This window comes from Apis laboriosa, unplaced genomic scaffold, assembly GCF_014066325.1.
Source record: "Apis laboriosa isolate Shangri-la unplaced genomic scaffold, ASM1406632v1 scaffold39_cov144, whole genome shotgun sequence".
NCBI lineage: Eukaryota > Metazoa > Arthropoda > Insecta > Hymenoptera > Apidae > Apis > Apis laboriosa.
The window spans coordinates 13,269-301,626 of NW_025223140.1; the positions used below are offsets into that span (position 1 = coordinate 13,269).

At 19.1% G+C, this 288,358-nt stretch overlaps 5 protein-coding genes across 7 annotated transcripts in view; 3 read left to right on the forward strand and 2 right to left on the reverse strand.

Moving 5' to 3' along the window:
* Nucleotides 1–9,589: 9,589 nt before the first annotated feature.
* LOC122715618 (all trans-polyprenyl-diphosphate synthase PDSS1) lies at nucleotides 9,590–191,076 on the reverse strand. The gene is made up of 8 exons (XM_043937932.1): nucleotides 190,870–191,076; nucleotides 70,396–70,551; nucleotides 56,437–56,570; nucleotides 45,219–45,360; nucleotides 12,606–12,695; nucleotides 11,992–12,123; nucleotides 11,728–11,922; nucleotides 9,590–10,652 (listed from the first exon to the last, which is right to left on the reverse strand). Exons 1-8 carry the CDS (start codon nucleotides 191,047–191,049, stop codon nucleotides 10,431–10,433), a joined length of 1,251 nt encoding a protein of 416 aa, XP_043793867.1. The 5' UTR covers nucleotides 191,050–191,076; the 3' UTR covers nucleotides 9,590–10,430.
* Nucleotides 191,077–191,684: 608 nt separating this feature from the next.
* On the forward strand, nucleotides 191,685–193,009 carry LOC122715655 (39S ribosomal protein L32, mitochondrial). Its single transcript, XM_043938000.1, has 4 exons — nucleotides 191,685–191,796; nucleotides 192,016–192,264; nucleotides 192,361–192,503; nucleotides 192,804–193,009. Exons 1-4 carry the CDS (start codon nucleotides 191,709–191,711, stop codon nucleotides 192,942–192,944), a joined length of 621 nt encoding a protein of 206 aa, XP_043793935.1. The 5' UTR covers nucleotides 191,685–191,708; the 3' UTR covers nucleotides 192,945–193,009.
* A 1,066-nt stretch (nucleotides 193,010–194,075) lies between these two features.
* LOC122715646 (protein spindle-F) lies at nucleotides 194,076–195,686 on the reverse strand. 2 transcript variants are annotated; one of them, XM_043937989.1, is made up of 5 exons: nucleotides 195,321–195,686; nucleotides 195,049–195,256; nucleotides 194,778–194,869; nucleotides 194,513–194,702; nucleotides 194,076–194,449 (listed from the first exon to the last, which is right to left on the reverse strand). In XM_043937989.1, exons 1-5 carry the CDS (start codon nucleotides 195,549–195,551, stop codon nucleotides 194,151–194,153), a joined length of 1,020 nt encoding a protein of 339 aa, XP_043793924.1. In that variant the 5' UTR covers nucleotides 195,552–195,686; the 3' UTR covers nucleotides 194,076–194,150. The 2 variants fall into 2 exon arrangements, with proteins under 2 accessions (XP_043793924.1, XP_043793923.1); XM_043937988.1 differs by having other exon boundaries at nucleotides 194,989–195,256.
* Nucleotides 195,687–198,446: 2,760 nt separating this feature from the next.
* LOC122715616 (dnaJ homolog subfamily C member 9-like) lies at nucleotides 198,447–225,511 on the forward strand. Of its 2 annotated transcripts, XM_043937930.1 has the most exons (4): nucleotides 198,447–198,615; nucleotides 198,732–199,046; nucleotides 199,136–199,302; nucleotides 224,974–225,511. In XM_043937930.1, exons 1-4 carry the CDS (start codon nucleotides 198,522–198,524, stop codon nucleotides 225,250–225,252), a joined length of 855 nt encoding a protein of 284 aa, XP_043793865.1. In that variant the 5' UTR covers nucleotides 198,447–198,521; the 3' UTR covers nucleotides 225,253–225,511. The 2 variants fall into 2 exon arrangements, with proteins under 2 accessions (XP_043793865.1, XP_043793864.1); XM_043937929.1 differs by lacking the exons at nucleotides 198,447–198,615; nucleotides 198,732–199,046; nucleotides 199,136–199,302 and adding an exon at nucleotides 199,823–202,062 and having other exon boundaries at nucleotides 224,974–225,105.
* Nucleotides 225,512–269,518: 44,007 nt separating this feature from the next.
* LOC122715651 (sonic hedgehog protein A) overlaps nucleotides 269,519–288,358 on the forward strand; it is a 149,726-nt gene continuing 130,886 nt past the window's right edge. Inside the window, exon 1 of the mRNA XM_043937995.1 lies at nucleotides 269,519–270,070. Coding sequence (XP_043793930.1) covers nucleotides 269,687–270,070 — 384 coding nt within the window. The 5' untranslated portion in view covers nucleotides 269,519–269,686. The remainder of the gene's footprint in view (nucleotides 270,071–288,358) is intronic.

The window sequence follows — 288,358 nt, forward strand, 5'->3', positions numbered from 1 at the left end:
TTCTTTGCGAAAGCCACCACGCACCAGTTATCTTTTCCCAATATGGACAAAATGGATAACTATCGGAAAGAGATTTTCTTCTATTTGCCCAATTAGGATATGGCGCTCCGTGAACGCTTCATATTTGTCCAAAATATGCTGCGCCATACCCTGGAAGACTGTGCAATGATGGCACTTCTTCGTGGCCTTCCTTTCTCCCGCTACAACTTAAATAAGAACCGAAGAAATCGTGACCGGTTAGTATTTGTATTTTTCGGAAGGTGAGTCTTCCGTGACTAGGTCAATCATTCATGACAAGATCGCTCTGACGATGCGCTCAGAGAAACAGTTGCTCGTCTCCTCACGTAGCTTTTACTATGCGTCTTCTCCAGTTAATTCGCTGGTGAATCGCTATCACATCTGCGGAGCGCTCGCATCAAGTCATACATTTTGACGTAACTCTTCGCCAAGAAATAAAAAGATAGCCTGACCAATATTATTGCCGCATAGGAGATTATATAGTACCTTCTCGTGATTCTGATGGCGAGCCGGCGCTGAATTTGTCACAGTTTGTCGATTCTTCAGCGGCTTACTAAGTCGGCTGATATAGGAGCACCGTATTAGACCATGCTTCGCATATCTCTCACATAGAGGCAGTGAACGTTTTCCTCTGGTTTCTTTTTGTTCCACAATAAGTGATAAAGAGTGACTACTGCCTTTTCGAGTCAGGAACTGGACTATCGAAATAGACAAAACGTCAGAGACTATCCAAGCGAAAACCGAGGTATTTTATTTCATTCTTACCTATCTTGACATACACTTTGCCGATCCGTAACCACGAGTGGGATAGCCCCCGGATCTTCTTAGATAAAATTATATGACTTCTGTCTTTTGGGGCATCATATCGAGCCTCAGTCGGCAGATGGCAACAGAGATTATTTCCAGTTTTGTGAAACGAATGGTCCTCTCGATATCCTTATTGACGGTGAGGACGAACATATCGTCTGCGTAATAGTATTATGACATTATCCGGCAAGGGAGCGTGCAAAACCATATCGTAGGCAATATTATATATAAGCATCGACTTCTGCGGAATGGTTCTATGGTTCGTTCTGATAATGGCGGCGAATCGGTCTGAGTACTCGTTGTACCTATTTCGGAGATAATCGTTCAGAATCCGGTCTAGGTACATAATGGTTCACCAAATTCACTCTTATTGATGTCCAAGGCAGGGAATAGAAAGCGTTGACGACACCGTGGAACGACTAAAGTTAAATTAGCATTTTGCTAGTCCTGTTAAGTCCTGTTCTTTCCGGGACATGTAATTGAAGAGGTAGTAAGCGATAACGCGTTCAACTGCTTTCCTGCTTTGTCCAACAGACATATCGGTGATGCGCGAACGGCTCGTTTACGAATTTTCTCTTGAGGAGCAAAATCGATCAAATAGACATTGAAGAGTCTGATCAATTTCGGTTCGAGGACGCAGAATCAGAATTCAAGTTCGGCCGGAGTACAGCATGTTCCGAGAGGCATTTGATCCTGGCTATTTTCTCGTCCGCGATCCCCATATATGCAGACCAAATGACGGAGTACGTCATAAATATATTCGGTCATCTCTTTCTCGTGAGTTGTTAATTAGATTCATAATTAAATTATTAATTAGATTTCTTTTCTTATTTTTTGACTGAAAAACTTCTACTCTTAAAAATTCCATAGTTCAATTGAAAAGATTGCGATTTCCAGATAAGGCATGATAATAATCAATAACATCACCTTATCTTGCGACTCTTGTCTACTCTGATTCAAGAAAAATTCCTTAAACTAGATTGGTAGTTAGTCACAAAAAGATCCAGTGATAATCAGGAATTAATTAACATATGTTTATCATACATGACATATGACATATATTATAAATGTAAATTTTTTCAATAAATTATTCATGTTTACGAACAATCTCTGTTTAATATTCTGAATCTGTATGTCCTTGTTTATTTTTCTTATTCATTCTACATTGTGTATATTACTGATTCTGTCTCTTTAATATTTTTCAGTTTCATATTCTATAACTCATATTCTTTTTCCGTTAAGAAAAATTTTTTCTATGGAAGCACCTGAGAGTAATACCCATTTTCCCTATTTATATTCCTTTGTCCTATTTATATTCCTTGTCAAATAAAGGATATGTTAAGATATTGAACAAATAATATTGATGCATGAGAACAGTTTGAAAGAAAAATAATTTAAAGAACTTTTGAAATTGTATGTTTTTTAAAAACACTTTGGCGTGGCTGAATTGTGGTCTTGAGATTTGAGATGACATTTTTCAATCATATCAATATTAATAGCATCATTTGAGAAAAAATTTATTGCAAATTAATTTTTTGGGAACAACGGATTGTGGTGATATAGCCCTTCAGTCTAATTCTAAGAATTTTTTTTGGGTTAAAGATGTTATTCAATTAGGGAATTGGTTCAATATGCGATTTTATAGAGAGTGTTTTAGAAAACAGAAACAATTTAGTAGAATTCAAAAAAATCAAAACTTATTTAATCATAGAATTTTTAGAATTATAAAATCATTTAAACATCAGAATAAATTAATATTTTTTATATTTTAGAAGTTATTGAAACTATTGAATTTTGTAACTTTATATTAACAGAATTTTAGAACATTGTGAACATCGTTATGGGAATATATTTATTCCCATAAAATATTATTTTAATTTATTCTTATAAATTTCGCAAAATAGACATTGAATATAATACAACAATTATCTAGAATAAATTTTAAATTAAATGTTATAAATCAAAAATTATAATATAAATCAAAAAATATAATATTGTACAAAATCATAGATTTTATTATAGTTATTAACACAATTTATTGTTCAAAATAAGCTTTTCATTAAAGAATAAATCATGTAGATTTGAATTTGCATAAAAATTAAAAATGATAAAATTTTTCTTCGTTTTAAAAGAAAACGACAGTAAATCGTTTAAGTATATTAGTAAGTATATTATATTGCGTAGTTATATTACATTATATATTAATAATGTAAATTATAATGTAGACATATTAACATAACATTGAAATTCATTTGAAATAATCATTTATGAAGATAGGATATTAATACATCTAAAAAGATATTAAATAACATTTATTTTTTGTTAAAGAACTTCGCTACGCGATACTGTGATAGTATTGTCATGTATTTATTGTCAGTTGAGCGCTTTTATTTTATCTCCATTTCACTTTTTTTGTATATTTAATACAAATTTAAAATGCTTATAAATTATTAATTAAGTCTTATCAGATATATATAACTCTTTTCATCATTCTGAGATTTAAAATTCATATGCCAAAGATGTGCCATATTTTTATAATATTCTGTTTTATTATAAAATGAAATATTTTTTCAAAAAGAATAATATGAATAAAAGAATAATATAAAAAAAATCTTCTTACAAAAGTTCTTCAGTATAAGATTATGTAATGTTAATAGCTTTTTAATTATTTTTTATTATTATATTTTTTATTAAATTTTGAGATATACAGCTTACATGAATATCAATTTTAATTCTTTAAGTAAAACATATCAATTTTATTGTATATCATCAAATATATCATTATTATATTATTGTATTAAATAGTAGTTCTTTATTTCCTATAAAAAATATTTATGTTGAAAAATCTTTAGTTTAGAAGATATTTTAACATGAAATTTAAAATTTATCACATGAAAAATAAAAGAATATGAAAAGTACAGTGAAGTATAATATATAAGTCTATTCTCGAACAAGATAAAAAATTATGAAATAACTACAAATCATTAAATTATAAGTTATAAATCAAGCAACACTATTATTTATATTAAAATACTTAATAAAAGATATAGGGAAAAGATTTTTGAGATAAGTATTCAGAAAATGCTTGTGATTGTATATTTTTTAGAAACATTTTAGTGTGGCTAAAATGTGAATATGATCTTAGGATTTAAAATTTTTCAGTTGTTTAATACCAATATTAAAGAAATTACATATTTATGCAAAGATCAGTTTTTCTGAGAACAATAGATTTTATGATTGGTATTGTTTCCTATTGGCCTAATTTTAGAAATTTTCTTAGTTTAAAAATGTCGCGCAACCAAGGAGCGTGATATCATTGATCGCTTATATATTATTATATATTATATATTCCTAGCGAAGATTCGCAATTTTCTAACCTGAGCGCAAAGAAGATTTTAAAGGATCCAAGCTTTTTTATAAATTAAAAAAAAAGAACATTTTTAACTTTCGAATTATTCGAATTATTAAATAATCCGGACTAAAAAAACTTTTCTTATCTTTAAACTATCAAAAATGTTATAAATCTTTAAACTTTTCGAATCTCGGATTAATCTCAGATAAGAACTCAGAACTTTATGAATTCGCGCATTTCAGAATCTTTATAAACTTTTATTTATCATATATAAAGTTTATTTTCGATCATTTAAAATAAAACAATAGAACTTTGTATATTTATATAATATATTATATATATTGTATTAATTGCTTTATTATTATATATCATAGAATTGAAAATATTTTAAAAAACTTTGAAAAATAGAAAAAGAATAAAATGATATGTTCTCTCATTAAGTGATTAAAGATTTATTGATTTTTCGCTTTCATGGATTTCTCTTATTTTCGAATCTCTTAATTTATAGATGATTTCAAATAAAGAAGAGAATAACGAATTTATTTCGATCAAAATTATATATTAAATAAAATAAACAGTTATGATATTTTTCTAAAAATGTTAATTCTTTAAACATTACAGACTACTTTGAATATTTTGTTAATAAATCAAAGTTTTTTTAAAAAAAATAATGGAAGTTTCAAAAAAATAGAATTTAATATTAGAATAGTAAATATAAATAGTAAAAAAAAAACAAAAAGAATTTTTAAAACGATTTAATATTTTTTTAAATATTTCAATATATTTTATTCAAAAAAATTTTTATTATTTTTTTGTTTGCTAAAAATAAAAATATATATTCTAAATTTTTAGATACTAAAACTAATCTTTGTTCAGATACTGAATAGATAGTGTCTAGATATGAACAGATAGCACAGGGTAATGCTGCAAAGACAATGCCGTTTTTGAGAGAAAAATTTGATAACTATTCGCTTTGTACATTTAGAAACATTTTAGTACATTAGAATTAAAAATTTAGTTTGGTGTAAATGGAGTGTTAATATGGCATGGCTGAATCCTAAAATGACACTTCCAGCCATGTCTCAGTATCATCCTACCTGAGAAGAATTATTGCAAACGCGTGCAGAATAGTTTCCTAAAAAAACAACGGACTTATAAATGGCATAACCTTTCAGACTCATTCTAAGGAATTTTCTTTAGATTGGGGGTGTTATTCAATCAGGGGGTTGGTTCGCAATGTTATTGGTTGCTTGTGTATTCGACTGAAGACGCATAAGTTCGCGAGATGAATATGGAGAGGGCTTTAGAGAGTACCAATCTTTATCTTTTTGAATGGCCAGAACTTTGAGAACTTCTAATTACTAGAACTTCCAAAACACTAAAATCAACTTCGAACCTGACTAATAACAGAACCTTAATAAACAGTCATTAATATATGGACTTTGTTTTTGATCTTCTTGTTAATCGAACTTGTTAACAGTTAACTTTGTAATAATTATTTTTATTATTATATATCTTCAGAAACGGATTGAAGTTAACAATCTTAATAATAATAAGTATTAACTTTGATAATTTTTAATCAAATTACAAGTCCGCGTCGCGATGCGGTAAACTAATTATTGCATTAAGATTTGTAAGATTCTGCCTAAATACTCTCACTGCAAATTATATAATAATTTCTATAAGATTATATAAGAACTATTCAATGAATGATAGTGAATGTATAAATATGTAAATATGAATGTAAAAAAAATATGTAAATATTTATATTAGAAGTTTGAATGTAAAAATTAGAAAGTGCGATGTTGCTTGTTTTAGTTTTCGAAATTATGAGTTTTCTAATTTTTTTCTGATTTAACTAAAACTTATTAGTTACATGTTGAACGAGATATGTAGAGTGGTTAAAAAAAAAGAAAATATTTCAATAAAAATGATAAAATTCTAGATGCCTAAATTTAATGAAATGGAAGAAGAATATTTCCAAATCGATTTTCGAATAATCTCCAGGAAATTTCTTGTTTTTATCTTAATTTTAACAAGTAATAAATTCATGAAGCATGTTGAGTCTGATAGTATGTGCGATCATAAAAAATAAAATTAGAAAAATAAATCCAAATATAACTTGAAAAAATATAACTCGTTAAAAACTATAAAATAAAACGATATTTTATCGAATATTTTAAATGATTAAATAAAATATTGTTAAGACCGATTCAGAATGTACTAATAAATAAAACTATATTATTTTAGAAATTGTGAATTGGTTTTATTTGTGATATTGTATTATATGTGATTCGATACATAACGAAATGTAAATAGTAGTATATGTGTAAAGAATAATATAACACATAATATATTTTTCAGTGCAATTAGATAAAAATTGAAAAACTTTCATCGAGAAAATATTTTAATGCCATGATTAATAATAAGGATAATAAATTTTATAATCTGAATTCAAAATAGTTTTGTTTATTATTATATTTTCTTTTCTTTATTATCGAAAACTTTGTTTTAGATATGATGAACAAAAAGTAACTTTTTATTTTATAGAATATATGTTACAATGTATATAAAAATCTCAAATTCTTATATTAGAAAAAAAATTATTTCATTTAATTGATATTTATAAAAAATTTTCAAAAAATTATTTTTAAAAAATTATAATTAAAATTATAAAGTTATAATAATTTTTACTCAAAATTATTACTCCAATAAATTGTTTTATATAATTTAAATAAATATAAATACATTATAGAATAAATATTGAATTTATTACTTTATTTGCATTTATTTTACTTTTAATTTCATAATAAAAAGCATTTCATTTTAATCACTGCGAATATTGTTTTATATTACATTAAATCAACAATATTGAGAATGACATGAAAATAATGGAATCTTGAAACCATAAAAATATGAGACAAAATTTCTCTAAAAAATGTCTCAAAATGAATACTATTACTAATTTCTATCAATTCAAAAAAAATGATTTATTAATATTTAATAAAATCATTTATAAAACTTTTACATTTGTTATGTAATAGAAACATTGTAATTATTAATTTAATTTATAAATTAAATTAATAATTATATATTTCTTATGATTTTAATTACGATTACATGATTTATATTTTTATTTTTTTCAATTATATTTAAATTAATTAACTTTTGAAATTTTATAAAAATACAATAATAATTCCTAATATTAATTTATTATTAATATAATCATTTCAGTCATAGTCATATATAATCATATATTAACAATTATTATATCTATGTGCGCTTTTTTGTCAAGAAAGCAATATTATATATATATTACAATATTATTTTATTACAATATATATATATACTAAATATTAAAAATTTTTCTTTAATAAATAATTTTCTTGAAATTATAATTTTTTATTAATTTTCAATAATTTTAATAACTATTATGTTGTATTCAAGAAATTTTTTATAGAAAAGTATTATTTTTGATTATTTCTTTAAAAAAGAAAAGAAAAATAGTAAGTATAAAATTTCTTATATAAAATAAATTTTAAATACATTTTAGTAATATTTTATACATATTGTATCACAAAATTAAATATTTTTTTATTTAAAAACATACTATAAAATAAATATATTGTAATAATTAAAATAGAAAAACATCGTTGATTTATAATTCTTTTTCATTATTGCTATATATGTATAAACATAAATTTCAATATTAAATATAATTTTAAAATTAATTTAAATAATTCAAAAAAAAATTTTTTTTTATATTTATATTCGAATAATAAATATATGATATTTTTAATCTATATTTATTGACAGTAATAATAGTAGTTTCTGTGCTTCATTAAAAGTTATAATAATAAGAAGTAGAAGAATTTATTGAATGATTGAAAATAAAATATAAATTTGATTATAGTTCGTTCATGCAATATTTTTGTTATTATTAAAATACATTTCTTTTTAATTGAATATTGTTTAAATTATTGCTAAAATCATCGAAAATAGATATTTTAAAGAAGTGCTGAATAGACATTCTGTCAAATATTCTTAGATTAAATAATATATAAGGATGTAATTATTTTAAAGAGAATAAAATTTCTTTTAAATTTTAATATAATATTTATATTAAAAAAATTATAACATGGATTTAGTGCTTCTCAACATAACGAATAAAATAATAAACAGTGTAATTTATTAAAAATAAATCTAATAATTTTCAATCAACTTTTCTTTTTATAATATTATAATATTATAACTTGGTAACATTTTTTTTATTATAAATAATTAAAAGACCATATATTTACATATACATTATATGTAGAAGAATATTTCATTTTTTTCTATATTATATGCATTTGTACATTATGTTTACAATGTGATATCTAAATATCTAAATATCAGCAAAATTTATTATTTTGAAAGATGATTTGTTTCGAATTTATGACAATATTAAAGGTAATTTGCAAAAATTAAATGAATTATAAATAATAAAAGTTTTATTTAGTCCTATTACCAATGAAATATCTTTATCTTAATATATATTTCTGTTTGATCATAATTACATTTTGTATTTGTTTATTAATAATTTTACAGCAGTAATTTATATCAAAGAGCAATTATATACATTAATTCATGTTATAAATATAATAATTATTATATAAATTATATCTATATATTTAGTTATATCATGGTAAATAAGATATTGAGCAGTTTTTTTATTGAAGAAGAATGTAATAGATCATGAAGATGATATTCTATTTTTATTAAGTCCTTATGAATAAAAAACTATATTAATTTTGCATCAATATAAAAATCTAAAAATTTTAATAATTTTAATAATTTATAATATTTAAAATTTTTTAAAAAATTTATAATTTATAATATACCAATTGATAATAAAAAGTTCTTAATATATTTAATGAATCGAATTTTTGTTTAACAAATGGAAAAATCAAGACCATATTATGGTCTTCTTTGGCAAATATTCTTCGCACGTCTTAAACGTGATATTAAATTATGTTGTGTATACTGTTAATTGGTATTGATACTCTGCTGATTGTTAAAAATATAAGTAATATTTACATATTTAAAATTCCTCTACTACATAAAGATAACACATATATTGATTATAATTAATTATATTTAAATATAAAAGATATATTTGATTATGTTGAAACAAAAATAAATTTATATAAATATAAACTATATTTATATACGATAATTTTGTATAATTTTTTATAGATTATTTCATTAGTATAATAATGATAATAATAATAATAATAATAATAATAATAATAATAATAAGAAGAAGAAGAAGAAGAAGAAGAAGAAGAAGAAGAAGAAGAAGAACTATAACAATAACAAGAACAATAATAATAATAATAATGATGATGATGATGATGATGATGATGATGATGATGATGATGATGATAATAATAATAATATGAATTAAATGAATTTAGTATAATAGTATTTTGAAAAGTTTTTCATATTACTTATTATTCACCGAATTTTATTGCAGATGTTAGTTACGAAAAAATCAAACAGAGTTATCAATTCCAATATATGATATCTATTCCTATGAATCATTTTATTTACACTTATGATTGGCTAGTGACAATATTGATAAAATCAGGTCATATGTGCACTAGAGAACGATGTAATTATCATGATTTTTTTTACATTCTCTTATATATTGTATTTTTCTTATTTAAGATGTATCTGGGCACTTAATAGATGAGTTTTTACAATAATTATATTATTTTTTTTAGATTTTATTAGAAATCGCTTGGATATTCTCTTGCAGAAAATGATAATATGCTTTTGTTATATGAAATTTATAAAAATAATATCTCGCTAATTTTTCTTGATTTTTTGTTTTTTCTTAAAATTACCACGTTGTTAACAATACTGCAAATATAATCATTTTAAACTTTTATGTTACAAACATATATAAGTTTAAATATAGAATTATAAGTATCATCAACAATAATCAGTTGAACACATTCGTCGAAAGTGCGTTTGTATGAATATCGTAATCATTTTTGTGTTCATTTGATGTTTTCTTTTTCTTTACAATCGATATAATTTATTGCATTAATTACATATTATTCTTCATTCGTTGTAGCTGGATTAATTGACTATTTTAAGGTCAACATGTATTATAATTTTTTACGACTACTAGTTTTCTTCTCAATGTGCTTTCGTATTTTTTACTTCCATACACATTTACATTTCTATCGCGATTTTTATATCGCTATTTCGTACGATTCAATACTAAATCGCAAACTACTTGCAAACCTTTTTGATAGGGACTTTCAGCTAAAGATTGTGCAAGTTTCATAGCTTCAATACAATGTTTTCGCGCTAAAAATCTTGTATGTTCGAGTCCTTGCGATTTGTGCACTAATTCAAATGCTTTTTCAACATCTCCTGGTTCTTGAAATCGACGCATGATCATTGCATTCAATTCTGGATACTGTAATATAAAAATATAATATAGTAATATAAAAATATAATAATATAAAAATGGAGAAATAATTTAAGAATTAAGAAAAATTAATATATATTTTAAGATATAGCAAGTTATAATTATAATTTATTATTCATTAATTATTATTATTATTTGAAACTTAATTAAATCTTCTTTAAATAGTATCAAAAACAAAATGAAATAGTATCTAGTAATTTAATTAATTTATCATATAATTGTTGTGTAAGCCTATAAATTTAAAAAAAAAATTTTACAAAGAAAACAAGAATTTTAAATTAAAATATTTATAGTTTAAGAAAACATTTAATTTTAAAAAAATATAAAAAAATTATTTACAAAATCGTAATATAGAAAAATAAATCATAATATAGAAAAACTTAAAAATATTATTTTGTTTTTAAAGATTAAATGATTCCATTTTTAGGGAATTATTAGCTTTTTTATGTATTTTTTTTATTTAAATAATTTTTTTTTAGATTTTATTAGATAATTTTTGAGAAAAAAAGTCAAAAAATATTAATCTTAACTTTAATAATTTATAATATTAAATATTATGTATTTTTTATAATACTTATTGACACGAGTATAATAAGCGTATTATCTGTAATGGTGAAAAAAGATAGTTGTTTTTTTAATTGTTTGTTGCATTTCAAGATAATAATTATTAATTAAATTTTTATATATTGAAATTAAATTTATTTCACGTTAGAAAATAATGTTTAATAATGTCATTATTATTGATCTTATTTCTTTAAATTTACTTTGTGAATAGATATATATAGATATATATATATATAATAGATAAGTCTCAATTATATATATATTAATATTGTAATAATGATTATATAAACATTTATAATTTTTGATAGTGAATTCTTATTTTCTGATATTTAATTAATTTAATGATATTAATTAATTAAACAGTATTTTGGAATTCTACTTGTTAAAAGTTATATAAATATATTTTTGGATTTTATAATTAAAACATAATTAAAACTATATAGATAAAAAAATAAAAAAATTAGTAATCTTTTATTTGAAAATTAATATATATTCTCACCCGTTCACAAGCGAAAAGAACTGGAGCAGTTGCAAGACCTAATTTCAAATCCGCTGCAGTAGGTTTACCCATTGTTGGTAAAGTCGATACGAAATCCAAAAGATCATCGACTAATTGAAACGCTAAACCAATATTTCTACCATATTGAAAGGCTAATTCAGCCAATTGATCATTAGCATCAGCTAACATAGCTTCCTATGATGAAATATATTTATTAATTAACAATAATTATAAAATAAAATCAGTTAACGTTAAAATACATACAGCTTTCAAAGTATTAGCGATTAAACTAGCTGTCTTACGATATGTTTTCGTAAGATAATGTGCGAATCTCTCATTCTCTGTTTCCTTCGAGCCAAGCTGCATAAATTCACCCTGCACTAGATCTGTCACGACCTGGAAAGTATCTAGACTTGTTAATATTTATTGTACATAATTGTATCAGAATTTTATATATAGTGTATCCGTATTTTTACATATTCGTGCAAATATTAATATATTAGTTAATTGCTATGTTTATATAAAATAAACATAGATATGGTATTTAAATATAGATATAGTATTTAACAGATAATATTTATGCAAGACATTCTATGAACTGAAATCATGAAATCTTTTGTCATATATGAAATCTCATATAAAAGATTAAACTTCAAAATTCTTTTTTATTGATTAAAATAATATTTACACATATATTTTAAAAATAAAAAATCACAGAGTTCAGAAAAAAGATTGAGAACGTAATATTCATATATAAAATGAAAAAAAGAAATTTAAATATATATTGTTTAAGTATTAAACTAAAAACATTCTAGATATTCTAGAAGTAAACTAAACAAACTATGTAAAAACATGCTTATAAAATACATGAACTTTACCTGACTGAGTGTAAGGGTGATATCATCATTTCGCAGTTTAGCTAACATATTAGTAGTGACTGCCAAAATGTAATCTCCTGTCATTGTCACCTAAAAATTAAGCAAAAAATTTTTAAGATATTTTAAGATATTTGAATAAAATTAAACTTCGTTTCATAAAAAATGAAAATGCTATAAAGAAAGTCCAAATTTAAATAAAATTTTCCTAAATATTTATTTTGTTAATGCTATAAATAATTGATTATTAAAATTTTATATAGATATATAATATACATACTTAATTTTTCAATGAAAATAAGATTCAATATTTTTCAAACAAATTTTCTAAAGATCAGTATAAATCTGTAATGAAATTGAAAAAAATCACTTTATTATTTATTATATATTATATTACATATTATAGTTAAGAAAAAAAGCAGAAAATAAATTTGATGAATTACATTGTAATTTTAATTTAATTTCTTTATATTATTTTTTTATATTTCTTTATTCTTTTTCTAAATGAAATATATATATACAAAAAAATTAAGAAATAATAATTATAATAAATATAATAAAAATATAAATTATTGTAAATTTAATTTTTAATAACTATAATATTATATTGTAAAAGTAATAAAAAAATAATAAAATAATATTTAAAAATTTTTTTCTGTAAACTCTTCAAGATATACTACATGCTTTCATATACATGTATATATAAATACATACATATAAATGGGGGAGGAGAAAGAGGGAAAAAGGAAGAGGGGAGAAAAGATCTAAAAATTTAGAAGAGTCAACTGAAATATGTAATAATTATATTTTCATTATAAAAATAATTGAAGTGATAAATTTCTGTCATTTAAATTCCATTTTAATAAATTAAGTAATAAGTTAAATCATTATTATTTTTAATAATAAATTGTAACAAGTAAATTCTAATTTTAATTTAATCGTGGATTTTAACGATAAAATTATATATAATTACTATATATAACTACATATAATTACTATAAAACTATATATAATTAAGAAATGCGTTTTCTTTCACCGGATATCTTTCGAAATAAAGATTGAGAAGTTGAAATGGGTAAACATTTGATACCAAAAAATCTACGCTTTCATAATAATTATTTTTTTTTTATGTCTGTTCTAAACAATAGCAAAAATTAATTGAATTAATAAATTTATTATGATAATAATCTTTGCATTCATTTGATTTTATTCAAAGAACTTGATATATTACTTGATTATCAAAGCTGATTAGCAAGAGGAAGCTACTTTCTTTTATTCATTTTATATATGTAGTTTGGCGATTAAGGTAAAAGCGTATACAGAAAGCGTAAAATAGACGAATATAGCAAGGAACTTTTTAAACATATCTGAAAGTAATTTTCATTATGATATACTTAAAAAAAGTAGAAAAACAATAAATACATCTAGCATATCATATTATATGTATGTGATATAAATTATTACATTATAATAATATATAAAATAAAAAAATTGAATATAATTTATAAATACATTAATATAATATATTTATTAAATATATTAATTAATTAAATTATATTAATTAAATATACTATTATAAGTATATTTCTTTTTAATTCAAATACTTTATATTTCATATTAATTGATTTACATAAATAAGATAATTTATCAATTATTTTTTATTTAAATTTATTTTCATTAATATTTTTTATTACATTTTATATTAAATTATAATACAAAAAATATATTTTACTAAAATTAATTAATATTAATTAATTAATATTCAATGAAATGTGCCGCATTCAGTTCAACAAAAATTATTTCAAGAAACAAAAATTATTTCAAGAAACAAAAATTTTATTCAAAATTTTTTTTATTAATAAGGCAGAAAAATTATTTTGAATTCAGTAATTTTATTATTATTATTGATTTTTTCAATAATTTTATTCCAATTATATAATAATAAAGATAAAAATTAATTAACATTATTATTTAACAATAATTTAAATATTACAAAAATAATTTCGTAGAATTTTCTGAATTAGAAACAATATAAACTATTAAAATTATACAATTATACAATTATACAAAAATTATATAAAATTACTTTGCAAATATTGTATATAAAAATATATATCAAATAGAGAGAAATGAAAGAAAATATCAAAGAGAAAAATTGTAGATATTCTGAAACTTAGAATCTATTTAATCTTCTTCAATACGCAATGGTTTATTCTGAGGCTTCAATTATTTTATATCATTATATTATATAATAAAACTGCTATTTCTAAAGTGAATGCTACGTATGTAAAACGATTTCAAATTTTTATATATTTCTCTTTTTATATATTTCTCTCATTCAAAAAAATAAAAATGAGTTATGCAAATGCTATGAGATAATTGCAAGATAAGTTTAAGAAATTAATAAAAAAATATAAAGATTGAAGTATTGTCGATCATGCCCAAAAATATATAGTATAACAAAAAAAAATCAAAGTCAATATAATGATATTAAAATACTGTTTGAAAATTAAATATTGAAACTAGATTTTCCAAAACAATAATTATTCAAATAATATGTATTTCAAATATAAATGTGGAAAACAATAAATTATTGTTATTATATAACAATAAATTGGAAAAATGTGGAATTATTAATAATATCCTATTAGAGTGATACAATTATCCAATAAAAATTCTATAGAAAATATATGAAAATATCCATTATAAAAAAACAAACTTAAAAAAAGATGACACATTATATTTGAAAATATGAAAATTATTATTTCTTATATTGAAATATTAATAGAAAGTGATTATGATTGTTAAGAACATAATAATCTACATATTTTCATTCATATTAAATTTATTACAAATATAATTAATATAATTAATTTATGTAGAAATATAATTGGAATATTTTTGTGACAAATTGTAAATATTTTATTAATAAAGTTTTTTTTTAAAGTATTATTATTGTACTTCGATTAAAAAGAAAAGACAAAAATAATTGCTTGCGACGAAAATTAATAAATCAAATTTATAGAATACTCTTTAGTATCTTTTAGTATTTATTTATCTTTTAGTATCTACTATCTTAGAAAAGATTCCATATGCCAATTATTTTCAAATTTGCAAATATTGTAAATGTTTATATATTTTTAAAAAAATTATATAAAAAACATGTTTGCTTAATATTTCGTTTTTATTTCAGAATATATTTAAAAAAACATTAATTTTAATATATATCAAATATATATATTTTATTATAAAAATACGTTGTAATATTATTAAGAATATAATAATAATACTAATATTATAATATAATGGTAAACTTTTATTTATTTATTTTAAGATGGCACAATTCTGTTTTTCACGAACATAGTATTATTTAACATTATCATACAATATTTACAAAAATAAAATTACAATTACATTTAAATTACAAACATAAATACAATATTTTCATTGGCATGAATATTTTGTGATCAAAATTATAATATTTATATTATTTGTCACAAGAATATTTCAATTCTTTAATAAAAATATACTATGTACTAAAAATATAAATAGAAATTCAAAAAAAAAAAAAATATTAATCTTATGAATGGAGAAATTAATTTCTCAATTTAAATTATTTTCTATGTATATATTCATACTTGAATTAAACAAATAGTTCTTTATTTTATATATTAATTAAACAAAGTTCTTTATATATTGTTTTTCTATTCTATATTTCTAGAAAATCATCACAATGCAAATAAGAACCAGAATGAATTGCAAATATTAAGTTATCGAATAGTAGAATAAATCATCGCCGATATTGGCATCTTCCTCGTATTCAGTTTAGATATATATATTTATGATTATTTCAGATGATAAATAGGTAAAAAAAATCATCAATGAATATCTTATATACAAGTTACAATATCCTGAATTATTGTTTCTTAATCTTTTTTAAATTTTTAACAGCGGTAGATGCCATTTTATTTTTAAATATCGCTATATATCATATTTCGAACGCGTTGAACTAATTTTGCTGATTAGCAATAGTAAGATTTTCATAATTTCTTGTTAGTCAATACATTGTTTTTATTTCATTTACTTATTTATTTACTTTGCTATTAAATATAGCAATAAGACTTATTAGTCCATATCATAATATATATCAATGATATTCAAATAATCCATTTAAATTTCCTTGTATAATGACGATTATACTATATATATGCATTTTTCTTCAAAAAATTTTGAAGTATTACTAAAAGAAAGAAGAAATTGAATAAAAAAATTTTAATATAATAATATAATAAGTATAATGTGAATTGAATGAAATATTAGATTATTTCATGATTATTTCATAATGCAAATTTTTCTTGAGATTTGTTGATTATAAAAATTTATAGTATTGGAACTCCTTAGAACTTTTATAAAAAAGTAACCAAAAAAATTTAATAAAACATATTTTTTTCAGAATAATAATAAATAGACTGCGAATTTTTATATACAATAAATATAAAGAATAATATTTATGCATAAAAAATATGTATATATGAAAAATATACAATTGTCTCGATATTAAATAAATATTAATTATATATTACATTAAATATTAAATGTAATATTAAAGATTAACAATTATTAATAATAATATATTTTCTAATTATTATTATGTATCATATATTATTATTATATACAAGTGATAAGCATTTTTTTTAAATTTGATGATGTTTATTAATGATATTTATTGGTAAAAATTAATTTTTATGCTTCTACATTTCACAATTAATGAATGCATATTTAATTGACATATTTTATACTTTTATTATAAATTTAATGATAAATATTTAATTTCTTTATTAATAAAATTTGTATCATCTCTAATCTAATTCTCTCTTAATGATATTCTATTTTTCTGAATTTTCAACATTTTTTTATTGAAAACCTTTCACAAATTGAATTATTAAAAATTAAAATGTAAATTAACATTCATCGTGTCATAAAAATCCAAAAATATAGTTTAATGTGTTCTATTAATTAAGCATTAACTATATATTATTGATATAATTATATTATTGATGCTATATAATTATGATACAAAAGTTTATCGATAAAAATTAATTTGATGAAAAAAATATATATTTATTTTGTATATTTTACACAAGTATGACAGATAGAATATATATATATACAGAAAAAATAATATATACATGAATAATGTTATTTTGATATATGTTACTTTTTTTCTCTATTTTGGAATGTTCCTGATACATTTTGATATATGTAAATACGATAAATAGATGAATTATAAAAAAGGATCATAAATATAAATTAAATAATTAAAAATGTAGAACAAAAATTTTTAACAAGAATAGAAAAATATATATTACTTGAAGAAAATAATTGAATGGAAAACCAATTTAGGCACGCAATATTTTAAAGTGATGATAAGAATACTATTATAGATAATAACTATCCTCTTTTTTATTTTCACATTTTAATGAAATGTATCATTAATTAAGTTAGGTATATATTTTTTTAAATAAAATTAGATTTTTTTTTAATATAAATTTTTAATGAACTTTATTTTTCTAAAGTGAAAATATTTTAAATTTTTAAAATAGAAAAAAAAGTTTTAATTAAATGATACACGATTTGTTGTGAGTTTTCTTTAATAGTTGAAGCTTAAGAATCGATCAAAATATAAACTAATAAAGATAGAAATAAAAAAATTTTGTATTTCACAAAATAAAATATATAAATATATTTCACAAAAAAAAATATATAAAACTAGTTAATAAAATACTTTTAAATTATATAAAAAATAATCATTTAAGTAATTTAAATGATTTTATATTAAATTATATGAATTCAATAACTAAAACTTTTAAATTTACAATTTATTTTTATATATATTTCTTTTATCATGTCTATATTTAATTTTTTATGAATTTTCATTAATATGTCCCTTGAAAGTAATTGTTTATTTAACTGATTAATAATCACAATTCGATCATAAAATTTGTATTTTTTTTTTAGTAATTTTAATAATTTTAGTTTTTTTTTGCTTACTAAAATTCAATATTATTCAATCTATGTATTAAATATATCAAATCTAACAATTTATTTCTTATATAATATAATAAATTATAGTATATTAAATTAAAGTAAATTATAATATAGATCTTTAATTAATTAGAGATTTCTAGTTATAATATTTAGAGTATAATATTTAGAATATCAAATTCAAGAAATTAGCATAGTAACTTTTTCAATATAGTGATTTAATTACGATACGAGATAATTTTCTTTTATTAATTTCACAATTCGATATTTTTGATATTTAGAATTTTTTTAATATTTTATGTACAAAAAAATTATTATCAATATAAAAAAATAATAAAATGTAACATACACATCCAGAAATAGATAAAAGAAGTGAAACTTAATTAGAAGTGAAACTCATTTAATTTAATAAAAACTTGAAAAACTATTTTTAATACAATAATTATTTTTAACAATAATTAATGCATTTAATAATATTTTATATTAATAAATAATGCTAATATCACTAGCATATTAAATTTAAAATTTAATATCTCAATATATATAAAATTTATAAATAAATAAATTTATAAAATAAATTAATAAATTTATAAATATGTTTTGAACATTTTTTAATATCAATAATAAAAAATATAAATTTCGATTTAAAAATTTAAAAATAACATTCATAAAAGATTTTTAGAACTATTATAGAAATAAATATTTGTATAATGTAAATATTTGCAATATATTTAATTCTTAATAGTCTATAATTTTTTCGAATTATTATAATAATATTAATAATATTAATAATAAATATTAATAATTTATTCGAATTATTTCCCATATATATATATATATATTATATATATATTATATATATATTATATTATATTATTCATATTTTTCGAGATATTGTCACATTTTCAAATAAATCATTTGCATTTTATATTCTTAAATATATATAAAATAAACATATATAAAAATAAATAATAAATATAATATAAAAGTATATGCATTATATAAAAAAAAAAAAAANAAAATAAATTTTATGTTTAAAGAAACAAAATACTCTTTTTTCAGAAATTTTAATTTTAACCTTTCTTTTTTTTATTTTATTTACCTTTTTTTTATTTTATTTTATTTTAAATTATAGAAATAAATTTAAAAATTTTTTAAATTTTTCTGAAATGTTCAAAATAATTTTAGAATAATGTACAATAAATTTTTTTAAATTAATTTTGTCAGAATTCTTTTGAAATTTGAAAATATTGAAATCAATTAAATATAACAAAAAATAAAAAAATAAAAATAAAACGAAAGAAAAGTTAAATATAAACGAAAATATATTTCAATATTAAATAAAGCTTATTTGGAAAAAATAAATAAAAATAATCTTAATTTCTGGATACAAATTAAATGAAATATTTGTAGAAAAATAAAAAAATCTATCAAAAATTGATCAAAAACTTATATTATTTATGAAAGCTTCGTGTTTGGTATTTTTTAACAATCAATATAATTCCTTTATCAAATTGTCTATCGAATTATATACTTTATGAAATTTATTTTATATGCAATTTTATTAGAATCATTTTTATAATTTACTTTCACTTATATTTTCTATTTATAGTAATAAAATGCTTATCATTGATAAAACTAAATTATATCTCTACATTGTCTTATAATATATTTCTATAGTACCTTCGATAAAAGATTTTATATGGGAAAATTAGTTTAAAAAATAATATTTTATATATATATATATATATATATATAATATATAATATATAATATATAATATATAACATAATAAATAATATATATATAATAAATAAATATATATATATATATAATATATATATATAATATTAGATATATATAGTTTAAATAAATATAAATAATAATATTAACATTTTTATATTATATATGTGTTATAAATAAGCATTTCGCTAATAAAAATATTTTTCATTATTATAAATAATTATAAAAAAAAATAGTAAACATGTTATAAATTTTTTAATGAAAAATCTAAATTTGAATTATCAAAAGATTCTAATAATAAAACTTTTCTTACAAGTGGCTTTTCTAATAATGATACTTTGATTTTGTATTATATAGAATTTTGTATTTTATTTTTCTATTTTAGGATACAAAAGTTTACGAATATATTAATATAAATAAATGATTTATTAAATGATTATTTATTTATATCAATATAAATAATTAGTTATGAGAAAATATAATAATTAAAATATCAATTTTTAAAAAAAATTTATTAAACAAGAATAAGTATTAATAAATTGTTAAATGTGATTAAATTATTAAATGATTAATTTAAGAGAAATCAAGAGAATATAATAATTTTAATGAAAGAAATTAGATGATAAAACAAATAATAATATTTATTTTTCTCAAAATAATTATTAATAATAATTTTTTTCTGCATGGAAACATATGTAAAATTTTTTAAATAAAAAGTTAATATTTTTTACATTTTTTAACATATTTTAACAATTTTACATCACGATTATAATGAAGCGTAAATTATTCTGAAGTTTTTACTATATTATTTTTTTTATTGACGGAAAGAATTCGAAAAGAAAATTATCTATCATTGTCAAACTTTTAATTTAAAAATAATCTACTCAATTTTAATTAATTTAACGCAATTTTATGAGAAAAATTTTTAGTGAAAAAAGAAAGAAAAATATAATATGAAATAACACCAATTATTTTAACTTAAATTAAAATAATGAAAATAATATAAGTATTCTAGTTTTTTTCAGTTTTAATTTCTATCTATTTATTTTTAAGTATTAAGATAAAAAATATTAATTATATAATATAAAAGTATATACTTATTGTACTTATTTGATTTTGATAATAAAATCAAGAAGAAATATTAATAAAGTAAAAATTAAAACCATGAAAAAGAATTATATTTATCATTATATTATTTTTATAAACTTATATATCTCTTACAATCCGACATAATGATGAAATCGAAATTTTGACACTTGCACATTCATAATATTTATGATTGATTTCTTATTTTTAATACAAATTACTAATATAATTACTAAAATTCAAGATTTATATTAAAAATTATATTAAATTATATTAAAATTATATATAATTTATTAAATTATATTAAAATTAAATTATATTAAAAAAAAAACTCAAACAATTTAATTAAAATTAATAATATAATACAATAAAATTAAAAGTGCAAACATTTTTTTAATCTTAACAATTATTTAAAGAAATTATAAAGTTATTAATTATATCATATTAAGTAATATATAAATCTTAGTAAAATAAATAAGTAATAAATCTTATATATTACTTAATATGATAGATTAGAAAATACAGTTTATAAATAATTAATTAATAATAAGAAATAATTAAATTTATTTTTTATTATTAATAATTTAATAAGTCAAATGTGCTCTTATAACAGTATTAACATATTTTAATAACTTGGAAATTAATTTTTATTATTTTTCGATAAATATTTTTCCATTCAATTTGTAAAAATTTTCATAAAAGTTTTTTTAATATTGGATACTGTTTTCGTATTTTTTTATTTAAATTATCTTAGTAAAACATAGATATATATAAAATTTTAATTATTGAAAAGATTGAAATAAATAAAATACTTAATTTAATATTGTTTAATATTGTAACAATCCATATTTGTTATATAATTTTATTTACTTGCATATTTTACTGAGATATTTATTATTAGTTGTTCATTAAATGATTATTTATAAATGTATAAGATAGATAAGTGAATAGAAACAAAATATTTTTTGTTTAAGTCATCGAATGTACTAATAATTACTTATTAATTTTAAGTTAAAGATAAAATTATTAATTTTTTATTTTATTAATTTAAAGATAAAATTATTAATTTTTTAATTATTAAGATTACATTAAGATTTTAATTATCAATTTTCAAATATTAGAATAACAATAATAATATTTATTTATTGACTTATCATTTATATGATTATCTTCCTCTCATTTAAATATAAATTTAATCATTTCATAATTTAATCATTTTGAATATCTTATTTGATTTTGATAATAAAATCAAGAAAAAATATTTTGCTTAAAAATTAAATGATATATTCTATCTATTTCACATTTATGACTTTATGAAAAAAATATATTTTTTATTCGAAACATTTTTTTGTATTATCAAAACCAAATAAAATACATTTCGCGGTAAAATATGATATTCTACGTTTTTTAATGTTTTTTGAAACATATATCTAAATTTGATGTACATCTACATAAATTACATATAAATTATATATATAAAGTGTTCTATTTTTAATAATAATAATGAAATCAATTGTAGTTTATTTTTTTACATTTTATGTGAAAAATGATTATGATAAAATAATAAGATAGATTTATTTAAAATATAGCATGCATTTATTATTTAAAACGATTTCTTATATATTTTTATGAATTAAATTTGAATTCAGCTGTAAAAATTGTTTATATGTTAAAATAAACTCGATTTTGCGAATTTTGGTTATATTTATAAGATATAATAAAAAAAAATAATTTTTTTTTTCAATATTTCTGTCAATTATATATCATATAATGTTATTCTTCTTTTATAAAATCAAATTTGATTTATCATCTTAGAATTTTTTTTTTTTTTTGCTCAAACACAATTTGAAATTTTAATCTATTTTCAATCTACTGAAGACAAAAATTCGAGCTTATCTTCATTAAATAGAAGATAAACAAAGATAGAGAAGATAAACAAAATCATATATTTATGGTTTTTTCAAAAATTAAGACAAATTATTTTTTAATAAATATTTATTTATTTGTTTTAAAAATAGAATAAATCTAAAACGATCTCAATAATCTAAAAAAATATTATGATAAATCAAATTTGATTTTACAGAAAGATAGTACTGGACGATATAATTGATAAATATTGAAAAAAAAATTATTTTCTTTAGTTATAATTGGTAAATATAATCAAAATTCGTAAAAAAATCAAAGATTATGAGCTAATATTGCTTACGCAATTGCTATTCATACTTGTTGGGATTCTATATATAATCTAATATGCTTATATCTTATCGTAATTTTAATAAATAAGTATTTGGAAGATAATAGAATATCTTTTCTGATATTAGATTATAGACATATTTAACTACTAATTTATTCTAATAATACCATCTAATCTAATAATTTTAATTATTTAGTTAATTTCTCATGAAATTTTTTCAGCGTTTTATTTGCGCGTTTTATATCCAAAATATATCCAAATTTTTACAATTTATTTGTCCATGTCAATTCTTGTGGTTATATCTATTGGATTAGTTTGGATCACCGAGGTTTATTGTTGACTATTCGCTGCGAAATTTTCGCTTAATTCTCTAAGAGATTGTGGAAATTTTTCAATATAAGTTTACATACATTAAAATTAATATCCGTTTTTCTTATTTGTCATTTAATTTTTTCAAGAGAATTTCTAATACAAAAGTTTCTCAATTTTACTACCTAATTTCCTCAAAACAGAATGATTATTCAATTTATCAATAAATTCTTTCAATACGATATAGAATCAATTTTTAAAAATCGATAACAAATCTAAAAGTACATCCACTAATGAAGATTCGTGGCTCTTATATTGTAGACTCTTTCAGATCCTATATATAGTTTGTTTCGGATATACCCAAAGATTAGATTGTGTGAACAACATGATTCCTTAGAATCGCCTAATAAATAATGAAATATTTGCAAGATTTATTATTTTGAACCAATGAGATAAAGATGTCTCTGAATTGATTGAAATCTTTGAAATTTTCATTGAATGTTGGCAATTTTATTTGCGGTAAAATTATTATTGCGGAGGACAATCGATTTTAATAATGAAAGAAGACTTTTTTTTATTTATTAATATATGCAGACATTCTGCATTAAATCTTATAAGATAATTGCATTAGATTATGTATTTTCAAAATTATTATCATAATCTGCGTGTAATAATTTTAGTTCAATGTTTATGACAATTCTGTCTTATTCTATGCATTATTTATTATATATATAAGGAACGTGCGTCTTATACCACTTTTTTCCGCCAGAATCGATTGACAGACAGCGAAGAATTTCTTAAATTTTGTCAGCGATTTTTTGATTGAGCAATGTTGGCTGACTAATATTTTCAATTGAGTTTTCATTTCTGTTAAAAAATAGAAATTCGCTTATGGAATTATATGAAAGAATAATAAAGAAAATAGAAATTATATAAAAGAAAAATCGATTATGTTGAAAATTAATTGTCGTCATAAGATATCGCTTAAAACTATATATTGTATTGAATGTTGCTGAATCGAAAGTTCGATGTAGTTTTCTATACTGATAGCTGCGTTAACTTTCTTTTAAGATAGAATCAGAAACGCATTATATCTGAGTGATTCTTTTTCTAATAAGGATTTCTAACTGCTTTTCATTATTACTCACTGCAATATTAAGTTCATTAATTGAATATTCACTTCTATTTGATTGTATCCGGTTGAATTCGGCTCGAACGATCAAATCAAGGTCAAGTATGATTTTGATATTGTAAAAATACCATAAAAATATTTCAACTGAATATTCAAAGAAATTCAAAAGAAGTTTCCACGGTTATAAGATTATACAATTGTTCATATTGTGAACTTTAAATGAGCTTAATGATGATTGATTTTAAATGTTTTGCAGTTGATTGACGACTGACTGAATTCTCACTGCTTTCTAACTGATATCTAACTGACTTATAATTTTTAATTTTTGCAATAACTAATTGCAATCTGAGTGATTTCTGTGACGATTAAATAATATCTGATTGTTAACTAAATGTGATCCGCACAAATTTTAATTTATCGATTTTAATCGAAATTCTGTGAGGTCTCACTATGATTTGATCCGAATTAAATGCAATCTGATTAATTTTCGTGACTTCAGGCCAAATTTTTATTTCTCGAAATTGTCGAATTTTAATTCTCTTTCTAATAATTATTTTTGGAGAAAATGCAATTAAAATATAAAAAAGAAACAATAATTGTATTAGAAGATATTTTTCATGAATTCTTATAAGATCAAGGATCAGGATTTTTTCAATAGCTTTTCTGATAGTTGATTGGAAAATGTGCAAATGTGATTTATGAAATAATTATTTTAATTTCTTAGAGAGTTTAGAATAATATGAGGGAATTGTATCCATTCATAAATTAGTGCTAAAAATCTAAATTGTTTTAAATCTAAACTCTTGAAAATACTAAAGCTATTGAAAAATAAAATTCAAGTTATTTTGCTTTATAAATTAGTCTCGATTTTTGTCAATTGATTTTAACACTAATAAAAATTATATTATTCGATTTATGATAATATATGAAATTTAATGTAGGAAAAGTTTTTATTCTATTATTCAAAAATTTTATTATCCGAATATATTTGTTTTCGTATAAGTTCTAATAGTGCGATAATCGAGGTTTTATTATTATATTTGAAATAAAGTATAATTAAAGTATAATTATAATTTCTTATAAAAAAAATAATATTTTTTGTAATATAAAGGTAATGAATTTTATATTATAATACAAAATATTATTATAATGAATTTTTTTGGGAGGAAGGGATTGATTATGAATTCTAATTATCAATTTAAAACGGATATAATTAAATCGAATCATATGATGAATTTTAGCATTTCAGAACTTAAATTATTACTTATAGATGTATTAAAATGAAAATGAAATATTTAAAAAAAAAATTGTTCTTTCTAGTTTTATATCTATTAGTTTTTTAATATATTTAGTATAGAATATTGATTATTCGAAATTTAGTTATTTAATTTAAATAATCGATTATTCAAATACATAAACCAACATATTAATATTTTGAAAGATGTATTTTGTAATGTTATCTAAATGATTAATTTATTTTTTCTGATATTTTTCTTTTATTAGGTATTGTTTTACATAATAAATCTATATTTGAAAATTATTTAATTTTTGTTTGTTCCATATTGTATTGATAAATTTAATTCTTCCAAATCGATTATCAGAGCAGATTTATTTCCTAATTAATTTAAATTAAATAATAATAATTTTTTTGGCCACTATCATATTCTTAAACTTACAATAATATTTAACAATACTATTGGAAATCTGTTATTTTTGAAAATTTTTGATATTTGATTTTTAATAACATTTTTATTTAATTTTTTAAATTTTTATTTGATTATTAACAGGAAGTTGATCCTTGATATTCCTATTCAATATTGTAATCTTACTCTTAAAATTAGAGACTTGAAAAATTTAACCATTGGATAATATAAAACATAAAAAATGATAAACGTGATTAATTCACGCACGAGACTTTTTCTAATCCTATTCTATAGATAGAACTAGAAATAACTTGAATGTATCCTTAGACTCAGATTTTTTCCATTGAAACTAAATTTTTTTTAGTGCAAGAAGAATCTGACTAGACATTAGAATCTAACATAAAAAAAATATAAAAAAACCAAACAAGATCGGTAATAGACAAAGTTGAATATAATTAAATATATACTATTTAAATATAATTAACAAAGTTGTGCGTTAATTCTGAATTTAAAAAATTTAGCTAAAAATTTCGAATAAAGAGTTACTTTAAATAATTACTTATTAAAATATTTAAATAATATTTTTTTATAATTATTATAGTAGATCCGCTTTTCATATAATTTTGGCCGCTTGGCACTACAATTATTATTATTTGCGATTATTATTATGTTGAACAATAAATTATTGAAGTAATTTATCAAAGTAACTTCAACTATTAAATTTTGCTCATTACTATAGTAACTAACTAACTAAAGTAATTAACTATAGTAAAAACAGAATAGATAGAATAAATAAACAAGAACTCATGGCTTTAACACATCATGAACTCTTTCGATAAGAAAATAAGAACTTTATACGGATATTCGAACTTTATATACATTATTTTTAAATTAATTTAAATAAATGTTACTTTGTATTCATAAATAAATATTTTTATTATTTTGTAAATAATTGGCTTCACGAAATCTGTAAAAATTAAAAAATCTGATTATCAATTTAAGACATATATAATCAAATTTTGAACTTGATATAACAATAATTGAACTTGAATAACAATAATTGATAATCAATAATCATTTTATTATTGTAAAATTATTATTATATTTATGTTATTAATATTATAAAATATTATCTGAAATATTTTTCACAGCAAATAATAATAATGATAAAATTAAGATAATAAAATCAGTTAAGACATCCTGTAAATATAAATATAATATAAAATTTATTATTATATAAATATATATATAATCGAATATTTATTACAAAAGCACGTCTAATAAATTGATTAATAAATTGATTGTCAAAAACTATTACAATAATTTTTATTAAATAATTTTTAATTTTTAAAAATTAATTAATTATTATCATATTATAATTTTTAGTTAAAATATTTTATTTAATATTTCTTTTGTTTTTTATTATTTTGCTATATTTAATTTTCATGTATCTTTTATCTTTTAAGTAAAATTAGAAAACTCATATGAATTCTGTACAGATAAAAAAACAATCAAAGTTACTTATCTTAAAAAGAAAAGTAAAATGGTTTCAATAGTAATGCTTTAAAATATTAAATATAATATTTTAATTGATGTAAGAAGGATAATATGGATGAAATTATAAATTATGTTACATAAGAGAAACTGTAAAAAGTGAGAATTTTTTTCAAATAGTTCAAATATTAACGGTATCAATACTATATCATGGCCTCATTGTTCGCACATAATTTAGTGATAACTATTATATATGTAAATATATATATAATACATATGCAATACTTCTTCCAATTAGTATTCCGTTAATAAACTGATATTACACAATTCATTAGCCAGATGTTGTTTCCAATTCTGCTCGAGAGACTTTCGTGGCCATCTTGACGGCTTTCCATTTCTGTGTAACTTGTTAATTATTCATCTTCAAGGCTGTCATACTTTTCAAACCTCCAGGCAAAATTTTACCGATCACATATATTTATTACATGGTGAATACATTTCATGTTTGATTGATTGCGTTTCTAATTATTTTTGATTATGGAATGAAATTTAAAGGTTTTTACTAAAATAGAGAAAAATAAATAACTTTGTACTTCTAATTGATTTTTTTTATAGATATAATCTTTTTAGTAGATTTAATAATAAAAAAATCGGTAATTACTTAAAAAAGTTTTTTAATTCTAATTTATTTAATTTATATAAATAGATATGATATAGAAGAGATTCCGAATAAAATACACTTTATACGCAACATAGAATGATCGTTGTTCAAAAATTATTAAATGAGCAAAAAGAAAATACTTTTTATTGCATTTTTATCCTGTATGTAATGAATATTGTAAAATGAAATTATATGTGTAATTGTATATACAATATATATATATGAATATATATATTTGCATAAAATTGCAATAATAATTTAACAATAATAGAATAATAGATATGATTAGATTAATTAAGATACGATTATTTTAATTAGATTATGATTTTTTGAATTCATAATTGAATTATATGTGTATTTAATATATTGCTAGAATATAATTGTTATAATCAAAATAAAATTTATAATTAAGTTTATTTAAAAATAAAATTAAAAAAACATGAAAACAATTTCATAAATTACAAATATAAAAATTAATTTGCATTATTAATGCTGAATAAGAAATAAATGAATATAATTCTTGTTAATTTCTATGTTACTATATTACTATATTATTATTCTGAAATATTTGTTTTTTTACTATATTTTAGTAAAATTTATCTATTTAACAAAATAAATTGATAATAATTTCTTTAACAATAAAAAAGTTTTCATTACTTATTGATACATACTCCAAAGGATCCATTATCTAACAAATAATAAATTATGGAAATATTTATTTGAAGTAATATAATCAAAATATATATTTGAATTTTTTTGCTTTACTTTCAAAGTTTTATTTATTTCTGATACGTTAGTATTAATTAGTTCAAATATAGCAGTTTGTCTAAATTTGAAAATAAAAAAAGAAGTCATAATCTTTTTTCCATGATACAATTAAAAACAATTAAAAAATTTCTGATTATTTATCAGGTATACGATTATTTAAAGAGATATTGCTCAAAAAATATACATCGATACATCAATCATATGTAAGAAAGATATCAAAAAAAAAAAAAGAGTAATAGGAGAAGATAATATTTCTTTTTGAATTTAATGATCATATACTATATTTAATTATACACGAATATATATGTACTAATTATATATATTCAAAATACATACTAAACTTATATACATATACTTATATATATACATATACATATTTATAAGATATAAGTTTGATCATATAATTTTCTTAGATTATTCTAATACTTCAAATCTATATTCATAAAAAAAAAATTTCAATGTTTGTTAACAGTATTTGAAATATTTTCAGAAAAAAAAATCTTTAGCTTTCTATACTTCTATATATAATAAAAAATATAGAAATATTGAAAAAAATTATTTAATGATTATGAAAATAAAGGCTTTAAAGTGAATCTAAATAATTATTATATAATCTTTTATTATGAAGATATAATGCTTTAAATATCAAATTTTTCAACAATAACAAAAACTGAGCATTCTTTTAATTTTGTATGATAATATATTTTATTTATTTTATTATAAATTTATTAAGTATCTGAATATTTTTATAACAAAAATTGTTGTGATTTCTTTTTAATATTATTTTATTATTTATATTATTATTTTATTATATTTATTTATATTAAACTAATTAAATAAATTATATATATTTGTAAAGTACAATAAATATTATCGAAAAATTAAATTCAATTAAATTTATTTTTTTTATAATTAAAAAAAAATATAGATAATTAAAGTAATTATACATACGTTAATATCTGATTATATCATATAATTCGTATATCTCATGAAATTTAGATTTTTCAAAAATTAAAACAATATGAACAACAATATGAAATCAACTATCATTATAAATGTAATAATGTGATATAAACTTCTATGAGATGAGTATCCCACAGATAATTATATCGTAGAAGGAATAATTCTATATAAAAGATAAATCGAAAATATTTTAAATATAAGCGAAATTAGCTAATTTCAAATTGGATACGAATGAATTATCGATAGATTATTATTTTACATATTTAAAATAAAAATAAAAAAAAAATATAGAATAAAATTATATTATTTAACTTCTTATTATTATGAAAATCAAGATTAAATATATAATTAATGAATTCTATTATTAATTTAATAAGAATAATGAAATATATAATAAATATTAATTTATTTTTTTAAATATTTTTTTCAATAAAAGATTGAAATCATACTGAATTTTTTATAATATATTTTTAATATATTTTTAATATATATTTTTTATAATATATTTCTGAATTTATATTGTTATACTTAATATAATGTTCAAGCAAATTCAATAAACTCCATGTTCTTGAAATAATTTTTAATTTAAAAATCTAAAAATGGAATTAATAAAAATGATATCGTGATAAATTATTTTATTTGTGCCAAATTAGTTATATATTTATTAACGTAATTAATTTTTATATATTTTGAGATTTTCTCTCGTTTTGTACATTTTCAGTAAATCAAGGTGAAATTCGTTTTAGTGTGCTAATTGTAAATAAAATATCAGAGCGAGTGATGTTAATTAAATATAAATAATTTGGTATTAATTCTTTATAAAGAAATCATTTCCTTTCTTCTTCCGAAAATGTTTTTAGATTTTTAGATTCCATGTTTTAGATTCCATAAGCATTGATATGAGTTTATAATTCTACATTCTAAATTTTTTTAATTTTTATAAAAGCACATTTATAAAATATTTTTGATTTAATTTAATATCTTTAATATTATTGTTTCATTAATTTATAAAATATTTCTGATTGTATAAATCTTGATTAATAAATAAATTTAATAAATTAATTTTTGTTTTAATATATCAATTATATTAATTATTAATTATATTAATATAATAATTATATTTCATAATGATGGGAACTCATAGAATTCATTTAAGTCATTGGATAGAATTAATAAATCATAACTGACAAAAATGAATAATTTTTTAAAATTAGAATATATATTAGATTTTAATAATAATTATAAAATCATATTTAATAATAATTATAGAATATATATTAGATTTTCACACATTCATATATAATCAAATGTTTAATTTTTCATATCATACTCTATTAGATTGCTTTAATCTATAAAGATTTTTGGAAAAGACTTGATTTTTACTTTTCATTGAAAATAGTTCAGATTGTTTCATATAGATTTTTTTTAAATATTGAAAATAAGTTAATATGATATCCAATTGATATATATATATATATATATATATATATATTTTTTTTTATATAAATATACATTTTATTTTCGATTAAAATTGCTTGCATTATCTTGGATCTTACTTCTGAGATAAATACTTCCTCATAATTTAAATATTTTTGTTCATTGGATTTTTGTATTTGTCTATATTTATCTCTAGATTCATATATATATATATAATTATTTTGCCTTTTATTTTAGCTATTTAGTTATTTATTTAATAAAAAGCCTTTTTTTTAAGGCTTGAAACTATTTTCATATTTCATTCTGCATTAATGATTCGTATTCTGCATCTATGACTACATAATTAAAATTGTTTGTCATTTATATTTTTAATTTTATTTAGACTTAATGGATTCTTAAATTCTACTTGAAATTGTTTCGATAATCTTCCAGATTTTTCTTATTTTTCTTAGTCTACTACGACATTTTTTTACTAATCCTTTTCTCATTTTGATATTTTTTCTTGTTTTTTTTTTTTTTTTCTTTGAGACTATTTTATCATTATTTTATATTTTGTTAGGGGATTAGGTTTTTTTATATTTTGTTAGGTGTAGGTTTTTATTATTATTTTTTTTAGGCAGAATATTTATAGCTACTTTTTTATTTCTTTTAATGAATAGAAATACCGAAGTTTTAATTTTTTTATGGAGAGTACATTTTATCTTTTTATTTTATACAAGATTTGTCTTGGATTTACTTGAATATCTAATCATTATATGTGATTTATAAAATTTTGATTAAAATTTTTCTATTCAACATTTTTTCTCTAATGCTATGGTTTTTTATACAAATGTTTTCATAAATCCTACATGTGGCTTTCTTTTGCTATATGCCTCTATTAAATTGTTTAATGCAGAGATTGAACATCTATTTCTAACTTATTTATTACTTCAGTTTACAATATTCAAGTATTTTTTTAATTATAATATTATGCATCTTACTATTTCTATTAAAGTTTTATTAATTTGTTCAGCCACGCCCTTTTATTTAGGAATATATTTCATATGTAATTATCTTCTACTACTATATGTTTCAAAAATTTCTTTAAATTTTTGTGAAATATATTTTTTTGTCGGATCTAATTTTACTTGCTTTTTAATTTCTTTTTCAACTCAGGCTTTATAATTTTTAAATGTACTTCAAGTGCTTCGAATCTATTTTTTAGCATTATATATATATATATATTTAGTGACATCGTCAATAAAAGTAATGATTTTTATTAAAATTAAATGTTGTTATTTGTGACACAAAAACCAAATTGTGTCTTAAATTATATGATAGCGTGTCTTAAATGATATGATAGCATCACGTAATTTAATTTTATCAACTATCATTAGATTTTTTCTAATACTTAATTTAATACTTAATTAATTTAATATCATCTATGCTTTCGTATTACATAGACTATTTGAAAGCTGTATATATAGTATTGATATGTTGATTAATTTTGATAAATTTACTATTTTTATATACATATGGCGTATAGCACAATTGTTTAAACAATAATTAAAATTATTTATCTTTGGCTTAATTAATGTAATTATATTCATTGTTTTTTTTTTTTTTGATGATTTCATTACTTCTTTTTCAATCAAATATATTTGATTCTTTTTTACCACATATATTATTGCATTTTATTTCATATTTTTGTATATTAGAATTTTTATTATAGTTGCTATATGTGTTTCCATTGTTGTTTTTTATTCCTTATTAAAAATGCATCATTTTTAACTTCGTCTTGTGTATTTGTATTTTTCTTCGAATAGCTTACTTAGTAGTTACTAATTTTACTTTTAGAGAAAATAGAAAACCTGTTATTAATAGATCATTCTTAAATTGTATAGTTGTACAAAAACTTCAAAAAATATTCGAAAAAATGATATAATAGCATAATAACATAATTCAACAGGGATTTATTAATATCTTTTTTTAATTTTTCTGTTATATTCATGAATTTACTTATATTCTCCTATTTGCATATTTGCTCATTTTCTTCATTCTATATAACTATTAACTTATAAAGAATAGATTTTCTGATGGGATTCTTTTAACTCATAAATATTTCTTTTATTTTGCCATTTTTAACATATTATATTTTTTATATTTGTTATTTATTTGATTTTTACTAATTTTTTAAGGATACTTTTTTATTTCTATATTTTTTTTATTTTTTAGAATGCCAATTACTTGTGTGAAGTGTTTTTCTATTTTAATAATACATTCGTTAATATATGATCATAAATCATATTAGTATGTTCTTTATTTCCAGCATTCATAATTTTCTTTATTTAATTTCTCGATTGTATGATCGAGATATTATATATTATATATTATATATTATATAAAAAATAGCATCATAAATGTTTAATCAATTAGATCAATATTGATTTTATTACTAAGACAATATTGTGTCATCTGAATTCACATTTTTAAATTAAAACTCATCTTAAGAATGTAGAATGTATGTAATATGATTGAATTTGGATATAATAAAAAAAATCAAAAATATACAACATCAACTTGATCTTTTACTGCAAATTATATTTTTTAAAAATATTTTACATTGTAATTTATAGCTTTTAAAAAAGAGATTAATTTTAATTTACAAAACACTTTTTTTAATTTGATAAAGTTTATGAAAAATCATTAACATATACAATATACTTTTACGTGTACGTGTACCTATATACGATATTACAATTATAAATAAGATCGATATATTTGGAATCTTTTTTTCTTTTTTAAATATCGAATTATTAGTAAAACTATAAACTTATTATAACTATATACTTATTTGATAAAGGAATCGAATTAAATTATAATTTAATGTGATAGCGAAAATTAATTCTTTGTAATGCTTAATTAATTTAACAAAATTTTTTCTATTAAAAATAAATATATAAGACAGAATATTTCAGATGAAAACCGATAAAATATGCAAAATATATTTATTATTTTGAGCAAAATATTATATAATAAAATTTTTTATATCAGAACATTAAAACATTATATGAACATTCTATACGTTTATTATAAACATTCTATTGTATAAACAATATGTTTCGTATTAGAGTGCTGTGAAATTTATTAAAATATTGTGTAAATACAAAAATCTTCTTAAATATATTTATATTTTATTAAAAAAATCTATAGACAAAAATAAATAAAAAATGTTATATGGTTATATATTCAATATATATTAAAATTTGAAGTTATGATTTTTAATTAATTTATTAAGATTAAATAAAATATTCGAAACAATAGTTTTATAATGGAACGAAATGGATATGATCAATCAAAAAATTAAACTTTTATCTTTAAAACTATCTAAAAACTTGGTTTGTAAAAAAAAAAAATATAAAAAATAAAAATGGAATAAAATATTCGCTATTTATATTTGAATGAATGGAACTTAATGTTATTGATATACAGCAATATGTACAAGACAGACTTCATTTTATTTAATTTTCTGTAACTCTAAAATGAATATATATTCATATGATATTTGTTAAGATATTTATTTAACAAAGAATATGAGATAATGCGATTTTTAAATGAAATATCTAAAAGATCCTTAATGTTAAATATTTTTTAGAAAACTTTGGCATGGATCTTGGAACTCGAGTTACTATTTTTCAGCCAATCATTATTCTTGGAATTTATGTACAATACTTCTTTTTTCTTTAATTCATTATCATAATTTATTCATCATAATTAAAAAAATTTTTTTAGGTTGAAGATGCTACATAATCAAGGGATCTATATTGATATTTTTATCTACACCATCATGAAATGTGATCTCGCAAAATGAATATGAAGGAAAAATAGAAAGAACAAATGTTCTTAAAAATTTAAGAAAAATAAGAATTTTTTTATACCTCGTATCTAAAAGAATTTTTTTAATTTTTGAATTAATAAAAATTAATCTTCTAATTTAATACTTCTAACTTAATAATTTTTTTAGAATTTTGAACTTATCAATAATTAGAATTTCATAGAATATTATTACCTTTCCAACTAACTCTGAAACTATTTGGATTCTCTTCTTAAATGAATTTTTAATCTCAAATGAATTCTTTCATATTTAGAACTCATAGAATTTTATGAACTGATATTTAGTGAATTCATATATTATTTACATACGAACTTTGTATTTGTTTCAATTAGAACATTAGAACTTTGTTAATTAAATAAATTACTTCTATTATTACAACATATTTTGAATTAACTTATACTTATTTTATTATATTACTTTGTACTTATTTTTGAATGTAGATTTTCTTATTGTAATATGGATATGTATTTAAGAATTATCTTGTATTAAGTATTTATTTTTTTCTAGAATGAAATTTTTTTTTTTTATTTTTATAATGATTTAGTATAAAATTAATGTGATACAAGTGATATTCTCATAAAATTAAAATTATTTAACAGTAATTTTGTTCACACATTTTTTTTTTGTTGAATTTATGAATTTAAAATATAGTAATAGATATGATGACTTAAAAAAATTGTTGAGAGTTATATAAGTGCTAGCAAGACATGATTAACAATTTCGCTATTTTTGAAGAAATCTTATTTTTTAGAATTTTTGCCCACTAAACACATTGGATTACTTTTAATTAATCAAATATATAATTCTAAAACTAAAAATCACTTTTGGAGATGAATAGTGCCATAAATCTTGGATTTAGCGAAAAAATACTGTTGTCAATTCTTCAGAATTGAATCCTTAATCTATCCATTAAATTTTTTGAAAAAATTTGAAGAATCATATTCCACTCTGATCTCTTCCTTTCTTTAATACATTGCACAAAAAATATAAAATAAACAGAAATCTTTAAAATATGCAAATACTTCTCTTTTCGAAGAATTGAAAAGACTTGAAAAATATGAATTAAAATTCAGAAATAAATTCGAAATAAATTCAGAAGAAACAATTAAAAATCGCAGAGAAAATAAACAAATACAATATAGAAAGTAGAAAGATTCAAGACCAAAAACAAGATACAGTCATTTTCTCAGTTACAAGCACATAATAATTAGCAAAATATACGCATTCACTCGGATAGATTATAACATCACATCACATAAAAACAATATATTTATATCATATATATCATATATATTTATATCAACTTCAAATATAACATAAAACTGCCAATGAACATTGTAATATAAATTATTCTGCATCCGCAATAAGAATAATAATTATTATTATTGTTATAAGTGTTGTAAGTGTATATACAATATGAAATATGTATATACATAGCTAAATATATATATACATGGCTAATATAATTATGATACAGAATATAACAATATAATCGGTTTTCGATGTCATCGAAGATATCAATATTAGAGATATTTTTAGTATTTTGTATATTAGATATATTTTTAAAATTGATATTAGGTATATTTTTAAAATTGTATATCATTTTATAGTACAGATAAATTGTATTTGTGAATTAATTGTAGAAATCAATTGCAGAAAACAAAATATTTTTATTATATTATAATAGTAATGAATCAAATAAGTAATTGACTGGCTCAACATTTTTTCTGTACTATAGAATTTATAATATTATACTATAATTTACAATATTATATTATAAGAAAAATATACATTAATTATTATTACTATTTTTGAAAAAAAAAAAAAGAGAAGATATTTAGGGAAATGAACTTCAAAACTTTTATTTGTAAGCAAATATTTATGTATTTAAAACATTTTATTATTGTTTCAAGAAAGACAGAATTAAATTATTATTTAATTCCGAAAACTTATTTATTGAAAAATAGTTGAATAGTAATAATCTAATAATCTTTGGTTACCAATTACAAATATAGAAGTTTTATACAAGTTTTACATTATATTTTATCAAATTGTTTTATTTCTGTATCTTTATTATTAATAACTCTTGTTGTATGTTTTTCTGCTTTTATATATTTCAATAAATATTCTGTCAAAAAACAAATTAAAAAAAAAAACTAGTTTATATTTATATCACATTAAATAAAAGAACTTAATAAATATAATGTTAAATAGTAATGAGACTTAAATAGTAAATAAATAGTAAATAGTAAATATAATAAAATATAATAAATAGTAAATAGTAAATAAATAATAAATAGTAAATAGTAAATAGCAATAAATAATAGTTAAATAGTAAAAATAATGGAATTTAAATATATTCCAGAAAATTGAGAATTTGACTAACTTAGCATGTCTTTTGCAACAAATCTACAATTATATTAAATATACAAAAATTACATATGCACTAATTTCATTTCTTGTTAATCTTACTAATCATATGAAAATTATTTTGCTAAAATAAATGCTATTTTATATTATTAGAATTTTTATATTTTGCTATTTTATATTATTAGAATTATATTTTGTTTTTTTATTAGATTGTATTCATATATGTTGCAAATTGAAGAATGTTATTTGCATATGTAGTTTCTTCTATCATAATTATCAAAACTATATCATATTTATCATATTTATCATAATTATCATAATTGGTAATGTAAAATATAAAAAATTATGTAAAATATGTTATTCATCAGATGCTAGTATTTTTCGATAGAGTTGGCAAAAAATAATGATTTAGATTTAAATAATGGTCTTTTACCAGTGGTTTTTTCAATATTGAGATAAAAAAATAATTATATCAACATTATATAGCATTTATTTGTTTATTTGTATCATTTGATTAGTATATGAAATTTAATATAGAATAAGTTTTTATTCTATTATTCAAAAATTTTATTCCGAACATATTTATTTCCCCATTAATTCCAATAATCAATACTTCCAGATATCATCTTTTGAAAATTTTATATGCAAGAAATTTATTATTTAAAACTTAAAACTCGCGACAGAGTTATTTTTGTCAATAAAATGTAATTGAATAAAATAAGAAAAATGAATAACTAATAAATATAATTAAAATAGAATACATAAAACGAAAAAATTAATAAATAACTTCAAATATATAGAATATAAATTTTAATATAAATTATTTGTGATTTTGTAATATTTTAAAGGATTGAACATTTTCTATTCATATAAAAACAATTAGATTTTAAAGATTTCACTTAGACCTAAAAACCATTTCTTTTTTGGAATATGCATGATTTTAGTGATTAAGATTTGAGAAATAGTCTATTTTCATTAATATTAGGACACTTAGATTTTTCCGATCATATTTTTGCAAACTTTATCAATTATTAATATTAAGAAATTAATAAATTATAAATTGTTCTTTTATAATTATAATACACCAAATAAAACAATCAATTGGCTTATTGAATCTTCATAAAAAAAATTGATCTGTCAAGCATGAAAAATCATCTTGAATATTTTTTAAATGCTTAATTTAAAGTCATTTTGAGAAAAAGAATAATTAATATTCAAAAGAAAAACTATGACAATAGAACATTTTATATATAAAATAAAATTTCATAAATAAATATCATTAAATAAAATATCATTAAAATATATAAATATGATACAGCTTATTATTTTCGAAAAATAATATTATGAAAATTTTAAAAAAATAGATCAGTATAGATCAAAGAATTTTTAAAACCTAATATTTTTGAAATAAATTAAATTTAGATTTTTTATAGTGTCTCTATATATAATTATCATTTATTTTGTAATAAAAAAAAATAAAATACAATTTAATATCTTTAAAGTTAAAAAATTAGAATTACAAAAAATTTCAATTTTATAAAAATCATCTTATCGTAATATTATTATAAAAACTGATAATTCAAAAAAATGATATAATTGAAAAACATGAATGTGAATATAAAACAAAAAATATTAAAAATGATATAGGAAAATCAATCCTTAATGATACTACAAATAAAATAGAAATATACTATAAAATTATATAATCAAAACTATTTACAAAAAGTGCAAATAGTAGATATATCAACAAATCAAAAAATCTGTAGAAAATAATTTGAATAAATTGATATATTCTAATAATTTGTATAATGTTTTTAAATTCATATTTTATGTAATTAATAATTTTATTAAAATTATTTACAAACAAATGAATTCATTTTATTTTATTTTATTTTAACTATTATATTTTAACAATATAACTGAATATAAACTTATGTAAAAATTTTTTATAAATACTTTGTCCATCAATTCAGTTCATATGAATATATTTGTTAATTTAAAATTTTTCTTATTGATTGCATTTATTTTTTCTTTTTAATCAATAATTTTAAATAATATTTTTGAAATTGATATAAATATCTTAAAAATATTTTATGATATAAATAAATATGTAATATAAAATATATAATAATAAATTATAAATTATATATAATAATAATAATAATATTAATACTAATATTAAGTTATAATATTAATATTATACGACATTACTAGAGCAATAATTGGTTTTGTAGTACGATTGTCCAATAAAATTCTTAAAATTTTTTCAGTTTGGAAATTTGTTTTTAAACATTTAAAAATTGAAAAATTCCCTAATTTATAGATAATATGTCATTATAAGGTCATTATTCAAAGGATTATTCTTGGTATTTAGGCGCCCGGGTTTGATTTGGTGAAAAACCCGCTACTAAGCAGCTATCTATCAATAAGTTATCTCTCAAATTCCATTTGCTCCACTCTTAATTTTTTACAGATTTGATTTTTTACAAGAATGAAAAAGGCCCGAAGAATAATCGTAATAGTTTTGCCGTAATTAAATGTAATCATTAGAACATATAGAACATAATTGAAACTAGATTTTCGTGATTATCTAAACTCTTAAAAACTATTTGTGCATAAAAAAACACATAGTTAGTATAATTATAATTTCATTGCTAGTACAATAAATTTATTCAGTGAATTTCATTTATTTTTGTTTCTCCAATTTGGAGTAGTTTGAACTATTTATTAAAAAATCTTAATCGCATGCAATAATGTACATGCAAAATCAACCAACTCTGAAAAATTTATAGGATCGATAACGGAGATACTAATAATTATGAAACATATGAAATAATTATTTCATACAATGAAAATTAAAAGTGAAAATAAAGATTATAAAAATAATATTTATTTAATATCAACGTAGAATTTTAAATATGATAAATTAAAAGCATTTATATTTTTCATGTTATTAATTTTTATTCATATATAATTTTTTAATACATTATATTCTTATATTTTAAATACAAATTTGCTTAAAAATATTTCTTTTAGTAAAATAATAAAACATTTTATAATTTTTTAAAATTTTCTAACTAATATTATTATGTAGTAATATTTGATATTATATTGAAAAAACAAGAAATATTGAAATTTTCAAGGTTAATACTAGTTTTTAAAATGATATTTCAATAAAAAAAGTAATTGTTCCATGCATAATTCTATGATGATAAAAAAATGATAAAAAAAATTTTTAAAATAAAAAAATCTAAATATAAAAAATATTTTAAACAAAAATATTCATAAAAAGACAAATTGTGTATAATATTAATTATTTTTTCATAGTTGAAAAACATTAATTTACATAAATTATATAAAAATTAATTTTAATTTTTCAGATGGAATCATATAATTTTTAATTTATTAATCGGTTTGTTATTTCTTAGAAAAATATATTAGTTATTATTTTTTTTTTACGTTGAAAAATCTTTAATTTAGGAGATATTATAATTTCAAAAACTCATAAAATTATGAAAAACAAGATACAATATTCTAATTTTTTTAATATTGTCATTTATTTGTCATTTATATAATAAAATTTATGAATTTCAAGTTATAATAAATGGAACTCATCTTCTAAAATAAAAACTTTTAATACATAATATAAATATATAATATTTTTAAAAAAAAAAATGAATTATCAATTCTTTCTTGATGCAATAAAAATGCAATAAAAATTGATCTTCAACATATCATTATGACATATTATGACATATTATTGATTTATAAAAAAATTATTAAAATTAATATTGTATCTTTTTATATCAAACAACTTTTGTTATTTCTATTTTTCGAGACATTTGAATCAATCATAATAAATTAAACATATTGTATAAACATTATTTACATATTTACAAAATTTTACTAAAAATAAAAAATTAATCAATAATATATATCATTAAAAAATAAAGAAATATTCAAATATTCCAACATTCATGAATTATTTGTATATGAAGAAATGTACTCTTTTTCTCTTTTATTATCAATATCATCAACCGCAAAGTGATGTAAAACTATCGTTTTCTCGTCGATTGATTGAATACTTTGAATACGTTTCACACGATGTATCATGAATTTTGGTATTTTCTCGTCAATTGTCGGGCGTTGATAGAAATTAAAATTCTCTCTGATGAAATATCAAAAATAGAGAAATATCTTTCTCTGAAATGTCGAAGAAAAAAGAAAGAAAAAGAAAAGAGAGAGAGGCTAATGCAATTCAGTTAGCTATGCCAACAGTGTACGTTTTCTTAATTTGGAACCGGAAGGGAATCTTTGGTTTGTGTACAATGATGGCTATGTTTAGCGAGATTTTGAAAAATATTACTTCTATTATTTTTCTTCAACGTAAAGAGAAAATTGGAAATGCAATTAATTATTATAGGAATAAAAGAAACTGCATGAAATTAGATGAAAAGATAGTAATTTTTTTCAATTAAATTTTTTACATTCATTAAAGAGAAGATCAAAAATTAGGAATGGAATTCATTAATTTCGAATAATTGTTTATTAAATTACTATAAGAAATTTTTAAATCAGATTTGAATTTATTTGTTATACTATAGCATTTATTTGTTATATATAGCAGAGAAGAGAAGATTTAAGCCATTAGAGAAGATAGTAGTCACTAAAAAATTTGAAAATATAAAGATAGCAAATGTGATTACAATTATTTAATTACAAATATAATATTTCAAAAATATAGAATTGATTAAGAGATGATTAGAAAAAAAATTTTTTTTGCAAAAAGATTAAATATGTCTGCAATTGTATTTATAAAGCATTCTATTGGGAACTATAAGAAATTCATATATTTTATCTATTAATTACTACTAAAGATAATTAATTATTAAAATAAATTTGAATTATTAATATATTTATTAATTTAAAATATTTTTTTTTTCGAAGAAAAATCAATTTTCAATTTTATAATGCTAAATTTCTCTGATTTTGAAATTTTCTGTAATTTTTACCGAAAATTAAAAAAATAAATAAACGAAGCTAGAAGTTAGAAAACAATTTCTTATTAAATAAAAGATGTATAATATATTCATAAAATTTAGATTATTACTAGAGTTTATTTAGAAAAATAAATATAATATTTTTATTAATTTTTTTTTTCAAAATAATTAAAATCAATTTTATTTTATTTTATTATATATAACATCTGATCAAGTTTTTCATAAATTATAGTGATCTCCGTGAAAAATCATTTTGCAAAAGATAATCTTTCTTCGTGATAAGCAAACAGTGCATAAAATAAAATATCCAATAGTATTCAATAAAAAAATACAATAATTTATGTATAATTACTACTTAAAAGACAAAAACCAAATGCGTATAATTGGCTCATAAACTTTCTTTTCATTTTCATTGTTATTTAAGATTATTCTAATAACAATGAAAAAAAAAAACATTCTAAAAAAAATCTACAGAAATAGAAAAGAAAGAAAAATATTAAATTATACTATACTATGTTGAAAAATAGAAACGAAATAAACATAAATGTTTATTTTAATAAAAATAATATTAAGCGACATCGATATAAAATATTCTATAATGCTGGCTCTAATTTTTTCTTTTATAAATCATGGGATAATAAATAATAGAGTTCTAAAAATTTTAATAAATAATGGAGTTCAAAATTTTGAATGAAATAAATAATTTTAATTCTAAAGAATTATAAAATTATTTATAAAAAATATGATAAGTTTATTAAAAAAATATAAATGAAATTAAAAAAAATATATTTAAAACAAATTGAGAGTTATTGATTATATAACTAATCTATAAATCAAAATTATACATTTTTTTAATCTCAATAATTTTTTTCTTAAATATTATTTTTGTTAAATATTCTTATATAGTTTTATTATAATTTATTTATTATATAGTTTTTATTTTATATTTTTTTATACTTTTATAATAAATCAAATAATGATAAATTAAATTAAATTAAATTAAATTAAATTTTGACGATTAATAATAAAATCATTTTTTATTATCGTTTCGGTAATCTTTCAAAATTACCGATCCATAGTATAAATCTATTTAATTGATCATTAGATCCATTAAATGTTGATTAAAAGATTTAATCAAAATTTAATAGATTGTGCAATGTTTTCCATTTAATAATAATACTATTCTCATCATTGGCTAATTATTTTCTTCGTTATGAAGAATATATTAGAAACGTGCAAAAAAAATATGTATATCTTTATTCTGTTTTTGGTTCTTTTATATATACTCACACACGCATACTTATACACACGTATGTATGTAATATATAATTAAAATGTATAATATAATAAAAATGAATATAATTAAATTATTATATAATATATTTAATAAATTTAAGCCACTGAATATTTTATGTGTTAATAAATACCCAACCAATCTTTTAATACTACAAGACAACATATAATCTAAATATTGTTTAATTCATAACCATAATTATTTTTTTTTTCTATCTTTTATCTGATTACTATATATGAAATCAACTACTATATATGAAATCAAGACTTATTAATAATATTAAGTATAATAATAATAATTATATATTATACCAATAAAATTAATTAATTTAATAAATTGATTTTCTAACATTATATTTTTTATTAAATTTTTCATACATTCATGTTTTTTAGATATCATATTTTTTTTTAATTATCAATATTATTCGTCTTGACAATATTACTTGACAATATATTGTTATTTAATATATATATATATAATTTTAATATTATCTATAATAAAATATTCACGGCATAACGATCATAAATAGAATGTTCATATAACGGATATTCCAATGAAAAAAATTTTTACAATTTGATGTTATATATTTTTATTAAATCTTACCTTTTTCCTACTCCAAACAACATTAATCGAAGGTTTACCACGACGGAAGCCTGGTTGATCGATTACATCATCGTGGATTAAGGAAGCGTTATGGATCATCTCGGAAATCATCGCTATTTGTCGTTGCGAATCCAAGAGACCACTGAAACGAAATAATGAATCGTGTTTCAATAATATTTTCATTTCATTTTTCTAATTCAATGTTTGTAATTGTATTTTTAAAAAATTATTATTTATTTAAGTCTTTATTTTACTCTAAAAATATTATATTCATTCTAAATCAAAACTAAAGTTCAAATAAAAATGATATAATTATCTGCTTAATATGAATAAAAAATATGATTTTTATCAATTATATATTTACTACTATAAAAATAAATTTATAATTGTGTTTTATTTAATTTGTATAATATCTTTTAAAACAATTCCTTAGATGAAAATTAATTTTTTTTATTAAAATATTACAAAAATAACTATCTATTTTTTTTTTTTAAGTTTATTAGATTGTTGAATTTTACAAATATATAAAAAACATAATATTTATATGTAAAAATATGTAAATATTTCCAGAAAATTTTAATGTAATTTGCAATAGTAATAATGTATATAAAGTAGAATTATTAATAAATTAATATTAATATATTAATTTATAAAATTAGCATCAACAAGACTTATTAATATTACAATATTAAGTATATAATTTATTAATAGTATATAATAATAATTATTTATTAAAATATTTAACTAATTAATTTAATATAACTAATATAACTAATTATTTTAAATAATTAAATCATAATTAATGATATATTTATTGAATAATCACAACTAATAATACATTTTATTTCTATTATGATGTATTGTAGTTTATATAATAATATTATATTACATAATAATAATAAGAAATAAACGAAATTAATTTGGTGAAATGAATATTTTATATAAATATATAATTAGTATTTTTCACTTTTTTTATTAAAAAGAATTTTATAGTAGAATTAAAGTTTCTATAATTACTTATTAATTTTATAGTAGAATTAAAGTTTCTATAATATTAAGATTTTATTAGAAAAAAGTCTAACTGATATTATATTAAATTAATTATATTTTCTAAAAAATTATAATTTATATTTAAAAAGAAAGTAATATTCTATATCATAAAAATTTTATATTAAGTAAATTTAATAATAAATTTATTGATTATATATAATATCTGTCTATTTCTTTATTTACATAATGTATATTATATTCATAAATATATAATTTACAGTTTCCTTATGATGTTTGAAATATACTCTTTGATATTTTCCTCACACAATTATCAAACAAAATAAAGTTTATTAGATACTAGTTTAGAAGCATATTGTTGCTATTAAATTCTGATAGTGATCGTCATCAAATTTTTAGTGAAACATTATAATATTTTTTTTATTATACATTTCTTATACAACATAAACATTTACAATAAATGTATCTAAATACAAAATATAAATATAATAATATAATATAACAAAGATTAATATTATCAATATAATTAAATTTTTTTTATATAATAACAAGAAAGAAAAAAATAAAAACTAAATACGTTTCATAATTTAAGGGATATTTTTACAATAGAATATTATTTAGACTTGCTTAATATCTCCTTTTAAAAAATATATATATTATTTTTTAAATTGATATTTTCCATATTATATATATAATTATATATAATCATTTGTGTTTCAATAATATTCTTAATGAATTTTTTTTTATTAAAAAGAAATAAATAAAATTAATCTTATAATTCCTTTTAGTCATTTTACATAAAGAAAATAAATCATAAATTAAACAAATGGCGAATCATAAAAACTATTTTTCATATTTTATGTATCATTGAAAAAAAAAGAATTTTTTTTAATTAATTCTGATATATGTGGAAATTAAAATTTGTTTCTCATAACTTTAATTAAATAACAAAATTGTATTGATAAATAAAAAAAATAATGCTAATAAATGAAAAAAGAAATAAAAAATAAAAAATTTAGTTCTTAATTTATTCTTACAAAACATGATAAAAAAAAATAAAATCAGAAATTTATAAATATTTTATCTGTTTCTGTATACTTCTATGAATTTTCTAAAATGAATTTTTTTTCTATCTTTTTTGTTTTTTTTTTAAATTTCTTTTTAGATTTATTAATATTTTTAAAATTTTAATTCAACACTTATACCAGCTTATAATATCTAAGTATTTATTTTACATATAAATGATTGTAATTAAAATATCATAAATAAAATAAATAAATAAATAAATATGTTTATTTAGATATATTTTTTATCTATCTTAATAAAATGAAACATTAATTTTATAAAATATTTTTAATAATCAAAAAAATATACAAAAAATAATATGAAATCCATTATTTTGACTTCGGATGTTCTTATATCTACTTTTATATATATTATATATATTATATATATATTTTTTTTATTTGCATAAGTTCTTATCATAAGAGATAGATCACAGAAAAATTGCTATTTCTTCATAAAAAATAAATTCATCGAATACAATTAAAATTTAAAAAAGAAGGATTTTTAAATTAAATGAAAAACAATAATTCTAAAATACAATATAAAAAGTTTTGTAACTAACTGTAGATTTCATTAAAACTGATCATTATGGAGTTGCAAAACACTTATGATATTAAATTTGCAGATAGTCACTGATAAAATTCATTACAACGAGTTAAAATGATTTTTCGATATCGTTAAATAATAATCAAAGAAACTTTTGATTATTTGTATAATGATCGACAAGATATTCTCTAAGTTTTTGTCACATTTAATTATCTTTGACACCACGAACCACAAAGTCGTATTACTATTTATGATTCTTGGAGTATGTGATAACGTATGTTACGCTAGTTCTCATTCATGAGACATTTCATTCATATTCATTATCGCCAGTTTGCCATATAACGACAAGTAATTATTACAAAGAGATTTATAAATTAGAAAGACCGGCCATTCTTTTGATGCTTTCTAACGATTACTTTTTCTTGCATATCATAATAATGTAGATAAACAAGATTACTTTTATTAACATATATTAATATTATATGTTAATGAAAAATTAACTTCTAATGTAAAGAATATATACTTTTTTTTTTCTTTCGTAATTTTTAATATTAAATATAATAATTTGATGACTTAATTTTTATTTTTAAAAATTTTTTTCTTTTTATAATAAATGTATTATAAAAAGAAAAAAAATATATCCTCTAAAATAATTTTTTAAAAATTTTTTTTGGACTAATGATTATTTATTTTTTAAATTTTCTTAAAAAGTTATAATTAATACATAATAATAATAATAATATATAATTATTTTAAAAAGAAACAAATTTATTAAACGATGTGTAAAAAAAATCTCCAAAAAATTGCAATTTGTCTGCTAAAAACAAAAAAGATTGACTTATCAATTGGCCAAGATAATTTGAATTTATTTTCAATAATAGTATTTTTAACAGTTTAGATTTTTAGCAATAATTTATACGCAGATATTTTTTTTATTTTTCCAGATCAACTCTCAATCATTCGAGACTAAGATATAGTAATAACAATGATTATTTTAGTCATTCTTATGCGCCAAATGCCTTGCGATGAATCACTACAGAAATAGAATCAAAGATCCCTTCACGCATACGAGAAAATTCAATTTGGAAATTGTCATTCAATGAGACTATAAATTTTTTCATTTCCTTTTTGTTTATATTTTTGCCAAAGATAACTATTTGAAAAAGACTCGCGACAATTTTTTCAGATAACTATAGAAATTTAGATACAGTGCAGATTAGATCAATACTTAGAAAATCGAGTTCAGATTAAAAATCGCGAAATTCAATTAATCATTAGTCACAAATAGTTCATTCAAATTTATATTACAATATAAATTTATATTTAGAATATAAGTAATCCTATAATTGTAGATGGTCCTTCGATAATATTCAATTCAAGCATCATTCTTTTCTGTGCAATATTCAAAATCATTTAATTAAACTTTAAGATTGTTGTAAAGAAAATAATTACTTTTTACAACTTGCTTATTTGAATCAGTAATTAAAATAATAAAATTAAAGAAATATTCTGAATATTTATGTCAGTTATATATATGTTGAAAATTTCATTCTATAATAAAATTTCAAAACCTGTAAATTTTAAACCAAAAGTCATGAAAAATTATGATTTTCATTATTTTTTAACATTTGTAATTCATAGCAATATTATTATTAACCAATTTCGATGAAATTTTTGTATAAATGATAAATCTACTAAAATACTAATGTATTTTTTAAATTTTCATTAGGAATTTAAATAAAAAAATAAAAATTGATTTTCAATTTTCTTTATAATTCTGACAAATTGTAATTTTTTCAAGATATATTTTACATATTATTTAGTAAATCCTTCTAATTTCTAATTTCTCAAAAATCAATTTTTAAATCTAATTTTAAAAAATCATTGTCTTTTAACGATATGAATACTTTTTGTTTTATGATAAAAAATATCATAATATATTATTTTTTTATATATTATCGTTAATTATAATTTTTATATAAAAATAATTTTTTAAAATTAATTTTTAAATTAATTTTAATAATTAAAGTTATCTTTAATTATTTACGAATTAATTAATTAATTATAAATTTCAAATATTGTGTGATTTAATAAAGAATTTTTAGAATTATGATCTTCTATAAATAAAAAAATTATTATAAAAATTGTAATAGTAAATACAATATTATAAATAAAATGCACATTAAATGCACATTAGTACATTAAAATGCACTATTTTTGTCGCAATGTAAAAATTATCTCTCCATTATTGCAAAATATAAATACAAATAAATTCAAGTAAAATATTAAAACAAATCAAAGAAATATATAATATAAGCAAAATGACTTGATCATATGAAACATTTTATTTTTAATAATAATACAAATTATTTTAAATCAAAATTAAATAGTTTTGAAAATCGCATGTTTTAATATTATTAGTTTCTTTTTTTTAATGATGCATAAACTTGAAAATGAAAGTTAATTTTGTTTGTAATATATACATATATAATTTTTCATATTTTCTCATCGAACATATATTATATATATAGTAAATAATTCATAAAAAAAAAATTTTAATTATATTATTCCACATAATATAAAAAGAATAAAAAATAAAATAAAATAAAAATAGTTATATTGATTATAATTAATAATTAAAATAAAGTAAATATAGTTAATCACTATTTATATTATGCATAATCATTTCGATTGAATACAAAAAAATTTCAAAAAAATTAATATGCAATATTTGTAAAATATTACATATAATATATGTGATACGTAATAGCGAAAATATTAAGCTATTTATATTAAAAATTATTAAATATATTATTATTACACTTATGTATTATAATCTGTAAAAATTTATCATTTTATTTATACTATTTATAATATAAAAAAGAAATAAAGAGATATTTATGTTTTGCTTAGAATTTAATAACAATAATATTACATTTTCAATGATTTCGATGATATATATATTTATAATAAAATTACGAAGCGCTGATATGAAAATTCGATAAAAAAATTTTTAAATAAATAAATAATAAATTTTTAAATAATATATTTATTGTTAATATTTTTTGTTTTGGACAAAATCGGAATTGATAATGTAGAATTAAGAAATAGTTAAATAGTTAAATATGTATTTTTTAAATTTAATTTTCTTGAAAAATAATTTTTAAGTTTTATTACTTTTTTAAAGTTGTTTATAAAATTATTTTATAAAGTTTTCACTTGTAATATAATTTTTTATCAATAGAAAATTTTTTCTCATATATCTCTTTATCACATAATCCAAATTATACTTTACTTTGTAGAATGTAGAAAATTGTATATAAAAATAACAAGATAAAAGTGACAAGAAAAATTTATTATAACATTATCATAAACTTTGAATATAATATAAATTTATTGAAATACAAATCCATATTAATAATCATAATAAATCAAATAATAAACAAAATGATTTTTGAATATTTTAAAAGTAACTTCTTTTCTCTTTAATTTTTAATTTTATCTTTTTGAATGTAATACTGATTATTATTTGACATTTTAACGATCTCTTTAATTTGCAATCTAAATCCAAAAACAATTGAGGGTAATTTTAATTGATTATAACATTTTTTTTATGCATAATAATAAATAAGATTATTTTTTAATTTCATTTACTATTATAATTTGGTTCATTCAATAAATACGATAATTTTTTAACATTAAAAATAATCAAAATGGTACGGTTAGAACTTTCTTAATTTATTATTTTCTATTAATTTATTATTTAACAGTCTGTTAAAATGTGAAACTGCTATAATTTCAATAATAATATCAATAATATCATATGTTTAAAATTGTAGAATAAAAATCGTTGTTTTAAATATAATAGCTTTTATATAATAATAATACAAAATTAAATTATTGTTTGTTCCTATTTAAGTCTTTCCTATATTTTGAGAAATTGTTAAAATTAATTTTCATGAAATCAAAGCGTTAAACAAGAAAATATTATTCTCCTTAGTTTTATATATATATATAGAATTATTCTAAGATATTTTATAATATATATCATAAGAAAGATTCATGCAAGATTATTATTTTTTATATTTTAAGCCAAAATCAATAGAAATCAAAATTTTAAAGAAATATTTTTTTAATATATATATAACAAATAAATAAAATATTATTTTTATAAAATTGAATAAAAATTAATAATTCAAAAATAAAAAAATTGTAATATATTTTATTTAATTAAAAAAATTATCTTTAAATATCGACCATTCATTCCATCGATTATTTATAATTTGATGATCTGATGAAGGATTTATTAATATCCATGTTTGAGTTTTATTCAAAGAATCAATTTCATCCATGGCTTCTTTCCATTTGATTGCGTTGCTACATGTGATCGCATCATAATAGCTTTCCGGTTCATGGTGTTCTATGATTACAATATTTCCGTACGTGAGCCTGTCTGATCGACATATTTTATTTCTGTAACGTTTCAAACATCGGTCTTATTCGTATTGATTTTCGTTTTCTGGATCGTTTGATTCTTCATCTGAATTTATTTGCTCGTTGTTTTCCGATTGAATAATCGTTTTCGATTCGACATTTATTTTGATTGTATCATCTTTTTGATGTTAAAAAATTATCGTATTTGACTTTGATTCCCATTCTTCATTTGAATTAATTTCGTGCTGATTGTGAATCATTACATCCCTACATATTTTAACTTGTCCTCTTTCAGAAGGCCAGATCCTTTTGTGTTTCAATCATACTCAACGAAAACATTTTTTTCGACTTTGACGTCCCATTTTCATCTCTTCTCTTTAGAGATGAAAGTATATTTCTTCTCTGAAGATTCTAAGGTTCGAAATGTTCGGTCTTTTCTTGAGTCACAGTTCAATATGTTACTTCTTTCTCTACACTGGTTGCGGTTCTTTTTAAATATAAACAATAAAGTGTAATTATAAAGTGTAAACAATAAAGTGTAATTTATTATTCAATTAACTGCTTCAGCCCACATTTTGATTGGCAGTTTTCCAGCATGCAACGACGTTCTCGCTAAATCAATTACAGTTCTGTTTACCTGTTCGGCGCAACTGTTGTGTTCCGAAGTAAATGGTACCATTTTCTTATGCATATCGACGTGTTAGTTCAATTTCTTTATTGGCGAACTCAAGGACGTTATCCAATCTGAATATTTTAATTCCTTTTTCTAAATGCTTATCAATCTTCTTAAAGTAAATCTAGACATTGTGATGTCTCTGATTTTTGATAAAATATAAGTTTCTCCAGTAACTGTAGTCATCTTTCATCATTAAGAAATATCGAGCTCCTCCAAGCGAATTTTCTTTTATTGGACCTGAAAGATCTGCATGGATAAGTTTCCCAATACGTTCAGATTTTGTATCGCTTTTTGGTAATGGTAGTCTATGCACTTTTCCTAAAATGCAATTTTCGCAGAAAAATTTCTGATCTTTAACAATGATGTTCTCGGATCTTGGAATTTTCTTCACCTGATCCACATTCTGATAAGCTATTTGTGCTAGGAGAAAAGAGAATTGCGCACTGCCACATTTGTCTGATGCTCGTCTGTAATGACTTTAAATTTTATTATTTACTTTTTCTTTCTCCCACTGCAACAATTTTTGCATTCTTCATGAATGTGCATATTTTATCATCGGAGTAGTGTTGAAGTTTCTTGTCAAGAGCTGCACCCACCAAAAAAAGATTGAAACTCAGTTCTGGTACATGAAAAATATTACTGAGATACTTTCATACTCACTCTTTTCCATTGAAAGCAAGAATGTCAATATATCCTGATTCAGTTACTTGAATATATTTTCCATCGCCTATCTTAATATTCTCTACTGTGTCAAATTTTTTATATGACTATTCCACATGATGATTTGATATGTGCTCAGTCGCACCCGAATCCATGTGCCATGCATCACTGGATGCTAAATTATATTCTGCAGACATAGCTCTAATGAGTGCCTCTCTTTTCATTCCTGTGTATTCTTCATTTGATGTTGCTGCTTTTCGGTTTCTGCATTCCTTAATTCAATGTTTGTGGCAATAATGGCACACGCCTGGTCTAACGTTGCCTTTTTTGAAATTTTTCTTACATTGATGCTTATTGGCAGTAAAAGCAATATTCTCTGCCCTTTCTTCGGTTCCTGTCCTTGTTTCCTCAATAGCGAGCCTTGAAATAAGATTTATGGGAATTCTTTCGTTGGGTTGAGTTGATTCCCATACACTAATAAAGTATTTGAATGACAGAGGTAATGTCATGAGTATTATTTAGTAATAATTATTTCATTTAGAATTTTCTCACGCAAAGTTTGCAAGATTCTCGAGTTTTACAATGTGAGTAGCGATCATAACCCGGTTCCTTCTGATAACTACCATTGCTGCAACAGCATGTGTATACTAGTATCAGATTTTTGTTCGTAAACAGATTCCAGCTTTTTCCATATATCCTTAGCCTATTCACAGTTGATAATATGCAAAAATGGTTTTTTATCCATTGATGTGGTGATTATGCCTTGAGCTGTATTGTCGAGTTTTATTCAGGCATCGCGTGCTCGATTTGCCGCATCATCGCCTAGTACAGGAAGAACTGATCCATCTCTAACTATTTCTTAGGATGTACCGCAGGATTTCAAAGTAACGCGCACTTGAAATTTCCATGAAACTTAATTATCCAATCCTTTCAATTTATTAATATGAACAGTTTCATATTCCATCACGATCAGAATTATACTTTACGTTTGCTCAAGGCTGGATAACTAACCCACATGCTTTTTCAATTTAACTGTAATTTTACCTAATTATTTATTATTTCTTTCGTAATCCATAACCTGTTTATTATTATTATATATTTATTATTATATATTATTATATATTATTATATACCTGTTTAAACAGTTTTTGAAAACAATAAATAAAAATGTACGGATTTAGCTGAATGAATATATTTAATGCGTGATTGCGCGTACCTGTTTACAAAACATTTGAAGTATATGTGTATCAAAGAAAAACAAATAAGTATCAACTATGAAATAGTAATACTGTTGGCAACATTCAATAATAAAACCACATATAAAATTTCAGTGAACTTTAAATTATATAACATTTTCGATTCTAATGATAAAAATATATGAAAACATTTTCGATTCTCATATAAATAAAATAATAAAAAAAATTAAATATAATAATAAAAAAAAAAATTTAAAATTGGGATTTTTTATTATATTAAATGAACTAAAATAATATAAAATAATAAATAAAATAAAATAGATATATACATACATACATATATATATACTGAAAATCAATGTATGTAATAAATGCTTTAAAACATACAATAATGAAGTTAAAAATATTTCAAAGTATAATAATATAAATATATAAATCGTTTAAATTCATCAAAAAAAGATATTACTATTTAATAAAAAAATGAAAAGGAATGATGAAGAATAAAAATTAGCATTGTTTGGTAAGTAGCTATAAACAAATCAATATTAAGAAAGGATAAGAAGAAAGAATAAGCCAAAAATAATAATTATTTTTCATTTGTTTTTAATTCTCAATTTTTGTATTAAATTTTGTATCAAATGATTATGAGATATTAATTACGATAAATTTTTAAATTAAGTTTCTGATAATTAGTTTCTGAGTATATAAGCATTCAAAAAAATTAAAATTCATTGTATTAGCCTATATGTTTTGATATATAAACTGTTAGATTATTTCAGTAATTTAAAAAATGGTTCCTAGAAATTTTTCCAACTGTTAATAATATGAATTTATATTTTTAACTTACAATAATTGATTCAATATAGTGAATATTAAAAAAACATTAATTTTATAATGTTTTTTTTTATTTTGATTTCTGAAAATAATAATGGATATATTATTAAAATATATTAGCATTAAAATAATTATTATTTTATGCAACATAAATAAAACATAAATATTACTTTATATTTCGAGAGTTAAATTTAATTATTTAAATTATTAATTTTTAACATTTTTATAAATATTAGATCATAATTTGGGAAAAAATTTATTGATATCGTTTACTATATTGTGAATTTTAAAACTCTGAAAAATTTGAAAAAGTTCAAATTCATTGTTAACAGTTGCAAATCTTCAAAAACAATTTTTAAAATTAACGAAATAACATAAAAATCTATATATATAGAAGCATAGATTGCTTTTGATTGTTTTGACCATTCATATCCTGAAAGTTTGTTTTAATTGTTTAATTTAAAAATTTAATCAATGTTTCATCATAATAAATAACATATTAGACATTTGGTCCAAAATTTAATTATACAAAAATCAAATATGAACGATATTTTATATTTTTTTCAATATCTGAAATCGATTTTTCAAAGATATAAACATTTTATATGTCTTAATTATTGAATTAAACTGTATGGATATGTTTAAGTTATCCACAAATAATGTAAAATATTATATATAATTTAAAAAAAAACAAAACATTTTATGATGAAGATTAATTCCATAATTGTAACTGAAATATCAAAAGTTTATTGATGAATTTGAAAAAATTTAGATAAAAGTACATCTTTTTATAACTCACTTTCTTTCCTTGTGATAATTGATAGCCCGTGCCATGAGAATCGCTACCATCGGTCGCAATGCTTTTCCCTTACCATCGAAGTAATACGTCGCTATAGTTTGTAGCTCTTTATATATCGTATTCCTGATGAGTTCCTAGAACAATAACAAACATAACTTTGACTTTGGAAAAAAGAATTTTCTTCTGACTTTAGAAAACCAATTACAGTTTCTGTTTGTTTCTTTATCTCCGATCTATTTATTTTAGTAATTGTTACATGTTCTCTTTAATAATATTCAAATTTGCATTTTATTGCAAATGAATATGGAAAATAATCATAATATATAATAATATATATAATAATGTAATATAAAATAATAAATTATTTCAACTGATTTTTATCTTATTTGTATCTTTATTTATATTTTTATTTTAGAAATAGAATTTTGGAGTTTAATAAAAATTCAAGAAAAATTTGGAATTTGAAATACAAATGAATTTTGAATTAATATTTAATATTCGAATTATTCATTTAAATAATAATTCTTGAGATAAAATTTTTTAAGGATGTTTTAAGAAAATAAATGTTTTAAAGAAATTTCCTTAAAAGTCATTTCAAAATTATTTTCTAAATTTATTTAAGAAATAATTTATTTGTCAGTTTATTATTTATTATTTTTATTTTTTAATTCTTATATAGATTATAAATTTTTATATAAAATTTAGTTATTATGAAAAATTAAATTATTATAATTAAAAAATAAAACTTAAATAAAGATTTCTTTTATTTCACAAATATTATGATGCATACTATACTTTGAATATTTTATTTTTTGTATGTCATATATGTAATATTTGAATTATCTACATTTAAATTTTATAAATATATAAATATTTAATCATTTAAGTTCGATGAAAATAAATAATTAATAAATAATTAATTAATATAAAACAAATATTTAATTATTATCAAATTTTTATATTATTGCTTTTGATTAACATTATTATATGTTTATTATAATTATTATTGTCTTTATTGTCTAATTTTTATAATTATATTTTATAATTATTAATTTTTATAATTATATTATTTGAAAATTATAAAAATTTCAGAAACAAATTTTTCATTAATAAATGAATCTCATTTCTTCGAATAATCATATTATATTTTTATTGATACAAAATTTATTTATTATCATCTTTTTTTTAAATTTATTCTTAGTATTTAAATGAATTTTTTTATTTTTTAAATGATATATTTATATATTACACTTTATAATTTTATATATTTATACTTTATCGCCATTTTATTTCTTGTCAAAAAAATTATATTACAATTAAAAATACAATATATTTTAAATATCCTAAATTAATATTCTAATATTATTACTATATATATTTTTTAAAAATCTAAAGAATTTATATTCTTTAGATTTTTAAAAAATCTTAAAATAAATCATATATATATATATATATAATTTAAGAATAATTTAAGTATGCATGCGTAAAAAATTCTATTATAATCACATAAGAAAACATATGTATTGGAAAACAATATAATACACATTTCTAAATTATAATAATTATATTAAAAAGAACAGTACAAAGGAACAAAAACAAAAAACGTTCATTAAATAAAAAAAATATTAAATAAATAATATAAAACGAAAAGATAGTTTTCATTTTATTTAAATCTCTTACTAAATTAAATTTTATTAAATTTTATTAAATTAAATAAAAAAATTATTAAAATTTCACTTTTACATATAAAGTAAAATCTTGATCTCGTATTTTTATTACATTTATCTTTTCTTTTAAATCTTCTTTTATTTTATTTGAAATAAAAATAATTGTTATGAGGAAAGAATAAGGATTGTCAATATATAGATAGAGTTTGAAAAATTGTAAATTTCTCTTTATAACATATAAAATTGAATTATTGACTTTAAATAATGCCTATAAAAATTAAATTTATCTATATGTTAAATATTTTTTCATTATTAAATATAGTTTAAAATGATGATATTCAATATATTAATATTCTATATATGTGTCACCTAAATTAAGAAATTAATATATTTTTAAAATAAAAAAATTATGCATTATTACAAAAAAAAATATAGAATTTGTTTTAAAGAAATATTATTATTTACTTTATTTGCTTTTGTTATGTATCAAAAATTTTATAATTAAAATTTTCATTAATATATTTATTTCTCTTAATTTCGTATTAAATTCTCTTAATTTAGTATTAAATAATAGAACAGCATTATTTTTATTATTAAAGAAATTTTTTTATTAAAGAAAATTTACAATATAAATGCATAAATTAATTAAAAAAAATGCATAATTAAAAAAAATGAATAAATTAATTAAAAAAAATTGTCATCTGTTATTTGTTAATACTTTATTGTTTAATATTACACTTATTATTTATTAAAATAAATAAGTTATTCTAATAAAATTTATTAAATAAAAAAACAGTAAAGAAAAATAAAATTTAAAAATAAAAAACTAAAAAAAGAATATCATAATTAGATTTATATTTTATTTTACATATTTTCTTAGTGATTAATTAATAGAAAAATCTTTATTTTATTAATATTTTCTTTATTAATAACAATTTATAACTGATAATAATTAATAACAAGAATGAGGAGACATTAGACATTGTACGCGTTTGCATATAAATCAATTATCACATTAAAATTAAAATTTTCTCTAATATTATTATTTCTATCGAATTAAAGATTATCTTTCAAATATTTATTATACAACAATAGGATCAAATATTTCACAAACAGATTTCAAGTTTGTCTAATTCAATTCGAATCTTTTATAAATATTATGGAAAATAAAAACAATACTTTCAAATATAAAATATTTGAATTTATACTTCATCAAATGAATTCAAAAATTATATAAATATTTCACCATAAATTTCCTGATTCTTCTGATCTTTCTTTCTATTCTTAAAATCAATTATATTATTTTTTATATAAATATCTTTCATATATAAAATTCAATTTTATAATTCTATCATTTTATAATAATTTCTTTTCTAGAAGAAGAATATTAATTGTAAAGTAAAAAATGTAAAAAGTAGAACATATCACTGAAAAAAAAAATTATTGATTAAAACCAATCATTGTTTTTGAATAAAATATTTTTAAATAAATTTAACGAACAAAATAGTATGTTATACATTAATTATATTATTTAAAATCTTATTATTCTAATTTCGAAAATTTGAATAGATGCTATTTATTAAAAATTTTTTTTTAATATCATATAAATACTATTTGAAAATTTGTAAGTATTTATTCCAAGATATGATATCAGTTTGTATAAAATGAATCAATTTTAAATATAATCATTGAAATATTATTGCTTTTAAATAGTATTTGAAATCTGTAAAACAAAATATAGATATTGAATTGGATTTGAAAATATATGTATATTAAACTTAAACCTTATATTTATAATCGATATATTAATCGGTGTATAAAATTTAGCAAATCTGATCGATCATATGATCAAACAGATATCAACAATATCTCAATGATTCAATCTAGTGATGGACATGATAGATTTTTTCATGTTATTTAAATAATTCCGTATTACCGATTTAAAATTTATTTGATATCAAAATAAAATATACATATAATATCAAATTACATCGGTATCTCAAGAAAGCTAAAAATATCAAAATTATTCGAACTAATATCGAGACTTCAAATATTTAGTCAATATTTTAATAAATAAATTAGGAAATTTAATAAATACAAAAGAATCTAAAAAAATTAAATCTTAAGATCACATATATTAATATCAAATATGAGAAATAAAAATAGAATAAAAACATGCTGATACATTCAAAATATATATAAATTGCAAATATATCGATATTAATTTTTTTCGAAATGTACTCGAAACAATTATCATTTACAATTCAATTTCTTTTGATAACAATTATCATTTACGATTCAATTTCTTTTGATATATAATATTATGATTCTTTGTCTAAGAATTGATGTGCTTCAAAAGTGATGACTCATCACTAATCTAATTCCTATTACGTCAGTTCAATTATTCTTTCAATACTCATACAGTGTTTCCTAACAGATATGTCAGGATTATAATGAAAGTATGAAAATATGAAAATATCAAATTAGATTCCAAAAAATGTATAAATATATTTTTTATTTCATGATTTCTAAGAATTTAAAAAATCTAAATTATTTTAAAATACGAATTCAATAATTTAATTAAATTATTTTAAAATACGAATTCAATAATTTTAATATTAATATTACGATGAAAAAAAAACAAAAAAAAAAAGAAAATAAAAAATAAATACGATTACTTTCTAATATTTAAAAAAATTTGCATTCAATCTTTCAGATTCACAACGTAAAACATAATTTCTAAAATTAATTTTTGAGATATAAAATTTTTTATTTAATATAAAGTGAGTAAATAATGCAATTTTAATTTTTTGTTTATTTTTTATGTATTTAAATTTTTTGATTTTTTAATTCTTCATTTTTACTATATTTTCATTATTTTATAATCTATTATAAATTTATTCATATTCAAAAATAATTTATTTGTATTTTATACAAAATAATTTTAGTTTTTTTATTATTTGCAAAACAAACAAAAAATAATTCGTTATTTCAAATAAATTATGTCCAAGATTGATTGGGAAACATTGCTACGATAGAATGTTTGATTGAAATACCGTTCTTATTGACAAACTCGTATATTAATTCATTCAACGTTATAAATTTATTTCGATTCAATACAGGTGTTACATATTTTATTCCAAACTAACTTATAAATCAGGTTCCGCATAGATAATCGATGCTTATAAGACAATAACGATTGCGTATATGTCGAAACGAAATGAGACACGAGTCCATAATATAGGAAGAGAACAAATAGCGAAAAAGGCGAAGACGGAATGTTTCGAATTCCAACTGCGAAACACGGCTGAAAGTTCGTCCTGGAATTTGGCCAAAGTCGAAAGGAACGCTCGTTATCTATTTCGCAAACTACGTTAGTGATGCTTTCCGCGTGGTCATCAAACCACGATTGGAAGCTAGTTGGCGGAATATATATTAAAATATATTTAAAAAAACTTACTTATTGAATGTCTTGATATTTTCTGATATAAGATATAAGATTTTGATATAAGATTCATTTGATATTGTAATAATTCTAAATCTTTTAGAAAAAATTGGATCATTAAATAGTCAAAATTTCACTTTTGAATTTTTTTGTTTTTTAAAATATTTAAAAAAATTTAAGTATTGTATTTAATGAATGATTTTATGTTCTAATAAAAATATTGAATGTTTTCGTTCAAAATTTTTTTATATTTTTCTTAAAATATTTAAAAAATTTGAAATATTTAATTTAATTAAAAATTGTATACTATAATGAAAATAAATAAAAAATAATTGAGATAAAATAGTTTTGATAAATAATTTAAACTTTTTCAAAATTTTGAACAAGATAATTTGGATTATTCATTTAAAAAATTTCATTTTTAAATTTTTTCTATTATGAATTTGTATTTTCGTAGGAAAAAATTTCAAATATTTGGATCAATATATAGTTGTATAGATTCTTTATGTATAAGTTGCAATAAAAATATTGATAAATAATAGTTAAATAAGTCATATTATTTTTTTTTTATTTTTGAATGTATTTAAAGACACATTGGAAAAATAATATACCATAATATCATAATCTTTACTTATATATTATTTATATATTTTATTGAAAAATATTTCAAAACATTGTAAAAATTTCAAAAATTTACAAGATTTTAATGAAAAAGAAATTTTAATAAAATTAAAAATTAATATTCGATAAAATAATTTTAAAAATATACAATATTTTAAATAAATAAATGATTTACTTTATATTAATTGATATTTTTAAAATGTGAAAAATATTTCGCAGCCTAGATTTTTTTCTTATAATTTAATTTGATTTCTTATAATTTTTTCTTATAATTTAATCTGATATAAATTTATATATATTTAATTTATATATTTTCTTCGAACGGATTATTCGGCTTCTAGTTTTAAATTTATTTCTCTATCTATTAACTTGAGGAAAGTAGAGCGAAACAAAAATTCTTTTAACGCATTAATATCGCCAAATCTATGCTCTTTAAGAACCGGAAGACAATACTATGTATCTTCTCTTATCTCCATTCTAAAATTTCTCTTATAAAAAACTAAATTTGTGCTATTATAACTAAGGTTATAATAGCACAAGGTTATATAACTAAGGTTTTGTCAATTTCATGCATTTCACACGATATTGTTATTCTATGTATATAACATTGTTATTCTTTATAAGAAGCGTATAGAATAACTAGAATAAGTTTTTTTTAGATTTTTTCATATTTTTTATTTTATTTCACAATCACTGATCGATATTCTTCTTCTTTAAAAGAACAAATTTTATATGAAAATATTTTATATGTTATGTGAAATATTTTATATTTTTATATGTGAAATATAAATCTGAATTTTTATAAATTATTGCTGAAACATAATATATCATAAATCATATATATCATAAATTCTACATAATCTTTTTTTAATTTTATATTTAATCTTTTCTTAATTTTATTTAGTTAAAAATTGGACGATTTTTTGATACAAAAATATATGTTAAAATTTATATAATTACTTAAATTATATTTAAATTGTTTTATTATTGAAAAATATTTAAAATAGCTAAATAATGATCATAATAATCATAATACTTTTATATAATAAATTGAATAAAAAATTAAAATTATTTTTCAAATTATTCAGTGATATATCCAGTGATTCTATTTATTGTTAAATCTTTAGATTTTTGATTTAGAACTTGAGATTGAAATTCAATATATACTTAATCCGAATTAATTTCAATATCCATATTTTATTTCATAAATTTTGAATATTTTAAAAAAATAATAATATTTTAATAATTATATTTAAAATATATTTATTTTATATCGATTTCATATCCGATTTCAAAAACTTCCAAATTTCGAAGAGATATATTAAAAAAAATTAAACTTTTCGAATCTTAGAAATCAGAATTAAATAATATGATCATATATGCTTATAATTACATTTTATTCATTGAATCTATAACTACTTAAAAAGTAATATTTCATTTACAATATTTGTTTTTAATCTTTCATTTGTCGATGATTTTTAGTGTTTTAATTTTATTTATTTTTTGTTTTTGAGAATATATATATTATTTATTTATTTTGATTATAAAAATAATTGAGTATAAAAATATGTTATAAATATATTCCAATTTCTTTTATTTAAATAATAGATTATTTAAAATCAAAATAAATCATATATCGAAACCGTATATTTATTTTAAAATATTTTCTCTATTCTTTCATTTACAAATTTTAATGCAGTATAAAAAAATATAAAAAACAGTATAAAAAAAATTTAATATTAAGATAAATTAAATATTATTGAATATTCAAAAAAGATCTCTCATATTTTCCTAATATATTATTGAAAGAAATTAAAAAGAATGAATCAACTATTAGAATTTTAAAAAAATAAAAGCAATTTTCATAGAAAATAGGAAACAATGATTAACAATAATAAATGGATTTTATTAATGTAATAAGATTTTATTAATATAATAATGCGAAATATTATTATATTAATCATATTCATTAATTTATGTCCAGAAAAATCTTTTGAATTGAATAAAAAGTAAGTAATAAATGATATAAACTTTAAAGCATTTATATGTATTAAATATATTATTATTTATTATTCTTTTAAAAAATAAATATCTATATATATATTACAAATTATTTAATTTTTAAACAATGATTTATATTTATATAAATTTCTGATTCTTTTAGATTAATTAATCAAATGGATTTATCCTCTAATTAATTTCAATAATTAATTAATTTATTTGTAAAAAATAAAAAAATCATACATTTGAATTTTCAATCACATTTTATTTTTAAATATAGAATTTAAAATTACTTTTTAATCTTTTTTAAACCAATAGGTAATAATTATTATATTCATCAAGCGAAACAATTAATTGAAATTCGCGTGTCAATTAATCCCAAAAAGCAAATGCAATATTAATAATAGTGATAGCATGTAATTGACAAGTCAATGTTATCGCATTCTACCGTCGCGACGAGAAAAAGTGCTTTCTAAACATGTTTGTACGTGCATACGCAAATACAATTGTTAGACGATCAAGTAAAAGTTCTATTCTCGGCCATATATGCAAACCGTGAAGTCATGGGCTGCTTTCGCTGATGGGATAACTACATGTGAAAACGCGATATTCCTTGTTATAAATATTTATAATTATACTAAGTCCAAAACTTTTATTCATTTTTTTTCCATTATTTTTTCCATTACAAATCTTCTGTATTTATTTTTTGTTAAAACTTATAACAATTTATTATATCATTTATCATTTTATTTTAATAGAGTGGAATCATTTTTTTTAATTATTTTATTTTATTTTTTATTATACAATTTATTATATAATTTATTTTTTGTTATTAAAACTTATACTTCACTACTTATTTCATTTTTCTAGGGATTGAAAGGATAAGAAAGATAATTAGAGATGAATTATACTTACATATTTTGATATTTTATCTTCTATAAAAATTTTTTCAATAATAATTTACAATAAATTACTATTATAAATAATTAAATTATTATTATAAATAATAATAATTTATACATAATAATAATAATTTTTTGAGGAAGATGTATGATTAAATTAATTATTATTTAATGTAAATATTTAATATAATATTCAATGAATCTATTTTATTAATATTTAATCTATAAAATTATAAAAATAAGAATTATAATATATTTTTATCGTAAAATATATTTTTGCATACATTGCACTCTATCATACTCTATTGCACTCTGCACTTTATCTATTATAATGCTTTCATATGTTTCTTTTGATTTAATAACCAGATATTAAACATTATTTAACTATATTTCCAAATATATAATAATTTATTTAATGATTAAAAAATTTCTGACTAAAAGTGATATTGCATTTCGATTTACTATTCGATTGTTAATTTTCTAAATATCGAAACAATTTAACTATGGAAGGCTTTTATTTTTAGAATAAATTTTTAATAGAAAAAGATTAGTAAGAAGAAGTTTTTAATTTTAACCTAAAAAAAAAAAAAATCTAATCCAAAAATATATAATTTTATACAAATTTTTATTTGTTCTTTATTATTATTATATTTATATAATTTATTTATTATTTATTATTATTATATTTATATAATTTATTTATTATTTATTATTATATTTTATTTATTATTTATTACTATATTATATTTTATTTATTATTTATTATTTATTATTTCATTATTATTATTACTGTTATGAATAAGAATTGTCAAATTATGTCAATTAATTATTTAAAAATAATAATTTTAAATAAAGTATTATTATTTGATAGATATTTCGATTGAGATTATATTTTTTATTTAATAATTTAAAAGAATTTGAGATAAGAAGAATAATTAAGAAAATAATAAATTAAAAAATTAATTATTTAAAGAAATAATTTTTATTTTTTAATGAAAAATGCATTGAATAACTTTAGAAAACATATTGAACAATAAATATAATAATAATCATAACAAGCGTAGTAATAGTTATTATTTTAATAATATTAATTATAAATTAAACTAGTAATATTAAACTAAAGTAATAATATAAATATTTGTTAAAAAAAGTTGTTAAAAAAACTAGTTATTTTCATCGAATTCAAATAAGAAATAATAATAGCAAACAATAAATAATTTATTTCATAAAATAAATAATTCTATTATATCATAATAAACACAATATAAATGTATAAACACACACACGCGCACGCGCGCACATAAACCGTAATATATTACACATTTCATAAAATATTTTATGAAATATTAATAATATATAAATATATAATATATATTATTTTTTATTTAATTTCAAAAAATAATTTTAAAATAATGTAATATGTAATATGTTAAATTTTTTATTATAAAAAAATGTTATAAATAAATTGTAAGGTTCATATTTATCATGAAGAAGATAAATTATTTATCAAATAAATAATTATCTTATATAAAATTCTCTTTATTTGTGATTTTTTATTCGATTAAAAAAGTTATTATAAGATTTTAATTTAATTATCCATCAAATAAAATTATTTGAGCAAATGATTATAAATAATTTGAGAGATGTTTTTTATAAGAAAATATTATTTGAAAAAATTAAAATCATTTTATATTAAAAAAAAGAAAAAAAATATTTATATTCGAATATAAATAGTATATTTATATTATAATAAATACTATACTATTTTGTTTATTCGAATTCAAAGTAAATATTTTTTATTTTTTTTTATTGAAATGCAATTAACTTCAAAGATAACCATATTCTATTTTTCATTTCTTCTACAAAGTAAACATTTCTTCTCTAATTAAAAATAAATTGAAAATAGATTGAGTTTTTTATGCTGTATTATATACGATAGTGATTCAAATATATTTCATTCTAATAATATTATAGTTGAAATCTTATTTGCACTATTATTATTTGAAATATTATTTTTTTATATTAATAAAAAACTCATTTTAAAATAATATTAATATTATGATATAAAGTGAAATAAAATATTTGATATTTTTTTATGATTCCTATAAAGTTCGTAAATTCGATTATTTAGCAAATAATAAAAACACTTATTTGCCAACATAAAATGTTTAAAATGTTTAAAATTTAAATAAAATAATTTATTTAAATAATTCAAAAATAATGCTATATACAATGAAATTGTATAAAATTTGAATATCCGCAATAAAATAGCATAAAATTCAAAGTTCATGTCGAGAGTCTATGATATTCAATTCTGACTCCGTAAGTCTTTGTTTATTTATCTTATTCGTTCTAGTGTTTTGTAAAAACTGTCATGTGCTATCGATGTTGTTTATAAAGATATTTTTTTATTTATAAAGGTATATTTTATATCTTTTAATCTCTTGTTCAATAATGTGAAATTTATTTCTATTAAGAAAAGTTTCAAGATTCTGAATTTGAAGATATACCCATTTTTTTATCCATGTTTCATAATGTTTTATCATAATATATATGTAATAATATATAATAACATAATATATAATATATAATAACATAAAGAGTTTTGGCCATGCATAGGGCATTTAAATTATCATTTTTTATATTTTCATATTTTATCATCATATTTTATTGTGTTGAATCCAAAAATTTTTTAAATTTTTAATCATGAAGATACGATTATGATACATTAAGATACATTTAATATTAATGCTACTGAGTAAGAATGTCATAAATATCAAAAATGTTCCTGATATTTTGATAATTAAATAAAGATGTTAAAAATAAATCAAACAGCATATGGATCAGAAATCAAAAATAGCAAAAATTTTCGATTATTGATACTGTTTCGATTATTGATGATAACATATTATTTCAAAAAAAAAAAATTATTTTTAAAATCCTCTATTATTAGAAGAATAAAAATATTTATTTTTAATTGTCTATTTGAAAAATTTATCTTTCTGGATTCTATTTATAGAATATGATTTCACAAACGAAATTTTACATTATTCGATATCAAAAAGAAAAATTTTTCGATAACAAAAGAATAACGATGATGTAAATCAATTGATTCATTTACTTTTTCTTGTACGATTATATATAATGTACGATTATATATATCTTTTCTTTCGGATCTGAACCATGGCTATTAAAACGATTTCATGGAACTATTTAACAAGTCACAGCGAATCAATGCGGTTTCTACCGAAAATGATATCAGGAAATTGATTTCAATCAGTTGTTCGATTTGTCTCAAAGAAATGCTTCATAAGAATAGTATTAGTATAATAGTAATAATATTATTATAGTTATATAAAAAAATTATCGAGATTTCATAACACAATAAATTGTTTATAAAAGTTTGCCATATTAAGAATATTATTTAGAGCAATCATTTTAACTTAATTTGTATGCATTAAAATGAAATGAAATGTAAAAACAAAAAATTCTTCTTTATTCATATATTTTAATAGCAAACTAGAATTATTTTTTATAATGAAATTAAAAACATAAAAATTTGAATTTTATTAATAAATATTTTAAAATATTGTAAATATTTTTCTTAATTTTATAAAATTAAATTCAATAATTTAATTTTTATTTTTATCAAATATATTATTAAATATATAAAAATAAAAATAAGAAATTTTAATAAGAAATTTTTTAAATTTCTTCAACCTTGAAATTTTATGCTATTTTTGTAATTCGAAATTTTCGAAACTTAGCAGGAATAATTTATAAAAATATATATTGATATAAATTTATTTTTTTTTTCATTTAATAATAATGTAATTAAATTTTTCTTAAAATTTTCTTTAAAAAAAAACATCATTTTAATTGATGCGATTTTACTAATCCATCATAATAGTTTATTTATAAAATAAAAAAAAAATATTTAATTTTTTATTTTTTTTTACTTTTGTAACCTAAGCCAAAATAATGATTATTGTTATTATTAATAAATTTTAAACTAGAATTACATGAATTAAAATTTATTAAAATTTAAATTGTTGATAAAATAAATTTTGCTTTTTAGAAAAAAAATTAAAAATAAATTTTTTAATTTCAAATTCAAGATCTGAAAAATTAAATTTCAATTTATCTTTAATATTCTTATTTAATCCTTCATTAAAAAACGTTTCCTTTCACAAAATTAATTATTTGTTATTTATAATTATTTGTTAATATTAAATACTTTTCATTTTATGAAATGAATTTTATAAAAGAACAAAAATAAAATAAATAACATTATCATATAAAAATTTATTTTATAACTATTTTATAATTAAGAAAAATTATTGTCAATAAATAGTTTTTTTAAGAATTATTTTTTAAAAATTAAAAAAATATTTAGTTTATTATATCTTTATTTATTAAAATAATAATATAATAATATATAAGTTTTTTGATATCAATAATAATAATTTAAAAAATTTAAGTTATTCATTTCATATTTCAGAGTAAGTAAATTTTATTAAGAAATTCGATTTCCATATTTTCCCAGCTAATTAATTAAGCTAAGACCATAGAATATGTATACTGTTAGAAAGTTAATGTATAAAATGCATTGATATTAAGATAAAATAATTTGATAAAGAAACGAAGATAGAAAATAAAAAGATATATTTTAATTGATATATATTTTAATTAATAGTTATTAAAATGGGACGTAAAAACAAAATTCTCTTTTTTTATTCATGATTTATAATAAACAAAAGTTAATTTTCATAATAATATTAAAGTCTAATATTAATATAATATAATAAATAATAATAAAAATCTATAATTATTAAAATCTGAATTTGATTAATAAATTTTTTAAAATGCTACAAATCTTTTAAAAATTATTAATTTTATTAATTTTATTTATTTAATAATTTACAGTAATTTAATTTTTATTTTCAGCAAATAATATTTTTATATAATAGTAAAATTATATTATTATGTAAAAATTTTCGATAAAGAAATTCGATTTTAAGATTCAAGAAAATTATTATTTTATAAGTATTTTTAACAGTATTTTATACATATTTATATTATCAATATTAGTACAAATGATAATATAATAAAAATAAGAATTAAAAACTAATTTTTTGCGTTAAGAACTAATTTTATGTCATTTATATACTAAATCTGAATTTAATAAGATTTTTCAGTATTAAAAAATAATAAAAATAATTATATAATTTTTTTATTCCATTTTTTCGTAATGAATATAACAACATGCAAGTTATAAAAGTTATTCATCTCTCTGATAAATAAATCTTAGAAATTGACTAACCTCTCGTATATCATCATAGATATCTTTAAGATCATCCTCGAGAAGTCGATACGGATCAATTTGATCCGAATCGTACAAGGATCCAGGCAATTGTGTTTGCATAGAACTCATCATCCTTGCGATATTCGTTCTGCTATCTCGTGTGCTCGTTCTATTCTGCATGGAAAAAAAAATCCATTATTAATGGAATAAATGTATTCGATAAAAAAGTTTGATGTAATTGTAAATCTTAACATTTCATATTTCAATTATTTAATTAATTATTCAATTATTGTTAATATTAAAAGATTTTAATAATTACATTGAAAATATTTATAGAAAATATATTGTATATAATATTTATTTAATTTTTCTTGTCAGCAAATAATATTTTTATATAATAGTAAAATTATATTATTATGTTTGAAGTTATTATATTATGTTTTATAATGATAATAATAATATTAAATTTTCTTATTTATTAAAAAATAAAGAATTTTTGTGACCAGATAAAATTATTAAAAAAAATAAATAAATTTCTTATGAAATATATTCTTTTCTAAAATATATAATAGATATAATAAAGTATCTAAACAACCGTAAAATAATTAAATATATTGAGATTTTAAATTTAAATTATTTATTTTGGATATTTCTATCGTTTATTATTATTTAAATATATTTATAATTAATTTATTAAAATTGAAATATATTACAAAAAATTGTATATTGACTTATAGTACAATAAAATTATATTTCCATTTTCTATGGAAAAAGAAAATAAATAAATAAATATAAATAAAAAAAAATAATAAATAAATAAATTATAAAATTATTGTTTTTATAAGTTTTAATAAGTAATTATAAGTTAACTTAATAAGTTTTTATAATAATTTTGTAACTATGTATGTATTATATAACATTTTCTTTATTCTTTTATTTATCAATTCCGAATAAAATAAATTTTTGTATAACCACAAATATAATAAAAATAAAATAAAGTAAATTACTATTTCAATAATTAAAAAATTCCATAATATAATTTTGTTAATAAAATTTATTATTAGTATATTAAATCAGTTGGAATATAATACAATCAATAGAATATAGTATATAAAAAATATAGAATATAGTATAAAAAAAATCGCATCAATTATAATGACTCAATATAGTGATCATTGTGAATAAAATTTAAGACAGTAAGGTAAGAACATTTGTTTTATGAATGTATAAATACATTGCATGATAATATAGTAATAGATAACGTGAGCATGTCATTTAATCTGATCATATATCGTTATTTACTACTCTGTATATTACGATATGTTTCATATATTATTAACTTTACTACTTGAGATAATTGAATATTTGTCTAAATTTTTTTATTAATAGTATGAAAAATATAATATAATATAATTAATAATTTTTTAAAATTTTTTAATTTTATATAGGAAATTAATAATAGAAAATTATTTTTGTATAATTAATTATTATTATGTGTTGAAAGAATTTCAAAATAAAAATTTTTAATAACTATAAAAAAATATATCTCAATTTAAATGATTTTGAATGATATCTTTTCAATTTTTTCTATAAATATAATCGCTGCTTATTTTTTAAAATATCATGATACTTTTCAAAATATCAACAAAAATATTATTAAAATACAATATTAATATAATAATATTGCTAGCAAAAATAAATAATGAAATTTATAAAACGCATTGAATTAATTCGAATCTAATATATATATATTAAAATTATTATTAAAATATTTTATTTCAATATTATTGAAATATTAATTATTATTAATATATCTATATTTATTATATAAAGAATAATAAAAATCAGCTTTAAAATAATGGTTGTGTTATTGATTAAAAATAAAACATAATTTGTTAACATATACAACAAAAAAAAAGAATAGTAGAATATTCTTTAATTATTATAAACCCTAACCTAATCAAAATTTAAGAAAATTATTATTTTACTCATTTTAAGTCAAATACTTAAATAATACTTAATTGAATATTATTAATTATAAAAATTACAAAAATACTTTTTTAATATTATAAATTTCTATAATGTGAATTCTTACAATGTGCCAAAAATATTGTCATGTTTTATTATTTTTATATTATACAATTCTTCATATAACATGTATATGTTTTTTCTTAAATCAATAATGTATATATTTTTTTATTTATTTTTTTAAAAAACTATTCTATTTGCTAAATTATTTTTGTAATAAAAAATTTTAATAAAAAGAAAATAAAACATAAATATTTGACATAATTATTCCGAATATGTTTCTTTACATTTTTTGTGTTATAAAGAAAATTCTAGTATAAGAGAATTTTCTACAATGCATAATATATTAACTGCATTATACAACGGAAATTTACTTATATATGAAACTAAAACTAACAATTTTAAATATAAGGAAATATTATTTATGACAATATTTAATATATTTTAAGATTGTTAGAATTTGTGAAAATAATTTTTTGTAAATAATTATCAAAGTTTTATATACATACAGTACTAAAGATAATGAAGTACTAAAAATTTAAATTGTTTTAAATTTTCATTGCTGTATTATATTATGATCAATATTATTGTATTTATTATTATTAATTCTATTGAATTTATATATGTAAAGATGCGATATCTTATATATTTATATATAAATTGAATGTTACTAAATACGATCGCTGTTTTGACTTTGTTTTATCTGTTCCTCTATTCGAACCGCAATATGATGCAATATAGTAAGCTCAGCGAACAAAGATATCGGCCATATCTATATAGTTTATTCCTATTTTTTTTATTAAATATATTTTTTTCTTACTGTATATTTTTTATTTTAATCAAATCATCTCACAATTTATTCTCTAAAAAATCATTTTTATTAATACTAATTTTTTTATTCTAAATTATTAAATCAGAATATTTACCTTAGAAAATAAAAAATATTAGATTTGTTAATAGTAAAATTAGACTTCACTATAATTATTTTCAATTTTTAATACAATTCTCTCAAAATATATGTTTTACTGATCAACATTAATTTATAATATTAGTATTTCCTAACTATGGTTGATAATATAATTGATTTTGTGAATCTTTCAGAATCGGTTGACTGCATATGTCAGTTAAGATTCTTTTAATACTAATTCAAAGTTCAAATCGGAGAAATAAAATGAATTAAATTCATTTGACTATATTTAATAGAACTTATTATACAAGATAAAAGATTTTAATTCGAATATACACAAGATTAAGATTATTCTGAATTATTTTATCGAAAAGATTCCACGCAAGTTATATTCGAAACGAATATCGATTTGTTCTATAAATTTGAAAGTATTTGGAGCGAATATTCCAAGGCTATTTTAAATGTTTTAAGACAAGTCTATAAGTTTTTATGAATTTATTATATTCCACTATATTTTATATTCTGTTCTGACATTCCAATTATTTATTATACACATTATACACATTATATAACAAATTATATTTATTCGTTCAGAATTCGGATCTTCTTCGAAATTATAAAAAGTCAGAAGGGGAATCCGAGAAGGTAAACTCATCTCTTGGAAAATGATCAATTTCGAATAATTTTATTTTTTCAAGTGCAATATGTCTGGGAGGGGAAGAATAAGTTTTATTAGTGAACAATAAGACAATTTTTCCGCTAGACTTAGATTTCTAGAATTATCAATAGTAATTACCAGAGTTCATGAATCTCAAAGCAATGATTTTATATATAATAACATATAAATTAGGAAACTTTCCAACTTTTTAAGTGCTTAAAGTTAAATTTCTAAAAACTACAAAATTCTACGAAATATATCTGATACCATAAAGCTACCCATTGTTTGGCCTAACATATTACACTTATCTTAAAATGAAACTAAAGGAAAAATAAATATTTTATTTAATAGCAAAAATCAAATTTAATTCAAATGCATATCATTTTCCAGTGATTTAAATATTAAATAATATGAAATAATATTTTTTAAATAATATTTATTAATATATATTAATAATATAATATAATAATATATATATAATATATATATTAGAATAATATTTATAATATATCTAAAATTTTAAAGGAAGAAATAAAATCTCCAAATTATTAAAATTTCATTTTTTTATCAAAATTTTTTAACAAACAAAAATTTTTTTGTGACTTGCAATTTTTAGCGATTTTTTAAAAAACATAATATTTTTTCTAATTATTAAAATTAAAAAAAAAACAATATTTTCTTCGATTTTAATAGTTAAAAAAATAATATCTAATCGTCTTAATTTAAATAATTATTAATAAGATTACTTCGAATTAATGCTGATAAAAATCATTGCTGATAAAAATTTGAGTTATAAAAATAAATTTATTTTTAAATAATTAATTGTGAAAATAAACTATTTTGAATTCGAATTTTAATATATATAATATAACACATAATTCGAATTAAAGTAAGTTTATATTTCGATTTGTAAAAATTTTCACAGCACAGCACAGCATAACACAGCACAGTATTAAAAAAGTGAATAAAATTAAATTTTTATAGTTTTTGAATTAAAATATTTATATCAATCATTTTTTTGCATGATAAATTATACACTTTTAAGCTAAACTTTTAAAATAATTAATTTTAATTATTAATTTTTTCGTTTCAATTAAAAATCTAAGACATTTATATTTTTTTTTAATTCCAAAAATAATTTTTTATATTTATGTTAATCGATTTCTTCGGAACTTTTTTGTGAACTTAATAAAATAATATCAAGCAAGAGCTTAAAATAAATAAGAGAAATAAGATAATTTTTTTTTTTTACTAAATAAAATAAAATATATTATATTTATACAAATATGCTTAAATTATTAGAAAATAATTAATAAATAAATTAATTAAAAGATGAATTTAATAATGCTCCAGTAATTAAAATTTTAGATTTACTTTTATTATCGTATCGTTTAAAATATCGATTCAAATTTTTTGTAACGTTATACTAATAATAATGTTATATTTATTATAACTTATTATTATATAATAATTGTTATAATTTTCATAAATAGTATATAATAATATTTATAATTCATATAATAATAATAAAATAACTTTATTGGTTTCATAATAAACAAAGTATGAGGCCAGTAATCAGAAAATAATTTACAATAACGAGTTTATAAATTTTTTCTTCTTATTTTCATTTAATATCAAAAGAAATTTTATTAATGATAAAAATGTTTAATTATATTTTAAATATATTTGAAAAAAATTTAAACAAATTATCAAAAATATTTATTTTAAGAAAAATTCTAAAAATAATGTTATAAAATATAAGCACTTTTATGAATTACAAACAACTATTACAAATAACTTATAAAAGTTTGAATTACAAAAGTATTTTTATTTTAATGTATTTCAAATTTATAAATAATCAAAATAGTTCCTCTCTTAACCATTTTTTTCCAATCTTTAAAATTTATTCAATTCATAATCGATTTCAATATATGTCGAAAATACACGGAATATATAATACATATGTAATACATTGTTTCAAAAAATTGCAATTATTATTTGTAAGATCTGTCGTTCCCACTGTTCACAGTTTATAGGTACATTGTGTTTACATTTTATAGATACGTAATGGATTACAGTTGACATCTCCTTCCATTTCTCGTCACATTAACGGTACAATGTGCCAGGACGACATTCTTTTGTTTGAACACCAATGACTACTTTCATCATCAGAACTCGATTCCGATTCTCTGCGATTTCTTTGTATTTACTTACCACGAACGACGATCACGCAGATATTTCACGAGTACACATACGATATCTTTAGTTGGTTGAGGTCAAGCGAATTGGGCATGTCAGGATGCAAGTAAATGACATTAACGCTGTTTCACAAGTTCGCCTCCTTAGTGATCAATTGAGGTCATGGCATGCAAATGATACTCGTATCCGGTAAAGACATGTTAAATGCGATATCTGTATAACTGCACTTAGAAAATTAATCGTCAGCTTTTAAATTGACTTAAATGTTTATGCTTCTAATTTTCTTTCAATTTAATATTTTTTTTTAAATTAAACTTTTAGATGATCTTTTAAATTACCTATTAATTCACTGACGACCCAAAAATTATATTGGAGACAAAAGATATAGTATATTTATTATAAAAAATATAAATATTTGAAATATTTGTAAATATTTCGAAAACTAAGACCGACTGCCGCTTATATGTATATAAAAAAGTTCAGAATCTTGCTCTCTATAATAATATATTTAAAAATCATCGAAATCGAGCAAGCTTTTCTGCATTTTTACATTTTCCATAAATTTATTTTATATATATATTTCATATGTATTTTTGTATAATATATTCTGCTAAAGAAAACAATAATATTTTAATTATAACAATAAAAGAAATATAAAAAAATGAATTTATAATTTTTTCTAACAAAATTATAAAAAGGACGAATATAATTATAAATATGATTATAAACATAAATAAAACTGATGAAAAATAATTAGATAAAAACTAATACTTAGTATAGAATATATGCATGATCGAAGAATAAGAAAAATATAAACATAAATAAAACTGATGAAAAATAATTAGATAAAAATTAATAGTTAGTATAGAATATATGCATGATCGAAGAATAAAAAAAATCGGAATATGATATGTATTGTGTTATATTATTCAAAAGAAATTCTAATGATTACAAAAAGAGACGATATCGAAGAATGTATTTCTAACATCTTATGACATAGCGATAACTTCGAATTACAACAATAGAAATTCGATTTATAAAAATAAACTTTGATTTGTAAAGATTTGGCTATTACAAATTTTCACATATAATTAAAAGATAAAATATTTTGATATATAGCAATTATATCTAAAATTAAAATAAGTTTCATTTCGATATACAATTAGTCACAGAAATATTACAAAAATTTTCTATATTCTAAATTTTTTTTATTTTTAATGAAATTTTGTAATATATGTAATGTAAGTGAATTATGTATGCGATAATTTTTTATAACATCATTTTAAGACGAAATTAACTTAAAGATTCAATATTTTTTTGTTCTTTTAAATATAACTTTATAGTAATATTAGATAGAACAATATTTTAAACTATGAAATATTTAGTTTTTAATGCTTTATTATCCTATTATACCGTAATTTACTCTATTATAAAATAACACTGTGTTAAAATTTTTGTTAAAACTTTCAAAGGTTCATTTCATTTTTTTGACAGGATTTCCTCAGCAAAAAATTACTTCATATATAATTCATTACTCTACATACAAACAAATTTTTGATAAAATCAATGAAATTTTCAATTAAAGTGAATTTCTTTGTAATATAGAATAAAAATATTTTTTTATTAATTATATATTTCCGCAAGAGAATAGAAGAAAATGAATAAAATTATAATTTTATAAAAATTTTCGACTTATAGAATTTTAATTAACACGGTTCGCATCATGTAAAAAATTATTAATCAATTGTTATTTTTATTAGTATAATATTTTTAAATTAAATAAAATTTTAAAAATTTTAAAATCTTTAAAATTAAATAATTGTATTTAAAATTAATTTTTTCAATTAATATAGAGAAATAGAATTAATTAAACATTTTACTGCATATAAACGCAATATATAAATAATTTTCTCCATTTATGTATGATCAACAATTAATTCCATTCATATATGTTCACGATTTTTACTTTCTCTAGATAGTTTCACGTAAACAAGCTAATGAATTAACTAATGTTTTTTTAATATGTTACTAAAAAAATAAAAATAATAAGTTCTTTTTAAAATAAAAAAAAGAATTTTATTCTCAAATTTAATTTAAAAAAAGTTAAATAACATCAAAATATATAATATAATAATAATATTCAATAATAATATTAAAAAGTATTTAAATAAAAATATAAAATAATATTAAAAAGTATTTAAAATAAAAAGTCAGAAATATTAGAGATTTATAACAAAATAATATTCTGAGCTAAAAAATAAGGAAAAATTGTAAAATTACAAAGTAATTTCATCATGAATTTATATTGTATTTTTAAAACATTATTTTATTTTTTTAGTAATTTATTATTATATCTTATTAGTTTTTGATTATCTATTATCGATCTATATCGATAGTTATGTGATAATTTTATTACATTTGTATTCGTAATAATTTCTAATTTATAAATTTCAAATTAAAAATTGTGATTAATTATAACTTTCTTTTTATAAAAAAATTTCTATTTATAATTTCAAATATTAATCTATACAAAAAAATAATTTGCATAAGCATATGAAATATTAAATTATAAAATTCAATAGAGTTCTACTATAAATTAAAATGAAATGAAAAAATCAAAATTATATAAATATTTTTGAATTTTTCATGAAATTAAATTGCAAAGATAGTTTCTAAAAAATTATTTCTTGAAGTAATAGAAGAATTTTAATTTTATTTTTTTCTTCTATAAAATATGTTTTGAAAATATTTTTTTTATTTTCTTATCATTAAACATATCAAATTTAATGCAACTTTTTTTCTTTCGAAATTATTTATATGCAAAAAAGTATAAATAAACATTATTTGTTAAAAAATTACATTATTATAAATTATTGATAAAAATTATAATAAATATTGAATTAAAATAAAAATATTGAATTAAAAAATTATAAAATTAATGAAAATAAAAATTTTCAATATTTAAAAAAATTTGTCGAATTTTAAATTCAAAATCTTTATGATTTTTTAATTCAACTTAAATTATCGAAAAAGAATCTTTATGTTATGCTTCATTCTATTACATATTACGTACAGAAGTCAACGAGAAAAATATTCAAGAAAATAAAAAAAATATTTACATCACAAAAAGTTACAACACAATTTTTGTTTCACTGTCTAATATTAAATAATTCTCTAGCAATGTTAAATCATTCGTTACTAATAATTATATATCTACTAAAATGTGGCCATCTATAAAAATGAACTTTAAACAGCATTTAACAACCTATTACAATTCTCATTTGAAACGGTCTTGTCATCTTCTCACAATGGCAAATGATGTTCATTTCACGGTTACGCACGCGATCCAGGTTAAACTAAAGTAAAACGGCATGTGTTTATAGGAGGATATGCAACATTGAGCAATGACCGTATTCGATGTGTGTCCATGCGTATCATATGATTTCCATGCCACGGTATCTGCTTATTACATTCTTGGATAACTAGTTTTGTAGCAACAGGCAAGTTCACTACCCCACTTTTACCTGTCTTTATATTGCTTCATTATTCAAGGCTAGTGTATAAGAAACCAACGCATTAAACAAAAGCATCGAAAAAGCAATGTGCTGAACTATATTCTTCTATCCCTAGTAAAATTACCACTTTTACCCTAGTAAAATTACCACTTTTAGTCTAGTAAAATTACCACTAACTATCGATATAAATCGATAATAGATAATCAAAAACTAATAAGATATAATAATAAATTACTAACAAAATAAAATAATGTTTTAAAAATACAATGTAAATTCATGATGAAGTTACATATCATTTTTAACTAACTATGACACTATATGGATAATATATAGTTGTTAATTCTTGTTTTCAGAACTATCAACATGATTGTAAATAAATAAGAAATATAGAGTTAATTGAGGGAACAAGAATTCTTAAAAAATTATTAAAAATTTTAAATTAAGAATTATTTTAATTTGGATCAAATATTTTGGATCAATAATTTGATCTAATATTTTTTATGTATTAATTTATTTTTTGAAAAAAAATTATATCTATTATTAAAAATATATAATCTAAAAAGTAATAAATTTTTTTTGAAGAGATAAATTAATACTAGAAAAAAAAATATTAATATTAGTAAAAAAAATTTTTTATTTTTGACTTGATTGCATTTTTAAAAAAAAAAATTTGTATTATCCATCCAACGAGTAATATATTTTTCCTAAAGATTTAATTAATTCTAGAAATAAAAAATTTTCTAGTTGATTATTAAATATTTTTTTAATATTATGATTATTGAATTCTGATTATAAATTCTTCGAAAAATAATCTTTTGTAATCTAAGTACTCATATTTTTAAGTACATAAAATTTTTGCTATTGTTTTTACTCTAATTATAAATGAGTTTTCCAGCCATACCATTAATAAAAATGTAATCTTATTTTATTATTAAAGAGATAAATAATAATTTTATCAACAATTGAATCATCATACTTCTGAAAATGACAAATTTTAAATTTTTTATTTCTGCAATTTTAAAAAATATGCAAACGCTCTTAGTAAAATTTTGATTTTTATTGAAATAAAAATGTTGAAATACATATTACATATATAATAAATTCTTTATATTAACAATTTATTTTTTTATTCTTTATGTATAGTATTAAATATATTAAAGTAAATAAAAATTATTAATCATTCAATTTGAAATAATATCGAATGATCATAATTAAAAACTTTTTGATTAAAAATAAAAATTAATTAATTTTTAAGCTATTTATAAAAAATAAATTTTTTTGAATATATTATAATATATATATATTGTGATATATTATAGTTATATATTTAATAAATATACATTATAGTTATAAATTTATATATATAATAAATAATAATGCTAAAATTAAATATACATCACAAATTTTAATTTAATTTTTCAATTTCTTTTTATTTCATTAATTATAATGCAATTCAAAAATCAATGTAATATTATGAAGAATTCAATTTTTTTATACATCTGAAATTTTTATTTTTTTCAACTAAATTAATAAATAATTTAACATAAAGAGTTAAATAAAATTTTATTAATTTATTCAGAAATATAAATTTCTGAATACAATAAATTTAGATTAAACTTTAAATCTGATAATTTTTACAATATTTAATTAATTTTTATAATAAATTTATTTTCAAAATTATTTTACTTTAAACAATTTAAAGAGATATCTATATTGTTAAATATATCAAATAAATTTCTTTAATATATTGAAGAAAACAATTTCTTTATAGAAACTAATAAAATAAGACTTAATAAAATAAGAATATTTAAGAAATACTAATAAGTATTTTAAAAATTCAAAAATTAATAAAAATTTATTTTCTTTTCAGAAACAATGTTAATAATAAATATAATAATAAATATAAAACAACATAATAATCTAGAGAAATATTATATATCTATTTAAATAAAATAATGCATAATTACTTGAAATAATATCTAATTTAATAACTAATATCTATATTATCTTATTTGATATTATTTTAATGATCATTTTTGAAATGTTTCATAAATATTGGCCAAATCAAATTATAAATATAGAAATTTCGACATATATTATTGATTAATAACTGAAAATTGAGTATGTGGAATCTGAACTTTAAAAATGTATATGAATTATCTTCTATCTTATTGTCTGAGCATTATTATTTATTAAGTTCAACATTAAATGAAAAGAATTTTAAAAGTCAAAGATATTCTTTAAAGATAAGAAGATTTCATAAATTATTACATATAAAAAAAACTTTTTATTAATATCATGAAGATTATAATTTTTAAAAATATTATGGATACTTTTGTATTACTTTATTTAATATATATAATAAATTATTTTAGATGTATCAAGAAAATTTTTATTTTAAAGCAATGTATTTTATTAGTTTCCTGATCTTATTCATTATTATAAGAAATTTTCAATAAGATATCAATCTTTATTCTTTACAATTTATTTCTTTTTTTAATTTTTTTGTTTATATATATTTCTTATGTAAATATATATATATATATTTTAATATATTTATAAATATATATATATATTTTAAAAATATATATATTTTTATAAATAAATATTTTAATATATTTTTAAAAATATTGATTAGGGGAATTTTCAATTCTTGAATCAATGAAAATAAATATATATTATGTAAATGTTTTTGTAGTTCTTATATAATTATTAGTTAAATAAAAAAAACTAATATTCTAGAATTAATAAAACAAAAAATTGATTTGTTAATAAAATTATTGACAAAATTGAATCGCACCAAAAATGATTAATATTACATATAAAACAAATATCACTCTTTGATTCATTTTTCTTATTTCGTTAGTTATATTATTATCTGAAATAACGACAAGCACAAAATATTGTTAAAAATAGAAGGAAATGAAAAAATTAGATATCAGAAAAAATAAAATTATATAATAATTTTTTTTATAAAAAATTTTTTAAAATATTTTTTATAAAATTAATTTTTAAGGTGCTGCAAGGAAATTTTAATTTTTTGTTTTTTAAAATATAAATATATTTTTAAACATATTTTTTAACTTTTTAATTCTTATTTTTATTATATTATCAATTATCTTTTTTCAGACATAGTATAATCTATATCTGTATTAATATAATTTGTTATGAAATTGAACTTTAAAGTAAATAGCATTTCAAAAATGTTAATTTCAATAATTATCTTTTTATAATTTCATAAAATATAAAATTATATCTTGTAAAATAATAATAAAATTATTAATATTTCATAAATATAAATATTGTAATTCTATATATATTTTAAAATATGTTATTAAAGAGAATGATATATTAATTATAAATTCTATATATTCTACATATTAATTATATATTTTAATATATTTCAGCTACATAAAAATCCGAACTGCACCTATAAATATATTAAAATAAAATGAAACTTTTACATTGATTTATATTTATAAATAGAATTAGATATATTGAACTTGATTTTATCACTATCCAAAAATATTATCAAAATATCGAGAATATTTAATTAATCATTTTTAAACTTATTATTTAGGCATTTTATTTCTTTTTCACCTCCATATCGAATAATTTCACAGTGAGCAATCATTAATATTTTACAAGTCACAGATATTTTACTATATTTACAAGTATGTTTTTTAATTGCTCTCGTTCTAGATTAGCTATGATTAGCTTATAACTCCTTTTCCCGTCAATTATTCGTTTCCTTGTCCTACAAACATGTCCGTCATGTTGCAATATATGACGTTGAAGAATATAATTAAAACTTTGATAATATAATAAAAATCGAAGCAATTTAAAATAAGATAACTTAGAAAATAATGTTAAATAAATATCTAGAAAAGATCATATGATCATAAGTCTCATAAAATTTATAAAAATTATTTGCATACACCATGTTTATTTTTCGGCATTTTTTTCTGAAATATATATACATAATTTTCAATTTCACTCTTCTGTTTTTTAATACCAATAATTATGAATTTTTCAATAAAATAAAATCTTTGCATATTTAGTATCTTAATAATATTTTAATACATTTTATTAATCGAACATTCTTTATTTGAACTATTTGAATTTTATTTGATCTATATGTTATTTCTGAATTATATACTATCATAACAAAATCTTTTCTTATGACAGCTATGGAAATAGAATTTAATTTGTAAGTTATATTAGACGCATTCATATGATATAACATCGAAACGAAATCAAAAATAGAAAAAAAAAGAAAAAAATAAAATTGATAAAAGAATTAATATTTACACACTCATATCATAAAAAAATAGAAAATTAAAATTGAAAATTATTTGCAAAATGCATATTCTTCAAATGTATTTTACAATAAAAAAAGTTTAAAGATAAAAAATGGTAAAAAATAAGAATGGAAATGCTATTGTATAGTCTATTTCAAATTAAAGAGATTTCAACTATATTTTAATCCAAACAATTTTGTTTTTATTGATTCGGATAATGAATTTACTCTATTATAATTATTATATTCTTTCATTATTATATTCTTTCTCAATTCTAAATCAATTCTATAATATTCTTACCATTTTTTGATTTTTTAAATATTTCCAATTTCATTTCAATAATTAATACTGTATACGTTTCTATCATCGTATATAGACATATCCAACATCAATTTTAAATTAAATTAAATTCGATTTCCATTAGTAAATAAAAACATATGTTTATATTTGTGTGCAATATAGAATATAAATTAATATAATATTAGATTATTCAAATAATAAATGTTTGAAAAATACAAATTTTACTATTTGTTATAATTATAATTACGAATTACAATTAATAAATTGTTATTCTTTTGTTGGACAAATGCTTCTTTCTTGAAAATATTTACAGACTTATCATATTTGAAGAATTTTGTTGTTTCGAATGTCCATGATAAATATGCATAAGAAAGGATAAAATAAGCATTATCAGAAATAAAGTAAATCCTCTTCAATTCTCTTTATTTTTTAAAGAAGATCGTTTGACTTATACAAAATATTTTATGCGATAAAAAAATAACACTATATTTTTACTTTCAAATATCTTTTACTTTAAAATTTATTTTGTTTGTTTTTGAACAATTTTTGACTTAATAATGCATGTATAATGATAATAATTTTGAAATATATTAAGAAATTTCATAAGCCTATGTATATTTAAAATTAATCATTGTTGTAACATGTAAAACACATATAATTTATTAATTCATTAAGAATATATTTTTTGATTTATTATATTTATTTTTATATAAAATAAGAACAAAATTGTAACATAAAAATACAATAATTTTTCAAACATAGATAATCAATATCTTTATATAAAGAATAAAATATTATATCAATTATTATATATAAAAAATTTTATCAAAATCTAAAAAATTTCTATTTTTATTCTAAAGAAATATATTATATGACAAATCTATTTTGATTAAGTCTCTTTGCGTCGATTTTAATGAGCTTATGTTGTAAAGTTAAAGACTTTGAATATTGTATGAAAAAAGATGCAATTGAATATTGTTCCTCAAAGAATCACTTGCTATAGAATTGTATAACTATTTATATTGTGATAAATTTGGTAATTTTTTAAAAATTGTTATTTTCTGTGGTTTTTAATTAACTTTTTGATTAACTTTTAAATGAATTCTTTCCAATTTAGATCTGATTAGCTTCTAGTTGAATTGCTAACTGATTTTTAATAATTGATTTTTAAAAATTGTCCCGGATTTTGAGTCTCCCTTCAGTAATTATTCTCGATAAAAATCTAAAAAGGAAAAATTTTTAATCGAAAATTCAAAAACTTTGAAGATATATAGTGCTTGTATAAATATATATCATATAGATATGTATTACATAAGAATACATTAAAAAATTTTTTTTTGTTGCTCAAAATCATTTTAAGAAGCTAAAAATAAAAGTAAAAAAAAAATCCTTAAAAATTCGATTATTTTTTGATTTTACGTTACACAACAAGTTTTCAGATAAAAGTTGTTTTTTTTCATAAGATTTATCTGGTAAAATATTTTATATATAATTATATAATATTATATAATTTATATTATACTATATAATACATATAATTATATAATAGTAAAAAATTATTATACATAATTATATAATAATCTAATCAGTATATAGAAATATTTATGTTGAAACATTGAAACAAATTATGAGAGATAATTTAATACAGAGTGATGCTGTTTTTGAGAGAAGAATTTGGAGAATCCTTTGAATTTATATTTATTAAAAACAATTCGCATGGCTGGAGTGTCAATGTAGTTCTGGGGCCTGAGACGATATTTTCTAGCTATGCTAGTTTCAACGGCGATCAGTATTATCCTACTTGAGAAAAATTATTACAAATATTCGCGGAACAATTTCCTGGGAAAACAGCAGATTTTATGGATGACATAACTCCTCAATTTCATCCTAGGAATTTTCTTTAAATTGATTGTCGTTTAATGAGGTGATTAATCCTGATTAATGATTAATCGTGATATTATCGCTGTATACCCTACCGAACACAATTTCATGAGATAAGTAAGAAGAGGTTTTGAGAGAACTTTTTAAACTTCAAAACTTTTGGAACCTCAGAATCTTTTCAACATTAAAATCTTTTATACTTCAGAACTGTTTGAATCTCAGAACCCTTTCAAAATCAGAACATCTTAAATCTCTGAATTTTAAATCTTAAAATTTTTCGAACTTGTAATTTCGAATTTTAGAATCTTGTAAATTTAATGAAAACTATCATTAATATATAAACTTTGCTTTTAATGGTCTTATAATAAAATTTGTCAATAGCGAATTTTGTAATAAATCAATTTTATTATTGCATACCATAGCTCAATCATAGAAACAACATCAATAACGATTTATAATATCGAAGAAAATTACGGAAATGATACAACTGTTTAATGTATTTGGTTTTCGTATATAATAAAACTTTGTATGGAAATTTCTTATCTTATTGTATATATAATCTATCTAATCTATGCATGAAATAATATCATATCCTTAAAAAGAAATAACTTTTGTAAAACTCTGAAAACTTTTTCTACATTTCTTATAGTTTGTGAATTATAATATAAAATCAAAATAGTCGAATTTTCAAGAACTAATTTTAAAATGATTTTTGGGATAAAAAAACATTGTGTAATACATATATATATAGACATTATGTATCCTAAAGATTGGAGATCTTTCTATGTAAGCGGGGATAAGAACTGCAAAAAAAAGCGGGATCGATTATATCGCAATGCATGAGAATCCTTATAATTATTTGGTTGATTATAAGATATTTGACATGTAATTTTTGAAACAACCATTATTTATGTATTATTGTTATTATATATTTTTTAATAATTATTATTGAAAATTTAGAACAATATAAGAAAACTATAATTATTCATATATTACTACTAAGAAATTGGAAATCTAAAATTATTGAAAGTCTTGAAATTATTGAAAAAATAAAATTTAAGCTATCGTAACTATTTTATAAATTAATTCTGATCTAAAATCATTATTCCTAATAGAATATTATTTTGAACAATTTTTCTTTTACATATAATCGTTGTATTTTTGAGTTATTCGCAAAAAATTTTTATATTCAATTTTGTACATTCTATTCATTTCTACAAGTTCGTAAGAGTATATATAATAATATGCAATCGCTTATTTCTTTCTTTATATAAATATACATATAAACAGTAAATAAATCAATACATTTTATATTCATTCATAGTGAATTTGAATATTTAAAAAAATTCACAAAATGCAAAAATAAAATTCCTAGATAATCGAAATTATAACTAAGTTTCCTTTTTATATATATAAACATGCATCACAAAGGAAATCTTTAAAAAAATATCTCATTCAAATAACAAAATCAATTTTCAAGGCACAAGCTAATCATTATACTATTATAATACATATGTAAAATCGTCAGTTTCTTTTAAGTAGCAATGATCATCATATAAAAACATATATAAAGGCAGAATAATTCGAAAACTAAAATTCGCTGATGTAAAAAACGAAAAACTTGCTTAAAGTATAAAAAGTAAAACTTTTTTATAATATTTTAAATTTATTAAAAATAGCGAAATAGGAAATAAATATTAAACGAAATCATTGATTAAAAACACAAATTTGCTTTAATTTAATTTTAAAAATACAAAAATGCTTGTCATTGAGTAATAATCTAATATTTTAACTTAATAATGATTTAATAAATTTTAAAATATTTCATCTATAATTACAATTAATACATAGACAAATTTTAGTCAAAATTTGATTTAATCTTAAATCATTGATTTATATAAATATTAATACTTATAGGAATAACAATATTTCTTTAATTTTTTGTATTCATTTATTTTTCTCTCATCAACATAACTTCGAAGTCACTAATTATAATTTCAGAATATTGAACGTTAATCATGTTAAATTTATGATGGCCTATTTAACGTTCATATTCATTGTTGTTCAAACATTAATTACAATTAGCAATATGATACTATGAATAAATAAAAATCAAAATAAAAATAAAAACATAAAATTTTGCAGTTGATGTATAAACTTAATTATAATTTAAGAAATAAGATAGTAATAAATTATTTCAAAAACTTTGTTATTTTAATTTTTACTAATAATTTCATTTTATGTAAAATAGATTAGAAAAAAAGATAGAAATAAATTATTTTTAAATAATTTTTTATTTAAATTAATAATAATAAAATAACAATAATAATAAATAAAATAACAAATAATTTAATACAAGTGATTGTGAAATTTTATTCAAATAAATGAATTATCATTTTTACTTATAAATTATTAAACATAGAATTCAGGAATTTTTTTACAATATAACTTTATTTATTTTCAGAATTATTCTTGCTTCAAATATATTTGAATTCATATTGTGTAAGTCATTGAAAAATAAATAAAATATCTAAATTAAATATCACAAAATATTTTGGTATATGTGATAATTTTAATATAAAAAATTATTTGAGAAATAATTATTTGAATAACTTAAAATAGAAGATTAAATAAAAAATTATTTCATTTGAAAGCTAAATAACAAAAAATTATCTATCTAAAAAAAATTGTCTGTTTAAATAAACAAAATATATGATTTAAATCTAATTTATTTTTCAAATAATAAATTAAAAATAATTATTTGAAATAATGCTATTTATTATTTTTATTCAAATTATAATTATATATTCGTTAGAAACAGAAAGAATCATTTTTATGTTTGTAATATAATATATTGCTGTCGACTTTATTTTCGTTTCAATTTATTTAATACGAATTAAATTGCTTATAATTTAACAAATAAATTTTAACCAACATTTTTGTATTTCTATATTTGTTTTATTCTTTAAAATCGATTCTCGATTCGTTTATAAATAAGATCTTGCATATTTCACAATATATTTCAAATAAGATTATATTTTTTTATTTGATCAATTAAAAGAATTTAAAACAAAACAATATTTTGGAAAAATAATACAAAATTCATTGTTATTTATAGAAATAAAGTTTATTTCTTAAAAAAAGAGAAAATTCGTTCCTAAACTAAATATACTTTCAGAATAATTATTGAGCAAATAATTATAATAAATGTTAATCTAGAATTAGAAGTAATAATAATATAAAAACTTGGCAAATTAATTATTTTCATTAAATTCAAATAATCATTTTAAAATATTTTATTTTAAAAATATTTTAAAAATATTTTATTTTAAAAATATTCAAATCTGATTTATAAAAAATAGAAAAGAAATACAATGTATTTATAAAAAGCAATTGGGGGAATATATATGAAAAGTTGTAAGTATGAAAGATAAAAAGCAAAAAAACATTGCTAATATGAGAAAGAAAAATGAAAAAGCAAAGAATAATAAAATATTATAAATATGAAAAAAAAATCAAAGAATAAGAATACATGAATTAAACTATATGAATATGATATAATATAAGCTAATGTAATATATGTTATTTCATTTTGTGTCTAAAATTTTTCAAAACGAGATATTCAAAAATAATTAATTTCTGAATGATTATAAACATTAATGAATTTTTAATTTTGATTTTTATTGTATTAATTTTTATATAATTATATTCTATTTTACTTGCAAATAAATAAATGATTTTCTATTCATTCACTCTATACATATATGATATCAATTATTTACATTTATTATACATATATAATGATTTACATTATTTATTATAAGGAATCATGTTATTTATGTGTTATAATGCTTAATCTTAGGAGACAAAACTAATTATGCATAAAATTGGAATAAATTTCATTATTTATTATAAATATAATAACTAAACATTGGAATAGACATTCATTTTAAATTAGCTTTACTTAAATTGTAATTATTAAAATAATAAGCTAATATTAAAATTAATAATTATATTCATTATTATTTATACGTATATATATATATTATTTTTATTTTGTTTTCAATTTTATTATAATTCATTTTTTATTATTCATAAATTAATATAAAATATTGTATGAAAATATTATAATATAATATATATATTATAATAAACAATAATATATATAATATATGTATAATGAATATATTATATCTATTAATATTTTATATTATATGTTTTATTATAATAAATAAGATAAATAAGATATTTTATTATAATAACATCGAATTCATTTTTAATATATCTATTTCAGGAAGATTTTTCAGACTGCTTTAAAGCAAGATTTCCCTACGGCGATGATCTAAAGAATTGCGTATACGATGGATGGCGCAAGATTGCATGCTTCGTGGCAGTACTTCTGTCGCAACAGACCTCTCTATTCATATTTGTATATATTATTCAAAAGGAATTATAAAAAATTTAAAAAAATAAGTTAATTTATACTTTTAAAAAAATACAACTCTATGAATTTTAATCATTGTTTTTATATTGTTTTTAATCTACATATAAAATACAAAGTTTTTGTTTTTTTAAATTACAAAAAAAAATCTAAAAAAAAATATTTTCATCTATAAGTATTATTACTGAAGTATATATAAGTTTCAGGATATATATAAATGAATATATAAATGAATATTATTATGATTTTAATATGATACGAAAATTAAACGATTATATTTTAAGAAAATTTTCTATTTTAATAATCTAAATGTAAAACTATTTTAATATCAATTTAAATATTTATTTAAATGATTATAAATAAAATACTATAAAAATAAATAGCTATATATAATTATATTTCTATTTTAGTAAAATACAATATTAATTTTGTTAAAAATATTTTTATAATATTTTTAATAATTATATAACAAAAAATAATAAAAAAAAGTAAAATCTATTATTTTGATATCTTTCTTGTTTTAATATTTTCACGAAATTAATGTTAATCGTGAACATAAATAATAACATTTATGTCGAAACACAAAAAAATATATTATAATAATCTATTATACAAATTAAAAATCTATTATAAATATTTTCATTTTTTAAATGTAATTTTAAAATTATATAATTAAAAATTAGACAAAATTAGACAAAATTAGACAAAAAGATGAAAAATTAAATTAGATGAAAAAATAAATTGTTATGAAAAAGAAATTAAATATTTAAAAGTTTATAACTAAAATATTATAAAAAAATTCACAAATTAATGTTAATTATTAACTAAATTAATAAACTTTATAATAAATGTCTGGAATAAAATGTTTGTTTTATTCATAAAAAACCTTAATTATATTTTTATATTTCTACAATATTTAAATCAGATCATTTGTATTACGTCATTTACTTCGAATTTTTTTTTTTTTTTACTTTTAATTATGATGAACTCTGATATGAAATGAATTAATCAGTAAAATCATAAAATAAAATATTTAAAAGTATCTAATATAAAAAACAAAATTACATTTTTTTTACAATTAGTGTGAAATTTTCAAACACATTTTTTAATAATATTTTTACAAAGATAAAACGTAAATCATAAAAATTGCAGAATTGCAGAATTATTATTCAGAAATAATAAATTTAAATGAAAACAAAATGATCTAAAAATGTTTTTTTTAAATTTTATTTAATATATTAATAAAATATTAGATAAATATATTCTTTTATATTATAATTCTCAAATAATATATAAACATGTATGTGTATAAATTTAATTCATTATAAAATAATTTTATAATTACAAACAGTGATTCTAATTATTAAAAGAAAATTGTTTTGGTTTTATCAAAGAAGTTTGGTTTTATCAAGAAAATTTTGTTATTTTGATGATATAATAAATAATCATTCATAAATCTTATAAATTCTATAGTATTTTTACAGGCAATTGCAAATTGGTAAGATTTAAGTTGAATATGTGATCAATTATATTTATTATTAAAATTTTTGTGCATGTTAAATTATTGTAAATTCAACAAGAATTTTAAAATATTATCATAAAATTTATAAATAAAAAATTTCTATTTCTATTAAGATTTTTAGAATATAATATATATATATGTTAAATCTAATAATATCTTGCAGAAGAGAATGTTTTTAATTCTTGAAATTGTGACTTCATAAAATCAGTATTTGTAATTTATTTTTTTAATAGAATTTTTTAAATAAAAAAAATCAGTATTTATTACTCTATTATTATTTATTCTTTATTATATATTTTATTTTTTTATTAATTTAATTTCCTACTATTTTTTTTTCATTTTTTCATAATAATCATTTTTGTACATATCTGTACGAATGTTAATTATATTTGTAAAACACTTTTGACAACAAGCACAAGAATTGATATGCAAAAATGAGAATTAAAACTTATTTATTAAGATATAAACAATTAAAATCAATATTAGATGAAGAAAATGAAAAAATGCGACGACGCAATTATGACGAATACTGCTATATAATAATTTGGCTTATATTAGCTTTAATATAACTATTATTTTCAAGACATATTTGTATTTTTTCATATTATTTTTTTAGAGCAAGTTTGGCATTTTTTTAAATAATGAAAAATTTCAATTATGCGAACTTTTAGTTCTTGAAACATAGTCTCAATTCAATTTTTTATTTTTTGCTCCTTAGGAAAAGAAATAAAACAATTGAGATTGGATGATTGAAGAAATCATATATATAGTATAGATCTATAACCTGTGAACCAAATATTTTACTTAAAAATTTCCAGGTCGATTTGAAATATAATAATGTCATGCATAAAATGTTGTCATTATATATAATGATTTTATTTTGTGGATTAGATTAGAATATGAATATCATTCAATACTAAAACGATAAGTATAAGAAGATATATAATATTTAATATAATTTTCGTTTGATTTTGTATTATTTTTCACTAATATTTGGTTATTTTTTTAAGAATTATTTAATTACAATATTATTATTAAATATATATATATTAATACCTAATTAAAAACAACATTATTTTTGCAATTTATATGTTTAATTCTCATGAATAGAATGCAAGAAAAAAAATTTTTTAAATTTTGGAAATTACATTCAAGATCAATTTTGCGACAAGTTATTGAAATTCTCCATCAAACTAATGTTGTAATCTATAATAATTTCTGAAGTTCTAATAAAATTAAAAATTGCTATTAGAAAATTAATTCTTTTTTTTATAAAATTGAAATAAAATAATAAATAAATAAATGAAGAATTATTAATAAAATATTATATTATTATATAAAATTATAAGCATCTTTAAAAAATCTATATTATTTATATTATCTATACAAATAATAATAGATAATAACGAATATAATGAAAGAAGTTAGAAATAAAAATCTTTATATATAATTTTTTTAAGTCACTAGTTTTGAAAAATTAAATTTTAATTTATAAATTGTGTAATTTATAAATTAGCTGCAACCCATTCGTAAATATATATACATAATAATGATGATATACATACATACATGATGAATATATAATAATAAAAATGATTTGTTATATTTTTATTATTTCTTTTAAATGAAAATAAAGTGCATATGCAAATGAAATCTGTTTGTCATTGCATACATGCACGAATTCATAATTTCAAAAAGTTCTTATAATTGAAAAAGTTCTTGCTAATTTAAAGATTAGAAAAATTTTTTTAGTTTAGACTATTCAATAGTTCGAGTTAAAAATAATTAAAAATATTCTAATTTTTCTTTTATTTGTATAAACTCTTATGAATCCTTATGAAATCCTTTCTATATTCATTTTGAAAAATTACATAAGTGATCAATGATATTATGGAGTAGTTGATTGTGCAACATTCTCTGTCTAAAGAAAATTCTTAAAATTATATGGAGAACAATGCTGTGTCAATCAATCTTTTGTTGCTAGGGAAACTGATCTGCGAATGTTTTTAATAAATTTCTTCGTGTAAGATAATGGTAATTATCATTGAAATTGGTACGATTGGAAAATTCTCTCAAATTCTAAAATTACACTCCTAAATCACATTCCAGCTATGTTAAAATGTTTCTAAAAAATATACAATCTGAATACAATGTGGAAATGCAATCGATAATTCATTAACAATTCATTTCATTCATGTTTATTTAGTTCCATTATATATATATATATATATATTTATATAATATCTTTGAATTCGATCAAAATGAAATTTAAATTCAAAAATCGCCGGTTTTATAAAATTTATCATATACAAGAAAAATATCAAATAAAGTAAATCGCTTTTTTCGTCTTTCTCATTTGAGAAGTTTTAAAAAATTCAAACTAAAAATTAAAATATTTTTTAATTAATTTCAAAGTAATTTTTTCTAAGTAAATAGTAACTTGATAATTTTGTGTAAGAAATAATTTATATCGATTAATATATAAAAAATAAAAATGATTTCATCTAAAAAAGAAAAATTTACTTATAAAAATATATCTCGAATAATATTTGAAATTACTAAATTTTTGTTTGAAATATTTTTTTATATAATCTATAATTTTAAAAATATTTCAGCTTCTATATTATTATTCGTCTTCTATACTCATTCTTATATATCGATAACTTTAACTATCTTTGATATAAAATAAAAATTTATATTTATTAATTTGAAAATTTTGATAAAATAAATTTGTTATTTTATCAAAATTTTAGATAAAATGAACGATTAACTAATTAGATTAAATTAAATATATTTATTCAATGAATAAAATTTGACATGTGAACAAATTTATCTTGATACATATTGACTAATGTCTATTTCTTTATGAAAATTGATGATTTAAGTTGTGAAATTTTTATAAATCACATACATGTGAAATTATAATTTTGAGTTTCAATTAAATATCATTAAATAAAGTGCGAAATATGACATCTCTGTGATTTAGCTTTCTATTCCATGTTTTCGATTATAAATATCGATTTCGAAAAAAAACAAAGTTCTGTTCTTTGTTCTCATTCTATGTTAATTTTAAATCAATATAGAAATTTTTTCATCTCATTTTATATTAAATAAAAATATATGTAAATAATATACACATAGTAGTCACTAGACAATATTTTTCGGATTAACATTTGTTTTATGACAAATAATATTAGAACCGACCAAATTTAATTTGTCAATATCGAAAAGATGAATTATAATAAATATAACATTATTATAAATATCCAGATACTTATTCATAATTGAAAGTTATAATTGTTTTATGTTTTTTTATAAAATATGAAGTTAATATAGAAAGATTCTATTAATGAAAATGAATTTCGACTTTATTTGAGACTTTATAAAAATATAAAAATTTGTAATTAAATTTTTATGTACAATCAAAATTTTATATATCTTAAATGTAATTATATTTATTAATAGTTTTATTTAAAGTTTGAAGATAATAGAAAAAAATATGCATATACATGTAATTTCTTTATATTCACAAAAAGTTATAAAATTATTTATAAAATTTATTCATTGCATATTCACTAAAAATGTAAAATTAATTATTAATAGAAAAAGTTTTAGTTATTTAATATCAATTTTCAAATAAACTATAGATAAAAAGTTGATAAATTATAAAATAAATTTCAAAATAATAATATAATAATATTAACATTTTTAATAATTTCTTAAAATAATAATTGATTTTAATATAATAAAAATATGCATTTGCATTAATAAATATTTTTTATTATTTATTTAACTTTTATTAAAAAATAAAAAAAAAAAATCATATTTAAATTATATTAAAGAATAGTAACATTCAGAAAATATTGATAATGCTATTTCTGAAAATATATGTCCTTCCAATTATATTTTTCTGTAAACGTTACTAATTAATGTAATACATTTATTTTAATCTTTCTAATTATTCAAAAAATAAATAAATATTTCAACATATTGATCACTAATAAATTATTAATTATTTTAATAAATATATTTTTTTTTGTTTCGCATAGTATGAATGCGATATAACATTTTTTTTTAGAATCTATTATAATTATTGTATTATATAAAAGATTTATATGTTGAATTATTATTGCAATCAACTATTCCATAATCACTTATATCGTACCTAAAAGAATGATCAAATTGAGAAATGTGAATTTGAATTTTATATTTTGTGATTATAAATTATTTTTGTTTATAATTCTAACATTATTTATAACTAAACATTATTTATAATTCTATAATTAATTAAAATTAATTTAATTTCAATTATTATTAATGCTTCAATTACTTTTTATATTGAATCGATGTTACATATTACAATGGTGAAAATGAAATATTTATATATATATATAAAAGTTACATCAAAGAAAATCTTCAAATCTTTGTGATAAAATACATAAAAAAATCTATTTTATTTTTTATTTTTTTTCATCTGTAATATTATAATATTATAAGTTAAACTTTGTAACGCATAAACAAAATCATATCTCATTATGAAACAAAAAAATTGGATAAAATAAATTAATATAAATCAATAAAAAGTAAAAAAAAGAAAAATCACTCATCATCTATAAATCGATCTGTAATTCTAAAGATATATTTGAGAAACTTTTGAGAATTTTAATATTTCTTATTTAATTGTATATCATATTTATTTATTCTCAAATATTTTTTGCAATAAGATATTATGAATAACTGTCTGAGAATAATTTTCACTTTTAATATAATATTTATTAATCAAACATAATTTTCGAAAATAATTTACAAAAATTTTATTTTAAAATAATTTATATTGTAAGAAATATATAAGAAAATTTCAATTTTGTCTACAAATCAATGAACAAAAAAATTTCTTTTAAAAAATTTCTAAAAATTTTCTAACAATAAAAAAAGAAAAATTATTTACAAATTTTCTATAATAATTTGATTAATTTCTTCCATTTCATTCATCCCAAATTTTAATTTATATTTAATCATATAAAATATTAAAAGAGATTTAAACATGTCTTTTATTTTTAATAATATATAAATAAAATATTTATAGCAATAATAAATGATTTTGAAGAAAAAATTCCGTGAAAAAAAATTCTTTATAGTTTTAAAATTTTCTTTTCAGAAAATATTAATGACTTTGAAAAATTAAAAAAAAAAATGAATAATAAAAATATTTCATTTTCTTCCTCATGTCATTCCTCATTCAAGATTATTTACCAACTGATTGCATCAATTTACAAATTTTAATTTACAAATATATTTTAAAATTGTACTTTTTTAAATATAATTTATGTAATGACAATAAAATTATACTCTATTTCAATAATTTTTAAATTTAAAAATGATTTGGTATTTCGATCGTTTATTAATTGATTATTAAATCTTACTATTACTATTATACAAGTACTTTACAAATTGTTAAAAACAAAAATTGTATAGTCATTAGATATCATTTTTCAGATTAAATATTCTTTGAATAATAATTAAAAATTCGAAAATATAATATATATATATATATCCTTTCTATCTGTAAAATTCTTATTTAAGAAACTGTTAAAATATATTTTTGATGTTTGAATATTTCACTATTAGTCTCTTCAAAATTAATTCGATTTCTTATTATCACAATATGTCAAATGATATTTTTTTCAAAGAATATTCTCGACAAATTGCATAATCTTGTGATCTCTATTTATAAGTTTGCCATGTATGATCAAAGAAAAAAACTTGAAAGACTTGATGGATCTGGAATCGTTCTAAAGCGAATAGAATCAGTTTAGGCTTTCTGTAAAAGGAGAAAACGAAGTTACATAATCGGATAAATAGTAGACTTCACTAATGTGATTGTGACAGTTGATCAATATTAATGTAAATTTTGAATAGTTTGAACAAGAATAATTGTCATAATACAATCTTATCACTGGTAATATCTAAAAAAAATTTTAAATGATATATAGAAAAATTAATAATTAATAGATTGCTAATTTTTATGCAGCACAAATTTGTCTAAATTTTCAATTAATGAATAAATTATATGTTATTACAAAATACAATTTTCAATACAATAGAATTTTCAATATCTAAACTAATATGAAGATAAGATCATTTGAATAATGGAACTTTTATAAACAAATTATTCTATATTTTCAAAAGAATAATATATTTATTTACAATAAAATTGGCATTTCTCTAGTTTATATAAATCATCATTGTATCTACAATAACGTTTATATTTTGATTTTTTAGCATCTTTAAACTTTATTTATTATTATTAAACTATTTATTATATTTATATATTAAATATTGAAAAATACAATAATTTTCTAATAATTTGCCAATAATTTTCAATTTCATTCGTTTTTTATTTTTCAGTTTTTTAATGTCAGATTTTTCAATATTATATACTTTTGTCAATTCTATAGCCTTCTTGCTTTTTAACTTCCGATTTAGTTTCCGATTTTCGATTCCGTTTTAATAGTTAAAAACTGTATGTTTATGTTTTGATGTCATCGTTCATATATATTATATGAATATATATTTAACGTTAATTTCACATCTAAATTATAAAATTCTTCATATTGATAGAAAATGATAAAAAATAATATAAGAGAATATAATATAAGAATATCCTACATTTATTTCGTAATCATTTACACAATCGCTATAGTCATATTTATTCACTATTGTTAAAATATTGAAATTTTCATTTCAAAATCGGCAATAAAAAAATGATAGTCTGTTGCAATATAGATGCAATATAAGTATAGTGCATAAGTATAAGTATAGCAACTTTTTGCGCAAAAATCGATATCTGAATATGAAATTTGATTATGAGACTCTCAATACTGAACTCTTCAAAGAAAATTTAGAAAAAATAAAATAGAATTCTCTAGATCTCTAGATTAACACTACAATGTACATTACAAACAAGACAATAAACAAATATATATAATCGATATATATTAATAGGACTGATTTTAAATTGACTACAAAATGATCACATATTTTTTTTATATATTCATATTTGATGCATTTTATAGTTTAATAGTTAATTAAAGAATTTGTATTTGCAGTGACGGATAATATTCGAAAATCATTTAAAACGAAATAACTTTTAAAATTAGATAAAATAACTTGAATTTTTTAATGTAAAAAGCATTAATTTATTAAATAGTGTGTAAAAAATTATAAAAAAAATAACAATTGAAATCATGAAAAAAATAATAAAATTCACAATGATATGTTAATATATGATGTCATCATAGATTTTGATGATTTTATAAAATTTATTACATGATATTTAATAAATTAATTTAATTTTAACATTTTAAAAAAATTAAAGTGTTCCAATATTTTTAAAACTTAGAAAATAGAATAAGGATACCAATTCGCTTGAAAATCGATATAGTTATTATATAACCGGAACAATCGAACATGTGAACATTTTATTCATATCTACTGTTTCGATTTGAACAACAATTTTTAATGACAATAATTAAATCGATTTTTATTACTATAATAAATTATTTTATACATTATAGAGATAACAGATACAGTTTGAATAATAAAATATTCAAATAACATTTAGAATTATAGAGATTTTATTATATATAAGATATATAATATATATATAAGATATATAATTATATATATAAATATATATATCTTATTCGTTATATATGTCATTATTTTTTACATTAATGTAACTTTGAAAAAATATTTCATTTGATGTTGTTTGACTTCACATAATATATTGATAAAGGAAATAGGAATATAATAAAATATTTTATTTCAATTATTATTATTTTTTTTTTTACATTATTATTGAGATCTATTCTATAATATTATATCAATAGTCATTCTATTATCTATATCATTCAAAATTTTTGTAATTTTCAATTACAATCAAAACTTTTATTTAAAATATAATTATATTTTTCATAATATTTAACTCAATCTAAATAAAAAGATACGTAATATATTCATTCATATTGTTTATGTAAAATATGAAATATAAAAAATTTGTATAAAAATTTGCAATTCATTAATTAAATAATTATATATTATAAATATATAATTATAATATAAGCAAATTCATATTTTTTTATACTAGAACAGAGTGTAAGATAATTTTCTTTTTTTATTTTGCATAATTTCTAATAATACGTAATGAACAAAATTTTTCTTTCACAGTAATATTTAATATTGATTTTGATTAATCATTTTTTTAATATTTATTTAATATTGATTTTCATTAATGATTAATAAATTTAATTAATAAAGTTTTTGAGTGAGCCACAAATCATTTAAATTAAATTACTTTGATTTACTTAAATTTTCATCGATTTTATAAAAATTTTCTTCAATAATTTATTTTTTGTTTTTAAAAAATAATATTTTTATATATTATATATTTTTATATAAAAATGAATGAATGAAATAGTTTAAAAAAAATTATTTTGCAAATTGTTCATTTATATTGTGAATATATTCACTTTAAAATATCAATAAATTGATATAATAAAATATTATGAAAAAAAATATAATTGATAATATAAAATAAATAAATAATTGATAATATAAAATAATTGATAATAAAAATAAGAATTAAAAAGTATGTTTAGAAAATAAACATATTAAAAATAAAAATTTAAAACTTCAAAATCGCCATATATCGCAGCTTAAAAATTAATTTTATAAATTATATGTAATACAAATATAATTTCATTACATGTAATACAAATTATTTATAAATTTTTTCATTATTAAAAAATAATCATACAATTTTTTATTGTATTCTAATTATTAATAAATATATAATAATAAATTTAAATAACATTATATAATATTAATATTAATAAATATAAATGACAATTATGCATTTTATAACTTTTAATTTCTTATAATTGAATAATTATCTTCTAAATTAAAGACAAAAAGTAAAATGAATATAAATTGGAAATTCTAATTTTAAAATACAGTAAATATATATTATATTAAAATATTCAATAATTAAAATTGATTTATAAAAAGAACTTCATAGACCTTTATTAAAAAAAAATTCCCTGAGTAGTTTATAATGTAATGAGTTCTTTGTAAAATATATTTTTTATTTATAAAATAAGATACGAATTATTTTCAATCAATAATATTAATGTACTTTGAGAATAAAAGAAATAACAATAACAATTTTTAAAATATAACATATTCGTATTATATAAAAATAATTAATTATTATATTATAAAAATAATTAATAAATATTGATTTATTATTTTTTTTATTTTTTATTCTAAATATATTAAATATTATATTATTATTATACCATATATATATATATATGTTTATAGATTATAATATATTAGTATATATATTAGTATATATAATATATATAGTACATATTATAAGCTATAATAAAATAATTATTTTTATTCATAATATTAATAAAAAATAAAATTTATATTTATATTTTTCACATCAATATTTATATTTTTCAAATCAAAATATCATCTCTTTAAAGTCAAAATATTTTCTCCTATATTTATATATAGAAATATATTTAAAACAGAAAAAAGTGTTCCACATTAACAAATGAAATTTATAATAAATGTTCAAGTTCATAAATATTCTCTGATCAATATATGAATATCATTAGAAATTAATTATTATCACAATCACATTGTAATTTCTTTTGCAAATGAATGTCACGTATTCATTATGATGTATATGAATGCAACTTTTTCTTTTTGTTTCTTTTCTCATGCGAAATATGATTCTCGCGACATATTTTCTTATTTAATTTAAATGATTTGCATGCCCAACGAAAGAATAAATCTTCGATTTGAAAGGAATAAAGATTAATTTATGATAATATTGTATTTTATAATAAAAATGAAAAAGAATTCATGATAAAATGTTATAATAAGATTTTTAAAGAATATATATTGAAGAACATATATAATAATATTTTGAATTATTCCTTCTTTTTATTTGGTCCTAAGTCTTGCATTTTATAAATTTTGATATTTAATAATAAATATTAATCACACACAAAGATTATATGAGCAATAGCAGATGTTAAGCGTTATTAAAATATTTGAAAAATGACCTTTAAAATAATATATTATTTTATTTGACTTTAGATATAATTTAAAATAATTATGTATTTATTTGAAAAAATAAATAATTTTCTTTGATTTTTATTAGATTGATTATATTGATTATATTTTGAAATGAAATAATTTGTTATTTTATTATATATTTTTTATTTGAATTTATTTAAATAATTCTCTTTTATTGTATCATTGTTATTTATATATCTATTCTAAAAAAATAAATTTTTTTATTCCGTCTTATGTATATAAGATATAAATATTATAATTTCTTATAATAGTTCATTTATCATAATGGATATCTTCCTGATAAAATAAACTATTTTAATCAAAAATATTTCTGAAAGTAAATATAGTTATAATATAAAAAAAGTTCCTGAGTTGTAAGTTCAATAATCTATCAATATATTGATATCAATTTCAATAATATTATTTGGTATTAAATAAAAATTAATTGTCAATTTAAATAAATTTTTTATATGTCAAATATAATCTAAAATATTAAAATTATTATTTATTATTTATTTAAATAAATTTATAATTTAGATTTGAAAATAAATTTATTAAAATTTTGAGAATAATGTATTTGTATCTCATAAGAGAAGTAAAGTTACTTCTCTTATGTTATATTATAAAATAAATATATTACAAATAAATTATATCCAAATTAATATATGTCATATGAAAAATATAATAAATTGCTAAATATTGAATATTAAATATAATCAAATGATGCATTCATGATATTGTCTAAAAAAAATATTTTATCTTTAAAAAATATTAAGAACTCTATCAAAAAGATTGAAAAAAAATTTAATCAAAGTAAATTTCAAAGCAATATCTCGAACTTTTTTAATAAATGATTATCATATATCATTTTTATTATTAACATTAATAACAATGACATTTATGAATGTTTAATGAATTATTGATTCAAAATTTTTATGAATATTTACAAGTAGTGATGTTCGCGCTTACAACAATAGTATTGTAATAGTTTTGGTGGATATGAGCTAACAACTGGATATTTGTCAAATGCCTTTCGACTTGTAGTAACAAATGGTTTACTTTTTAAGGATGAGTAAATCGTATGTAAGTTACTCGTACGGAGTGCGTATGATTAGAGAGCAAGATGTCTGTCACAATGTCGCAGCAGATAATCGTGTCCGATCAGAACACGATGTGTTCACAAACTATCTTGTCATATCTAGCGGTCAGTTACATCTACGACGTGATCACTATGAAATTTTATTTGTAAGTGAAGTTCATGCCCTGAGAAAAAATCCTTCCTAATTCAATTGGGAGAATCACAGATTCCCGGTGGATCATGCCAATAATCAATAATATCTCGGTCAGTGTCCAACTCGCGACACTCCCAAGTTCTAGAAAAATTTCTCATTTGGATGATGATCTGTATACAAAGATCTCAAGACAAACAGAAGCAGAATAGCGTAATCCTTTCTTATAAATTTCCTTGAACAAAGAATGATGCTAGTTATCGCCGAGTCAACTATATCTGGAATATATTATCTTTAGATCCAAGGAGATGGCTTATGTTAAAATATACAATTACAAGGGTCGACTAAACTTTCAAAAATAACAGATTATTAATACAATTAATACAATTCCTTATTCAGGTTTATTATAATTTATTATAATTTAAGAGGTCTGTGAATTATAATAATAGAAAAAAATTACTATGAAGAATTTTTCTTACTATGAAGAATAAACTGTTTATAAATCTCGCGAGCAATAAATGCTCGCGAAAAAGTGATCCAAAGATAATGCATTTATTAAAAAATTTTTTATATTTTTTATATTTATATTTAATCTATTTTAAAGCAGATCTAGTCAAATTTGAGGAATTTTTAAATTATATTACATTAAAATTATTTTTTAAAGTTATTTAAGAAATAATCTATTTCTACAAATAATATTAATAATAAAAATATTTCATAATATACATAACATATTCCGTACGAAAAAATAAAATTCTATTTATAATTAAACAGTTTATTTTATCATTTTAAAAAATAAATTATTTAATATTGAATATTATTATTGATGAATATTGATTATTCGATAAAAATAATTAATTTCTTAATATACAACATCAAATATTTTATATTTTATTGCTTCTAATTAACATTATTACACATTTAATATGATTATTATTACATTTATTGTTCAATATTTATTTTAAATATTATTTTAAGAATAATTTTTTAAGAAATTATTTCCTCAAATAATTCTTCAATTTATTATTTTTTCAAATATTTATTTTAATTTTCTTTAATTAATTAAATAAAAAATATAACATGAATTAAAATACATTACTATCAAATAATTTGAAATAATTATTTTTAAATTTTTATTTGAAATATTTAAAATTATATAATTTTTAATGCACTTATTAAAGCATTTATACATACATGTCTATAAAAAAAAAATATTAAATTATTACGGTTATTACTAAACTATTTATGTCAGAAAATCATTAATTTATAAAATATTGCAATTTGAAATTTGTGAAACTTATAAACAAAAAAAATATGAAATGCTTTATATATTCCAAAATCTTTCATGTGATAATTTTTACAAAAGTTCAAATTATAATATTTTAAATTTATAATGTTTTGATATAAATTGTCTAATATTTTTTGTAAGAACGAGTTGCATCGACTAATGCATTACAAATTACATTAAAAAAAAAGTTATTTTTATATAATCACTATGTATATCTACAGATTAATATAAGAGAATCTATATTTGTCCGTCTTCATTTATCGAATTTAACGTTTATTATTTTTTGGCAAAAAATGCTTTAAATAAATATTTATCAAATAATTCAATAATTTTCTTAAAGATGATATTTCTACTTTAACGATTCAATATTTCTACTTTATATAGTTATATAGTTATATAGTTTTATTATATAGTTCATTTTCTGTCATTATAATTTTTCAATAAAAGTAAATTTCTTTTTAAATTTTTCTGATTTAAGGCTGAGAATGAATTATTAATTTTTGTAGGAAAAATTGAATTTGTATTTGTCTAATTTAATATTCTGTTTTTCAGGAATGGATTAATATACTCAGTAACGGTTATTACTACATACAAATGGACAAATATAGTCAATGTACCTCCTTACCAAAAAATAATTTTTAAGAACATTTTTTTCATAATATTTCTTCTTTTAAAGATATTTTATTGCATTTAAATAAAACAAATGTATAGACTGATCGCAAGTATTTATACATCGTTGATGATTCTATATGATTTTATTAAGAAAGTCAAAAAATAAATAAATAAATAAATAAAAATAAAATTTCGTTTAAGACGTCGTCTTCAAGAAAATCGAATTTAAAAATAATTGAAGGGAAGTGAATTATTAATGGAATCGTTTATTCCATATCCGAGAATAAAAAAAAATATATAAAATATTTCTTTGTTCAAACTTTTGATTTTAAAAATTTAAACAAAAATAATCAGATATTACTTGACGAATTTTCAAATTTGTTTATTTCGAAAAGCAATCTTGAAGTAAAAATTTATTATAAATATATTTTTTATTTATTTTCGCATGTAAAATAACTTTCTTATCAATAATCTACTCATATCCAATCAAAAATTAAAATTTTCCTTATTATAATTAATTAATTTTTAAATTGAAAATGAACGAAAAAAATTCTTTTTTATGATTTATTTTTATATATAGAAGCATAGAGATTCTTCTATTAAGAATTTTAATTGTATTTTCATGTTACATATGTATATACATATATATATTATACATGCATTATATATATAACATATACATGTAACATATGTAAGAGAAATTACAATATCAATATTAATACGTACTTCCTATTCCAAACTAAATTAATAAAATAAATTTTATTTTTCCTTTCCAAAATTTTTTATATTTTTTTTTTCATTTTCAATATTTTCAATATTTATATTATAAAAAAAAATAGTATTTAGTTAATGCAAATCTTTTCTGTTAATAATATGTGAACATTTATATATTGCATATTGCAAACGTAATTTTGTACTTTTCCATGTAACAAATTTTATTAATGAATATTAATATTTATAAAAGTTAAACAAAAATTTATGAATATTATCAAATATTTCTATTCAATTTTTATTTTAAAGTATGTAATTATTATCATTTTATTCTAAATTTTTTATTTATATTATTATTATATTACTTACAAAAAAGAAATAAATATTCACTTGATTACTAATTATTAACATATTATTACTAACATATTATTATTAACATAATTATATATATAAGTAAGTATATATATATATATATATATATATATATATATATTTATAAGTTTTCATTATAAATATAATAAAGAGACAAGATTATTCAGATAAAGAAATTTTCGAACACTGGATTTTTCTTAGATGAATTATTCCATAGTTTAGAAAAAATAATTGTTTACACCAAAATTTCTTTGTTTGAGCGAAGTATTTAGGGATTAGTACAAAAGCATTTTATTTTTTGATATTTTTAAATTACAATTAAAAAAAATACTCGAGAAATATGCACTAATGCAATTAATTTTCAATTTAATGTTAATGACTGTAGATTTTCCAATATTATATTCTTTTATAGATTTCCAATATTATATTCTTCTATATTCCAATTTTGTAGTCAATTCTTATTGCCGCTTTTTAATTTTTTAAGTATTTTCAATTTCATTTCAATAGTTAACACAATTATCATCGTACACTATATGAACGTATTCAACATAAATTACAAATTAAATTTTATTTCCATTAAGAAAAGATATATGTATATTATTGTAAATAGAGATAATATATAGTTGTATTTATATAATATATAATTTGTGTTTGCATCCACAATACAATAGTATTGTAATAATGATGATATTACAATAATATTGTAATAATGATGATGGACATAAGCTAATAGGTGGATATTTGTATTTGTATGCCCTTCGATAGATGTCGAATAATAATAATAATAAGTAGTATATTTCTTAAAGATGAATGGATTGTATTCTTAGTTACACATGCAGTATACGTATTTATAAGAGAGTTGGGTCTTTCACAATTTTACAGCAGAGAATCATGCCCGACGATCAGAGTACGATGTGATATTAGAATAAATTATCTATGATGTCGTATTAAGCAGTCAGTCTATGATGAATTCACATGAATTTTCTTTACAAATAACGATAGATAATCATGTCCAATCTGAATATGATATGTTTACAAACTATCTAATTATCGTATCCGGCGGTCAAAGTAAGACATATTCACACTGAATTTCTATTTGCAACTGAAATACCCTTAGAGAATCCCTTCTCAGTTAAATTGAGAATTTCTTGGTGAGACATGCCCACAACTATAATATCGCGGTCAGTATCTAATTCGCAATATTCTCAAGTTGGAGGAAAATTCCTCGTTTGAATGGTGATCTCTATACAAAGATCTCAGGACAAGTAGGAACAGAACATCTCTCTTAGATTTCCTCAAACTAGAATAAAGCTAATTGTCGCTGAATCAATTATGTCTGGAATATGTCATCTCTAGGGTCAGTCCAAGATTGGACCAGATTGGATTATGTCAAAATATATAATTATATTGGCTAAACTCTCGAAAACGATAAACTTCCCAGCTAATACCATCCCTTATTCAGGCCCAAGAAAGATTTGCATATGATAATAACAGACAAAGATTTCTATAAGGAATTTCTCCAAATAAGATGTTTATATATCTCGCGAGCAATAAGTATTCACAAAAAAATATTAATAAAACATTCGAATAATAAATTCAGATAATAGGAATTGTATTGTGCAAACAAATTGAAAATTAATTCTAGTTATTGAATTGTTTAAAAAAATTTTTCAAAATCATTTGTTTTGTAATAATCTATATACAATAAATATATTTTATGAACATTATGTGCATATATATATGCACACACACACACATATATATATATATATATATATATAATATTGTCCACTTAAGCTCCAATTTCGAATATGTTTAAGAGGAAAAGTGATTTTTATAAATTCAATTGAAGAAAGGAAAGTAAATAATATAAATGAAATAAAAGTTTCATGTAAAATTTGATTAAGTAGTTTTTATCTCATTCGATACGTTCGAAACTTATTCTGAAATTTTATTTCCAAGAATTAATGAACATAAACGCTTAAATGAATAATACTATAAACTACCAATGGAAATTATATAATAAAATAATAAAATAAATCTAAAAATATAACTTTTATGGATTATGTAATAATTAATCATATTATAAAATGATTCAATATGATCTCTTATTTATTAAGTTTATATATTTCATTTCATGTACACAATTGCTTATTAATATCATCATAGTATTCGTTATAAATTCATAACTTAGTTAATCACAAAAATATTGTTTCTTCAATCAAATATGTCATTTGTAAGTCGTAGATCTTGTATCAAAAAAATCAAAATCATGTATCTATACATGATTTAGATACATGTTTTAAATATAATTAAATAAATAAGTAAATATAAATAATAATAAATAGTTTTGTTTCTAAATTATACCTTTTATTATTTTAAATCAAAATTATAAAAATTAAATTCAATTGGAATATAATAATATATACAATTTGAGATACTTATTTGAATTTTTTAGAACATGTTATATCAAACATGTTATATTAGATAAAAAATTATTGCAAAGAGATTATTATATTTATTATAATTATATAATATTATAAAAATAAATATTATCTCAAATATAACGTTTATTTAAAAAAATATTTCCAGTCCTTAAAATCAAAAATAAGCAACTTTATATTATTATTTTTTTTTAATACGAATGCCATTTACTTTTTCACTCTTATTTGCAATACTATTTCGAAAAAAAAAGTTTATTTATTTAAAATCTTACATCACTTGAAAAAATAAAAATATTTATTTCTATTTATCTATATAGCATTAATATTATATAATATATAATATTTATCTATATAGTTAAAAGTAAACTTTTAGTTAACTTTAAAGAATCGATTCCAGAGATCAAAATAAATATATATATACAAAAATATAAAGTTTTTTTTATTAAGTTATAGTTAGAATTAAATTTTCTTTATTAAGTTATAAACAATTAAATTTTATTAAATGAGATAATTCCATTTTTGTTCTATCTCCATCTCGTTTCATATAATTGCTTAATTTAATAAATAAATTTTAATGAATATTTTTATATACAAACTTTTGTATTTCATTAGCTTGTAGAATCTATCTTCTAAAAATTCCACATGAATAATATTCTCTATATTCATATCCTATATATTCCTATATTTACTTATTTATAATATATATATAATATATATAATATAATATAATATAATATAATATAATATAATATATATACATGTAAATTTAATATATTTAATAAGTATATAGTCAATAATAAAAAAAATAATATTATACTATAAATACATATATACATATGTATATACTTATTCAAAACATGATGAATTTAAAAGTCAAGATCATACTGGCGTTAAATAAAAATATTTTTGTGATCATATGTATCTAGATACATGAAATTTTTTTTATTTTTTTTATTTTTATTTTTAAAAACTTTATATATTAAATATATAACATTATATATTTTATTTTTAAAAATTATATATATTTATAAACTTTATATATTGATGCTATTCATCTATATTTTATAGTGATATGATTATGCGAAGTACACTTTTGAGAAAAATGATTGAACTTCAATTCTAATGATAAAAAGTGATATTTGTCAAGAGTAGATAATAACTGACGATCTTCAGAATTTCGATTCTACGCGAAGAACGCTTTCACCTTATTAGAATCAACAAACGACTGGCGTCGAAACAATTCAAAAAAGAAATTATGTACATACTTCGAGAAAAAAAATATTGTTGATTATATAATTAAAAATGTTTTTTTTCAATTAATTTTTGTGTGAATTTCGAATAGTTTATTATATGAAATATTATATAATATTATATGAAAAATATTTTATTTAATTAATTTTTAATTAATTCTATTATTCCAATTATTTTTGTAATACATAAAAGTTTTTATGTAAATTAATTTATACTAATTTATATTAATTATAGTAGCATTTTAAAATTTTATTTATAGGTCATATGATATATTAAATTAATTTGTACAAATAATGTAATTTTCATTATTGAATTTTTTGTATGAAATTAAAAATATAGTTGATATTTTTTTAAAATAGTTATCAATCAATCCTTTGTAACTCGAAAACACATACCTTTAAGTCGAATATATAATTAATTAATTTTTTCGAAATTTAATTCGATTTATTATATTTTTAATTAATTTGAATTATTTATATTTATTTATATTATACTTTTTATAGGCATAAATGATTATTAATCATAGATTAATTCAATTTTTATAACTTAAATTTGTTTATCCTATAATTCAAAATTTATCATTATTTTCTTTACAATTTGACAATTTTGTAATTTGACAACTTTGTAATTATAGATATATCACAACATAAAAATTATCGACTTATCGATATTATCTCTCCTTTTAATTTTGAAATTATATCGAAGACAAATCAAAATATTTAAATTTTTCTTTTATAGTAGAAAAAATATTATATTGATCTTTACACAAAATTTTTATATATTAAATTTATATTACATTAAATATTAAATTATATATTAAATTTGTTCATTCTTTTTTATTCAAAACTTTTAATAGTAAGGGAATTTTTATATCTTTGCATATTTATTTATATATATTTCTTTGCATACTTAATCGCATATTTAGATATTTAGATATACTCATCTTGAAACTTGATTATATTATTAAGAATATTATATATTTATTTATTAAGAATATAAATTAAATTATCCGTTTTTTTTAAACTCTTAAGCTGTTATATATAAAATTGCAATCAGTATCGAATTGAAAATATATAAAAAAAATTTTAAATTTTAAATTTTTATGATAAAAAAATTGCTTAGTGAATAAATTAGAAAAATTAAAATTATATCAAAATAATATTGTTATTTTGGCACAATTTAGTTTTATTATATTATTATATTATTACAGGGAATTATCTTAAGTTACCAATATTACTATAATATTTATAATTAAATATTATGAATCTAAACTATTTATGTATATATAAACTGTGCTATACATATAATTATTTATTTCTTGCTACATTTCGTATAAGTTACATATTGTATACATCTATTAAAGTTATATTATCAAAATTATATTTTCATTACAAGATAATGAAAAAGAGTTCATAACTTTTAGAATAGAAATGATATGAAATTTCCAAATTTTGAAATCTTTGAAAACTTAAAAAATTTCGCATTTATAAACCTTAAAACTTTCTATTATTTTTATTATTTTTGGAATTCGAAATTCTCAAAACTCAATTTTTGTATTTATTTAGTATTTAATTTTTATTTAGCTAAGAATATTGCAATTTAATTTATTAATTACTGAATTAAATTAATACATTTTATATTATAATACTCTACGTTTTCATAGAGAAAACGTAGAATAGAAAAATAATTTAATTTTTTATAAATCAAAAAAATAAATTATACTTTTTAGAAAAGAAAAAAAAGAAAAAAAATAAACATTTTGAGTTTTAAAAATTTTTAACTCATAAATTTTTGTAAATCTAAAAATTAGAGTAACACATCTTTAAAAAATATCCTAATAAAAACGAATCAAAAAATTAATATTGTCATAGTTATAAATAATTATTTATTTCAGTTAAAATGAGCTTATTGATATTAGAAGCTAGTGTGCAATAAGCATAAATAAGCATAAATAAATAATATCTCTAACTAATAAATTATAAGTTTTTCTTTATTGTATAATAGAATTGTCTTATTATATAGTTGTCTGAGAAATTTTAATTAACAAAAATATATCAATTGTATCCATATGAAAATGGAAAAAGGACACGTAGGAAACTAGAAAAAAAAAAAATAATAAAATAATCTATTATTTTTGTATAACATTTATTCTTAAGACAAACATGCTTTAATCGAAACAAAAAATTATTTATAATTTTGAAAATTTTAATTTTTAGATTTACATTTATTAGAAATTTTTTTTCATTTGTCAAATATTATCTATCCTAAAAGTTTATTCTTCTCTTTTATCGCTATATAATGCGGTAATAATTATATTTTAATTACCGTATGTCACACTAAGATTTTTAATTACATTATTGTCGTTTAGTATATTCATTATCGTTATTATATCATAAAATTGTTGCAAATATAAGAAATATATAATTTCTTATTAACACTTAATATGTGAAGCCTATACGAAGCTTAAAAATAAACATATGAATTTTTAGAATTTTTTTCAAAACTAAAAGATTTAAATGTTTTATTCGATGGATTGAAATAATAATATACTATTGCAGAATTAATGTGTTTTCATTAATTGGATTATTTAAAATTTATTTCACATAAAATCATTGCATAAAATCATTTTATCATCATTCAAAATATAAAAAATTAAAATCAAGTATCGGAAAAAATTTAGACATAATTTAACATTTTTTTTAATAACAGTAATTCCACGAAATAGAATTTCTTTTAAAATTATTTTCAATTTTTCTTTTAAAATTTTCATGTCAAGTAAGAAACATTTTAAATTACTAAAAAAAAAAAACCGAGCCGTGAAAAGTAAGCATTCTTCAACACTTAAACCGTGTCGTTGCCAAATCTTTGGAGTATGAGCAGCCACACCTGTTTGCCCAGCAAAAAAACTTTCACTTCTTTATCCAAGTGTCATCGATAAGCGATATATTAGCATTTCGGAACAGAGATTTAAAAACCGTCTAATCGCATGAAATTTATTTTCTTTTGCACTTTTTTATGCAACATCCTTGTTGTACATTCATCATTCATTTACATCATATTGTATGGGGAAAAAGAGGGAGGAAGACAAAAAGAGGAGGAAAGAGTGGGAGAGAGAGAAACAGAGAGAGAGATACATTTTGCTATATAATATAAAAATACTTTTGCTTTAAATATTATATTGTATCACATTTAATTATTAATTATGTGTTATTAATCATCATTTAATTATAGTTATGAAAATATATAAAATTCTTTTTTTTTACATACGTTTACGTGTGTTTATTAATTAATATAATAATGTTATCCTCAAAATGAAAGATAACATTATTATATATAACTATTTATTTAAAATTACATTTAGAAATTATTTCTAATCAAAAAATTAAAATCACTCTTAAATTATTTTTAATTATTTTATTTTATTTATATTTTATTAATTATTGAAGTACACACAAATATATATTAATAATTTATGTTTTCTCTTTTTTCTTTAATTACAGCGTATATCCTTTCCATGTATACTTTATTTACACTATCATATCTTTTATTTTTCAACAACTTTAGTAAATATCTAGAATTTTTTTTAAATCAGCTTATATATTAATTTGCAATTTATATACAAGTATTTTAATAATAATAAATTCCAGATATTCTTAATTAAAATCATATCAGGAGAATTTGATCATGAAAATATAGTAAAAAAAATAAGATATGTCATAATAAATTATTAATATTTTGTTTAAAACTTTAAATTTGACTAAAAACATAAAAATTTTGAATGATTTTAATTTTTTGATCAAAAATTCTATATTGTAAGTTGTTACAACATGATAAATAATTTTGATGTTCTCTATTTGTGATATTTCTTTATTTATTTCTTAATTTTTTATGAAAATTGATAACAAAATTGAAAAACAACGAATGTCATAATTAAAATTTTAAATCATTTGCATTTAAATCAAATAATCAGTCGATATTGAATTGTTACAGAAAAAGATAATCAGATCAGAATTGCAATTTTCTGATGAAAATTTTAGCAATTATAAGTGCATTCTAATTATTGATAAATGCAGTAATCTTTACTTTACCTTATGTTTTGCTTTAATATATAAATAAATGAATTCTGGGAATTTAACTTGAATGAAAGACAAGAATCTAATTCAATGTATTCCATGAATTATCTCTCTAATCTTTCTTAATCTAATATGAAATGAGCGAGAATTAGATAAGAATTAATGTCAAATTTCGTTTACTCATTCGATACACTTCGAAATTATCATTTCGGAATTCTATTTTCAGAATTAGAAAAGATAGAAAGAATTTTTATATCTCCATATATCTGTCACATTAAGTTTGTACATATGAAATATTATGTATAAGAAAATCTCTATTTCTAAAACAATTAATCATGTTGATATAAATTATTTGAATAAGAATTCAATTAAAAAATAAAAAATTAAACAAAAAATTATTTAGCTGTTTAAATAAATTAAAGCATAATTATTTTAAATATTAAATATTTGGCCAAATAAAGTAATATATTTATAATATATTTTAATATTTATTTTTCAAGCTATATTTTAATAACATTCAAAATGCATGAAATGAATTATATTTTTAAAATTTTTTCCAGCTATTTTTAGGATTTTATTATTTTTTTACAGAAATTAATGAAAAATATATATATAATATATTATAATAATAATATATAATAATATAATATATATAATAATAATAATATAATAATATAATAATATATAAGAATATATTTATTCTAATACTATAAGAATTATATCTATTCTAATATTCTAATTATAATATTTATCTAATAAAAATAATTTTTATTTTTTTACAATTTAAAATTGAAATATAATTTTTTTTCTTTTTAATATTAAAAATTGATTGAGAAGTAAAATTTAAAACTAGAAATTCTAAGAAATTATATATGGATAATTTCATATTATATAATTTCAAAAGAAAAGTATAAGAAAAAAGATTTTATATGTATTTTTAATAATTAAAATAATATCTATTATATATTGTTTATTGTATTAATTATTGTAATAATGTATTGTAATAATTATCAATCACAATCTTACAATCAATATAATCAGAAAACTTGAATGATGAATCTGTTTTTGAATAAATATTAACATTAAATATGATATTTTCTATTTAAATAATTATAATATACATAATTATAATAAATTATATAAATATAATAAATTTTTTGGTCAATCTATTAATATACTATTTTATATATTTGAACAAAACTTTTTCATTTATTCCTTATTTTGATATATCTATAAATGACAAAAAAATAATATAAAGAGATTGCATCTCATATATAATTTATAATATATAATTTAATATATAATTTTATATATAATTCAATATATAATTTTGACAAAAATAAAAACAAAAAGATCTTATCATAATTCTAGCTTTCATAGATTTAAATGAAATTTTTTTTATCATCATGTCTATTATATATATATATATATAATAAAGAAAATAAGAACATAGATATATGTGATTGTGTATGCGTAAATTTGCAATCGCTACCACAATAGATAGATTATTAAAATTTTACTTAAATACTCAAGTTTGACATTGAATTTGAGATATTTTAAGTCTAATATAATTAATCTATATATAATAAATCTAATATACATATATATATATTAAATCTAATATAATTCTTGAATAAATAGATTTTTGATCAATTATATTATTTATCAATTATTTTGGATGTCATTGTAATATATTTATAGAAACAATAGATAAGATCATAGACTTATGCATCTCAAAATCTCAAAAATTAAGATCGAACGATGCAATAATAACATGCAAAAGAAAAAATTACTCAAAACATTTCTGCAAAAATCATCAAACTTGGTGAGAATTCCCTTATTTCGAATAATTACTTAAATATTTGAATCTAAAAAAAATATAAAGAAAATACGCAGATAATTTTTATAACTTCTAATTCTAATAATTTCATTTTCTTTCACACATAATAGTTCCTGCGATTCACAAATAGTAGATTCCGATTATATGTTTATAAATATTATTTTAATTCAATAGTTCAACGATTTTCGCAATTTTAATCTTATGTATCTTAATTTATCATCGACGATTTTTTTTGAATTAAGATGGCTAACAATATTTTTCTTTACAAAAATTTTTGTTATGACTTTATTAACGAGTTATTAATAAAAAAAAAACATTATCAATCATAGAGCGAGTAATCGGTATCATATAGTCGAATCGCAGTAGCATTGAGTATAAGCCGCTGATCGAGCACAAATAAATCTAATATATATTGAAGAACGTGTAATGAATATCATAATTTATTCATTATTCTTGATAATTCGCTAAAAAATATTTGTTATTTAACCATAAGAATAACAAAAATTATTGAAACTTATATAATATGGAGTGACGTTGCAAAAACTATTTTTTTTTCTAAAAAATTTTATAAATAAATATAATTTTATAATAAATCTTTAAATGTTATAGAAAACAAGACTGAACTGAATTTTTTCCTGTAGATATAATCGGCGGTCGGATTTTTTTTCTCAAAATATTTCCAAAAAAAAAAAATTGTTATATAAAATTTCGCTTAATTATATTTATATATATCTATACATGCTAAGATTTAGCACGCTAAATCTTATAAACTATAATATATAATTATAATGACAAGTTATAGTGATAGCGATATTAGTTTCACATTAATTATTATAACTTTAATCATTGTAATTTCGATTGTCCAAAGATTGTTTTATTTTCAAATTCCAGGTTTCACATTCGCATAAATTCTGTGAATTTATAATCTAAGAATCTATAAAATACATTTTCTGTGGATAAATACTAAATATAAAAATGTTATATATTTTGAATATAAGCTGTTATGTTGCATTTATACATATAAGTTGATAAATATACTCATATACTAATATATACTTTGTCATACGTACAAGCAAAGTTCTAATGTACATGTAATAAAAATTATTTTTGTAAATATCCCAAAAACTTAAAACTAAAACTTAAAACTTATTCTAAAAACTAAAAGAGTTATATATATATATATAATTTTCTATATATAGAAAAAAGTGTTGATTTCTATAATATTCTTCAAAATCATCAAAATTGAAAAAAACTTTTCCTGAAATTAAATCGAGTGGAATTTAATTGGAACAAAATAGAATGCAAATAAAACAAAAATTAGAATAAAGAAAAAAATATGCAAGTGTGAAAATGTGAGATTGAAATAAATGAGATGAGTGAATGAATTGACGAAAAATGTAAAATTTTAAATTCAAATTTTTTGAATAAAAGGGCAAAGTAATAAGTATTATTACTACTAATAATAAGTATTATTACTTTCATATTCTTTCTATGTATATATATATTCCATATATATTCTCTATATATAATGTTAATCTCTATATATATTGTTAAATAAAAAAATATTATCTAAAAAAATGAATTAAAAAAATTTAAAATAAAATGACTAAATTTAAAATAAAAGAATGCCTATAAAATTTATAAAATATTAAAAATTTTTTTTATTCAGATTTATTTTATTTATATAACTTTTCATAAATGTGACGATTTATTGAATATGTACGCTTTTAACAACTAAAAAATTAATGTAAAAAAATATTATCATTTATATGTAATTTGGATATATAATAATAAAATAAAATTGTTTTAACATATGACATTACATTATTACATATTATATTATTCTATTATATTACATTTTGAATAAATTAAAAAATAAAAAAGAAAAAAAAATTTTGTTTTTCAATATAAATTTTAAAATATATAGAAAACAATATAAAAATACAAAAAAAAACTACATATAAAACAATATATATATAACATGAATTAAAAATTGCGTTACTACTCTTGAATAACACGATTAAGAAAAAATTGAAATATATTAAATATAAAAATGAAATTCTTCTTGAGAAAATAAAATAAAAAAATATATTATAAATAAAGAATAGACAAATTTTGAAGTTAAAATAAAATGAAACCAAAAATGTAAAAAGTTAAGATTAAATAAATAATTTTTTTTAATGTAATAAAAAATAAAATGTATATTATTTATCTTAACTTTTTGCATTTTCTAATACAAAATCTATGAATGTAATTTTCGCATTATAAACCTACTATACTTTGAATACATTGGAAAATAGAAATAAATAGAAATTAATAAAAACAAATGAAAATATTTTTAATTTTCATAATTTTAAAAAACTCTGAAAACAACGGATACAGTAGAGAATAATTGATATAAATACTTTACACAGTAGAGAATAATTGATATAAATACTTTACACACGAATATAGATTAAACATATATAGAATGCAAATATCTTAAGATACTTCTATAATGTACTCTTAAAATTCACTATAATTTATTTATTTTACAAAACAATCTATGTATGTTCATCGGTCGCTCAATGAAAACCTAATGTTTACACGTAAATTTCCACGAATATCGAATATAAAATGCATCGATCAACGCAGGCTCTCAAATCACGATATTGAATGTCAAAAGAGAAAAAGAATAAAATGAGAAAATACTTTTTCTAAGAGTTCTGGCCGACCCATATTTAAGAATCACAGTAACTACATTCATATTTTATTTAATTAGATTCATTTATAAATATATATTTTCATGTATATTTGAACTTATGTGAGATAGATTTGAATCATTTATAATCACGATAATAATATTTCTAAGTATATTATAAGTATATAAATTGATTCACAAAAATATTTAATACTATTTTAAAGAAAATTCGCTTCATTCGAAAATTTTAATCAAAATTTATTTGTCCATCTTTTGAAATTTCAATATTTCTTTATATTTTAATATTTAATAGATTTAAATTTGTCTTTGAATTTTTTATAATTAAACAATAAATTTTTTTATTATCAAAAATAACTAAATTCTAAATATTTTATAATTTAAAATTTTGCTCCATCCAAAAAATAAAATGTACTGATAAATACTAAAACTTTATTTTATCTCTTCAAAATAATATTTTGGGAAAAGAAATTGTTATATATATAATATATCTATTTTTATTCATATTCATTTACATATTCATTATCTATATATTTATAAAGTTTCAAAATAAAAAATTATTCATTAATATTTCATTGAAATAAAAAAAGGATTTAAATATTTTTTTTAAACTACTGTATAGTTGAATAGTCATTTGGATAGGTTATGAAATTTTTTCACCAAAAATCTCCTTTTCTTTTCACTTTTTAAATCAATTATATTGCGCTTTATATATATTTATTTCAATTTTATTATATTGCTCTTTATATATAATTTAATTTTATTTTTATATAATGATTATAAAATAAGTATATTTTTTTAAAATAAGTATTTTTAAAAATAGAAAATATTGTTAATAAAAAAGAATAAAATTCATAATAAAAGAGTAAATGAAATAGAGAACGAAGTAGAAACATGAAATGCCCTTTTTATTTTTATTTTTTAACAACAATCATCTTAACAATCATTATACAATTTGTATGATTATTCTATAATTAATCTGATTTATTAAAAATTACAAAATAAAGTAAAAAAATAATAATAATAAATAGAATTCTAAAAAAAAATCATAAAATAGATATTTAAATATCCAAAAACTTTTTATACTTTAAAACTTTTTAAATTTTTAACTTTTTATACTTTTTATACTTTGCGGAAATAAAAAAAATCAATTAAACAAAATAATATTAACAATTAAAACTATAATGAAAGATTATTTTTTATTTTACTTAAATTCTAATTATGATCTGATCACAATGCATAGATCAAAATCTGATATTATTTGATATTTTTATCTTTTTTTATATTATTTTCAAATAAATTTAATATGTAAAATGTAATATCAACTATTAATAATATAACTATTATAATAAATATGTTAAAAAGATTCAATTCTTTTTAACATATTTCTAACATTTCTTTCTGACATTAAAATTAAGAATAAATATCATCGAATAATTATTCATTTTGAGGTTTCATATCAACTCAGACTAAATATATTTTAAATATAATCATTGCAACATTATAACATTATAACAACATTATTTCTGAGTAATATTGAAAATCCGTAAAAACAAACATAGATGTTGAAATTGATTTGTAAATACTCATCGAACATGACCCTATCTCTATCGATGATCGACAATGATCGTTTCAACCGGCGTACAAATTACGGAATAGATCTGACTAAGAAAATCAAGGTCGCTCTCATAATACTGCCAAGAGATTTTCAAACATTTGCCAAAGTTTACTGCACGATAGACACGTGGGTTGGCTCGTTCATAACTGATTTCAAAGCGATTTATGCAATTATGCTTGGTGCAATGGAAAAGTAAAAAAATGTAATAGTAGAAAATGTAATGTAAAGACATAAATTAATTGATTATGGTCATTATAATATTACAATTAGTATTAGATATATACAAATCGAATGATGCAAGTAGAATACTTTAAGAGAAAATAAAATGAATTCTTAAATTCTATTTATTTGAATAAAATTTTTATTATTACTCAATTAAGAAAATTCTATTATTTGAATAAATTCAATCATTTTAAGAATACAAATGTTTCTTATGAAAATAAAGATGTAAGATTAGCTAGATGTAAAAAATTAGATGTAAAAAATTAGCAAAATATTATAATTTAGTCTACTTAGTTGAAGTTGAACTTTGAATCTTTGATCAAAAAGTTATAACTAATAAGATAATTAGTATATACACATATATATTAATAATTATTATGATAATTATATATATATAAGATATTTGTCTCTCTTGAATTTCTATATATAATATAGATATAATAAATATGGGACAGTTCTGAATTAACATTAAAGATAAAACTAAACACAAAAATACTCAAAAACATATAAAAATATGAATTAAGGCTTATTTATTAAGCTTATTATATTATCTATATTATAAGTTATCTATATTATATTAATATTATTAATATTAAGTATATTAAATATTAATAATATTAATTATTATATTTTATTATATTATTTATTTTTGCTTTATAAACAATTTAAATTTATGTTAGAAAACGAAAAGGCACAAGAAAGGCACAAACAACTCGATTTTCATTATATTATTCTTGCTTTTCTCAAGAAATTGCTTATAATTAATAAAAAATAATAAGATATTTTTATATATCCATTTTTGTATTTTATTTCTAGAATTGATTCTCCATGAATATATTAACTTTTTTTATATAAAGAGTTCAGAAACCAATCAATAAAAATTAATTTCTTCTTAAATTTATTAAAACTTTCAATTGATAAATCAATTAAATATCATTATTTTTATATGAAAGTTCATATATAATGAATTTTTCTATATTTTTATTACTATTATAATTTTTAAACTCTTAATTATTTATTGACTTGTTTATTGACTTACTTTGACTTGTCTTTTATATCATTTATTAATTTATAATTATGATTAACTTTTATATTAATATAATAATGTTAATGTAATGTTAATGTTTAGATTTATATTATATTAGTATTAGTATATTATAAATTATTATATTTATAATATTCTAGTTATAAATTAGTATGAAATTAATATTTCTTAATTAGATTTAGATATTCGAATTGTTAGATTAATACAAATTTTTTATTTTCTATTTTATTGGAATCAAAATATTTTAAGTTTTTTATTTTCTGAAAGCATTAAAGTAACCTTCTCAAAAATTCTTTATAATTATTTATAATATTATTTACAATATTATATTTCAATTTATATTATAATTATTTATAATATTATATTTTATAATTATTTATATTTATAAGTATATTTTTTTCAAAAAAGTTATATGATATTTGAAATTAATACTATAGAATATTTTTTATTTGTTCTATAAAAATAGAAAAACATACAAAGTTTTAAAATTTTAAATTTAAAATAGATTTTTTTTTTATTTTTTATCAGTTTTTTTCTAGAAATTTTTCTAAAAAATCGAAAATTCGATTGTTAATGCATTATATTTTTCAAATTTTTTTACAAATTTTTAAACTTCATTAATTGTCAGTGACTCAAATTTTTCTTTATATAATTATCCATTTTTAGAAAATTTAAAATAGCAAAAAAATTCATAATAGATAAAATTATGAAAATGTCAATCTATATTTTGTTTAAATAACTAATAAGTACACGCGCATCTATGATCATTGCAACATTTTTTATTGCACAACATCATCCGCGCTATTCTCTGTCAGTCATATTGTTCATTACGCAAAACTCTCAAAGAAATTGGTATTCGGCCAACAATTCTCACATCTTATATCAACTAATCTCTCTCATCTAATATTCGTTGACATCCATCTTGAACACGATATATTAATATTATTCAAACACAATATAAATTTCTAAATTCGATTAATCTCAATTGCAGTTTTAATTTCAAAGTCATCAAATGCAATCAATCATTATTATAGATTTGCTATAATAACAAATAAAAAAATTATACATAATTTAGAAAAAATAATTTTGAATTATTAATCTGATCCTTATTCGTATATTTGAAATATTAATAGTGTCTTAAAGTTGAATTCAAAATTCAAAATCTAGATGTTGGTTTGGTCACAATTTTCTTTTCATGAAATATAAGCTCAAATATAAAGGTTTCATTTGTTTTACTTTTTTTAAATAAAATAATTAATAGAAAAAATTTGAAAAATAGTATATATAATAATGTATTATATTATTCATAATGGTAGATAATGAGTTTTCATATAGAAGAACAATTGTTCGATAATTTCTTAACATTTATAATATTAAGTACTATAGATAAAATACAATATGTCATAAATTTTGATTATTTAAAATGTTTTTTTTAATCTTAAACAATATATGAAAATATTTTAGTATTGGAAAAACAATATGATAATATTCGTTTTATTTTTTTATTATGCAAGAAATTTTTTTAATAAAATATTTTCAAATTGATAAAAAGGACGCAAAATTACTATATTCTAACCAATTTGACCTCAAATCTTGATATAAAGATTAATTTTTTTTATAAAAATTGTATTATTATTAAAATATATTGTACTGAAGAATACATTTTGCATTAAAATACAACAGATCACTGATATAGCTTGTACTATAATAGACATGATAAAATATATAAAAAATGAAATGAGTCAAAGATTACAATTTCATTGAATTCATATTCATTGAATGCAATATTGTGTAATGAAATATCTCAGAATTTATATGAATTCTTATTCCGTCAAAATTAAACATAAAAATTCGTTCTGTATAAAAAAATAAAATTAATCTTTGGATTTTTTTTACATTTAAATTACATATCCTATAGAAAAACCATGTATTTATTTAAATTCTTTTTTACTTTTTAATATAATAAATTTACTTAACTTTAATATAATAAATTTTCATATACTATTTGAAATAATAAAAATATTTCAAATAAGTAAAGTTCATTATAAAAATGATTCGTAGATCTCCTGTTCCAATATGTGATTTTCTTATTTTATGCATCACACACATACAAATACGCATATATATATTCAAATCTATCAAGCATGAATCTAGATATTATACTCAAATATTTAAATCTAAATTATATATCGATATATTATGATGTAAAAATATAAATTTTACACATAATCATCCATCCAAATTGTCTATTTTTGTCTAGAATTAATTATTACATTATATTATATTATATTATATTATATTATATTATACTATATTATATTATATTATATTATACTACATTATATTATATTATACTATATTATATTATATTATACTATATTATATTATATTATACTATATTATATTATATTTTATTTTATTTTATTTTATTTTATTTATCAATTAAATTATTTATCAAAATTACATTACATTCAAAATTTAGATTCTCAAAACTTAAATATTCGTAAATCCATGCAATAATAAAACGATAATTTATAAGAATCAACTTCATTGAAATGTGTTATATAGATGATCTTCTTAATTTCCTCTTACGTTATTAACAATTAAAATTTGAAAAATATAGCTTATATCAATACTAAAATCTTCTGAAAATTATTTAATTTAAAAAATAAAATTTCTCGTACCAAAAATTCGAAAATATTTAGCTTTTAGATTACTATCATACTAGCAATTGCATAAATATGATATAAATGATAGATCAATATATTAATGAATTTTAAAGAACATTGATCAACAATAGATAACGCGGATGGCAACACAAACAATCAAGGTCAGCGAACATTCCTCGACAACTTTCCACGAACGTTATATAGTGGCTAACAATCATCGTCGTCCACTTTTCCCTTTCCAAATAGGCCGACCAATAAGTGGCACAACGATGAATGAACGGAAATAAAATGAGTATGGAGGATCACCTCGAATCACCTTGAGTTAGAACTAGACTCTTTTCACTATTTTCTCGCTAGTCAGCGGACTATAATAATTAGTATTAGTATTAGTGATAATTTTGGTGATGCGATTTTTTAACTATCTCAATTATTTTATTTATTCGTATATAGTGTAAAGCATTATTTAAATTAATATAAAGAGATAAAAGATCATTCAGAAAAATTTTCGGATAACGAAATATAGACTTTTTTTAGATCAATTTTTTAGATCAATTAGATCATTATATTTCGCAGAAAATAATATTATTTATTAAAAATTGATTATTTAAAATTGCTGTATATTTAATTTATCGCATCATATCGCATTATCATATTATCGCATCTATATTTTCATTTTTTAACATTTAAACTTTTGTTGAAAAATGCATTTGAAGAATAGGCACTGCAAATAATTTTCAATTTCGATTTTCTATTTCTTAATGCCAATGATTGTAAATTTGCCAATATTATATTCTTTTGTCAATTTTGTACTCTCGCTGTTTTCTAATTTGTAAATATTTCCAAGTTCATTTCAATAATTATTACTTTATGTTTCCATGTCATCCTATATATTATAGGAACACTATCAATTTCAAATCAATTTAAATTCTATTTTTATTGCTATGGTAAAGAAAAGTATGTATTTACATATTTCAAATAGAGATAATGTATGTTATGTAACATATATAGAACATATGTAAAATATTCGATTAGTAAAATTTTCGGATATTTGGAGTATTCGAATAATAGAAATTTTACTATATTTAAAAATATTACTATATTTTTTTGTAATTATGCATCAGTCTTGCTTTCTAACTCCTTAAATATAATAAAATATAAATAATATTGTTTTTTTAAAGTTAATATATTTATATTTCAATATTATCGTATATATGTGATTTAATTTTAAATTAAATTCTATTTGCACTAACGTGATAAGAAAAGATATATTGTTACAATATAGTTCGGATAATAAAATATTCAAATTTTAGAATATTCGAAAATTCTATTATACTGAATATCAATGATTCGAAATTTAATTATTCAAATAATTGAATATAGGATAAATATGTATTTCAATTAGTATATTTAAAAATATATTGTTTTATTCTGGAATATTTGATATATAAATATATAATATCTTGATATATAGAAATAATTAATATTTTTAGCAATATATTTTCTTTATTAAGTAAATATGTATTATTTTAATAATAAATATTTAATATAATAATAACACTAATAAACATATATTTGAAAATTGTTTAATTGTTAATTTTTTCATTTCGTATTGAAATTTGATTCTTCTTGATCGGAGGAAAAAATCACTTATTTTTTAATTACTTCAAATAATGAATAAATATTAGTATAAAACAAGTATAAAATATTATAGTATAAAATATTAATATAAAACAAAATTTTAAAAAATTTAACATTAAAATAGACATATCATGCATAAAAATTAAATTTTCAATGAAAATTTCAACTCATATAAATGCATTTTTTAATTATTAATTCAAAAAAATAATTTAGAACTATTTAAAATGCAATAAATAATTAGAACTATTTAAAATGCAATTTCACAATAGTTGTATTAATATTATACTTTGTGGATTGATTTTGATATATTATAAAAGAAATAATAGGCGAAATTTTTTAGAATTTGCTGAAAATATTATGTATCAATAATAAAAAATAATTACAAAATTATAATACATAAAGTATTTTACTAAAAATTGCTAAACAATTGATTCGAATTTTCGATTTGAAAATTACATTACCAAAATATATCCATTACCGAAAGCAAATATAAGAACAATATCTTAATTGATAATAAATTTTATCAATTGCTTGGAAAAAGATATTTTCATATTTTTTTATGATTATTAGAAACATTAAAATTAGATCCATTTTTGCAATATTTTTATGATTAGTTCTATGATAATTCTATGATTCAAAAATTATTATTATATTAAAATTTCAGAAAATGTATATAATAAAATTAATCATAATACGAAGCAATTTTAGTACAGTTCTTTATTTCTAAAATTCGATTTTTTAAGAAATAATAAAAAATAATAATTGAAGACATAAAAACCAAAGATCAGAAAAACAATCGAAATATATTTTAATCATATTACACCTATTATACATTATAAACTATGATAACAGCGACAAGAGATTAAGATCATACAATCTTATTATTTGAATTTAGGAAGAATTCTATTTATAATTCATTATTTAATGAATTATAACAATATTTATAATTCATTATTTAATCATTTTTTAATAGGAATAACAATTTTATATCAGAAGGATAATATGGATCATCGATAAAAAACTGTGCAAAAATTAGCAAATTTTTATAACATTTTTTAAATATTACTGAATAATAAAATTTATTTAATTATTATAATATTATATTCTTTGTATGGAAACGCATAAAATTATTATTCTTTTCTATAATATAAACATATACATTGAAATTATTAAATAGTTGTAATAATTGAATGAATGAATTGATGAATAATGAAACAAAATATAGTAAAACAAAATATAAAATGAGTGATAATGTTGTATTATTATATACAGTGATTAGATCAATAATATTTATATATAGAATTTAATTGCCAGAAAATTTCTACAACTCCAATTATAATTCTATTTCAAAATCTCTAGCATTTCTTATCAGTAAATATGACATAATAATAAACTTGATAACGATGAAAGATTGAATTCAATATTTTTTGAAATTCATTTTATTTTTGTTTTGTTTCAACATAAGAATTAAAATTCTAAAAATATTATAATATCTTCTATCGATTATTGCATGTAAATATTGCTGATCTAGTTATACTTTATTTATAAATAACAATAGATTATTTATCATTCATTTTATATTTTATTTTATTGTTGTAATTTATTAACAATTATTATTAATTATAATATATATGTATAACAACATTATATTAATATATGTCTATATAACATATATTATTATTAATAATAATTATTATATAATTAACAATATGTTATATTAACAATAATTGTATAATAACATTATATTAATATATGTTTATATAACATATATCATTATATGTAATTTTTTTTTTCTTATTTTGATCTATAAAATATATTAAAAGTTTAACTAGAAATAACTGTGAGAACCTATAAATAGTATTAACGTTTAAAATTACAATAACTTGAATACATAAAATTGGTATTTTTATGTTTTATGTATTTTCTTATCATACTTTATTTATTATCATAATTATTTATTTATTTAATTAAGTTATCAATTCAAAAATTAATTGAAAAACACAAAATGATTAATAATAATGTAAATCTTTATATATTTTCAATAAAAGTAATATTTTAATATATATATATATATATATATATATATATATTTAATATTTAATATATATATATTTAATTAAAATAATATTTTAATTAAAATCTAATCATTTCCCAATTATCAATATAATTTTAGTCTATAGACTAAATTTAATTTTTAGAATTAGTATTGTCAATATTTCTCCGATTTATTTATTCTTTTTATCTGGTTTTTATAATTATGTTATTAATAGATGCTGAAATTAATTTCGTTTGATCGAATATTTTTAATATTGAAATTTCAAAATGACCACCACTGGTAATAGAAAGTAAAACATGAATATGGGGTGAATATATAGTCACAGGTATTCCATTCACAGAAGGGCTTATGTTCTTGACCTAAATTTTTGATAAAATTTTTTTCGAATAAAATCAAAAAATTCTTGATCATTACATTAGATTAAATTTTCAAATAACAAAAAATTTTCAAATACATAAAAAAATTCAAACCAATGGACCAATCAAATTTTCGGATCTTTGAAGCATTTCAAAAAATAACTTTTATATACTTTTATATAAACTTGAATTTGAATGTGATAAATACGATAAGTTTAAAAAAGTGAAAAAAATATTTCCAAATAAAATCAAATATTAATCAAATAAAATTTTGACAAGTCATAGGAAATTTATTTAAATAGGATGTTATGGAAAATATTCTTTACGAATAGAAATTTATAATCTAATTGCAGTAATAAATGATTACATCTTTCTCTTAAAATATTTAATTTTGTTTTGGTTTAGTTTTTTTAAAAATATTATATGTTTTCAGGTTTTCGATAAAAATCTATATGAAAATATATTGTAAATCAAAAATATCATATTTAAAAAAAAAAATAAAATCATGAAAATTCTATTATTTTATAATTCTTATAATTTTTTTAAATATTTTATAAATATTTAATAAAATATGCATTATTGATTATAATTCAATTATTTTAACAATTGTTTTAATATCGAAGTACTGATAAGATTTTAAAATTTATAATATTATATAATCATATAATTTATAATATTATATTATATATTATAATATTCTGAAATTCAAAATTTCAATTCAAAATTTACGAAACTTAAATATTTCACAAATATCAGAATAAACTATTATATCTTAATAATATTTAATATTATTTAAATTTTGTGAAATGAAAATTTTTTATTAGATTTGATTTAGATATAAAATATATGTTAAATTTGATCATTAACTTATCTTTAAAATTTGAAGTAAATATTGTAAAAATAAATCAATAAATCAATAATATTTCTCGTACACTTTTATTTTTATTTATATTTATTTATATATTATTTTGCATATAAAAAACAATAAAAAAAAATTCATTCTTTTCTTTTCGGTTACACAAGAAAATAATTTTTTGTTTTATTTTTTTTATTTCAAAAAATAATTACAAAAATATATATATTTATAAAATAAGTAGAACTTTTTGGGAGATTAATTTTTTTTAACTTTATATTTTCCTATGTTTTGAATTTATATATTAAATTAAAAATTATTTAATTTAATCGGTATATTTGTTTATCCAGTACTATATGTAAATATACTATATGTAAATATGTAAAGTATAATAAAAGTTTAAAAAAAAATATCTCATAATGAAGTAACTATAAATAAATAATGGATTATCATTTTTTTTTTTTTTTTAGTTAGAGAATGTTATTTTTCTATTACGACATAATTTCATTATGTTTAACGATTTATATATAAAACCATTCTAAGTAAGCAAGTCACTCTTTAATTTTGAAAATTTTCTTTTCTTTTTTATTTAATGAGAATTACATATTCTAAATGTTATAATCATCTTATTTTTATCACGTATATAAATTTAAAAAAATATTAATATATATATATATATATNTATTATTATATATATATAAAATAATAAATATATATATTATAATTAATATATTATAATTAATATATATAATTAATATATATATTATAAAGTATTATAATAATATATATAATACTATTTATAATGTTATAAGTAATTTAAATGTTGAATATAACAAGACAGAAACAGCATGACGGTGATATGACAGAAATAAAACTATATCATTCTATTCCCATCTCACTTTGCAAAATTCAATTGCTTATAATTTAAATATATCTCAATCATTATTTTTTAATATTAACTTTTGTATTTGTTTCAAGTTTTATGAATATATTAACATTATATTTATATGTATATGAGCTATTTCTTTACTGAGTCATAGTATTCGATGAGACAATTGTGTGCGTTTATGCGAAACAAAAACGAAAGTATACGATCGATAGTAATATCAGATCCTCTATTAAGAGAATCATTCTATATTATTAGCTATGTATAATTTGCATTCACTTGGCAAACAGGTTCAAAGAATGAAGATTCAAAAAGAGAGAATGATATGACTATGAACACTCGAGAGGAATCCAAAAAGAATCTTAATAGAACTTTTTCATTATTTTTTGTGCGTGGAATTTATGTTTTATATTATATTATGTAGTTTGAATAGAAAACAGGAAAATCAATGTGGACACATGGAAAATATAACATTAGATTAAATAGGACCACTGTGTATTCGATAGCGTTACAGTTCGGTGAACATTGGAAATAGTACTCAATTTTTTTATTAAAACGTACTTATTGAATACGTACATCGCATAAAATTTACTTTATGGATTGTAAATCAACAAAATCTCAATTTTATAATGTATGTAATATATAACTCATATGAATATTTAGTCATAATAAATCACATTAACGATTTATGAATATGTTTTATTAATATATTATTTCATTTTTATCGATAAGATTATAATTTAATGTCTAAATATTTATTCGAATTCATATATTTTTATGAATTCAAGTTAAATAAAAATTCAATAAATATATTTATTTTTCCGCTTAAATAAATAAAAATAAATAAATTAATTAATTAAATAATAATTAATTAAAAGAGAAAAAATAGAAAAATAAGAGATATAAAAGTTTCAAATTATAGATAATAACGAGATCATTAATAATGATTAAAATTTAAATGAAATGATGTTTCATAACATTCATTAATGTTATTTTTACCTAATAAATATCTAATAAGTTTTTTATTTCTATAGTTATGAATGGTTTTGCATGTATTTTTCACTTATCGATGATAAGAAAGAAATTTATGAAGATTGTAGTTTATTTTCTTCAAAAGAAACAGAAGGATAATAGAATAAAAATATGTTATAATTCTTTGAACATGAAAGCTTATATTCATATGTGTTAAAAATAGAATTAAAACAATATAAGCAATCTCAATAAAAAAAATCTCCTATGATGATAAATTAAATTTATAATGATAAAAATAAATCAAAAAATAATAAATTTAATTGACAAAAATATTCTTTTCTTTGGAATAAATAAAAATCGATATTTTTTTATGCATTTATCTTCTAACAATTTTTGTGATCAAATTTTGATTCAGTATAAGTAAAGTAGTAGAAGTAAGAAAGTATTCCATTCATTCATAAATTATTTACTAATAGAATAAAAATAATAAAGTAAAAATTATAATAATTATAAAATTCATAACACACACAAATTTCGAATATAAATTCAATACAAAATTCATTCTAAATACATTGAATTTTAAATACAAAATTCTCTGAGTTTTATGAGTTGAGTTCGATATGTTCAATAATTAAATAAATTTTAAAGATTCAAAAATTTTAATAACATCTATTAATATATTCAATATTCAATATATCCAATATTCAAAATTCAATCCGATAGCAATATTCTAATAATAGATATATATCGCATCGGGATCGCATCGAATCTACTAATGGCATAAATAGACATTTTGAAAATTCAAATCATGCAAGAGTATTACGAAGTGAAAATGAAAAATAATAAACTTGAATGAAATAGAAAAAACGTTTAGATATTTATTTATATAAACGTTATTATATAAACGTTTAGATATTCATTGCACCGATGTTCGAAAATCGCATAATGATAATAATTTTATATTTTTACTACGAAGACAGAAATGTGTCTATTCGAAATATTATTAACTCTTTTTATCTGCTAAATAATTTTTTAATTTTGAAATTCAAAGAGTTTAGAGATTTTTCTCCAAGAAAAGGGCTTCTGAATTTCTCTCCATTCATTTCGAAAAATCTTTCATCATAACAACCCATCGATATATTTCAGAAAAATAATTTGGTCTTGAAATTCTTAACAATACTTTAGTTTGATTTATAATATGAATACAGTCAATTTTTAAATGAAAGTTTTCTAAAGATTTAGTAATAAAATATTCATGTTTTAAAATTTATCCTTTTCTGCATTCAATAATAAATGTGTTGTAAACGAATTACAAGGATAATTCATAATTTGTGATGGTTTCTTTGAACGAAATCTTTAAAAAAAACCTTGAAATGTCATGATTCTCGAATCTCATTTCACATCATTTTCATCTTTCTAGCAAAAATGTTCGGTAAACATGAAAGGAATGAACATAACCATCAATGTATGTTGATTATCCAAATGTGATTAATTATCCAAAAAAAAATGAAAATCATCAATCAGTGATTTCAAGGAGATGAAACTATTAACAAATATCAATATAATTATATTGAAAAATAATAATGACATTAAACAATAATGAAAGGACAAAATAAAATCAATCAACAATCGAGTAACATTAACCTTAAATCATCAATTCATTCATGTACTTCATATCAGTAGGCAGCCATCATTTCAACTAGCCTTCGTACCATTAAGTTAAAACTGAACTGAACTGGAAATGTAACAACAGCATATAAGCGAAATACTCTTAATATGATATATAAACAAAATAATAATCATTCAAAATAATCGTAATAGAGATCTCAAAAGAAATCTTAAATATTATTAATTTTCATAAAAATTATTTTTAAATACACAATTTATTTATATTATTCATACATTCATTCATATTATATAATATATATATATTAACCTCTACTATTAGCTCTTTAAAAATTTTATACTATAAATATTTGAGTTGCAGTACTAACGAAATATTATTTATTATATTATAAACAGATATGTTGAGATTTATATATTTATAATACGATAAAAAGATTAAATGCTGTTCTAATCGATATATGTCTAATCTTTGTCAGATTCTATTTCATTACATTTCACACTTCGCACTAAAGAATTGCTATAAATATATTTGCAAGGCTATTTAGAAAAAATTTATGTCATTATTAAAAAAATAATATATATTATTATTCAAATACTTGAGATTGAAAAAAAAATATGAACTTCTAATAAAAAAAGAAGGAAGAAATACGAATGGATGATAGATCCTTTATATATTCAAAATTAATATATTTTAAAAGACTTTTAAAGGATTGACTCAAGAGGCTAAAATAAACATAAAAGTTTAAAGATATAAAAATATTAGTTAAGATTTATTTATTAAATTACAGCAATTATTATTTATTTTTTTTCCATCTAGCTTTATCTAATGAAAATTATATAACTATATTAAATTACATAATTTAAAAAATAATTCACATTTTTGTATACCAATTTTGTTTATTTGTTGTGTTTATTTTATCCTTTAGAATCGATTTTCAAAATATGAATATATTAATTTCTATTGTATATATTTATTAAATTATTATGCCCTTGCTTTATTTTTTCGCAAAATAATATTATTAAATTGAAAATAATCAATTTTTACATAAATTTTTACTTATTAATTTCAAAAATATTTTTTCATAACTACATTACAATTATTATATTAATATTATATATAAATAATTACATGTGTATTCATATAATCAGAATCGATGATTCTATTCTTGATACAGTACTTATACTATTACTTATTCAAATTATTTAATTGTTAAAGTGTAAATATATTTATACATTTATATATTTATGCAAAATTTAAATCTAGAGAATTTAACAGAAATCTACATGACATGCAAAAATACAAAAAAATATAATAAATATTATGATATTTTGAGGTATAATAAATCTCTTTATATTTAAATTCTATTTCTTCAGTTATTTAAATTTTATATAAACATCTGCAATTCACTAATTATCTAATAGAGAAAAAAAGATAAAAAATTAAAAAAGCAAAAAACATAAATTTATAACAAACTTATAAAAATATGAAATAATGAATTATAATAGTTAAAAAAAATATTTGTATTTATTATACTATTATATTTATTATAGCATTAATATACTCAATCAATTATATTCAAATATAATAGATTTCATAATATTTAATAATACTTTCATATGATTAAACAGATTTAACATGTACTATAGAAATGAAATGTAGAACAAGTACTATATTGGAAAATAAGAGAAAGTATAAATATTTTTTATAGATATATTGTTATATTATTTTTTATATCTTTTTTTTATAAATAATGAATATTAAAAGTGATAAATTTTGAAGCCTCATTTACATCCAAAAAGAATATATAAGATAATATATAAGAATATATAAGAATATATAATGATAAATATGAATTCAGCAACCTTGGCATATTAAAAATCTCCTTTCACAATGAAAGAAGTCAAAGAAGAAATAATCAATTAATTTACCATCAAATTCACATAAAATCTTTTTTGTTAATTTAAATTATTTTAAAAAGTCTCTTTTGTCAAATATAAAATATAAAAAATTATTATTAATTATAAATTAAAATATATTCTTAATTGAAAAATTTGAATTATAAAAAATTATAATCAAAAATCTAGAAATACTAAAAATCTAGAAATTTAGAATATTAAAAGTTTAGTATCTATTCAACTTAAATAAATATTACCTAATAAACAGTATTATGACAACATACTGCATAATTTTGTACTTGAATAATTGCACAAGTTGATGCATGTGCAAACATTAGTATATTACTCATAGATGGTCAAGAATGTTTGTGCATGACAACATCAGTATAGGTAAGTACTTACTTGTGACCGGTCAACAATGTGTTAAACTCTACTTAACTCTCGGTACATTTAGTGAAGGTGAAAGGAATTACTTATTGTAAATTTTTAATAATAATATAATACAATTAAAATAAAACATTATTTTATGAAAATAATGAAAACAATAATTTATTTTAAAAATTTTTAATTAAATTTTTTTCATATAATTGTAAAAATAAAATAAAATAAAATAAAAATAAAAATAAACATAAATTAAGTGTTTAAAATTTAAAGAAAATTTTTAAAGAAAATGAAACAATTTTGAAAAAAGTATTATAGAAGAATCAAATATGTATTTATATGTATTTATATTAAATAAGATCAAATCTAAATTGATAGAAATGATATAACGATAATTTTATACAACAACATTGATTGAAATTTCCTTTCTTCTTTATTTTTTAAATTTAAAATTTTAAGAATAATATAGATAAAATAATATTTGTAAAATAGATCAATTCTAGATTAATTTAAAGATTAAAATAAACACAAAAGATAATATATAAAAATATTATTTAAAACTTATTTATTAAATTATAATCAATCAATTTTTGCATTAGAGGAAACAAAACAAAGATAGAATAATTTCTATTTTGCTTCATCTAACCGAATTGATTATAATAAATAATAAGTCTTAAAATTTACAAATAAGTCTCAAATACTATTTTTATTAACTTTGTTATGTTATGATCTTTAGAATCATAAAATTAAATTTTCATTGTGTTTCTACTATGTGCCGTTCTTGGCTTGAATGGTATGGAATACCTTTGCGTGCTTTGCATAATTTATAATGTAATTGTATTATATATTTGTTATCTAATTAATTAACAAAATAGATTAGTTATTAGATTAGCATTGTAGCATTGTTTCATTATTGTATCTACAGAATAATCTTATAAACTGAAAATAATAGAATATTGACAAGGAATTATAATTATACAAAAAAATATTATTTGAATATATAAAGAAATATTTTTAGTAATTAAATAATTATTTTAATAAATTACTTACACAAACAGATAGATATGAAACTTAAATTTAATTTTTAATCTATATTATTCACTATTTTCTACAAAAAATATGTCATAATTAATTTAAGAAATATTATAGTTTAAATACGTGAAAATTTTATTTATTAAATTTGTGAAATTTATGAAAAGAATACACGCAATGTGATACTTGTCTATTTATATTTTTCATCTAATTTTCTATCTAAATTTTATAAACATGAAATTAAAATAACTATTAACTATAATTGTTTTTCTCTAAAAATAATTTAATATATATTTTTTGTAAGAAGCAATATTCAGTTATATCGAATGATATATTAAAAATTATACAATTCTATTTAAAAAATTAAATTGATCTAATATACTCTATTATATTTAGCTAATTTCTATTTAATTTTAAATTCTGTTTTTAAAATTTTAAATTCGAAAATTTTAAAATAATATACAAGATATTACAATTATTATTATAAAATTTTAAAGTAATTATAAATCATGCATAATAATTTGCTCATTAATTAATAATAATAATTAAAAATATAACATAATATAATAATAATAATTTTAATGTTATTATTTAATATTAATAAATAATAAACTTTTTACAATATTATATTTACTTTTATTTCATATAAAACAAGCAATCGATTCGCAATTAATTAAAATCATTTAGAGGAGAATGTTCCCATTATCAAATTATTTAGATGCTATTTTGAGAGGATTTCAGTAATATATCAATAATAACTTTTATTGATATATATAATTATAACTATTATTGATGTATAATTTCAATAATACTTATAATTTTTAATTTATAAGAATTTTTAATATTATTTATTATGTGAATGAATCTAAAATATGACTTTTTTTAATGATTGAAAACTTTTATTTCTAAATATTTTTGAATAAATTTTATTTATTTTTTATAAATTTCATTTATATTTTTTATATTAATTTACAAAAACAATTTTAATCGAGACACGAAGAATCTGGCTTTTTTCAATTCTTGTTTGATCAAGACATTATAAATTTATATATGGAAATTATATTTATATGATTATTCCAATTTGAAAAGGCGTATGATATTTTTATATTTTATTGTATATATTTATGTATAAAATATAACAAATTCAATGAAATATTCAAAAATATTATAACATTCAAAAATTCTTTCATACCTCTATAAAATTGCATTTCTGAAAGTATATTATATTTTGTATTATGTTAATTATTTTAACTGTAATATAATAATATGTATATTTCATTAATTTTTTTTTATTTTAACTTTGAATAGCTAAAATATATATAACTAAAATAATCAAACTAAATCTAATATCTCTAACATTTTAATGTTTATTTTCGTATTAATTTTATATTATTTTGTATTCATATGTTGAATATTATATAAATTAATACAATTAAACAAGAAATGATTTTGTGTTAAAAATAATATTTAAAAAAAAAAGAAAGAATAGAATTTTTTCGTTTAAAGCTTTATTTTTAATAAATCAAATTTGATAAGATGTATTTTAAATATAAAAGTAATTAAAAAATATAAAATAAAATTTTATTTTTAAATCTTTATTTTTAAAAAAATTAAAAATGAGTATATAGATTGTTAATATTCGTGAAACACATTGAAAAACCAATTTTATAAATCAAAATAAACACAAAAATTGATATATAAATATGTTTGTTAAAGTTTATTTATTAAATTATAAACAATTGAATTTGCGTTAAATAAGGCTGAAATAGAATTGTTCTGTTTTTCATTGTCATCTGTTTCCATCTCTTCATCTCTTCATGCTAATTTAAATTATTTGTAACTTAATAAATAAGCCTCAACCAAGATTTTTGTATACAAATTTTTATATATTGATTTTTGGAATAAATTTGAATACATTAACATTCTATATAAATAGATATGCATAAGAAATAATTATATAATCGTTCAATTAATGAATTTTCAAATTTAATTTTTTCGAAAATTAGTCTTTAAATGAAAACATTTTTTCATATTTTCATATTTTTCGTTTATTTTCATATATAAAATTACGTAAATCAAATTAAATTAGAAATTATTTTATTTATAATTGAATTATTTATAATTGAAATTTTTAAATTTGATTTTATTGAAAATGAAACTTTAAGCAAAAAAAAATTTATTTTTTTTATTTTTATTTTTTTTCTTAATTTATTTATAGATGCAGATTTCTTACAAACAATAACCTTTTGCTTAGTTATATCTTCAATTTATGACTCAATATATTAAAAATTATTAAAATTAAAACAAAACAACTTTTAATTTTCATAAAAACATTACAAACTCAATAATATTTTTCTTTATTAAATAAAGAATAATAATAATTTAATACAAAATCTTGACAAATCTTTTGTTATATATATAATTTATATATGAATGTTCAAAAAGTTTCAATAAGAAATCGATAATTTTATCAATTATGCAACAATGCATATATTTTTATATTTTAAATAATCGAAGTTAGTATCAAAAAATAATTTTGAAACAAATTTAGAGATATTTAAATATAACTTAAAATATATAATATTTTTTAATATATTTATTTTATTTTTATTAATAAAAATAATTAAATCAAAATCATTTATAAAATCATTTTTATAAAATTATACTTATAATTTTATATATTGACCTATTTGATTGATTTCATTATCATTATCATTTCATTTCATAATCCAGAGTACGATAAGTATTGAATTATTTTATTAATAAATTATTGAATTTCTACTTTATTAATTTATTTTATTAATATGTTATTTCTAATTCATTAATGTATTTTATTAATAAATTATTGAATTTTTGTTTTATTAATGTGTAATGAATAACTGTATGTATAATTCGTCTAAAGATATAGTGTAGTCATAAATTATTCTATTAATCAATGACACACTTTATGTCGCGATTTTAAATCTTGATTTAACATGACATTCGAAGGTTAGAACATTTTTAATTTTTTATTAAAACTGATTTGACGATTTAATATTTTTCCGGACCACTACGTTAAATGATTGATAGAGTTAATAAATAAAATGATGAAAATTGATAATTAAAATCAAAAAATAATAGCATAATAAAATAAAAAATCAAATGCACACTAACAATGAATCGTGTTAATGCAATTATGTATAAATAACAAAGTAAATAATAATTTATAATAAATAATTAAACTCTGTTCAATTATAATTTAATACATACTCAAAAAATATTATATAAAATGGATTTTCTTGAAAACAAAGTCTTGTATAAATACAATAATCTTGTATAAAACCTCGAAAACTAGACTGCAATTTAAAATTATATCTTTAAATCTTTACAAACTAGATCACTTTTCAATCTTTTTAGGCACAAACACATGGTCTTGTTCAATATATATTTTATACTTTGATTTAGTATCTAATGATGGACATCTGATTCCTAATATTGAAATAATTCGAAATTTTTAAAACTATTTAAGAGATTTAAATCATTTCAAATAAAATTGGAAACTTAAAAATTTTTGTTTTGGTAACTTGCGGAATTTCGAAAGTTTCAATAATATTTTATTATAATTATAGAATGAAATTGAACGTAGAAAAAAATAGCGAATAAAAGAAAAAGAAGTAATAAAGAATTAAAATAATAAAGAAACAACACAAATTGACAGAATATCAAATCTCATCCTTTACTTGCTATTTTTTTCATATATTGAATTCTATATTTTTTTCAATTTTATTATACAAGAAATGCTATCTCGAAATTCTCAAAATTTACAAAATTGATTAAAATTTCCAAGAATTCTGGGCTTCGAATTATATAAAATAATTCGAATTTTTCATCATATATGTAGATTTGAAAAAATTCAAAGTATTTTAAATCTTATCACTATTTATATTACTATTTATAACTGTGAACTTATAAATATCTAATATCATTATTTTTCGATTTTTCGATTATTTTTCGAATATTGATTTTTTATACAATAAATTCTATTAAATTGAATTTTTCTGAATATTACTATGAATGTATATTAACAAATATTTATCAATTGCATTTTTATTATTAATCTTTTAAACGTAGAGAATGAATATATCCATAATTGTTCCGTAAATCAAGCGGATATATCCATATTTGTTTATCAATTTGAAGTCTTCTATCGAACAAAATATATTAGATTTTTAGTTAATTCAAATATGTTTATATTCTTTATTAATGTTTTTGGCTATTATCATTTATTTTGTCATTTGATTATGAAAAATACTTCAATTAAAAATTATATACAATTTTTTTATTATTTGTTTTTTAACTTTATTATAATATTTTTATTTTTTCAGAATTAATCAAATTATAAAAAATTTTAGATGAATAAAAAAGTAATGCTTATTGTTATTATTATACGCTTAAAAAATCGTATTTTCAAATATCGAATGAAAGCGATATGCAGATCAATCAGAAAATACTGCTATTTGTCACGTCTTAATGAGAAGCTCTATAAAAATTCAAATATTCAAATATTGGTAATGAAATTAAATAACTCATAAATTTCATCTGATTCGATTATATATAACATATGCATAATTATATACATAATATAACATAATTAATATATAACATTTATTAATTATATTAATTATAATATAACATTATACATTATATTAATTATAATATAATTATATATAATTAATATATAACATAATTATATCATATTAATTATACATCATTTATATATGAGATTTAACGCTTTAAATTCAAATCCATAAAATAATGGAAAATTTGAATCATTTTAGATATAATTCGAAACTTTAAAATTTTAAAAATTTTCGATCAATTGGAATTTTTGAAAATCTTAATAGATTTTGTAATGGAATGAGAAATTTTTTAAAATTATTTTATCTTATTTGAATTATGTATTTCTCACATTTATCTGTCTTCGAAAATTAATAATCTGATTCCGATTCAAGAACAAGAGTGAGAAATATCTAGTATGAATGATAGAATAAATCTTAAGAGTTTCGAATCAATTGAAATACTTAAAGTATTCAAAATAATTATGATTTTCAAACTTTCCAAATCATAGAAATTTTTCAAGATTTTTAAAAATTTTTAAGTTTGAGTGATTTGAATTTACTATCTATATTCGAAGCGATCGAATGCATTTTTATATTTTAAATTATAGAGTTTGCTTTAATTTAATAAATGTTTTATATTTTATTGTAAATCAAATATATATTCATCAACTTATTAACATTAATATAATAATAATTATATTATAAAAAATAAGTAAAATAAGTATGTAATTTTTACAATATTTCTAAATGATGAAATAAAAAAAAAATCCAGATGTGAAAAATTCAATTCTTTTTAACATCAAAGTATTAAAAATAATATAAATACTATTTTCTGAAACTTACGAATATTCGTTCTAAAATTGAATACTCAATTCGAAATAAATTCATCAATTATTGAAAAATTATTATTTCTAAATTCAAAATTTAGAACGAAATATGAATATTAAAATTTAGTCAGATTAACACGTTTATTGAATTTGATTTCTTCTTTAATAAACTTCGACTAGAAGTAGGAGAAAAAGCAAAGCTAATAAACATGACGAATATAAGATACATAGCACGTAATCACGTTCAACTTTTACCGTGATTCGCATTTGGGTATCGAGGGCACTTGCATGCCGTTCCCAAGCCAGAGAAACCGTTTGTTCCGTTGTGTCCAGAAAAGGATGAAACATTACTTGTTGCGTGCACCTTGTTGTTCACTCGAAAGTAACATCTGGAGGATAGCTTTTAATCCATGATTGGTAGATCATGTTTTTATGGAATGTCTCAAAAAAGTTGAAAAATTTTAAATGATTGAATAATAAAATAAAAAAAAGTATAGATTATACTTATTATTAGAAATTCGAAAATTTGAAATTTTAAAATATTGAAATATTTTGAAATTCAAAAAATTTCACGTTTACAAAACTCAAAACTTTTTATTATTTTTATGATTCAAAATTCTCGAAAAGTAAAGAATAATTTAAGTAAAGAATTTAATTAAGTAAAGAATAATTTATGTAATTTATAATTTATGAAATTTTTGTTTAAATAATGGCAATCTAATTAAGTTTAGATTTATATTATTAATTATTATTAATTATATATTTATATTATATATTATATATTATATATTNATAAAAAACAAAAATTTAATTTTTTATAAATCAAAAAAGAAATTATGTTATCATTGGCCGATTATGAATCTTAATATAAAAAATTTTAAAAATCAAAATTCATTAAAGTTTTAGTTCTTGACAAAATTGTTCTTAAAAAATAATAATAATAATAATAATAATAATAATAATAATAATAATAATAATAATAAAAGAGAAAAAATAGAGAAAAAGTAAACATTTTGAGAATTTTAAAAATGTTGAATCTAATAAAATTTTTTATTTGAATCTTGTGAATTTGAAAATTATATTTCAATCTTTTTACTTATTATTTTATTTAAAAACTAATTAAATTATCTTTTTTAAAAAAATAAAAATGGATTATAAAAAATAAACAATTATTTTCTAAATTATAAAAAAAAATTGTTGGGATCTATCAAATTTCACTTAATCAATTACGAGTTAAGGATATCATTTTAATATCAGATAATAATCTAATAGTTGACGATTAACTTAATTACACGATAGTTTTGAATAATTATTGAAACGACGATAATAGAAATTTGGGATGAGAATGAGAGAAATTTGATGGTATGAAAGTTTGGATTTCTACATGATGATTCATAAATATATGTCCAGCAGAGCGAAACGTAGCTGCAAAATTCTCTTTTGCAATTCATGACTTAACGAGCCGAAATGTCTTCTATAAAATCTGAATTTAATCAACAAATTGTTTGAATACCGAAAACTATTTTTAAAAAATTATTATTTTCATACATTACATTATTTCTTTATATTTATGTCATTATTTCATAAATTTTACATATTTTTATTTATTAATTTACAGTAACAATATTTATAACAAACATTTCTTTTTATATAGAAATAATTTTGAACAAAAAACTTCGAACTAAATTTAAAATAGATTAAAGAAAATTATCATTTTAAAATATTCTTAATTTATTTATAATATAAATATTATTTTGCATATATATTTTAAAATATTAAGAAATTTATAAAAATTATAAAAATATATATTTAACATTAAAAATATGATTGCGAAAAGTATGATTATAAAATCTAGAAAATTAAATATTTTTTCACTATTAGAAAATAATTAAAACAAAAAATTTTATTACTCGAAAATTTTTATATAACGAAGATTTTAATTTTTCTTAAAATTCCAATTAGCGAGAATCGATCGTATTATTTTTTTAAGTTTTATTTCTCTTTGAATTAATGATGCTTTTTTAAATATTTTATCGATACAACATATATTTCGAAAGTAATCTCAATCTGTGTCAAATATAATCTCAGATTAAGTTTTTTTTGTAAAAATTGATTGTACAACTGTATATCAGTTTCTTTCATTTAAACATAAGATATATTTACTTTTTTCAATAAAGACTAATAAAATTTTTAACAATTTTTTTATATTATACAAGTAAATTTATATTAAGCAAATTAAATTACTTAATTTCAATTATTTATTCAGTTTGAAAAATAATTTTCAAATAATTTTTTCTAATTATTGAAAATTAATTTTCAATAATCTGAGATCGATCAATTTATTTGACCGATCCATTTACTTAACTTTTTAATTATTTATGATTATCATCAATAAAGAAAATATAAATTTTATGAAATACAATTGTTATCAATAAGTGACTTTAGATATGCTATAATACGGGAATGACAATTTCATTAGTTCTTTTTACATTGTGTTATTTTTTTTTATATTGTGTTTGAAAAACAGATCATCTATTATAAAAATATATCCAAAAAAAAAGTTAATAAAATATAATTTCAATGAATAATATTACATGTATGTATAATAATATTACATGCATTAAAACGGAAAATAATTTATAATAATTATTATTGATATATAATAATTATATATTGATTCAATATTAAAATTTTAATTTTAATATAAAAAAATAAAATATATACAAACTAATATAGAATATTGGAGGATACTTTTGAGAAGTCAAAAGTTTATTAAAGTGAAAATATCAGTTAAAGCTTATTTATTAAATTATAAACAATTAAAGTTTAGTTGAAAGTAGTTGAAACGAGAAGCAACAGAATACAACAATGGTGTAACAGAGACAAAATGACCTCGCTCTATTTCTCCATCTAACATTAAATTAAATTTAAAAGATAAATTTCAATATATCTTTTTTCAATGTATCTTTTGAATTTTGTTCTCTAGAATTGACTTTTCAAAGCTCTTTCAAGAATATATTAATATTCTATTAATATAATAATATATTAATATTCTATCAGTATATGAGTTTCACAATTTTCAAATTTGAACAACAAATTAAAAACAATTTAAGAACAATTTAAATTTAGATTTAAGATTTAAAAGATTAATGAAAATATGAAAAAAATGAAAGATAAAGCACAACATGTATATTCTCTTAACACATAATTTGACATAATAATTTGATAACGATTATTTTAATATATTTATTCATTTGTATTAATTTTTATAACTCAACAATTTAATTTTTTTACTATGATCGCACTCTTATCTCTGTAATTAAAAGTATTAAAAATGAAAATAATTTGAAAGAATTTTTATATTTTAATATATTAGAACTTTCATTATCCAAATTAAGAAGATAAAAATAAAAAAATTTTCGGTAATTGAACATCAATTTTCTTAGATGAATTATTTTATATTTTTTATTTTAGAAAAATAATACATTTATTTATAATAAAATTGAGATAATGATATAAAAAATTTTTTTATTTTAAAAATTAAATATTCTATATATCCTTTTAGTTGTCAAATTGCACAAATTTTTAAATATACAAAATATATATATATATCTTATAAAATAATTTTCAATTTAATATCAGTAATTATAAATTTTCCAATATTATTATATATATATATTTTTATCAATTATATATATTTTCGTCATTTCTTAATTTCTCAAATATTTTCGATTTCATTTTAATAATTAACATTAAATACACATTTTCAATATATTATATAATCAATCAGTAAGGTCTTCACACATTTTACACAAATACAATTAACAAATTATACTATTAAACAATAATAATTTTGTTTTATATGAAACATTGTCAATATATGTATATTTGGAATAATTTATGGAATATATATATGTACTAATATTTTATTTAATTTATATAATAATTATATAATATTATATAATATATATATAATATATAATATATATATTATATAATATTATATATAATATATATAATATAATATATTATATAATATAATAAAATATAATATTCTAATATATTAAAATATAAAATAATATTATATAATAATTTATATATTAATATTTTTATTAATAATTTATTATAATAGAATATAATAGAATATTAATTTAGAATAAAATCAACTTTTAAAGAATTTCAATATTATTTTCAGTATTATTTTTTTAAATATATCTTTATAATGATACGAGATAACAAAATTTTAAGTTATAAAATATTCCGATTTTAATACTCTATTTTTTGTTATAAATATTTATAAATGGTTGTAATTATATAATAATATACATAATTATATACATAATATATAATATATATACAATATTATATACATAATATATAATAATATACAAAATATGAAAAAAATATAAAAATTTGAGAATTGATTTTAAATATTCAAATTTTCCATAGAAAAATAAATTGTTTTATGTATAATTCATTGTGTTCTATATATATATTTATACAAATTTTCATTAAAGTCAAATTTATAGATAAATAAATGTCTTTATAAAATAGCACATGAAAACTTTTGTTATTAACTATACATATATGTATATTGTGTGAATGTGTTCAACATCAATTTTAATTTAAATTTCATTGTTGTAATAAAGAAAGACATTTGTTTATATTATTGAAAATATAGATAATATATAGTTTAAAAGAAAATTTTACTGTATATCAAATAAATTTTTAGACAATATATTATATATTTAAAAAAAAATTAAATTTTTAAATTTTACATTATTTTAATATTTATTATTTATTTTATTTATTCCTATTCTTTAATTATAATTCCTTAATTGTTTATTTATCATTCTTTATTCATAACTTCATTTATCTTTGTAATGTCAAATATTGACAGTGAGAAAAATAAACGATTGTCGATGTTTGAATATGAATAACTAAAGTGAAAATCTAATTAACTAATGAAAATAACAAATAATTAAAAAACAACAAATAGCAAATGATAAATAAAATCTAATTCTAAAATAACAATTTTTTTAATTTATTAATTTCTTCAAACATTTTTCACACATAATAAATTAATATTTTTTTAAGTATAATAATATTTTAAATAAATTAATTTGTGCTAATTTTATATAATTATATAATAATAATGGATTTAACTTGACATTCCACGGGAAATTTTTGTTTTCATCATGAATTAATTTTAATGTAATTTATTTTTTTTTATACATGAATAAAATTTTACGTTTATTTTACAGTATATGATTAATTAATTAAATTGTTTACTGATTATAAAAAATGTTATTTAAAAATATCTTAGTCAATATTTTTATCCCATTATGAAGTCGATTATTTAATCAAAATCATATGCAATAATTTATGAATATAAATATATTAATATAATATAAAAGAGATAAAATGATCTCTGTTCCATTATTAAAAATTAAATTTTTATAAATATTAAATTTTCATTTTATAAATTTTAAAACATGTTTCTCACAAGCCTTTATAATCTTTTAGTTTATTTTATTCCATTATAAAAAAATTAAAGATCTAAGATATATTTTTTTTTATATACCAGTAAATTGTAGTAGATAAAAATAATAAAAAATAAGTAATTAAAAATTATAAAGAATTATTTATTATAACATGTAAAATTTAAAAATGGTAATTTCAAAAACATTTCTTCTAACTGATTAAAAACATTGATAAAAAATAATCGTAAATCAATATTAATAACATTATGAATTAAAGATAAAAAAATAATAAAGAACAATATAATATATTTATAATATGAAAATATAAATTTTTATAATAATAAATGTTTTCGATTTTGTTTGGATTAACAAAAAATTAGTCATTACAATTTCGTATCAGATATTATCTATTGATTTTGCCTGAAAAACAAAAAGAAAAAAAAAGGCAAACATTGTTTATAAAGCATCATTTATATTCATTTTATATTTATTCATAAACTTTTACATATTAACAAAATGTGGCATTATTAAATTAAAAATATTTTCTTTTTTTTAATAAAATTAGACATCGAATTTATACATTTGAATTAAATTAATATTATATTATATATTATATATTATAATATTATATTATATAATTAATTTATATTTATACTTTCAAAATATTAAAAAAATATATTTTAATTTAGTGATGTAATTTTCTCATAATGGTAAATATATAATATAAAATAGATAATAATAAATCTAAGAAATATTAAATCAATAAAAGATAAAAATAAGAAAATTCTTTTTTCACACAATATATTCCATAAATATATTTATATATTTTAATTAATTATTTTATTTATTAAGATATACATCTTAGTAAAAACCTTTAAAATTACAATTCAATCATTTAAATAACTTTATAAATTTTTTTATATTATGTTACGTGAAATTAATTGAAACAAATTTTACTTTGTTTCTATTATTATATTCAATATTTAAACAATTTTTTATAAGTTTGCATCATTTAATGTAATTTTTAGTGGTAATTATCTAACTTATAATTAGTTAATAAGAGAAATTAAGAAATTATAAACATAATACATGCATGAAATTTATTTCTTTTAATAAATTTTTTTTATTGGTTTTTATATTAATATATTATATATTATTTTATATTAATATTATAAATATTAAATATTTAATATATAATTTATTTGTGAAAGTAAAAAAATGATAATGATTAATTGAAACACAGTATTACTTAGAATGATATGATACAATAATATTATAAGAATATAATATAATATTTAGTGTACTCACTATATTCTATATACTACATACTAGTTATTACACAGTAAGTTATTTTTTTTATTTTTCGAAACCTATAAAGTAGTTCATTTATAGATTTCTTTTGTTATTTATATTTGATATTTAAAATTTAAATGTTTTATACACAAAAAAAATTTTTATTAATAGAAAAAGTAATAAAATATAACATACATGTTTATTGGTTTGATTTCATACTCTTTCAAAAATTTAATACTCTTATTTATCATTAAACATTTTGCACAATATTTAGCCATTTATTATTTATTAGATATATTAAATGGAGTATGATATGTTTAAGAAATTTTTAGTCTATAAGATGTTGTATCTAATTTATGTACATACAGGATATTAATATATTCATGGATCATCTTTGAAAAGTCGATTCTAAAGATCAAAACAAAGATATAATAAACAAAGATATGAACAAAGATAAAAATTGGTAATTTATTATTTAATATATAATTTATAAATCTTAATCAATATTTTTTCATACATCTACATATAATTATAAATTAAAAGCAATTTAAATTGATATTAAATAGAGACTGTTCTAGCTCTGTCAAATCACAATCTTATTCTATTTTTGTTTCATTATTATAAATTAATTATTACAAATTTAATTTATAATTTAATAAATTAATCTCCTTTGTATAACAATTTCTCTTTAATTTTATTTTTGAAATTAACTCTTTAAATATCCGATGAATATCTTAACATTCTGTATATTTTCTGTATTTTCATTCTTTATATTCCTTATATCGTTGAGATTGAAATTACTTAGATTTTGATCAAATAAATTTATAATATTATTTGAAAACAACTTTAATTATTTCTATTTCTTTTTTTTTTATTTTCAAAATATTCACTATCCTGAAAATTACAAAAACCATTTTAAAAAAATATGAAAAAATAATATACATTTAGATTTTATAATTTATAATTATAATTTTATTATAATATATATAATTTATAATTATAATTTTATTATAATATATATAATTTATAATTATAATTTTATTATAATATATATAATTTATAATTATAATTTTATAATTTATAATTATTATATAAAATTTCTTACATAAGTTTTCTTTTAAAATATATCTATTCTAATAATTTTCTAATTCGAAATAAAACAAAAAATTAAATATATGAACGCAATTAATTTATTGATTAGTCCAATACTCAAAGAATAATTAACAAATTAACAAGTAATTAATTCCTATCCAAATTAATTTACATTTTAATACGATTCCCGGTATTCTACGCAGTTAAACGTCTGTCGGTAGAAAAGATACCATCGGAATATCAAAATCCTCCACCGAATCCTGCGTACGAATCAGTTCAACGTGACACATCACTCGAACGTATCCACATTGCGGAATATCAGGAGATCAAATCAGCCAATACCAACAAGAATAAAATTGAAAGATGCCTTGAATCAATCAATTCATGAATCTTCTCTCTCTCTCTCTCTCTCTCTCTCTCTCTCTCTCTCTTTGTCTCTCTCTCTCTCTCTCTCTCTCTCTCTCTCTCTCTCTTTCTCTCTCTCTTTCATTTTCTTCCAAAAAGAATATTTCTGGATATAATCGAATGAGAATCGACGAGACAGGATGTGACAGAGAATTCCTTGGACCTTGATCACCAAGTCATAATTCGACTACGAATGAGTCTTCGCTGTAAGATCGTAAATGCACGATGCGACGTCTCCTTCGATGCCTATAGGATAACTCAACGAGCAGACTAGGAATTTGCATTTCAAAAAATGCGGAAGATGCTGAATGAAAAGCCCAAAAAAAGCATGGATATCAAAGATAAATCAGTTTCTTTCTTTAAGAGAATGAATTAATGAATTAATTAATTTTCATTATTTATTATTTATTTAATTATACATATAGGAATTAAACATATAGGATTTAAAAAAATTTGAAATATCATAAAATATCTTCTTTCTAATTTTAAAAAATTATTTAAAAGGCACATAATAATTAATTTGCAGCAAAACGATAAAATATATTTATGTTAAATTAAAACTATGCAATTATAATAATAATATAAGAGCAATCTAAAATATAAAAATATATTCGATAAAAATATTTTATTTAATAAATTTATATATTTAACAAATATATAAATTAATGTGTTGAAAAAAATGAAAAAAATATTATTTTATTAAAATTATTTCAAATTGATAAATAATAAAATATATTTATAAATCATTATCAATAAAATATATTTATTAAAAAATCATGTAACTGTAAGTCATGTAGAATAGTATTTAGTAAAAAAAATTGTGATGTTAAAAACTGATATATTTTCATAAAACAATAATAAACAATATAACAACAATAACAATAATAACAACAATAGATAAATAAAAAATATTTCCACATATTTAATATTATTTCATTTAATTTTAAATTTTTAAATTCTCCTTTAAATTTGAATTTAAATTGAAAAAATTAAATTTAAATTTAATATTTTGCATAGCAAATTTAAATATTTATATTATTTAATCATTAAAATATTAACAATATTATATAGAATTATATAAATGAAAAATATAATTGACTTTCATAATTAATACTCACTAATCGTATTGAATCTAAAAGAATAAATTGAATTCTATTGATATTTCAAGAAGAAATTAATAGAAAAAATGATAATTATGTGAAATAATATGATCTATTCAAGATTTTAATCTATATATTAATATTAATGAGATCATTAAAATTCATTAAAACTTAAGTGAAATGAAAATTACAATAACTTTCTTCATTATCGTTCACTATTTTTTTATTTAATGGACATCTTTTATTTCATTTTAGTAAAGGAAATACAGCATACTTGAAATTACCACTTTTTTTAAGACAAATAAAAAATTATTAAAGATTGTAAAGAAATAAAACTATATAAAATATTAGGGAAATTAATAAATTATTATATTTCAAATTATAATAAAGTAATATTAAAAAAACAAAGTATCTGAAATTTTTGTTTAATTAAAAAATGATATAAAAAATTTCGTTAAGATATAGATAATTTGAAATAGCGATTTACAAAAATTAAAAAAACATTTGTATTAAAATTATTTTCTCTTGTTCATCTAATCTAATTATACAAAAATTATATAAATACAAAAGCACAATATACGAATTATAATATTAAATAAATCTGATTTCTATAAATTTTTTTTTCGTTGTTATAATATAATCAAGTAATTTCTTAAAATCTTTGTTAAATATAGCTCTTCGATCAATTATTTTGCTTATTTTATTGATGTCTCCTCGTCATTTATTAATTTGACGTAGCTTGAAATATTCTGATATTTCACATTTTATATATATAATATAATTACATTTTATATATATAATGTTCACTATATATAATTTATATAATTACTTCCTTAATATTAACAACATAATATTAAAATCTAAAATTTCATGTTTTATTTTATATTCTTATATATATATTTAAAATTTATATGAAACTGTAAAATTAAAGTAAAGATTAAATAATTTATTTTAAAGAAAAATGATTTATTTGATTTATTTTGATCATATATATTATAATTTTAACAATAATAAACAATCTACGAAGGATATTTCAGTATTTTTATCTTTTTATATAATTCGCTGAATTACGTATAGTTTCTTTTATTTATAATTAAAATTTCAATTGTATAATGAAGAGAATAAGAGAATTTTTCAAAGAAAAATAATATGAATTAAATCACCATTATTTTATATGCGTGAGAAACTTTTAAGTGTAAACTGCTTACATATTCATCTCTCTTTTCTAACACAATTTCTAGTAGAGTACAAGTAAGATCGGAAAAAAAGATTAGATTAGAAGCATCATAAATAAATAAATATATATATAAATAAATATATGTAAATAAGTATATATATGTATGTTATGTATTCATATTATTTTCATATATAGAATAAAAAAAAAGTTTATTTTTAAAAAATTAATTTTTAAAAATAATTATATTAAAGTAATAATTTTTAAAAATAAACATTATATGGCAAAAAAAGAAGAAAGTTTTAATAAACATCGAAAAGATAAAAAAAAATATATATTTTCAAATATATAAACAATTTCTCGTTTCGTTAAAGCACATAATTTACATCTTTCGAGAAATGAGTATTGTTTAAAAAACAATGAATTACCTTATGACTTTTTTCTCTATAAGAAGTTTTTCCATATATTTTTCATGCATTTCCATACATATTTACACATTATAACAATAGTTTCAGAAATAAACAAATCACACAAATAAAAATTAACTGAAAATATTCATTTTTTCATTCATATTATTAGAACTTTTTTTTTTTTTTATTTAATAATGCACTCTTCTTTTTTATCACACTGTATATATTTGGTCTCGCTCAATAAAAATAAAAATGTAACATAAAATTTTTTAATTCATTTTGTAATTTGTTAATCTTATGTAATTTTATTTCTTAATTCATATCTTAATTTCATATAATTAAATTTATAAATTTTTAATTATTTTTAATTATTTTTAATTGTTTCTATCATTAGAAATAAATTGATTATATATCTTGAATTTTTAGAGATCTAATTTTCGCCATTTATTACAAATTTTCTCATAAATAATTGCTATTTATTTATCTAATTTATTTAATTATTTTTTCTGAAAAATTTGAAATAAACGATTAACTTATAAAAATAGAAGAAAAAATAAAATTAAAAATTAAAAAAAAAATTAACAAATATAAATGTATAAAAAAAAATATATTAACATGTTATATATCATATTATAATTATAATTTTATTATAAGTTAAGCTTACTTTATTTTCTTTTATAAACATAAAACATAGAAATCAAAATATTAGTATCCAAATACTTTTTGAAATAATTATACATATTTAAATTAAATAATAAATTAAAATTCATCTTTTGTCCTACGTTTCAAATTTCAAGTAATTATTTATTAATAATTTTATATAATAATTTTTCAATAATAATTATTTTATTTATAAGATATATAAAAAAAATATATCTATTTTTTATATTTATTTTATTTTCTTTATTTACTTGTAATATATTTAAACATTTTAAATGTAAAAAGTATATAATTCATAAATCAAAATATTATAGATAATATATATATATAATATATACAACTTCAACATTTTTTTTTTAAATTTCAACATTCTAAGCTAACTGTTGAATATGAAAAAAATGAATTAAATTTGCAAATTTATCAGGAAATAGCATCAGGAAATAGCATCAGCTACAAAAAAATGCCATTTTTAGACATTTTATTTATATTAAGATACAATATTATAGAATACAATATTATATAATTTTAGTGTATCTTCTATGCGCTATGAATCTTTATTTTGGAATGTGTTACAATGTATCGACCATGAAAGTTTAAAAAGAAGGAATATAGAACAAAACCAAATAAAAATTTTATCAGAATTATTTATCAAAATAGTATAAAACAAAATAAAATAGAATGATTAACAAATAATTAAGAAGATTTTTATTTTTTATCTATATTTGTAAAAATGTAGATTTTGAAAATCTAGAGTTTGAAACTGAGCATAAAAGTTCATACATAAAAGTTTGAAGTTGAAACTTATATTTATTAAGTAATAATCAGAAAATGTATAAAATATAAGTTATAAAATATATTTAGATTAGATTTAAGTAAATATATATAATTTAGATAGATTAAGTAAAAGATTAAATGAAACTCTTTCGTTTTATCTTTGACTCATTTAGTCTAATATAAACTAAAAAAAATTGCATACTTAATAAATAAATTATAATAATTTTATGTTTATTTTGTCTTTGTTTATTTAGAGTTCTGGACTTTCAAAAAATATCCTATAAATATATTAATGAATGTAATAAACTAAAAAGTTATTTGTAAAATCTATGCAAAGCAAACTTCTATAAACAATTGTAAATGCTTATTGAATATGTAATGAATATGTACGTTCAATAATAATGAATTCAAAAAAAAATTTCCAAAAAAATTGTTACAAAATTTAAAATGAAAATTTTTTATTTTTATTTCTATACAAGATTTTCAAATTACAATGTATAGATATGTAATACATAGATATATAATTTTTGCTAAATCCGATCATCTCCAGAATCACAAAAATAAAAAATGTTGAAAAAAAGTTTTTCACTTTTTAAAATTATGATATTTAAATGGTTTATTTATAATTTTTTTTTTGTTAAGACAAGTAAAAATAATTATTTTAATAAAAGAAATTGAGTTTTCCATGTCTAAAAAACTTTGCATCTTCTTTTTCCATTACAAAACATTACAAAACATTTTCAACTATTTAATACAATTTAAGTAACATAATAAAAATAATAAGAAATAAAAAATAATAATAAAAAGAAGAAAAATGTAACAAATGTCCATCTCATTACTATATTTAATTATAGTCATTATAATTCAATAGAATATAATTCTTCATATTTTTAATATTATAATAATACATTTGATTATTTGAATAATTCAGTCTTCTGTCACATAATAAGTTTATTTTATATGTAAAATATATTTTCAATTTTTCAAATCTTAATTACCAGCATGATTTAACTTTTTGATGTTTTTAATAGAGATCTCACTATATATCTCACTATTATATATTCTAAATAAATGATTATACATTTAAGATTTTTTAAAATCTATAAAAATAGTATATTCAGATTTTTTATCGCCGTTTAAATTTAAAATTAGCTAATTTCTTTTCCATCTTTTAATTCTTATATAATCCAACCTGAATAATTTATATTTCATAAAAAGAAATAAAATCTTTAGATAATTTAATGTAATTAATAAATAATTAAATAACTATAAAGATTTTCTTTTATAAAAATTTTACAAATAAAATTTTTAATAAATAAAAATTCAATATTTCATATCAACATACAAAAATCAATATGTATTTTTTCAATTATGAAGATTTAAAAAAAAATTCATTTTTTGTTTTTTGACATCCAATTAACATATGAAACAATATAAATAATCAATTATTAAATATACATAAATAATTATTCTGAGTATAACAATTTGGATGATAAAAATTTCACTTGTGAGAAGAAAGTTTGATTTATAAAAGACAAATTATTTTGAATTCTAATTGTAGAGATAAAATAATAAATCTAAATATATTATAAATAATTTGAGTTAAAATATATTTATATTCTAACATGTTAAGATTTTAACAAGAAAGCTAAAAAATTAACAAAATTATAATCTTATAAAGTTTGTTGATATTATGAAAATTCAAGTTACAGAAATTCGATTCATTGAGATTACATTCATTGTAATTTCAACAATTTTATAAGTAAAAAATTTTAAATTTTTTAATTATAATTTTAAATCAATAATAGAAATATAAAGTTTTAAATCCTAAATGTACAAAAATGCTTCTGGATGACATAATAAACGATAATATATTTATATATATTATAAATTATTATATTATATATTATATACTATATTATAAATTATTATAATAAAATAATAATAAAATATATATTATTGAATAAATAATTAAAAGATTAAAAACATAGAACATCATAAATACACTTATAAAATAGAAATATGATATATGAGTATTTGACATAATAACTATATAGTTTTAAAAAATTCAATTGATCGGAAGATAATGTCCAATCTTCATAATCCCAACATTATCGTCTCATTATGTGCCAAGAATATTAGGAAGCAAGATGAATGCCGAATTCCAGACTGCGAATTGCGTAAAAATCAAATGAATAACTGGTTTCTCGAGAAAAAAATATCATTTTGCAAATTAGATGATCAATTTAACTCTCATCATCATAATATCACTCTTATCTATTTATATCTGAAATCATGATAATTTATAATAAATTTTTTTTCGGAAAAGAAATCTGAGAATTTATAAAATTTTTTAAATCTTTTGTAACATTTTTAATACAATGTGGATTATATATTATATTATAGTACAGAATCAAACTTTTATAAAATTAATATAATAATATAAAATGAAATATAAAATAATATAATATAAAATTTTGTTCATATTATTCAATTTCAATGAACCTATTCGATATTTTGTTTATAATCAAAATTATAAAAATCAAAATTACAAAATTCTTGACATATATCAAATCATACATCAATGTAATCATACAAAATTATAATATATTAGATTAGTATATTATATTATAGTATATTAGATTTTTAATACTATAGGCTACGTAATCCACATGATGCTACAATTACTTTCAATTCGAAATATCAATTACTATAAATTTTATTTTCTTATTATTACAAAATTTTCATTGTTTAATCGATTTTTAAATAATTGCTTAATTTAGCAATTTTTCCTAATTGGATTATTTCATTTTTATTTTTTAGAAAGTTTTAAAATTTCAAAATATTAAAATAAAAAATTAATCAATAAAACTTATAAATATAAAAATTAAATATAAAAAAAAAAATTTTTCCTTATTTTGTAAATATAATATGCTATTAGAATAAATAAATAGTTAAGTCATCACACTTATAATTAGTATTTATACATAAATTTGTGAAATTCTGAAACTGGATATTAAAATACTTCAAATTTATCTATGAAAAGATAATTTTTTGATTCAAAAAAAAAAATAAATATTTTATTAAGCAAAATGAACAAAATAGTTAGAAAAATTATTTTTTTATATTTTTCAAATAAAATAACTAAAAGTGTTTTCTTCTTCAAACTTTTACAATTAATCTTTTGTTTTAATAAATAACAATAAACAATAAACAAAAAGTAAATATTATTTTAATAAATAACTTAATAAATTAAAGTTGTAATTTATTAAAAGTTGAAGTTTTAAAACTGAAGTTTTAATAAATTAAAGAATAAATAAAATGATAAAATTAATAAAAAGAATGATAAAAACCCTTAAAATAAATATTTATTATTTTTTATTATAATAAATACAGATAGAATCTTTATTATGCAAACATTATTTTAATATTTTAATATCTAAACATTTTATTAATTGAATATTCTATTATCCGAATTATATATTATATTTTCTATAATATAAACAAATATCTTTATTTATCACAGCAATGGAAATAGAATATAATACGAAATTATATTAAACATATGATATATAATGATATTGATACGTAAATGAATAGTAATTAAATATTATTTAAAAACGAAATGGAAAATAAAGAATTAAAAAATTAAAAAGTTGGTAAAATTGCTAAAAAAATTGGTAAAAAAATATATTAGGAAATCTACAATTATTAACATAAAAAAAAAAAACATAAAATTCAAAATTATCTATAAAATTATCTTCACTTTTTAGAAAAAAAGTTTAAAGATAGAAAAATAAAAATGTAAATATTGGTGTGTATACTATGATTCATATAATGAATTTTAAAAATGAATTTTATTAATAAATAAACATTATTTTCCAATATGAAATAATTTATCTAAGAAAAATGTTCTATTATCCAAAAATTCTTTTATCCTGGCTGTTTTATCTTCCTATTCATTCAAATAATGGAGATTCTATTATAATTATTTCAATTCTTATTCACTAAATATATATTTATAAATGTATAATAGTTTATAAAAAAGAAATATTATTTGATATAATAATTATATTTTTTGATGTTTAAATTTGAAAAAAAATATTTGTTTTATATTACATTTTTTATATTAGGTTTGTTATTAGATATATAATTATAATAACATAATAATTTATATAACTTTTATAATTTTCTAATCATGAAATATATTTTATTTAACAAATATATATATATATATATATATATATACATATGTAGAACACTGATGATCAATACGCCGACGGAAAATTGAATTACATAAAATTGGCTTGATAAAAAATGTGCTAAAGATGAGAAACGAAAAAAAAATGAGAAAAATAATGTACATAACCAATCAAAATCATTTTCCTAATTATAACTATTAAATATTTTATTAATTTTGAATTAATAATTCAGAATTAATGCAATAAATTAATGCAACGAATAGTAATTTTTCAATATTATCAATTGTAATTTCATTTACTTTAATAAATTTTGCAAAAAGATATTTTTTTATAATGCATTAAGTATCTTATTTTAACTTTTTTTTAAATCCTTCCTTGCATAGAATAGAATTGCATAGTTTCATTCTTTTTATCCATATATATCATTTACAATATCTAAAGTATTTTCTACTTTATATTTTGGATGGTTTTAGAAATTCTATGATGTTATAATTTTTTATTTACAATTAAATAATTTAAAAAGAATTTTTGTCGAAAAAAAATGAAGATAAAAAAAGAAATTGTATTTTTTTAAAATTCATATGCAATTGTAAAATTCAAAGATTGCGATTATGTAATTTAAAAAAAAAAATAAAAATATAAAAAAGAAAAAATAATTATATTAAAATATCATAATTTTTCTTTGAAGACGAAACAATTCAGTACAAATTTAAGAACAAAAATAAAATGTTATAAAATATATCGAGAAATCGATTCCGCAATTAGTGAAAAGAAAGAACAAGAATGGGAACGGAAAAAGAAACGTAACTAATAAAAATAAATAAGTAGAAAAATAATTATTTATATTTCTGAAAATATCTACATCTTCCAGGAAATGATGTTGCTTAAGATGCTGATGTTATACTACGTTGTTTATTCGAAATAAAAGAAAAAGGAAAAAATACCATAAGCTATATCGCAATGGGAATAATAATGTATTTGATTGATAGGAATGCAACTATCATCATTAATGGCATTATGTAGAATATACATACTTAATCGATTTACGACTAATATATAATATTCCATAATAGTATTTTGCAAATATCTCGATGCTTTTGATTGATATTCTTATGAAATATGTCAACTTCGTCGTTACCACCATTCGACACTGAGGATGAATCTAAAGGTTTCATTCATGCAAGAAACGTTTCAATTGACGCACTCCGAGAATCACGCATGATTCACAAACGCTCTCTGAATGGAGATCTTATTACATATCGATCTCTTTTCGACAGTATTTCGAATGATGATTCGAAGAATTTGAATGATTTGAAGAATTTGAATGATTCCAAGGATTCGAATGATTCGATTGATTATTGTTATTTGATATTTTGCATAACAATCGAATTTTAGTTTTTTTTTTTTTCTAATGATTCAAATAATTTCAATGGTTCGAATGAATCGGTTAATTCTTATTATTATTTGTTTTTGCAAATATATCGATTTTTGGCTCTTTTTAAAACTAAAATGATCTTAATAATTAAATAATAAATAATTCGGTTACATTTATTAGTATATATATTTCGAATAATGATCAAATTTGATTCTTTTTTTAAAAAATGATTTCAATAGTTGAAATAATTTGAATAGTTTGGTTGCAGCTACTTGTTATTTCGAATAACAACTAAATTTCATTTCTCTTTATAAAAGATTTAAGTGATTTCAATAATTTAAATGATTCGAATAGTTCGATCAATTATATTTGTGATAAAATTATTTTTATATCTACGGCTAATGAATTTTTTCAATACAGAAAATTAAACTTCTTGAAATTAAAATTGTTCGTTAAGATTCGAATAATGCATTCTAGAGTCGAAAATGATTTTTAAATTCAAAACTTTAGAAAATCTCAATACTTTTTATTTTTCTAAGAATTATTTACTGATTTTTTCAAGAAGTAAAATCTTAACTTTCGATCCGACTGTTCTCCAAAAAGTTTTTATTTGATATGGTTATATTGGTTTTATTTGAACACCTTATATTCCAATTAATTCAAATAATTGACATTCTATTATACAAGATTTTTGCAAAAGTATTGTAAAAAATATTGGAGAATTCTTATAAATTGCTCATTTCTAGATATAACGGAATATGCGATGAATTTATTTTAAAATAGATTCTTGCTTCAAGTATTTACTGTTATTTACGAATGTATTTTTATAAGCTAGTTTAGAATCATTTTCAGTATTTTTTTTTTTGCTTTAATAATAGTGCATGGCCACGTACAATACTAATTTTTAAATTTTTAAAAATTTATTGTCTATATCAATTATTCAAATTAATAAACAATTGATTTTTTCATTTTAGAATATCCAAAACAAAAAGGAAATGTTAAAAGAAATGTTTCAAAATGCAAGAAAAACTAATCATCAAATTGTAAAAAATATTAAAAGCGATTTCGAAATCAACTTATGAAAAGCAAGTTTAGAAAAACCTTTTTGAATGATGTATATTTACAAAAAGATTCTATTTTAAAATAGATTCGTTATAAATTTTATTATACTTTGAAATATAATTTGTGATAAAAGTTTCCGAATTTTTTGAACACATTTTATATTTTGATTATGTAAAGAATATTCTTAATGCAAAACATTTTTCGAAAAAGAAACAGTAAAGAAAGAAAAGATTGTTTTTTGTTTTTTTTTTTTTTTTAATTTTGTCTCTAGATTTGATGTGTTTATACTTTTTTTTCTAAAGAATATTCAAAAATATTGAATCGAAATATATTAAGATACTTAATAAAGATATATGATGATATTGGGTTAAAATAATACAATTTTTGAAGGAAATATTTATAAGGATTCTATATTTCTTAGAAATCCTTCAGAATGTTAAAATATGAACGTGATTTTAAGACTCGAGACATGCAACAGTCATGCCAATCTCAATCAATATCACTCACTCGAGAATCAATTTTTTTGAGAAATAACGAACTCTGTTTTCTCCAACCTAATTCTAAAAATTTTTCTTAGATTAGAAATGTCATACAATCAAAGTGCTGATCCACGGTGTCAGGCGTTTATATATGCTGTAGAACCATAATTAAATTTATGCTTAATTTTATATCTATTACTTTGCATATTTTTATTCTTTATGGTATCTCATCTCAACCACTAACTTAAAATTTATTCAAATACAAAAAACTTGTCAAGAGATTACTAACTGGTAATTGCCAGTCATACAAAAATGATTTAGCAATTTTAACAGCATGGAATAATATGGAATTATATATATATAATTATAAAAATACAAATCATTTTATTATCTATTCTATTATTTACTTATGAAAATCTTTAAATTATCATGAAAAAAATCTTCGATGGATATCTCAATTGAAATCACATTTCTCATGATTTATGCAATATTTCTTTGTGCATCACGACATTCTCTTCTTAATTATCTTTTTATCAAAGCCCAATCTAAAGCTTATATTATTATAAATTATACTGGATAATAAGGATTCGCGGGAAATCTTATTCGATAATATTTCTCTTGCGACCTTCCATAATTATCTTACATTGTTGCTTGATTAATCAGAGTTTCCTTAATGATTCTTAAATTGTACTTATCCTTGGCTTCAAGTATATGAAACTGGCATCAACGTTGAAATTAGTCGCATCGATGTTGAAATTAACCGCATTGTAAGGTAAATTATACAAACGATCATAAAATTATAATGCATGAAGAATTATCCGGAAGACTTTTTATTGCCTTATTTCATAAGATTTAATGACTTAACGTGTCGTTAATAGTATAATAATATTGATGAAACCATTATCTTTAAATTGAAGTTAATTTGAATAAATATGGTGAATATTTAATGTCAAATAAAATTTATTTTGAATAATATTTACAAGAATTCAGAAATTTCATTTTTTGATAAATTTCACTAGAGATATAATATTCAAAACTTTGAAAATCTTTGAAAATTAAAAAATTTCATATTCATTAACTTAGAAATTTTTTACTATTTTTGTAATTCGAAATTCTCAAAACTTAGGTTAACCTTTACAATACCGAATATCTCAAATAGTATATATTTATTAATAAATAATAATATAATAATAATATAATAAATTTTTATATAATTTTTCTTTTTTTTCATTTTCCGTCAATGAATTTATTAAATATTTATTCTTGATGCAAGAGATAAAAGAAATATAAGTTTTTCTTTCGAATTAAATAAAAAAAAAATGGAGAATCTGTTAACGACTTTCCATAATAATTATCTTACATTATTTCTTGATTAATTGGAATTTCATTAATGATTTTTAAATTGTACTTAATTATAATTACAATATTATAATATTATATTTTTCTCTCTATTAAGAAATAAAGATAGAAAGTTACGTAACGTGGATACAATCTATTCAATATGTGTATGGAGAACATTCTAAAAATGTGACTCTCTTAAATTTATAATATATGTTGTAATATGATAATTAATATATAATGTATTTATTCTCTTATATAATGTATTTACATATATATATATATATATATATATACTATATATTATATAATAATATAATAATATATAATATATTATAATATATATATAATAATATAATATATTATATAAAAGATATATATATATATATATTATTAATAATTATTAAATAAATATATATATGGAATTTTGGTATATTTATAAAACATCTTGAGAAAATTAATTCTAGAAACTAGAAACTAGAAAACGTTTCTAGAAATTCTAAAAACAAATATAAAAATTGATAATACAAAAATAGATAGATTGATAGAAATTTATTTATTAAAATATTAAACCAGAAAGAAATTTTATTTTTCTATATAATTTAAAGTTTGTAAATTTTTTCAATATAGATTTGAAAAATAGATATTAATATGAAATTAACCAAAAAAAAAAAGGGATTATATAATTCATTTTTCAAATCATTTGATTGAAAAAACAGAGAAACAACTGTTGAATTATCTATAAAAAGAATGAATTTCTTTTCGGTTCCTCTAATATATATTTATTTATAAGAAATTTTATTTTGCATTACGATGAGATGGAGATAAAATGAAATGGCTTTATTTCTATCATAGGGCTATCTTTTTCTCCATCTTTCTTCATATGAAAAAACAAGTAATATAAAATATTATTTATAAATAATATTTAATTATTTAAATTATAATTTACAATTTCATAAATAAACCTTATCCAATTTTTGCATATCAACTTTTATTTTTTTTTTCTAGAATCGAAAATAGTAGAAGTATACATATACAATCAAATTAATATTCTATATATGCTTTCATAAAAACACATATATACATATCTAAAAGACGTACACGTTGCTTTTTTCAAAGTGCAATATTTATTTATTATGTTCATAATGAATGAAAGCAATCATAATATTACAGTAAAAATAAAAATAATAAATTTTACAAATTTTTACAAAATTATAATAACAGATATAATAAAAAAATAAAAAAATTATAAAAAAAATATCAGAATATAACATATAACGTATAAAAAAAATCAAAGAATATATCAATATAGATATATATTTTGTATCCATTATTTTTTTTTTAAATTTACATAATCAAATTATATTTACATCTATTACAATATCATTACATCTAATTATTATGAAATATATTATCATGTAACAGCTTATATTAAAATATTTAAGAGATATATAATTAAATAATTACATTTAAGATTAAAGTTCGAAATTTTTTTATGAATTTCATTTATATACTCTATACTCTATAAAAAAGTACAAAAAACAATTTTATGTTTTTAAATCATACGCAATATGCATTATATTAATATATATTATTATATTATTCATTATATATTATTATATATTATTATATATGCATTATATTAATATATATTAATTAAGATTAATATATTAATATTATTATATGATTGCAATCTTTATTCTAAGAGAATGTTTCTTTCAAAAACAAAAAAAAATGTGAGAATATAGAATAATACTAGATCAAATAGATCAAAATTATTAAAAATATATTATTTTAATAATATTATTTTAATTTGTTTTAATTTGTATTTTTTATTTCCAAAATTATTTTTTATTAATAATTGAAAACAAAATTTATATTAAACAATTCATAAAGTAATATCAAAAAATAATTTTTTATAAAAAAATATGGTTAGAAATTTAAAAAATCAATCTTCTTAATATATATATATATACAATATATTTATTTCAATAAGTATCACTTTATTATAAATATATAATTATATATATATAATACATTATATCTAAACAATTAAATTACAAATTTACATATTAATTATTTTGTATCTACTATTAAGGATAAATATAATTCCTAATTGTATAATCAATATATTTTAATTATACCTATACGGTTTTCATTAAGAATATAAATGTTTATTCAATGAAATTGTTATTTTAAAATAAATAATTATTTTATTATATTTAAGCAATAGTATATTTTTAAAAAATAAATTATATTAAAAATAATTATTTTAATCATTTTATGATTATTTAAATTTATCACATATTGAACTATAGAATATAATTCTTTCACGAAGAATTTCTATTTTTATATATATATATTTCTATGATTTTTTAAAATCATTTTTCTCATATTTCACAATAGTTCTATATATATCATATATTTTCTAATCTATAAACAAAAACAAAATTTTTTTATTTTTTATTATATATTTTTATTATATTCATTATATATTGAAATAATTAAAATATATTAGATAAATTAATCTAAACAATTCTATATATGTAAATATCTGGAATAATAGTGAATTAATGAGAACATTTTATTGATTTTTGAAAATTTTATTAATAAAATAATTAACTTTATATTTTTATATGATATATTATTTATATAAATTTTTTATTATGTATATCTTCATAATAAAATTTTAAATACTATGTTCTATGTTAAAAAAAATTTCTCTTATTTTTTTTTATTATTTATTTAAAAATAAATAATGAAAATAGTTCTAATAATTAAAGTAAATAATTAAATGTAAGAAAAATTAATTTATTATTATGGATTAGTAAATAATAATCGAATTTAATAAATTCGATTACATAGAATTACTATAATTACTATAATTATTTTAATTAAAATAATATTGTTTAAAAATGAATAATAAAATTATTAATTAAAAAAATATTACAAACAAAAAATTAAATCTTTAATTTGCAGATTATTAGTACATTATTACGTCTATATTTTTATTTTTCATTTTTAAACTTTTAATGAAAAATAAATTTTGCAAATAATTTTCAATTTCATCTTTCTGTTTTATAATATAAATAAATTTTCCAATATTATATTTTTTTCAATTCTATAGGACACTTGCCGTTTTCTGATTTCTTTATTTTCGATTTTTCAATAGTTAACATTATATTTACGTTTTAATGTCATGATATATATTATATATATTATATAAATATGATTTATTCATCATCAATTTGAAATTAAATTTTTTTCAGAAATTAATTTAATTTTCATTAATGAGAAAAAGTATATGTTAACATAAATATATTAATATTTTTGCAAATAGAAATAATATACAATTTAAATAATAGAACGTTCAGTTAGTAGAATGTTGATATTAAAATATATAGATAATGAAATTTTAGTGTGTTAATATCTTAATAATAGGAATAAATAAATTTCAGCTGTTACTAAAGTTGAAGAATGAACTAAAGATGAAACTGTGTACGAGCTATTATTGCTATTGGTAATCAAGTCGAAAAAGGAATTTGAGCTCTTTTAGTAAAAGTTATTAATAATAAAAAAATTATTATATACTCATTTATTTTATATAAAATTAAATTTCATCTACTAAAACAAGCTACAAAACACATTATTAATAATAATCCTGAATCACCTACACGATTTAAAATAATAGTAACTATACCTGAAGTAAAAGATTTTATTTTTATATAATAAATTACTAAACAAAATGAAATTAAACCTAATCCATCTCATCCCAAAATAATTGATAATATATTTGATCTTAAAATTAATATATATAGAATTAAAAATAAAATTATTAAATAAAAAAATCGATTATAAATTTTCTTAAATTTATATATCTAATTCTATAAATAATAATTATAGAAAAAATTATTCTTACTAAAAATACAAATATTAATGATTTATAATCAATTAATATTAAAAAATTAAATTTATTGAATTCATCCACTTCTTTTCTACGATTTACACAATTTCAAAATAGTAGTAGATTTTAAAAAATAAAAATAAAATAAAAATAAAAATAAAAATTTATTTTTAAACGATATTTTTTAAATTTATTTTTAAAATTTCTATTCTATTATTTCTATTGTTTTTATTAATTCAATTATATTTCTATTCTAATTATTATTTAAATGTAATATTATAAACATATAAATTTTAAAGAATTCTCTCAATATTTTGACAAATTATTGAGAGAATTATATCAATATTTTTTTTTTAAATTAATATTAAAAGAAACATTTTCATTATTACAATATGAATAAGACAAATTATTATAAATCACGAAAAATTTAAATATTCTACTATATAACTGAAAAGTAATATATAATTAATTTTCTTGAAAATTTTTAAAAATATTACAGAAAAAAGAAGAAAAGATAACGCACATAAATAACTTAGTAAATAACTTAGTAATTTGTTATCTACGAAGTCATCGAACGACAGACAAACTCGTAGACAGTTATGGACGTTGATCTCAACGACGATTGTACCGCTTCCATTCTCATAGAAAAAACGAAAAGCGAAAAGTATATTGACCGATATAAAAGAGTACGGAATATCGAATTAAACCAATGACTTACATTTTATACCTTTCACCGTTACAAGCATTGTCTCAAAAACCTGAAAATTTCATACTTTGCAACGAAAATCAAATTATGTAAAATAATATCACAAAAAAAACTTTGGACTGATGTGAAATCAAAAATTTGTTTCACGTGTTATTAGAAGTTACAAAATAATATATTATTTTTTATTTATTTGTTATATATTTTATTATATATTATTATATTATTATTTATATTATTATATATTAAATTTACATTGTTAAATTTTTATTGTAAAATAACATTTCATTATAATAAATTTATTATAATAAATGTACCATAATATTAAATTAATTATATATAATAATACATTTTTTACATAATCTATTTATTATGATAAATAAATATAACAACAATAACAACAACAACAACAACAACAACAATAATAATAATAATAATAAATAAATAAGTAGTAATCATAAAGTTAAAAATTTATTCCGTGTATTGTAGATATTCTAGATTAAAAAACTTTATAATAAATAAAAAAAATTAATAATAAATGAAATAAGAAATAAATAATAAATAATAATAATAATTTCGTAAAAAAAAATAAAAAATATTTATTATATTTTTGTATGTGCATAGTAGCTACAAAAATAATATTTACACATCATTATATTTATTATTTTATTATTATATTTATTATTAGCATTAATCTACGCATATTTATATTATTTTTATCATTGTTTAAAGTACATAATATTAAAAATACTTTAAATAAAAGCTTTAAAAAAAAGATTAGCGGCAGTTTCAAGATTATAACTCATACTTAAAAAAAGTATAAGAACTAATATATATATATATATAATATATTATTACAAACATACGTAACTTCTCTATAATTATTTTATCTATTTTTACATATATATATATATATAGTGTCATGATTACCATTACTTACTACTTATCATTATTTATATTATAAGAGAAATACATTAATGTTATAAATTTTCAAAAAATTATTAAAAATAACTATTACATAAAATTAATATAAAATTATATTATATAAAATTAATATAAAATTTTTATTAGTAACTTATTATATTTTTTTTTAAATTAATATATATATATATATATATATTATTAATTATACATATATATAATTATATAATTTTATGTAAAATTAATATTANAATTATGTATATTATTATATTTTTTATATAAATTACATTATTATATTATATATAATTATAATAACTGATTAATCTCAAATTTATTGTATTCTTTTGAAACATATTTAAAAGAATTAATACTAAAATCTAAAAAAGAAATCTAAAAAGAATTTGAATCTAGTTACTTTATATTATTAATTACATATACTTTTTTTAATTATATATATATATATATATATTTTTTTTTAATAAACATTACTAATTAATAATTTAACTCATTATTTTTCATTATTTTTATAATCTTAATTTCATTATTTTTTTAATAAATTTTTAATAAAATTTTAACATATTATAAAAATATTTATTAAAATTAGAAATCAAATAATTTAATCTTATTTGAAAAAAATTAGAAATTTTCTTATTTTATTTTCATATAATTTTTTTGATTTTACAAATTTTTTAATAATAATAAAAGTTAATTAAATAGAAATGTAAAAAATGAATAATTTATTTAATCTATGTATAATTTTTGAAGGAATAAATAACATTAATATTAAAAATTCAATTTAAAATTCAATACATATATATATTATCTTCAATTAAAAAAATAATGAATGTAAGTAAATATGATTCTCTGACAGAATATGATTTCTAAATGCAGAATATGATATTCTAAATGCGAAAATAAAAAAAAATAATAAAAAATCGAAAAAGTTGAATATAAAAATTTCTCTAGTACAGTCATGTAATTGATCGTTCACTCTAAGTGCAATCTTTTGATAAAAATAAAGAAATTTTAGATAAGAAATTTTACCTAAAAAAAAAATAAAATGATTGTCTTATGCAATCGAATATAACAAAAAATAAAAAATATTTTTCTCATCCATATACATCTCATGTATATTTCTTAAAAGCTATTTTTTTTTTCATTCATTTCATAAAGCCGTTAGCACAGATATACATGTTACGCTCTTTATTCGTGTTAACATTTCTTTCTACGCAATGTAGTAACTATAAAACGTGATCCTTTTAATATTTCTACTTTTTTAATTCACATATTTGACTATCTGATAATCTCGCAATGTTTGTTTGATCTTGCAAAATTCTCGTGTTCAAAATGCATATCGATTTAAGTACTATTTTTTAGGCTATCAGTATTGAAATGAATAAGGAATTATTAGATTGTTCAACAATGAAATGAATGAATTCTTAATAAAACTTTTAATGTTTCTAGCTTTTAAAAATATTAGTTAAAATAATATTATATATTGGATAACACAAATAAGATAAGCTATTTTCTCCAAAATTATTGCAGAAATAAGATATATTGTCAATATATATATTCAAAAATTTTTATGTATTCAAAGCTAACATTATAAAATATTGTGAGATAAATCTCGTAAGAAAAAGTACTATTTTTTTTTTAAATAGAATGATATATTAATTTTTTATTAGATGTCTTATCGAACTTAATAATATTTATTTTAAACATTGTTTTTTATTTCGCAAAATAAAAAATATTCTACATAAAATGATGAAAAGATAATTTACATTAGTGAAGATATGCTTTGTAAATTAAATATATATTGCATGCTATATATTAAGTTATCCTATAAATATTGTTTTAGAAATTTTTTATTTTTTATTTTTTATTTTAAAATTTCTTATAAATAAGACAAAAATTTCTTATTTTTTATTTTAAAATAAATTATATTTGAAAGAATGTCTTATATCTTATGAGAAGTATATCTTTAAAAAAAACTGCAATATTACAAATTAATGAAGAACTTTTTTTAACAAAAAAATATTTATAGAAATTTATAGAAATTTTTTTTTTGTAAATCATTTTTAGTCTCAATTACAATATTTCATTTTATTCATTAAAATTAAAATTCTATATATATTTTTATTATATATTATTCAATTAATTTTTTAAGAAATGTTTTTATTTTTAAAAAATTTTTAATTATTTCATACTACAAATATTTATTCAATTATAGGAAATTTGAATATAAAATTTACAGAATATACGTGATACTCATTTCTTTTCGATAATTTATTAAAAAAATTGAAATAGAAGATAATCTCTGCTCAATGAATATATCAAATACATTAAAAACATAATCCATTGATACTTTTCATTCTATTAACGGTAAATATACCGTTATAAATTCGATCATTATTGCTTACAAATTATAAGCTAGACATGTAACTTAATATATTCACGAGAAATCGATATATATGAAGCAAACATGTATTTGAGTGATGTCCTCGTTAAATGTGTTAAAATTTTTCGTATATAATCAATCCCAATTTCTAAATTTAAAGTTGTTCCAACACATCATGATTTATATTATATATCAAAACAATTGATAAAATATAAAAAGATCAAAATGATTATTTATTACTTTTATGGAAATTTTTTTTATAGAAATTTTTTATAAATTTATTATTAATAATTTAATTATTAGTAATTTTTATTATCATTAATAATCTTTTCAAAATATTTTCTGTAATCAATCATTATGAATATTTTATATCTATTAATTTAATAAACAAATCTTTACTCAAATTCTATTATTCTTTTTTTACATAGTGATTTATGAATCGCGATTCACATATGATGAATATCGATTATACGTGTTTCGATTATCGATTATACGATATTTCAGAAGCGAATAATCTCTTTCATTATTTATAATCTTATTATTTTATAATCAACGAATAAATCATTTTATTATAAGTAGTAAGTAATCGCGTAGTTTTTTATAAACTATTCATTTAAAATAAAAAATGAGCGACATTTATTATTCCAAATTTCAGTGTTCAACTTTTGATTTTAATACTTTGATTTTTCTTAATTCTTGATTTCGTTATAAAGTAAATTTAACAGATTTTAATGAATAATCTTAAAAATTATAAATACTCAAACGGAAATATTTTTTTATGAAATTTTTATTAAAAAATAAAACATATTTTGATACAAAAAATATATATATCCATATTTTTCTCACATAAAAAAAAGAAAAAAATATTAAATATAAGTTAATATTAAATAAATAAGAAAGAATGTTAAGGAGCAATACATGTGATCTAAAATATTTTGATAAAAAAAGATTTTAAATAAACATAGTATAAAGTTAAAAATTACTTACCTATTAATATATCACTTATCTTCAATGTGTTAATATCATAATATTGCATATAAATAAAATTCAGAATGTATTAATGTATTTTTTTTCGAAATTGAGTTACATATTATATCATTTTTAATTTTATAATTTTGTATTAATATATTATTTTTTAACTATTATAAATTAGGATTAAATTAAATCAATAATAATTTCTATAATATATATATGTGACAATTGTAAAAATTACAATATCAATAGCAATCTTTAGTTTTATAATTTATATTTTAAAAAATCTATAGATCTATGGATTTTCTCAATATATAAAATTTACGTAATTATACAGAAATTTTTAAAAATCTGAGCTAAGGCAACATTATTCGTGAAATTTGAAATCATAATTCCAATTTCGCGTATTTTCAATCTGTCACCAATGATTTTCTTCAAATCAAAACAATAAATAAATAAATAATATTATACATAAATAAATAAATAATATTCATACATACAGTAGCTATATAAATCACTTGTTCGCAACAAGAATCTATGTGCTACGAAATTAGATACTTCATCGAATGACTTATGATAGAATCGTGATTTATGAATCGCCATGGGAAAAAATGATGGAATAACATACAGCTAGATTTTTTTTATACAGTACTTTTTTACGATTTATAATTACAATTTTTATATTCTATTTATAGTGATTTTTTAACATAATTTATTATTTACGTTTATATAATTTTGTTTATGTTTACATTTTATTTATTTTTATAAACATAATTTAAACTTTAAAAAAATTTTTTTTCACTTTATTCAATAATATAACTTAATGGTTTTTTATATATTTTGTTTTACGTAAATTTTATATTTTTTTTGCAAATTAATTACATAAGTTTTTTACATGATTTTTTTTATAGGATATGCATCTATTATATAATATAAAAAAAAGTCAGATAATATATGCAAATCTGTGTAAAAAAGAAGAAATTATTGCATATGAAATAATTTTGAAATCAAATTTTTAATAAAACATTAGCTTCACATTTTATTAAAATAAATTAAAATATATTAATGATATTTTGACTCTATAAATTTTGTTGGAGCCATCTTCACATTTTATTAAATTTACAATGTAATCAAAATTTTTCTCTATTTTGCTATTTTTGAAGATTCTTTTTTACTTAATTATTTAATTCTTCTTTTAAATTTCATTTAATTGCCAACAACAAAAATAATCCTCCAAAATTGTCAATTTTTTAACTTAATAGAGATATAATTGTAATTTTTTAAGATTAAAGATTTAGAATTATGAATTGAATATGACATAAACATAAAAATAATAACAATAGAATTGATTAATACCTTCAACTAATCTCTGCATTTTGGTCAGAATTTTTTATTTAACAAAATATGATCAAAAAATCTTCAAAATTCTGAATTTTTTGTATTGAACAGAACTTTTTTAATGTGAAATAAGATTCTAATTTGATGAAACATGACATCAAAAAAATTTATTGAGAAATGAACAAAATCGGCAATGAATTAAAATTAAAAATAATATATATATATACAATAAATGAATAATACGAATTAAAAACACATGAAATAATAAGTACTAATAATACTCTAATAATAATATATGAATTCTAAACTCTAAACTTTACATAATTTAGCATCGAAATATAATATAATTATACAATATAATATGAATATAACATTGATAACATCGAGATAATAATAAGAAAATAATTGTAAAAATTCGTAATTTTACTTTACTTCTCAAAATCATTACTTGAAATGAATAACATATTTTATTAGTAAATAAAATTTTATTACCATTATCGAACTTTAACTTTTTTATAAGAAATTAAAGAATCAACAAACAAATTCTATATTGAATAATTTTTAAATTGTTATAATTTATTATAATAATATATCATGAATTATTATAATAATTTATTATATACAATATTCTTTTTATAAAAGAATTAATAAAACATGATTCAATTAAATTTATGTAAAACGAATATTATTTAACTGTATTAAATTTTGAATGATTTCACACATTTATGAAATAAATCTTTTGATATGCTATAATTTACATAATATGAAATATTAGAACGCAGATGATGTTCGCGTTTCATATATCTTATACTAATCTGGGATTAAATTTTTTGTAGGTACAACTATTTAAACATATTTTATTCTTTCATATTATAGAAAGTAAAGAAAATTTGCGAATTTGAAAAATGTTTTCATAAAAAATATTTTATGAAGAATAATACTTATATAACGATATATAAAACTTTCGTCATATAGGATATTTATACTAATGCTAATCCTATATTTATACTATATATATATATTTTACTATATTTTACTATATATATATATATATATATATATATATGTATATATATATATATACTATATATATATATTTTTCTAATCAAAATTTCTAAATCCAAGTTTGCAATTAGATTTTATTAATTTATATGTTACAATATTTAATAAATAAATAATTTTAATATTGTATATTGTATTTATTAAAATATAAAATACAATTATTAAAATACAAATATTTAAAAATAAAAAAAAATGAAAAATTGAAAATTTGTCAAACTTCAAAGTTTCATAACTTTGTATATAAAATATAAATTTATAATATTATAAATTATTAATTAATATGTTATAAAATTGAAATATATTTTTAATGGATTGATAAAACAAACACAAAATTTAGTACGCAAATGAAGCTTATTTATTAACTTATAAACAATTTAATTTTGCATTAAATGAAACGATACAGAAATAGATCGCTCTGTCGTACCATAATCTCTATTTCGTTTCATTTAATATAAATTTCTTATAATAATATATTAATAATTCTTATAATAATAATATTAATAATTAAATATTCTTATAAAATTGCTTATAATTTAAAAGCCAGCATTTTCATCTTCATATATCAACTTTTTTCTTGTTTTAATTTTTTATTTTTGTTTTATTTTTTTTTATTTTGATTTTTTAATTTTTGTTTTTGATTGTTTTAATTTTTAGAATGGGACTTCTATAAATAAATATATTACCATTTCCATATATCTCGAAAATATTTAAACAATAAATAATAAAACAAATGATAAAAAACAAATTAAAATCTTAATCTTTCTTCTAAAATTTTAATCTTTTACTTTTCAATTCTTTTAGTTAACTTTATTTTGATTAATATTTGTAAAGAATAAGATAAATTTTTAAAGAAACTGTCTTCAAAGTTTAAATTTGATAATATTTGATATGAATTAATTTGATTGAATTTAAATCATTTTCTTTTTTTTTCAATATTTTCTTAGTTATAATCATTTACTTTCGAAATAAGTAAAATTTTGTATGTAAAATAAAATTGAAAAAATATTATTTTTGATAAAATTACAACTACTTAAGTAAATATTTGCAATTTTTTATTTTATTATATTATATTATTTTATTTTACTCTCATTCTATTTAACACGAAATTAAAATATTCTTAATTTTATAAATATCTTATAGTATTTTATGAAAATTGATTATTTAAACTGATATTTTTAGATATTAATTTTTGTATTTCTTTTCTTTCTCTTAAGAATTTATCTTCAAATATTAGAATTTAACTCAAATATTAATATTGAATATTATAAGATTATGTCATTGAAAAATTATTTGAATTTAATATAAAAATGCAATTAAAGTCCCATATTAAATCATATCTAATTAAAATAATAAAATAGAAAAAAATCTAATTAAAAATAATAAAAATTTTGAAGATCAGTATAATTAGTATTGAACAAAAATTATTTCTATTCTCGGCGTAATTGTTGAATCGTTCAAATATATCGACTGCTCCGCTCGAGTATGCCTATTGGAGTAAGTTAGGAAATAATGAAGAGCCGCGTGCAGCTATATAATTTTTTTTTTTTTTTTTTTTTTTGTTTCGAGTGAAAACAACTGTTCTAACGATACAAAATACAAAATGGCTATACAAGATAATCAAAAAAGAGAATTTTATAACTATAAGAGTCATGTAACAACATTAATAAGAGAAATCTAAACGACTTTCTAACAACTATTGAATTAACTAAATCCTATGCGATAGCAATGAAATCCGAAATTTTCCCAATTAAAGACCAATAATTCTACCAGTCATTGAGGGCATTACAATTAAGCAATACATCTGCGCCTTAGGAGACAGTAAGTCCAAAAGCTATTTCAAGAATTTCAAATGTCAGAGTGTTATTTATCTAGACAAAATACGGTAATAATACTAACAGAAACAATTAAATATCTAACAATTAGTAATAATAAAATCGAAATAAGAGCAATTATAACTTCAGTATAGCGAATCATCCTTTCTAATATATCATCAACTATTTCAAATTCAATAATAGAATTCGTATTTAAAAAAAATAATGTATTACGACCATATATATAGCAATATAGACCCAACATCACCTTTATTCGCACTTCTAACCAAAGAAACATCAACAAATCAGGATATAAATATAGCATCTCAACTTGAATAGATAACTCAAAATATTAATCACTATAAAAGAATATTATTGTAAACGTCCTCCGAAACTGCATCTGAGTCCTATAGATCTATAGACGTAAATGACACAAATGATTTATCATTCAAATTACCAACAAAATTTATAACTGCAAAAATAAAGAAATAATGTACGATTGTATTCTAAAATAACATTATAAGAGTCGGAATAATTAAGCCAGAAACGTGAATCTAATACATAATTCTTTTACCATACACGAAGTAATAGTATATCATATCTTTACCACTTCAGGCAAATTAAATTGCTTTATATGTAAACAAGAAGAACATATAACCAAATAATGGCCATATAATCCTGAAATCAGTAAAAAAAGCATAACACCAAATATTACGACCATATATATACCAATATAGACCCAACATCACCTTCACTCGCAATTCTAAAAGAACCAAAGAAACATCAACAAATCAGGACATAAATATAGCATCTCAACTTGAATAGGTAACTCAAAATATTAATCATTATAAAAGATCATTATTGTAAACGTCCTCCGAAACTGCATCTGAGCCTTATAGATCTATAGATGTAAATGACGTAAATGATTTATCATTCAAATTACCAACAAAATTTATAACTGCAAAAATAAAGAAATAATGTATGATTGTGCTCTAAAATAATATTATAAGAGTCGAAATAACTAAATCAGAATATTTGCATATAATGAGTTCTCGAAGATGTATTCGTATTTAGAAAACGTATCAAAAAAACTCAAACTATCACAAGCAAAGTTCCAAAGTCCCACGTCCAAAAATTAATTAATCTTCTCGAATCAGCAAAAATCACAATTGAAAAGGTTACAAAAAAATATGCCCTTAACTACTAACTATCAACTGGTAAGTTTTTTTGGAAAATAGTTTTGGCATTACTAATCCATTAGAAATAGCGAAAGATTACACTAAAAACATATTCAATTTAATCGAAATATTAAATACAATTCATTCTTTGTTAAAGAAATGTAATATTAAAATTAGGATCACTAAACTGTGCAAAAAAACTGAAAAACCCAGATTTATAAGTCTCAGAAAATTGGTCATCAGAAATTGATTCCAATATCATCTAAATATAATTGCAATATTAAATAATCATATAATTCTAGAACAAATTTCATGATTAATATATTATAGTGAAACATCAACGGTTTTTACGCTAAATTAGAAAAGATATAACTACTAATCAAAAATTAATAACCAAATATCATATGCATACAGAAAACTAATTTTAAAATCAAGCACGAGCAGACAAATTAAAAACTATATATCAATGCTATATATATAAAAATCATTCTGATTCCAATCTTACCAGAAGTGATGTTGCTATATACATTAAGAACAATAATTAGAAATCCCAACTTCAAACAAACATTGAAGCTATTTCTATATTAATTCACACCCCAATTAAACTATGCATATACTTTCCAAATAGCTATAATTTTCTTATAAATAAAAAAAAAGTTCTCATCGAGTAACTATCTAAACTATTTTTGATATTTGGAGATTTTAATATCCATAACACGTTATGGGGTTTTGCTAGAAACGACAATCACGGTTACAAAATTGGTACAATACTAAAAAATGCAGATTTCTTTATCCTCAATATCAATCTTCCTACATATTTTAATGTAGTAAATGATAGCTTCAGCTGCATCGATTTATCGATTACTAATAATAGCTTTGCTCATAATTGTAAATAGTATTAGATGACCTACATAGATAGCTATCATTTTTCAATTATTATACAACTAATCAACTTCGCTAATAACCAATATATTAACTTATTTTTTTTCAAATAAAAATTTTACAATGTTGACTGGGAAATGTATAAACAACAGGTTCACAAATATATTGAACAAATTAACATCCTTAATATCTTAAAATAGAATAATACGAATATAGACATTGTAACAGATCTTTTCTCTAATATTATCATTAGAGAACATATTATCATTAGCTGACAAAATCATTGAATGGAGTTCCCCACTAAAAATACACAAATCTTTCCCATGATGGAATAATCAATGTAAAGAAGCTATAACAAAGTTAAAACAAGCCTTCAATCATTTTAAAAAACATAAAACAGAAGAAAATAAGATAGAATTTAAAAGACAACGATTGCTAGACAAATTATTAAAGAAAAACAACAAGATTATATATCATCACTAACAAACACAAATATCAAAAAAGTATGGAATAAAATTAATACAATCAAAAGTAATCGATATTTCATTATGGCATTTCATTAAAAATTTCATTTACAATAGAAATATTCAAGTTCGTGTTAATGGTACTCTTTCAAGGAAAACGAAATCGAAAACGGAGTATCACAAGAATCTATAATTAGTGCTACATTTTTAATAGCTATTAATAATGTGTGTAAAATCTCTATAATTTCCATTATCTCAAGAATATTTGCTGATGATATCACAATTCTATGTAAAGGAAAAAACCTTTCAATAAATTGTTCAATCGATGTTTAATAAGTTGTATAACTGATTTCTGAAAACGAGCTTTAAATTCTCGTTTTAAAAACTGATTACATAGTTTTCACTAAATGTCATGAAGAAGATATATTTATACTAAGCCTTATATAAAATAATGCACTTAAATTTATTATATGCATTAAAAAATCTTGGAGTATACTTTGATCATAGACTTACATGGAATAATCTAGTCGATAACTGCAAACGAAGATTAAATATTATCAAATCTTTAGCATATAACTGGGGAGACGTCCTATAGATCTATATATATAAGATATATATAAGAATATATATATAAGAATCTTATATATCTATATATATAAGATCTATAAAGCGATTATTCGGACCAAAATTCATTATATATCTATCATTTATAATTTGGTCAAATCAGGAATTTTAAAAAAATTAGATTCAATTCATAATACAAGGCTATGAATAGCAACAAAATCATACAAGACCAATTGGAAACATACTAATTGAAGCCAAAGAACCATCCCTATAACACAGGAGAAAATTACTAAGTTTGAAATACTAAATAAGGACAGCGAAATCTTCCAACATTATATTTTCAGACATTTACTCAAACAGTCGAATTAAAAAGCTTAAGTCAAGGAACATTCTATTCTACCAAAGAATTAATAAATATTTAGAAAAAATAAATTTCAATCCTTCTGCCATGGAAAAACATAAAATCCATAAAGTCTTTTTTTGGACATTTAAGATACTATTGATTTAACATTGATAACACACAAACATGAAAAATCCAATAAGATTGAAAAAATATATTAAATATGTCTTAAATATCCTACCTTTACACATATATACACTGATGGCGTCAAAAATAAAGAGTATGAAAAGGACTGCTTGCTTCTCTCAAAACATTTCAATTAAGCATAATTTGAACACTTTTAACAGTGCCCACTCGGTTGAAATATTTGTATTCCTAGCCCTCAAATTTATTAATAGTGATAAATCACTTCAAATATATCATATTCTACGACTTCCTTGCGATACACTCAAAAAATTAAGCAATCGACAGAAACGTACAGAAATGTACAGAGTGGCCGACATTAAAGCAAAAATAGCAGTTATCCTTAGAACAGACAGTCAATTATTTACAATACATACTCGGATCATAGAAATATTATTAAAACAACTCTGGACCGCAATAGGAAAAATATATAAAGCAAGCCCGCTTCACAAATCTATCGAAAATTTCTTCAATCTACAAATAAATTCAAAATTCAACCGAAAATAGCAAATAACAATAATGAAAATCAGAACCGAACATAGCAAACTCTCTCACGTACATCTACTCAAAAAAAATCAACCAACAATATGCGGAAAATATAATATATGAATTATTATCAACCATATCATCCTTGCCAATCTAATTATAATAAAATTAGGAGGAAATTGGGCATTGGTAATAGTTTCAACTTATCCATCGATTATTAGGACACTCTAGTGAGATTCTGCGAAAGCATTGAGATTTTCACCAAATTATACTTTGTAGATTTGTAACTTTGTAACTTTGTAACTTTGTAAATTTTTGTAAATCGCTAATAATCTATGATATTAATGCGACGTTAAACTTAAATAAAAAAAAAAAATTATTTTGAAATTTGTTAATTTTTTTATCATTCATTTTTCGAATAAAACAAAAAAATATCGAATTTTATCATTCTTTAATAATTTTAGTATCATAATAGTTCGTTCGTCGATATTATACTTTATATTACAAAATAAACGGATATAATCTAATGAATGACACAAAAGAAATTAAATTCAAATTGTTGAATAAATAAAGAATAATGAATGAATAATTAGGAAATTCCAACGGAATGACAATAGAACAAATAAGAAATTCTGATCGAATAAGAATTGAACGAATAATAAATAAATTTTATTCATTATTCGAATAAATTTTTATTCAAATCACTATTAATATTAACAATATCATAAATTATATATAATAAAAGTAATAAAAGTATAATAATATAATACTTAATATAATACTTATATAATACTTAATAAAAGTAATTTTATACAATATGCATACAAAAAAAAGATTAATCTTTTAATATAATTTATTCTCTTTCATAAGTTGTATTACAATACAAAATTTTAAAACTACAAGCATTACTTTTGCATGCATTTTTTGTATATCTAACATGTATGAATATTAGTATATCTTCATTCTTTCTTTTCATTCTTTCTTCTTCTATTCTTTTATGAATACTATTATTATTAATACTATTATTATTGTTATCTTTAATAAAATAAAACTATTTTATAACTCGATTATAATTCGATTTTTATATTATATTATATAATATAAATATAATATAAATATAATATATTATATAATATCGAATTTTATATTATATTATTTATATTAATTCATTTATCCAAAAATATTCACTATATTTGTCAATAATTTGCTAAATACACACAATAGAACTTTATCTATTCTTATTTCAATTTTAAGTGAATTCTCATTTTCAAATATACGAATTCGTGTAAGCTCTGTTGTGCAAATAAAAATTCATTTTAAATAATAATATAAAAATAAGTATTTTTATTTTATATTATATATAAATAACGCTCGTTATTATTTGACTGAATATATTTCAAATTAAATCATTTTTTTTATTTGATCAATTAATTTAAATCAAGGCAAATATTTTAAAAATAAGTTAAAAAATTGATTTAAAGACATAATGTTTATTTGTTTTGAAAGTGGAAAAATCACTCCTAATGATTTAGAATTAATTATATAATTAGAATAATATTGAACAATAAATATTATAATAATCATAGATACATGTAAAAAATAATATAAATTATAATATAAATTATAATATAATTTAAATTACATATTATTAGATTATATATATTAAGAAATTGATACTATTATATTATAAATTAAAAAATAGTTCTTTTTATCAAAATTAAGTAACATAATAACAAATAATTTATTTTGATAACAAATGAATCATTTAATTATAAATTTTACATTAATTTATTTTTTATTCAGATATGTATGAAATATTTCAGTTATTTTAAAAATAGATTATTTTTCAAATAATCTTAAAATAATATAATTTGAAAATTTCTCAAAACTCTTTATGCAATTTTTATATGAACACGATTTCTATAAATGAATAATATTTTGATACAATATTTCTGATGATCCGGCATATTAAGAATTTTCATAGATTTAATCATTTTGAAATAATCAAATTATGTATTATTTTAAAATAACTTTAAGTTATTTGAAAGTTATTTGAAATTTAAAATTACACAAATATTTCATACGAAAAATATAAATAATGTATTTGCAATTAAATAATTTATCTTTGTTATTTATTATTTGATTTTGAAGAAAATGATTTTTATGATTTCTTACGCTTCTTCTACGAATAATTTCGATTATTATTAAATTTATTATGAATATTTACTCAATATTTATTATAAATATTATATCAGAATATTAATTATCAGAAATAAATTTACAATTAAAAAATATAAACATTAATATACATATTTTTTTAAATAATAAATCTTCAATTCGTTATTTTTTCAAATATTCTTCTTAAATTTCTTTAATTAATATTATAAAAAATATCAAATAAAATATATTATTAAATAATGTTAGTATTATTTTAAACAAGTATTTTTCAATTATTATTATTTGAATACATTTCAAAAAGTTAAACTTCAATAATTCTGGATTATTAAATTATGATTATTATAAACTATGAATCTGTGAACTTGAGTTCGAAATTTTTTAAAAATTTAAATATTAAATTTTAAATATTAAATATTAAATTATTAAGATTCTAATACTTAGTAAAATAATATATCATATTTTTTATTTAAAAAAAAAAGAAAAGAAAAAAAATAAGCATTTTGAAAGTTTCCAAACATCGCAATGTTTCCAATTTGAGTCTCACAAATTTAAAAAATCAGGTTTCATCCATTTCTATTTTTCATGATTATATTATATGACATCATTAAGATTATAAGAAGAATATTATTTATTCATCTGTAACACGTGTAATCACGTTTCATTATACATTATTGGAATATAATGAATAAGATTTGTTGCTATGCTCAAGATCAATAGAGATTTTTATTATTTAGAATTTTATTTATTCACATGATCTATCAATCTATTTTAAAATTTTATTATAGAAGAAACTAAATAAAGTTAATATTTTATTTTTTTATTTTATTATTTTTTTTTATAGTTATTTAAAATAATACTTTTATAAATAAGAAATCGTATTATTTTACTGAGATTTAATTTTAATATTGATCATATTAATTGTTTAATTGACTGATATGAACAAAAAAAAAAACATTTTTTTTTTATTAATTGATCGATTACTGATTCTGAATGAATCAATACCATAAAAATAAAAAAGGAATTAGTTTATATTAAATTATTAATCATTAAAATTTAATTAATTAAATTTATATCAATTTGAATAGATAAATATATATAAAGTATTATATAATATAAATAAAATATTAAGTAAAAAATTTATATTAAATAAAAATAATTATAAAAATAAACTTCACAAAAACCAACAAATTAATTATATAACTGACAATTCATTCATTAATTCAGCTAGAAAAAATATTATTTCCTAATGATTGCAATTTGATATCATAGATATTTAAATATAATTAACTTAAAAAAATTAAATTTCTATAATTTTTATTTTTTTCTATAAAAATCAGAGGTATTTATCACATTTATATGATTTTGATGATAACAATAAGATTAAATACGATATGATTTTAGAAATTAGAAATAATATGAATATTCATATATTTCGTTCTTTCTTTTTTCTTATGGTTTTCGTTACTTTTTTTTATTTATTATTATTATTATCATTTGTTTTCATTCATTTATTCTTTCCTTGTCACTGCATCGAAATAAACAAACATTCGAATGAAATCGAGCAAAGTCATAAAATTCGATCGTTTCATTGATTATTCCTTTTTTATATGTAATTATTATAAATGATCGCAACTTTATTACACTATTATGTATAAGTTACTTATATGTAAGTAACTAATATCGAATTAAAGATCAAATTAATAATGAACAGATTCAATCTAAATGAATAATTTCAAATATATTGAAAATCTTTTTTTCTTATAATTATTTATTTTCACTATTTATATACTAATATAATATATTTATATATTAATATGTAATTATATGTTTTGATTATAATTTAAATATGAAAACAAAACTAATAGTTTTATTTTAAATATAAATAAATATAAAAAAAATAAGGCCAAATTACAAATAAAAATCAAATTTTATTCCCATAGCATGTAGAATTTTAAAAAAAAATCGTCAATAATTATATTAAAAATAAAAATAAAAATAAAAATGAATATGAAAAAAAGAGAATTCAAGATAATAATATTTCAATTGCCTTAAATATAGTCGTAGTAAATTAATAATTTCATTTATTGAATATTAGAATATTTTAATTAAAGAGTACGTGATTGAATGTTTGTATTGAAAAAATCATAATTCTTGCAAGAAAATAAATAGAGAAGAATAAAAATTAGAAAGAATTTTAGATATTTTTTTAATAATTATCATATCATTTCATTGTATTATATTGTCAATGGCGAATCCTGAAGCTATATTTATGCATTATTGTAATTACTTATATTCGTTACCATCAAGAAAATTAGTAGCATATCAGGTGTCATTAATATCTATTTTTATGTTACTATTATTATTACTAAAGGATAATTAATAGAATCGTTTTTTCATTAATAACAGTTTGAACCTTTGATGTCACTATTGTAACATATATAATGATAAATCGAATACAACATACTTCATTGATACATCATCGATGCATGCGTTAAATACTATATCAAAAATGCTTTGATAGCAAACATATTACAGAATTGACCAAAAATTATTACAAATTACGAATAAATCAATTTTATTCCATATTATATAATGATATTTTTTATTCATATACAAAATTATTCGTCATTTATGAATAATGATTGAATTATAATAACTCGATTTAATTAGTAATGTCGATTATTTCATATCGCGTGCATATATGTATATATGTATATGCCTATGTGATATTGATGGATATATCAATACGTGTAATTCTGAGTTCAGTAATATCAATTGTTGAGATAAACTGAAATAGATGTTTATATACAATATATACTATTCTCGATCGTTAACTATCTAAGTATCAAAAACGAACCGAAAACACTCAAAAAAAAAAGAAATTTTCATTTCTATGATTTTAATTACTTTATCTTAATCGATAATTAGCAAACTAATGTTTAATGAACGAACAAATGAGGAATAAAATTTTATATGTTATTCGATATTCGAATAAAATTTATTTATTATTAATTTTTTAATTTCACTAATGCTCAGTTCTAATATATACTTCTAATATATATGATATGATTCATAACATATTAAAGCCGAAAAATACGCAATTGTAATGAATATAAAGTATTGGATACCAAAATTAATGTTTTGACAATCTATAATCAGATAAAGATTTTAAATTTTAAAAATTAAAAGAAAATACATGTTATATTTGATATGAATCAATTTTTAATGATTTTTTATAGCTTATACTATAATAAAATATATTAAAAATTTATATACATAATATTGATATAATTTCTCTGTAACAACCTATTTCTTATTTTTAATATTAAAGAAGAATTAATTTATTCCAGTTTTAGTATATTTAGATCAAAGACGATTTAGGGACACATATTGTATGACAGTACTCGTGAGTGAAGAGATTCAAGAAGAATGATCACATCTATCTCAAAGATTTCATTCAAAAACTATAATGAATGAATTTGTTGAAAAATAACTTTATTTTTTCGAACAAAATTTTGAAAGTATTTCTTTATAAATTAATAAAATCTGATATATTTTTAATATGCATAATTTTGAATCATTGAATTGTTAAGATTAAAATTGTGATATTTAAAATTTTGTTAAATTTTTATTATATAAAAAATTTTATCAAAATTTTAGTTTTTAACAAATCATCAAATCTTTTTAGAAAACAAGAAGAGAAATTAAAAAATTAGCATTTTTTCAAGAGTTTCGAATTCATATTTCGCAAATTCAAAAATTAAATTTTAATCCATATTAAATAAATAAATTTAATATCATAATGAAATAGACATAATTAACAGTCGATATCAAATTAATTGCAATATACAATGAATATATTACAATTTATTATAAATATCATACATATATTACAATTTAATTATTAATAATTATTATAAAAATATATTTTAAATTTGTATAATTCAATTTAAAGATAATAAGATTTATTTTATTTTATAATATCTAAATTGAACACAGAATTAAAAATCCAATCATTCAACATTCATTCTATTATATAAATAATTACATAATATAAAATAATATAAAATTCATTTTGTAATAAGAATCAATAAGATAAGAATCAATAGTTAATATTGCAATTGATTTGTACGTATATTTATATATTTGTAATAGTTTTTTTTTATGGTAATTAGTTTTTATTGAACAACGATAGTTACATGAATAGTTTTCGATTTTTCTAAAAAATCTATGCGCTATACAATGACGATATATTCCATTAATTTTACTATATTTCATCATTATTTTTTGTTCTTAACTTTTTTACCGATTTAAAAAGATTGAAAAAATGAAATATTAATTAGATTTTCTCATAGGAATTGATTCTCATACAATTTCAATATTTATAGCGATCGGATAATTATTATGTGATTATGCGAATCTGGTTCATGGAAGAGAAACGGAAATAGTTTAATTCTAGAAAAATTTAGTATATAAATTGAAGAATACAATTCCGAAATATTTTACGAATTAATTTTTTTTTATATATAATAATCTTATATATATATATATATATATATATATATATATATATATATACACGGTTAAAAAACATAAAGAAATTATATTATTTTTAAAATTTTTAAGATTTCTTTAAATTTCGTTTTTAATTAGTTTAATTAAAAAAAAATATTACTATTTTAATTATCGTTTGCATATCATTTATTAACTGTTCATTAATAGTTGTAATTTTTTAATTATTAGTGTAGAAATAACTATCTTCTATATTTTTTATTGATAAAAAAATTTTTAAATACAATAGAACTCTGCAATGTTGTATTTATAAAATTATATTATAAAAATTAAACTACCGTTTTTCTATAAAGCAATTAAGAAAAATTTGAAAAATAAATATAGAAATGAAATTCTTGTTAAAAAAATGATACAAAATGATATAAGGAATAAATAAATTTTGAAATTGAAGAAAATTCGAAAAAACTAAATCTGCGTTCAAAAAACAATATCGGTAGAATGATTAAACGATTTTCTAACAACGATTAAAATATAATATTATTTGTCTTTTTATTATAAATTATTCTATATATATAATAACAAATTATATATATATATATATATATATATATATATTATGTACATTATTTATATATAATGACAAATTTTTACATTCTTATTATTTTAAAATAAAATAAAAAAAATATTATTTTCTATTATATTAAAAAATTTTTTCTTTATATAATTTTACATAATTTATCTAACATTTTACGTTCTTGATTTTCTATAATAAAATCTGTAAAATATTTTTCTTCGTGTTATAGGAAATCTTATTATACATTAAATATTTATATGACAACTCTATCACTTTAGAAGAAGAAGAGTAGAAAGTAGATGAATACTAATTTAAAAACAAATAAAAATTAAAAAAGATGCAAAAAGATCTTCGTACAGTAAAAAATGTTATAAATGTACTGCATACATATATAATATATGAACGCGTTTAGTCTTGATGAATGCTTTACAAAAAAAAATCATAGTAAAAAATATTCAATGTGATAAAATATAATATACATAACTTTGAATAAATAACTCTAACTGTACCTTAAAAGAGAAGCAGAGATGTGAAACATCCTAAAGTAGCTATATGTAACATTGAAAAAAATGACATGACGCGTATTATTTATTAATATATGAAAATATAATTATAAATTATATTATAAAATTAAAAATTGTAACAATATGAAATATATTAAAAAAAATTTTTTTAAAGATTAAAAAAAAAAAAAGTAATAAATGTACACACATTTAGAAAATCGTTAAAATTTTGACAAATTAAATTATCTTACAATTGAAATTTTCTGGCAATTTTAATTCGTATATTTCAAAAGAAGAAAATTATTAATATAATAATATAATACTAAAAATGAATAATATCATTCGAAAATAGGATAAGTGTATAGAATAAACTATAACGAGTTTCAATAAATAAATATATATCCAATATATATCCAATATATATCAAATATATATCCAATATATTAATTATATAAATTATAAAATATTGTAAGAATTATTATTAGTGGTATAATCAGAAAGAAGATGATTTTTTTATAAAAAAATTAATCGAAAAGAAAAAATAAAATTTTTTCATTTAAGATTTAAATCAATTTGAAAAAAAAATTTAAAAATTTCGATTAAAAATTATACAAATAACCTGTATAATCTGTATATTAAATACAAATAACCAGTATAAAAATATTCATAAAAGATAATTCTACAAATTAAAATAAACAAAAAATATGAAATAAATCTTTCTCATTTAAAAATAATTTTCAAAAAAACTAAATTTAAATATTTATTGATTATATTGATATTTTTTGACTATATGTGTTCAATCTCTTTCTTATTTGTAAAAATAAAGATTTAAATACAATTTATATAATTTGAATATGATATATATACATATTTCAAAAAGAAAATATAGAAATAAAATAATTCTAATTTCAAATAATTCTATTTTATATTTTTTTTTATAATATGAAAGACATAAAAAAATAATACAATTAATAAAATTTGTTACCTGATAAAAGTGTATATATATTAAAATATTAATATTTGTTTATATATTCTTAAAATCTTAATAAAATTTTCTATATATTTTTCTTATGTATCATTTTTTATATTTATTTCATTTTTGCAAATATTCAAATTTTTTTATCACTTATCCATTGACATTTTCACATAATATATAATTTATCATGATTAATTAATAATGTGTTTAAAATTAGGCCGAACAATCCAAAAACGTTTACGCAGATTTTCTATGTTAATTTATGATATACCTCATCGAATACAGTACGCAGTAATTTAACAATAACTGCATTGTAAAATTATTCATGCATTCTTATGCGTGCGTACACACGTGCAATATTCACGAGAGTGGAATGTTGTGCACAGACACTGTGCGTCAATGAAAGAAATCTCTCTTATTATACGAGATATGGAGAGTGATGACGATTGGGAAATAGGATTTGCAAATTGAAACAGTGTTAATGACCTTACATTTGCATTAGAAAAGTTTGTAATCCTATAATCTATACGATTTGAAATAATAAAGCAATATTTGATGACATTAACGATAAACTGTTTATTTTCACTGATATATTTTCACATTATTTTTACATTATAACTATAAATTATAACATATTATAACAAAATGGATTATTGAAAAAATACATTTTGCAAAATAAAAAAATTTATTAAATTTCTAAAATTACTTTTTTAATTTTTTTATTTAAAACAATTATTAATTAATTATTATTTATAATAAAATAATTTATTATTTACAATAAAGATATAAAATTAATATATATAATTCAAGTATATATAAAACATTCATTTATATAATTTATAATATTTAAATAATTATGTATATATATTTATAATATAATTTAATACAATTATAACATAAATTTTACAATATAAAAATAAACATTGTTAAAATAATAATAAAGAAAATATTTTCAATTATATTTTTTCTTTAATATTGTAATAATTATTTCTATAATAATAGAAAAGTTAACGAATATTTGATAAATATGTAATTTATTAATTACTTAAATTTTAAAATATTTTAAAAACTATTTTATTGTATGAAAGTTATAAAACTTTTAATTGAAGGATCAATAATCATGTATATGCATTTATACGCTGAGTACAACTAAATAAGCCGAGAAAGTCAAGAACGTGGATTCTATAGATTAACCATAGAAGGAGAATATCTCACGGACCAGTTAACCTACTTACGAGACTTAAAATTCATCGTTATCATAACCAGTTCTAACTTATTTCGATAATATTTGGCCATCATTTAATGAAATACAAAAAAAGGTTCTTTATGATTAACGTCCAAATAGTGAGCTATCATTTACCTAAGACTTGCGTAATAACTTGGAAACGATTACTAGCTGATGTGCCGAACTCATGTCTTCGATTTGTGAGCTATTGAAAGAGATTTCAAAATCCGGTCTCTGTGTCACTTTCGAACAGAGAAAGTCGTGCATTTTGTCGTTCGCAGAATGATTTATGGAAAACTTTCGTTAGAAACTGTTTGTATTTAGAAATTGAAAGATGAGCAAAAATTTTTTTTGCTCAAAAATTAAATTAATAATTAATATTTTAATAGAACAATATTAATACTATAATATTATATATGTTATATTTATATTTAATATAAACTATTTTTCATATAAAGAAATTATTATTAATATCATTATTAATTTTAAATAATAATTTATTTTTATAGTATTTAATATAATTTATAATTTTCAATGATTGAATTTCGTATACAAAATATTAAGAATAAATTCAAATTTATATACCGCGCATGCGTTTAATGATTACATGCCGCTCGTACAATCAGTATAAAGTTTAAACAATATTATAAACATAATCATATCATATTGTTATAAACGTATAAAATTATAATTCAAAATATAATTATTTATAATACTTTTATAAAAAATTATTAACTTCTTTAAACTGAAAGTATCTAATAGTTATAACATGACCAACGTCAGCAGCAGACGGCAGCTAAGTCGTCTGCTAGAAACAGCTGACAGCTCAGTTGCATGAAAACATGGTTTTTAAATTTTATTTGTGACATTCTACATGTTTGTTATCGTTTTAAGAAATACATTCATATCATAAAAATAAAAATATATATACAAAATATATATATATATATTTTTTTAATATTTGAAACTTACATTTCATGATTAAGAAACACGATTTACTATCGCATTTTACTAGACATTATATAATTTATGAAACTTATAAGATTAATTAATATTCTTCTTTTGTGCATTTTATTATTAACTGTTTTGTTTTTTGTATCTATATATAAAAATTAACATAATAAATTATAAAACATAAGTATAACACTACAAATTTTTACATGCGAAAAGAATGGTAGGTTATGTTATTAGTTATAGAGGAATAATTCATAATATTTGATTGAAAGTGAATGGAATAATAAGATTTTATGTTTGTATTGCAAAATATTGATATTGTGGAAATATAAAAATAATTTCTTTTGTGTTGTAATTGTATTGATTATATATATTTTTCATAAATCATAACAATACCAATAAATAAAATTAACATACCTGACAATATTGAACGAAATTATTTGTATAATGTTCGATTATAGTTCCTGACTTGACACATGTTGAAATTTTCTTTCGTAATTGGGCAAAATGTTTAAACTGGCACAGTTTTTCTGCACGAGCACAGAACCTACTCGATCCTATACACGCCATAGCGAAAACTGTAGTGAACCGAGTCATACGACTTGTAAAGACTTTCGAGTTCTACTAGCCCCACCGATAGTTCAAAATCACTTCCCCACTCACTTTTCCCTTTCCCGTCCCTACCTGTAAATACATCCGCTGTACACGGCATTAGTAAGAACAATACTATAAATCATAAATTAGTTTAACCACTAAATATTTTCAAAGACAATAGATTATCAGAAATATTAAAAAAGTCTATTAGCGACATCTAATTCATATATATATATATATATATATATATATATATATATATATATATATATTACATTTATTTTTAAAATATTTATTTTACTTAAATAATTATTATAATTAATATTCATAGTTAGAAATTATTCATAGAATTATTCATAGTTATAATTTAAAATAGTTATGAATTAGAATATTTTAGATAACATTTTTTTTAATTTTTATATTAACAACTTTGATTATGTTTCATAATAATAATTTTATAGTATATTAGAAAATATAAAATTTAATTTGTAAAATAATAACTTATAAAATATTATGAAACAAAATTACATAAAAATTAAATAAATAATATTGTATTTCATTAATTTTTTTAATATAATATAATAAATATATAAGAATTACCCTTAATGTTAACAAAGATTTCATTCTATATTATTTGCTATGTTTTATGATATATTTTAAACATGGCGAATAATATTTTTAATACGTTATACCAAGCATTTAAAACATTTGATCAAATAATTAATATTATTTTAGGACGCAATTTTCCAAGTAATAAAAAAAATTTTTTTTATTATATTTAATTATATGGAAAAATTAAAAATAATTTGAAATTTATAAAAATATTTCATCGTTTCTAACCTTCTTAAAATATTACAATTTAAATTGTTTATAAATAACAAAAATTATTAATCAAAAATTATTATCACATATTTATATGATGTATTTTTATATTTATTACCTATCAAATATTATTTATATTTTATTTAGATAATTTATACGTGATTGAATGTAATTCTATAAAACAAGTACAATCTATTAATTTTCCTGGGCAATCTTTAAAAGATATATTAAATAATACAATTTTATGGGCTGTACCTAAAAAACGGCGAACTATCGAAAAACGTCTTTGTCGAAGATTTGGTATTCCTGAATTACATTGGAAACCCCATGTTCCTAAAACTAATATCTTAATGTGTAGAAAATGTGGTCATGATTATGAAGCTGGTACTCTTTGTGGTAAGATATATAATATATATTTATATAATTATTATTTAGCAGTATAAATTATATTCAAGAATTATAATTTTACTTTTATTTTTTTTTAATTTGTAGGATATTGTTATGAAATAGTTAAAAAAGAAACAGAAATAATGCAACAAGCTATACAAGACTCGTTAGGATTAAAACCTGTGGAACAAGATGTTATAGTATTATATGAAGGAGAAAAAGAACAATATGAAGATAATTTTTGGAAGGTATTGATATATATTATATATGCTGAAAAGAAATTTCATAAAATAGAACATAGGCAAAATATCTCTTTACTTTATTTATTAATATAAAGTACTTGATATATTTTTTTCTATTTTTAATACACATATTTTTATGTATTTTTATGTATTAAAATCAACAGAAATTTCTTTGAAAAAACTTCTTTTCAGCAATGTATAATAATAATATGCATAAAATAGAATATAATTTTTACAAAATTTATATATTAATATAAATATAATATATAATTTTTACCAAATTTATAATTATATACTTCTACGCAGAAACAAAGGATTGTAGAATTACGTAAGAAAAGACCTGATTGGTTCAATCCAAATTTACTTCAACGAACAACAAAAGAAGAAATTGATTCGAAGAAAGAAAAACTTAAACTGGAATCTTCAGAAAATATTAAGAATAATTAAATAGTTATTTTATTAATAAACTCTGTTTAAATTAAATAAATTTAAATAATAGAAAAAAGAGTTATTGATTTTAATTTTTTTTATGGTAGAATTCCATTTATCAAAATGAAAATTTTTACCGTTATATCATTAAACTTGATCTCCTATTATCTAATATCAAATATTACTTTAATTATATGAACATTTTTTAATTATATGAATATTATATATATATATATATATATATATATATATATTATTATTATATATATTATAATAACTGAATTTATTTATATTCTACCGAATTTAAATTGCGATTATTTGAAAGAAAAGTTAAAAGTAATAAAGATAATTAATAGATTACATCAGATATAAATAAAATTCTATGTTGTAATTGTAAACTTTTAGAAACTAATGAAACTTCATTTATATGGACAAAATGCTTGATCATTTAAATTCTATCTTCTTAATGAGAAAATTTTTTTTCTCCTATTATCTCAATTATCATTGAATATGATTCCATTTATATGAATATTTTTATGTAATATATAATTAAAATATAATAAAAAGTTTAAATTATATATTATATATAACTATATTATATATATAATGCAAAATTTATTTCATTAAACATTATAACAGATTATTATATTTATAAAATTATTTCTAAATTTATAATATTTAGAATATATCATTCTGTATTTTAGAAAAATATTTTCTGAAATTCTTTCATATGAACTCTATTAGTTGGACAAAAAATATAAGATTAAAATATAAAATTATAATTGGAGTCATTTAAAGATGTTATATGCTGATTATTTGTTTATTCTTTAAATTCATATAAATAAAGTACTAGAATATTTATAAATGTTGTAATTATAAATGTTATTATTCTTATATAATTTCTTATTATAATTTTTTTTTATTTTTGTAATTGATCAACATAAAAATAAGTGTAATATTGTTAACAATTATTTGCTATTTTTGTATTGAATCATTTTTATATATGATTTCTTATATATGATATTTATTTCCTTGATATTAAATCTTTTCTGAATCAACAATTTATAAAATTCAATAATGAAAAACATTTTCAATTCTATTAAGATTAATACATTTTTCATAATAATACATAATATTTACATTTATTGCTTGCTTTTAAAATAAAATAATATAACGACATAAAATTTTAGAAAATCAAGATGCTGTTCATAACCTCTATTTTCATTAATGAAGAATTTCAAAACCATCTACAGATAGATCTTTATTAAAATGACTTAAAACATGTTCATGGAAATCTGCAAATGTAGTAGTTCTTCCATAAAACATTCCACATAATGGGCAAATTTTATTGTCTTGGTCTGTATTATCTGTTGAATTGGAACATTTTTCTAAAGATAAACTCGAAGTTTGGAGACTGGTTTGAGTTGCACTATGTTCTTTAATATTTTCATTAAAATTAAACTGAGTACTTGCTTGACACATTTTTTTATTTGCATTTGTACGACAATTATTACACATTAATCCTATAATTATATTTAAAATTAACTTTTTTAAAATAATTTTATTTTTTAATATTATTTACTTACCTTCTTTCTTTTTTTTGAAATTTTGCAATGCTCTTTTTAGTTTTATTTGTTGTGCTAATAAACTGTTTTTCATTTGCGATAATCTAATATCATGTTGTTTTAATAATTCTAAATCTGTATCCGAGTCTTCTGGATAAGTAAAACCAATATTTCGTAAATCTAATTCAGTATTATTTTGCATTTCAACCATCTAGATAAATAATTATAAAATAGAAATAATTAAAATATATAAAATTTAATTCATTTTATTATTTTTTACAATTACCTCTGCATATTGCTGTTCAAGATCTGATTTTTCCAACATAATACTATTTATAAGTCTAAGTGATATTTCCTCTAAGCTTTGTTCTTTCTCACCTGTATTGAAATTATATTAGAATATTATATATTAAAATATATATTAGAATATTATATAATTTAATATATAAAGTTTAATTGAAATTTAAAATTTAAATAAATTATATTTAATAACAAACCATTGTTTGTAACTAATGTACATTGCTGATTGTTATCTTCTTTAGTAGAATTAAAAATACCTCGAAAACTATAAGAGACAATGTCTGATGCTTGTACTGGAGAATGTTGTTTAAGCGTATCAGAGATTTTTGTCAATTGACTTCCTAAAGATTTATTAGTTTTTGTTAATTTACTTAATCTGTTCCATAATTGGCGATTTTCTGCTGCTACCATAAAAACTTGATGAGTAAGTTGAGATTTTTGTTTTTTAAGTTCTTCTATTTTTTCCTATGAATTAATATACATTAAAATATAAAATATACTTATATATCATCATATATATTATGCAAACCTTTAAACTTTGCACAATAGTTTTTTCATTATTATCATTAATTTTTATAATCATTGCAGATTCATCTTTTCCACATTCAAGTCTTAAACACATATTCTCTTCTTCAACAATTGCTAATCTTGTTTCTAATTGTTGACAACGTTCATTCATAGTTTTAAATGCAACTAATAAGGCATAATAAGAACTACATTTTCCATTATCTGTATTTTCTAATTGTTCCATGTCATTCATATTGTAGTAATAAAATTAGCAAAAGTGAAAATACAATTTCATAATCAGAAAAATTTTTCTAATAGTATAATTTTTCTAATACACAAACAAAATAAATTCTTCTTAAAAAATTACATTTTAAAAAAAATAAACATTCTATGAATAAAAAATAAATTAATAAATAATAATTAGGTTAATAAAAATGTGACAATAAAATTATTAAATTAGGTTAAATTGTCATACATTTTAATATTTTGAAATTATTATAAAATATGATTCGTAATTATACTCAGATTTTCACATAAATAAGACATAAGATAAATAACTTAATATCTATTCACTATCATTTAATATAAATTTGCGTCACACAATCCAAAAAAGCCCCCATTATCATTCTTGTGTCATTTCCAATGTTATCGATTTAGCACACAATAAGATTATAATATTAATAATGGATGAAAAGAAAATCAAATGAAAGTATGAAATTATAAGATATAAAATATTTTATAATAATATAAATAAAGTATTATCACAAATGAATTGTAAAACAACTGTGATATGCAATGCATCTTTATAGAAATTTAATCATATGTTTTTAATGTCTATTAACTTCCGATGTTTTGATATAGTTCTAAGAATTTTTATATTACCAACTATATAATAGAATAAATACCAATATAAATTAAACAGAAAGATGATCTATCCATTATCATCTATCTCGATGATCCAATTGAAGTTCCAGTATTAAAAGCGATCATTATTCTATAATGCTAAATAACATATAAAAATCATGCATTTATTTTAAATGATTGTTTTTCGTAATCTTTCAAAGTGTAACTAATTCGAATTTTCTTATATATCGCTCTATAATGACATATATATAAAAACATTATTTTTATTTTGAAAAAGAAAAAAGAATAAATAAGAAATATTAAAAAACAATTTTATTAAAAAAATTAAATTTTAATATTACAATTCATTAATAATGAAATTAAACTTTTAATTTTAAAAACGAAATGGTATTAACTGCATTTAAAAAAACTATATAAATCATTTTTTATCGACACGGTGTTCACTTCGCATAGAATCTTTTCTAACTATTATACACTTTTTTTAATATTCAACAATCATAATATTTTTTACTCTTTTAATTTTTTTTATACTTTTTAATATCTTAAGAACAAGACGAAGCACACAGAATTAGAGAAAATCAATACCAACATCTTGGAATAGACCATTTAATTAGACACCAAATGATAACAATATAGTTATTCTGCGAAACTATAAGAATAAAAGCGCCAAAATCAAAGAGCTCGAATGTAAAAGCAAAATAAATCACATGTATTGTGATGGTCGTAAATAATGCGTGGAGAAAAAATTTATGAAAATACGATTACACCTCATATTTATTTTAGAATGTAATAGTTAATCGATGTTAGTGACAGATATCTATTATATTATTGTTTGTACCTCAAATGTACAGTATGAAAAACTATAGATATAAAAAACTATTATAGTTAATATAGTAGTTAAAATTAAATTTTATGAGAAAATCATAAATAAGTTATATATAGTTATATATAACTACAGATACAAACGAAATTAGTAATGACATATAAATTAGTAATGAGATAGAAATATTAATATATAGATAGAAATATTAATAAATATTTCAAATCATTTTAAATTCATATTATAAATATATATATAGTAACAAATTCGAATCATTTTCGAATGATTCGAAAATCTTAAAAATTTTTATTGTTTTGGAAATAAATATTTTTATTATTTCTATTTTAATTATGAAATTACATTTTAATTATGAAAAAACATTATAAATATTTTAACTTGCTATNTATTGAGATTAAATTAATTTTTATTAAATTCTTTTTTATAGTTCAATTTCTTTATTCTTTAAATTTATTTAATTTTATATTAAATTAATTTTAATAATTTATTCTTATTCTATATTCTATATAATTTTCTTATGGTGAAATTTAATTGATTGTTCTTAAAAAATATACTAATATTAGAATAGAAACCAAACTCGTTAAAATGACGGATTTCATTTTTTTTACATTATTGACAATATGAAAATGATAAAATTAATATTATAATTTACTAAGAAATGTAATTACATATACTTAATTATTTTCATGACATTATTTTAATTATAATCATTTATATAAAAAATAAAAAGAATTAATTATAATCATTAATCAATTAATTATAATTATTTATATAAAAAATATTTAGAAAATACTATAGATCGATAATTCTAATGTTAATCTTTTTTTAAAGAGAATATTAAGTTAAGAATTATATGTTAAAATTGAATTTGAATACTTTTTTTAAATATAATTTATTATTAAATATTGTAGAAATTCAAAATTCGAAAGAATTATTATATATGAACATACATTATATTATTTATGAAAAAAAATTTTAATTAATCTTAATGATTACAAACATTTTACATATTAAATATATATGATTATTATTTATTATATATATGATTATTGGAATGTAACAAAAGAAAATATTTTTATTTATACTAATTTTATATTAAGTTTAAATTAAATTTTTTTTAAATTTTCCCTTTTAAGTTGTAATAGAAGACGTAATAGAATTTGAAGATATTAAAATTTCTTATATGAAATTTCAGAATATAAAATATCATATTTTATAAGATAATTCTATGTATTCTATATCTTGTCTATATTCGTATCATTGTTTCTAACTAAATAATAATACAAATTTCCTAAATATTTTGTTTCCGATTTCATTACGTGAATCCGTTCCGGATTCATTCGTCAACATAATATTGTAAACGAATCTCATCTGTGATGATATATCATCATTATAGATGTCGTACCTTACACAGTACTATTTGAATCTAACTGAAAAGCGCGAAAACATATAATCTTGTAGTTCTGTCTTTCGGAATAATTTGTATTTAAACTTATTAATTTTCAATAAAAAATCAAAATCATGACAAGTTTATTAGATCTTTGTGAACAATACTTCGGTGCTCGTGATTTTTATGAAGTTTTAAAAATTCCAAGAACTGCTAATGACAAACAAGGTGTGTACACATAACCTATTTGATACAACTTATTTTGAAATAAAACATATTTATTAAATAAAAACTATTATTATATTTAAATTTCAAATAAAAATTGTTTTTAACATTTTTTTCAGTAAAAAAAGCATATCATCAATTATCTCTACTCGTACATCCTGATCGAGTTGAGGAAGATATCAAAGCAGAAGCAACAGAAAAATTTAAAGTTCTTGGACGAATTCATTCTATTCTTAGTGATAATGAAAAACGTAAAATTTATGATCAATCTGGTCAATATGATGAAGAAAGCGAAGAAATTATGATGAGGAATTGGGCTGATTATTGGAAATCTCTATTCAAAAAAATTTCAGTAGAAGATATCAACAACTATGAAAAAAATTATAAAGGATCTGATATAGAAATTAATGATTTAAAGCGTGCTTACATGGATAGTATGTAAATTTAATAAACATAATAAGTATACATATACTAATTGAATTAATAAATTTAATTTATTAAAATAATAATTTCTGTTGATTAGGCAAAGGAGATATGGATTATATCTTAGAAACTGTTCCTTTCACTAACTGTGATGATGAACCAAGGTTACATAATATTATTCAAGGACTCATAGAGAAAGGTGAAGTACCAGAATACAAAGCATTTACACAAGAAAATGATAAGAAAAAACAACGTAGAAAACGTAAAGTAAGTATTAAGAAAAAAAACATTAAAATAATATATCAAAAATTTATGTTTATATATTTTCAAGATTTTAATGTTTTCAATGTTTATATTTTATGTGTATATTTTATATGTTAACAATTTTTAATATTTTTTTAATATTTCAATTAAGTGAAATTGGATGATTATATCATTTAAAAAAATTAAATGAGAATTTAAAAAGTTATATAAATAATTGTTTACTTTTTCAATCAAATATTTTCAAATGCATACAATCATATCAATGTCAAAAGTATCGAAAAGATGCGTTTAAGTAGGAACGCGCTCGTAAATTTAAACATGATATCCCACTCCTTCAATTATACTATAGATCATCTTAGATCTCATGAACAAGTGAGCAGCATGCTATTTTCAAGCTTTTCTATTTTTGTCAATACATAGTACTGTATCATGATTGGATGCAGTAGTAGGAGGTGGACGAGTAGTATGATGGAAGGGGGAATACTAGTAAATAAGTAAAGACAGAACGCAAGAGAGGATTCAGTCTATAGAAAAATTAGATTCTAATTTATCGCTAAACATTGCAGAATTTTCGACTAAAATCCCTATTACGATGATTATGTGAATTATTCAAATTTGTGAATGACAAATAATGTTACGTATTTTATGTTATACAAAACTGTGATTTATCTTAAGAATTTTTTAAACAATTAATAAAAATGGGTGCTATTGTTAAACTGTTATTGTGTGCTGTACTATGTGCGAGTGTACAGGGAGTGTGCAGACGTGTGAAGAACGAGGATATGATTGAATACTCTTGCATGGGTGGTCAACTTTCTGATTTAGATAATCTTCCAATATCGACAGGAAAAATTCGAATTTCTAATATGCCTATCCGTCAAATAACTGCAAATACTTTTTCGAGATTCGGTTCGGATCTTTGGGTTCTAGGTTGCTCCCATTGTGGCATAATAGATATCGAACCAAGAGCTTTTCAACGTCTAAATAATCTTCAACAATTAAGCTTAAACAATAATCACTTGACTACTGTAAAAGAATCCTGGTTCAAAGGTTTGGATTATTTGACATATTTGGATTTGAATTACAATAATATAGAATCTATCGAGGATGGCGTATTTTTAAGTTTACCCAGTCTTGTTGACTTAAGATTATCTGGTAATCGTTTAGAATGTTTGAATCTTGTAGCTATGTCACAATTGAAAGATTTAAAAAGAATATTTCTCAGTGAAAATTCTGAGTTTAAATGTCCAAACGCTATTAGTATTTATCTTGAGGATCGTGGAATAAATTTTGAAAAGGACCCAGAATGGAGCAGATTACCAAATGATTTAATTCCAGTAACAATCCCACTTGATTATGATGAGATAACAACTATAAAGATGCCGGTACAATCCTATTCTGGCTATCGTGAAAGATTACATCCAACAACGACAATATCAACATCGACTATGACATCGACATTACAATATATTACACCAAAATTTCAGACAACTGAAGAAGTAATTTATCGTCCATACAATATTCCAAATTGGAAAACAATTTTCAAATCATCTACGATTCGCTATGAAGACAAAATAAAAATTACACAAAATCCGTCATATGAATACACAAAAGTATCATATATTCCACAAAAAACTATTGCACCAATCGAATCTACAACATATGTATCATCACCGCGTGGGACAATGCAAGATAATAGCCAAGAAACAACGACCTTCAAATCTTGGCCAACTTTTTCGGAATCTAGTACCAGAATCGAATATCCCGTTTATCCACCCCATAAAAACGAGGACAAACATTACACAAAACAATCAGATTATTCAAGTGCAATAGACTCATTCTCTTTGGCACCTAATCAAGGTGATCATCATCAAATGTCTTCTGTTGAGTTTGATATGAAACAAACTATGGCTTCTTATAGAACTAATTCGTTAGAAAAGAACTTTATTCTATCGAATGTGCAGTATCCACCCAATATTGAAAACAGATTATCATCGATAGATTCTTCAGACACAATTTATACTACACAATCTATATTTTCATCACCAGAAATGATTCAGCCTGCTCATTCAGATGATATACATTCGAATATCCTACCTATTGTTAAAAACGGGACAGAATCAATGGATTCTTCAAATTCAACTCGTATTATACAACCTATACCTTATTCACCACCATCAATGGTTCAACCCGCTTATCCAAATAATATATATCAACCGCCTTATTACGAGTCTACGGTCACTGTTCATTCACCGCCATTGATAGATAATAAGTCACAGCAGAAGGAAATAAGTCCAGAAATCGTACCAATTGAAACAACCACTGATAAACCATTACCCGAATGTCCGACAAGGAATTTATCGATATCAAATCAGAGTTCGATTAGAATGATCATTATTTCTGTTCTTCTCATGAGTACGAATCATGTCTTTGCGGGAGGATTTTAATTAAAAGTTTCATTTAATTTAATTGTTTCATCTGTATAATTCACCGAATTTTTAAAAAACGGACTAAATTTATATTGACGAAATGTTTGAAACGTGTGATATATCTGTGTTAAACATCGGACTAATGGAATTAAATGAAATGATATGTATTGAATCGTTTAATCAAAAACATTTTAAATTGAATAAACGAACTGTTGCTGTTTTTTTCGTTTATTAGATCAAATTTAAGAAACTGTTTATCGCAATATGTTATCAGAAGAATCAACTTAAACGATTGATTCTTCAGAAGCATTGTGGAGCCAGCAAAATCCATAGCGTACGTACATTCTAATTTCATATTTTATGTTCATTGATATATCTTAAACTGATAAAATGCTAATGATAACATTAAAAATGGATTATATAGCACTATAACTATTATAGTTTTATGTAATTTTTAACTACTCTTTGAAAGATGTTACAAATATTTCGTAATTTTATGCATAATTAATATATTAAATAATGCCAAATATCTCAATCTTTTTAATTAAAATTTATTATTATAACTTATAACACACATATAATTATTTTTTATAGTGGAAAATTAAAATTCCATTAGAAAGTTTATATTATTATATTTTGATTTTATTATAATAGTTAATGATTAAATAAATATAAAAAAATAAATAATCGATAAAATCAAATATAAAACTTACATTAATAATAAATTTATATTAGAAATTAGAATGAAAGAAAAAAGTTAAAATTATTTTTCAATAGTGAAACAAATTCGTTTTCAATCTTCCAGATTTTGTTGCAAAAAATAGTTTGTGTGAAATTAATTATTAATATTTTTTTACAGAATTTTAAAATTTTAATTTTTTCTTAATTTTTCTTAATATATTTTTATTTTTATTATATAATAATTTTATTTTTCATTGATTTTATGAATTTATTGATATTTTAAAATAAATATATAAAAAGAAAATATTCATAATATAAATAAATAAATTTACAATAAAATGATTGTAAAATGATTTGTAAAATGATAATTTTTCTCAATATAATTTTATTTTTTTTTATTTTTGTTTTTTGTACCTAAAACATTATTTTTTGAAAAAAATTATATTAAAATCCTGCTATTATTGAAAATTTTTTTATTGAAAATTTTTTATTATTGAAAATTTATAAATAATTTATAAAAATAATTTATAAAATCAATGAAAATAATTTTTAAATAGTATCTTAATGCTCAAATTCAGATTTTAACAATATAAATGTTATTACAAAGTACATAGTAATTTTTGTTTGATTTTTGAAGAAATCAAAAAGTATAAAATTAAAAAAAATGTATTTTTTTCACTAACTAACTTCAATATAACTAACTTCACTAACTAACTTCAATATAACAAAGTTATCATTCAAAATATTTTTTTTTTCATTCTTTTTAAAAACAACGAACATAGGGATAAATTATTCAAAATTTTGAAATTCTCCAAAATCTAAGAAGTTCGAATTTTTTAATTTCTTTTATATATTTAATCTCAAAATTTTTTGCTATTTTTGAGATTAGAATTTTCGAAATTAAAATAAATAATAAATAATATTTCAAAAGTAATATTTAATAAAAAAAATAGTAAAATAATTCAATTTGTGTTTAAATTTAAAAAAAAATTTTTAATTAGCAAATATTTATTAATCCATTACAATAATTATAATTTTCTATAAATCAAAAAATGATCATCGTATCACCATTAATTTATTATGTGAACTTATATTTAAAAAATTCGTTAAGATTTTATTTTTTGACAGAATTTTCTTAAAAAAAAAAAAAAAAAAAAGCATACATTTTGAATTTCAAAATTTTAAAAAGTTTTGAGACATGAAATTTTAAATTCAAATTTTGCGGATTTAAAAAATTCAAAATCAATTTCTATTCTATTTTTAAAAAAAATATTTTTAATTTCATTTCCTTCGCAAAATTATAAAAGAGAATGAAAGTAAATAAAAATATTTATAATAATTATTAATTTTATTTAATAAAAGACAGAACGTAATTACTCTGAAATATGAAAAACAAAATTATTATATTTTAGAATTAAATTAATATTAAAAAATAAGTAATAAAAAATAAATTATATCTAAAAATAAATGATAAAATCATTTATACATATGTTTAAATATCCAAAATGTGATTTCAGTTAGAAAAAACTATAGCATATATATATAAAATTAAATATATAAAAATATATAAAATTAAATATATACAGATACTTAGAAATCAACTTAAATCAACTTTAAGAAAAACTTCTTTAATTTATGAGATTATTAGAATGATATTTAACATAATTGTATATGTTTAATCACTATCAGGTTGCCGCATTTAAATTTATACTTTAAATAAAATTGTATTTAAAATTAATTTTTTATCTTGTCAGCAATTTTTTAATTTTTTCTTACCTCATATGGAATTAATTATATTAAAATTCTATGGGATCTAAAAAAATTATTCGCTAATCTATATTTTTGCTAATCTGAAAAAAAGATTGATTTACAAAAAAAATAGTATTTTTTTTTTTTTCTAAAATGAAAGTAAAAATTTTGATCACTATATATTTAATAATATTTAATGATACAAAATAAATTTTGTCCAATTTTCTTTTTGAAAAATATTTTTGAATACTTTTATCTATAATACTTATAATACGAATGAAAAAAAAAAAAAATAATTCAAAATTATTTATATATGTATATAAAAATTTTTTATATTTTTTATACATGTAAAAAAACAATTATTTATTACTTTCTTCTAATTTGAAATTTTCAATTTGTGTATTTTCATAGTATAATTAATGAAAATAGTTGTTTTATGATTATTTATGTTTTGTGTATTATATATATATGATTTATTATTATTATGTTATTATTATGTTATTATTAGAAATTATTAATATTGATGATTTAAATTTCATTAACAATATTTTAATATTAGAACTCAATTAAATTTAAAAAAAAAAATATTTTTTGTTTTTGTATTAAAAACTTTGTTTAGAATCAATTTTCAACTTATGATTTTTTGCTATTATTAGTAATGATCTGATGAATTTGATATTTTGAAATAAAAAAATTTGTTTCATTTATTTAATTATATTTTATCTATTATTTTATTTCCATAATAACAAAAACAAAATAATTATTTTGTTAGCATTAGATATAAATATATATAATATATATATATAATATAATATAATATATATATTATAATATATATTATAAATATATATAATATATAATATATATAGATATAAATATATATAAATAAATATTATAAATTGTTATTTTCTGAGATATATTATTTGAGATTTATGATGGTATTTATATTAGAACATATGAAATAATATCGAATTATGCTAAGAATTTTTAAAATAAAAATATTAATATGTTAATGTAAAAATAAATATTCGATAAAAAAAATATATAAGTTTAAGTAAATTTTTTTTTTACAATTTAAAGATTGATACAGGATAAAATAGTTATGAAAATACAAGTCATGTTTTTTTCTCACATCGATTGCGTATTGAATTATGAACAGATACTACGTGCATAAAATATTTAATTGAATTTAGTAGGAAAAATCACAGTCATTTTTAAATGCACAGTGTCACTTTGACATCATGTCATCAGTTGAAGATCAATGATGAATAATATTATATTGAGATAGATATTTAATTATATTTATTTTTTTTTATTATATGATTTGAATTATAATTTATATTATTATTTATATTATTTATAATGTATACTTGAATTTATTTATAGTACATTTAAATGTAATAAATGATTGATATATAATAAATGAGTGATTCGATAATTCTGCATTAACTTGAAAGAAAGAATCTAAGAATGGACTGATATGACTGATGATGGTCAGAGATGAAATTACGAGATATGTTTTTAAAATAAGATTTTAGATTCATAAATAAAAAATGATCCATGATTCATAAAAGTTTACTAAAAAAACAAATAAATACATGAATATCTTAGTTGATAAAATTATTTATTGCAGCATTCATCTTAAATTATTGATATACGATAATAAATAATAAATCTAATTAAAATAGTTAGATAATTAAAGAATATTAAATATAATTAATATTATATAATATTATAATATATATAATATAATTAAAGAATTAAATTTTAACGATATTTTTATTGAATTTTTTTTCCTGTAAATAAAATATTGTATTAATTTTTTCTTTTTAATTAAAAATATATTTTTACATAATTATAAGCAGTTTTTTAGCTATAACAGAAAATAATTATATAAAAAGTGTTAAGAAATATTATTCTAATGATATAATCATTTATATGTCATGAACATAACTAATTCGATTGAAATTGTATTATTTTATTATATTATATAATATACTAATTATCAAATATTAAATATTATATATGTAATTATATACGTATATAATATTATTATAATATAAAAATATAAAATGTCGTATTAGCCAAACTTAAAATATGAATTTAGAATTTCAAAAGAAAATATTTTTTTTTTTTTACTTTTTCTTTATACATTTATTCAAGAAATAATAATTTTTAAAAAATATAAAAAAAATATAATAAGTAACATGGTATTAATCGAGCTTCATTATTGTTTCATAAATAAAAATAATTATTAAATATCTTGTTTAAAATGGTAGTTTTCAATCCGCATTATAATCTACAAAATAAGCATTACATTTATTGATTTAACATCGAATTGACAATTGATAGAATTGGTCAAATTTGACAAATTTGACACCTTATATAAAAAATATATGTTCCGATTTAAAAATTTGAAGTTAACTTTTGAAAGATTTTTCATTGTTAAATATATTTCATTATAAAATTAAATATATAATAACACAAATTGTTTTGCTTAGTACAATTTTTTTTGAAAGATTTTTTATATTTCTTATATTTTTCGAGAGATTTATTTGGAGGCATTAAAATGGAACATCTTATATAATTATCCGTTTGTATAGATTAACTAATATGAAGTTAAAAAAATTTTATTATATGTACACTCTTCAACATCAAACCTTAAATATGGTTTGTCGACTAGTTCCGCAAGTTCTAGAATGCATAGTGAAGACGCGCATCGTTTGTTTTCTGAAGAGGAATACCAAATATAATTTCCGCAGCAGCGCGATGCTGAATATCAATTGAAACAGTAACAAACGATGAGGGCCAATGCAATATATCCGGTGTGCTAATGAAATAATTACTAATGTCATTGGACAATCAATGCCAAGCATTATATAATGACCTTGACCGATGCATTCCATTATGGTGTATTATGTTTTGTGTTTTGCCATATGGAATTCAACCTTTTTCCATATGTAGTGTTCACCGTGTATAATATCATTCATGTGATATTTTTATAGAAGAAATACCTCGCGTGTTTTTAGACATTAAGAAATTTCTGGTTTGATTTTTGTTTAAAAATCTCGGATAAAAATCAGTTTATGCATATGCGAAAGAGTTAATAAAGTTTCATGTAAAAAATATATCATAATCTTTTAAGAATAATTTTTTTTAACTTTTTTATAATAAGATAGATAGTTCATTTAATAAATATTTAGTGACAATTTAAAAGTTTTTGAATAATTTAAAAATATTTTTTTAATTTTCTTTTTTTTTCCAGTTTATAAAGAATTTATTATTAATTATTTTTCTATATTCATTATCCTTCTTTGAATAAAAGAAAATTAATATAAAACAAATTAAAAATTAATTGAAAAAAACAAAATTTTTGTCTTATTTATTATGAATTTTCGATAATAATTGTTATTTTACTTAGTAATTTTTCATATAAAAAATTAATATTTTAGCAATTGTAATTTTTAATACAATAGAATTTTTATTTTATTAGTTTCTAACCATTGTTTTTAACGCTTTTATAACGAAAAAGGATAAATTACATTTTGTTGAATTATAAAAAGATTATTGCAATAATCTGTATTACAAATAAAAATTTTACTTTAAGAATATAATAATTATTTCATTTCTTTCTTAATTTTTAAAAAAATTAATAATAAATTATAATTAATCGATAAACAACAAATACAGAACATTGAAAATAATTTCTATCAGATAATTATTCTCAATACAATATCCAAAGAATATTTTTAACAAAAATTCATTAGTATAGGAATAGATTTGGGAATAAATTTTTCCAAAGTATTCTCAAAAATATTATTTACATTAGTGATGGATAAAAATATTCGTATCTTTCTTATGTATTCTTTAAAATGGAATAACTTTTTTAAAATTAGACCAAATTTGAATTTTTTTAAGATGTTGTAAAGATTAATTTCCTAGATAATATATAAAAAAATTTTTTTTTAAATTCTCATTGATGTAAAGTGTAAAGAAAAAAATAAAGATCTTTTTTTTTAAAATAATTTTTTTTATCTAAAAATTTAAAAGATCTATAAAAAATATAAAATAAGTTATATACAAAAGATAAATATAAAATTTATCGAAATCAATTAATATTATATATATAATATATGAACTATATATGATGATAATAATATGAACTATAAATGATTAAAAATAATAAAAATCACAATTTTTCTACTTCCGTCTTATATTTATAAATGTAAAATTTTTTATATCTTTCTATAGCTTTTTTTTTATAGCTTTTTTATAGCTTTATAGCTATATATTTTATAGTTTTTTATGCGTCAACTAATAATGATTTTTGATGATTTTTTTTGGTATGTATATTTTTTATATCTACAAAAGATATTTTTTAAATTTTTATTATAAATTTAAGTAAAAAAATAAAAAATTTTTACTTTTGATTTTTACTTTTTTCTTTACAATTCTGACCAAACATAACTATTAAATAATTTTTTTACATATTATCTAGCCATCTTAGCATCTTTACTAAATTAATATCTCATTTCAATTTTAAAAAAGTTATTCCGTTTTAAAAAGAATATGCAAATATTTTTATTTATAATCAAAATAGATAATCGAAAATAAGAGTCATTCTTAATATCTATTTGTGAAAAATACTTTTAAGAGCAATCTTTGAAAATTTTACTCTTATGTATTATATATGTCTTAATGTATTTATATTTTAGAACTTTTCTTAAATAATTATTTAATGGATCTATATTTTTAACTATTTATAAGCCTATTGTTATACTATTATATACTATACATAATACTAATTATTCGCAAGCTTCTCGTAATAGTTTTTAAATTATATTTATCAAAAATAAGGATACTATTAAGAACGGTGAACAACATTCAATGACCAAGAAATATTTTATTTTTGCATATAATATTTGTAAATTGTTAGTTGATGAAATGCGTGAATGCCGTGACTACATTACTATTTGCAGAACATGATCGCAAACAAATTACAATTATAACAATTTCAACAAATTTAATGCTATGTTTACATTGATTAATGCTGTTCACAAATTCTATCATGAAAGCTATATTTTCACTGTTTGTGAATAGTTATAATCAAATATAAATACAGTATTACACAATGTTTACATATCACTCGCGAGCTTTAAATAGGAATAGCTCGCAAATAGCTTTAACCAATGTAAATGTAAATGCAACATTAAGTATATTTACTAATAAACGTAATTCACGAATATTATATAATAGATGTCTATATTATCTGTAAATAGAATTCGTTAGCTAATTTATTGTTATGCTATTCATTGTTCGCAAAAATATCCCTATTAAAAATATTTATATTAAAAAATAGATTATGAAATGATTCTTTCGATATCCTCTCGCAGTAAGCTTCTTCCGTCTTTTCACAAGATATTTGTATATCTCGCATTTTCAATAATATTTCTTCATTTATTAAATAATTTATCATTCGCTTAATCGTTTGTTCTGTTCGTGATACAGCACACCAGGTTGTGCGAACATTATCATATTTTGTTGTTAAATTTGATAAAATTTTTATAACGATAACAGAATCTTTTTTGTAACGATAACAGAATTTTTTTGTCCTATATTCATGTCTTTAAATCTTTTACTAGCGAAACTATTTTCGAAATGTGATTTCCGATTTTTTCGGATTTATTTTTGTATTTATAAATTGATGCAAAAAATATTTGTATCGATTAATTAATTACAATTTTTCTTATTGTATATGGAAACTTACCCTAACTTACCCTATTTATGCAGTAAAATAGTCTGATAGATAGTCTTAATTGATAATTGAAAGCTTTTCATTAAAAATTTGAGCTTCAGTATTCTTTTGAATACACCATCTATTTCATTTTCAGATTTGAAAATTGAACCATTGATATACATTTTCAGTTTATTTTCCATCACTTTTCATTTATCGTTTTTATAGCTGATAATTTTGTCTATTGAAACGATGAAAGTGTTACTGTTTTGCTTCAGCCATTTTTATGTTATTTTTAATTTTAATATTTAACAGACACAAATCATATCTTCATATTGAATCACAAAATTTCACAGCAATACATTTCTTGCTATCCCTTCAGTATCAAATTACTCACTGTATGATAACGGAAGACACTGGATCTATAACTTAAAGAATAAGTTAGGGAATAAGTTGTGAAATGATTTGATTAAAAAATAAAAATAAAAGATAACAATAAAAAAGAATATATTTAATAAAATATATTTAATAAAATAGGAATAAATATTATAAATATTATATTATAAATATATATAATATATATTATATAGATGTGGGATACTGTCGAAATAGACAAAACAGCGATCGCCTCTAGTGACAATTCGTAAATATATAAATCACATCTTTATATATATATATATATTATATATATAAAATTACATTATTATATTATTATTATATTTATTATTATAATTTATTAACTATTATGAATTTTCAGTAAAATAGACTCAAAACCTTAAATTCGTTAAAATTGTTATAATATATTTAAAAAAACGTTTTAAATTTTTAAAGTGATCCTTACGAATTCTAATGTGAATGCAATTTCCAAACGAACACTGTTCATTATTTGAAATATGATTTTGCTCGCAGTTTTGCTGAAATATCGATTACCAATTGTCGATTAGGTTTTAGATTCATACTATTTTTTGGAAACAATTTATTATATATTTCATAATTGTTTGAAAATATGCATCATCAATATAGACATTTCGAATAGCGAATAATTTGTAATAAATTAGTCAACGAAAGAATGTAGGAATACAAACAAATGCCTGTTTTATTTCCATACCAATAAAATTAAAATGTAGAATGCTTTAAATTTTCAAAAATATTTGAAGATATCCTTAGATCAACAACATTTATAATTAATATTCTAAATACTAAATATTCAGTTTTATTTATATAGAAAAGTATATTCATTTTGAAAATTATCAATAGAGTTTATTCTACGAACGAACGAGCAATATTTCTGAAATGTTCGTTAGTGAATGCGCATATGTTCCCGAACAAATAATATAAGATATCCTATCCATAACACTACATATATAAAACATACATACATATATAAAATTATTTCGTTATATTTCAGATATAAACGCGAAAGAGTTAATAAAATATACATAAATATAAAATTTATCATTGTTTCACATCAAACTTGAGATTAATTTTTTTTGTATTCTGTAAAAAAATATTTTTATGTTATATCAGATGAATTCTGATCACGTTATTCCATGATTGATCGATTTACTCATAATATAGATTAACTCATAATATTGAGAGATTCTGTTGAAAGTTTCAAACAATAAGTTGGTAGTCTATTGACAACCAAGTATCTCTGTTGACTTGAAAAGCACATGCATTCTTAATGAGTGCAATAGTAATTAATATAATTTTATTATAATATTATATATATATTTAATAATATTATATATATTTAATATATTTAATTATATTATAATACATTTAATATTATAATTTTAATTATAATATTAAATATTAATTAGCATTGTAATAACATTGTGAAACTTGTGAAAAAAAAAGTGAGGTAATGCATAATAGGAAACTCGATTTTTTTTAAAGATAAAATATTTGAAAATTTCAAAATCTCATTATCTTTAGAAATTTGTATTACTTTTGTTATTCATAACTTTCAAAATCTAGATAAATAATAACTAATAAGAATGTGTGAATTTATTAATTAATAATTTTTATTTATTAATTAAGAAAGATTATTAATAATTCAAATTTGTATTAATAAATTAAATTTGTATTTGAATTATAAGATTATTTTAATTAGTTATTTTAATTAAGAATTATTTCTACCGATGTGAATAATATATGAATAATTTTTTGTAAACCAAAAAGAAGATTATCGTTATTATTGATTAAAGTTTTCGTTCTCATTCTTACATATTATTTTCTTTATCAAATTTCTGTGCGAAGAATTTTAGAAATAAAAATTAAGATTTTTAGTTCTTGGAGAAAAAAAATTTTTCGAATTTTTGAGCTTTTGAAAATTTTGAGATTTAGTAAAAATTTGGATTTTCATGAATCTAAAAATCAGATTTTATCTTTAAATTTCATACTATTTTCTTTTTTATAATTTATTTATGATTTTATGTCAAAAATTAATTATTTATATCTAATGTAGCTATTTTCAATAATAATTTAATTTCATAAAATAAAATAAAATAAATCAAATATTGAAAAAATTCAATAGAATTTTCTAAGATTTTTTTAAAAAAATTTAAAAAAACATAAATTCATTATTTATTTATATTGTATATATTTTTGTATTTTGTAAATTGTATACGAATTTTGATAGTTTTTAAAATTATCGAATTCTAAATTAATAGCTTAAGAGATTATAAATAAGATAAAGATATTTAAAAAATTTAATAAAATTTTTTTTATGTTGTTTCATCAATTTTATTCTTATTGAATTTGTTTTACCAATTTTATTGTTATTGAATTTAAACCAATTTATAACTAATGATATTTTTGATAGATTTTTTTAATCTTTTCTTGATAAATTTTTTTTGGTATAAAATTAAATTAACATTTCATTAAACTTTCAAAAAAAGTATAAACTTATATATTTCATATTTAAAAGTTATTCATTTTATTAGATTAACTTTTTTTAAAATTTTTTAATTGTAACTTTTATATTAGAATCAATATTAATATATTAATATATTATTAATATATTAATATATTAATATTTATCTTAAAAATATATAAAGTTAATGTTTATATGTATTATATATTATTTATTATATATATCATATTTATATTATAATATTTATTTTAATTTTCCAACAGTATAAAATATCTTAGCATTATTTCTAATAGATAGTATTATATTATATGATTGAATAAAAAGAAATAATTATTTATATAGAATCATAAATAAATTTTATTCGTTATATATAAATTTAATAATGCTTCGTGGAATAGAATGAAAATATTTATTTTCTAATTTTAATTCTGCTAAATATTTTAAACGTTGTAAATAGACAATAATTTAAATGAATAGATATATATATTATATGTAATATAATATATATAAATAGAATATATAAGAAATAGAATATATAAATAGAATATATAGAAAATTAGGTTAAATAGAATATATAGAAAATTAGGTTAAATAGAATATATAAGAAAATTAATAATGAGAATGATCAAAGAATTTTTAGTAAAATATTTATGAAAATTTCGAATCTTTGATCAAGATCCAAATATAATTGAAAGTATTTTTTTAATTTTCCAAAATATTATGGGAATAATATTTCTATAAATAGAATATATAATGAATCCATATATAATAGGACATATAATGAATTCATATAAAATTTATATGAACGTCGAAAAAAATTTATTATTTGTTTATATTACAGTTCATTCATTATATTCACTAAATCTTGCTTCATTTAATTTTTATTTATTTTTTACATTAAAAATTGTCCTCAATGAAAAATCCTTTAACAACATCAAATATATATATCTATCCAAATGTTTTTTATATAAAACATTTTATAATAAAAAATATATTTAAATTATTCAAAGCATCATAAAACAGAAAATCATAAAATAAAATATATCATATATATAATTGATTATGTAAATTTTATTTAAAGATATCAATATCTTATATTTTTATAAAGAAACAAAAACAAATTTATATAATTTATTTTATAATTTAATACATATAAAAATTGAATTAATAGATTCGCATAGATTTGAGAAATAGAAAACTATGTATAGTATTTGTAAATTTATAAAATTCTATAAATATTTATAAAGTTTGAATCAAATGAAGATCAAATATATTTGTGAAATCCTATTTGAGGAATGATTAACTTGGTCCTTTGATTTAATGTTAATTATTAAATATTTTAAGGATTAGTTTTCATGAATTCCACAATGATGATATTCCACAAAAAAAAATTGTTATGTAATTGTATACTTGATAGCTAGCTTGATAGCTATTTTCAAATTATTTCGTGATTCGAATAATTTCCGGAGCAGTAGGTTCGCGGCCAGATGTGTCATTGGCTCTAGACATTCGGAGACGAAATAATTCAAGGTTGCGCGAATCTTCAAATTCATATACGTGTATTATAGATTATACATGTTAGATTATACATTTTGGCACATCTTTGATTCGCAAATAGCTAACTGAAAAATATTAAGTTTACTGTTGTAAGAAAAGTTTTATTGAATTCTAAAATTTAATTTATTAGGATTAAGTATATCGTAAATATTTATAATTTTAGAAAAATTTTATATACTTGTATATTTGATATAAATATTATGAAAAAACAAACAAAAATACAATATTTTTTTATTTTTTATTTTTAATATTTAGAATTTTGAGTTTCGGAAATCTATGTAAGATATAAGATTAGTAGAATGAATTTCTTTAACACTTTCAAAATCATGGATTAAAATAAAAGATTTAAATATTAAGAATGAAAAAAAAAAATACGAATAAAATATGGTCTGATTTAATTATTATAGTGAATCAGAATTTTGAGAGAAAGGATAAATATAAAATTTTAGCTATTAGAATATTTATTAGCTTTTGAGATATTATTAAAAATTTCTTTCAGTATTATACATTGAATGCTAAATGTATTCCATAACAATACAACTGTGACTTATCTTATATTGTTTTCATAAACATCGTGAGTTTTATAAACATATAACATATAATGAATGAATTAATATCGTACTTAATATCTATCCGCATGAATATTTAATTATCTCTATTAATATCTAGAGAATTTGATCTTCTTTGGATTTACAGAATGCAAAGATAAAATATAAAACAATCTTTAAAATATTTAATTATCTCTATTAATATCTAGAGAATTTGAGCTTCTTTGGATTTACAGAATGCAAAGATAAAATGTAAAACAATCTTTAAATAAAAATTGAAATTGCAGTAACAGAAATTATGATTATTCAAATTTTTTTATTTCTGATATTGATGTTTTAGAAATAATAAATAACTGTCATAATATCGAAAGATTTTTATTAATATTTTAAAATTTAATAAATATTCACAACTAAAAATTTTATTATATTACTATTTCATTATAAATATTGAAAATATTTTGTTGCGGATCTTAAAATATTTTCCTGAGTGTTTTATCTTGTTCTCTCTAATAATTTCGCTTCAAANAGCGAAATTAGGATCATAACGTATCATAGCTAAAAATATATATATTGTTTTATGAAAATTTTATTATTAGTAAATATTATATATATTAGAAATTCAATTTCATGTATTGGTTTGTTAAAGTTTAAAATTTTTTTAAACATTAACATGTTCAAAATATGTTTAAAACTACATTAAAATTTTAAATATTGATTTATTATAATATATAAATTATAATAAATTTTATTAGATTATTAAAAAACTTGATATATGATATTTAATTGTAGAAAGTTCAGAGTACAAAGATTGAGTATCCATTCATTGTCGCATATCATATTTGGTACGTTGTGTGCATATTCTATGATATTTTGATATGGAACAATGTAATATTTGTCCATTTATATTAATATATAACGAAGATTATTAGTTATTTTTATTTGTAATTATTTACATAGAAAATTCTGTATTTTTAATATTTGTTTATTTAATAACAAATTATATGAAAATATAATAATAGATTGCATAAGTTTATGCATTTATGGAAAATTTAAATATTCAAAAATCTATAAAATACATATGATACAAAAATGTATAAAATATTTAAACAAAATACATAGCATATGAATAAAATAAAATTTTATTTCAGTTTCATTTCTATAGTTAGTTTTATAAAAATTTAAATATTCTTACTTTTATCATAAATAAAAAAAATATTGAAAATTTATAACATTTATTGATAAAATATAATATTATATACATATTTGATCATATATATAATAAATATTATAAATATAAGAGAAAATTCATGTTTTATCAACTTTCACTTCTAAATAATAATAGAATTATTATTATTATTATTATTATTATTATTATTGTTGTTGTTGTTGTTGTTGTTGTTGTTGTTGTTTATTTTCTTCATTTGTACAAATTATATAAATGAAAAAATTAAGAAAAAAACGTTCATCTATTATGAATCAGAAAAAAATAATTTTTCATCATAATAACATGAAATTACATGTATCAAAATATGCAAGAAATGAAAGATTTTAATTAGAAAATTTTTCTATATATTCTTTCGATTTAACTTCATTCGAATATTATCTTTTCCAAAGTTTATAAAATTGTTTTATGAAAAAAAATAGTTCAAACAACAATTAATTAGTTTTTCGAATCAAAAAATGAGACTTTTTATTTTAAAATTGACTCTTCAAAAATATGGAATATATTAACATATGTTAATATATTAATAATCAACAGTAAATTGATTTACGTTATTTTAAAAAAAGATGAAAATTTTAAATAAAAAGATTTTGAATTTATGAAAAAAAAATAACAAAAATTTTCTTTATATTTTTTTTTATGATATATTTTATAATATATTATAGTTGTTAATATTTTAAAATTTTTTAATATTTTTTATTTTTTACTTTTCGTGAAATTCATTTCTAAAAATAAAATATATATAGTTTATTTTCAAAAATATAATTAACAAATTTTTATGCAATTATTAATATATTTAAAAGAAACAGTATGACAAGATTACAAATTTATAAAAAGTAAATTGTATTTTAAAAAAAGATAAAAAGACTAATGTAGATTCATATTATCAAGAATTTCGTTTCATTTCATTTTAGTCAGACTTAAATTATTTAAATTATAAAATTAATTAGATAAAAAATTAATTCTTTTTTTTAATATTCAGGTTAGTATTTAAAAGAAAAAATATATATTTTTATTTTTCCTTATAAATTAAAAATTATTTTCTGAATATAAAAAAAATGAATCTATACTGATCCATTTATTGCTGTCTTTTGCGAGATTGCCATCATAATCATAAATATTTTTCTCATTAATTAAGTGCATTTAAGTTTAGATAATAATATAGATTGAAATCTTTAATTGAACTTTGAACAAATATTTCAATCTCTTATTTTTAATAATATATATTTTATGAATATATTTTGATTTATTATGTTATTATTATATTTATAATGAGAATCTATGACGCTTTTGTGATTGTAGCGAATTAGATCAGCCACATTTCAAAAATATTTTGTGTTTGATTGGTAACATAAAAAGAAAAATACATTTCAAATTTGATATGAATATTTGGATATGTATTATAAATTTATATTACCAAATTAAAATAACAAATTTTTTACATAATTTTGTGTAAAATTAAAATAAAAATTAAATTAACCATAAAGTTAATAAAAAATAATAAATATTTTTAAAAAAGTGATAAAATCATATTCTAGAAGAATAAAAAATTGTTTATTAATAAATCACTATTTATAATATATCATTGCTATTTAAAATATACGTATGTTCTCATCAAAAGAAATATAGAATCAAATATTTATAAAAAAAATTTTAAAATTTATAAAAAAAATAATTAATTTGATTTAAAAATTTGATTAAAAAAAGATACTTAAGAAGTCTGAATATTTTTATTACATAAAAATTAATTTTTTAAAAAATTTTGTAAGTATTTAAACAATATATATATATATATATTTTTTATAAGTATTTAAACAATATATATATATATATATATAAATTCGAAATAAAAATATGCAAAAAGATTTAAAGAAAAAACTTTGAAATAAACGTTATGATTCCTATTTATCGAATGATCTATCTATTATCACATCTATTGAGCACATAATATTGACGGATCAGAACTGTATTTTGATTCTCATCAATAATAATAATGATTTCTTTATTACTTGAGTTACTTGACATTTGAATCATATAGCTCACTCTAATACATTACGAACTACTTCCAGAACTTAAGAATCCATCTTAAAATTACGATAGATAAATATATAGGTAAATACATTACAAAAAATAATTATATCTTTCCAACAATAAATTTTTTATTTTATATTATTTAATATTATATTTTTAGATTTAATAATTTCTTAAATAAAAAAAAAAAAAGAAATAGAATTTTTTTATATAAACATATAATATAAAAACTTATAATTTTTTAGTTGATTTAATTATTATATTTTAATATTTAATTAATTAATTTTTTTTTAAATAATTCTTTAAATTAAACTCTGCAGTTTATTGTTATAAATATTTATATATATATAAATATTTATATAATATATAAATATTTATATATTATATAAATATTGTTATAAATATTTCTTAATAATTCATATTATATATTTCATAATAAATTTTTTAATTATAATTACTATAATTAAATTATTTAAATTCTAATTATATATATAATATAAATTCTAATAAAAAAAAAAATGATTATCTAATTTAGTAACTACTTTAAAACGTAGAACATAAAATTAGTATGTATTTAAATTAGCATATCTAACAATGTTTATATTTTGAAACATATTTAAAAAAATCTAAAAATGATTAATATATTGTTTGTAATATACTTTTCTTATTAGTAATGTATTCTCTTAAATAAATATCTATATTTAAACATTTTTTTAAGTTTTAATTCTATGTTTTAATTATGAAATATTGACAAATTTACTTTTCTTTTTTTTGATTATTCAAAGAGCCAATCATTTATTAGAATTTGTTTTCCCATTATTTCGAATAATTTATATAATACAACTTTTGTTATTCAATCATTATTTAAAGTAAGATGACTTTTTTAAAATTGAAACAATTTGAATTTTTTTTTAAGTTAGAAAGATTAGTTTATTAAATAATGTATAAAAAAAAATGATCAAAAAAATTGAAATTGATTAAAATCACGAAAAAAGGATCGCTTTTTATATCTAAAGCTATAATTATAATATGTTTAGATTTAAATACGGTTATAACAGTTAAACATCTCATCGATGCAAATGAAATTGAAATTAACTGATAAATATTGAAAGAATGAATATTTTCTAATATTTTTTAATATCTTTTGGGAATAATTATACATATCTTCTATTTGATTCAAATGTTATTAAAGTATTTTAAACATTTTAATTTTATAAGTTAAAGAAATTCTCGTTTTTGAGAGCTTTATTTCACTAAAGCAAGTTTTCAATCTTAAAAATATATTATATTTCTATTAATTTTTATATATTCTTTAATTATTATTCTTTAATTATTATATACTCTTTTAAACGATCGAAATGCATTCTGATAATATGAAATTGGAATAATATGAAATTAACGAAATATAATATAGATTTAATAATGTTTATTTTCAAATTATATTTTTAATTTTAGCCTGAGAGTTGTTTTAGTTATAATTATACAATTATTTATTATATTATTGGATATGTTTCTAAAGCAAATATATAATAAAAAATAATAAAAAATATTTTTTCTTAAGCTTTCTTGATAACTTATTTTAATAATGAAATCTAACTTTAGAAGAAGTAAAATTAATAATAGTCATTGAATTAAAATTCTTTCTATCGAAAATGAATTGCATAATTAATAGAATAGGATATTTTTATTTATTTTCATTTTAATTTATTAGAAAATTATAGTGAAGATGATTGATTTAATTGAAATAATTGTGTGCGTGCATGCGTGCGTGCGTACGTGCGTGTATGTATGTGTGTGCGTGTATATATTGCATTCTGTATATTTTGAAATTAAATTTTTTATGATAAACAGGAGAGCTGAATTTATTATCAATCTTTCTTTATTAATACAGACTATTGTTACATAACAATCACTTCGCTATATATTTATTTACTCGCGCGAATCTTCTTGAAAATAACAATGATGTCAATATACCGAAAATAAATCTTCCACAAGACAATTATAATTTATATCATAAGTTCTTTAAAATACTTTAATAATTAGATAACTATATATTTATAACTAGATATTCAGACATATAATATATATGCTTATTTAAAAAAAGTAAATATAAAACAATAATGTTTGCTAGCATATTAAAGAATACAAATGTCAAAAAATATAAAATTCTTGACTTAATATATTATTGTTTGAATTTAAAAAAAAAAAAATAAAAAAGAATTGAATTTTTATATTACAAAAAAATTTAGGCTTTTTATATATTTAAAATAAAAAATTATTTACAATTATAATTTTTTGTAAAAGTTTATTTAGTTTGGCATTTTTTTTGTGATGAATGATATGTTTTAAATAGTTTGAAATATTAATAATTATTTTTTGTTAACGTGTAAAATTGCTTTTTTTTCATTAAATGATTTTGTTATTATTTTTAAATTATATTTTGAGGCAATTTATTATTTATTTTAATACATAAAAATAATTATATATGAAAAATTATTATAATTTGATAATATAAATTTATATTTTATATCCTAACTCAAAATATGATTTTTCGTCAATTTTTTTTGCCAATTATATTAGTCTAAATATTTATTAGTTACTTATATATAATATACAATACTATATAATATATTTATATACAATATACAATATATAATACTTATATACAATACAAAATTCATTTCTATAATAGCTATTGTAAAAATATCATAAACTGTCATTTCTAATTATATTACAATTGAAAAATATATTCATGAAATTTTAATCAAAATTTGATTTTATATAAAAATTGAAATATTATTGCTTAAATATTTTTGACAGTAATTTTATAAGAAAAACCAGAGTTTATCAAATAAATGTTATAAGTTAGTTCTCACAAATATCCGGTTGGCTTTCTTTCATTTGGTCTCAAGTCGAATATCAATCCGATAATCGAGTACATTCAAAATTTCGAATCGTTGTGTAATATCGTCTAACATTAGGATAGTCCCTATGATATACTTGCCAGAATTTATAAATAAATTTCTTCAGCATCAAATTATGGAGTAGATCTGGGAATATAAAACATCATCAATAAGTGTGAACTATGGAAATAATTGCGTTTGATTTTGATAAAAGATACTTCTAGGAACTTATATATAAATAAAAGATACTTCTAGGAAAGTTTCTAGGAACTTATATCTTTATTTATATATCTTCTAAGTAAACAATAAATTAGTAAAAGGATATTTTAATAATTTATACAAATATAGAGATTACGGTTTTGCAATGTGATTAGATATCAATGGCTTATTAAAATGTTATTTTAATTTTCTTCTATTTTGTTATATTTCTTCTATTCAATTTTCAAACAGAATTTTTAGAGATTCAATGGTACATATAGAATCAAGAATATATAATATATAATAATAAACAAAAATATTTATGAAATTTATAAAGTAGATTTAAAAAATATTTTTATAAAAAAAATTTAGTTGATTATATATTAAAATTCAAAATAATAAAATTAAAAAAAAAATTGTATAAAAATTCAAATTTCATGAATATGAAAAATTTCATAAGTGAATTATAATAAACTTTTTTAGAGGCAAAGATTACTTCATCAATTTTTGGGTTATAGTGCTATAGTACTATTTTTGATAAAATTATTTATGAGAAAATAGCAGTTTTTTTTATAAATATAAATATTATGATAAATATAAATGAAAATAAAAAATAATTTAATATTGTTGTTTATTATTTGAATTAAAATTTTATCAAAAGAAGAAAAAAATACATTATTTTTTATGTATAAAATACAAATTTAAGGTATTTTAAGATAATATTTTGAGATAACAATGAAATTAAAAAAAAAACAATAAAAGAAGTTTCTTGAAAAACATTATATTGTGATGAATGAAATATTTACAAATCTTCAAATATATTTTATAAAATAATTAAAAAAAAAAATTTATAGATTTTTCAATTTTAGATTTATTATTTTTTTTATGTATTTTTTCTTAATAAAAAAAGTATGAATGTTTATATTTTTAATGATAATATTAATGCATTTGAAAAATTATTTATTCAAAAATCCAATTACTATTTCATTATAATTTAATTGAATTTTATAATAAATGCATTTATTCTGTATGTGACGAGTATACGTGTCATCTTTAATTTTAATTATGCACATAGATATACATTTCTAAAATAAAATTATCTAGTTACGAAAGAGATTTTGGTAAAGATATAAAATCTCTAGTTGTAGCAAATGAATAAAATTTATCAAAATTTATTTGATTGTTAATTGACAATTGAAATAAATGAATTATTAGAATTATAATTGAAAAATATTATTGTACATGTTTATATTTATAAATGTATTTATAAATATTGATTGTTAATTATTTATTCATTTGATACTAATCATTTTAATCAAAATTTAATTGAAGTTCTATTGATATATAATAAATTAAGAAAGAATTCAAATTAAGCATATTATATTAGCAGTTAGCAATATATTAAAGACATAATATATAATTCAAGTTAAATATCGCTTTAAAATTTGTATATGATTGCTAGATTAATTTTACGCCATTTTATTTTAATTACATATATTTTGTAATTATTAAAATTTGATTCTTTAAATCTAAATTTAATCTAAAAATAGAGATGATCTCTGAATTGATTAAGTTTATGTAATTTTATATTTATATCCAATGATATAAAATTTAAATTGATATGTTTTTTAAATATTATAAAAACTTAATATAAAAAAGAATATTGGATAAATTTTTAAGTTTTTCAAAAACAATCTTCCGAAACAATTTTATTTTATATTTTCAATTATTTTATTTTTTTCATGATTACATTGATTTTTATTTTCTTTTTCATTGATTATAGTATCTTTATATTAAAAAAAAAATGTTATTGTTAATGATAATAGATAATGATAACCAAATATTATAATTGTAATTTTTAATCGTTAATCGTATCAAATATCCCCAATATTATATCAACTTTATTAATTTTTTTATTTTTAATCATATTTCTTGACTTCGAATAAGATCTTAATTTCAATTTCTGATCTAATTCTTGATTTTGACTAAAATAGTATTCGAAAAGCATTCTGATTGAATAATTCAATCGAAAACTAATCAATACTTTTCCTGCTGAATATTTATAAACATCCTTTTTTTAATTATATCATTTTGTAAAAATAAAAATGATAAAAAATCAATTCAATTCAGAAAAATAAAATTAATAATCTATATTTTATATTAAGTTAGTAATTTTATTAATTAGTATAATACCATAAACCAAATGTTTTGACAATATATTTCTATATTTCAATCTATTTCTATATTTTACTTTGATACATAATTCTTGATTATCTTTGTAAAAAATTTCTATTTTGCGATTTTGCGATATTTGATCACGAAAAAGTTATTAAAGAAAATATAGAATATCTAAGATATTCCTATCACATAAGGACAAAAATTTTACTTCAAATACTACTTACTTCAAATAATTTACTTCAAAATTTTACTACAAATAATCATTCACACAATATACATCTTCAAGAATTTTAAATAGATATATATCACATGAATTTGACATAGTATCAATGTTTTAAAATATCTTTAATAGTATTCAAAAATTTATATCATATATTATTTATCTATTCTAATTTTCTATGATCGAAAGCATCATAAAAATCATCCATGCGATATAATCATGAAATATAAAAATTTCTGTTGATCAAATATCGTTGGAAAATTTTTTCACGTGTAAAAAATAGAAACGAGTATATTTCGTTAATAGTCGTTGAATTGGGCCTTTATTATTTTCTACTTTTGATGACTCCTCGTTAAAATTAACTTCTGTTAGTTGATGAGCAGAAACCGAGACGAAAAGCAATGAAGTCTGATAATCTTGAGGATAGGCATATGGTTAAGTTTCGAAAATAGTTATGTGTATCATGAAGTGGTCATAATTATCTTGTTAATAGACATATTGAAGCGCTTCTGCATAATCTTTGATTTATCAATTTCTTTGAGTTGCATCTGTTACGTATTCAAATTCCTTATTAATATATAATCTAACATAAAATCGTGAACATGATATCTTTACAAAAATTAATTCTTTTCTCACATGTTTCATTCAAAATGTTTTAAAATGTTTTATAAATTCAAAAATATATTTTAAAAAATAATACATATTTAATTAACTTTTTTATTTTGTTGCAGATAGTTATTGTATATATTATAGTTAATTGTAAAAATATTTTTAAATAATATTCTTACAAATAAATTTACATATTTTTGAAAATCTGATTTTAATGAAAATTTGTATATGTAGAATAATATTTTTTGATGGAAAATCTGAAATCAACATGAAATTAATCCTCATTATTTTATGTTTTGTATACAATTACAAATATTTTTTTAACAAAATAAACAAAACATTAAAACTAAAATATTTTATAATTTAATATTTTGCTTTATCATCATTACGAAGTTATATTTAAGAAAATAATACTGAAACTTCAAAATTATTTCTTTGAAATGATATTCCATTAATAAAAAAATTGTTCTATACAATTTATTATGGTCTATTTATAATAGTATATATAAAAAAAAAATTATTGTTGATTTTAATTATTAATTGAACTCGTATAAAATATATATTTTGCGATTAATTATATTATGTGTGATATTATAACATTTTTTAATATAAAATAATATATCATCTTGTTTAATGATTCTCATTTTAATAAAAATCTTATTTATTAAATTATATATAAATTATTATATAAAAATTATTAATTTCGAAAAAAATAATTTGTTTACTTTTATTTCCAGTGGGCCAAAGAAGCACAAGAAGCTGAACGTCTAAATAAAATGCTAAAAATTGAGAACGAGGAAAACGCAGCTGCAAATAATTTAGCTTTAGCGATTCAGAATTGCAATGAGGCCCGAGCAAGTCAATCTGATAAATTTTTCGATTCTTTAATCGATAAATACGCAAATATGGCTAAGAAATCGACGGCGAAAAAGAAAAACATGTCTGTAAAAACTGCAAAAAGTTCGAAAACTTCCAAAAGTTCGAAATCTCCAAAGAAAACCAAGAGAAAGGCGTAGAATAATATAATTACTGCACAAATCTCCCTCCAAGTTAGAATATTTGCACGATTTTTATAACTTAATTATTAATCATCGATAAGCGTACCATTATCCGGTACATCAATTGAAAGAAGACGAAAATGATTGTATGTAAGTTTTGTAAATTCAAAACCTGTATATCGTCTTCTTAAACCGTCATACTAATTATGCGGATCAATAATTAATTTCTTTATAATTTTATGTAGATATATCATGTTCAAATATAAAATTGAAATTATCTGTTTTTATATTTATTATAAAAAATATGAAATAATATAATATACTCGGTAATAAAGAAAAAGAAAAGTTACTAAAATCATATTAATATTTAAATTAAATATACAGTTATTGTATAAAAAAATATATTTTCACTTGATTTATTAAAATTTTATTTAATTTATTTTAATTTATATATACTTCAAATTTTAATAATCAATTATTGGATAAATACAGCATAGTTACCATTACACGGTAATGGTAACTTATACTCTACTTTATCGATCTAATTTATAGATTTTTTTCATACTTGTATGGTAAAACATTCTCAATAGTTCTCATTTATTTTTATTTATTATTTAAAAATTTATTGTAAATAAATAAGTAAACACTTTTTTGTGTATGTAATGCACTTTTTTTGTAATTTTATTATATTAATCATTATTATTAGCATAATTTTTTAATTTAACAAGATATAATGTAAATATATAAAAACTAAAAAAAAATAAGTAATAAGAAACAGAACTTAAATATAAAAATAACACAATATATTAATAATAAAATAATTATAACAATAAAAACTTTTAGTAAAAAATCCATGGGCATTATCGCTAATATTTAAAATAATTTGTCATATCATTGCTCATATTAATCAAATATGGATTTACCATTATATCAATAAAGAAATCAAAAAAAAAAAAGAGTAAAAAAAAAACTATTAATTTTCTTATTTTTCTTAAAATAAATTTGATAAGTCATGATGCCGATAGCAGCGATGGTATGTTAATGTTTTTTGATCATTAGTAGACATGATATATATCCATCATAAATGATCGTTACATATGATCATCTCATATTATGTCTGGTCTGATTTGAATAACACACCATCAAGTAACTTTTAGATATCACCTTTTTCCGAAGCATAATTTAAAATAATTATCATGCATAGTAAGTTCGTAATCTTATTAATTTTAAATTCTTGTTTTGCTGATAGCTGTGATTCAATGATTCGTATTCATTATAACACCATATATTAGATTGCAAATCATGGAAAAATAAAAATAAAATACAAATTTTGTAAATAAGAAATAAAAATGAAGAAAAAATATTTCGATATATGATTGATCTTAAAATCTTAAAAAATTAGAAAATTAGAAAACTTTTGAAATTATAGATGTTTATAAAAAAAAAAGAAAGTAAAGTATGAAGAAAAATAAAATATGTTTATCATAAGAGATAAATTTCAATTTTAAATTTTTATTTTTTTAATTATCCTAATAAAATATGTTTAAACTATAATTAACTATAAACTATAATATATTTGTTGTGTAAATTATCATTAGTGAAATGTGTAATAAAAGATATTCAGCATCAAGTTATAAAAGAATAATGAAACATAATGGGAATATTCTAATGTGAAATAATATTTTTTGAAGTTAAAAATAAATAGCAATCAGATTTAAATATTAATGTTATTTTTAAAAAATAATTCATAATCATTGGATGATTATTTTTATCGATATCAACTTAACTTCAATAGAACAGATGAAATTATGAAGAAAGTTGAGAAAGTTTAATCGTACAAAACATTTTAAAATAGGCAACAAAACATAAAATTAAATATAATTCAAATCAACTTGCAAGGAATCAATTAAATAAAAATTTAATATTTTTTATAATGGACAGAATTAGAAATCCTTTTTATTAAATTTATTAAAAAACGATTTAATGATAACGCTATTCTTTTTTTTTTTTTTTTAATAAAATCGTAGTATTTAATTTTTTGTTGCCAAACTAATTTCAATTTTTAATTATAATTTTTAATTATAATTTTTTATTATAACATTATAATAACATTATTATAACATTATAATTTTGTTTTCTATCTATACATTTTTCCATCAATCATTAATTTATTAATAAGCATTTTACTAAATAGATAAAAGAATTAATATTTGAATTAATAAATAAGTTATTTAAAATTTATTATTATTATATAATTTGTTTTACTATTTAATATTAATTTATTTTATTTACAGACATTAATTTTGATATTACATAAAAAAATAGAAAATTTATTTATAGAAATTAAAAAAAAATAAAAAAAAATAGAAGAATATTTTGTAGAGATATTTAAATTGTTTATATTATATATTATATATAATATATACATATATATAATCTTATATTATTTTGTTTATATATATGTATTTATATATACGTATATTATCTTTTTTTAATATATATATTATATTTTACTATATTATTAATATCTGATTAATGTATCTAAGTATATTAGATATATCTAAATATATATTTAATTTTTATTTCAATTTTACATATAATTAATATGAACATATTAAATTTATTATAAAATGATAATTGTTCTACTTGTATAAAGAGATAAAATAATAAAAGAGAAGAATTTAAAAAATTATAACTGCTGATAACTTAACATTCAAATGCCTTAAACTTGCTAAAAAATATTTAATGTTACAGCATTCAGTAAATATACATCAACAATGCGGATAAGTTTATAGATGAATAATAGTAACAAAACAACATCACAATGGACGAAAAAGTCTTTGTCGCATAAAATTATATAATCAACGAGCTATAAAGAATTCACGGTCGTAAACCATTGCGTATCTTACTCAATGTTTAATTCTCCTGCGATTCGCGCATAGTTTCTTATTTATGATTCAATAAATCTGGTGAGGCAAAGAGGAATGGAAGGATAAATGAAATCTAATATCGTTCCTGACATTTAGTAGATTCATACATCAGAATCTATTGGTTCAATTACATTTTTTCTTGTATTGTTTTTTCTTCTATTTACTATATATTAATAATAAATTCAAATTAATTTTTTAAAATTTAAAATATAATATTTAAAGATTTATTTTTGAAAAATTTTCAAATTTATTTTATAATTTTATTATTTTGTTTTTTATTTTTATAAATAAAGATTAATTATAATTAAAATAATAACATAATAAATTTTGTTTAATCCATAAAAGTATATAATTTGAAACATTCTATAATTAAAGATTTCATCTTTAATATAATATATAAATAGAATAAAAAATACGTCAAATTTAAAATCATTAAATTAAATATTTATTTGTCAGAAAAAAATTTATATTCTACGAAAAAAATGGAATATTTCTAAATAATTTATAAAATTCTCTCTTATATTTTGTCTCTAAAATTGTATGCAGATATTTACATAATATTTAAAAAGAAATATAGTGTTCAAATACTTTAAAAAGAAGATTCTCATATCTTGAAGAATTTTCTTATATTTGCAAAAAAAAAAAAAAAAAAGAAAAGAAAAAAAAAATTTCAAAAAAGTATTACAAAAATAGTTTGTTTTAGCAATTTCCAGACCGATTCGGAAATTAGGAAGAAAAAAAAGAAGTACAAGGAAATCAAGCAAATCACTATAATACTTAGATCACGATCAACACGCTAATATTTTAAACACATCCCCTTAACTTCGCAGGTTTCTTTTCCTATATGCGCTCCTAATCATGAATCGGATCGATATAATGTATACTACGATGCACCCCGTTAAATCTCGAGAGGAGATCAAGGGAAAGTGAGGGAGAATTGAAAAGGGAGAAATAAAGGAAAAATGAGAGAGAAAGAGAGAGAAAGAAAGATGGAATGGGGTTGAAGCAATACGATAAAAAGAGAAAAAATGATATGGTCTTGAGGAAGGATGGAGTAAAATAAGAGGAGGAGGTGGTGGTCATCGATGGAAGTGAAGGAGCAGAACGGAAAGAGAAGGGGTGAGCGACATTCCAAAAGGCGGCGGCGGCGGTGGTTCTCGTGGGAAACCAAAGAGAGAGAGAGGAGAGAGATCTCGTCTCGAGAAAAGGTTGCGAGCCTTAAGGCACTGTTCTCATGTCTCGACAAGCGCGACAAGATCAGCACAGAGAAACTTCTTTCTGCTTTGATTGCCGCCGACATTTGTCGAATTTATGATTCCATGTCTAGTTTTGCATATATATATATATATATATATATATATATATAAGTATTCTGAAGAAGAAAGTATCAATACCTTGAATGATTTTATCTTAAAAAGAGTGACTATGAAAAATATTTATAAGATTTTATTATAATATTTATTATAGTATTTATATAATAATTAATTAGATACATTTTATATACTATAATTTTCATATGATTATTATAATTTAATTAAAAATAATAGAATAAAAGAATATGATAAAAAATGTTTCATTGAAAAGACTATGTATAAATATTTTTCGTTATTATTGCATAAATATCGCCATTAATATCTGTATAAATATCTGGAATTTATTATATAATAAAAATTTAATGTAATTTGATAAAATAATCATATAGAAATCATATAAAAATTGGTTTTATAAATATCTAGTATTTAGATATGTTTTTATTGTTTGATCAAATTTTTAGAAATTCAAAAAGAAATTAATTTAAAGATCGTGTTGCATTTAAAAAAAACACAATTGTTTCATGAAATGAATAAAAAACTGAAGACTTTAAAAATACATAATATATATAAAATAATTTATTTATAAATAAATAAAAGTAATTGTCAAATATTTTATGATATTATAATTAAATATTATATTATATTAAAATGATAATGATGATACAATCTAAAAAATAAGTATAATTCTGTCTTCACTGAAGTCAAAATGAAATATAAAAGAAGATCAAAATTTATTCTACATTTTGGAAAGTTTAAAATATAAATTAAATCAAAATATTGATATTCTATTTATTATAAAATTCTACTATAAAATTCTTATTATAATGAAATATAAAATAAGAAAATATAATTTATATGCAAAAAAATTTTGCAACAAATAAAAATAGCTATTCAAATATTCTTAAGAATAAATATTTAAATATTTAAATATTTCTATAATAATTGATTCAATAATATTTTTTATAATATTATATCAAAGCAAATTGCATATTTTGAATTATTTTTTTTATTTATATACTAATAATTCTAATATTAATAAATTACAAATATCATATAATATTTCCTATTTCTTTATAATTATTTTAATAAAATATATTTGCAACAAAACTTGCTAGGATTATGAATTTAGAAACACCAATTGATACATATTTTTAAAAATTCCTTTAATACAAAACCAAATATAAGTATCTATTAAAATATTTCTCTAGAGTCCATATCGAAGACTGACAAGAAAATTAAAAGTATTAAAATTTCAAGTATTTGTCCGAAGAATTTATCGTTCCATTAACCGAAACGTCCTGTAGAGGAAATTGGATATAGCATTATTCAGTGTTTCGGGTCGCGTGAACATTTATGGGTACATTTGATATATTAGCAGCAACAAGCGATAGCTGCGCCCTCGCATGCATCGCCTTCTGTTTATTCGACTGGAATCAACTACTATTACGTTATTCTTTTCCAATAAAGTAACGTCATTGCACAGGATTGGTCAGTGTAATGTAATTTCTTGCTGTAAAATGAAAAAAATGTGATTACGATTAAAGAAACTTATGATCCCACTCAATATGCTTGCAAGAATAAATTTGATCGACAAATGGAGGTTATGTCAAACGTATCAAAACAAATCAAACTAATAAATAATATGAAATAACTGAATTAAATTTCTATAATTGACATCGAATTTATTAGATTCAATAAATTCTATTTTCATGTCTATTTTCATTGTCATCACTAAAATTATTAAATTAATAATTTAATTCATAATAACATTGATTTTTTTATAATGATATATTTTATTATTGCAATAATCTTATTTTTAATTCATAACAATACTGATTTTTTTTAATAATATGTTTTATTATTGCTGATAATCTTACTTTTCATTATAAAAAATGCATTTTATGTTTATTATTTTCTAAAATATTTTATTAAAGGAATTTGATTTTACAAAGTCAGGATTTTTTTATTACAAGATCAGTAATTATTGATAAAATTGGACATCAATTTTAGAAAGTTAAAAGTATTAAAATAAATAACTAAAAAATTTTTGCCATTTCTTTTATAGAAAATATATATGCATAATAGAATAACTAATAATTTATAAAATCTATTAAATAGTAAAATATTATTTTATAAATAACTAATAATAAGTGATAATTAAGATTTAAAATTAGATATATTGTGAATTAGAGTAGAATGCATAGAATATATTTCTAATATCTACTATATTCAGTTATAATGAATTTAGAAAGCATTTTCAAAAAAGTTCTTATTCGTAAATAAAATTTGTAAATAAAAATTTCTTTCAAATTTGTCCAATTCTCATTTTTATAAGATCTTTTTTTCAGAAAGCTATAGTTCTTATTATCTAAACAATAATTTTCATTTATAAATTTTTTGTTGAAAAAAAATTTTTTGCTTCTCGAGATTATAATTTTTATGATATTTATAATTGTTTTTTTGTTAATTAATGTACGAATAATTATTTGAATGAATAAAAATTCATCTTCTATTTTATATTTCATATTTCGTGCATATTTTGCATTACAAGAAACAAAACTTTCTTTATAGATAAATTCTATTATATTATTTAAAATATTACTTCAATTAATTTATATATTGAAGATTTGAGTGAGGAATTTTAAACAAAATGTTACAATGATTCTATAAATCAACCTTTAAAATGAATTTTTACAAAATGCGGGAAAGTAATTTCAAGATAAACAAATATGAAGAGAAAATGATTAACTTCATGAGATTTTGAATTATAAATGATTCAAGTTCACTATCCTCAACTTTTTATAGAATTTATCAATGATGAATTTATCAATGAAGGCTAATTCTCAATAATTTTAAATTTAGATTTTTTTATATTTCATTTTTATTTAATTTTTGATAAAACTGTAGTTGCATAATAAGTTTTGTTTTTCAAGATTTGTTGCAAATATTATATGATTATAATTTAATAATTGCTATTTTTTTTGTATTATTTTATTCACAAAGATTTTATTATATTTTTAAAGTTTCATTTCATACTTTTTAATTTGAAAATTCTTTGGAACAAAAATGTTTTATAACTTTATTTTAATATGCGAAAATATAATTTTTGCAATTATATCAAATTAATAAAAAATTAATAAAAAGGTACCTTTTATATCAATAAAAAATTTTCATTTTTTAAATAAGTTATCTATTGAAACTTTTTATCTTATAAAAAAATATAATTATATAAAAAATAGAAAAAATTTTACATTATTTGAACAATAATCTATATGTATTTAAATATGTATTATGAGATATCTCATATTTATAAGATCATTTTTTTAGGAATTTTTTCAAGAAATGAGAAGATAAATTTAGTGATAAATGATAATCCATCTTTAATCCTTTTGTATGGATATTATATTAAAATAAAGTATAGTAAAAGTTTATTTATAGCAACTATATTTATGTGAACAAAATTTTAATATCTAATTATTTGATATCTAATTAAATTTAAATTCTTATTTAAATTATCGCTGAATTTCAATTTATTTATATAATTCTTATTTCTTCTTCTAATATAATATAATTGGAAATATATTTTATATAAAATATATAGAATAATATATAAAATACTTTTTATATAGAATAAATAAATAATATATAAAAATATATAATATATAAAAATATATATATAAAATATTTTTTATGTAAAATAAATAAAGAATTAATTCGTTAAGCAATAGGCATTTATTGTTTCTTCAAAATTTGTTTCCAAATGTATGATACGTTATTATGAATTTTAAAGAAAATGTTTCGTAAAATATAAACTCATATTAAATTAAATGATTTAAATGAACTTATTATATTAACAATCTGATTATATGAACCTGCTCCTGACAAATTCATAACCGGAATTGTAATGTAAAATTTATGAGACGTATCTATGAAATTCGATCATACAACGAGAATACCACGAAAAGACGTTTAGTTGTTAATGCGTTAATTAATCGTTTAATGCGCGATTGTGTCGTAACAGATAACTACTTCAAATAACAGTCTCCTTATCTCATGCACGGTTGCTTGCCACGTAATGACAGCATCAACGACAACGAGTTGTCGTTATGGTGTTATATAGTGGCAATAAAACAGCTCATTATTATTATTTCCATCGTAAGGATCAAACTAGGCATCTGAACGATGTGTTTCATAGCACGATAATTGGTCAGCGTGAGCATCGATATCGGCAACGACATGCACGCGCTTGATTACGCGAAAGGATAACGTCTAATTAAACGGCACTCAGAAATCCAACACCAATTCACTAGCGGAAATATCCATTTCTTTGATCGCTGACATTGCATCTCTGAGTCTTGATTCTTGTCGAGAGAGCAATTGGAAAGTTATTATTAGCTGAAATTGTTATTCATTAATGTTAATATTTATTGCTATCATTTTCTCGTTTAAATATAATAAAATCGATAAAATTTATTTTAAATAATAATTTAATAATAATTTAAAAATAATATTTTCCATAACATTATTATTTAATAATATCTAATGTATTTCAATTATTTATTTGGTATTTCAAAAATTGAAGAATTGATTATTTAAAGAAATTTATTTTATAATTGCAAATTTGTTCTTAAAATAAAATTCAAAATGAATATTAAATGATTATGTTAGTATTAATATATATAATGATTATATAAATAATAATATATATTAATAATAATATATATAATAATATTATTAATAGATATTAATAATAGTATTAGTAATAAATATAAAATAGTATTAGTAAAAAATGTTAATAATATATTTGAATATTTGACGGTGCATTTAAAACATTTATTTTCATAAATTAAATATAAATAATAATAACTTTAAAAGCAAATAATAAATAATAAATAATTTTGAAAAGTAATTCTAAAGTAATGCAATTTAATAATTTTTTAAAAGATTCAAAATTTCTCAAAAATTCAATTCTCAATTTAATTAATTTTGTAGTATAAAATAAATTTGAATACAATTTATAAGATAAAAAAAAAATTAAAATAATAAATAATATCTTAAAATTAATTAAATTATTCTATTTTGTTTTAAAAAATTTGAATTATATTTTATTTTTAAATATTTTTATTTAACAAATAACTTGTAAAAAAATTAACTTGTGATTATCAGATTTTATACATTATTTTTAAATAATTTTTTATTAATTTATTCAAATAAAATAATAAATAATTCGATTAAAAATTTTAATAAAATCATGTTTGCGTAATTTTTATTTTGATCGTAATAAATTATCAAAGAAAATTATCTTAGAATTATTATAAATTATCTTAGAATTAATTAATTTTTTTATAATGTGATCATATTTTCAGAATTGTTTTCGTTTTAAACTATTTATCAAAAAAATTTCTATATTATGATAAATCTACTATTGTAAAAATAATAAAGATAATTACACTATTATAATTAAAATATAATAAATATATGTTAATAAATATGTGTTGATTTTGTAACAAATTTGTATTTTTATTACATTGTTATCAATCTACAATGTTGATACAAGAGAGAGAAAGTTATTTGAAAAATTATCTATATGAATTAAAATAAAGAATAAAATAAAAAATGATTTTATGAGACCCAAATAAAGAAATAATAAAAAAAAAAATTATTTGTGCAAACTAATGCATTACTTGAAATAATCTATAGTTAAATAAAATAATACGATAATAATATTTTACTTTAATAATTATTATTTTTCGAAATAATTAATTATAGCATCGAATAAAATATCAATATAAATAATATTATTATAAATGATGAAATTAAAATTTTTTAATTAAAAATAAATTTGCGAATAACAAAGCGATATTTTGTTTTTTTTCATTTAAAAATTTAAAAATTATATTTTTTCACAATTGTTAGCTTTACTTGTCATAAAGTATTAAATTAACAAGGAATATTAATTATTATCAAAGAATTTGAAAAAAAAAAATTATATTTATCTGCTCCAAAGATAAATACATCAAAGAATGTGAAAATGAAAACTCTGAAGAAAAAAAATTAATTAATTAATAATAAAAAATTTCTAAAAGAATGAAAATCATAAAAAAAAATTTATTTTATTATTTCAATCAATTTCCAGAAAATTTCTATATTTTTTGGTTAGAAGAAAACAAAAACAGAAAAAAAAATCGAAATCACAAAAGAAATTCACATGTTTTATAATTTTAATCAATATACAGAAAATTCCTACATTCCTTCATAAGACAATTCGTTGCATTCTCCTGAAGCGACAAAGACACAAAGTGACAAATTTTGTCAAGAATGTCACTGGAATATTTAGACAAGACAAAGATGTGTCCAAATTGTACAATGAATAAGGATTACAGTAATATGAACACGTGCAAAGGGACACCCTGTATAAGACGAGACGCAGAGGCATGCCAGGCAACGCGATGAGAAGAAGAAGGAGGGAAGAAGGTGGAGAGTTAATTGAATCCGAGCAGCGTATAAGTGGAATGGCCTATTCCTCCTCTGGTTCGCTCCTCTTATTCTTCTTTCTTCCCGCGTACCTCTTCTCCTCTCATGCCCTTCTTCTTCTACCGTGTCTCCTTTGCCTTGTCTCACGCCGTCCTTCGTAGCTCCTTGTACCCCCTTCGGACGGGGTACCGAGGTGGATCGGTAGGTGGAAAGACGCCAGAGGATGGAGGGAGGAAACATTCCTTTGTCTCTGCGCGCACGGACCTAGATCATATAGTATATAATGTGTATAATGTGCAAGAATGTGCAACTATGTAAGGATTTGACTGCGTTACACGTATTTCTGCAAGTGTTGATTGAAACTGATATCATGTAATTCGTTTAATCTATGAGAAATTTTTAGTATAAGTTAGATTTAAACTATTTTTAAGCTTTGTATTGCAGAAAATTTAATTTGAATGAATCTTTATCTAATTTTTAGTAGGATTAGATTTAAACTATCTTAATTGAACTTTATAGATTTAATTTATAGATTTAATTTATAGATTTAATTTATAGAAAAAAGATATAATTTTTGATATAGATTTAAATTATCTTAGTTAAGTTTATTGTGGATTTAATTCGTAAAGCTTAGTTCTAAAAACTTGTTTTAATTTTTAGTACGAATTTAATTAAATTCATACTAAAAATAAATATTAATATAATATTAATAATTTATATAATATTAATAATTAATAAATATTAATATAATTTTTAAATTAATTATAATTAATTATAATTAATTATAATATAATTATTAAATAAATTATTTATTAATTACTTATTTAATTAAAAATTTATATTATGGTTAGAGATAATTTAAAGATTGATCTAATTTTTATTATGAGATTTAAAAAATTTTAATGATTAGTTTTACATTGTGGAAGATTTATAAAATAAAACTTTTTAATTAGATATTAAATAATGATCATGAACTAAAAAGTAAAATTTTTTTTTTTTTTTTTGAGTATGTAGAATGTATAGAAGTAACAAGAATAATAGAATTTCTTTTGCATGAAATGCATAAATAATATACAATTAATGACAAATATTTTTAGAAAAAAATTATGTATCAAATTGAAAAAAAAATTCACATGAAAATATATCTATTGGAATTTATTTCAATAGAAATTTAATTTAATTTATTATTAACAGATTTCAATCACTTTCAATATAAATTTCTATCATATATTGTTTCTATTAAATCGTATCACGATATTTAAATTTTTTGTTTGTATTAATTATTTATCCCACTTTTATAAAATATTCTATACATCTATACATAAAAGAATTTTCTTTCTTATTTTTTTGCAGATATCTTAACTTAATTTTTATACAGATTAGATTTTCTTTTTTATTAAAAAATCATATTAAAGCAAGATGTAAGTTCATATCATCGAGGAACGGTAGTATCTGCTAACACTATACTGCGACATAATATCACGCAGTGCATATGCATGTATCTATACATGTAACTTTAAAAATAATATTCCCGCTAGCATTCTCTCAAAAAGAATCTAGAGGGAATTCTATTCGTTTGGCATATGACAAGCTATGTTATGAATTCGACTCGAACTTTTAACCATATGTCCAACAAGTCTAGATTCTAAGTTTTAAATCCTAAAAAAATTATATTGACAATTAGTCGTAATGTTATCAAAATATATCAAGTCTTTAGTCTTAAAAGATAATATTTGTCCAATTAATAGGATTAACATTAAGATTTCAAGATTTATTATAGATTAATTATAAAGATTTGATTCCTTTTTTATGTCATTCACTAGCAGTAATGACATCAGTTTCTTCATATCAATTTTTCTCATATTTTAAATAATATCATATTTCAAATAATAATATTTGAGTTTTACAAGTTTAATATTTGAATACTCATATTTATTTAAAGATTTATTTAAAGATTCTTGATATATCTAAAGAATAAGGATTCGGAATTAATATACATTATCAATTATATAAAATATAGTATATTTATATAAAATATATATATTTATATCGAATATAATATCAAACTGTCATAACAATCAAAATTAACGAATATAAGAATCATAAAAATTCGATTATACACACTATGTTTACAGATATTATAATACAAATTACATTAGTTCAAAATAGATTAATAATAATATATCGATTAATAACATATCGATACCGATTCCTTTCAAGATATATTTAAAAAAATTGAAAATGAATCGAATAAATATCATTTATAATTTCTTTTAATAATCAGAGATATGTCCGTATCATGATTTTTTGTCAGTAAGAATTGATACTTAAGAAGCTTAAGAAGCACCACAGCTTCGCTATCTTCGCTTCAACTTCTCCATCGGCAAAAATCTACCCGGTTTTGAGAATGTCGAGAATGATTTTTGTCGATGACAATGGTGCTGGCTTCTCGCCGCGGGTGCCCACCGTTCAAGCACCCCTCGTTCACGCACTCCGCGTATTTGCGTACCCCGAAATAGCCGTACCTTCCTTGCTCCATGAGACGGGCCGATGGACGAGGATGAGGACTTGGAAGAGGTGGACCAGTAAGGAGTTGGGGCGAGGGAGTGGGAACGGAGCGTGTATACCGCAAAACCAGTTCGCTGGTGAGTAAACAAAAAACGAGAAGCCAACGCCGCGGCACGGCCTCGTTGTATGTTGCAAGGGGAAGAGAATCACTGCTTTATTGCTAATTCGAAGACATTCGCCCGGCAGAAATGAAATTTTATAGTCCGGCGTCACGGAGCGGGAGGAGCACCCGCGTCACCGAACATACGTGGGAGCTGGTATACATCGGGCGCCCAACTCTTTGGCTACGCTCCTGCCAAGACAAATGCCTCGACTGCGTAGATCACTCCATGAATCTTTTTGAATATCGCAATAGAACCCATCATCATCCAGATGATCCTATCATGATATTTTTTTGAAAATGTGATTATATCCATCTTTTATCATAGGTTCAACCTTTTTGATATGATAAGTCGAGGACAATATGTTTTGATACAAAATAAAACAGTGAAAAAATAAAATAAAATAAAACAAAAATTGTAAATTATTAGATGTTTCGGAAATTCGAAAGTAAAATGTTTAAATTTATATTGTTATTTAATTAATTTATATTAAAGTTATTTAATAAATTGTTAGAAATTATATATTTTTTTTAGCAAAATATATATTATAAATATTTATATCGATAAAAAATTTGATTTTATAAAAAATAACAATATTATCTATATTATAAACAACATTTGTATGTTCATAAAAATTGCATTTAATAATTGTACTACATTTACATTATTACAATTTATTAATTATAAATATGTAATTAATATTTTAAATAATTTTTGTTATTTTAGTATTTAAAAACTTATATAAAAAAATCTTATTTTTTTCCTTTCTATAGCTGCTGTAATTAATACTAAAAGTCTATTATTAATTACTAATAGACTAATAATGACAATTTTCCGTCCAAAAATAAACTTTAGATATGCAAAAAAAAAAAATATATACTATAATATTTAGATTTTAAGATGATATATCGTAATAAATATAGGATCAACATTTGTAATATACAAAACTATAAATATTATATTGTTTAATAAAAATGCAATTTATTTCTCAGGTAATTAAATATTATTCAATTCTTTATTGTTCCATATCGAAAAGGATTTTATTTTATTAATTTTTTAAAACTTTTAATTAAAACATAAAATAATTAAATAAGGAATATAATAACTTATTATCGGTTATAAAAGTATAAATATATGTAAATATAAATATATATATTTATATTTACATTTATATATTTATATATATATATAGAATTATCTATATAGAATTATATAGATTGATATTATAAAAATTATATCATTATTATAAGTTATATCCATTTTTTTAAAAAAATTAAAANTCATTAATAAATGCAAATCTATTCTTTGAAGTCTAATAAAATACTTAATAAATTAAAAGTAAAATTTTAATATAAAAAAAAATCAAATATAATTAAAAATTATACTTAAATTTAATCTAGTTTAAAAGAATATAAGGATATATTAATAATAAGTAATTTTTTTCTATTATTTACAATAGAATTTATAAACGAAACACAATAAATTCTTATAAAAAATATTTATATAATGAATTTATATATATTTGAATTTATAAAAATATGGATAAATTTAACATTGTTATTTAAAATTTATGAATATTATATATTCACAATGATAATTAAAGATGGTAAAATATTTCTAAAAATGATAATAATGTTTCATAAATTTTTAGCAATAAATGAAATTTAAGACTATATAATTTAATTGTTTCGATTTAAGTTATTAAAAAATAAAAAATAAAAAATATATTAAAAAACTTTTTAATTTGAAATATAGTATAAATTGAAAATAGAAAAAAAAATTCATCTAAATTCATTGCAATGTATTTGAAACTTATTGTAACTTTTTAACATAATAATAACAAAAATATATAAACTAATTTTTTTTTTAGTTTCTTTAAACTAATTTTCTTACATATTCTAATATAAATAAAAAATTATATAAAATTTTAATGTTTTCTTGAAATTTAATAACACAATTGATAATACGTAAAATATTTATATATTATAAATTATAATGTAATTATTTATTACTTAAAGATAAAAATAAAAATTAAAAGATAAAAATAGATTGACAATCAATATCGTTAACAATCGTGCGTTATTAATATATACTAAAAACATTTTCGAAATATTTACTATTCTTGTCAATGGAAACTCAATAAAAAATTTATTTCATTATTGTCATCAATTTATTTTGGTTTTATTTTAATTAATTATCAACTTTTTAAAGTTTAAAGTTTAAAGTTCAGTTTCTATATTTATTTATTTTATTATAAATTTGTTATACTTTTTTTTATATTCTCCAAAAGATATTAGTATTATTTCCTTCATATATCATATTTTTATTATATTCTTTTAATATCTTATTATATATAGTATAAAAATACAAATAATAAATTTTTTTATTGTAATAAGAATATAAATAATAAAACTTTTTGAACAAAAATGAAATTCATGTATTTTTGATATAACTAATATTTATATAAACTAATGTTTCTTATAATAATATAATATCATACTTATTAGTATTATTATTCCTATAAATATTCTTATTAATATATTTTATTATAATTTTATTATAACTCATATTTTATTATAATATATTACTTATCAAATATAAAAAACAATTGACCAAATTTTTTAAATTTTTAATTTAATTTAATTTAAAATATATCGTAAATATTCAAATATAGATCCGCAAAAGTACCGAAGCATAAAGATCTTTAAATTATGAAGGAAGTGTTACTGAGAAATCTGACGATTATTTTCTTCGAAATCGTTTTCGGTTTCCAGCACGGTCTTAAGCGAAAAGGCCCAGTGGGTGGCTCGTGTCACGAGAATGCAGCTCGTAGCGGCGAAGCTCATTACGTTGGCGTATGCGTAAGAGCTTCGTACACGCGATGTAATCATGCTGATAAAATTAACGCGTCGAACGACGCGCTACACAACTCATCAAATTAGTGAAAAACTTATTTGTCTCTGTATTATTAGATAAAGAAAAAAAAATAAAATAAAAAATAAAAAGAAAGAATATAAAATAAATAAATGAAATTCATTAACAACAGCAATTAAACAATCTCAAACATATCCGCATCTTTCAGGGTAAAGGAATATGAGAATAAAAAAATAGTAGAATGTTTTGAGTATTTATCTCGAAGCAAGAAATGGTGTTGGTTTAAATCGCGCAGGAAGATCGGTCTGAGATTACGTCGCATACAGCAGCCGCTCAAGTGTCGCAGTTGCACGTCGTTAATGCGAGGCAGGTGCTAACGTGGAGAGAAAGAGCCGATAGAAAGAAGGTGAAGGAGAAAGATGCGCTCGGATCCCGTCCTCCCCCTAATTGACAAATTGGAATCTTATTAGAAACTCGTGATGCCGAAGGTACCCGAGGCAGGAGGAGCTTGAGGGCTCCTTTAGTAAGTAAGAGAAAGACTAAGTAGCATAAAGGAGAGAAAGAAAGAGAGGAAGATAGCGAGAGTAGCCATGAAAGACAAGGAGAGAATGAGGGACATAATGCGTGGATGGCACGACACTAACAGGTTGTACGGCCCACAGTGGAACGGAAAGAAGTACCTTATGCTCGGCCTGCCGGCCGGCAGGCGAATACCACCCAGGAAGCGTTCGCGCGTGCGCGATCTGTGTGGCCTCGGCTAGACTCGACCACCGGGCCCAGCCGAGGACGCACGAGTTCGCCCGATTTAGCACGAAGATGCCCGAAGCCTACGTGTGCTGGCCCACCCGGTAGAGCGCGCGCGTGCCGCGTCCTGTGTGGTCTTATCGCTCGCTTCTTCACTCTTCCTATTCTTCCTTACTGCCTATTTTCTCTCACTTACATTCTTGCTTCATCCTTTTCCTCATCCTTCTCGCTCCGTCCATTTTCCACCATCTCTTTCACTTTTACATTCCTTTTTTTTCTTGTTCTTCGCGTCGTTCCTTTTTTTTCTTTCTTTTGTTTCTCTCTATGCTCTTTTTTTTCTCTTTTTCTATAGATTAACTGCGTTTTTCTCATTTTCGCCTCGTCTTTTTTCATCGTGAAATATTTGCATGTTTCACTACGAGAACTTCTTGTTTATCTTCACTCTTCTTTCCAGCCAATTTCTTTGATGTTCGAGACACGGTTACATATTCGTCTCTCCTTTTTCTCTCTTTGGATTGCGGGTGCTCCTCCCGCTTCTCTTCCATCTCTCGCTACGACGTTGCTACACATGGTCCACGCTGTCTCTTGACTCAGTCCGAGTCGCGAAGATGAGGTGGCCCCGAAGACGAACACCGGAGAAGAGTAGAGGTGCTGACAGTGGCGTAAGTAACGAAGGATCGTGTAGATCGCGCGATATTGTTGCTGACAGGACCGCGAAGTGGAATTCTAATTAGGTGGTCTTTTCATTATATACCAACTATGAAATAGGATGGCCAGCATGGAAATCTAAATGACAGGACAATTTGTATACAATCATTGAGTTATTGTACCTTTTTTCCCGTTGTATCGTAGAATGGATGACTCTAAAAGGATTCATCGGATGTTTTCTATTGGTTGAAAAGAGTATTCGGTAGCTTCTTTGTTTGTTGTTTTTTCATGTTCGACTTCTTTTTCGATTGTCGTCATCGAAGAAGATGATCCACGTAAAGAGGCGACATTTGAAAGGGACCATGCGTCTCCATTATTGCTATTCGTCGCGAGAAACGGTTCTTCGGTGTCACGTTCACAAGAGCCATGTAGAATTTTATCTACGTCAGTGGGCAAAGAAAGAAGATGAGGTGGTAACCCACTCGACTCATTCCATCTCTCCTTTCCTGCTTCTCGGTTTCCTTTGCACGACTCGCCTCGACCACGTGCTAACTTACGAGCTACGATCTCTGTACCCTTCCACCTTTCTTTCTTCCTTCATTTTTCTTTTTATTTGTCTCTTTTTCTTTCCTTTCTCGCTCTCTCTCTCTTTTGCTTTCTTTTTCTTCTTATCTTTCTATGCTTCCATGTCTTCCTCCCACGGCCTTTTTTATCTCTCTTTGTCTCTTCTGTTTCTCTTTCAGATAATCTTACTCTCCCTGAGCGCTGTTTCATTTTTTCACTCTTCTCAGATTATTAATCCAACGACGAGAGAAAATCCGTGGCAGAGATTATTTCGCAGAGATTATAGGCTAAGAGTATGGGCAAGGTACTGCTACATTAACAAGTATCAATAGGTTGACAAGACGAAGAAGCAATGGAATTGTAAAATGTGATTCCAAGAATGAAAGATCGCACTTCGCTTTCCTTTATCTATGTGATCGATAGTGAAACAAAGTAGTATATGCAAATGATTTTAAAAAGATTCACCCGAAGGTGATCTGTCAAATCGATTTTAATTTTGGCTTCTGGATTCTTCATGGTTATTTACGTATTATTTTAATATTGTTTGAAATTTAATTTTTTTCTGATTTGTTTAAATTATTGCAAATTAGGAGAAATTCAAAATAGAGATAATATCCTTTTAAATTAAAATATTTTCTATCTTTTAAAATTATAATTCATAATAAGTAAATTATTGCAAAATAGATATTGACAAATTTTGCTAAGAAATAAAATTTTGCTATAAGAATTAAAATATTAAAATTAAATTATATGTGTATGTGCTTTATATATATCTTATTATAATATTACATTTTCTTGTTTTTTTTTATTATTGTAAGTATATAAGAAAATGTATAACGTTATTTTTCTGTTTTTTTTTTTTATTAATATTTTAATCAATAGTAAACTGATTGATGAAGGTTAAAACTTTTCTTTTACAATTTCAATTCTCCAATTTTTACACATACATATCATCACTGCAATACTTTTTGGATTTCCCTATCATTTAATACTTATTCTCTTTTGTTTATTTTTCACATTCCTGGCTTCGCCTTCTTACCATCATAACACTTTTCTGAAAAAACCTAAAAATTCAGAGTAAGCAATGTTTAAAAGTTTTTCGTTCTTTAGTTTCGATCCCATGAATCTGACAAACGAAAATAGTTAACTTTTTGATTATAAATGAAACTCGAATTATAATTTATTATCAAAATATGCAAATAGATTTGCTTTCTATAGTTATTTGTATAATATAGATGTATATTAACTTTATTAAAATGAAAATGATTCTCTAAACTTTAAATTTGAATTATACAATTATTTTCTATTTGATAATTTTTTCTTTATGAATGTTTTTTTTTCAAGTATTTTTTAAGGAATTTTATAATTGTTTATTTTTTATTTCTCAAGAAATTTAAATATAAGAAAATTATAGAATCTTTTATTTATATAAATAATAATTTATTTAATGTTATTTATTCTATATATATGAAGAAGTCAGAATATTTATTTAAAATCAACAAATGTTTTTTTAGATATGGATTTTATTATATAAAATATTAAATTGTCGTTATTAAATATATTACTTTTAGAAATTATTTTAAAAAATAAATATCTCGTTTTATGAAAATATATTTAACATCTATTTTTTCATTTTGATAAATTTTGTATAAATTATGTAGATTTAGATTTTCTTTTTTCTTTAATTTTTAAATAAATCTTTTAATTTTTTAATTAATTTTTTAATTAATTTAATTTTTTTAAAAATATCATTATAAAATATTATACCAAAAATATAAATTTACTAATACTTTTTAAATTTTATAAGAATAAATATTGAAAAATATATCTATATGTATAATATATGTATAATAATAATAATGTATAATAATAATGTATAATATATCTACACAATTTAATTCCTCAAAGAAAAATATTATAAAATCAGAAAACTTAAAAAATTAAAATTCTTGACATTATTTTCAAGATTTTTAAAAAATTAAATCATCTAAATGTGAAAAAAGATTTATTTTTGATCGAAACAATTGTGATATCGAAAATTTCAATTCATAATTGTAATAATAGTAATTAAAATAATTATAAAATTTTAATGTATTTAACGAAATTATTCTTACTAATAAAATCAAAATATATGAATATGTTACAAATATCTAAATTATTATCGAATTATTTATATATAATTAATATTATAACATGTAAATATTCCATCATAAATTCTAAATGTATTAATGCTATCTAATATTTATAATTTAAAATAAATCAAAGATTAAATGAAGATTAAATGAATAAATGAAACAAATAAAAAAATTAAAACAGAAAATTATTGAAATATGAAATAAATTTCATATAAAAATTAATAATCAGTAAGAAGCATCATAATTGAATCAAGATATTAGATATTAATATAACGTTGTGATAATGACGTATAATATATAAATATAATAAATAATATAAATGATATAAATATAATAAATAATAATAAATGTGATTCTAATATTTTCGTGTATATGTGTGCATCACTAGTCTGGATCGAGAGAGCAGCATGTGCGCGTGACGTGGATAAACTGTCAGGATAGGGTGCGATGATTGGTCCCAGCCCGTAAAACGTATTTTCGCGTGTAAAATGTAAATGGCGGTATTTAGTGTTCTTGGATCTGCTCTTGACCAGTTTCCTGCTTGGTGTGCGTGTGCACATGAGGAAGAAGGGAGATCATGAAAAGGAGATACGAAGTCAATAGAAGAACAGAGAGAGATAGGAAGAGAGAGATGAGCAGGGTTCAAAGAGCCGACAGTGGTTAAAGAGCCTTCTTCCTCTCTCTATCTCGACACGCACAAGTACAAGGCGCAACCTTTCGAGCTACTCAGAAGAGTATCATCCTTCTATCTTTCTCCGTTTTTTTTTCTCCTTGTAGCTCCATCTCCTCCGTTTCTTACCCTCCTGGCAGAGCAAATTTATTTCACGTTCCTGCCTTTTCTGGACCTTTCACAATATTTGGCCGTGCTTTGGCAACCAGCACCGGTCGCGGCAGGCACTGGTCACCAGAAAATACAGCTTTGAGCCCTCCGTGATGGATGGTTCGCTCTCCAGCCACGAATTGCTGCTTCTACTTTCAACTTTCCTATCTTTCTTTCTTCTAAGCTCATTCCTCTCTCTTACACCACTATCTCCTTAGCTGCCTCTTCTTCCCTCTATAGAAGATGCTAGACCACCGCTGATGGGGCCCAGGGCCGGTCAGTCCTAAGATGTACGTGATGTTCCTTGTCGCGATCGGTCCCTCTCTTTTCGATCACTCTTCGAGAGAATTTCAATTGAGACTCCGACATTCGTCATGTTTCTCGTTTTTGATCTTTATCGACATTCTTCGTCGTTACCATGAGCCACGAATTTCAAGGAGATCACGCGTCAGTATTTAGGTATCAAGTATAAGCGTACATAGTTCAGACCGGTTGTAAACGGAAAGTCAATCGAGTGGTAAGCTGTTTACCACCGGAGGAAGAAGTAAATCGAGCTTAAACACAAACGAAGAGAGAAAACGAATCGTGGAAGAATGGGCCCACTGTTCAGCTATTGCAACAAGCCGTCCCTGGATCCGTGGACTCGCAGCCCCGGGACCGTTCCACCAAGTTCGTGCAGGTATATAAATTCTGGTGCTATTATTGGGGTTTATGCCTTCTCACAGAGCTCTCTGGGACCTGCGGCGGTCTCTTTGAGCTACTCTTTCTATCTCTGTCATTTTCCGTTCTGTCTTGCTCCTACCTCTACCATTTCTACTCCCTCTCTCTGTGTTTTTGTCTCTTTGTTCCTCTGCCGCGACTCTTATCTGCTTTCTTTTCCTCTTCTTTCTCCTTCTGATTAGTCTCCACCTCTTTGGCTCACCCTTTAACTCGATCGCCTTACCCTTTTGCGTCCCATTCTTTTCACCTCAACCATGGATCTTTATACCACCCCTGACTTGTTTGTTTTCCCTCGCGTCGTCTTCTGTTTGCTAAACGCACCTTAAATTACGCGGCCGATGATAAATATTTGAGCCGTCCATTACACGAAAGGGCCACTACGGATCTCTATCCTGACCGGTGTTACTTCCTTCGTCTGGCGCTCCTTGCTTCCTCCGTGGATCGTGTTACTTTCTAAAAGGGACACGCGGTCTACAATCAGTTACTCCCGCGATGATACCATCGCGTCGCGCGGAATTTTTGTTATTACCTTCTTTAACTTATTATTTATTATTTAATATAGTATATTATAGTTATAGTATATTATTAAAATTATTATTTCAATAAATATGTTAGTGATTATATATTTATTGAAATAAACAATACTGAAAGAAAATAAAAAAAAGAAAAAATAATTTGATAATGTTCTTAAATGTAATGACTTTGATGTACGAACTAATGAGTATGTTAAAAATAATATATAGCTAAGAAAAATAAAACAATAGTATACCTTGCACAACATTTAAAATTAATCTAAATATTCTTTTGCAATGTTTCTTTTTTTTTTTTTTTTTTTTTAATTAGGGAATATAATTTCGTTTTCCTATAGAGATATTTCCTATAGAGATTTTTTTGTTAAGTTTTAATTCAATAATTTCGTTAAATTATTGAAATTGATATTAATTTTATTTTTTTTAATTAAAATATTTTATCTAATATTTTAAAACATGATATTGATAATATTATTATATGTTAAATGAGATATTTTAAGTTTTATAATTTTCTTAGGAAAAATGAATTAAAATTATTTTAAAATTTTATGATGTTTTTAAAATTTGTTAACTATAGTATGTAAATGGAAAAATATCTCTAAAATTTCAAATATTATAGTATTATTTCACGAAATGTTTATGAATTATGTTAATGAATTAATATATGTTGCTATTTAAAAATATAAAATATAGATGTCTTTTTGATAATAAACATAATGATTCTTTATGAAAATATAAGATTATAAAACGGAAAAAATTTTTTGTACATGAGAATTTTGTGTTCTAGAAAAATCAGAAAATTCTAAAATTAATTTTAGAACAAACATTCTTATGTAAAAACTCGTAAAATATATAATTTTTTCAAATTAATATTTGTTTAATATAACAATATTATCAATATACATTATTTATAATAAGATTAAGATTAATAATTAAGATTATTTATATTTTTTTATATTTTAAAATTATAAATATTTACTTCTAAGAGTTAAATGAGTTAAATGAATTATGAATAAATTAATGTTGAGTCAAAAGTTAATTTTATAAAAGAAATTTTTCAGAAAGATTAATTTCAATAATATACTTCATTTAAATCGTTTTTAATTTGATAGTTAATAGTTAATAGCGATGACAAGTCGAAAAAATCTTTAGTGAAATAAATTGAAAATTATACACAAAAATTATTTTACATTAAATTATTTATTATTTATTAAAAATTTATTATTTATTATTTATTTATTATTTATTATTTATTATTTATTATTTATTATTTAATAAAATTGATCAATAATCTAAGTATAATTTTAAATATTTATAAATTTAATAATATAAAATTAATTTTTTGAAAATATTCATATGACATTCTAAAATTCTAGATAACTAGAATTGTTATTGAAATATGTAAGTTAAGTTCTATAAGTTTCTATAAGTTAAATTCTATAATTAAGTTTCTTTTTGTATTTATGTTGTTTTTAATAAGTTAATAATAATAATAAGCTATTAAAAATTAAATTTATTTAGCAAATATTTAGATGTGCAAGTCATTTGCTTAAAATCTATTCTTTTCTTTAATTTTATAAATTTTTATTCAATAATTTAATTCTTTTTTCTTAACAAATAATATTTCTTACTATATAAAAATAATTTTGAATGAAGTAATTTGTACTAAATTTGAAATATAAATAAAAATAATAAATAAAAAAAATAATAATTCCTTCAATTAAATATTATAAATGTTATTTTAAAAAATTATTTTACAATATCAAAGAACCCGATTTAATAAATAATATATAATAATAATATATATTAAAATAAAATATATTAAAATAAATAATAATAGTATATATTATAAATTATTATATATAATAATATAATAATATATAATAATTTGAATGAAAGAATTTTTGGATAACAAAGTATTATAGAAAGGACATTTTGATACTAGAAGACACAAACAAAAAAATATGTTATTTGAATAATAAATTTTATCTATTACATTATGTATAATAGAATGTTATATCAAATGATATAATAGAATGTTTAAATAAATGATTACAAACATTGCTTCGTTATATTATAGAATTAGTCATACAAATGACATTTATCAAATTTAATGCCAACATTGTTAACAGATTGCACAGATTGATGATTTCTACGATATGTATCGTATATGTTGTTCGAACAAATATTGTTGTTCATTTTCTCGTAAAATTGAATAAAATCAATATACGATTACAAAATCGTATTATCGATTATCAAAAAGCGTAACGTCTATTATTTTAATGTTTATGTAACTTCAGTTTAAAAAAGAGTATAAATTTCTGATAATTATATTTTCACAATGAAAAAATAGCATTTTATTTTCAATTATTTTTATTATTCAATTGTTTCTATATGAATTAATTATATTACTCATTATCAATTGTCCATTTTAGTTTTGATAAAAAATTATGTTGTTATAAGAGCATAAAAATATATCAGAAAAATTGATAAATATTTTTCGATCATTTTATATTTCAATTATGTAATATCAATATCGTTGATTGTTTCTTCATTATTATGGATAAAATGATATTTAAGAACATTTTGAAATACCGTTTATTCTACTATAATGTATAAAACGTTAATATACTTTAAAGAATTAATTTTTAGAGAAAAATTAAACCAAATATAAAAGTTATATAAAAAAATATGAAAATATTGATTATCAATTAAGTTATAAGCAATTGAAGTTTGTTGAATAAAATGATAGAACAAAAATAGAATGAAATAAATCTATTTCCATTAACTATTTTGTTTTTTAATCTTACAAATTCAAAAATTATCTTACAAATTTAAATATCTTATAACTATATTTAACATTACAGATATTTATGCAAAATTTATATTTATAAAAAGATATAGAATGCATATGATATATAAAAAACAAAATATTTAAAATATAATATCCATTCTGATATGATATATAAAACAAATCTCTATTTAAAATTTAATTTTGCATAAAAATTCATAGTCTATTTATAATCTAATACATAAATCACAATCGAAATTTTTATGTATTTCTTTTTTTCATTTTCATTTTTAAAATACATGCATCAAAGATATTTCATGAATAATAACTGCATAATAGAAATTACTATAATATAATATTCTTATAGATTGTCATTTGCATCGATAGATATTATTGTTTTGAGATATCTTGTTATCGTAACAAAACAATGCGTTAATTCGCATCTCTATATATAAATCTCTCTATATAGTTATTAACGCGATTAGTCATCATTTTTAATATTTTATCAATTATATATTTGAATGTTAATATTTTGAAAAATTGTTCATTATAAATAAACAAAAAATACAAATCTAGTATTATATGTTTGTTTAAATTATAATTTATGTGATTAATTTTAATTTTATTTATCTAAAATTAAGTTTAAAGTTTTTAATGACTATCTTATCATAAGTAGATACAAATCTCAATAAATAAACAATTAATAGATAATTGTTTCCAAAAATAATGTTTATAATTATTGTATAAGTATATATTTTTATTGATTTAAATATTAATAAATAAACATTGTATTTTATTGGAAAATGAAATATTTCATTAAAAGATAATAAATTGTTCCATATAAGAAATACTGTTTTAATTTTAAAAAATGATAAATAAATAAAAAACTTATAGTATATTATATACTGTAATATGTTAGAAGCTTAAAATTTTTAATTTTAATAAATTTAGTAATACATTATTTAATAATTAAAAATATAAATGTATTATTTCTCAGTATTATTTCTTTATGTTTTCTCAAAATCGGAATTTTTAATTTTTACTAATAGATTTTTATTAATAGATTTTCGAATATTAGTTCAATTATATAACATTAAGAAAAAAATATTATAATTGATAATGTAATAAATATAAGAGTATATAAATATAAGAGTTAAAATATTTTGAAAATATGCGTAAGAAAAAATAAAAATTTCGAAATTTTTGCGGTACTACAAAAATTAATGATAAAATAAAATAACTTTTGCGTAATTTATAAAATTAGATGCAAATTTATTTTATTATTAAAAAATAATTATACAATTCTAATTTTTTCCTTTCACTTCATCATCGATCTCGCTCATCAGGACATCAAGAATTTAATCCTGCGAATTTCAAATCGGACGTTTCTCGAAAATCGCGACAACTCTGCGTGCGTTACTCTCGTGCTTTCAATAGCGCATTTTTATTTTCGCACTTTTATCTTGTCACAAAAGTCAAAGTGCCTCGTAACAGAATTATGAAATGTTCCGGAGTAGCGTTCCACAGATGTTTACAGCTATCGCGAATACTCGTTACCTTTTATTGCCACCGTGAAGGTTTTAGCGATTTTGGCATCTTTTCGTTAACAAGCGACGTTTATGCTTTCATTCGCTTATAATTCTTTCGTGTCTTTTCTCGCGATTCCTTCTTATTATAAGCTTTTATAATGATAACTATTGTCTTTTATCGTGGAATAGTATCATTCATGATACATTTCAATCTATTCTAAATTGTAAATTTTTATGCAATTTTTATGCAAAACATATGTAAATATTGAAATAATATAAAGAAAATATGTCATTTTATATATAAGTTATATAGAATTATATTTGCAAAATATTAATAAATATTATAATTTTGCAATAATTTTTTCAAGATTTCGTTTATTTAAAATAATTTGTAAGCTATTTGAAAAAAAGATATTATTTAAATTTCCAATAATTTAAATATAATTATTTAAAGTTTCAATATCATGTATGTACATGTAATTTTTGAATACTATTATACTACATTTCTTTTGTACAGAATATTAATATATATGTAAGATTCTTTAGAGAATCAATTCTAAAAGTCAAAATAAATACAAAATTGATATACAATTTATTGAAAGTTTATTTATTTAGTTATAAACAATTGAAATTTTTGTTAGAAAAGAAATAGAAATAGATTAAAACTCTATTACATCCATTGCATCTATTGTTATTTTATTTGATCTAACATGAACTTAAAAGTCAACCGACAGTTTTATCATATCAACTTGTTTTGGTTTCCAAAAATATTATTTACAAATATAATAATACATCACTATGTTAAATTAGCCATAATCTCTTTTTACAATTATCTATTTTTTATTATCTATTATTTATTTATTATATACTTAATATTTAACAATATATATTATAAATTTATGTTATAAATATGCGTAATATATTATATATAATATATTATAAATATAATAAGAACATATGTAAAAATTAAAATATATGCAAAATATGTAAAATATGTATTTGCATAAAAATTCATAATCTATCCATAGATAGATTTTTTCCATTTGAATCTCAATTTCGAAACAATTTGAAGTCTATAATTATTTAACACTATAGAAATTCGAAACACTTCAAATGTAATTCGAAATCTATTTTGAAAATTATAATAATTTTTGCAAGATCTGAAAATCTCGATAGATTTGAGAATTTTAAAAGTATTTTTCATATATATAATAAAATCAAGCCAAACAGAAAAATTTAATTTTGCATACATCTAATTTTGCATATATATGCTATATATATTTATAACATAAATACATATATTAATTATTATTAAAATACATTATTAATTAATAACATAATACATAAATATATTAAGTTAAATTATTAAATACTAAGTATATAATAAATAAATAATGAGTAAAACAGAAGAAATTGAAGATAAAGATTGATGATTTAAAATAAAATGAAAAAAATTTTGAAATGATGATACATTTATTTGTTTATTGTTTTCATCTTTATATTTATTTGATATTTATTATATTATTTTTTCTGTATTCGACTTCTACTATATGAGATTCAATTCTATTTTACAAAAAAAAATGTCAAAATTCTTAAGATTCCTAAAACTGTTAAAATTTCTAAATAAATTGTAAAACTTATTAAAATTTCCAAGAGAGAATCTCAGAATTAAATTATATTTGAAATGATATTGAATTTTTCGTCATAAACGCGTCTAAAAAGATAATAAGACCGCAACAATGTTCGTTATGAAAAATATATATTATATCTTTCGAAATAATTCCTTTGGAAAACTATACCAACAGATGCTTTTAATTCTGATAATAATGTTGTAAGGTTTCTATTGAAACTATTTTTAGTGTAATAGTTACAATCTTTTAGATGTTCATTAATTTTTTTGATTTTTGAAAAGAAAATTATAGAAACTATGAAACCAGGAATATATTTACTTAAATAAATTTAATTGATAAAATTCAAATTCAAATTAAATTCAATGTTACGTAATATTATGTTTCATTTATGTATATCATATGTATACATATGTATATAATAATAATTTGAAAAGCTATATTAGCAAAGGCATTGTTTCTAATCTTGATGAAAACTCAATTGTTACACCAATCGAATTGAATTTATAAATATGATAAAATTAAAAAAAAAATTAAATTTTAATTAAAATAGATTATAGAAATACAAAAATTTAATTTGTAATTGATATTTGATATTAGATATTCATGTTATACATATTCATGTATACAATGACATCGAATTTATAAGATTAAATATTGAATCTAAATTGAAAATATTTAAAGAGAAATTAGAAAACGATAAAAGAATTGATAATAGAATATAATATTAAAATTTATACTCACTAGTATGAAAAAACAGAACGATAAAATTATTTATAATATATATATATTTCTCATCCTTCAATAAAAAAGACGCTAAAAAATATAGATATTATTATATACTATACTAGTACAAATATAATATAATTGATAAAATATAATAAATAATATAATATATAATATACTAGTACAATAGTGCAAATTAGATAGCTCAATTTTATTATAATATATAATAAATATTATTTTTCTCAAAAATAGAATAATTTATCTAAAAAGAATTTATATTATTTCAATATTTTTTTATTTAAAAAATTTTCTCTTCCTAATCGAATAATGAAGATTCATAATTATACATTTTAAATAGCAAATAACATATATAATATTTCAGGAATCGAGATTAGTCTCATTACTCTTTCGATACATTTTATATATAGATTCAAAGCAATTCAATTTGAAATTCTATCATCAGCTAAGATTCTTGGTTTCTTCGATGCGAAAACAAGACTTTCCGTTCTACGGGATCCATGTGGGTCGACGATGGGGTTTGTTTGGCGAACATCGTCTTTATCTACGCAGGTCAACCAGATAATCTCTGACTCGCCTGTCGCTTTGGCGTTTGCTTGCTATTCGGCTCCTTAAACTGTTAGGTGATGTTGGTCGACTCTTTCGGATTGTCTCTTACTAGTGGATTATGTTCTGAAAATGCTGCTGAGCGAAGGTTTTGTTGATTGATAAGTTTTTGTTTGATATAATGACATAGTTTTTTGGAAAAAGATAGTTTTTTAAAAACTTTTTCTGTAAAATAATAGATAAAATATTAGATAACCAAGAGAGTTTTATCATTTTTTGTAGCAAAAAATAAGTCATGATTTTGAGAAAATATATTTTAAAAATATATTTCATTATATATTATATTATATATATATATACATGTTCTTATGAATCTACAGAACTTCGTTATAGCTTCGTCGTTATAGCTCGATTACTTCTCTAATTATCAATGGTAAATATGCTTTTATTACTTTTTATGAATCTAGAGAATAAATCTTTCTAAATATTTAATTTTTATTTGATTAATCGTCGATTCTGATTACTATTATATCGTTTTTCTATCGTTTCAGTTCCTCTATTAAAAAATTTAATGAATTCTCTCTTTTAATATACGCTTTAAAGATTTTTCGAATGCTTTTAATATACGAAACTGTAAAATGAAACTATAATATATATGTATGTATATGTATATTATATAATATTCTTTTATTGAAAATAATATTATAAATATTATTTATATTATTATTTATATTATTCATTATTTATATTTATATTAATCATTTATTTATATATTTATATTTTATTATAAAAAAAAAATAAAAAAGAAATGAAATTTTTAACAATCGGTAACATTAACGTTTACAATAAATATTTTTGCTATATCATATACATATTATATCAAATTTTTATATATTTATTAAATTTTTATATATTATTTATTAATCATTAAATCATTGAATTAATATGTAATCAAATCACTTTTTTTTGTGATTAAAAAAAAATATAAGAAATGTTAAAATTAAAATAAATTTAAATTTTAAAATAATAACAAGAAAGAATTTATAAATTATGTAATATTATAAATAATATTGTGCAACAAAAAAAAATTATAGAAATATTATTTTATAAAAACCATAATTTTAAAAAATGAAAAATTTTTCTTCAAAGTTGAAATTGACTAGTTTATTTATTGATTTATTATTATTAGTTTTAATTATTATCGTGAGATTTAAAAAAGAGTTTTATATATAAAATGTTAATATATTTATGAATCTTAAGAGAATCAATTCTAAAAATCAAAACAAAAATAGTTGCTACTTAAGAATATCGATTATTTATTAAATTGTAAGCCTTTGAAATTTGCATTAGATGAAATAAATAAATAATGCAAAAGGGGCATCTCACTTCATTTTTATTTCAATTTATCTGACATAAAATTGTCTATAATATAATAAAGTTTTAACTAATATTTCTATATATCAATTTTTGTATTTGTTTTGATTTCTAGAATTAATCTTTCTAAGTTATTCCATATATATATATATATATATATATATATATATATATATATATCAATAACTTATAGATATGTATAATAGTTTGAAACAAAAATTTCAAGATTGAAAACTGAAAAATCAGAATTGAATAAAAAATTTTCCTCAATATAATAATATTATATTAATTTATAACGATTTTCTAAAATTGAATAAGAAATTATTCTGAATATAACTAAATACAGTATGCATATAAAGAAGTATATAATTGTAAGTGTAATTCATTACATATTCAATTGTGAATCTTATTCTCATCATCTCAATCATTTGTATCTGTAAAATAATATTGCTTGTTTATAAATATGCGCTTATTTTATCATTCTATCATAAAAAAAATAACATAATTGTTTTGATTACTTAATATTATTAAAAACAAAATAGTGTTAAAAAATTAAAAATTTAGGTTGTTAATTACTAGATTGCGGATTTTTTATGTAGCTAAAATATATTAAAATATTCAATTAATATGTAGAAAAATATATCTAGTGATTTAATGTGGTAAAATTTTTGGAGAGTTTAAAAAAAAAGAAAGAAAGAGATACATACAACTGTGGATTTACTTATATAAATTAATTTAATAAGAAATATATATATTAAAATAAAATATGTAATATAATAAATATATATATAAAATAAAAAATATAAAAAAATTGTAAATTTCAATGAAATGATATATTAAAAGAAAAAAAAAATTTTCAACTTAACAATGTAATCATTTTCATTTTGTTATTTCCAATGAGATAATTATTGTTTCTCATTATTTTGGTAAAGAATTTTATTATTTTTTTTCTCAATTGAAAGAAAGATTATAATAACATTGTAATATTGAATTAGTAGCTTTTTCGGTTTTAACAACCACTATATGACATATTATTAGAATATATATCAAAAAAAATACAATATAAAATTATATATTTTTGAGAAATATCAATAATTTTATTATGTTCATTTACTCATCATAATTGCATATAATGATATATTATAATTTACTTCTTTGGATTATTTAAATATCTTATTTATTTTTGTATATTGTTTTATTGTAATATCAAAAAATATTTTAGATCAATTATTTTGAATTTTTAAAAAGATGTATTTTGATAGATACATTTTATAAAGTTGAGTTTGTAAAAATTAATTTTTTTTTTAAATATATTTATTATACATATATTTTTTAATACATTCGTTATATAAACGACGCAGCTTGGTATTTCTTATAAAAAAATATTAAATATTTTTAAATTTTGTAAAACTTATTATATAAAACATAAGGAACACACGTAGCAATATATTTATTCATGATTTATGTTTTGTACTTATGTAATTTATGTTTTGCACATTGAAATTTTTACAAAATTCAAATTAAAATATCTCTCAAATAAAATTTTCAATATATATAGCTTTTTCATAAAAAATATGAGTTATATGATTAATGTTGTAATTAAAAATTATACGATTCCATTTAAAAATCAAAAATAATTTTCATATAATTTTTAGGCGCTGATTTATGAAAAAATTAATTACGCTAAAATATACCCTTCTTGAAATCATTTAACATACTTGAAGCTTATTTTAATATTTTACTAATAATGGATCGCTGATTTCGATAAAATGAAATTGTTATGACTTTTTATTAAATTTTTTATTTTTATTGCGAAAAATTTAAACATATTATTAATATATTACTTATATATAATAATAATTATCTAAAATTTTTTTTAGATATTTTTGAAGTTTAAAGCAATAAAAATACCAAGTCAGGAAATATATCAATAGTTTTTTCTGGGTGTTTTTTTTTTGAATTGGTATCTAAAAATTATCTAAAAAAATTAAATTATACATTGAAAAAGTTTATTCTATTCTACATATTTTAAAGTGAAATTATATATGTTTAGAATATGCATTGGTATTGTAGCATACTTTTTTTTCTTTTATGAAAATTTAAATTAAAATATCTTTGAAATAAATTTTTTGACATAAATAAGAAAAAAGTTCTTTTATAAAAAAAGAACTTTTATAATGAAGTATATTAATTGAAGTATATTAAAAATTATACGATTTCATTTAAAAATCAAAAAAGACCACATCATTCAGAATGTTTACAGTTTGCAATATTATATCGAAGAGTTTTATTTAAAATATAATAAAAATTTCTTGTAACATTAAACTATCATTCAAATAAAACTAATATAAAAAAATGTACTAAATAATATATTTATTTATATTTACATGCAAATGCAAAACATGCATATGACATGAAAAATATGTGTTTGCAAAAAAATCATATACTTCTCTGTAAACTGACTTTTTCTAGAATCAGAGAATTTTTTAACGAGTTTTATTATAAAATATTATTACTAGATATAGGGAATAATTATAATGTAATTAGAATGTAATAGAATATTTAAATTATTTTTCTTGATTTTTATAAATAATATAATAAGTAAAACATTTAAAGATTCTGCATGATAATAATGAGTAAATTTTTTATAAAAAAGAAGTTAGGTTCCACAAAAATATCATATTATAAAAATCGCATTATAGAAATCTCATTAAATAAGATTTAAATATTAAAAAAAAAAAACTTGAATTTCAAAAACAATTTTTTTTAAAGTAAAATATATATTTTATCTCTCATATTAAGAAAAAGAAATTAATTTTGAAAATTTTATTCAACAAAAAAGCAAAATAAAAACAATGTATATTATAATTTTTCGAATATTGTAAGAGGACTGTTATAAAATGTAGAAAATTTATTAATCACATTGTTTTATTATATTAAAACCATATTATGTAAATATATTATATAAATATTATACAAATATATACATTATATAAATATATTATACAAGGATTATTTGATTTGATTTTTTTGGAGTTGGAATATTTTTAATATATTTCATAAATTATTGCAATAGAATTCCGTTTGTACGAGCTCCATTTAGATATATAAACGAAATTTTACATAATTTACATTATCTCATTCATATTACAGCTTTTATTATCCTAATTATCAATTTAGTTATAAATATCTTTATAATATTAATAATATCAAATAAAAAATTAATTCATTAAGCATAAGACAATTATTATGCTTGCAAAATCATTTCTAAATTTATAATATTTAATACATTATTATATAAACATTGAATTTCTATTAATCGAACAAAAAATTACAATAGTCGAAATAATGATTCTATTTTATGAAAAATCTGATTATATGAACATTTGTTCCCTGCTTTATATAAATAGAGTTTTATTGATAATGAATTCTGCTCAAATTATTGTTTGATCAAATATCAAATGTCTGAAATTTTATTTCTTTTTAGAAAGTTTTTTTGATTGAACATTATTCTTTAATATCTTCACTAAGTAACACTTAGCATTCCTTTAAAGAAGAAATACCTTTAAACAGGTTCTAATAAAAAAGCATATCACATTATAATGATCTGCAAATTAAAATTAGAAAATTAATCTATGAATTTTAATCATTTTTTATGACTTGTGTAATATAAGGAAAATGTTAAGAATTCATTCGGTTCGATAGAAAGTCACGGTAGAAATGTTAAAAATTTTATTTGGTATAGTAACTATAAAATCTGCAAGTAGTTAAATAAATTCATTGATTTTTTAAAAACAAATATAGATTTGATATTTTACTTCTATAATTAATTAATTACTTCCTTTATTGTTTCTTCAATAATCAAAATTTTATTGGATATAATTGTTAATTAAAGACGATCAGTGATTTTACTTGTGTGAAATATTATAGCATTAATCGTTAAAAAAATTATCGTTTATTTTATAATTAAAAATTTCCATTTCTGAATATTCTTATCGATTTCTTAGATATATTTTTTATAGAAATTCTAGTTGCAAATTTAAAAATCAAAAAAATATGAAAGATGTTTTTATTTAAAAACAGAAACTTAAAATAGAAATTATTAATTTAATTTTAATCATTAATATTTTATATTACATTTTTTACAGTCAACTTTTTATATTGAAAAGCAATTATAATTTAATTTACAATTTATAATTACATAGATATAGATTGAAATTTTTGATTCGCGAAACTAAAATTTTATCAGATTTGAATTTTCGAAATTCTCGAAACTAAAAATGTATATGTTTTTTTTTATTTTTCAAAAAGATTTTGATGCTAAAAAAATTTTAACATATTTAAAAATTTTTTAAATTAATTTTTGAATTTTTTAATAAAAAAAGTTTATAATAAACTTATAAATTCATAAAGTTAAATTTATATATTTTAATTTTTTTTTACGATTAAAATACATAAAACCATAAATCAATTAAAATAAAAAATAAGTGAAAAATACAAATTCAATTATATATATCAATTAATATTTATCTTAATTTCAAAAGTTTCGAATCACAAAAGCAAAAAGTTTTAAAATTCGAAAATTTATAATTTGAATTTAGAAGTTTTAAAAGTGTGTACACTAATGAAATACATCTTCATTTAAAATATAACAAAGCTTTATACTATACATTGAATTAATTTTTCAATTTCTTTTCAAATCACTTTTTTTTTGTGATATTTATTTTTAATTCTCTTTTATAAATCATTAATATGTAATTTTACAATATAAATTATGTTAATAATTCACTTATTAATATTATTAATTTTTAAAATCTTCCAATTACAATTCACAGCTCCAATTTCATATCCTGTATTAAATAAATCAAACATCAAAATTTTCCCAAAAAATCTTTTTATTCTCTTAATTTAAAAAAAAAATTGTCATAATCTCTTTATTTATTAAATATGATTATATAAATATATAACATTACATACAACACAAATATATATAACAATTATTAAAAAAAATTTCCAATCGATATACATTTAAATCTTTTTCTTCTATCTTTATTTAAAAAAGATGTTTTTTCTGTAAACCACGTAAATTCCAAATTATTATCGGAATTCCAAGGATTTGGTATATACCAATGTAAATTCGAATGTGTCAATGATAGATTGCCGTTGAAATAGTTTGGTGGGGCGGCCACTTATTCACAAAAGATGTTTATTATCAGTAAACCGAACACTTTGGTAGACCGTCCCCTCCCTTCCTCGTCCTTTGCTAGACTTCGACTTTCATATCAGTTGGCTCATAGCTGCGGCTGGTGACGTTCCATTCGTGTGCCTATAGTTCGCGTTTCTCATCATTAAATTATTATTTGACATTCTAGTGTTGTTATCATCACGATCGTATCAGGTATGTTCCATGTTCAATGGCGGGAAATTCGATATCTTTACGATTATAATCACATTGCCATTTCTTTCTATGTTAAGTTAAGTTGAGGGCTTTGCGAATACTTATTTTTTGATAAGTTCTTGAATTATTATATATAATATATATCTCAGTCTATTATACTTATTTTTTGATAAGTTGAATTATTATGTATAATATATATCTTAGTCTATTATACTTATTTTTTGATAAGTTATTGAATTATTATGTATATTATGTATATATATCTCAGTCTATTTTCGTATAATGATTTTTATAATGATTTTTTTCATGTTTTATTTATATTTCGTTTAGTAATGTTTTATATATGCTCGGTTTCGTTTACATATTTTCTTACTTTTATAAATATATTTTATACAATCCTAAGATAATATTATTTATTTTATTTTTTTTAATTTCTCCTTTATATATATATTAAATAAAATATTTATATTAGATGTATTTCTATATTTTAAATTGCTTTTTAAGTATAGTTTGTTTCAGTTTAAAGCATGTTTTACATTTCGTTGTAAATTAAATGTTATACGAATTTTTTTTACACAATTTTTTTCTATATAGTTTACATTATAGACGTATCTAAAAAAAATTATATATATATTATGTAATATATACAACAAAAAATGAACAATTTACTACTTTACTAGATTTTTAATTGTTTTGTACAATAAAGATACAGATCATTATTATTTTATGCAATAAAAATATAGATATGCATCTGAATCACTATCTTTTATTATTTATTCTTGTTTTCTTTTATCGTTCATTATTTATTAATTATTATTGTTATAAATAAAATGTAATAAATTTAAAAATTAAAATAAAGATTTATCAATTAATTTAATAAATTTATCAATACTTATTTATTGAAAAATAAATTTTTTCAATTAATATTTCTTTTCTAGTATTATATTAAAATAGTATATTAAAATTATATTAAAATAATAATTTTATATATAATATAAAATTTAATATAAACTAATTTTTTTTAATTTCTGAAGTTTTTATAAATAGATATGTCCTATTTGTTGCAAAGTTTTCAATTTAACTTAATTTGGAATAGATATAATTTATCTGAAAAATATATGGGCAAAATAGACATTCAATACACAATAATATTTACTTGATTGATACAAGGTCGGATCCTGTCAAATATGTGGTGTAAGTAAGTGCACTGGGAATTGAAGCTTGTCATTGAAGTTGATAATGACGAACATTGAATAAAAATAAAATAGAAAAAAAGAAAAATAACGCGGAGATTTATTTCATGAAAATAATATCAAAAATTGCATGATGCAGATAATTCCATATTAACTGAAAATATCAAAATCATATCGATTAAGTTATTATATTTTTATTATATTTTATAGAAAATTATATAAAAAATTGATATAAAAATTATATAAAGAAAAGCAATTCGATTTCAATTTTTAATATTATTACTTATATTATTATATTTATATTTTTTTATTCTACAATGATAATTTAATTATTTAAAATGAAAATAGAATACATAAAATAGAAAAATCATATCTTAGAAATTAAATATTTCATATTTATATTCGAAAGGTTAGATATTTTTAGGATTGTGAATATAGAATGTTCCAAGTTTTTCAATAAAAAATTTTGTCAATAAATTTTCGAAAAAATAAGATTTTAGATATATAAATAAATAGGATAAAAATATATAATAGGATAAAAAGAAAACAAAAATAAAAAAAAATTAAAATGTAAGAAAATGTCATATAACGAAATATCTATGAATATTTCATTAAAATATTAAAGATATCAAAAGTATGAAATATATATCTATATCTATATTTTTATTTCAAAGTATAGTAGCTCGTTTTTATAAATATATATCTGATATCAATCTATTATTGAATTTATCGTAATTTCATTATGCTATAATTTTGTCTAATTTCTTTATACGATTCTTATACACTTCAAATTGTAATATAATTTGCTATTATAATGAATCAGTACACGAATATAATAAATACATATATCTATTTCAACAGATAAAATAAATATTACATATCTTGTCTCGCCTTCTATTAAATTCACAAGAGAATTAATATCGTCGTTTTGTACAATTTCCTATATTTTCGATATCTTTTAATAAAACATTATAAACTTCTTCTTATGTGACATTTTAATCTTACCGACTTATCTGTAGAACGTAATGATATAACCTAATTAATCAAATTTGGATGGAAAAATCTTAGATGCATAATATAGTATTTATTTTTTTACATAATATAGTATTTATTTATTTGCTTTGAGAAAATGATTAATAGAAAATTTCTGAGAATTAGAGAAAATAAATATCTATAATGTGAAATATTACATAAAAATATTATATACAATTTTATGTTTTTATAATGTTTTACAGTAGACTTTATATTTATAGATGAATATATGTATTTCGAAACTTAATCTTCAATGGATATTTGAAACTTTGTTTTCAATGATTGACACGTTCATTGTATATATTTCGGATCCGAGACAGCACGTACATACTTATATATTATATATATATCGAATATAAACCGAAAGTTGAAAGTTATCAAATTTTAAAAAAGATTTTTTATAATTATATTATTTATATATTTCATAGACAACGTATGATTTATTAAAATAAAAAATAAACTATAGATTAATAATAAATATTTAATAATATATAATGATAAAATATATAATAATATTTATTAATACGATAATAATAAATATTTAAATTATTTATAAATGATATTATAATGTACGAATCTAATTAGTGAATATTTTAATTTAAGTAAAAATATAATAAGTCTTCAACTGTTTGTTTTGATATTTTAAAATAGTTTCAAAATAGATGAATAGTAATTTTATTAGAACTATATTATAATTAATAATCTGAATACATTACTTTAATTGAAAAATAACAATTCTTTTATTAAAGTAAGTTTTATTAAATTATTCGATTATTTTTTTATATTTTTATTGCTATATAAAATAGAAGAATGATTAAATAACAAGCAAAATCTGTATTTCTTAAAACGAATGTTAATCATGTATTTTCAATGTATTAACGTTCTTTATTTTCAATCTTAACATTAAAATTTTTTTTTAAATATTTTCAATATTTGCATATTAGTTAAACCATTTGCTTAAATTGACATATAAGATTCAAATGTATTATGAAAAGCAAGTTTCTATTTATTGATTCATATTTACAATTATCGTCTTAATTTAATTCTTAATTTCATTTATTTCATTCTTTTTTCATTTTATTTCTCTCCGTTATTTTCTATATTATTATTTTTATATTACGTATAGTTTTATTATGCAGAGCTTTGTAAGATACCTATAAATACCTATATAGTATCTCAAATATAAAAGTCCATTAACATATTTAGTGAATAAAAATAAGAAAAAAAATGTTACAATAAAAAATTTTTTCTTATATAAAAATTATAAAATACAAAATATGATAATAGATTTGTTGTTTGATATAGGATAGAAATACATTGTCAATATATTTACGTAAACATTATATTTACTTGTTTAAATCATTAAATAATTAATATGGTTTATATTGAAACTATATCTATACAATAATAAAAAAAAATTGATTTATATATATTATATAATATTAAACAAGAAATTAATTCATTATTATTTTCTTTTTGTTAAAACATTCTAATATAATAATTAATATTTTTTTATAATTTTAATACAATAATTGTTTTTGTTTTTCTTTCTTTTTTATTTTTATTTTTACTCATAGAATATGATGAAACTTTTTTGTTAACTTTAAAAAAAATTAAAAAAATATATCTTATTAATAAAATTTATAATAAAATATTTGAAACAATAAATACTTTTAAAAAATATGATTTAAAGATAAAATTTTAAGTTTGCTCTTCTGCATATTTCTCTTAACATTTAAAAATATTTTTATATTTTTTAATTTTCTAAAAAATTTGCATGAACAATAAACTTAGTTCAATTTCAATATATTTTTAAAACAAATGTCAATTTCTTTCAACATTTAAATTAGATATAAAAACATTAAAGGAAGAAGTTCAAAGATACCGTTGAATCTCCTGCGATTGTTGGAATCTCGTCTGCCGATGCTATGACAAGTATGCATATTTTAGAAATATTTGAAAGAAAAGTTGGCCTTAAGAAAGTGTTACATTATATAAATAAATATACGAATGCATGACAAACATTCGATTACTTGTATTGCGTATTCGATATTGTAAATTTTATGATTAATTTTCTTTCTAAAATTATTTTTTATAATTACTATATTTTATACTTTTGTTTCATGTTTAAAAAATCAAATTATATTTATTTCTTTCAAATCAATTAAGATTAAATAAAACTAGAGATGAATGGAAATATATTTTTTAGATTTGTAAAATTCGAATTTGAAATTTTATAAGATTTCGAAATTTTCAAAACTTTCAGAAATTAGAACATTTACTTTTCTTTTAGAATAGAAAATAGAAAATCTATTTATTTAGTAATTAATATAATAAATCATCTATCTCTTTAATTTTAATTTCTAAAATTCTATAAATTAAAGAAGAAAATAATAGTAAATAAAATAAATATATATTATAAATAAATATAAATGAATAGTATTAATAGTCATTTTTTTGGTAAAGAAATTTTCTAAGTAAAAATTAAATTAATATCTTTTTTTTTAAATTTTGATAATTTCCAATTACAAAATTAGCAAAAAACTTTGAAGTTTGAAAAATTGAAATTTTATATTAATTATAATATTAATATAAAAATAAATATTAATATAATATTAATACAATATATTCTATTAAAAATTACTGAATTATTTTAATTTTGTTTATATTTGCTAAATATTATTAAATATTAAATATTAATAATAAATATTTTAAAAATTATTTAATTTATTCTTTTATATATGTTGAAAAGTCATGGCATTTAATTTATAAGATTTTAATTATAGATTTTTATAATAAAATTATGGATTTATAGTTAATAAATTGATAATAATTAATATTAAGTAATGATATTAATAATGATGAACTAAGTTAGATTTAAGATTTTTTAAAATTTATATATAAAGATGAAAATTTTAAAAGCTAAATTTACAAAAAATTTATTTATAAGAAATCTATTGATGAAACGAAATCTATAAATGGAATATATAAAAACTTCTAAATCTCAAAACTCTTCAAAATTAAAAAATATCAAGTTTTCAAATGTCGAAACTTTTCATTATTTTCATAATTTGAAAAATTTAAATCTGAAAGAATAATTAAGATACAAAAATGTTGTACGATATTTATTATTTTTATTTATTTTTATTAATATATTAATAAAAATAATTTATATTAATATATATTATAAAAATAATTTTTATTAATATAATTAAAATAAGCTATTTGAATTTATGTTCATATAAAATTTTATCTTAATTGATATGATTTTATTAACTTATTAAGATTATACTTTTATATAGAAAACAAAAAAATAAAATAAAATATAAAAATAGAAATTAAAAGTAACTTTTATAAATGAAAACTAACAAATATTATTTATTGATCGATTTTCAATATAAGTTTGAAAAATTTAAAAAATCAGAATTCTAAAATTCATTATTATAATTAAAATTTTAATTCTTAACATTTTAAGAAAAAAAATTTTTGAGAATTTTAAATTATTATAAATAAGATAATAAGGTCTTAAAGTTTATTTCATAATATTTGAATTTATAATATAATATTTTATAACATTAAAAATGGAGTGAAAATGATCCGACACCGTCTGATATTTAAACAACATAATTGACTAATCTCGTGTGATTTTACGAATAAATTTGTAAGCGATTACCAGTGTTCAGAGACTGATGATTGTAGTACGATAAAATCAATGATATTTCTTAGCTGTTCAAATTGAATCGCCCATATATATCGTATCGTATGTATGTATATCGTATTTCGATTCGTTCGATTCATAATAACTGCATCCGAATTTCCTCTCGAAATAAAAAAGATAATTTATCTTAATCTTGATCTTTGAAGATCGGAGAAATGGATGGAAAGTCAAACGCATCGCCGTGGAATGAAAGGATTCGAGAATTGCTTTAATAAGACCCTGGGAGTCTGCTGACACGGCGTAGGAATGCGACAAAAACGGTAATCGAATAAGTGGCAGAAAAAGGAGAAGGGAGGCAAAAGAAAGATTTTGGAAACGAAAAATCATAAAGAAGAACGAAATTGGGTGGCAAAGAAGTGAAGGTCGGCCCTACCTCGACGTGCACACTGTTTTAATGGGGGTAGAGAGATACACGGTCATTGAGAATCTGGGCACAATGCCGTAGTACTTTCTTGGAGCATAAAGTCCTTCTATAAAGCTCAAGAAGAAGAAAAAGAAGAAGAAGAAGAAGAAAAAGAAAAAGAAGAAGAAGAAAAAGAAAAAGAAGAAGAAGGCGACGGTATGGCAAGTAACGCGCAGGGAAGCCTTTTCGAGGAGAAAAGGAGAGCCGAGTAACAAGGTAGAACGTTGTTGCGACGACAACGACGACAACAAAAAGGACGAAAAGGAAGGATCAATCGAACGCGACTAACGTGGCAGAAGGGAAAGGAAGAATCTTCTACGTAAAAGGAAGAGAGACAAGGAGGTTGCTCGTGGCAAAGAAGCCGAAGAAACGGAAAGATTCAAAAGAGAAGATAAGCTGCAGCGATCAAACTGAATCGAACGAGGAGAAAGCTCTGAAAAGAGCTCTCATCCTCTCCCTTCTCATCCACTCTCTATCGATCTCTGTCCCTTCAGTTCTATCTCTATTTACCGCAGTACACCTGTCTTCGTTCGCCTCGCGCACGCCCCGCCCCGACCAATGGAGCGTTGAGGGGCCCGGTGAGGTCACCGTACAGCGCAGTAGAAGGGCCTGAAATAGTGGGGAACAGGATCGTCCACCACCACGTCTCGGAGGCCGTGAAAGCCCCACGGGGGCCAGCAGCTAGCTGGAATCAGCGGCAGCGGCCTGACCGGCCGTTGGCCGGGTTGGTGGGGGCAGGAAGAGGGGCACCCTGATGCCCACGAGACCAGGGCGAAGGAAGAACGCAAGGTACTCACCGAAACTCATCCCGCATTTCCCACCACCGGCTCGTCCGGAAAACGTGCGCCACAGAGCTTCCGGACTGGTGCTTGAATATCGAGTTCGGTCAAGTGAGTCGGATTAATTCTGGTGTATACATCTGCGCAAAGCGATAATAATCGTAATACTCGAATTATACAATTCCACAATTTTACTGTCACCGTTATTATCGTCATTGATTGGATTGATTGCGTGCAGTTTCGATCCTGGAAAACGGACGATTTTCGATTTTCGATGTTGAAATATTACAGTGATGGTTCCTATAGGTTTATAACATATAATAAAAACGATTCAGGCAGATAAACAATAAAGAAACGTTCTATTTTCGATCTCGCGAGACGTTTGAAACTTATATTATTATTGTTATTATTATTGTTGATAACAAAATTGCGGATACGCGATTATCAAAAGAAGGAAAGGATAAAAAGAAAAAAGAAAGCGGAACAGTGAGAGAGAATCTCTCTCCAAAGGAGACTCTTGTTAAAAGTGACAAACAGTTTCCGGTGTCGGATCAATTTTACTACCATTCGATTAAAAATTTTTCGGATTGTTTTGAATCTTGTGGGTGATTAGACGCAGCTACGACGGTCACAACGGTGATAAGAGTGCGTGCAGGGGGGGTGTGTGATGCCCTGGTTATGCGTGAGTGAGGTCAGTGGCAAGAGGAGGAAAAGAAGGACCGGCAGCTCTTCGTCAAACCTGTCGTTTTCACCGTCATTATTTAGTTGTGGAGGAGGAGGATTGCCGGCGGCAGTGGTGGTGAGAACTCGGTGGTATCCATCCAAGTGTCCGTGAAAGAGGTGCACGAGGAAGCAGTGACCGAACAGGGTCGTCCTCGAGGCAGAGCCACGTGATTATGGTGCACCATCATCATTGTCGTCGCGGCCTTCAGGCGAGCCATCACTGCGCAGTTAGGAGGCGAGGCGCGACACCCTCGTTGCTTCAAGTGTTCCTATTAATACTTGGCCTCTGGCTACCGATATTGGACAACGGTGCCTTCGTTTTGGCTTGTGGACCAGGCAGAGGTGGAGGACGACGTCCAGGTCTGAGAAAACTTACGCCTCTGGTGTTTAAGCAACATGTGCCCAACGTTAGCGAAAACACGCTGCCGGCTAGCGGGCTCAGCGAGGGTCGTGTTTCCAGGCACGATTCCAGGTTCAGAGATCTCGTGCCTAATTACAACGCCGACATCATCTTTAAGGACGAGGAGGGTACCGGAGCGGATCGACTGATGACACAGGTGAACAAACATCCAAACATTGATTAATATGCTTATTTGTCACGCGTGCTTCTTGTAGTTTTACGTTTTACATAGTTTCGAAAAGTTACACCTTTTGCTCGAGTATATTGTTACGTGTTTGAAAGGCAAAATTCATGAAACGCGGTGAATAACCGTGTTTTTATCTAACGGTTAATCAGTATCATCTATGGTTCATTGGAGCTTAGAGAGCTTCTTTCCAGAATCAACTCTGATTGTACAAATACGTACGTTGTTGTTTGTTGAGTTATCTGTGACAAATATTGATATCAGTGAGTGTTTTCGAGAAAATAATTAAACTATCATATAAAATATTCATGGCTGAAATCTGTTTCCTTGTTAGACATTTAAAAAAATTATTTTCTATTTTTATACTTATCATTTATATAAATTATAGAACAATATTCGAAATTAATAATTGAAATTGTTCTGTTAGATAGTAATAAAATAACGTCAATTTAAAATTTGAAGTTTATAGATTATAATTAGTATTTTATGAGGCATTTTATAATAAAATAAATTCTTAAATTTTATTGAAAGGAATTGTGAATTGACATTGAATTTTATTATGATTTTTAATATGAGTTTAAATTTCGTTGTATTATAATAAAAGGTATCCGTACAATTTGCCTTCGTTCTAAAAAATAAAAATAACTATAATATTCGTTTACGATTGTTAAAGAATAATTATCAACAATCTAATAATAATAAGTGCATATTAATGTGTATTAAAATTTAAAAAAAATTTAGAGAAATATATATATATTCTTTTGTTTGTTATATATTTTATTGTTAAATTTTCACAAATATTAGAAATTAATTATGAACAATATTTAATAGATGTATCTATTAAGATTTAATAGATAAATACATATTAAATAATAATTCATTAAAAATTTGAAAAACATAAAAAGAATATTTTCTTCTAAAATTGATTTATTTCAAAATATAATTAAATCCATTCACTTAATTTTGTTTGTTTAACAAGAAGCATTCTTAAAAGATCATTTATTTTTTTCATTTTTACTTGATTCACTTTTAATTTAAGATCTGATTCACACAACATTTAGAATAAAATTATCGTTCTCATGTATTAGACAATCAATTAATATTTTAAAAATTAGAAAACGCACAAAAATCAAATTATTATATTTCTGAATTTTAAATTAAACTTCAATTTTTTTAAAATATTGAAAATATTTGCTGAAAATATCATTCAAATAAAACAATATAATTTATCCATTTTCATTATAGAAAGTGCTAGAAAATAGTAATCCAAGATTAATAAAATAAAAATAAAAATTTTTATTTAAATAGTTTTATATAAAATTTAATAAAATAAAAATTTGCATTATGATATAAAAACTTAATACTGAATATTAAAAATATCAAATTTCTATGTAAAATTAAAAATAAAATAAATAAAATTTCAATATAATATCAACATAATGTTCAATATAGTATCTGATAAATGTGACAAAATTTTTACATTTCGATTATTATTTTTTTTATTTTTCCACAAAGAAATAATTACTCGATATAAAATAAATGTTATCAAGTTATTATTATCAAGTCATTAATATTAAATTAAATGGTCGTCTATTATGGTTTCTATCTGACGCACCGTGGATTCGATTTTGTCAGTTAAGCGTGCATTATTGTATTTCACGATTACTTTTTACTTAACGAAAGAAACGAACCGCAAACTCCGGTGATAACTCGATAACCGACTCGGGATTTGCCATTTCTCGTTGAGGGTGTATTTGCCGATAATATGTGTCGTATATCAGGCCACGATAAAGATTGTCGTCCTTGAAGGAGTCCGTCGGTGAATCATCGCAACGAGCTATTTCAGCTTTGGTATCATCGATTCCCATTGATCTGATGATTTCGTTGCGTTTTGACGATAAAGATGAGCGCTTCTTTTAAACTCGCACAGTTTCTCCACATACTGACTCATATTAATATTTAGACAACACATTGTGTAAAAAATTACTGTCCTATATATTTATATAATTTTTTTTTATTTTTCTTTTATTCTTATAATTTATTATTTTATAGTGTTATAGTATTATTTTATAATAGTTTAATCAAATTGATTGGTTTTTTTTACTATATTTTTTTACTATATTGAAATATAATTAATACAAATAAATTTTATTTATTTAATGTATAATAAGCAATAAATTAAATAATGGCGGAAATAGACATCGCAATGTTGAAATAGTGGAATTGAAGCAATTAAATCGACTCAATACAATAGATTAGATATATTCAGTGAAGTGTTTGAATATTTTTGCGTTTTTGCCATTAATTAGTTTAATGTCTAAGACTATGTGTATTAAATAAATAAAATTTATGTTTTTATTAAATATAATGAGTGTTTTAATATGAAAAAATACCTGTTTGGATACCATATGCAAGAAATTATTGTTCCATATATTGCCTTGTAATAATATTGTTGATAAACTGCGGATTTTTATGTAAATATATATTCTTTTTCATATTAATTTTACTTGCATGATATTTAAATATTATATTTAATATATATAATTAATGTATTATAAATAAATTAATGAATATTATATTTAATATATTTAATATATTTATAATACATTTAATTATATATTTACAATGTTGGAAAATAAACAAATTCTAAATTTTGTAGACGAAGTTCACTATGACTATATTATATTATATTTTGTAATAAACAATTATTTAAGTAATAACAATGTATCAGAAAGCCATGAAAAAATTATTTTTATATAATGTTATTTTTGTAAATTTTATGATAAGTAAATATACATAATAAAATTAATGATATTTTGTAAATATTACATAGGTTGGCATATATAATAAATAAATAATTTTAAATAATATAAATAAATGACATATTTTATACATATTTGATTTATCTATATAATTTAGTTTATCTATATATAAAAATCTGCTTCAATCTGCTATTGAAGTGATTGTTTTTTAATGTATTAAAACACAAATTTTATTAGAAATATAAATTATACTTTTTTTTTACTATTTCATAGATTACAATCCAAATATGATTTGATGTTTTCTTTCTCTTTCTGTTATTAATTATAAAATTTATTTCTTTTAAATCAAGGCTATCTTTAATGTAGTTTTGGTATATTACAGTCATACTTTTATGGAATCTATTTCTATTTTTGAGTTTCAAATTTTTTGTACTCATAAGAGCAAAATTTGTTGATATTAGTTAGTTATAATAGTTAAAGATTTGGAAATTGATTTTGATTTGATTGATATTTTATTTATTTAATGCAAAATAAGTGATAAATTAAATAATAACGAAATCGCAATCATTAATATCGCAGATTATATGAATTTTATATTAATAAATATTGTACGATAATAGATAAAATCAATTAAATAAATAAAAATTTATTACATCCAATATATACAAATATTTTTATTGAATTTCGTGTTTCATTAATTAATTATTATTTTGTTAAAGGGATTAGAAGTTTCAATTTTTTTTGTAGAAATATTTTCTATGTAGATTTTTAATTTTTTAATTCTTATCATTATAATATTTTACCAATTACAAATCTTCTTCTATAATCATATATGATAAATTTATTATTTTTTTTTTGAAAATAAACATATAAATGTTCTCAATAAAATGTGAATTAATTTTATAAAATGATAATTTTCTTTATTTCTTCATCCAAATTTATATATAGCAAAAAATATCATTTAAACAAAATTAAATTATTATGTTATTAATTAAATTATTAAACTAAAAAATTTATAAATTAAAATAATACTAATGTTTAATGATTTATAATATCTCAAAAAATTTTTTTTCTAAATTTAAATTTGAACAATTTAAATATTATGACAACTTTTGTTCATTATAAAAATTACAAACAAGAATTTTGTTTGTACGTTTTCCTTCATTCTAATAGGAAAGTTTCGTTCGTTTCCTAGAGAATTTTAGAAAGAAGAAGTTGCAGTCAGTGACCTTTACGTTTCGATTCCGATAATAGTTAGCTGATTCACGCGAGAATAGTTTACGTGTTTCGCTTTGAGAAATTTGGTTATTCAAAGGAATGATATATGGCAGCTTGGTTCAGATCATTGGGAGAATATAATGCCTCTTAAGAACGTAACAATGAATTTCCGAATAAATATCATGGCTCAAAAATCGGAGATCGAGTGATGATTGCGTTTTATCGTTAATGTTTTATCGTTAAGAGATTACATTCTTTTTTTTGGAATTGATTGGTATGCTAATATATGATAAAACAATAAAAATAATTGATCTTCTAATTTCGTTATGCAACATTACATTTGTTTTAAAATAATTTTATATTTTTTCATGATTTTCATTGGCAACATAATTGATTAAAAGTTAAATGAAGTACTAATTAATTTCGATTACATTACGGTTTAGAATTTATTTTAAATATAAATTAAGAAATTTTATGTGAAATTTGTTATCTAAAATTATTCATGAAAAAACAAGGAATTTTTTTGACCGAAGGTATAAATTATTAATTTTGCTTTTTTTTATCGCTTTGAAAATAGATATTCAGATTTTAGTCATATTTCATGATTTTAATAAAAAGATATAGTATATTATTTGAGCATTGTATAAATTTGAGCTTTATATATATAATGTATTAATAGGAGGGATTAATGATGAAAGATTATTTTTTGAAAAATAAAAAATTATAATTCTTTGTTTTGCAATAAAAAACAATTATAAATCAAAATTTTTCTGAAAAAAAAGAAAATACGAAATAATAAATTGAATAAATTATATTCTAATTTTTTTTTTAATTTGGTAAAAAAAGGATCCTATAAATATATATAGAAATATAATATGACGATTTTAAATATATATGATTAATTAATAAATGATTAATTAAATTGAATTTATCAAAAAAAAAAAAAATTAAAAATTTAGTGACTCTTTTTCTAAGAAAAACTTTTCAATTACATTCGGATAAATCTTCAATTTCAAATCTTCATTTCAATAAATTGAAAATTATAAATTTGATAAAAAAATTGATCATTAAATTCAAATTATATATAATATTATACGTATAAGTATTAGATTAAATACAAATATTTGAAATTTCTACATTACTGAAATATTGAATGATTGAATGATATAAGAATCATAAATCGCTATTTAATCGCAATATTCTTCATAAAAACTGCCTCATAAAAGGCAATCATTCTTGTCTGAACAGTAATTCTCATAATTTTACTTTAATGGATTTATTCCACCTCAATAACAACTTAACATTCCATTAAATTATTAAATTGTGAATATAAATTTACAAATCGAAACATATAATTCTTCAATGTAATCAATATTTTATAACAAATTATACAATAGAATGACATGAAATATAACAAAGAAATTTTTTTCTTCTTTTCACGTTTTCTAATATTGATGGTTAATAAAAAATTCGTAGTAAAATTCAGTATCAGAATTATTATTAAAATATCAGAATTTAAATTTGACCGATAATTTTTTGTTCGTAACTATTTAAAGTTATTATTATTATATATATTATTATACATATTTTATAAATATTTTTTCATAATTTAATCTTCATTTTCAACAAATAATATTTTTTCTATGTAAAATTCATCTAATTTTAGATGAAAAAATTCAAAATAAAATTGATTAAATCAATTTTATAAAAACTATCTACAGCAACTATTTAAATTTGGAAAATTAAAGAAAATTTTTTTTAATATTAAAAGATAATAATAATTTATAATTTTAATTTTTTTATTCTATATTCCATAGATAATCTTATTCGATATATAATATAATATAATATTGATTTCAATAGATTTTTTATTATCGAAAATTAATTTTTGAAAGCGCCAATAAGTAATCAAACAACATTTGAAAATTATAAATATTTTATATAAATATTTTTTTTTATTAGTACAAAATTATTTTTATTATTATTTATTTAATATTATTTATTATTTATTAAATTTTATTAAATTTTTACTAAATTATTATAAATTCAATATTATCACGAATCTATTATTATTCAATTATAACATTCAAAATTAATTTTCAATTATTTTCTTCAATATATTTTACGACGAAAAATTTCAGTAAAATTAGAATATTGGAATGTGTATGGGATATCAAGGATTCTCGATTCCTCAAGGAGATTGATTGCGTTTCTCGTTTAAAGTACAGGGTGACGAGCGCGTTAACTGCAGCAACGCGTGTTATTACTTCAACGCGTGTCACCGTGCTCCGCGGCCGTATGACAAATTAGCTACTGCATGTCGTTAAATGTCGCCAGGTGATTCACGCGAAACGCTATACACCCGATAAGAGTACCTCGATCGCTCTTGGATACGTTTCACATGCACACAAGGATCGATACTTCAAACTCGAATTACATCCTAAGATTTCACGTCAATCTGAGTTTTCGTAGTAAATGCGTTCTTCTGTCCGGTTTTGATTAATTGTCGTTTTAATATATATAATGATTTCAAAAAGTATTGGCACATCCTCTAAAACAAAATGGCTTTTTTAAAATTGGATCAAACGAAAGTTTAAACTTAAGTTTTTTTCTTTCCTTTTTTTTTTTTTTGAGGAATTGGAGGCATTAATTTATCTATTATATGTGTAAAAAAAAAAATTGTTATTGAAATAACGAAGAAAATAATAAAAGTTACAATTTTTTAAACTAAATATTTAATGAAAATTTAGGAAATACATTTTGTATTTATATTAATTATATACATTCTTATATAAATTCTTGTTTTTGATTTAGATGGTAGTCAGAATAATTATAAATAAATTATTGAAAAATATAATATGAAATATGTTGGATAAATATGAATATTGTAAATCGTACAATTTGTGATTTTTTTATTTTTTTTAAATCAAAATAAAATTGAAGTAGAAATTTGAGTAGTAATATGAGACTTTTTTAAAGAGATAAAATATGAAATTGCATTTAAGTGTTAATAAATATTTTTTAATGATTTTCCTTATTTAATAATTCAAATTTACTCTCGTCGCTCCAAATTACTTGTTTTCAGAATGATAGTGACTTATTTATATATTTTTTAGCGAAATTTAAACGTTTCTTCTTTTGTACTTTAGTGATGTATGATTTGCATCAAGTTACACAATTTTTTAAATTTGCTTTTTTTAATCTTCGTTTTATAGTTCTTAAAATACATTTAATCATAACTGATCGTAATTCAACGATATTTTGTGATGTTATCTTTGGATTACGTCGAGACACTCTTAATTCTTTTATTTTCGAATGCATTTGTGTTACGTTTTCATCCTCAACTGCATAAATTATCAACATTATTATGTTCTAAATACTTTTTATAAATTTTATGAACAGTACTTTTAGAAACGTTATATTTTTGAGTATATATTGAGGATATATTGAGTATATATTATATTTTTGAATATAATGAGAACTTTGATTTTTGCAATTAGAGACAATTTCGTAACTGAGCACAAATTTTTTGTTTGCTATTAAACATATTTATTTAATAATATTAAAATTTTCAATACGAAGGTTATGAGATAAGATTATATACTTATAAGAAATGATTTCATTTGTACTACGTACATACGTTCGATGTCCCGAAAAACATTCTACATTGAAAAATTAAAATTTTTTTCCACTATTGGTATCTGAACCATGAATTTCTTAATATGAACGTAATGTCCATTTAATTAAAATTTTATCCACGATTGTATATCTAAATATTAGAAATAATATATTATAACAAATATCATAGATAATAGATAGAAATAAGATACAAGATGATTCTTGTAAAAAAAAGAAAAAAATAAAATAAAATTTTTTCATCCGAGATTTTTTTCGAAAAAATCGAGTTTGAAAATTTTTCGTGTAATATAGATTTATTGAATACAGATAAATTATCAATAAAAGCTTATTGTCTATGTAAAAATAACCAAAAAATATAGAATTAATTTTATTTATATATAATACTCCAAAATTAGTTTTTGGCAAAAACAAAATTTAAAATATCATTTATATGATTTCGTGATTATATATGTATAATCTCGATTTTCTTGAAAATGAAATGAACAAAAAATTTTATTTTATATTTCTTTCTTATAAGAAATTATTTTTTATTTGATATATTATTTGATCCTATATAAAGAAAAAGTAATTCAAAATAATGTTTTCAACAATATATTTCAAAGCTATCAAAATCGATAAAATATTTCTTTGGTATAGATCTGGCTTAGATTTGAAAAATTTTTATTAATTTTTGATTAATCTTTTTATTTTCATAAAATAAGATATTTATTTATATATAACGAAAAACGATAAAATGAAAATACATTTGTTTTTATTTCTTAGTAGTTTTAATCATGTTAGTAGGATTGATTTCGCAATAATATAGTGACGGTATTAATAATTATTATATCGATATTATTAAATGTCGATATAAACATATATTTCATAAATATGAATATTTTTTTAAAAAAACATTTGTCACCAAACGGATAATTATCATTTATTTGAGTTTTTATCATTGTCAATGATCTCATTATTATAAAAATTTTATCTCATATTTATTCTCTCATATATATATATATACTCTATCTCATATACTATTTTCTCTATGAAAATTTCTATATGCTAATTTCTCATGAAATTAATCTGAAAGAATGAATCAAAAAACAAGGATTCACCTTCGCCACCTGTTCCACTCTCCAATCCATTCTCATCTTTTTTTTCCCGATTCATACTACTTCCATTAGTACTTTATTCATGCAGTTTTTATCGGTGTTTGCCTTCCACTTGGCGCCCCCGCGAAGCGTGAAACGATTCTCCTAACTCCGAGCCTGTTGTATTCCAATTTGTAAGTCCCATTTCATGGCGCGGCGAACAAAAGACGGCGTGGCGCTGCGCTGGTTTCCGCTCGTAAACCATCCTCGTTTGGTCATCGTCTACCAAGAAAATAGATTTTTCAAATAGATAAATAGAAATAAATATTTCTGTTTCTTCTAATTTTATTTTTTATATATTTTGTAAGTAAATTTTTTTTTCAAATAATATTTATATAGAGATATAATATTTTAAATGTATATTTTGATACTGGCTCATATAAACAAATATTTATTTTAAAATAAATATTTAGTTGAAATAAATTTACTATATATAATTATAATATATTATATATAATTTTTTCAAGTAGTAGTAATTTAAATAAATGTATTATTAACTTATTCAAATGTTAAAATTATTAACATTAATATTATAAATTTTTTTAGAATATATGAAAATCGAAATTATACTGTAATTATATAGAGGAATTAATTTAAATTTAATATGTGTATAATTAATGTATATAATTTAATATCTCATTTATTTTTGATAATATCAAAAAATGATTCAGATAAATATATTTGAATGATTTCAAAAGCAATACATACATGAAGTATGAAAAATACATGATATTAATAATTTCTTTTGTAAGTAGATGTAATAATTAAATTTTATTTTTTTAATCATATATTCTTGAATGCATTGATCGATGCATTATTATCTCCTATAAAAAAATATAAAGAAATATTATTAAAAATATTGAATTGTATGTTGAAAAATCGTTATTAATTATAATTTTTTAGAAAATATTTTAATTTGAATTTTCTAAAACTTATTATATAAAGGAAACAATAATATTTATTCATATTTTCTTTGTTTTTATATTAATTATCAACTTATATAAAATTTAAATTAAGCTATTTCTTAAAATAATGATTTTTCGATAAAAGTTAATATTTTTTCTAAAAAATAATGAGTTTTGTATTGATTAATGCATTAAAAATTATTATAACTCCATTTAAAGTTAAACTTATCATCTTTATATGATATTTATTTATTGATCTATGAAAAAATTATATTAGAATATGCATCAAATCCATTCAATTATTATTATTATGTATTATATTATATATTATTATTTTTATTATTATATTTACCTTATCATTTTTTAATATTATTAATAGTTTACGAATTTTTATATAGTTAAATAATAAAATAAATAAATATTTAAATATTCAACCAATATATCAAAAAATATGTTATATTATTCAAAATATATAAATTATTTAATACTTGCAAAATATTAATATCAATGTAGATTTACTTAAGTTACTATAAGTTATGTAGATTTAATAAAGTTATATTAATATTATATAATATTAATGTAGATTTACTAAAGTTATAATATTGTATAAAAGTTTTTTATATTTTTTAAAGATATTTTTGACAAATTATTTTTTTTTGATAATTGTTTGTTGCAAAAATTTATAATAAAAAAATTGAATTGAGAAAGGAATTAAGTTGTACAAAACATATTATGGATATTAGATATTTTCTTGCTACTTTTATAGATAAATTATTTAGAATTTTTCCAGTTTTCAATATTATATAGAAGTTTTTATTCAAAATATATTATAAATTGATTATATATAATAATAAACTATTATATAATAAACTATTGATTATATATAATATTAACTTATTTGTAATTATATAATATTTAATTATCATATAAATAAAATTAATATTTATCAGAAAAAGAATATATAACATATTCATTTATGTCGTTTATGAAAAATATGAAAAATATGTGTTCACATAAGAATCATTTAATCTAATCATCGAAAACAAAAAAGATATTACAGATAATAAAATTAAATAAATCTAATTTATAAAATATTTTTAAAAAAATTTTTTTTAATTTCAATCTTTAAAAAATAAAATGTGACAAATTATGATCATTTTTGACGCTTATTATGTTTTAATTAAATAAACATAATATTTTATTTACATTAAATATAAATAATAAATAATATTTTTATAATATGATTTATAAATATAGACAGATATAGATAAATGCAACAAAATCTAAGTAGATCTATTTATTATATCTATATAGAAATATTTCGTTTTTCCAGTACTTATTTTATATTTTTGCAATTTTATTTATCCAATTACCTATTTACTACATTTCTTTACAAAATTCATTCTCAAAATTTTATCGACTCGATGAACATTGAACTGGCGCCGAATTGTCCATGGGATTCTCGATTTCACTCATTCAAATATTGTTTCAAGTCTGTCATAAAGAAAATAAAGGTCGATATTGAAAAATAAATCTAGTTAAGGATATTCGCATATATGTTCCAAATTTTTCCATTTCTATTTTGTCAATTCTATGAATAAAATTCTATGAATAAAATTAAATGAATAGACTGAATAAATATAATATAATAATGAATAAAATTAAATGAAAGAATAAACTGTCACAAAAAATCTATGAATGCTTTGTTAAAATATACATCAAAAAATATTACATCAAAAATATTACATCAAAAATGAAATATAAATACTGTAAATATAAATATTTATATTTTCATTTTAAAATTTCATCAGTTTTGTTTGTCATAGAAATATCACAATAAAATTTTATTTATTATGAATATTTATTATGAACGAAAACATATAACATAATAAATTAACATACTATATACATACTATTTAATTTACATATTTTATTATATTAGATTTACATATTTAGAAAAATGTGCTAAATATGTGATTGAATTTATTTATTTGGATTTTGATTATTTAAATGAAAAGTTAAAAATAATAATATTGGATTCCTATTATATGAACCAATTTAGTTATATAAATTGTTTATTCTTCTTGGAATTCATATCTACAATAGAGTTCTATTGTATCGAATTTATTGCAGATTTGACTTTATTTTATTTTGCTATTTTATCTAATTTCTTTGCATATATATTGTGATTAATTATATATAATATTTCATGAGAAACTTATTTATATTCATATCTAATATTGATTTATATTAAACATTACATGTCTTATCTCGCTCTATATTCAACTAATTAAAATAATATTATCATGTTTTTAAACTGTTTATATTTTTTATATAACTTTTTAATAAAATATTTTTAAAATTTTTCTTATATAAGTTATTATATTACTTTTATTTGCATTTATAAAACTAGCAAACTAGCAAAATTTATATGAAAAATCTGAAGTACCTTGTAAATATTTCAAAGATAATTTTGTAATTAATCTTCAATGACTGAATTGAAATGATATTTCTTACTAGAAATAATATTATAGAATTGTTTGTTTATTAGATATTTTATTCGATAAAAGTTTGATAATTATTGTAATATAGACAGTTGTTTTTCCATTCATATAGAAATTAATATTATGCTCCAGTTCAATATCAGTGAATAATTTTAAATTTTAATGTTAAGATATAAATCAATTTCTGTTCAATATTATTATTGCTCGATATTATTATTCAATGAATAATTTATTATTTTTTAATTTGTTATCACAATTTATCTAAGTCATTATAATATATTTTTTATTCAAACTCATATTTATTCAAAAGCAGTTCATGTAACTGAAATATCATTTGATAAATTCAGTAAATCAAATATTGTATATAATTTTCTTAGTTAATGTGTTATTAATGTAAAATACATAGATGAGTGAAAGTTTGTTATATAATAAGATATGAACTAAAATATTAGAAAATATTATATATTAAATTTTGCCGTTATTGTAACTTTATATCATAAGTAACAGTATATGTATATTTTAATTATTTATAAACTTTTTTTCTTTATTATGATATTATATAAATTAATATATGTAAAAGTTCTTAAATATTATATTTCACTTATTTCTTTTTTTTCTTATATTTATAATATATTTATACATTTTTAACTTAACTATTTAAATATGATATTTTAATTTCAAATTTTCATTATAATTACTTAATTATAAAAATATTTAAAATGTTATTAATTAATGGTAATTTTAAATATTAAATAATAATTTAACTTTATAATTTAACTTAAATAATTATATAATTGTCTTTTAGTTTTGTATTTTGCTATAAAACAATATATTTTAATATATTAAATTTGTTGCTTATTATGTATTTATTCAAAATATAGAGTTTAGAAATTAACTATTAATTTATTATATACGATCATTTAAATTTAAAGAAAAAAAAAATTAAAATAATGTAATAATTGCATATGTTATAATATAATGTATATGTATTTCAGATTAAAACTTTGGTAAAATATTATTTAGTAAAAAATTAGATTACAATTTTCATTTTAAACAAAAAAAATTATAAATTAATATAAATAGAAAAAAGTTTATAAAAAAAAATTAATTACAAAAAATAATTCGAAGAATGAAATAATTTCTGGTAAAATATTTATAAAGATAACATATCTATTTTCGAAATATTCTTTTCGATTTTTAAAATACTTATAAAAATCATTCAAATTTTCTTATACAAATTCGAATAGAAGTATCTACTTTCTAAAATAGATTTAAATTAGATAAAAGATTTAAATTTAAAGCTTGAATTTGATCTCATTTTTTGATATAATATAATAATTCTGGTTAACATGTTGACAATGAAAATATTATAATATAAAATTTTAATGAAATATATTATAACATAAAAACTCTCTTTCAAATAACGAATAATCAAATTTTTGTAATTTTTATATGAGTCAACATTCAATTTATAAAAAAAAAAATTTTTGTTTGATGAAGAATGAAACATCGAAATCGTATTAATAATTATTTTCTAGAAATAAAAAAAATTTTATTTTAATTTTTCAATAAAGTTAATATTTGAGATTTCTTTTTGAAATATAAATTTTTAATTTTTTTTTTTTAAATATTTTCTAAATATATTTTTTAATTTTTATTTTTATTATAATAATTATAATATTTATTATGTATAATAATTATTTATTATAATAATTATAATATTTTTTCCATATTATAAATTTAGATTTATAAATTTATAAATTTAGATATTTTAAAATTGTATGTATAAAATAATATTCACAATATAAATGTTCAAATTAATTCAATTATCTGAAAAATTATAATTTTTTTTAATCTATTTCAAATCTGAAATTTTTCATCCAAAATTATTTTTTATAATAAATATTATTTTCTCTAAACAAAACTTGCAACTGATCATCCGAATGTCAATTATTTTTTATTTTTGGACTATTCAAACAATAAGATGAATATGTTATTTAAACTAATATATCTGAATATTGCAGAAATATTATTTTTATATTATTTAAATATTATTTTTTATAATATATTTTTAATTCTATATTTTTTTATAATGTTCTATAATTTTCATTGATGTATGTTCAAAAGTGTGTTATAACATTTAAATTACAATATTTTCTTTAAATCAATTTCTCAAGTCAATGAATTCTATAAAAACATTTAACTGAACATAAATCAACCTGAATATTCATAATACGATGTTCATATATTAAATATTCAATTATTTCCTTTTTGTTTTCGTAAAAATTTTCTCAGTTTTAAAATTTAAAATGAGTTTACTATAAATACTTGGTGTTAGCTTTATTTGCGACATAGCACATTTTTGTAGAAAATATCTATTTGTCACTATTTTTTATATCCAATAATATAAATATTTAATTTTTCATTTTTTTTATCATGTATTTATTCATAAAATTTTTTCAGAGATTTTTTCCTAATTATTTATCCGAAAGAATTTTTCTTTTAAATTTTAATAATCATTGTTCTACTGTATCATAAATTATTAAATAAAAATTTTAAAAATTAATTAAAATAACATTTTTTAAATGTTTTTGAAGCACTTTAAAAAATATATACATTTAAATTTGAACAGTTTAAATATTATTATAAAAAACAAATTTCATTTACTTTTTATAAATCATGTTTAATAAAAAAAATTTAAAATATTTAATTATACAATTTAGCTATTTCTCTCAATTTTGGTTTATTATTTATTACAGTTTCTCTTTAAAGTTCTATTTTATCATTAGAATAAAAAATCAAATTAAAGAATATCGTTTTTATCGTTAAAAAAAATTTTTACTATTATTATATTGAATTATATTATATTATATTGAAATTTTGTGTATACATATAACAATGTGTATGTAAACTTGCAACTGCCATTTATCTTTTGTTAATATAATCGAGATTCAATTAATATGTATAATAGGTAATATGTATAATATGTATTATATGTGTAAAGATGAATCAATCAAAAAGTTATTTCTTATAAATTCTTATTTTAATATTAGAATTCAATCAAGAATATAATACGAATAGCATAAATCATATAGAAATTTAAAATATTGATTTTAAAATTTGAAAAATTTATATTGAAAAATTAATATTAAAAAAAGAATATATTTCCTTAAGTATTTTTATATTTTATATTTTTTATTTTATATATATTATATATATATTTTATATATGTATATATATTTTATATTTTAAACCGTATAAATTCATTGGTATTTGCCTTTAATTTTCAAATATATTGTAATAACTTATACCAACTAACTTAAAGTAATGTGAAATTATAGTATAGTTCTATTTTCTATAGCGATTTAATTTATATTATGATTTTTAATTATAATATCTCTAATTATAATAATACACAGTAAATATTTATCTATAAAAAATTTGGGTATTTTATTTTTTCTTGTTAAATGACGAAAACATCTTCGATTGATTTTTCCTTATTATTTTAGTGATAAAATAAAGTTATTTAAAAACAAAACTATAATAAAATAGTAAAATTGGAAAAAGTTAAATTCCATAATTATCGAATTTGTTCCATTTTGTTTCACTCTAATGATTGCGTCGATTGATGGAATTATGAATAGCGAATGAACAGTTAGTGGTAGATCGAAGCGTGTTTTCCAGGCATCGATGTCTCCGAACGGATCCATGAGTTGCTGAACGGTCATTAACGCTGTATTTTGCGAACATGAATATCAGAGGAAAATACACTTTTTAAATTATAATAAAATTTTCCAAAAAATACATCATAAAATGACAGTGTCCTAAATAATTAGCAAAATAAAGTAAATCGACAAATTTAAATGATGAATAATGTTGATTTTTTGCTTATTTATCGAATTTATCGACTCAGCCAGTAAGTAGCTATTCGAAAATTCGGAAATTGTATGTACTTCGTAATAATACTTGTTTCTTTATGAGATATTTTTTTTTATCAGATATCTTTTGATAAAATTTTGTGGAAAATTTTAAAAGTTGTAAAAATTTTGGGAAAATTGTAAAGAATATAAAATTGTTTTGATACAACATTAAAAAAGAAACATTATAGAAAAGTTAATTCTTATATATTTTCTGTTCTAATATATATTTATATATTATACTTAATAATTCATTAATTATAAAATCTTTATTTCAATTTTTAATGAATTTGAAGCTGTTTCTTGCATTAAAATGTAAAAAAATAGTTATATTTTTCGTTTACAATAAACGAATAAAAAATAAATAAATTAAAAATATATTTATTGTTGTTACGTTATATATATGTTATTTAATTAATAAAAGATGTCATTTTTTTCTAAATGTAAAAAAAAAAGATTTAAGTTTTTTGTTCTTATTATAAAATAGGAGAAATGATCAAAATCCTAAAATAATAGATTACTTGTTTTTAATGAATATAAATAAAGTAAAAATTTTATTCCAATAATTTGAGTTTAAATAATTCATTTAATCCACTTTGATTACGTTTTATCCTAAATTTAAAGAACTTTTATCATTGTTCAAATTTGATCGCGCTATACTTAAAACTTTCTCTTTCATCTGTCCAATGCAAAGTGTGTGTGAGGTAATGAGAAACGTAGCAAGAACAGGGCACAAGAAAATATGAGAGGAAACACTAATAGACCTTTTCAAGCAGTATTTATTGATTCTTATGTTAATGATAAAGAATCATAGCATTATAAATACATATGATTCTCTAGTTATCAAAAGAAGCAAATCATTAAAGATATCTTGAAAAGAATTGATATCGATAGCAATTTACATTTGTTACTATTTTGAAAATACTAACGTAATATTTTCATATTATGTTCTACATTTTATTATATTTTTTCACATTTGATATCAGTAATATCATAATATAATATAATAAACATAATCTTGAAATTTGATTCTTTTCGATTTTTATTCACTAAATATTTATTAAAATTCAATATTGATTTGAATAATTTCGATATTTTTGACATTATTTTGATATTTTGATATTATAATTTAGATTAATATTATCATATTATCATATTAGCATATATCGAATTTTTTAATATTATATGTTAATATTTTTTATATATTAATATTTTTTAATATGTTATGAATCTTCAAATAAATATTTGATTGAAATGATAAATATTTGATGAAATGAAGAAAGACTGATATCACGCTCATCACTAGAAACAATAATAAATTCTTAATTTTATGTTAAGTTAAAAGATAATATATGTATCCGAATATAAAGATGAAAATTTCTTTCATCTATCAAAACGTGAACTGTGTGTGGAAGTAACGAGAAATGTGGCAAGAAAGGACGAGAGGAAGCACGCAGGAGATGGGTAAATTGCCATGAGCTCTCGTTTCGCCTTGTTCCTCGTCATTGCTTATTCTCGTGATTGTGGTACTAGGAGTACTGCTCGCGTGGAATAAAATAGGAAAAAACGCGCACCGGCTCTAAGTGATTGTGGGTAGGTTTATGGCGGCCATAACCGATATTTGGTTTGGCACGTTAAAGTTCCCCCAATTACAGCAAATAAACCTAATCATTGTATTACCTTTTTTTTTCCTCTTCTATTTCTCTTTCTTTTTCCATTTATGAATCTTTTATTTCTTGAATATTAATAATTATAGATGAGCCGAAATTAGTCTTTGGATTCATGAAAACTTAATTCGAATTCGAAACTCTCGAAACTTAGAATACTTGATTTTTTCTTTTTTTTTTCTTCTTCTTTTATTTATTTTTTTTTATTTTATTATATCATTATTATATATTATTTTATTATATCATTAATAAATACACTTATATCATTAAATTTCTGTATTTTCTATATTTCTAATATAATACACTTATATCATTAAATCTTTTAAATGTTATAACTTAATTTTTATTACTACGTTTTAATAATTATTCAAAACTAATCATAAGAAAGGATGGAAGGATACACGCAAGGATACATTAATTATCAATTATATTTATCTCAAATAGATTATCATCAATACATGTTTCAAACTTTAATTTATAATAACTTAGATGGAATCTGATGCCAAAAATTTTTCT

Bases quoted from the DNA above. Each gene is read 5' to 3' on its own strand.
- LOC122715618 (XM_043937932.1), bottom strand. From the start codon at position 191,049: ATGACTCGGTTCACTACAGTTTTCGCTATGGCGTGTATAGGATCGAGT. The intron at 45,361-56,436 runs GTGAGTTATAAA...ATTTCGTTTCAG, and splicing joins AATTATCACAAGGAAAGAAA to TGGTCTCTTGGATTCGCAAC. The intron at 11,923-11,991 runs GTATGTATTTTA...ATTTCATCATAG, and splicing joins TCGCTAATACTTTGAAAGCT to GAAGCTATGTTAGCTGATGC.
- LOC122715655 (XM_043938000.1), top strand. From the start codon at position 191,709: ATGGCGAATAATATTTTTAATACGTTATACCAAGCATTTAAAACATTT. The intron at 192,265-192,360 runs GTAAGATATATA...TTTAATTTGTAG, and splicing joins TGAAGCTGGTACTCTTTGTG to GATATTGTTATGAAATAGTT. The intron at 192,504-192,803 runs GTATTGATATAT...ACTTCTACGCAG, and splicing joins ATGAAGATAATTTTTGGAAG to AAACAAAGGATTGTAGAATT.
- LOC122715646 (XM_043937988.1), bottom strand. From the start codon at position 195,551: ATGAATGACATGGAACAATTAGAAAATACAGATAATGGAAAATGTAGT. The intron at 194,870-194,988 runs GTTTGTTATTAA...ATTTCAATACAG, and splicing joins TACATTAGTTACAAACAATG to GTGAGAAAGAACAAAGCTTA. The intron at 194,703-194,777 runs GTAATTGTAAAA...TTATTTATCTAG, and splicing joins TTGAACAGCAATATGCAGAG to ATGGTTGAAATGCAAAATAA.
- LOC122715616 (XM_043937929.1), top strand. From the start codon at position 199,998: ATGGGTGCTATTGTTAAACTGTTATTGTGTGCTGTACTATGTGCGAGT.